At 45.9% G+C, this 215308-nt stretch overlaps 1 protein-coding gene, 2 long non-coding RNA genes and 1 pseudogene across 12 annotated transcripts; 2 read left to right on the forward strand and 2 right to left on the reverse strand.

The window, feature by feature from the left end:
- The first annotated feature begins 26537 nt into the window (after window positions 1–26537).
- LOC147999412 (uncharacterized) lies at window positions 26538–30709 on the forward strand. Its single transcript, XR_015643597.1, has 3 exons — window positions 26538–27084; window positions 27920–28129; window positions 28291–30709. It is a non-coding gene; the product is annotated as an uncharacterized LOC147999412 (long non-coding RNA).
- Window positions 30710–68272: 37563 nt separating this feature from the next.
- Window positions 68273–68749, reverse strand: Rpl35-ps11 (ribosomal protein L35, pseudogene 11; annotated as a pseudogene).
- An 8680-nt stretch (window positions 68750–77429) lies between these two features.
- On the forward strand, window positions 77430–186150 carry Gab1 (GRB2-associated binding protein 1). Of its 8 annotated transcripts, none has more exons than XM_087594822.1 (12): window positions 77430–78405; window positions 153696–153990; window positions 161509–161734; window positions 162066–162146; window positions 164140–164741; window positions 166991–167076; window positions 167244–167547; window positions 175611–175700; window positions 177013–177106; window positions 177351–177474; window positions 180654–180776; window positions 184181–186101. In XM_087594822.1, exons 1-12 carry the CDS (start codon window positions 78334–78336, stop codon window positions 184337–184339), a joined length of 2256 nt encoding a protein of 751 aa, XP_087450948.1. In that variant the 5' UTR covers window positions 77430–78333; the 3' UTR covers window positions 184340–186101.
- Window positions 120525–125664, reverse strand: LOC120098602 (uncharacterized). Of its 3 annotated transcripts, none has more exons than XR_015643598.1 (4): window positions 124926–125664; window positions 122897–123062; window positions 122284–122460; window positions 120525–120724 (listed from the first exon to the last, which is right to left on the reverse strand). It is a non-coding gene; the product is annotated as an uncharacterized LOC120098602 (long non-coding RNA). The 3 variants fall into 3 exon arrangements; XR_015643600.1 differs by lacking the exon at window positions 124926–125664 and adding an exon at window positions 123847–124118 and having other exon boundaries at window positions 122859–123062; XR_015643599.1 differs by lacking the exon at window positions 122897–123062 and having other exon boundaries at window positions 124926–125118.
- Window positions 186151–215308: the final 29158 nt, after the last annotated feature.

Below are 215308 nucleotides of genomic sequence, written 5' to 3' on the forward strand. Positions count from 1 at the left end.
ACTACACACAACGTCCTCCCACTCTTTAAATTGCCTGACCTAGCTCTTGACATCCTCCTTTTCCTGTTGCTTTAAGACAACTCATTATTGGGCTGGAGAGATGGCTCAGTGGTTAAAAGCACTAACTGCTCTTCCAGAGGTCCTGAGTTCAAATCCCAGCAACCACATGGTGGCTCACAACCATCCGTAATGGGATCTGATGCCCTCTTCTGGTGTCTGAAGACAGCTACAGTGTACTTATATATTATAAGTAAATAAATCTTTAAAAAATTGAAAAAGACAACTCATTATTTTAGTAAACTACTGGTAACTTGTTTTCTTGTATTTTTAAAAAACATGTTCTCCCTTTACGACAGAGTTTCTGGTAGCCCAGGCTGACTTCAAACTATCTATGTAGCTAAGGATGACCTTGGACTCCTGACCCTCCCAACTCTACCTCCACAGTGCCAAGACTGCAGATCTCTGCCACAACTGGCCTTTACAAACTTTATCTATCTATCTATCTATCTATCTATCTATCTATCTATCTATCTATCATCTATCTATCTATCATCTATCTATCATCTATCTATCTATCATCTATCATCTATCTATAATCTATCTATCATCTATCATCTATGTATCTATCTATCTATCATCTATCTATCTTCTATCATCTATGTATCTATTACTATTACCTGTGTGTGATATGCATAGTGTGCACATGCCATGATACCTGTATAGGATTCGAAGAACAATGTCCTGCAGTTTCTCCTTCTACCTTCATGGGATCTGGGGATCAAAGTCAGATCATGAGGCTTTCGCAGCAAGCTCCCTTACTACTGAGCCATCTTACCAGTTCTGCATCCGGGTTCTTTTATAACTAATTTAGAAGTTTTTCCCATGACAGTATGGTGATCCCTTAAGAAACTAGAAACAGCCGTAACTATATGCTTCCTCTGACTGAGTTTGTGGGAGTCTAGCCAAAGGGAGTAAATCATCTTATCACAGAGATGCTTAGTGTCCAGGTCCAGCGTCCTCCTACTCATAACGAAAGCATGCAGTCAGTCTAGGCATCCTCAGGTGCATGCAGAAAACGTGCCTCACACACAATGGGATGTCGTTCCGCAACACAAAGTGTCCCACATGTTGACAGAGCACACTATACTCCAGAAAATGCACAACTATTACACGCTACATTTTTGAACTATAAGTATCCAGGAGTAGCAGCACGAGCTTTTAATCCTAGCACTTAGGAGGGGAAGGCAAGACCTTGGGAGGAGGAGTTCAAGGCCAACCTTGGCTATATAGCTAGTCTGAGGCCATCTTGGGCTATGTGAGACTTCACCTCAAAAAAAAAGTTTAAGGTAATAATAATGTTAGCCAACCTGACTGACTAGGTCTTCAGACATATGCATGGAGTTATCAGACAGTGCTCTATAAAGTTAGATGCTTTAAATACTGGAAAGGCAGAAAGATAGATCTTTGGGCAAAAGCACTGGCCACCAAGTCTGATGAAATGACTTTGATCCCCAGAGCCCACATGACGGAGAGACCCAACTCCCACAAATTGTTCTCTGATCTCCATAATGGGTATTCCCTCTCTCCTTCTTCTCTCTCTCTCTCCCCCCCCCCCTCTCTCTCTCTCTCTCTCTCACACATGTAAAAGAAAGACCTAAAATTTTTTTTAAAAAATATATATTTTATGAGCTAGAGAGTTCCAAGGATACTCCCTGTATAAGCAGGAAGTTATGAGTTCAAATCCCCAGCATCAAAGTAAGACGCCTATTACTACCTCACACATGCCTATACCTACCACACTTAAAAGAATGACTCTTTTGTCCTATGAGCATCTATGGATGCATGCATCCAAACATGCATGTGCACATACATCATATGTTATATATAAGTCTCGGCCTGCGCCTGGATAGAACACACCAAGCCTACATGATTCCACGTGAAGAGGTTTAATGAGAGAAGAAGAGGAGAGGAGAGGAAAGGAGGCCGGCCATGGGCATGTGGAGGGAAGGGGGTCGGGGGATGGAGAGAGAAGGGACAGGGACAGAGGGAAAGAGAGCAGGGAAGAAGAACAAAGAGAACAAGAGGGAGAGGATGGGTTCCACAATATATATATTATAGGTAGAGAATAAGATTAAGCATGTTTGGGAGAAAAGAAAACTTTTTTTTTTCTTAGATGTACATTTGGAAAGGAACTTTAGGCAGATGTACTTATCTAGGTGGAGTCTATTTAATCCATGAGAGGTAGATCTGAGTGGGTTTCCTGTAGCTTATAAGTGAACATCCTTTAAGATCTGCAGAGAGCAAGAGGCATGAGCGCTTGCGCACGCAGCTGGGACACTGGTGAGCACAGCTGAGGCACTATGCGTGGGTGGTGGTTCGAGCACACAGGAGCAAAGTCCCGAAGAAAAAGAGAGAACTCACTTGTACTAGAGTCTTAGGGGCCACATGCGTGTGAAAGCAGGCCTCACAGGCCGGGTTCCTGAGGCCATACCTGCTTTTCATAGGCACGAACCAGGAGCTACAGCAATGAGGAAGGGAGGAGGGGGAGGCCTGGGGATGGGGCCAGACAGAGATATCGTTTTCTGGTTAGTGTAAATTAGACCAAAACATCCCAGGAAATGGGGACAGGCGGCGAAGACAGATAGACCTGTGGGTGAGAATAGGGGTTAATTGCCCCGACCAGTACTGGGGCTAGATTTAGAGCGGGTGCTCCTGAGCCAGTGAGCAGTTTAATCCAGGCCTAGCCTGGCATTTTAAACTGTCTCAAAAAGAGAGGGAGGAAAAGTCTCACCCAAGGGAAAAGGTCCTAGAATGAGGGTCAGTGAAAGGATCCATCCCCGGGGGCAGAACAAGCAGCTCCAAGTTCAAGAACGCTCCTGAGACCATAGTACATCATGGGAAGTCAAGCTCTGAGGTAAAGAAAGCGCACAGAGGTTGAGTAGGTACCGCTCACCAGCATGTGCTTGAAGAGGGTGCTCTCCTTGGTGGGCAGCTGTAAGCAGGGCATCATGGCGATGGGAGGCCTGCTGGAGCAGTGGAAGTCCTGAGTCCCACAGCAGCCAGCAGGTGGTGATGGTGGTGGGCCAATGGCGCAGATGGTGTGGAGGAGGCAGCAGCTGCGAATTCGTGTGATGCTCGCAGAAGCGCTGGCGGCGGGTATGACGGCAGGGCCCAACAGCCGGACGCACAGCAGAGCTCTTGGATCGTGTGTGCAGAAGCAGCGTGCATCTCCAGTCCTCCTTGCCACAGTCAATGCGAGCGCGCAGCCCATGGCGAGCGACCGCGACTGTGCCCCGGGCCCAGGGTGGGCTGGGGGCCCGCAGCGAGTGGCAGAGGCACACTGTGGGAAGGGCCTATACTCCACCCCACAGGCACCAGGCCATGTGGGTACAGGGACATCAAAATCCTCACAGGGGGCGCCAATGTAAGGGTATAAGTCTCGGCCTGCGCCTGGATCGAACACACCAAGCCAACATGATTCCACGTGGAGAGGTTTAATCAGAGAAGAAGAGGAGAGGAGAGGAAAGGAGGCCGGCCATGGGCACGTGGAGGGAAGGGGGTCTGGGGATGGAGAGAGAAGGGACAGGGACAGAGGGAAAGAGAGCAGGGAAGAAGAACAAAGAGAACAAGAGGGAGAGGATGGGGCAAGCAGCCTCCTTTATAGACAGGCACAGCTGGCTGTTGCCAGGCAACTGTAGGGGGTGGGACTTAGAATACTAGCACCATGCACATAAAAGTATTCTTAAAGAAATGTTTCTAATGGTGAATCAGGAATATAGATGTATATCTTTTATGTTAAAACTAAGAGGCTGGAGAGAGAGCTCAACAGTTAAGAAATACTAACTGCTTTTCTAGAGGCCCAGTGTTCAGTTCCCAGCACTCATGTGGGGTGGCTCACTCTCCCATAATTCTAGTTCAACGGATCCACTATCTCCTTCTGGATTCCACAAGCACCTGCAGACACACACACACACACACACACACACACACACACACACACACACACACCCCAAAAACTAAAATAGACCTTGTTTTTAAAACAATTTAACTTAAAACAAAAATGTAATAAGTTCTTCACTTTAACTGATAAAAATTATTTCAAAAGCCTCCCACAACTGCTTACTGTGTGTCTCTATGTTCACACAGAATGAGACTCCAAGGCATACATTTCCCATCTTTGCAGGGAAGAGTTCTGCTGTGTTAATAAAGCCAGGTACCCTTTGATACTTTTTAACAGTAGCTTCTTTTGAATAGAGCCAAAAGCCAGCTGTCTCCATGTCCCTCGTGTTGGGCCTGTCCAGTTCTGTCCCTGACATTCTTGTTCCCCTTCTCACTGGATCAGCAGCTGTCCCCACCATGACCCCTGCTCCCAGCCCTGCCAAGCTCAGCACTGCTCAACCAGGAAATAGAGACCAAGGGGCTATCTCAGGAGCCTCAGACCCTCCTCAGCCAGAGCCAGCCATGGTTCCTGGTTTTTTTTCTGGTCATTCTTGGGGCCAGGTAGGTATACAGTGACTGGTTCAACCTCCTTCATTCATGACTAAAGAGAGATGTTGCTATGCAGCTTCTAAGTGAACATTTCCCCCTGTCAATTACAAAGACATTCAAAAGGCATACTTGGCACGAAGTTTCTGTCAGTTACTCATAACTCTGTTGCTCATTATTGTGGAATATTTGTCTTTGTTTCGAGTAACTATAACATTACTCCTTGGGAAGGAAACGTACCAAAATTAGTCACAAGCGATGAGTCAGCCGAGTCCAGAAATCACCCGGAGGTGCCGCACAGGCAAAGACAAGGAGGAATGCACCTGAGTGATGTAGGGTAAGAAGCCACATCACTCCTTTATGTCCAAAGGCATAAGGGCAGTAGTATAAACAACAGGCAAGAAGGAACTTGACAAATGCCCTTAGAGGCAGCCCTGCAGAGCCTAGGAGAGAGGCTGTGCTAAACTGTCACTAACAGAAAGAAAGTTGGGCTTTCCAGACAGGAAGAAGCTGTCCACATCCTTCTGTGACATCCGATAGTGAGGAAAACAAAGAGGTCAACACTATATTAACCATCCCAGGAAGGTAAGGTTCAAAGACCTGGCTTTGAGCTCTCTGCTTCTTCCTGATGTGGAAAAACAACTTCCTTTTTCCACTTCCCGTTCCATTCTCTCTCCCTTTCCTTCCCTCCCACCCCCTATCTTCATTTCTTTCTCTCTCCCCCTCTCCATGCCTCTGACACCTCTTTAATCTCTAATTTCATCCTAAACACGGTCTATATAGCGCCCAGGCTGGCCTCAAACTTGAGACCTGGGATTCTCACTCTGCACCACCACACTCAGTTTAGAAAGTCAGCGCCATTTCTTCTGGAAGTGAAATCAAACCCTTACTTTAAGAGTAATGGCCTTCGGGTTAGTTGACTCTGTTGTTCTTCCTGTGCAGTTCCTATCCCCTCAGGGGCCTGCAATCCTTCCTCCTATTCTTCCATAAGAGCCCCCAAGCTCCATCCATTGCTTGATGTGGGTGTCTGCATCTGCCTGAGTCAGTCGTGAGGGGGTGACTGGGAGGGAGGCAGTGAGGGGGATGTAAAGTGAATAAGGAAAAATAATAATAATTAAAAAAAAAGAGTAACTGCCTCGGTGTAGGAGGAACACCACGAAGCGGCGGATTATTTGATTGATGAGGTGGGGGTGACTCAGCAGAAATTCTGAGGAACCTCTCTACAGATTTCCACAGTGGCCGGAATAGCCCACGGTCCCATCAGCAGTGTATGAAGGTTTTGTTTTTCTTTTGTTTTTTTAATTCAACAAGTAAGCAGTTTAGACCTACTGTGTGCAGGCCCATGTAACAGCTAAGACTCAGAGAGCTCTGGTATGAAAAGCAAGTCATGGGTGCGAGGAAGTTTGCGGAAGGAGTCAAATAAGACGTAAATGTGAATGGCTTTTAGGCACTGAGGGGCTCAGCCACACCCCTTTTGAAGACTGTTCCTCTCTTCCTGAAATTCTGTTCGAGAGTCTCTCAGAAACACAGGCCCTGCAGGGCACTGGTCACTTGTCTCATTGCTGTGGTTAAACATCTGACAAAGCAGCAGAAGGAAGAAGGGCACTTGGGCTTACACTTAAAGATACAGACGTCTGTCTCCAAGGAGAAGGCACAGGAGTAGGTGAGGAGGCAGCTGGTCACCCTGGGTCTGCTGTCAGGGGACACTGAGAGGCCATGTTGGTGCCCAGCTTTCTCCCTCCTTTGTATTTAGACTGGGACCCCATCCCATAGGATGGTACCCACTATGCTCGTGGTGTACCTCACAATTAAGTACTTCTTGGGGGACACACCCAGAGATGTGTACCCATGGTGATTTAAGGCTTGTCAAGGTGACCATGAGTTTTAACCATGGCAAGTTGGATATACTGTCCCCATTGTCACATTGTTGCCCCAGAATGGACAGAATAGGTGAGCAGTTTGCCCATGGACTTCTTAGTTAAATAATTTTTTATACGTTTTGTCTTCGTGTGTGTATTGGGATATATGTGTTCATGTGTGTGGATGTGGGTGTGTGCATATCACAATATGCATGTTAAGGTAGCACAACCTCAGGTGTCCATCTCACCCGGCACCTTGTCTGATATAGAATCCTGTTTGCTGGCTGGCTGTGTACACTAAGCTGGCTGGCCCACCAGCTCCCACAGCTCGACCGTCTTCCCATCCATCTCACTGGAGGAGCGCTGGGATTAATCACGAGCCCTCCGTGTCCAGCTCTACATGGGCTCTGGGATCCAAACAGGACTTACACTCCTTTGTTTTACACTGAGCCATCTCCCCGGCTCACCAACCAGTTTTAATAAAGGCTCTGTTCCTCAAAGAGTGGCTTGCCTGACGAGCAGGTAAAACGTGGCAGTCTGGGTGGGATGACTGTTGTCAGGGACAGCTTTGCAGAGAAGGAATGGACATTGAATAGGTCCTAAGAGTGACAAGACAGTTGTGAGCACTGGAGTTGGAAGGAGATGTGATAAACCTTTCTTAGATTTGGCAGAACAGGACAATGTGTCACTGCCAGGACATTGCGGTGGAGTTGCCAGGGTTTCCTGGGTCCACTCCACACTTCTCAATACTGTTATCTGCTGGGAAGGACTGACGAGATCTTCCTACAGAGAACAGAACAATGTTGCGCCCACTTAAAATAACAGAAAACAAGAAAATGGCTTCCGTCAGGCCTCCCACCTTGAGGCTCCAGCTCTCTAGCTCACCTGGTCCCGACCTCACATCTTCCAGGGAGGGCGTCTCTGACCACCCAGGCTGCGAGCTCTGTTCTGCTTGGGAGGGAATGCCTCTGGGGACCAATCTGTGGCCGCCTACGTGGAAAAAAGCGCCTGCCCCCTCTCCTCTAACCAGTTGCCTTGGGTTCAGGGACTGCTAAGACACCACAGGGAGAACAGAGCTCTTGTTTTGATTTTTAATCTAAGAAAACTATTCTTTTATCTTCTTCTGCACTCTAACAGGGCTTCTGCTCGCTAAGGGTGATGGAAATCCAGGCTCCAGAAACAACCAGCCCCCCAAAGTCCACAGCCCTGTCTCTCCTGGCATAACTGTATCAAGGGACTAAGCCAAAGGCAACATGGCAAAGGCTGTCAAGAAGGAAAGTAGACTCGAGACGGTTCCTTAGCATGTGGTAGACATGAGACGGTTCCTTAGCATGTGGTAGACATGAGACGGTTCCTTAGCATGTGATAGGTAATTCCTCACTGGGTCCCCACTGCAGGCGAAAGTGGGGATCTAGAAGACAAAAATACATTGAGAACTAAACAGAGCCCAGGGTCCTTTCAAAGTGACAGGAAGGAAAGGAGGGAGATTACTGAATTATTTTAAACAAACCTAAAGTATTTGATATGAGGAAGCCTGTGTTTAGAATTGCTGACAAGTCCAAATATATTTTCAATGTAGAGACGAGATAGGAGGTAAACGGATAATATTTCTCTTCCCAACACATTCACTTTCCCTCAGTCCAAGGAATGATGTGCTTGCATTTAGGTTCCTCCTCCTTGTATAGATGACAATTAAGGATGGATGGACTCGCTCTTCTTTATTAGTCCTCTGAACTCAAGTGATAAATGACCCACAGGTGACGGAGGGTTGAAAGCAAAAGGCTGAGGCCTGCAGGCTGCACAGGGTCCTGTGACCGGAAGAACGCTTTGCACAAAACTGATGATTCCCAAGAACTAAGAATGTCTCTCTGCCCGTCCATCCATCGCTTGACGCTTTTAATTAAAAGTCTGTCACACTGTGTGTATAAACACATCAGCACAAACCAACTCTCACCAACATGTAAAGGAACGCGTACATGAGACTTGAAGATGGCCAGACTGTGTTAAAATAAGAACTGGAATAAAAACGAGCTCCCTCCTCCAGCTGAGCAAGGTGGCCCCAGCCCTGCTGTCACCAAGAAACAGGAGGCCACAAAGACGGTCAATCCTTTATTTGAGAAAAGGCCCAAGAGAGATCTCACACGCTTCGTCAAATGGCCCTGCTACATCAGGCTGCAGCAGCAAAGAGCCATCCTCTATAAGCGGCTCACAGTACCTCCTGCCATCAACCAGTTCACCCAGGCCTGGACAGGCGAACAGCAACTCAGCTGCTTAAGCTCGCCCACAAGTACAGGCCAGAGACAAAGCAGGAGAAGAAGCAGAGGCTGCTGGCCCAGCTGAGAAGAAAGCTGCGGGCAAAGGGGACGTCCCAACTGAGAGACCACTGTCCTCCGTGCAGGGGTCAATACAGTCACCACCATGGTGGAGAACAAGAAGGCTCAGCTGGTGGTGACTGCCCCTTATGTAGAGCCCATTGAGCTGGTGGTTTTCCTGCCTGCCCTGTGCAAAAAGATGGGGGTGCCCTGCTGCATCATCAAGGGAAAGGCCAGGCTGGGGCGCCTGGTCCACAGGAAGACATGCACCACTGTTGCCTTCACACAGGTGAACTCGGAAGACAAGGGTGCTCTGGCTAAGCTGGTAGAAGCTATCAGGACCAATTATAATGATGGACATGACGAGATCCGCTGCCACCGGGAAGGCAACGTCCTGGGTCCTAAGTCTGTGGCTCGCATTGCTAAGCTGGAAAAGGCAAAGGCTAAAGAACTTGCCACTAAACTGGGTTAAATGTACAGAGTTTTCTGTACATAAATATAATTACAAAAGTTTAAAAAAACGAAATATGGGAATGAAAAGTTCTCTCTCTCTCCCTCTCCCTCTCCTCTCCCTCTCTCTCTCTCTCTCTCTCTCTCTCTCTTCTCTCTCTCTCTTACACACACACACACATACACACACACACACACACACACACACACACACACACACACACACACACCATTAATAGTACATCCCAGAAACCTGGAAATTATGGCACCTAAAGAAAGTCACAAAATCCGAATTTCTGCAGAGAATATTTTTGAAACCCGATTTTTTTCTTGTTTTCTTGTTTTTTTTTTAACTCTCACTATAGCCTAGGCTGACCCTAACCTCATGACCCCCAGCCTCAAGTTCTGGGTGAAGCGTTCCAAGCATGAGCCTTCACAGCCTCAAAGTCTGGTTTTCTCACAGTGGCACCATTTTCAGACTGGGCAGCCTGCTAATCGCCCAGGTTCGCAGAACTGTAAGGGTCTCCTACAGTCTCTCCTCATACGCCAGAAGCCTTTCTGGAGCTGAAGAGACAGCCCAGAGACTAGGGCTATCGCTGCCGTTGTAGAGGACCTGAGTTCAGTTCCCAGCATCCATGTCGAGTGCTTTGCCCCCATCTGTAAATCCAGTCCAGGGATCAAATGTTCTCTTCTGGCCTCTATGAGCAATGACACAAATGTGCACATAGTCAGACACAGACACAATTTAATATAAAATAAAATAAAAATGTTTAAAAAGCTTTATTTGTTTTATGTAAGTACACTGTACACTGTCATTGTCTTAAGATAACCAGAAGAGGGCATCAGATCCCATTACAGATGGTTGTGAGCCACCATGTGGTTTCTAGGAATTGAACTCAGGACCTCTGGAAGATCAGTCAGTACTCTTAACCACTGAGCCATTTCTCCAGCCCAATAAAATAAAACTTGAAGTATTTCCGACCTGAGAACCTGAGTTGAAACTTCAGATCCCACATCAAAGGTAAGTTAGGCATAGCAGTAATTCACACAGGCTTGTAATCCCTACACCACCAGCAGCCAAACCTACTTCACCAGCTTCCGGACAGCAAGTAACCCTGGATCAACATATACTGGGAGCTGGGACAGTGGTTCTGTAGGTAAAAGGGCTTCTCTGAGCCTGAGCTCAAATTTCAAGAACCCACCTACAAAGCAGTCATGCTAGTGTGTTGTAGCCCCAGCACAAGGGGGTCACAGGGATGGGGGCAGTGCTAAAGACAGATGGATCCTGGGAACTTGAGGGCTAGCCAGCCAAACTAATGACTTTCTTGTTCAGTGAACACTCTGACTCAAGCCAATAAGACAAAAAGGGAATGGTACAGGATGACCGCTGACACCCTCTAGCATCATAGTGTGGGCATGCATATCCAGACTCAAGTGTTCATAACACACACATACACACATGTGACACACCACACCACACACACATACACACATGTCATACATACATGTCACACACATACACACATGTCATACACACATGTCACACACATACACACATGTCATACACACATGTCACACATACACACATGTTACACACATGCACATACATGTCACACACATGTCACACGCACACACATGTCACACACACAGTTCAAATAAAAAAGGAAGAAACTGCCCTCAATTCTACTTAATTGCACAAAATCTTTCTGTATTGTTTCCACAGATCTTCCAGATCTCATCTACAAATCATGACACATTGTATATATTTTTCTTTAAAAAACCTTTGATATTTCTACCTTATTTACATAACTAGATTTAATGGATGTATATTGTTAACCCTCTTGTTGATACTCTAGAATTTACTAAATTCTCTTATTTTTTTTCCTGTCTTAGCTTCCTTTAACACTATAGATAGAAAAATTTACTCTGTATTCGTCAATCTGTCATCTTTATTCACCAATCAGAATTAACTTGGAGGCAGGGTCCCAGAGGCTATGGGCGGACTCCAGATCTTGGAGGCCAGCACTAAGCATTACAATAAACAGTAAAAGGCAAAACCTCAACAGTATAATATTCCAAATGTCTAAAAGAATCAATCTTTTCAGCCTTGTGTTAAGGACCAGCCTCTGCTTGGAGAAGGGGGTTCCTGAGAGAAGGGGTGTTTGAGAACAGTGAAACAAATGACTTAAAGTCAAATCATGGGTTACAAACTGATGGCCTATGTTCTGCTCGAGATGGCTTTCCAGATTGCTCTCTGTGTTCTGCTCTCGGGGCAGCTTTCTCCTGCTATTCTCAAACTCTCTAGATAGCTCATCTCTCGCAGATCAGAAGCCCAATATTTTATCTTACATATCAATTCAGTATCCCAGGTTCCCTTTTGATTATCCCATGAATACACATCCCATGACCCTCCACCCCCTTGATTCACTGGAAAGAGACAACAAGCACAAGCACAGACACTAAGATAGCTGGGTGGGATCCCACCCTGAAATTACCATTCTGATCATGCCTAGGCTGACCTTGAACTCAGGAATCTACCTACCTTTGTGAGCATAAACAAAAAAACTTAGTTGGATAGGATCTTGCCTTATGATCGCCACTCCCAAAATCTGAGTATCGCCTTCCTTAGTCTCTGACAAGCTGGCTCATAGTGCAGCTGCCTCTGCTCCTTTAGTCTGAGAAGCTCCTTATACAATTCATGTTGCATCCTTATATCTTGCATAGTTGAGAAGTTAATATATTTTGAACTCACGTTTCCAGCGTTCTTTCCCAAGACCTTAAGGGCTGTCCTGAAGGTCATAGCATTCTACCATTTTTGTTGAGACATAAACATGCCATTACCTCCCAGACTCATGCTGTCTCCGATCATCATGGAGTCACTAACCTTGGCAGAGAGGATGTTCCTCGAAGGGGGAATGTAAAGATATATACACTGTTACACAAACAAGCCTTATACCTGTGGAGACCCAAGCTTTGCTGCCTCTGTTCCAGGGGCAGGAACCATGTCGTGCCATCCCTTACACATGGCCAAGCAGGACTTGGCAGTCTTGCTCCTGAGGGGAATTTGCAAATAAGAATCCTAGCTTCAGCGGGCTTGTAGTGATCCCCCAAAGCAGACAGGAGCTGATCCGACGCAATCGCAGTAGGGCCTTTTCTATTGAGCTAGCTCGGGCCCCCTCAGTGCATCGCCTTCACACAGGACAGTTCTGGTGATGAGGAGCACCAAACACCTATGAGCAAGGCTTTATCTTAAGTGGTAAGTGGGGGAGGGGGTGCTGAGTGTGCGAGCATCTCATTGGGAAGTTATTACGGCCTTTAACATGATTGGTTAGTGCTGGGAGTCATATCATAAACTTAATTCGTGCTTGCTTCTGCACTAGGGTGTGCGGAACTGTTGGGGTAATAAACTGGAGATGCAGGTCTTGCTGGGGTTGAGCCTAGACACTGGAGATGGGTTCAGGTTTTGTTGGGGGGTAACCTGGAAGCTAATGTTAGATACCGGCCTGTTAGTTGACCTGAGTTCTAACTTAGATCAGGTTCTCTAAAGTGGAGTCGGAACTTAATAAATATGGTCTCTTGGGCCGTCTCTGCTTATCCATAGGTCATCCCAGCTGGGAAAAGGGATGTTGAAGTAAAAAATAAAAAAGGTCAGAACAGTTCCTGTGCACACCGTGGCGGTCGCTCTCAGTGGCTCCAAGCTGCCCCCAAGTATTCTCTGACTCAGGCGGTCTGCAAGCTATTCCATCACCATACCCTGCCAAGCCTCCCCGTCCTCACTCGTAGCTCTCTTGGCGGGTCGTTGCCTCTCCAGTTTCATACAGAGACCACCTATCTTGCCGCTCTCTTATTGTGGACTCAGTTAAGTCGCCCAATGAAAGAACGCATCACACAATAACCTCTGATCCAATTGATAAGATATAATTTGCCCTAGACAGCACAAAATCCTGTACACACCCATCCCTTAAAAATACTCAGAACAAACTGTAACTACGCGCAGAGAAGAACATCTGCCGCCATGTTCTCCCAGCTCCTTCCTCTCCCTCCCGCCCCTTCTCTCCTTTCTAAAACTTTAATCCCGCCCATCCTTCCTTCTCATCCAATGTCAGGCCTCGTTCTATCCTGTACCTGCCTTCCTGCAAAATGACATCAACCTGCAAAGGGACTATCGATTCTCAGTGGGGACTGAAGGAGTGAGAGCACAGCAGCTAAAGACAGACCCTTGTCACAGAAACTTGGTGACCAGAATTTTACAGAATCCATGTAAAGGTGAATGGAAAGACTTGAATGCACAAAGTCTTCCTCTGATCTCCACAGGTACACCCTGACATGTAAGTTCCAACCCTCGTGAATATGTACATGCACACATCCATGTAATCACACCCCGATAATAATAAATAAAGCTTTGAAAACATTATTGGGGTTGTCCTGAGGCAGAGGTTAGCTATCGCATGTGTAAGCTAACGGGGCACAGGGAAGGAAGGATCGGCAAGTGCTGTCCACCCATCTCATAAACTCATGGGCTCTACCCTTCTCATAAACAGACACGGAGTTAGGGGCGCTGAGGTACAAGCAGTAAGTGACTGGCCTCTAACAAGCTTTGAGATGGTATTTCGGATGGAACAAAGGGTCTGGAAAAGGTCAATTCACTCAGCCAACAGCCATCTAGTCAGCTCCCAGGTACTCAGTTACACCAGATCTCTCCCTTGCACCCCAAATGCCAGGGCCACAGCCTCTTCTGACACAGGACAACTTGGTGGTGTGGACCACGGCATCAGCCAAGAGGCTGCCTGGAAAAAGCCTGCTTCTGTCCCCCCCTCCTCTTGGTTTCCTTTGTCTCTTTCTTTCTGCCTCCTTCCCTTCTTTTTTCTTTTTTCTTTCTCTTTCTTTCTGAAAACAAATGTGTTTTCCTTACTTTTAACCTTAGCGTTTTTAGTTTTACTATTGTAGTTTGCTGTCCATTCGTTTGAGATAGGGTCTACTACCTTGCTCTGGCTATTCCAGAATCCATTCTGTAGACCAGGCTAGTCTCGAACTCACATAGATCCATCTGCCTTGGCCTCCCAAGGACTGGAACTGAAATGTATGCCACCACCACACCCTGCTATAATTTTACATTTTAGATTGTGTGTGTGTGTGTGTGTGTGTGTAGGTCAGAGGACAAGATGTAAGGGTTATTCTCTCCTTCACTTCAAGTACAAAGGGAAGCTCAAACACAGGCTGACAGGGTTGGTAGCAAATACCTTTACTCACCCAACCATCCTGTCTCCGCTGCCTTTTTTGTGGGATTTAATTTTACTTCATTGCTTTCACCAAGGTGCCCTTATTTTCAGTGGTTAGTGAAAATTCCATTTTTCAATTCTGTTTGTGTACACGTGTTCACATGTAGCCACAAATGTGTGTCTGTGTGTGCATGTGTGTGCATGCATGCATGCCTGTGTGTGTGTATGTGTGTGTTTATGTCTGTGTGCATGTGTGCGTGCCTGTGTGTGTGTCTGTGTGTGTGTCTGTGTGCATGCATGAGCACCTGTGTGTGTGTGTGTGTGTGTGTGTGTGTGTGTGTGTGTGTGTGTGTAAGTCACAGTAGACATCAGGTATCTTCACCCATCATTTTCCACCTTCTATTTTGAGACAGGGTCTCTCACTGAACCCGGAGCTCATGAATTCAGCTAGAGTGGCTGGTTAGTGAGTACCAGGAATGTCCTGTCTCTGCCTTCTCACTCCTGGGATTACAAACACACATATCTACATCTGGCTTTTTACACTGACGCTGGGGATTCAAACATTTTACTAAACAAACCACATCCTCACCACCCTCCTTCACTGCCCCTCAACAAGCAGACCATACACAACACTAATGAGACGACCACTGGTCTGCTATTGGCAAATAGCAAATGACATAAACGTTTGTGTGGAAGAAATTACCTGAAGAAAAAAGTAACAAAGCTAATGTTTCTATGTTCTGCAGTCAGGTTTACATTGAAAATTAGTGAGAAATTCCCCAGAAGGACCTTGTTGGATTTTGATGAAATATTTTATAGAAACATGATAAGACAGTAACAGAGTCCGAACGGATTCGTTGTGAATTCTCTGTCCTCAAGAGTTAATAGCTCCCTTGGTGGAAAATGCAATCACTGTAGTCTGCATCATTTTTCTTGGTCCTCAGAGAATTCAGTAACAGCAAATATCATTAAGGGAGGGGGTGTTCACACCCTTAAATGAATTACAGTGGCTGTGCTCTCTGATCCAATTAGCAAAGCCGTTACCCTCTGAGGTTGCTCAGAAGCCAAAACAAATTGCTAAAACCAAAAACAGGGATTCCCAAAGGCCCCCGGACGGTCTCTGAGTTGAAAATGCAGTTTTTTGTTTTGTTTTGTTTTGTTTTTTCCTTCCTGACAAGCACCAGGATCCTAACCCCTGATTATTACTTTTTTGTTATATGGCTTTTTTGTTTTCCAATCACCAAACGCTATTCAGGATTTTCCGCAGGAAGCAGCCCCTTAGTAACAGGAAGATTTTGTTAAATAAATAAATAAATAAATAAATAAATAAATAAATAAATACTAAAAAGAAGAAGAGCCTCTCCTTTCAGGAAAAAGGAGGATGGGCTGTAGAACAGGAAGCTCTCTCACACTGCACTGCCTGTCTGCAGGCCACGAAAGCAATTTCCCCTAAATCAGCTCCCTTGTTCCCATAAATTAGCAATTAACCCCTTTGGGTGACCACTAGCCCGGCCATTTTCATCTCTTCCTAGTCTTTATCTTCATGACCTATACTGCTGTTAGTTATTTGGTCGTTAATCTTTCACACCACAGCACTGCATGTTCTTGTGGGAATCAGCAGCTCTTCCAGGGCTCACCGGCAGCCCCTGCCACAGCTGGGGTACATCCGAGTCTTGCTTTGTGTTTGGGTTGGTACTGAGGATCTGACCCGGGCTTTGATTCTGCTAGGCAAGCTCTCCTTGGCTGAGCTACCTCCCCAGCGCTAGAATTCATCGTTGAATAGTATCTTCTCTAGCCTGTCAGGTTTTGTGTTAGGGGCAGGGGAGACTGGGATGGGGGAGGGGCGGTGTTCTTCTCCTGTCCTAGAGTTGCCTAGGCTGAGTAGGCAGTGTCACTGCATAAGCACCACTCCTGGGGCCTCTGCTCCCCTGCTGTGAGGGTGTCAGATGTACTATTGCTAAGTGAACATGTGATGTCTTTGTTAGGGGCATCGTGTCCGAGGTTGAACCTGAGTAGTGTCCATTAACCTGTCTTCACAAGACAAGCACTCTACATACGTACCGAACTAAAAGGGACCTCCCTGAAGGTCTCCATGATGTGCAGCCTGAACCGGAGGGACCTCCTTCCTCCGACTTCCAAAGTCAATGACCTGGACTTAGGAACCTGTGTTTCTGGCATGTTCCTAGGGCTAAATGTTTGTTTATTCTAACATCTTCGACATCCAGGACAGGTTCAGTGTACTGGACCAGAAAATTAAAATACACAGCCAGTGCATGGGGGGGGGCCTTGTTCTAGCACGCACGCCACTGAGTAGCAAATTTAAAGATCACCTAAATGTGGAGAGGAAATGGGGTTTAGGTATGCTACCAAAGTAAAACCCCAAATATCAGCGGATGACCCACAAGCCAGTGACAGCCGTGAACTTAGTGTTGCTTCCAAGAGGCTCGGCCTACAGTCCAGGTAACTTAGAGGCGATGACAGTCAGACAAGGGGGGAAAGATCAGGCTGACTTTTCTTTGTGGTTGTTTTGGGACTACTGTTAAGCCAAAGAACACTGTTCCAGTTGTGCAAAGCTGTTCAAAGGCTAAAAGACTTGGTGGAAGTGCTTGGAACACTCCTCGGGCAGGAGGTCGGACTTAGTTGGTAGAGAGTCTGGCTGTCTGGCCGTCTGAATGAAGCAGTCAGCATGGACAAAGCCCTAGGTTCAGTTCCCCACATCACATCTACCCGGCCTCAGTACACACACAGCAAGCTCCACAAGGCATGCTGAGGCAGGAGGATTGTGCACCCAAGGCCAGGTACTAACCATGGTTCTCTGGAGAAAGAGAACCCATAGGGTGAAAATATGCTAAATCAGCATATATTATGAGAGTAACAACAGGTGTCTCACCTAAGAGGCTAAGTGCCCCATAGTTGTTTTGTCCCTAGCCGCTAGAAGTAGTCCCACAGTGGCTTCCTCGTCCTGGAGAGGCCAGTGACCCAGTAGCCTCTCAGTTTACAAGGCCGGAGCCTTGACAGTTCCAATCTGATGCCCTCTGATGCCAAAACTCTGGAAGTTTCCGAGAGCTGTTGGTCTTAGTTCACAGTGGAAGCCTGGACGTGCTGGTGCTGATTACCAGGAAGAACCAGGAAGGAATCAGCCAAAGAAACAACAGGGTAAATTAACTCACTGGAAAGAGGGACACCCAAGCAAACAAAAGGTAATTAATTTTCCTTCTGCCGAGCCTTCCTTTAATCTGCTACACACAGGCTTGGAGTGAGTCTTCCACATCAGTGAAGGCGATCAGGGCAACTCCTCAGGTAATGCTCCCTTCTTGATGATTGTAATGTGTGGCCAAGTTAGTATTAAAACCAACCATCACACTGGACTACATCAAAAAAGAAAGAGGGAGGGGAAGGGAGGGAGGGAGGGAGGGAGGGAAGGAGGGAGGGAGGGAGGGAGACCCTGACTTTATTGGGCATGGTGCCTTCTTGGGATCCTAGAATTTGGAAGGACAAGACAGAAGGATACACACTGAAACTATGTCTTAAAAAAAGAGAAGAGAGGGAAGAAGGCAGTTAATTGGCTAAAGCCAAGAAAAATCAGAGGTGGAGAATGAATAATTGTTTGAGAAGGATTTTAATGCAGGTATCATAAGAATATCTCCACTATCAAGAATAAATTATCCTGAAACAAAAAGTTGAAAATCTTAGTCAAGAAACAGAAGACATTAGGAAACGGAAAATACTGTGACAGAAAGGGGGTCAAAAGTGAAACTCAACAGGGTTGGCGTGGACAGAGAAAGCATAGAAGCTTGAGCCTCTGGCCTTCCTTAGCACTCAGTTCGTGTCACTGAACTGGAAGGGTTCACTGCAGAAGTATTTGAAGAGATAATATTTGAAAATCCTCTAAGCTAGGTAAATGACTTGAAGGTACAAGAGGAGGAGACAAACTCAGGATGCAGTTAGCCCTAAAAGTCCTGACAAACAACACCAACAGCATCATCCATCGAAAGCTGGCAAAGGGGGTTGGGGATTTAGCTCAGTGGTAGAGCGCTTGCCTAGCAAGTGCAAGGCCCTGGGTTTGGACCCCAGCTCCGAAAAAAAGAAAAAAAAGAAAAAAAAGAAAAAAAAAGAAAGCTGGCAAAGGGAGATGCAGGTGATACAAAAAATAAAATAACGCCATCACTAAAAGACACCTGAGGAGTGTAAAAGGCAGGCAGGGAGCTGCCGAGATGGCTGGGCCTGGGGCGTAAGAGAACTTGTTCTTATAGAGAGAAGTCTTGGATAAGAGTGGCCCCCGTAGGCTCATTTGTTTGAATGCTTGATTCCCAGTTCGTAGGACTGTTTAGGCCCTAGCTTTACTCGTTAGTATAACCCCAGCCCCAAAATAAAAATTAAAAATAAAAAGCGTCAACACCAAATTCTAGCAAGAACGAAGAGAAACTAGATCATTTACATATTTTGTAAACTTCGAAAAGACCATCAACTGCTGTCTTGATTAAAAACTCCAGTTAGCTGCAACAGGAAACCACAATTAGTTTTCTGCTGATCCTGTCAGCCAGACCAGGAGAAATTAAAGTGAAGGCACCCACCCCCACCCCTTTCCTCAGCCAAGCTGCCGGCAAGTAGACAAGGCTGCTGAAGTATCCAGGAAATACCTCAAAAGAGGAAGACACCAGCTTTTAAAATGTGCAGAGTTCATCTAGGTCATAGGTCATGGGGGAGTGGCCAGCAAAAAAATGGTCACTTCTCCAATTTGATTTGGACAAGACTCTGGGAGTGGGGTTGAGGGTCGGTGAGGACAGCCTTGGGGAACTGCAGCAAATCATACAAAGGCAGATCCAAGGGAGGATGACCTAAAAGTCCAGCAGGTAGAAGATGCACTGAAAATCAGTCTCCATCAGTCAATTTCCATGAACCAACTGCTACTCTGTAATTTCCCAGGTCTTACAGTAAAAATGTGTGCACACTCTTTGACTCACGACTGTCCTGTATACGTCAGCTCGGCACGTGCATTCCTTCCTGTTTGCAGCAAGCAAAAAAAATTAACTGTGATCCTCAACCTTTTTACCAGTGGCAGCCAGAACGTGCTGGGCATTGCCTCAGAACACCCCCGTCCCTGCCCCCATAGGTCCATCTTCTGCTCCTTCCTTGCCCTGATGACGTCTATGACCCACAGGATCCCAGCAGAACTGGAAGAAACAGAAAGGCAGGGGGGAGGGCTAGGGGTGTAGGTCAGTGAAAGAATTGCTTGCCTAGCATCCAAGAAGCTGTGTGCTGTGGGTTCCACCCCCAGCACCATACTTCAGGCATGATGGCTCAGAGCCTCAAAATCAGTCAGGAGTTAGATATAGGAGGACCCTGAGCTACACAGTAAGTTAGAGACCAGACTGGGAAAGATCTATGAGATCTTGACAAAAAAAAAAATGAATGAAAGAAAGAGAGGGAGAGAGGGAGAGAGGGAGAGAGGGAGAGAGAGAGAGAGAGAGAGAGAGAGAGAGAGAGAGAGAGAGAGAGAGAGAGAGAGAGAGAGAGAGAGAGAGAGAGAGAACGAGCCCAGGGCAGTGCTGGCACATGCCTTTAATCCCAGCACTCTGGAGGCAGAGCCAGGTGGATCTCTGGATCTGAGACAAGCCTGGTCTACAGAGAGAGTTCCGGGATAGCCAGGGCTACACAGAGAAACAAAGTCTCAAGAAACCAAAACAATATAACAAAAAGAAGAAGAAAGGAAAAGTGGGGGGTGGGGAAGAAGCAAGAAAGCTGTGCTTCTTTTTACTGCTGTGCTCAGTACAGAAGTAGGGTGTGGATATGGTTTGGTCAAATTCATCCTGAACTGTGATTATATATAGTGACTTCTCGGTGCCATCTTCCTAAGGCAGAGCCCTGAGATTCATCACTCCATCCACTGATGCTTCTGACACCATCCCACCACAAAAGAGAGCTTTTTGTTTATAAAGAAGAAACTCACCCCATGCGATGATTAGCCAGGGCATGTGCAAGTAAAGTGTCAGGACCAGACGCAGCTGAGCTCTTGCCTCGGTTTCTCTGCCCTACCAATAATACCTGCAGGTTGGCCATCTTGTAAGCTTATCAGGTTCACTTTCTTCTCCCAAACTCACCTGAGTCCATGATGTCAAGCCCTGCTGGGCTTTTCCCTCCAGGTTGTGCTTTGCTCCCTTCACACCTCCTTCCCGTGACCCTCCAAGCTGAGATGTCTTTCCAGATATCCCCTTTCAAGTAACTTCTCTGTCCCTGTCTCTGGGGGCCTGGGGCTAGACAGACAGAGAAGGAGCCTCTTGGTCCACAGTAATAAACGTTCCAGGCATTTTCTCCTGCTTTTGCCTGCTGGCCCTATCCTGTGCCAGCGCCTACCTCCCCAAGCTTTCCTGTTTTGCTCTTTTCTGGTTGAGGGATGACCCTCTGGGGTCCCTTCCCTGATTATTGACTTTTGAAAACCGAAGCAAAGACGTTCTTACCGTACAGTGGGTAAGAAGCACGCTCCACCTTCTTTTATTTTTCAAAAACTAACTATTGACTTAATTTACTTTTGGGAAAATTCCTAGGCTGGGGACAGAACCGAGTCCATACAGTGTCTGCCTCATATGTGAGAAACAGTGTGTCATCCTCAGCACTGCCCAAAAGCAGGAGAGGCGACATGTCTATAATCCCAGCCCAGATGCAGGAGGGGAAGCAGGAAGATCAGGAGTTCAAGACCAGCCTCACCTACCTATCACCTCACCTAGTATCAAGGCCAGCCTGATTGAACTACAGGGATGAATTTTTAGATACATTTGACTTACCAAAATTAAACGAAGATGCATAATTTAAATATTTAGGTAGATCTTTAGCAATCAATGAGATTGAAATAGTAGTAGTTATAGTAGTAGTAGTAATAAAAATATAATAATAGTAATAATAATAATAATAATAATAATAATAATAATAATAAAAAATAAATCCTCCCAACTAAAACCAGTCCTGGCCCAGAGAGCGTCACAGGAATCACTCCTGAATTCCACCAGACTGTAAAAGAGAACTAATATTATTCCTTTTCAAACCATTCCAAAAAATGGAGTAGAAAGGCAAGGTGTTAGGCACTACTGAATATTACCAAACTATTAAACACAATGCAAAAATTCTCCGTGAGAGGCTGGAGGTGATTCAGCCACTAAGAGCACTGGCTGCTCTTCTAGAGGACCAGGGTTGCATTCTCAGCACCCAGATGGCCGCGGTCCATAACCACCGTAACTCCAATTCCCAAGGGCATCTGCGACTGCAGGCATTGCAAAGACGTGTGTGCAGCCACAACACCCACATACGAGAAATAAAACATGATTTTTTTAAATCCTCAAAATATACTTGCAAACAGGATTCAAGAAAACGGCATAAAGATCACCACCATCAAGCTGTCTTTTTACCAGAGATGCAGGCATGGTTCAACATACATAAGTCAATAAATGCATTTTATCACATAGATGGGTTAAAGAACAGAAATCACATGGTCGTCTCAATAGATGAAGGAAGGCTTTGGACAAAAATCTTCTCCATGAGAAAATACCTGAAGAGATTCGGGATAAGGAACCCATATCCACATAATGAAGGTTATGCAGAAACCCACAGGCAACATCGTATTAAATGTGGAAAAACTCAAACCATTTTGGCTAAAATTGGGAATAAAAGAAGGGAGTCTACTCTCATCCCTTGCGTTCAACAAAATGCTTGAAATCTTAGCAAGATCAGTAAGTCCAGAGAAGGAAATAAAAATTATACAAACAGAAAGAAATATGCTATTTGTACATGCTATGCTTTTGTTCATTAAAGACTCCCAGAACCCTGTCTGGAGCATGAAAAGGTACAAAGGAACCAACAGGAGAGGAGAGAAAGGGGGGAGCTGAGGAGTAAGAGGTTATACTCCACATTTAGTAAGTAGTTGTATAAAAATGTTTTTAGGTAACTCAAAATCGTGCACAATAAATACACAAAATCAAATCATTTAAAATTCAAAGAAGAATTAACAATTACACTTTCAAACAAGCCAAGTGTCATGGCACACACCTTTAGCCCCAGCACTTGGCAGGCAGCGGCAGACAGATGTCTGCTAGTTTAAGGCAAACCCTATCTATTACTTAGGCCAGCAGGGAAACATAATGAGACTTCGTTTCAAAGTAAGAGAAACAAAAACAAAATCTGATTTTTACTTCTAGACATCTTGTAGTAACAGAGCAACAGAGATAAAATTTATTCAAGTAACTGTGGGAATGAAGTTGCCCGATCCCAAGGGTCAGTCAGTCAAGGTGAATGATTCCCAAGAAGAATAAATCAACAGAAGTTCTAGGGGCTTGTGGGTGGAGAGACTGTTGATCCAACATGCACGGGGCCCTGGGTCGGATCCCTAATGTTATCAGAAAGAAAAACAGAAACTATCAGGTCCAGGTTATCAAGGTAACCTGAGTTCATAGGTCAGAGTGTGTGTGTGTGTGTGTGTGTGTGTGTGTGTGTGTGTGTGTGTGAGAGAGAGAGAGAGAGAGAGAGAGAGAGAGAGAGAGAGAGAGAACGCTAGCACTGCACAGCTTTCTCCAACGTCTTCAGAGTTCTGGTGAGCTGATGTAAGTGGAAACCAGTCACATCCACAGAAGGACCCCTACAGAGATCTTACGTACTGAGTCACAAGATGGAATTCACTGAGTGGCTCCTTCACCAGGCAAGTCAGAGCATACATGGCGTCTCCATAGTTACCTGTGACAAAGATAATATCTTCACCTTTCAGAGAAGAAACTGGGGCTCTCAATGGGAGCATGTTTTTCTGTAGACATCAGTGTCAGGATTGAAGATTCACTCTCCGACCCAGAAAACACATGTCTTTTGCACTGTTCTGTGTCCTTATAATTGGCAAATTAAAGACCAAAAGAAATAAAATAAATAAATAAATGAATAAGAAAAACAGCCATAGACACGAGTTGGAAGATTTAGTGTGCAGATATCTATGTTGGAGTTGGTCCGGTGCTGCTAGGTATTCAAATGCTAAGTTCTGTACTCCAAGATCTGGTTGCCCAAGACGAGCAAATTCTCATGTATACCAGCTTTTGTTGGACAAACCTTACTCCCCATGCTAATTGGTCAATAAAAGTTTAAAGCCTGTGACTGGGCAGTAGAGAGAAGAAGGCAAGACTTCCTGGAAGGGAGAAAGGAACTCTGGGAAGAAGAAAGAGAAAGGCCCTTTCGCCACATGTGGCTGGATGGGACTAGGTGGTCGAGTTAACTTACATGAGTCTGCCCAGATAACAACTAAGATTTGAAATATTAAAAGGTCTCTGTGTGATTATCTGGGGGAACTAACTGGTCAAGGAACAACTGTTGTAGTATTAATTCCCAGCATTAGTTAATATTTACAGAATAACGATATTAGTCATTTTTTTACATATCTATATGACTCAAAGCAATACACACAGTCAGTGGAGCCCCTATGAAACTCTATGGGCATACAGTACCATACTCAAGGTATTAGATACCTTTCTGCTGCTATGATAAAACATGGCGACCAAGACAACTTTAAAAAGAAAGGGTTGATTTGGCAGATGATTTCTGTGCTAGTTGAATATGCTTGGCCCAGGGAATGGCACTATTAGGAGGTGTGGCCTTGTTGGAGGAAGTGTGTCACTGTGAGGGTGGGCTTTGAGAGTTTCCTCCTAGCTGCCTGAGAATGCCAGTCTTTTCCTGTCTTCGGAATAAGATGGAGAACTCTCGACTTCCTCCTGCACCATGCCTGCCTGGATGTCACCAGGCTCCAGTCTTGATGATAGTGAACTGAACCTCTGAACCTATAAGCCAGCCCTAATGAACTATTATCCCTTGTAAGAGCTGCCCTGGTCATGGTGTCTGTTCACAGCAGTAAAACCCTAAGACAGTTCCAGAGGGATAAGAGTCCACCTCAGCAGGAAAGCAAGCAACGGGCATGGTGACTAGAGCAGAAGCTGTAGGCTCACATCTTGACCTGCAAACAGAAAGGAGAGAGAGCATGCTGGAAATAGCATGTGGCTTTGAAATCTCAAAGCCAGTTTCCAGTGGCATCTTCCTCCAGCCAGGCCACACTTCCTAAACCTGCCCAGACACTGCCACCAGCTGGGGCCCAAGCACTCAAACTTCTGAACCTCTGGAGGACATTCCCATCCAACTGCCACACCCAACAATACCTGGTTCATGATTCTGTTTTTCCTGGGACATTAGGGATGGAACCCACAGCCTTCTATCAAGGAGCTGCAGCTTAGCCCATCTCAAAACCATCCTGACAGAGAAGAATGAACCTGGAGACCTGATGTTCTCTGCTTTTAAAAGCCATTACATACAAAGCTACAGTAATTAAAACAGTGTGGAATGGACATGGAGACAGGCACACTGAGCAGCGCATTGGAACACAGAAGTCACACATATGTAACAACTGATCTTTGTCCAACAGCACTAAGTGAAGAAAAAGATAGTTTCTAACAAATGGTGTTAGAAATGTTGAATAACCACATACAAAGGAATAAAACTGGACCTTCTTCTCATACAATATTGAAAAACTGCTTCAAAATGGGTAAAACCCTCAGAAGAAAACAGGGAGAAATTTGACGCCCCAGGCTTGGGCAATGATCTCTTGGATGTTCCCCCCAAAATACCAGAAACAAAAGCAAAACAAAACAAAAAGCCAAACAAATTTACATTGTGTTAAAATTTTTCTGTAGGAGGAACAATATGTGGAGATGTTTCAAATTATACTTCTGATAGGAACTTAATATGCAGAATAAATACATATGGAAATCCTACAACTCCATGGCAAGTTTTTTAATTACCTTATTTTACATGGGCAAGGACTAGGATAAGTGTTTGTTTAACGCAGACGTATCAATAGTAGCAGGCATGTGAAAAGACAGCGCTTCACCAGGAAAGTGCGTTTTAAAGCCATCAGGAAATATTACCTCAACCTCATACACTGGCAACTAACAAAGCCAAGAGAAAAGAGTTGGGGAGAAGATGGGAGATCTGAAACCCCTGGGCACTGTTAGTGGAAGTTGCTCCCTTGTCAAGGTGCCTGGGTTGGGGATACAGCCTAGCATCTGAAGCATTTTCAAGGTTCTGTGTTCAGTGCACGAGGCTGTGGGGAAGGAAACTACGTAAGCCTCACTTTGACTAAGGAGTAGGGACAGATCTGTTTTTTGTTGCTGGAGGTAGTAGTTTGGTTTCGTTTGCATGCATGTGTGCAGGTGTGTGTGTGTGTGTGTGTGTGTGTGTGTGTGTGTGTGTGTGTGTGCATGCTTGTGAGTTTGCCACAGTGCTCCCATAGAGCTCTGAGGACAACCTGCAGGAGGCAGTTCTCTTCTTCCGCCATGAGAATCCTGAAGATGAAACTCAGGTTATCAGGACTGGCAGTGCCTTTATCCTCTGTGTCACGGCATTGTCCCTCTTGCGTTCTGAGATAGGGTCTCGTAAGCCCCAGTCTGGTCTTGGACTTCTGATTCTTCTGCTTCTAGCTCCCATGTGCTGTCATGGCAAATGAAAACAACCATTTTGAATTTATACAGCACTGGGTCTCAGGCTCAGGGCTCGATGCGTGCCAAGCATACATTCTACCAGCTGAGCCACTTCTCAGCTTGCTGTGTGTTTCACTGAGCCCTAGAGATGATTCCAACAGCCCCTCTATCCTGTCTTTAACTGTGGTTTGTCCCAGAACATGAGCAGTCTTTATCTGTCTGAAAGGGAAAGCAAAAAGCCTTCCTGTATTTCCTTAGAGAAACGTCTTTTTGTGCCTTGTTGAAATTCATCTCTACTCCCTGCAGGAAGTTTTCCAAGCCTGGGAGAACTGGCCTTGGTCTCTCCCATCATCTGAAAAGATCCACATCTCCCAACTCTCACCCTATTATCTCAGTCCAGGATATTCACATTGTTAAAGGAAAAATAAACAAGCCCAGAAAACCCCCAAACTTCAAACCAACCACAGAAACACTTGGTGTGTGTTTGGACAGCATGAGGGTAAACATCTGACATGTTTGCTTTACTGTTGCAGAGCTCAGATTCTGCGCTCGAGGAGCTGGATCATATGCAGTTTGCCAACAAATCCGTGAAATGTAGCTTTAAGCACTGGGAAACAGTAGAAATTCTCATCCGCTGTAGAATTACAGGGTTGGGTTTAATCACGGTGAGTGTCACTGCTTTTTAAAAGTTGACATTAGACTTCATGTCCCCAGTGGTTCTTTAGACTCGGAATGGAATGGTTGAAAGCTGTGACCCACATTCCCATGGCCACTTCCCAGTGGTGTTCTACGCTTCTGGGTTAGCTTTTTCTGGGAAGAAAACGGCAAACTTTCTTGGTCCTGAGCCATGCTAGCATCTGGGATAAAGATTAAGAAAGAGGAAGGGAGCTTTTGTTCTGATTATAAATGCCAGATGCCGCCACAGGCACAACAACCCTCTGGAAGCCCGGTGCTTACTTCAAACGTCTGCTTTTAAAACATCCTCTGTGAAGAATGCTCTGGCATCCATCAGGAGTCCAAGGAGTGGCCCACTGCACTTGCCAGCACTTACTAAAAGATTGCCACCGATAGATTAGAGGGAATCCCTTGGCCTTGGGGTGCTCTATCAACTTTCACAGACAGCAGTTTCCCACATTGAAGACTTCCACTGACAAGATAGCCATGGGAATTACGAAAGGTCATCGTGTGGTCTTCAGGCCAGCAGAGGATAAACCACCACCAACAGAAGACATTTCAGAGTTGGTATTGATTTCCAGAAAGCCACTATGCTGTAAGGCAAATAACTCTTTGATCATTTTTATTACAGGTCTAAAATAGAGTGAGCAGCTCAAAGCTAGAAAAATGAGAGAGAGGCAAGGGATGTGGTGCAGCTGGTGAGATACCCGAAGTCCTGGGTTTAATCCTTGGCGCCTCACATTGGGTGTGCTGGTACATGCCTATAATCCTAACCCTGGCGCTGTAGAGGTAGGAGAAGCATAAGCTACACAGTAAGTCTGAAGTCAGCCTGGGCTATGTGAGATCCTATCTCAGGTCAGGCATGGAGGTGAATACCAACAGAGGAAAGGGGAGAACAGAGAAGCAGGGGTGAAGAGGGAGGGAGATGAGGAGGAGGAGGAAGGGGGTGGGAGGAGGAGGAGGGGAGGAAGAAGAGGGGAGGAAGAAGAGGGGAGGAGGGAAGGAGGAAGAAGGAGAAGACCAGAGGAAGAGGAGAAGAGAGGAGGGGAGGGGAGGAAGAAGAAGAGAGGAAGGTGAGGAGGGGAGGAGGAGGAGGGGAGGAGGAAAGAAGGGTAAGGAAGAACATGGCCAGGGGCCAGCTCAGCTCCCCAGCCTCACTCTAATTGCTCTGGTAATGACTGGCAAGCCCCCGAGGGAGAAATACCAAGGAAGAGTCTGAGTCTGCTTAGGATCCACTAGGTCAGCACTGCTGATTCTTTCTCTGACCTTAGGATGATGTAGAGTGAACCAGCCCTGATCCTGCGTCCTTAGGATGATGCACAGCGGACCAGCCCTGATCCTGTGTCCTTAGGATGATGCACAGTGGACCAGCCCTGATCCTGCATCTTAGGATGATGTAGAGCGGACCAGCCCTGATCCTGTGTCCTTAGGATGATGTAGAGTGAACCAGTCCTGATCCTGCGTCCTTAGGATGATGCACAGTGAACCAGCCCTGATCCTGCGTCCTTAGGATGATGCACAGCGGACCAGCCCTGATCCTGTATCCTTAGGATGATATAGAGAGAACCAGCCCTGATCCTGCATCTTAGGATGATGTAGAGCGGACCAGCCCTGATCCTGTGTCCTTAGGATGATGTAGAGTGAACCAGTCCTGATCCTGCGTCCTTAGGATGATGCACAGTGAACCAGCCCTGATCCTGCGTCCTTAGGATGATGCACAGCGGACCAGCCCTGATCCTGTGTCCTTAGGATGATGTAGAGTGAACCAGTCCTGATCCTGCGTCCTTAGGATGATGCACAGTGAACCAGCCCTGATCCTGCGTCCTTAGGATGATGCACAGCGGACCAGCCCTGATCCTGTATCCTTAGGATGATATAGAGAGAACCAGCCCTGATCCTGCATCTTAGGATGATGTAGAGTGGACCAGCCCTGATCCTGTGTCCTTAGGATGATGTAGAGAGAACCAGCCCTGATCCTGCGTCCTTAGGATAACGCACAGTGGACCAGCCCTGATCCTGTATCTACTACAACTTTGACAGTTTGTTCTTTTAAAATATTTTTTTAGAATATATTTTATCCATTCTTTGACAATTTAACACTCGTGTATAATGTGTATTCACAGCCTCTCATACTCCGCTCCACCTTTTCACGTCTTATAGTGTTACAGCATGATTATATTCTCTAGCAGCCAAACCTCTAATAATGTAAGCAGCATCCTAAGGTAAAAGAAAAACAACAAACAAACAAAACCCTCAAGTGATTAAAGAGGAAAAAACATAAGCAATAAGTTGTGTGACTTAAAAAATTACAAAAAAAATTAATAAAGTCCAGGTTAACTGGGCCAAACACCCCCTCCTTCTAAACCTCTTAGTTGCTTAAGTTTGGCCAAATGGGCATTGGCTCTCTGCATGACTCTCGCTCCCCTACGTCTAAGATGTGATCAGGCCAAGAGTGGCCACCGACACTTGTAGCTAGACTCTGTCAGGCTGTTGTAGGTTTAAGGGACCCGGCAGCTCAATGCTCTAGGGAACATGTCAGTTCTCCCTCAGGTTCCTTTGTGGAGCCCCTGAGATCAAAGCCAAAAGTCCTGATTATAAAGTCACCTGGGCTGGTGCTGGCGCTGGCACTGGCCACCGAGGCCCTGGCACTCTGGCTGGGTTTGACAAGATGGCCTGTGCTTTCTTTTTTCTACCTCGAGCAGCAGCATGCCTCCTGCCAGGGGTCCTAGAAGACTGACCAGTCTGGTTCACAGAAGGTAGAAGCACTGAGATGCCTGCCAGATTTGGGGGAGAGAAAAAAGGCTTACAGCTAGGTCAGGGTCACAGCTCACCCTTTAAAACCTTCCTCCACTGGAACGGTTCATGGGACACCTGCACCTTTGCTTTTCAGGAGCTTTTAAACGTCACACTCCTGGACTCCACCTTAGCCCCTGTGCTGCTTTCTAAATTCCTCCAGCTTGTGAGCTGTAGGCTGGTCCCAGCACACTGGGTGTGTTCTGACAGGACTGCTCTCCTGAACAGTACCGCCGTCGGCAGTCCCTTGCTGCCCACGTAGCCGAAGCGGCACTCAGTGGAATGCTAACTGCCGCTTGCAGAAGAGCATCTGAGCGCCTGCTGCAGCTCCACCACTCGGTTACACCCGATCCTGATGCTTTGAGAGGAAGGAAGACGCCTGCTGCCCTGAGTCTCTATGACTGGTGCACAACGAGCCAGTCTGCCAAGGAGACGCTCTCTTGGTAGCTCCGAGGATACTGCAGTTGTTACTGATATTCCCCGGTTATTCTGCTGCTGTCCTGGGAACACTGGGGAACAGTTACCTTTGCCCCTGCATACAAGGAACATAGCCAGTCGGCAGGAGAAAATGTGGAATATTGGCTCTCCCGTGTCTCAGGTTGGTCACCCGTATAATACTGCTCAGATACAGGGGGAAGAATAAAGACCTTGGTCTGAAGTTCAAAGAAGATCCACTTCCAGTGGCCCCTGGATACTCCACAGTGCCACTGGGTCTTCTTCCAATGCTTTGGACCAGAGTCACGTGAGCTATCCTGTTCATGGTCTCCTAGGCCTCCACAAAATAGAGAGCAAGGCCACCTGGTACCACTTGGGTGTAAGAGAGTTGCCCAGGGTTGTCGCAATTGGAAACTTGTACCGGGGTATCCTGGTGACCTGCAAACATGTAGTCTTGGCACCTGTGCGTTCTTCTGATGGCAGAAGACTTTGTCTTTCAATTCTGGCGGTGGTCTAGCTCTTTTATTCTGAAACCAGCTATGCAGTCACAGACATTTGGCATCAAAAGTGTTGTACCAGTTCATCCCTCCTGGTCATGAAATCTGGATGAGGAGTTCGTTCAAACACTCGTTTAAGTCTCTTCAGTTCATCTTCAGTAAATTTATGTCTCGGTTTTGATTTTTCTTCTTCTATATCCCATTCTTGCTTTGCTGCAGTTGTCTTCTTCTCCTTTCTTTTTGAAGACATGTCGGAATCTTCCAGTCTCAGACCTTGCTCACTGCAGATGAGAGAAATGATGTTTTGTTCCTTATGGATTTCCCAGCATTGCTTTGGGGGTTTTGTAATATGTAATACTACCTTATTAGATATACCTGTCTCAAAATTCATTCCTTCACAATTTCATACATATAGTTGTCATGAGCATGTGATGCCAGAAACAGAGAAGAATACAAAATTGTCAAAATGTATTGAATAAACATAAATTTACAATTTACCAGTTTCAATGGCAGCATGTGTCATACAATCTGCATATGGTGGTGGTCTAGCTGAGGTAAATGCTGAATCTGTTATGCCAATCTTAATTGCTAACATTCGTTTTGTCTTGTATGTAAGACAGGGTCTGTCCATATGGCCCTTGGTGTTCTGGAACTTACTATGTAGACCAGTCTGGCCTCCCCTGATTACTAATCTTAACCTTCACATCCCATCGCACACAGAAAATCTATTTATCTGGGTGCATATATGTGAATTACTGAATGAATGTAAGTTTAAAAGGCTACATAGAGTTCAAAAGGTTCCAGAGGTGGGCAGAAAGTCTAAATTGATAAGATAATAGAGCAGGCCAACCCCAGGAGGGAAGTGCTTTGAAAGCTGCTAGAGTCAGGGTTAGCAAGCGAAGCTGTGAGGCAAAAGGCCTAACCAAGACTGGAGAGCAGGAAATGGGCCCAGGGCAGGAAACAGTAGGTCAAGTCCAGACTGGCAAACAAGTGGATGGACAAGCGGTCAAGTAGGCCACATCAACAGCAGAGGACCAAACTAATCCAAGGACAGTCAGGGAGTCCATGCTTGTCAGCCAAGTGAAGAGAGGTTGTGCAATGCTATACCATCCTGGTGTCAAGTGTCTGTCACCTGCGGGGATCCAGGGGAGGACGTTACGAGCTTTGCTTAGCCTGGCATGTCTAATAAGTTCTTGGGCCTGCTTGATTGAATGAGTTCCAACTACCAATGGCTCCCTTTCTGTTCCCAGGATTAATCCATTTATCAGTCTATAGTGGGAAGGTTTGGGCGGTGCCATTTCTGGGGTCCCCAGGGGCTGATGTCATTTTTCTCCCTCAAAATAAAGTCAAAGTCTGACTGTAAAACAGTCTTCTGTGCTAAGGCTCAGCCTGGAAAACCACTTAGCGTGGGGCCTAGCCTCATCACATGTAATGTACTGATGATGGCGTTCTCCCTCGTTTTCCTCCCTCGTGCCTGGTGTTACTTTGGGTTTCCTAAAAAGCATTCCACTCTAACGGTATTTACCTTCAGTGTAAGGATTTATGGACATGTGTGCCTGAGTGTAGAGGTCAGATGTCAAACCTTGAGTACTTTTCCTCCGGTGATGGCAGGGTTTTTACTGAGATCTGGGGTTCCAGACCAAGTGGTGTTGAAACGGGGCTACTTCGTAAAACAATGGGTCTCGCTTTCAACACTTCCTGTGGACTTTCCCACATTCTTCTTGCTGTTATCCCCACAGCTCCAAGTGTCCCCGGATTTCTTTTTTTCTCTAATACTCCCCCTTCTGTTTTTATGCATCTCCTCCTACCACAGCCCATCTATGAGAGAAAACATGTCCTCTTTATCATTTTGGACCAAGCTTAGTTTACTTGAGGAGAAGATCCCTGGCCCCATCCATTTTCCTGTGAAAACATGATTTTGTTCTTCGTAAGACTGGATGATACATCATCACATTTAGACATCATGCTTCCTTCCTCTCCAGACTGTTGATGGGCACATAAGCTGAGACCTTTCTGTGGCTACCGTGATCTCTACCTCGGTGAGCACGCGTGTGCGAGCATCTCGATTGCATGCTGACCTGGGTTCCTCTGGGCACGTTGTCCCACGGGAAGTCCGAGATCTGGATGAACATAGGTTTTGAGGCTGAATCTCTCTACAGAAGCCATTGTCATCTTCAGAAATTTAAGGGCTGGAGAAAAGTTTGTGCCTAGAGGCTCTGAGGTGGGGGCTTACTCTGGAGTGTTCTCTGAGTGTTCACGTACACGATCTGATCAAAACCACTCGGTAACACACACCTTGCTCTGCCCCAGAACAAAACTAAAGAATCTTCCCTGTCCTATCAGCTCCAACCAGGAGGGCCACACAACACTCGGGTGTAAACTGCAACTTGAACCTGACATGCTTCTCCCTGGAGCAATGTAAGGGGGTTCGGGAAATACACGTTGAGTGTTAACTGATCTGTCCATGTGGGAAGGGGACGGAGACCTGAGCCCTGTAGGCAATTACAAAGACAGGGTCAGATGAAAATGTTCAGGTAGAAAAACAGCTAGTGACCGAGCTGAAGAAAACCTGGCCTATGTCACCTTCAAAGTATCGGACAAAAGTGTGTCACCACTGCAAACGTGAGTGACACTGAAACAGGTCACAGACATAGTAATTTTGTGTTTGTGTGTGTATGCATAGAGGTATGCATACATGTGTGTGCATATGTGTGTATATATGTATATATATACACATACCTATGCACATACACCTTGCCATCACTTGTTAAAGGAGAGCAGAGTGCAGCATTCACTCATGCTCTCCTCTCTGTGTGTGTGAGGAGAACAACTGTGCATGTGGAGGCCAGAGGCTGACTCCTTTACAGCTCTCCACCTCATCTTCTGAGACCATGTCTCTACCTGAATCCAGAGACCACCCACTGGCTAGACTGCCTGGCCAGAGCTTTCTCTGATTCCGTGTGTCTGGACGTACAGTTACAGACAGATGCCCCTGTGAATGACCGGGATCTGAACTCAGGCCCTTAGGCTTGTGCTGCTGAACCGTCTTCCGGGTCCCATGTCATCTTTCTAAACTCCGTAAGAACCCGTCAGGGTTATACAGTGCCATCCTCTGTTTCCATGTGAGGGACCCGAAGCTTCACGAAGAAATCCGCTTCCACTTGAATAGAGCCACCTTCGGAGAGTAAATAAGACCAGATTTCTAGCCCTGGTTTGTCTGATTCGGTAGTCACTGTAGTTTTCTTGGTACCAGAGTCAGCAACCAACAGCCCATGGACAAACCTACTGTGCCACTTCACGGGAGTGGCTTTTGCAGTTTTAAGTTGTTGAAAAGTAAAAAAAAAAAAAAAAAAAAGAAGAAGAAGAATGCCATTTTGTGCCTTGTGGAAATCACATGAAATCCAAATTTCAGTGACCATCATTGTGAGGTTTTTTAATTTGTTTTTGTTTTGTGTGAGTCAGGGTCCGTGTAGTCTTAAACTCACTATACAGATAAGGATGACTCTGAAGTCCTGATTTACCTGCACCCCTCACCCTAAATGCTGGAATTAAAGGCATGTACCACCACACCTAGCTCCTGTCGTACTGGGATTGAATCCAGGACATCAGGCTGCTAGGCAAGCACCATACCAGCTGAGCTACATCCCTAGCCCCACAAATAAGGTTTGATTGGCACACGGCCCATTTGTACCGTCTACAGCTGCTTTCCCAATATGTGAGAGTTTAGCAGTTGCTATAGAGACCAAGTGGCCAGTAAGCCTAATGTATTTTCTACTTTGCCTTTTAGAACAAAGTCTGTCAAGCTCTGTCACACACTATTTGGCCTTGTAACCAGTTGGTGGCAATTTTTTTTAAAAAAATTAACAGACATTTACCCCTCCTGACTGCGGCTCTGAGCAGCGCTCTTGAGCATCTCTTTAGTCTTCCCCGTAGAGGTTCGACTTGGAGATGACTCAGTGGGTAAAGGGTCTGCCCAGCAAGGTTCAGATGCCAAGCACCCACAGTACAAGATGTGGTGGTACCCTGGCATGGCGGAGACTGTCAGATCACTGAAGCTCACTGGGCAGACAGCCTAGACAAATCAACGAGCTGCAGGTTCAGCAAGAGATTATGTCTCCAGAATAAAGACGGTGCTCCACTGAGAAAAGACACCCAGCCAGACGTGGTGGTACACACCTTTGATCCCAGCACTCGGAAGGCAGAGGCCAGCAGATCTCTGTGAGTTTGAGGCCAGCCTGGTCTACAGAGCTCCAGGACAGCCAGAGCTACACAGAGAGAAACTCTATCTCAAAAAATAAAATAAAAAAATAACATTGACCTCTGACCTCCACGTGCACACACGCATGTGTGCACATATAGACACTAGCAAGTATACTCACAACATATAACATGAATTCCCAAGTTTGTACCTCAAGAGCTCATTCATATGTTATCATGTTAGCAACTAAGTCTATGTATTTGGTTTTTTTTTACTTCTGTCCTTTTTTTATTATTATTAATTCTGTTTGAATAGCTCATTTCTGGTGTCTCCTTCCAGTGCTTTCTGCTGCCTGCTTTTGCTTGACAGTCACTCTGCTGACCTGGCAACCCAACATCATTATGTAAAGCGTTCTGGGAATCTAACAGCCAGTTCCCAGCATCCCGAGTCTAGCCCCCAAGCACTATTCATAATGTCAATGTCATCACTCTGAGCCAATTGCGTTCCCACAATGCCCTTCAAGCAGTGAAGGAAAAAAAGCCTAGAGGAACAGCTACCCCACAGAACTCAAAGCTACAGTGGCCAGGTGCTTCTTGACTCCCAGAGTGACCTCCTGGTTGGCCCCCTTTGAGGTTTCCAGTGGTGCCCTCCAGCTCGTGATGCTGTTAGGACACTACAGAGATTCATTAAACTAACGTAGCATAAGCTAGCACGCAGGCAGCCCTGGATTCAATCCCAGCATGGTATGAGCTGGGTGTGGCAGCGCACACCTATAATTCCAGCACACAGGGGTGGATGCAGGTGAATCAGGAATTCAGAGTCATCCTAGGTTATGATCACAGTATGTATGCTGGCCTTGTTCACAGAGCCCTGGGTTCAATCCCCAGCATCAAAATCCAGGTATGGTGGCACACACCTGTAATCCCAGAACTCAAGAGAGAAAGGGAGGGAGGAGGATTGAGAATGCACAGGGTCATCTTAGACTACATAGCACCTATAAGGCCAGCCTGGAAAAGGAAGAAGGAAGAAAGGAAAAGAGGAATGGGGGAGAGGGAGGGAGGGAGGGGGAGGTAGGAGAGGGAGGGAGGGGGACAGAGGGGAGGACGGATACTATTAACACTGCTGCAGAATGTTCTTCTATGGATGATGAAGGAGAGTTTTCTTAGCCTGAGTCAGCTTTTGTAGTTCGAAATTCTGTCTTCATCTGGTCTTCAATGGTTGGTTTTCTTTTCCAATCACCAGCCTTAATCAAATCACCTTTCCATCAGGAAACTATTCCCTACCCTAAATACATGACCCACCCCTGGAAATGAATTATATTTCCCCATTGTCCCAGTCTCCCGGGTTCCCAGCCCACGGAGTGTTTTCTAGTATCTGTCAAAGTCAAAGGAACTGCTCAAGTGCGCCATGAGTGGACCTGCTTTTCGGGCCGGAGGGGGTGGGGGGCTGTGCTTACGTTTTGACAAGCTTAGCTGGAAGGAAATGAGTTAGATCAGAAGCGGGCTTGGATTGAAACCATCTTGTCTGTGCGGCTGGGAATTTTAGTTTTTAGATGCTTCCAGAAACAATACATAGGATCCTTGAGAGTGCCTTCTGTGGACGTAGTTTTTCAGCTTTCTCTGTGTGATCCCAAAATGAGAACACTGACGGCTCAGGTATATTGTTCTAACCTCACATCTAGCTGAGCTGTCAGAGCAGCTGGTCCTGGGGTCGCAGGATCAGTCTGGAACATTCTCTATGAGACGCTTTTTGTTTTGTTTTGCTGTTTGGTGTTTGGTGGGTTGGTTTTGTTTTTATTTTTCAGACAGGGTTTCTCTGTGTATCCCTGGATGGAACTGGCTTTTTAGAGCAGGCTGGCCTTGAACTCATAGAGATCTCCCTGCCTCTGCCTCCTGAGTGCTGGGATTAAAGGTGTGTGACACCACCACCAGGGGAGACTCTTAATAACATGATATAGATGATCTGTAATGAGACGGGGCAGCTTCAAAGTTCAAAATTCAAACAACTTGGACTTGTATTGTTCTAACTTCCCATCTGGGCTTCATGAGACAAACACACAAACAAACAAGCAAAACAACAACAACAACAAGCATGAAGTCTTGAGCTCAGAGCCTCAGGATGCACATAGAGGCCGACGTGGTGGTGACTACACAGACAGTCGGTTCGGCTGGCCAGCCAGTCTTGCTAATCATGATGTTCCAAATTCAGTGGAGAGACCCTGTGTCAAAAAAATAAGTGGAGAGCAATCGAGGAAGACGCCTGAACTTGACCTGTTGCCTTCACAAGCAGCCACGAGTGTCTGTACTCACACGCGTGTTAACATATATGTGGGGGGCAGGGCATCCCCAAGGAAAAGAAAGGGAAAACATCTGTCAAGTTCGGGAAGGACCTGAGTCAGTGCTTGCCAAGCTTCACTGAAGCCTGAGAGCGTGTAGCAACCTGACTTTTTTCTTTTAAAAACGCACACAGCAAGTTTTATCCAAAGATCTCAAAGTATTCTGCAAAAGAAAAATTGCCTAACATTCCCTTGGGCGGGGGGAGGGGGTGTCAAGCATCTGGATATTGCCGGTGCCTTCAAGCCAGGGCTCTAAGCTCTGTACTACTGACACCAGGCTCTGGGGAATTATTTCGTCATGCCGGTCATGGGGACTGTCCTGTACCATGAGGGCTGTCTGGTAGCATTCCAGATGTCTCTCCACTAACTGCACATTTTGGTTTGTGATAAACAAAAGTGTCTCCAAACATGGCCAAAGATCCTCAGAGATCTGGCAGGGATAAAAGGAGCCCCGTTTGAGAGTTGGTGTTCTCTGTGAACACCAGGACATGCAAAGCCATTAATAATTCTATTTCACAGGCCCAGTTAAATATCAGTCTCGAGACTGCAAAAAGAAAATTATGGCTCCCATGTCTGTGTATAACCACTGCTCCTCCCTGCCGCAGTGGGAGCTCCTCTCTGTGACCATGCCTAAGCCCTCATTCACTCCTGAGGCTGGGTGATTCTGAGAAGACAGCCAGAAGTACTTGCCAGTCTGAATTCACCCTCGTGCTGCTGGGGACTCAGGTGATATGTATTTGTCTGATCATCCCTAGTCCCTCAGGAATGACTATATGGACTCTGAGCCTCCATTCTCTCTGACACATGAGGTGAATAAAGAGTCACACTGTCTGATTCATGGTCCACCCTCTTCAGCTCAGAGCTTCTTCTTAAGTTGTACATTAGATTTGCAGGACAGGATGCCGCAGGATGAGAGAACCAGGGGTGGGGGAGACTTCACAGAACCGAGAGATGCTTTTCGATTCTTCAGTCTGTCAACCATTATATTTGCTTGTCTGTCTATTTGCGGAACATTTTTGAAAATGCTTGCAGCATGCTTGCGTGCTAACTGATTAACCTAAAGATGAACTGATTAACAGAAGATTCCATTTGCAAAGGGTTCTTTTCTATTGGAAATGTCCATGCTTGTCTCTCGATGGCTGTCAGGCGCCTGTCCCTCCCTCTCCGTGATTCTCATCAGCTTGTGAACCTGATGAACCCTCCATGAGTCACTGAAAGCCGGCAGAGATTAGCTTGAGCAATAAACCACCTCTAGCATTTTGGGAATAGAGACAGGTGCAGACACACTCTCTCTGTCTCTCTGTCTCTCCCTCTCTGTCTCCCGCTTCCTCTCCCCCTTCCCCTCCCCCTCCCCCTCTCTCCCGCTATCCCTCTGTCCCTCCCCGCTGGCAGAAAAACTAATGTATATGCATTCTGAGGCACAAGTCAATCAGGGATTTAAAGGGAAGCAGGTGGTTTTGACATTCACATTTTTTGGTCCCATGATATTTCAAAGAATTAGGTTTTCATCTATACTGTCCCCAAGGTGTGTACGCCTGGATTGGGGAAATGATATGTAGCAGAAGGTACTCTAAATTTAGGACCAAAACATATGGCTGAAGGGTCTGGGAGATGGCTCCATACTGACTAAGCATGAGGACCCCTGAGCTGGGGTCCCCTAGTGAAACAAAAAGCCTATCACGTGTCTGCTATCCCAGCACTAAGCAGATGGTGACAGGAGCATCTCTGGCACACACAAGCCAGCTAGGCTTACCAGATGAGTTCCAAATTCAACAAAACGATGTCTCAAAAACGAATGATGGACAAAGACTTACGATCTCAACCTCTAGCCTTCAACATCCATGTGCATACACATGCACACACAGGCACACATACACTCATGCACACACATACACACATGCACACAAACATATTCTTATGCACATATATAGCACACACATAAACACTTACATGTGCATATACATACATACAAACGCACACATGCACACACATGCATACTCACAAGCACATCCACATGCATTTCTCTCTTTCACACACACACACACACACACACACACACACTGGGGTTAAAACCTGGTTATTTCATTTTCTAGCCTTCTATCTTTGAGTGTGAAACAGAAAGGGTAGCAAAGGTGGTATGGTTGACCTGGAGCTGCACGTCCAACATCTGGCAGATTATTCACCTTGATTTGAGCTACTGAACTCAAAACCACAAACAATTTGCATATGACTGTACTATCATTGCACCAGGACAGCCTCTGTTTTACGCAAAAGCAGAAGGGTAGGCATGAGTAAACAAGTAACACAGTTCCTTCTGAAATACAGCAGTAAGTAAGAATAGCCAAAGAAAATGCTGTCAACTTGCCTTTTTGTTTTAAAAAAGAGCACACACCTCATATTAACAACAGGATTCTTAACAAAGTTAGAGTTGATTTGGAATTTGAGACAAGGAGTAGGTGTTTGTGAGACCCTATTCTTTCTTTTTGACTGGTTAAGTTCCCACAGTCAAAGAGAATGAGGACTGGGCAATCCTCTGGTGGAAGCTCATGGTATGATAAAAGGAAAAGAAAAAGACCAGATGATGGTAGTGCATGTAATCAACTCAGCATGTGTATAGCAGAGGCAGGCAGGTGTCTGTGAGTTCGAAGCCAGTCTGGTTTCCACAAAGAGACCCTGTCTCAAAGAAATAAAAGAAATGGAGGTGTATTCTTTTGTGCAAGCAATAGCCCGGTGTATCAGGTGAAAATAATCCACTTTTCTATCTTATGGATTGAAAATGTTACTTTCCAAAAGAGAGCATTGGCTACTCAGAGAGAAGTAGCTGAGGTCAGCTAAGACTTGCTTGACTGCATGTAAACCCCTTATAAAGCCCTGAGCTGGTCTGCCAGCACAGAACTGCTCTCTGATTGGTGGGATGATGACAGTCTAAGATGCCACCCAGCTACTTTTAAGATAAGAACACTAAAGTACAATGTTTAAAAAGGTTAAAGCCGGGGTTGGGGATTTAGCTCAGTGGTAGAGCGCTTGCTAGGCAAGCTTACAAGGCCTAGGTTCGGTCCCCAGCTCTGAAAAAAAGAAAAAAAAAGGTTAAAGCCTCTGCTGTTCCCAAGGACTGGGCATCTCTAGATGGGGAGGTTCCCTTCGGGTCCTCTGCAGGTCATCCCACTAAGCATGTTCTACGTTTCTTTGCATGTGTGCCTCTTGTTGCCAGCTGCTCCCTAAACTAGCACTGATGTTTGAAATGACCTCTGTGTCACCATTTCTCAATGACCTGAAAGGCTTACACTCTCTCTGACAAAATGATGCCACCTACCAGTGTTCCCCCAACACATAGGCACCCTCCCAGGACATAAGGGACTTTCAGTCCCAGCCTAAGAAATAGAATCAAGAAGAAAAGTTGGTAAGGCAAAAAGGAATCATTATGGACTCCACACTGAAGAGAAGGTGCGTTGTGTTTTTTCTTTCCTTCTGGATTATCTCTTGCTCGCTTCCATGAAGCCAGATAATTGAGGTTAACCTGGATCTGCCAGCCTCACGGCATCTCTGAGAGCTAGGGATTAGTGTATTTTCATAGATGATGAAGATTTTAAGTCTCAGAGGTTAAGCAACGTGCCTCAGGACATACAGGTAGCTGCTGCCAGGGCTTGGCTCCTCGACCTCATTTACCCTGAGTAAGACACTCCCCTCCCAGGAAAGCAAACAGCAGCTGGAGGTGACGGGAAACCCTTCCTTTTCAAAGCACTAAGTAACCAGTGAGGTGTTTGGGCTCAGCTCTGCGGCCTGTGCTTGACCAGCTACCTTATAAAGACTGTACTTTATTCTTACCCTATGTCTAGCAGCTTCCGGGTCCCTGTAGATGTAAGGGTTCATTGCCCAAAGAATAATATTGACATCTGTTCCAACCTCTTGGCATTGCAAAAGCAGAATTAAAACAAGAAAACAAGATATGAGATGCATTCCACAGCCAACACAAAAGGTTTGCCATTTAAGATCCACGTTTTAACCTTATCCATTACCAATACTAAAAGTTCCAGGGCTAGGTAGAGAGCTCAGTCTGTTTAAAGCATTTTCCTTGTAAGCACAGGGACCTGAGTCCCATCTGTAGAAACTATGTGCAATAAAATGGAGGGCAGTTGGTGAGAGAGGAGCCAGTAAGGGCTCTGCCTCAAAGCCTGATGACCCAAGTTCAACCTCTAGGATCCACACAGTGGAAGGAGAGACCTAACTCCCACAAAGAGTCTTCTCACCTTTGCAGGAGTGCCACTGTGTGCACACTTGTGTGCATGTATTGTGTCCACTTGAAACACGCACGTGCACGCGCGCACACACACAAACACACAAACACACACACACACACATACACACCAATGACAACAACAACTACTACTACTAAGCCCTGATTTCATTACTTTTGATTCAGAAAATAGAAACTTTTATTTCTATTCGTCCCCCATCATGTTGAGAGCTCCATGTAAGCAGATTGTTCAAGGTTACTGACCCGGGAAACTATAGCACCTGGATTCCACCCACAGGCGTTCTCTCTAGCCTGCAGTCCTCCTTGTGTGTGAATATCGATAGTGGTTGTCATACATATGTTTCTTTACAAGTATTAGATGTTGGTTGGAAAGACATAGCTGGAGAAAGTTGCATGGATGTGATGATAGAAACTTTACCGCTATACCTTGTGCTCAAACTGTCCCACTTCATGCATTAGTCGACCACATGTGTTAGTCCCACCACTGGGACACAATACTTTAGGTAAGCACCTTAAGGGAGGAGAGGTTCACTTGTCTCACAGTTTCCGAGGGTTCCATTCATGCTCAGCTCCATCTACTGCCTCAGAAGAGAAAGGGAACAAGTTCCCAGACAGGACACACTTCTACCCAAGGCAAGAACAGCTGACAGAGCCCCTTTCCCAGAGCCCTGGTTGCATCCTCCTGTGGATTCTAAAACTCCAGGGACTCTTTCAGTAGACAGACAACTTCAGGCTCTTCTCTCAGTCACACAGAAACAAAAACAAGTTTCATTTCTTTCCTGCAGATGTTCCAAGAAAAAGGGGGAAATATCGTCCAGAACCACCCCCCCACACACAAACACACACTAGTTTCTTTACTGGCAATATTTATTTTGTCTGTTTGTTTTGAAATAGGGCTTTATGTATCCCAGGCTGACTTTGAACTTAACCTTATGACTAGGGATGACCTTGAACTTCTGACCCTCCCTTCTCCACTTCCTAAGGCTTGGGTGCCAGGTATATACCATCCCATGCAGCGGATGTCATTCAGGGCATCAAAATCAGAGCTTTGTGCAAGCTTGGCCCATGCTCTACCGAAGCGACATCTCACCCTGTGCTCTCCGTTTCTATGACCTAATAACTGGTCTTCAGTGGTGAAGTTCGGACAGTCCCACTGAGATGTGCCCCTCACAAAGTTTGCTATCTACATGGCAAAACTGTTTAGCAGAAAAATAAAAGAATTCACCCTAAAACAGTGTGGAGACTCTTCACCTCCCCAGAGATCCATGCACAGAAGTGATCAACACATGGACAAGAGCCATTCTCATTCATTTTTTCTCGGAGACTCACGGGTTTTGAAAGGGCTTTCAGCCATGCAAGTAAAAGTTAATTCTATAGTATGTTTGGTGTTTGAACTTTTTTTCTCTTTAGTGACGTCTAACTAAGGAATATACACATGGCTGCTGCATGGCAAATACATAAAGTTTTGGAGGTTGGAACACAGAACATTTTCAGCTTGGAACCTTTGGGGGAAATATTGCCAGTGTGATGAATTCTTGCTGCAAGAGGTCCTGATTGATGAACAGAAACTGCCTGAGGAAAACGGGAGCCACATCACGTCTGGCAGGACCCGGGCAGGGTTCTTTGGAAAGACCAAAGAAATTTGCCAAGACTGAAGAAGCCAGACCTCATCCACTGATAGCTGGTCCAGTTCCCGGGAAATGCCTTGGGCTTGGGACAGCTCTGGAAAGGCTGTGCTCTAGTTGGCAGCAGACCAAAGACTATTTCTTCTCATGCAGCTCTAAGGTCCCCTGAGAGATGCAGTCAGCTCCAGAGCTGAGGGGTGGGGGAAGGTACGGGGTGGAGAGGTTGGGGGAGGGGCTGAGGCTCAGTAGAGGATCCTATCATGAACGCCCCTCCCCCATTCTCCCCCTTCAATGTGAGTCTGTTATTCCAGAATTCAAAGATGGGGCCAAGAATTATATGAAAGAAGTAGAACGTTTGGTGAAAGTATTCTCAGCTTGTTGAAACAACAGTATAGCAAACACCAGGACAACAGTGGCTTGATATTGTCATCTGGGCAGGACAAGACTGTCACACCCATGAACTCTAAACAATATGGCTGCCTTCACAAGACCACTCTCGTCAAATGGATGAGGAGAAAGTTCACAAGGCCCCTCACCTAGATGAATAGCTACAGATAGTTATTGACTGTTAAAGGAGAGGGGATCTGTTTTCCCAGGGGCCCTTCCTTAGTGATCACCCCGAAACACTAGCACATAAGGTAACACTAACTGGACTCAATTAGTTGGAAGGGGAAGGGGAGGATGGAAAGCAAATACAGTATACTCCTGTATAAAATTCTTAAATAAATTTCAAAACAAAGCACAGAAACTACATTATTGGGTATATTGGGTGGGGCTGGTTTTGGGAACCGGATCTTATGTAGCCCAGTGTTCAGAGGGCAACCCTGAACGTCTGATCCTCTGCAATCACTGGTTTTAGTGTTCCCATCGAGATCAGTCTCTGCAGTGCTGTGAGATCAGACCCCAGGCTGTAGTGCCTGTCAGCAAGCGCTCTACCTACCAACTGTGACACATCCCTGGTCCCCTACTGATGTATTTTGTTCTCACATTCTTCCTCTATAATTGGGGGGGGGGTTGCCTTAGGGAAGCTAAGCCATTTATCCAGCATCACAGAACACCAGCACTGGGCCAGAGTCTGTCCCAAATAAGCAACCTCTCCAGATACACCACGTACAGAAAGGCAGGAAATTCAAATCAGCTCTGCCCTCTCCAGCTTATGGAAGCCCTCCAGATTCGGAGCAAGCAAGAAGCAGTCACGGGGTTTCTGTAAGACCAAAGAGACGCCCAGCATCAGGTGAGCAGCTTTGAAGAGCCAATGGTATTGGCTTTGCAACCTCTCCCCTCCCAACCTCATCTTCCAGCCAAGGTCTACACTTCTGTTAGAGCAGTTTGCCTGCACTTGAGTTTGCAAGGATGCTGGTGTTCCTTCCAACCAGTATGGTAAAGACCACATGGTCATAGCAATATCTTCTTTTCTGTACAAAAAGGAAGCAAAGCCAGGTGTGGTAGCGCATACTTATAAATTCCAGCACTTAGGAGGCAGAGGCAGGAGAATCACTATGTTCAAGGGCAGCCAAATCGACATAATAAGTTCAGGGATGGCAGGTGCTGTCTCAAAGGACAACAAAACAAACAAAAAAAGCCAGAGGGGGGAAAACTCACGACTTTCAAAGACCCTTCCCCCTGGGCTCAACGTGTTGTGTGAGCAAATTTACCCTTACTTCTTAAGTGAAGGGGTCAGCCTGGTGTGGTGGCCGTAACCCCAGCCCTTGGGAGGCAGAAGCAGGAGAAGAGAGAATTCAGTACCAACCTCAACTCCATTGTGAGTTTAAGAGCATCTTGAAATACATGAGAATCCATCTCTCAGAAAGACAGGCAGACAGGTAGCCAGACAGAAAGGGAGAGAGGGATAGAAGGAGGGAGAGAAGAATAAGGGAAAGAGAAAAAGAAAGGGGAAGCAAAAGAGAGAGAACTGGAAAGAGAGAGAATGAAGGAAAACCCCTTCAATGACATTCGCTGTTTTCGAAGAGATTATCTCTATTTTAAAGCATGAGTCTATAATGAATTCTGAGTCAGGGAGACTCTTCTAGATTTATTCCTCCAACTCTATCAATTTTTACTCTCATTTCCCAACCAGGCAAGGGGGAGCTGGTTAACACGAATAGGTCAAATGGAAATAATTTAATCTTTCCATTAGCAACCTTCCACATTGGAATGAAGACTGTGAAGAAAACCAGGAGAGTCAAAGGCTTGCATGGCTCGCCCAAATTCTATGTCTAAGGTATTTTTCTTATAAAAAATTTATTTAATAAGCTGGATACTAAGCACACATCTATGATTCCCAGGGATTAGCTATAGGAGGACTGTGAGATTGAAGCTAGCTATAAGTATGAATTGTTATATCTATATATATGTAAATATATATTACATATAATATATGTATATGTGTATATAATGTATATATAATATGTATGTCTAGTATATATTATATACATATAATATTACATTTTTATATATATTAGGAGGAAGAGAACAATTTTGTATAATTATACATGATGCATTATATATAACATGTTGACCATATATATGGATATATCTGTGTATATTATATATTCATATATAATACATATATGAAAGAAGATAACAATTATATATAATTGTACAGGATGCATTGTATACATATATTATTAATATACATTATATATAATGCATATGTGCATGTACATATATCATTAAATAGTATGCGTCAGAAATCCATTTTAACTTTTTAAAATAGTCAGTTGTGTACTTTGTCCAAACATAGTACTTACAGAGGACTGTTAAATAGTTTTTCAATTCTGTGGGGGGTTTTTTAAGCACTGAAATATACTGAGTTATTTTAGCTATGCTAATGAGAAACTGACAGAAAAGTGTTAGGTGCTTTTCTGAATCTGGAAGGCTTTTAAGACAGGGCTTTACCCTATGGTACAGGCTGGAGCTTCCTATGTGCCCCAGGCTGGCCTCAGACTCCCAAGTCTGATCTAGGATCACAGGCACGAGCCCTCCTGCTCACCTTCAGACACTTCGAAGCAGATGTCACATAAAGTACTCAGTACTTAGTACTAAGGGGAAATTGTTGGTCTGTGTTTAAAATTACTTTGCTTTTCAAAGCAGAACAGCCAGACTCCCTTACCAGTAGAGAAAGCCAAGCTTGCTTCCCACAGCAATTGGAAGTAGAAGGAGGCAGAAATCCAAATAATGGGAGAAGGGAAATGGTCCGTGAGGACATAGAGAACTCTGCTGGTCTGCCTCACCTATATTCTTCCCAATTACTGTAGCAAAGGGCACCTGCCACAGGAGACAGGCTATGTCAGCAGTGGCAGAAGAGATGATTGTTACAGATTGTTGCTCAAGCTGTTTCTCAGGCATGGCCCTGGACCTTCTGTCGCTGGGCCTCCGAGCTGTTCGGTCTTCCAGGCGTGGCATACCCACCCCTCAGTCTTCTCCTACTAATTGGGTGCCATTTGTTTCCCAATGCAAATTCCAAGTATGACTTTCTTCAGGCGTCCTTCTGGTCCTGTTGGACAAGTCACATTCTCTTCCCCTGAAGCACCACCTTCTTCCTGACTCAGTGGGCTATGGGTTACAGAACACATGCTCTGCGCCTTCCTTCCTCTCCCCGTTAGAACCCCCATCCCAAGGGAACCCCTGCCTTTCTGCATTCGTACTTTTCACAGTGTTGGGGCGTAGATGTTCAATAAGCATGCCTCCCAAAGGAAGGGTGAAGAAAACTGCAGGCTAGAGGAGAGAAACGATCTCACTGTAAGAGTTCTAGTCTCCTCTCTCCCTGCTGGGAAATGAAGAAAGGGTAGTTTTTAAGCTTTCACCAGTTCTAAGAATCATCCCTACCTTGCTTGGAATATGCAATTAAGTGTCTTGTTCTCAAGATTTCCCTTCCACATACCATGGTCCTAGTCTGATACGACAGTACACATCCAGGGATCTCAGAGTGTGGAGCCTTGAATGCAGCCCAGCAGTATTAGTATCTGGTTGTGAAGAGAAACCATGACCAAGGCAACTCTTATAGAGGACATTTAGTTGGGACTGGCTTACAGATTCAGAGGTTCAGTCCATTATCATCATAGCAGGAAGCATGGCAGCCTCCAGGCAGACTTGGTTCTGGAGAAGAAGCTGAGAGCTCTACATCTGGATCTGCAGGTGGCAGCAAGGTAAGAGTGAACCACGGGGCCTAGGTTGAACTTCTGAAACTTCAAAGCCCACGCCTGGTGACACACTTCCTCCAACAAGGTCACACATCCCAGTGGTGCCACTCCCCGAGAGCTCATGGGGGCCACCACAACTGTAAACGTACTTAAAAACGTTGTAAGGGGTTTTGGTGGGAGTTGCTGGTCTGTAACTGAGTTGTACAGTAAAGTTTTGAGAGTGGACTTTGCAGATGGCAGCGTTGTCTCGCAATGTTAGACTGCTGCTCTCTGTGCAGAGAGCAGAGGCAGCAGGACACCCCAACTGGTGTTCAACAGAAACACAGACTGTGTCCTTATGCTTGGTGGACTTGAAGGATTAACCTCTGCATTAAAGCCTCTGTCTAATATTAGCTTTTTTTTTTAATCTCTTACCAAATACCTGATATGGAGGAGATTCAATCCATCATGGTGGGCAAGGCATGGGAGCAGGAGACCCCATCCACAGCCAGGAAGCAGGGAGGGAGGGGGAAAAGAGGGAGGGAGGGAGAAGGTATGGGGAAGGAGGAGGAGGGAGGGAGGGAGGGAGGGAGGGAGAGAGAGAGAGAGAGAGAGAGAGAGAGAGAGAGAGAGAGAGAGAGAGACTTTTAGCCACAGTGTGGTTGCTTGGGGACTTCATAGTCCCTTCTGGGAAATAATGCACAATAACCTGTAACCTATGTTTTTAATCTTGCCCAAAATGTGTGTTTAAGTAGTAATCAGGAAAGATTCTTCATGCTGTTTTAAATGTTACCCAATCAGCCTTGGGGCATTTTAATGTTATGAAGTGATTTAATGGTTTGCACAATAGTTGTCCAATCCCTGTCCAGCCTCATCCAAGTACAGCAGCTGAGGGTCAGTGTCCATCAGAGCTCGGAGCCCAGTTTCCTGTGCTTTCAAATAGTGGGAGCTGTTGAGAAGTCTGTCTGGGCAGAGGCAGTGCAGTTTCCAGGAGATGCTGGCTCCTTCCAGGGGTGATGTGAGGTTGAGGAAAGCCTTTGCCCTTGGCTCCATGATTCTGTCTTGAGCATTCCCAGACACTGTGTTCCAAGGCCACTGGCTCCTTCTTTTCCCCAGTATCCTGTGTACCCAGCACACCAAGGCTCAGCCAGGTACCTACCTCTCTTTGTCAGGGCATAAAGTCCAGGGTCACACAGCGATCCTACAGTTCGTTTAGGTGCTGTGGTTTGAATGTAAATTGTCCTCCATCAGCTCGTTTGTTTATCACTCTCCCCAGCTGGTGACACTGCTTTGAAAGGTTGTGGAAACTTTAGAAGGTGTGGTCTCTCTAGCGGAAGTGGATCACAGAGAGTGGGCTCACTTCCTGTCTGCTCTCTGCTTCCTGTCTACAGATTCACTGTGACCAAACAGGTCCTAGACCAGCTGATACAGTTTGTCTGCCATGTTGGACATATTCCCTCAAAGTGAAAGCCAAAGTGGTTTTTGTTTTGTTTGTTTTGTTTTGTTTTGTTTTGTTTTGTTTTTCTATACCGTTGTTTCTTGTCAGGTATCTGGTCACATCAACAAGAAAATCAACCAGACACACTAAGAATAAAGTTCGCGCTATAATGTATTTCTTCCTCAGCTTCTTTGCTGAACAGTCTGGGTTTTCGTTTTCCACAACTTCTTGATCTGTCCGGGAACAAAGTGTGGGCAGCTCAAGGAGGGGGTAGGGTTTGAACTGTGGCAGAGCACGCGCCTTACATGTGTGAGGTCCTGGGTTCAACCTCTAGTACTGAAAAGAACCAAATAAGGGTGATAGTTGGAGGACCTTGCTGACATGCTTACTGCTTCCAGCCTAAGAGAGCTGACATTTCTCAACCAGGAGGTTCCAGTCTGAGAAAACAGAAAGGAGGTTCCTGTATCTCACTGTGTAGCCCCGGTTGACCTCAAACTTGTAATCCTCCTGCCTCAGTCTTCTTTCTGAATGTCGAGATTACAGGCTTGAACCACCATACCATCTTGGAACCTGCTTCCTAGCTGTCACTCCCCAGTGCACACAGACTCCACCCGGAGTCCAATGTCCATACACGCATGCGCCTGCAGCACGTCCCACACTTCCCAGCCTCCGTGCCTTCCCTTGGGTTTACCGCCTTAGTAACTTGGCACTGAAAGCCAGTACAGCAGGGGCTGCCGCTTTCTTACCGAAGAGTGAGAAAATGTCCAAAGTCCCCACCTCCGTGTTCTGTCACCATCGACAGAGTACTCATTGAGAAAGATGGAGACTCTGGGAGGTGGACGTGGGAGCGGGTAGACATCCGTCTCCGATTCCCTTCCGCAGTACAAGCTGTGCCAGGAGGGAGGTGCTGTGCAGTTAATATTTGTGACGGTGTCAATTCCCAGAAGCCTTTCACTCAGGCTTCCCGATAGAGGAAAAAATAATTGACAAATGGATCTCTCTCCTGTTCTCCCCTCCTCCTCCTCCTCCCCTTTTCCCCCCTCCTCCTCCTCCCCCTTCCCCCCCCCCACCCCCGACCCCGCTTCTTTTTCTGGTTTTTCTACACAGCTTTCTCTGTGCAGCTCTGGTTGCCCTGGAACTAGCGGTGTAGGCCAAGCTGGCCTTGAACTCAGAACCCTCTGCCCCCACCTCCTGAGTGCTGGGATTAAAGTGCATACTACTAAACCCAGTGCCCCAACCTCACTTTATTGTTGTTGTTGTTGCTGCTGCTTTGTTTTGTTTTTTGTTGTTGTTGGTTTTGGTTTAGTTTAGTTTGGTTGTTTGGTTGGTTTTTTTGGGTTTTTTTTTTAAACATAGGTTTACCCTGCCCACCTTTCCTGTTTAATTCTCCAATGTTATTTTATTTGATGAATAATCAATTCATCAAATTATAATCCATATTTAAAATGGTAAATGTTACAGCTAAATGCAGGATTAAACCTGAAGAAAAGTCTTGGTCTCCGGGCGTAATTCAGTTGGTAGAGTGTCTACCTACTATGCACAGCCCTGGGTTTAATCCCCAGAGTCGCGTACATTGGATGTACAGGTGTACAATGGTCATCCCAGCACTGAAAGTCAGAGTCATCCTCTGCTTCATGGCAAGTTCAAGGACAGCTAGGTACATGACTGTGGCTAAGAAAAGTTGTAATATGATAATACAATATTGTATTGGAGAAGTTCGGGTTCACACGATGAGCCCACCGCTTACTGAGTATATGGCTATGCCCATTCTGCTTTCTTGGCCTCCATGTCATCAAGTAACTAATATAGACAGCATGTGGGTGAGGACTCAGACTGCATGCATCTGTGTGTGATTGGTGCTCCCTGGAACTATTAAGTGCAACGTCTGAGTGGACCTTTGGTTCTACAGCACTGGCTAGCCTTAAGTAAACATCCGTGGAAGAAGAAATTATCTGGTGTACGGTGTTGTGGTTTGCCCTGGAGTTATCTGTATTTTGATGCTAATTCCACTGCCCCAAGGACAGCTGCCTAGTCATGTACTCAGGACTCAGGTGACTTCACTGAATTTGTAAAGTACAGGTGAGGGGCAGGTACAGGATAGAAGAAGGCCTGTCATTGGAGGAGAAGGAAGGATGGGCGGGAGAGAAGTTTGAAGGAAGAGGAGGAGACTGGAACAGAGAGGAGGAGAGACAGGAGGGAAAAGGGAGAGAAGCCATGGCAGGTGACGTATTTACAGGTTGTTATTAATGTTCTTAAGGGATGGATGGTACTGGGCTTTGTATGTTTAGGTGGGCAATTATATCTTATCAATTGGGCCAAAGGTTATTGTGTTGTGTGTTCTTTTATGTGACAATTTGAGTGTAGGAAAATGTGTGGCGGCAGGAGACACTGGGCCACCGAGGAGTTGGGATGTGTTTTCGCCAAGATATCCAGCAGATATCTTGGGGCACTGCGGTGCCGGACCTAGCGAGGTAAAAGACAACCATACATTTTTTATTTTTTACATTTTTACAACAACAGTTCGGTGCTCCCCAACTGGACATTCGGTGTGGGATGATTCTGAGCTACAGGGGAACAACTTACTTTTCTTCCATCAAGGATGTATAAAGGCACGTGGCAGAGCCTACCTAAAACAAACACTGGCATTTGTGATCTTGGACTTTTAAAAGGAACTCGATGACGTAGTAAAGTGCTTCACACTGTATGTTCATGTCATCAACTAAAATGTCTGTGTGTGTGCATGCGTGCATGTGTGTGTCTGTCTGTCTTTATGAGAAAGGAGTGAGTGAAAAAACGTGTCTGTCTGTCTGGAAAAGGGGTGAGTGGGAAAGTATTGTGGGGTGTGTGTGTTTAGAGAGAGAGAGAGAGAGAGACAGACAGACAGACAGACAGAGGAAGAGAGAGGAGAGAGAGAAGAGAGTCTCTGAGCTCTAGGTTTAGTGACAGACCACCACCATGTCTCAAAAAACAAAGTGGAGAACAATTAAAAAAGATGCCTGAGGTTCTCTCCTCTCTCTCTCTCTCTCTCTCTCTCTCTCTCTCTCTCTCTCTCTCTCTCTCTCTCTCGGCCTCCATGTCAGCACTGGGGCCACAGGAGCACATTCCCAGCACTTAGGAGTTATAGGCAGAAGCACCAGGACTCAAGAATTTGAGACCAGCCCCAGCTTTAAGAATTAAGGCCAGCCTGAGCTACATGGGACCATGTTTGCAACAATTCTCTACAAAAGTAGATTATTTACAGCCAGCAAATTCTGGCTTCCTCACACTGGTTTGATAAAGGAGAAGCTCACCTCGCCGAGTTTAAAGATAGGCTCTGTCGTTCATTCCTCAGTAAACATTTGAGTTTCTCACAAATTATTCACAAGACTCAAGCCAAGATTTGTGTTTCCCTGGGTATTATCCTTTGGCTGCTGAGCTGTAATTTACAACCATGGACTGCAGTGACCCCTCCTCCCTGTGTGACTAACAGGAAGGGAAGCTTGGCAGCAACTCTGCTCTAATGAATGAAAAATGCAAACCTTGCAAATCCCTCTGCATCTCAATCCCGAGAGACCTGATGTAGACACATTTCCAAAAAGCCACATTTCCAAGATGCAGTTTCTGCCTTTAGGAGTTCCTTGTAGACCACCCAAAATATATGGGCCTCATGGAAACCAGTTCTATCAACCAAGCCAACATACTGATTTTTTTTTTGTTTTGTTTTTAATTACTGAATGGAAGCGAGGAGATGCTGTAAGAAGCTTTGATGGGAAATGGCTGGTGCTATGTTGTCAGTCCACAGGGCAGCCGTAGAGAAGGTCAGAGAACTGACCCTTCTGCCCCGACATTGCTCCTCCACAGGCACTGCAAGCTCTTGAGGAACTGAGACTTCATCCTTGCTACTCCCTGACATAGTGAATTCCTGAGGAGAAAACTCAGATATTCCCCTAGGAAACACTACCTGTGAATTCTCTTCCGTGGTAACTGGCTGTGTGGTTTTTGTTATTGTGTTTCTGGTACGCATAAATTCAATAAAGCAGAGGGTGTGGGAAAGTGCTGGATAGAGAAGGCGCGCGCTCTCTCTCTCTCTCTCTCTCTCTCTCTCTCTCTCTCTCTCTCTCTCTCTCTCTCATGACAAATCTCCTTTCCTCGAGCCTGGGGGAACTATTTACCCAGGAATTGGTGTTATAAAATGGAACCGTATTATCCAATGCAGGACACAAATTACACAAATTACAGCACAAGTCCAGCGTCCATAATTCAAAACCCTGTGAGCGTATGTGCTTCAGAACGTGCCGTCTTTCATGGTTTTTTTGATGAGATTTGGTTCAGGTTTCTAGTTTGTGTGCATGAGTGTGTGGGCTTTGGTTTTTGTAGTTGTTGTGGGGGTTTTGTTCTTTTGTTGTTGTTGTTGTTATCTTGTTTTGTTTGTTTTCGTCTGCTTTGCCCCTTTCACAATGTAGCCCTGGCTGGCCTAGAACTCACTACACAGGCATGCTGGTCTTAAACTTGAAGGAATCCTCCTGCCTTTGTCCTTTAAATGCTAAAATGACAGGTGTGCATTACCATGTTGAGCTTCATTCATATTTTTATTTATTTATTTATTTATTTATTTATTTATTTGGTTCTTTTTTTCGGAGCTGGGGACCGAACCCAGGGCCTTGCGCTTCCTAGGCAAGCGCTCTACCACTGAGCTAAATCCCCAACCCCTCATATTTTTATTTTTTGAGATAGGTTCTTGGTAAGTAGCCCAGGCTGGCCCTGAAACATTGCATGTAGCCTCAGCTGTCCTTGGACTCACTGTCCTTAGGACATCCTTCTGCGGTCTGGGACTGGCGTGCAGCATGACCTATGGCTTCTTTCGGGTTTTTAGACAGTTCCTATGGAGCGTCTGTCCTTCATAACTAAGGGGACGCGGGTCAGAACCCTGAAATCAAATAGACTTCTGTTAACTATCTCTCTGCTACGATGAGCAAATACCCAAGAAAATCAACCTAAGAGAGGAAAGATTTATTTAGGTTCTGAGTTTTGGAGGTTTTAGTGCCCAAATTCTGCTGCTCTCCTACCTGCGGAGGGACAAAACATCACGGCGGGTTCATCTTGTGACATCTGGAATAAACAAAGAAGAGAAAGATGAAGAAGCCAGGCTTGAGAAGACCCACCCTCCTCCACTAAGCTTTACAGCCCTAATATTCCCAAACCTCCCAACAATGCCACAGGCTGAGGACCAAGCCTCGGACACCTAGAACATTAGAATACAGCGGAAGTCCAGTCGCCTTCACAGTCTCGAGGTGGGTGAGGCAGCGAACCCAAGAGCATTACCCTCCTACAGTGATAGTCAGGTGCTGGCATTGCTCCTCACTGTGCTCTTTCTTGGCACACGTTATGATTCTTTTCTAGTAGCTCTAGGGAGGTTTCTTCCAGATTACATTGTCCAGAACCAGATGCCACATGTAGTCCAGTCTGAGTCAAGATTAATTTCCCTCCTTTCACCAGGGAGTGGGATCATACATCTCTGTGTCTTACAGCCAGGACTAACCAAAGACAGAGTTCTGCAGCCAGAACCGAGGTAGACGTTACACTGGATACAACAAGTGATTTTGAGAAACACACAGACTACATCAGAGAGCCATAGCGGGTCTCATACCTAGAAAAGAAATGGTGGACGCTACCTCAGAGGCCTGTGAGGAAGTAGTAACTCTCTAGGATTTTATCTGTCTAATCATCTAAGAAGCTCTCGTGAACACTTCAGCTCGGCCTCATTACTCAGCACACAGATTGATTTTTATTACTTCATCCAGCACTTATCAGAACCCTTGGGAAATGAAGAGATGGCTTAGTGGGAAAGAGAACTTGTTCTGCAAGCACGAGGACCCTGAGTTCAAAACCCATGCGAAAAGCTAAGCCTGCTCTTGAGCCTGGAGCCCTAGAGCTATGGAAGGTCAAGGTAGGAAGATTCCTGGAGCTTGCTGGCCCCCAGCCTAGCTCCAGGTTCAATAAGAGGTCCTAGCTCAGGGAAATGAGATGAACACACACACACACACACACACACACACACACACATATGCACACACACATGCATGTGCACACACATGCACACACACATGCACACACACATACACACACGCACACATGCACACACACATACACACACGCACACATGCACACACACAATAAACACATGCACACACATATACATGTGCACATGCACACACGCACACACACGCACAGACACACACATGCACGCACACATACATACACACACGCACACACATGCACATTCACATGCACACACGCACATGCACATACATGAGCATTTAAAGTCCTGTCTTGGGGGCTTATATTAAGGCGTGGTGATTTAGCCTCGGCCATGCACAGGAAGTGGATGAACTGGAGGAAGTATAAGTCAGAAGTTCGCAAAGGAGGGCAGTGCAGGAGCTGGTTCCAGATTAGACCAGTGGGCACAGCAAATTATAGCCCTGGAGCCAAGCCTAGCCTGCTGCCTATTTCCACAAGTGGATGTGTATTCATCTCCAATGACACCCATTATTTTGCACCCTGCCTGTGGTTGCTTAGGCTACTGCGTTGAGCTGAGTAACTGCAATAGCACCTCAGGGCTGCAAAGCCTAAGTGCTTGCGCTGCAACTCTCGGAACAAAACTCAGATACAAAGGTGACCCACACAACCAAGCTGATATCCAAATGGGCTGTAAGGCAGCAGTCGCCATCCCCAGATCTCAGTTGTTTGGGTGCCATGACGAGTAAAGACTAGAGCAATTTCAGGCAGGAAGGACTCAAAATTTGAAGGTCCATCCCAGCACTCCGAGGTGATGGTAGGTCTTGTCAAGTTGGTAGGATTAGCCATCATACAGGTTAAAGAAAGGCCCTAGAGGGATCAACACTGTATGTGTAAATGTGTGTATGGCATATGTATGTGTATGCACGTGTGTATACACATGTGTTTGTATATGTATTTGTGCATATATGGTGTATGTGTGTGCAGTATTTTTGGATATGTATGTACATGACTGTGTATGTATATGTATTTATTTGTGTATACATGTATATATGTGTGTAGGTAGGCATTTATGTGTATGTGTGTATGCATAAATGTGTAGGCATCATCTGAAGAGAGTAAAGGATCATAGATGAGCAAACCACACACCAGGAAATGTGTTCCTCACAGATCTGCAGCACAAAGACAGAGCTTGGAGGTTATATCTGGAATACACCTGTAAGGGTAACACCTTGCCGGTTTGCAGGGATCCCAGAGCAATTGAAGTGACTTCTTCCTCCAGTCAGAACTGTGTTAGCAAGTAGCCAAAACGAAGTCATATCGGGGGAGGTCAGCACCTCACCCGCGGTCCTCAGTAGAAACAGTGGTGTGCCCCTACCTAGACAAGGCTGGACTGCTTCATCTGAGATTAGCACCCAGTGTCACCGCCCCCACCGAGGAAAGCTGGCGATGTTCCAGCCGTCTTGTCCAGATTCTCTTCCATTTGTGTGAGGACGATCAACTACCCGCTCCTTTTCCACCCCATACTTTAATGATGCTGCAGCATGAAGTAAGGTTATATTTTAGGTTTATGTTTCCTGGTTCTGGCTGGAAGACCTCTTAATATCCATCTTTAAAGGACTTGGAAATAGCTTTGTGAGACAGGCTTCCTGTGGACCCAAATCCACCCCGCTGGGGTAGGATCCTTCCGGTTCCATCAAAGAGGGTGTTCCCTTCCTGGAGGCAGTGTCCTTGCCTTTTCCTGAGCTTCTGCATCCCAGACCTCACAGATATGTTGGCTTCTCCGTCCCTTGGACATTTAGGTAAACTTGGTTTGAACTCTCAGAGAGTGTGTGTAACAAGGCTCCTTCACATGCTTCCAAGCATTCCTGGTCTTTTAACTCTGTGAGTCTTTCTAACTATTCTCTTGCATCTGTTTCTGCAATCTGATTTGTGTCCCATCAAGGGTTGAATTGTGTCCCCTCAAGGATATGTTGGCGTTCTAGTCCCCTGTGCCTCCAAACATGACCTTATTTGGAGGTAAAATGATAACGTGGTTAAATTAAGATGATGTCATTAAGATGAGCCTTAATCTAACTTGACGGAGGTCCTCATAAAAAGGGAAATTTGGGCACAGAGACAGACACACAGCGAGGAGATAAGCTGAAGAGGCACAGGGTTGAAGATGACCATGTATGAAGACAGAATGCCCGAGGCTGCCGAGGAGAAATTCTTCCCTAGAGTCTTCACTCAGAGAACGACCCCACTGCTACCTGGACACCTCAGACTTCTATCCTCCAGACAGTCCATTTCCATTGTTCTAAGCCATCTAAGTGCTGACAATTTGTGCCGGCCTGGGCTTAAAGCTATGCTCTTTCCTATGCACAATCATCAAATCTGTGCTTGCTGGGTCTCTTATCTTTCTATTACTGGTATAAAACCCCAGAGATCATTAACCTGAAAGAAGAAAGTTTTATGGGCCCATGGTTTCAGGTCTTTCATGGTGGCCTGGTCTTGTGAGTTTGGCCCTGTGTTGATGAGAAACATAAGGGCAGGGAGGACACAGTAAAACAAAGCTGCTCACCTCATGGCAGACAGGAGGCAAATAGGGAGACAGGCGGAGACTAGGGTCCCAGCATTCCTTTTAGGGGTCTATCTCCAATGGCCTGACTTCTTTCTCAGCCTACGATGGCTAATGTGAAGTGCTAACTTGACAGAGTCTAGAATCACCTGTGAGATAGACCTCTAGACATACCAGGGTGGGCTAAGAGACCCAGCAAGAAGAGAATGTCTTGATAGGTTCTTAGACAGGAGACGATCCAATATGACTGTGGGTGGAGTCACTCCCTAGGCAGACAGTTCGGGACTGCACAGAGGAAGAAAGCGAGCTGAACACTAGCCCACATGCATCGCACTCTTCTGACTGCTGACACAATGTGACCAGATCTTTCAGGCTGTGATCTACATGTGTGATGACCCACGAGAGACAGTTATTGACAACCCTGCTGATAAAGCCACTTAAAAGTTTTAAGACCTAGTGATTGATGGCCAGACCCAAAGCAGGCCTGTGCCTCTAAAATGTTTCTTGGTGCCACAGTTCAGGGAGACGGAGTTTCTAAAGACAAAAACCACAGGATACATCAAAGTTAGATGAGGGTTGGAGTAGCCTTGAAACTGTTCACTCCTGGCAGAGCAAAGTGGTTATTTTAGACAAAGCATGCCAATTGTTTTGGTTAATATATCTGGGTCATGGTCAAGGCTGTCAAAATCTCAAATGTCTTGCTAAGTCAGATATGACCATGTGTGGAAGAGGTGGAGGGCAGAGAACTGTCTAAGCAAAAACAAAATGGAGTCAGAATACGATAGCATTACCTAGTCATTTCCCTTGCTTTCCTCCCCATGACAGAACTGGGAAATAAAATAGACCTTTTCTCCCTTAAGTTGCCTTTGCCAGAGCATTTTATCACAGCCACAGGGAAAGAAATTAAGACAAAGCTCCACCCGCTAAAAATTCTACCACAGCCCCAAAGTGCCACAGGCTTGGGGGCTGGAGTCAGTTCCTAGCACCCACATCAGGCAGCATGCAACCAGCTGTGGGGGAGCACACCACACGCACACACACACACACACACACACACACACACACACACACACCACGCAACACGCATGCGCACTGAATCAATCAATTAATATGATAATATTTTAAAATTCTATTGTCTCTGAAGCTGCTCATGAGACAGACAGACACATAAGTGACACAACTAAAATAAATTTGTAAGTGGTACAGGCTTGTGCCCAAATCTTTAGCACCAGCATCTTTGGGGGGACATTTTAGATCTGAACCAAGTACTATCTCCATGTTTACTACTTAGGGCCACCAGGAATAACAAGTGCACAGGCCCCGTGGTGCAGCTCTGCCCTCTCCACCATCGGGTTTGAGTTGCTGCTTATATTCGTGCAGACTGAAAGCACAGAGGTGCAGCATGAGGACTTAAGGATTCCGGTAGAAATGGGGAGAAGAGGACAGCAGGGTTTTCTGTATTCTAGGCTGGCTTCAGAGGCCCTGTGCAGCCGAGGATAATTTTGAATTCCTTATCCTCCTGCCTCCTTCTTTGGATGAAGGATGATGTTGGGATTACAGACATAGACCTGATGATCAATTCGATGGAGTGCTTGGAACTGAACCCAGAGTCAAGCACGCTACAAACTCCATCCAGGAAAGCGGGTTTGGAGAAGCTGCTCTAAATCCTGGAATAAACCTCTGTCCTTCCCCCAACACACCCCTGCAGCTATAAAGGATCTGGGGTCTCCCAGACCCAGGGAAAACAAGGGTCACTGAAAAAAGACCAAGACAACGGATCCTGGAAAGCAAGCTGAGTTCAGGGAACCCTGGGAAGGTGGACGGAGAGAACTGAGTCCACCCTCCATTGTATGCCTTGGTTCTCATACATCACATACACACAGAGACAGTAAATAAAATGAAATGGATTTCTGGAGCCATTACTATGATTTACAGGGCCCGTTGTCTACTGAAGTGAGAGAGAACGACAGAGGTACAGCAGATAAAAGATCTAATCTTTTATATCTAATGTCATGCAATCTTTGCCCCACTGTGTTAACCAATAGCTGGGCTTCTGATGGGATGTGGTTGTGGTGTTTCCTGGTGAAGCCATAGGCACTGTTGACAATAGGTCAGAGGTCCTAGGGCACATCTCCCCAGCTCCTCTCACACTTTTGGGGTGACGTGTTGTGATGACAGCTCCTCATTTTCACACCTATAAGGACTGCAGTCCTGGGGGCTTTAGCTTAACTGGTGGAGCACCTGCCAGGCTGGCATGGCCGTCTCTATCACCCCATAAACGGAGCATGGGACTCACACTTGTAATCTCAGGATTAGGGAGGTAGGGGCAGGAGCACTGAAGGTTCGAGGTCATTCTTGGTTACTTAGTGAGTTTGAGGCCATCCTGGGCTACTGGGAATCCTGTCTGAATACAAATAATTACTGCTCCTGCTGCTGCTGCCGCCGCCGCTCTTTCTGCTGCTAATAATAAGGCCCAGAATTGGCGTCCCTTCCTTTTTTCTTTCTTAGAAAAATAGCACATTTATTTAGTATGTGTATGTGTACTTACAGGAGCTGGTCTGCCTATTGTGTGACTTCTAAGGTTCAAACTTAGGTCGTCAATCATGATGGGAAATATTTTTCTCATGAAGTCACCACTGACCCTCTAAGACTTTTCTTTCTTGGATGCATTTGTGTATTTATTTATTTATTTATTTTATTTCATATGTGTGAGGGCGTGCACATTTTAGCGCATTTGTGTGGCAGTCAGAAGACGAGTCTTCTCCCACTGTTTTGGTTCTGGAGATGGAGTTCAGGTTGTCAGGAGCAGCACAAAGTCCCTACCCACTGAACCATCCAGCCAGGCCGTACAAGTGATTACTTTATTTTAAAATTTGAGGTTTTTGAGAAAGGTTTTCTCTGTAAATCTGAGAAATTGGCTGTTCTGGAACTCTCTCTCTGTAGACTAGACTGACTTCAAACTCATAGAGATCCACGTGCCTCTGCCTCCTGAGTGCCAAGATTACCGTTACTGTGTGTATGTGTGATGTATGGGCTTAGGGCATGGGGAGGCACACACATGGAGGGCAGAGGACAAAGCGGTGGACTTGGTTCTCTCTGTCCACCTTCCCGTGGTCCCCTGAACTCAGGTTGCCAGGGTTTCACAAATACCTTCACCTCCTGAGCTGTCTCAGTGACAATAGAATTAAAAAACATATTTTCACATTAATTGATTAATTTACTCAGTATGTGTGTGTGTGTGTGTATGTGTGCACGTGTGCTCATGTGTGTGCCCCGACTTATGAGAGTCAGGTCTCTCCTTCCGCCATGTGGCCCCAGGCATAGAACTCAGGGGACAAACACTTTCACACACTGAGCTATATCATCAGCTTGAAATTTTATAAACTATTCTTTAATGGAGGGGGACATTCTCCTAACCTGGGTGGAGGGAACAGGAAGAAAGGTGAGGTGCTGAGAGAGCTCACTGCCTCCTCTAAGGCTCTGTCCGCCATTTCCAGGAAAGAGCCGTCGAGAAGGCCCAACCTTCTGAGACGAGGAGACGGAAGGCAATGGTGTCTGCTCACTTGACAGATCTCCACGGAGACACTCAGATCCAAGAGAAACGAGAAGATGTGTCTGAGCGGGTAGGGACATGAATAACACTAACATTCTCCATCTCAGTAAGAAGCTGAGAGGCCCACGTAGTGGCTCAAAGCTGTAATCCAGACCTGAGCTCCAGGCCAGCCTAGACTATAGAGTAAGACCCCACCCCAAAAGGAACAGACAGGGTTATGGGGGAGGGGGTGGCTCTGAGGGTAAAGGGCTTGCTGCACACTCGTGAGGAGCTGCGTTTGACTCCTCGGAATCAGTGTAAAGCCAGACATAGTAGAACAGACCTGCATAATCCCAGTGTTCCTATGACAGCAGATTTCCAGAAGCTGTGGTCCAGCAACCCTGGTTACCAATCAGAAAAACCACCAAGAGACTCAAACAAGGGAGATGGTAAGGACTCGCGATCAAGGCCTCTGACCCCCACATAATATTGTAGCATACACATGCCTACATTTACATACAAATTCACACACATACACACACACACACACACACACACACACACACACACACACACTAAAATAAAATATAAATACACGTGCCGAAAGTAGCAGTATACATCTTTAATCCCAGAACTCAGGAGGAAGACACAGGCAGATCCCCATGAGTTCAAGGCCAGCCTCAGATACACATGGTAAGATCTCGTCTGAAACAAATAAACGAATGAGTGAGTGAATGAATGAATGAGCGAGTGAGGAGTGAGTGAGCGAGTGAGTGAGTGTAAAAATAGTGGCAAGAGGGTCACTCCACAGGAAAGCGGTCCGTGAAGCCAATGGAATAGCTGAGTTCACCTCTCAAGCAGGCAAGAGCAGTTCTGGGCTGAGTCTTCTGAAACTACATTGCGGTTACTACTTCCTGGTTCCTAAACGGACCCAGAATCCCCTCACAATGGACTTTTCACTTGTCCTGCAGGCAAACCGTGCTCCTATCTTCAGGATCACTTCGCCTCCAAGACCCATCCCCAGGCCTCTCAGAAGAACACCGGCCAGCAGCTCAGCCGCCTGACTGGAATCCAGATGTTGGGCAAGATCTGATATCCACCAGGGCTCCCATTCAAAGTCATTAAGTGTGAGTCCAGATGTTCAAACAAGCCTCAGAGTGGGTGACAGAGCAAAATACCCAACTCCAGCACAACATTTTTAAAGCTCTCAAGAGCGAAAGCTAATGCCAAAAAGCAGGATGAATCCTCTCAAGTAGACGAGGAGAGTTGATTTGGACTCCATTCTGCTAATTGAGGCATACCATAAAAGAATCACTCTTAAAGTAAGGAAGTCACATTACTCTGAGCTGTGTGTGTGTGTGTCTCTCTCTGTGTGTGTGTCTCTGTGTGTGTGTGTGTGTGTGTGTGTGTGTGTGTGTGTTCTGTGCTTGTCTTTTTATATAAAACAGCTAAGCCATTCTAAGGCACTCACCTTCATCCGGAAGAGCAACAGCCAACCAGTCAGAGGTTGCCTACCCCTGTCACCCACTTCTTCCAGTGAGGCCCAATTCCTGAACATTCCACAGCTTCCAAAACAGTGCCACTGGCCAGGAAGCAAGTGTCCAACACACGAGGATGAGGGGGATACTTGAGATTCAAACCGTAACATTCGTGTCCTGGTTACGTTTCAGTTGCTCTGACACAATCCTGACAGAAGCAAACACAGGTTTATCCTGACTCCCGATTCAAGGGTAAGCACAGCCCATTCTGGTGGGGAAGTCAAGGCAGCAGGCACCTGAGGCAGCCAAACGCATCACATCTCTAACCAGGAGGCAAAGGGCAGCAGATGCCGCGCGGCACCTCAGCTCCTTTCCTCACAGAGTCCACCAGGGAAGGCCACCACCTACAGTGGGCAGGTCTTGTCACTTGAATTAACACACCATAAGCTTCTCACAGGCATTCGCAGAGGTCCAGCTTCCAGAAGATTCGAGATTCTGTGAACTTGATCGTTAATGGTAACCATCACAACGAATAATGCAATCATTGACAGTCACAGGAACCACGTGAACAACTGCTCAGTCAGAGCAGTGACTGCCAATTAACCCTCTCCTGTCTGTAAAGATAGTATGGGTGGCTTAGGCAAGGGTGGGCGAGCGGCACTTCAGTGAGGTGAGAGGCACAGTAAGTGAGCTGTCGATTTTTGGCATCTACTTTGACCCTTTGGTCCCCACAGAGCACTGACTTTAATATTCTGACTATCAGCCCTGGAAACAGGATCCAAGTTAGAAATTCCACGGAGTGAGCTTCGTCAGGGCTAGAGTCGGGAGTTTGGACCAGCAGCAGGAAAACCAGCAGTGATGTCCCTTCATCTGTGTGACACTGCTTCCTCCAGACCGTAGTCTGCTTTTCAGAAGTGGGCGGTCCTTCAGTTCCGGCTTTATATGCCAACAAACTGGATTCTGCCTCATGTAGGTGGGAGCCAAGTACCCGGAGTATCCCAGAGGAACGGCTGCGTGAAATCTTCCTCTGAAGTTGAGCGAGGAGGTCAATGAGACCACACCACGGCAAGTACAGTCCCCAGACCTCAACCGTTTGGCCATCAAGGCCCTTTTGAAAAGTTAGAGAAACACACACACACTAATGATAATAATAACAACAATAATAAATCCTCTGCTTTGATGGAGGAATTTTTATTTACATTTCAAATGTTATTCCCTTTCCCGGTTTCCCATCCACAACCCCCCCCCATCCCATCCTCCTTCCCCCTTCTTCTATGAGGGTGCTCCCCCTCCCCAACCACTCACCCCTTCCTGTCTCCCTGCCCAGACATTCCCTTACACTGCTGGGGGGTGGGTCTAGCCTTGGCAGGACCAAGGGCTTCTCCGATGGAGGAATTTTTATTTCCCAATAAGAGGACTCATAATAAGCAAGGATATTAGAGAATGGCTTACACCTCTACGTTTCTAGGGGAAAGCTCCCCTGGTGGAGCTGGCTCTCACCTTCCACATTTACCTGTGTTCCAGGAAGCAGGTCCCCTGGCTTGTGCTGTTGAGTCGCAAGCCCCTTTATCCGAGGAGTCACCTCACTGGTCCAATTTGTGTTTCATTCTTAGGAACTGAAAAGTGAGCCCAGTTAATAAAATGTTTGCCTAGCATGCATTAAGTCCCGGGTTCAATCCCCGGCACTGCAGAAACTGGGCAAGATGTGATGCCGTCACTTGGCGCAACACCGGTCCTTATAGAGTAAGGACTCAGAGGCAGGAGTATCAGAAGTTTGACGTCATCCTCAGGTAAGAATGAGTTCAAGGACAGCATGGGCTACATGAGGCCCTGTGTCAAAAAATAATTCACAAATAAATATATATTTTTCTCTGATTTGCTTAATGCCAAACCCTGAGAATAATGCCTGGCTCATAGAAAACACTCAATGGGTGTTTATTGGAGGACAGATGGGAGGAAGAGTAAGAATGCGAAGCTGAAGAAAGGAAAGGGGTGGAGAAGGGGGGGAAAACAATAACAAAGGAATTCCTAAAATGAAGGCGGAGCTCGGTTTTGAAAGCCTGACGTTTTACAGCAAATCTCAGATCGATACCTTTTACCTTTTGCCTTTTACCAAAAGCCAGATTTTGGCTTATTTTGAACTATTTTATTCATTTATCATTTCTGAGGCAGGGCCTAACTATATTGCCCAAACTGACCTTGAACCCCTGAGCTAAGGCTCTTCTGCCTCATCCTGCTGGGTAGCTGGGGCTGGACGTGTGTACCACTGTGGGCTTCACGTCGCTCGCACCCACCAAGGATCTTAGGAAGCTTCTGGCACATGGAAGAAAGACCACCCCGTATTCATTACCCCAAAAAGTGCGGTGCAGCATGTGCCCTCTCAGGGACTACAAAGCCTCTATTGGGGTCCCTGAAGGGTGAAAGCACGTGGTTCAGTCTTCATGACACCTTAGTCCCTCACCAAACACCTCATTGCTCCTTTCTGGAGAGCTACAAGATCTTCCAGCTCTGAGGCCATCAGCATCTAACTGGGGCCTAAGATTTCCCAGCTCCGAGACCCATCGGGACCTAATTAAAACCTCTGCTCCAATTCCAAACTCTTCCAGAACAAATCTGATTTTCCCAGCCCAGATTATCAATTGTCCCCCGCAGCGCACAGCAGCGTGAGGGAGAAAAATCATGACCAAAGAGTCCACCCCGTGGGCTTGGGAAGGGAGACAGTTCCCAGGGAAAGAGGACCGAGGAGGTCTGAGCTGGCGAGCGCCAAAGCACCGCCCACTGGAATCTAACTGCATTAGCGTTCTGAACAATCTAATTGCATCTCCCGAGCAATTTCCTGTCTGGAAGAGGTTGCTGATTTCTTTGAAGCTAAAATAGGCACAGCCCTCACTTATAAAAAATAATAAACAGCTTTCTGAGAAACTTCTGAGGAAAAGATTTCTACCACCTGGAAAAGCATGGGGAGAGGCTTCATCTCCCAGAACAGGCGAGACCTACCCTGAAACCGAGCTAAGGCCACCCTTGCAAAATTCCACACCAGGAGGGCAGATCCAAGAGCGTTGTTATCTGTTGAAATAAGCTTTTCGGTAGAAAACGCAGCACAAAACCAGAGAGGCGCACAAATAAGAAGCTGCCTGTGTTTCCCAAAGGAAACAAACCTCAGAATCAGCCTTGAGCTTCAGACTCCTGCTCCCTCCCTCCCTCCCCGGGCTCAGAGCTTTGGGGGTCTTTTGTTTTGTTTTTATATTTGTTTGTTTAAAGAATTTTGTTGAGGTGCACTTGATGTGGAAAGAGATACATAATTTGACATATTTTGGCACATGTATGCACAACATGAAACCATTACTACAGTCAAGATAGGGAACATAGCAGGTGTGATAACACATGAGTAACCCCAGCAACGGAAACATGGAGACAGGAGGACGGAGTGTTCAAGGCTACCCTGGCTCACGTTGTGAGCCCCTGTCTCAGACAAAGGTAGATACGTATCTGTCACCCCCAACCCAAGCAGCCACTGATGTCCCTCCAGCAGAAGTGAGTTACGATTTTTTAGAATCACGTAATGGGACTGTGTGGCCTTTATTTGTCTGGCTTCTTCGTTAAGTGTAAAGGATGGCAGAGTCGCTGATGCCATTCTGTATATCAACTGCTTATTCTGTTCCATTATTGAGCAGGGCCTGTTCTGTAAATGCACTAAAGAAACAACGTACCTACCCTCTCTCTTTCCTCTTACTTTCCATCCTCCTCGTTCTTCCTGAGACAGGGTCTTGTGCAGCCCAGTCTGGCTTCATGCTTTATACCTGAGGAGGATCTTGAACTTTGGCTTTTCCTTTCTGAGTGGGTTCCTACCACATGCCCACTTCTGTGTGTATTGTGTATGTATGTAAGCTAGGACTTAATATGTGCGAGACAAACACTCTATTAATTGAGATAACTCCCCGAAACCCTCAAACCTTACTTCTTAACCTGTTGGCAGATAGATGCTTTCTTCTTGAAGCTTCTTAGGGTCAAAGCCACAAGGCTGGTAAGATTTCTCAGCACTTGCCACCAAGCCTGATGACTTGAGTTTGATTCCTGTGACCCACAAGAAGACAGAGATAATCAACACCTGCAAGTTATCCTTCAACCTGTACATGACACAGCACGTGTGCACACGCTCACACACACACACACATTCATGGCATAGCACGTGTGTACATGCTTGTGTACATACACTAAATGAATTAACACATATATGTAATATATTACATATATAAACATTATGTTACATTTTTATATAGCAGTATATATTATACATGCAATATATTTTAGATTTTAAAAAACTTTTAAAGATTTTTAAAGATGAAGACAACAGAGTTCTATGCATAAGTCTTTTTGTAAGCTTAGTTTGGGTAGATAGTTGGGAGTGGAAAGACCAGGGCATATGTTTGTAACTTTACAGGACACTGACAAAGCACCTCCCGCTTCACATTTCCACAAGTAGTGCACAAAAGTTTTCATCCTTCAGCTTCTCATGAACACTTACCGTGGTCGGTCTTTCCAGACATTCTAATATGTGCACAACAGTGTCTCATTATGACTTTAGTTCGAATCTCCCTGGTGACTAGAGGTTTTGGTTATATCTTTTAATGCGCTTGTAGTCTAGTTTTGGTAGTCTATACAAATCTTACCCATTTGAGATTGGTTTGTGTTTCTGTTATTGAGTTCTTATAGATCTTTATATATTCTGGGCATTATCTTTTTATTAGAGAATTTGTAGATTTAATTTTAGCTGTGGTCTAAGTTTTCCATTCTCTCAACAGTTTGATGAAAGACAAAGATTCTTAATCTCTCTCTCTCTCTCTCTCTCTCTCTCTCTCTCTCTCTCTCTCTCTCTCGTGTGTGTGTGTGTGTGTGTGTGTGTGTGTGTGTGTGTAACTTATTATCCCTCTAATATGGGATATCTTTGCCTCATTCCACATGGGAGAGATTTAAATTTGCATCTTCCTCTCAAAGGTTGGTTTCTGAGCTGAGTTTCATACTTAGATCTGTGATTGAGAGCACACTCGTTCATGTGCTTCGAGGCATGGAGCGAAGTTTGCACTTTATGGCTAATTGTGTCAGGATCAATCCATGAACAGATCCTTCATTCTTCCCATCCAATTGACTATACACTTTTGCCAAAATCAATGGATCCTATTTGTGTGCTTCTATCCCTTAGCTCTATTCTATTTCAGCAGTCTGTCTGTCTGTCCTCGTGTCAGCAGGGCATGCCCTCAGTGCTATGGCATTCTACTCATCAATGTCAGGGGAGGCATGGCACACACAGTTTCCTGCAACAGCCTTGAGAGTTCTTTCTAGAGACTCAAGTAAAGCTGAACTAGACAGGAGGTGAGAAATGAGCCAGTCGAAACAGGACTGTGCTCTCATCAAAGGGGATTTTGAACAGAGGAGATGAAAGGAAGGGAGGCCTTCAGGGAGGGAATAAGATACTTAACAGAGTGAGTGTGGACTGCGCATGGAGAGTCATACACACTTTGTCTTTTCATTATCATGGATAGGATTTTAAAGTTATTAGCTAGTTTTTAAATGTGTTATTTAGTTAGTTCTGTGTATGTGTGTATGATGTGTGTATCTTGTGTGTGTGTGTGTGTGTGTGTGTGTGTGTGTACCACAATGGTTAAAGAACAACCTCAGGCATCAGTTCTTGCCTTCCACATAATTTGAGGCAAGCTCTTTCCTTGTCTGTTACAGGTACTACAGGTTAGGTAGTATGCAGGCTTCAAACTTCCAGAGCGTTCCCTTGCCAGTACCTGCCACCTTGTAGAAATTTCTAACACATGCCAGCTAATTTTTTCCTCTTCTGGCTTTTACGAGAGTTCTAGGGTTCTGAATTCAAGGCATTAGGCTTGAGTAGTGAGCCCCTTCACCCACTTAGCCCTTTGCCAACCCTGAAATTATTATCTTAACAGATTGTTAAGAAATTTAAATAAGACCACCCCGTGGCTCCTGAGGAGCACCAGACAGGATTGCAAACTTGGTTCCTGGGATGCACCAGATAGAATTACAGCTGATAAGGTCACACCCCAGATCCTAGGAGTTCTAGGGAAGAGATATTTTTACTGTAAACAAAACCTGATAGTCTTGTTCTTGAGGTTTCAGAAAGTATCTGGGAAGGAGTAAGGCCACACTCAGGGTTATCTGGACTCCAGTCTCCAGAACTGTTTTTGTTCATTGCTGTTGTAACGTTCTTATTTGAAAATACCTCTGCTAAAAGGCATACTATTTGCGTATAGGCAATTTCATGGTAAACAATGTTAACTGTGCTGGTGAATTCTTGATTGATTGCATGCTGGAAGCTTCCTTTGGACTCTGAGGTAAGTGTCTCCTTTTCTTTTTCACACCACAATTTTCCTGTATTCTCCCTCTTGCCTCAGTTAGGATGGCTGGCATAAAGAGTGGGGATGTCTTAAACTTATGGATTGATCTGGCAAGAAATTAGTAATTTGGAATGCATCTTTTTTTTTTTCTAGTTTTGGACTTTATTGTCATTGTCGTCGTCTCAGGCCTTGACTGCGCACTTGCGCAGTGGGTACAGCCGCTCCTTCCGCTGCTGTTTCTTGGTCTTCAGCTTCTCTTCATGCTTGGTGAGCCGGCGGCGCATGGCTCTGGTCTTCTTGGTTGCAGGTCCAGTGGCTCGTACTTCTCTCCCTTGTAGAACTTCCTGAGGTTTTCCTTTTGAGTCTGATTAATGACAGTGAGGACATGGGCGATGGATTTGCGTCTGACTCGTATCTTGGAGAGCTTGGACGCGGCGCCGCCTGTCACAAGACGCTAGGACAGTTCCGCCTTCAGATCATCCAGTTGCTTCAACAGCTCCTCCTTCTTCTTGCCGCGCAGGCCCTGAGCCTTAATCTTGGCCATTGCTGTGTTGTTCACGGATGAGGCGGCCCGGTTCGAGAGCGGGAATGAATTTTGATTCACAAACTCTATATTCTTACTAGATTCTTCTTTAAATGTCTCTAAGCAATGCCTCTCTTGAATATGTGAATTTATAGCTGTGTACTGGCTATTTGTGTGTGTGTGTGTGTGTGTGTGTGTGTGTGTGTGTGTGTGTGTGTGTGTATCAACTTGGCACAAGCTAGAGTCATCAGAGAGGAAAGGGCCTCAGTTGAGGAAATGCTTCCATGAGATCCAGACATAGGGCATTTTCTCAGTTTGCGATCAATGAGGGAGGGCCCAGCCCATGATGGTGGTGCCATCCCTGGGCTGGTCATTCTGCGTCCTATAAGGAAGCAGACTGAGCAAGCCACAGAGAGCAAGTCAGTAAGCAGCATACCTCCATGACCTCTTTATCAGCTCCTGCCTCCAGGTGGCAGGCCTGCTTGAGTTCCTGTCCTGACTTCCTCCAGTGATGGACTGTGATCTGGAAGTGTAAGCTGAATAAACCTTTTCCTTGCCTTTTTGCCATGGTGTTCCTTTACAGTAATGGAAACCCTAACTCAGACAGCCTGTCAGTGAATTGGGAGAGATCTTGCGCATTATCTTCTCAAATATATATTTGATGTATACCTCCCTTGCCTTAGGAGCCCCCAGTTACACATGTACTAGCTGCTGGGGTGGTCTCGTTTCCGTTAACACAGTCCATGGCGTCAGGCAAGGCACTTCAGCAGGAGCAGACAACAGCTGGCCACACTGTGTGCAGTCAGGAAGGGGAGAGACACTCGCTCAGGCGGTGTTCCCTTCAGGCTCTCCAGGACCTCAGTACAATGACATGCTTCCACCTACATTTGGGGGGTCCTTTCCACCTCAATAATTGGCCTATTTTAGATAATCTCTCACAGCAATATAAGAGATCTGTCTTTTCCATGACTCTGTATTCAGTCAACGCGACATTATCAAGCTTCACCGTATCAGACACTATCCATTTTATATTGTCAGATGTTTCAGGGTTGTCTCCTGTAAACGTGTAGACTTTTGCATTCACACATCTCCACTTAGAAATAAGTTAAACCCTTGGGCTGCCATCACTAAATCCTCTCAGCTAAGACCCCAGCTTACAGACCTCGCTTCAGAGAACCTAGAATGCCCTGTAAATTCTGAAGAACTAGTCACATTTGCAACATGCACGGTCTCTTGTAATCTCGAGCCCTCTCTTCTTGTCTGGTGTTCTGTTCCTAGCACAGTGAGTCCCTCTCAGCCCCCTACAGCCCATGTCTTCTGCTGACCACTATTCAGTTGACAAAGAGAGAGGCCACTGAAGAGGAGCTCTCCAGAGCCCCCTCTCTGGCTATTTTCTGTCAGGCAATCTATCCTGCAGCCTCGAAGGGCATTAACCTCCCTGTCCATTTCCTCAGTCCTCTAAGCTTCTTGTGTTGTGGCCTAGAATGTCACCGGAAGCAGGAAGCTGAGGTCTTCACTGGGTTATCCCTGGTTAATGGGACTGACCTTGGTGGCCTCATATCCACTGACATCAAAAGTATTTGTTCATGTATGTGGTCCTTCAAAAGCTGTTTCAGTCAGGCATTTAGTTCTTTTTTCCTCCATCTTTGTTGGAACCAGAAGTTTTGGGTGGTCTACGTTTCTTTATTTATTCCAGAAGAACTTTGCATAATCCAGATGCAGTGGGCCAAGTGTGGTGGCACACACCTGTGACCTCACCACTTGGGAAGCGGGGACAGAAGGATCATGAGTTCAAGGTCATTTTGATTGAGTTTAAGTCTACATAAGACCTGCACCACATAAGACCCAGTCTTCAAAGAAAGAAGAGGGAGAGGGGGTGGGGGAGAGAGAAAGAAGAAAAAGAAAAACAAACAAATAAACAAATAGGTCTGAAGATGTAGTTCGGTGGTTGGAAGCACACATTGATCTTCCTGAGAAGCTGGACTCAGTTCCAGAACCTGCATCCAGAGATTCACAGCTGACTCTACATCCATGGGAGCTGATGTCCTCTTCTGGCCTCCTCCAGCACCTGTGTATGAGCATGTGTGCACACTCATGTACCCACACACATACATATGATTAAAAATAAAATAAATCTTTAAAAAATTGCAAGCTCTTTGACAAATACATTTATTAAAATATCTAATATTCTGTGATGTTTGCACTGTCTCTTAAAAAATTGGTGTGTATGTGTGTGTGTATATGGGTATGTGAATATGTGTGTGCATGTGTGTATGTATATATATGTGTATGCGTATATGTTTGTGTATGTATTTTGGTGTGTATGTATGTATACATGTGGTGCGTGTATGTGTGTTATATGTATGTACGTGTGCATGTGTCTGTGTGTGTCTGTGTGTGCATGTGTATGTGAGTATGTCCATTTGTATGTGTATATGTGAATGTAAGTGTATATGTGTGTATGTGGATATGTGTGTATGTATGAATATGCATGTGTTGTTTGTGTGTGGGTGTGTGTGTATGTGCATGCAAGCACATGTGCACATCACAGTGTGCTTGTATATGTACCATGGTAGGAGTGCCGGGAGCACAGATCTGCCCAGGGTCTGGCTTTTCACTTCAGTTCAGGGGGATGAGCTCCAGTTGTCAGGCTTACACACCAATTGCTTTCACACGCATCTACCTTTCCAGCCTAGTTTTTCACTCTCCTGTTTTCTTCTCTCTCTTTAAATTACATTATTATCTGTGTTTATAGTGTGTATAGTGTGTAGTGTGTAGAGTGTGTATAGTGTGTAGTGTGTAGAGTATGTATAGTGTGTACAGAATGTATATCAAGTATAGTGTGTATACTGTATATAGTGTGTACAGCATGTATAGCATGTATAGTGTATATAGTGTGTATAGTGTGTACAGCATGTACAGTGTGTAGAGTGTGTACAGCATGTATAGCATGTATAGTTTGTATAGTTTGTATAGTATGTATAGTGTGTACAGCATGGACAGTGTATAGAGTGTGTAGAATGTGTATAGTGTGTACAGCATGTACAATTTGTGTAGTATGTATAATGTGTACAGCATGGACAGTGTATAGAGTGTGTAGAATGTGTATAGTGTGTACAGCATGTACAGTATGTATAGTGTATAGTGCGTTTATAGTATGCAGAGTGTGTATAGTGTATGCATGCTCATGGCAGCATCCTTAACCCCTGAGCCCTCTCTCCAGCCCTGATTCTGCACCCTCTTAAGGATGGATGAACACTATCATTGAGCTCCACGGCCCTGAACTCAATGTTAGTTCTCAAACCTACAATCTACCGTTGTGGTTTTGTATTTCGGCACTGATGTTTGTCTGTTTCATAAGGTGAGGTCATGAACCGCGTCTTTCCCGTATGAGTGTTCCGTTGGTCCAACTTCATTTGCTGGAAAGCTATTGCCTGGCGCCCCACCTCACTGTCCCCGGTGATGTGCTTTGTTACAGTGTTTACTGTGTTGACGAATAACACTGATCTGAAAAGGTCATTTCATAACACTGAGGTGAAATAAAATTAGGGCCCAACAAACATTTTTGGCTGTATAGAGTACTGTTGCCTATCTAAAACGGGGAAAGGCAGTGTGGCTCAATGTGCAGTTATCATCATGGTGAGTGGCTATAGTCACATCTGATTTCCTTCACGTCACAACCACAAAAAGTTTTATTTATGTTTCCAAAGAAGACCCCATTTGTCCCAGTGAGGGACCTAAAGTTTGAAGTATTCGGTTAGAAATTAAAGTAGACAAGTAGGTAATGGTGCAGCATATGTCTATCATACTTCATAATGCTTGCACTTGAAATATTCCAAGAGTAAGTAATGTTTTATTTCCTTCTTCAAAAGATCACCTTCTTACCAGGTATAAACTTTATTTCAAGAATGCGGTTTTTTTTTTTTTTTTTTTTTGGGCTGGGTATAGTGGTATACTTTAGCTCCAGCATTAAGGAGGCAGAGGCAGGCAGATCTCTGAGAGTCTGTGGCTAGCCTGGTCTACATAATGTTTCCTGTTGCCCTGACCAAGACAACTTATAGAAGGAAGGGTTTGTTCTGATTTATGATTTCTGAGAGATTACATTCATGATAGTAGAGCAGAGAGACAGGCAAGAGGCAAGCAAGACAGCAGGAACCAGAGCTGAGAGAGCAGACCGGAGATGGCCAGAGGAGTTCATCTCCAAGTCTGCCTCCAGTGACCGACTTCCTGAAGCAAGGCCGTAACTCCTAACTCCTCAAACACTGACACTGACTGCAGACCAAGCCATCAACATAGTCTCCAAGACTATGGGGACATTTCTCATTCAAACCAACACACACACACACACACACACACACACACACACACACACACACACTTTTATATAAAGAAACAAAAGAGAAAATTTGGAACCTGGAATTAGCTCAGTGATCACTTGCCTACCCTGCACTAAACTCTGGAGTCAACTTTAGCAGTGCAGAGAGGGGACAATGGCAGAGAACAGGTGACATGGAGCAAGAGGAAGGGGCTTTCAGGGAGCTGAGGTTTACCTGTGTCTCCTTAAAATCCGCAAGCTGAATGCACGGTCCCTCGGGATAATGGGCTCAGATGTCTGGAGGCCACCAATTAATGCTTTACAAAAGGGACCTAAGGAGCTTAGCCACCTTTGGTGCCTCATGAAGTCACTGAACGCACGTTCTGTGAAGAATTGACCCTCGCTAGGACCCAAACCTGCTGGATCCATGGTTTTGCTGGATCCATGGTTTTGGATTTCCTGGTGTCTGAAGTGTGAAGTTCTAGGGCTTGTCCGGTTTGATGTGCTTCTTTCTGGCAGCCTCAGTGGACTGGAACGCAAGGAGACAGCTACAAAACTGACAAGGGTTTTGCACAAGGCCTGTCCAGTACAGGCCGCTGGAGGGAAGGGTAGAGTGCACTGGTGGAGAGGGGATGCCAAGGGGTGAGCGGGAAGTTTATGCATAAAAAAGAGTCTAAGTATCATCCTGAAATCTTAGAAAGAAGGCTGCAGCGATTTCTTGATGGCCTCTTTCCTCCTTGTAAATACATATCCATATACTAATTCATATTCATATTCATATACTAATTATATTCGGATACCTTTCTTCCTTTCTTTTTGGGCAGGTTTCAAGTATTCCAAGCCGGCATTGAATCCCCCATATCATGACCTTGAACTTCTGATCTTTCTGCGTCTGCTTCGCAAAGTCAGATATCGGGTGTGTACTATTATTATGCCTAGTTTTATGCGATGCTGGGAACCACATCCGAAGTCTCACGCACGCCAGCCAGTCTGCCAACCGAGCTGCGTCCCTAGCTACACCTTTTCTTTCAAAGGATGCTCTGTGCTGTCTAAACTTTAGATCCCATCATAGAAAGATCTAAGAGCTAGGGGAGGATTTAAAATCACTCACAGAACATTCTAGAGTGCTGTCTGTCACTCATCTGGCTAGGACCTGCTTGCTTGGGTGCAGAAAACAGCACCGCGAGGTTCTGCTAGAATTGGATTCTTGTGAGGCATGAGCATGCTATCAAAGCCATGGACCACAGCTTAGAGAAGTGAGTATAATGAATAAAGAGGGTGTCTGATGTTTTATAAAAAACGTCAGACATATCCACTGACCAGAGAAAACATCTAGAAACAAAAATGGGGGTCATAGGGTGAAGGAGAAAGTCGGGTTGGGGGCTGGAGTTAACACTACCTCCACAGAGTTCATTGAGGTGGGGCGAGGGTCATATGCTTTAACGTGCAAGGGCCGTGTGCTTTAAGGAAGAGGTATAAACTCAGAAAGACTCTCAAATTGGGCTTGGTGGTGCTAGTAATCCCAGCTGGGATGAGGTGGAAGCAGGGTGACCAAGAGTGCAAGGCCATCCATCCATGATGAGGCTAGCAGAGGATTCAAGAGAACACGGCTCAAGACAAGACAAGACAAAACACCCTCCAAGCAAGCACCTTGCTGTCTCGCTGGCAGCCTCTGTAAGCTCAGCGTTAAGGCTGCACTCCCTCACTCTGCTGTTGAATGTATCCACTTCTTTCAAAGCTCCCGGCAGCCCCAGCTCCTGAGGATCTACAGTGTCTGTGTCTCCTCCAGGCTGCAGGCTGCTCCTGCAGGTCCTGAGAGTTCTGGGTTAGCTCAAAGGAGTCATTCTCAGCCTACCTCCCCTCCCCTCTTGAAGAATGAATTCTCCAGTATATGCCCAAATATTTATATATTTTTCTTCTATAACATTTATCAACTAAATTATAGGCATTTGGAGGTTAACTACCTGTAATTTTTTTCTTTGCAAAGTAGACAAGAGAGACCATGTCGGCCCTTCTGCTCTGTGGTGTGCCAGTGTCACACAGTGTGTAGACATTTGCTATGTGAATAAAACCCGGCCTATTCATATGTAATACCATTGCCAATTGTTTACTTATTTATTCATTCATTTTTTTGAGACAGATTCTCACACAACCTCAGCCTCCTCAATGCTGATTAGAAGCATGAGCTTCTAATTACACTACATTATATTATACTAGTGGATTTTATAATGCACATACACAAAATATGATTCAATGATGTGAAAGTAGGATATAGGTAAGAATATAGGTTTTTTCCTACAACAATGTGTGGTAGTTTGAATATGCACGGCCCCCATAGACTCATGTGTTTGAATGCTTAGCGCACAGGGAGTGGCACTATTAGGAGGTGTGGCCTTGTTGGAGGAGGTGTGGCCTTGTTGGAGGAGGTGTGGCCTTGTTGGAGGAGGTGTGGCCTTGTTGGAGGAGGTGTGGCCTTGTTGGAGGAGGTGTGGCCTTGTTGGAGGAAGTATTCGTGTGTTTGGAGGCGGAGCTTTGAGGTTTCTTGTGTTCAAGCTATGCCTTATGATCTCTCTCTGCCTGTGTACTATGTGGAGGCGTATCTCATGGGCTCAAACATAAATCTAAGGCAATACTTTTAAAAATATTTATTTTATGTGTGTACATGTTTTGCTTACATGTATGTCTGTGAACCATGTGCATCTTGGTAACTATGGTGGCTGGAAAAGGATGTCTGATCCTCTGGGACCATATAGGTATTAAGAGTCAAATCCAGAACTTCTGGAAGAGCAGCCAGTGTTTTTAATCCCAGAGCCATTTTCCAGGGCTCAGTGTCACATTTTAAATTCATCTTCTTTTTTCGAGATTAGTTTTTATACTCTATCTAGCCTAGGCTGACCTAGAACTCACAGTAATCCTCCTGTCTCAGTTTCCCAAGTACTGGGACTACCGGAGTAAGCTGCCAAACGCACGTATAGATTTCTGTGTATAAAAATGGAAGATCTGAAACCCATTTGGATTAAAGCTCTATTTGAAATTCCAAACGCTGAGTAAGACCAGATAGATTATACCTTTCCATTTGACAAGCACCTGTGGCAAAGATAAAGGGCATTGTCTCTTCTCATATGCCAAGGCTTTTGTCTTATTACCTAATTCTCTTTTCTTTCTTTCATTTCTTCACTCCGGTCTCCATTTCTCCCTCTGTTCGTTCGCTCTTTCTCTCTCTCTCTCTCTCTCTCTCTCTCTCTCTCTTTCTTTCTTTCTTTCTTTCTCTTTCGCCCTGCTCTGTCTCCTCAGGTCTGGGATTGCAGGGGCTCCACCAGGCCAGGCTTCCAGCACTTTCCCCTCTCTACAACCTACAATGTTTCCGATTCAGAACACGCATTTATTTTTTTTTTTTTTGGTTCTTTTTTTTTTTTTTTCGGAGCTGGGGACCGAACCCAGGGCCTTGCGCTTCTTAGGTAAGCGCTCTACCACTGAGCTAAATCCCCAGCCCAGAACACGCATTTAATAGGAAAGCCCCAAACTCTTACTTCTCAGAAATGCATGTTTATCTATTTGTATGTTCACACAAGCCCTCCTTTTGAGACAGGGTCTCTCTACATAGTCATGGCCGTCCTAAAACTCACTTTGTAGACAAAACTGGCCTTAAACTCAGAAATCTGCCTGCCTCTGCCTCCCAACGCTAGAATTAAAGGCACACATCACCACGCCCAACTCTTCAGAGTATTTATCTGATTATGTCGCCTCCTAAAGTTTGTTCCAAAGCTTTGTTTCAAGCACACCAGGAGGAAGAGCTCGATTACAAGACTTTCTTAAACTCGGCCCAGGTGTAATAACTGTAAACCACACACGAAGGCAAATAGAATTAGGTATCCAGTACGATTTTGTTTCCTGTCCAACATCCCAGGGCAGGTTTTAAGCAAACACAAAGCCTACTGGAAGAAACAGCCCATGAATGGAGGTAGTGTGAGACTTTTTCCTGCCTCAGAGATACATGCAACTGATTGCTTTGAGGAGGCTAAGAGGCCACACCACTCCTGGGTCAGGCCCTAGTCACCCAGGAGGTCCCCCTTGATCTCTGGGTGCACAGTGAGGGTTCTGGCGCGTTCCTGGTCCGGGGGTCGCAGGCCTTCAGTCTTGAGCAACTAGGACCCGCTCAAGTGGGTTCTTCTTCCTGACTGGGCTCTCTTTTCAGGCTGTCTAGTAAGGAAAACCCTCCGAAACTCTAGATCACTAGGGAACAGCCGAGTACAAACTTCTGACACCGGGGGTTGTCAAGATGGCAAACTCAGACAGAGCTGGCGAGTGTGCCCGGCACTCCCGCGCTCACACTGGGGTGGCGCTGCGTTCCCGGAGACCGCCGTCTTCCCCAGCGCTCGGGCCCGGGGCGGCAGGGACCCCAGCGCGCCGGCTGACTACAGATCCCAGGGTGCCTCTGCCATCTCGCTCCCTCCCAGCGCCGGCCCCGCCTCCCCAGCCCTTGTTGTTTTGGCTGGAAGCGCTCCGGAGGAGTTTCAGAGAAAGTCTGGGCAGAAGCTAGAGGCGACCGATCGTGGGAAGGGGAGGCAGAAAGGCCAGAAGGAGGAGGGCTGGAGCCCGGGCCGCGCCTCCCCGAACCCGCCGCGCGCCCCCGGGGTGGGGGAGGAGCGCAGGGGACGGGACAGAGGGGTCCCTCCCCAGAGCAGAGCCGCCCTGAGCTTCGTCCCTGCGCTGATCCCCGCCCTCATCCGAGGCTGGTGCGCAGACCCACCCTCCCGCCGCGGACCCGCGACCTCCCCGACGCCCGGCGACGCCCCGGTCCTCGCCGCTGGTCCCCGAACTCTGTAGGCGGCTCGGGACCTGCCCCTGAGCCGGCTGCCACCCGGACGCCGCACGCCTTTCCAGGCGCCCTTTTCCGAGCAGAGGGAAGAAGATCGAGCCCCTCTCAGTGTGAAAGCGCCAGCGGGCGGAGCGGAGCGGACACCGCGCACGGGCATTGTGTGTGCGCGTGCAGCGTGGGGTCCGCAGCGGGGAGAGACCGCGGGAGGTCCCGTCCTCAAGGGGCGGAGCGCAGGGCTTCCAGCTCCCGGCTCCCTGTTCGGGCAGAGTCCCAGCCGAGCCCGACCGCTGCCTAGGCGGCGGGACGGTGCGCCTGGCGGCCAGGAGGGTGCACTGAAAGAAGGCCGGAGAGACCTGGTCCCCGCGGTTCCCGATCGGGTTCCTCTTCGGTCCGCGGATCTGCGGGAGAGAGGTTCGATCGCCAGCACAGGGCGCGGGGAGCCGGGCCGCCCCGTCGGGGGAATCTGCGACGTCCTCTGGGCTGCGTGTGCTCGCTGTGCCCGGAGCGCGTCCGCTGTGTCCACCAACCCCTCCGGTGCCTGGTCCTCCAGCCCTCACGGCGTGCACCATGAGCGGCGGCGAAGTGGTTTGCTCGGGATGGCTCCGCAAGTCCCCCCCGGAGAAGAAGTTGAAGCGTTATGTAAGTACAGGTCAGGGCACCGTCGGCCGCGGTGCAGCAGCCTGCGCGCCGGGCAGGCTCTTCCAGGAATCCCGTCCTCCTCTTCCTCGATCCCTCTCTCGGCCGGCGGGCTCCGGACCCGGTGCAGTTCAGTCCCACCCTGACGTCCACTCGGCGGCCAAACTTTCTCTCTCCGTATTGCAGACCGCCTTCCTTGCAGGCCTTGTCTGTTAGAGGAGCCCAGTTTTCCAGCTCAAAGCTGGCTGCATAGTTTAGTTGTTGATTCCATTTAGCAAGGGCGGGGTGAAACGGGGAGACAGAACCTTCTTTTATTATGTATATTAGATTCTCACGATGCTGTTAAATCTCCCTTCACCCGGCTCTCCGTGAGTAGTAGTACTCACAGGTTCTCGATTGGGTCCGCGTCCGCTCTCCTTTGCGTCTCCAGGAGGTGGAGGGAAGTGAACCGTGGACACAAGAAGTGGATAATAAAGGCAAACTTCTCAAAATATTCGCTCAAGGGAAAGGAAAAAAAAAAGTTCTTACGAGCCCTACCGTCTGCTTAGCAGGGTTCACATTTTCGTGGTTTTGCTTTGAGGGACACTGGATTTTGGCCTGAGAACCCTGGCGGTTTGATGCGACAGGAGGGCGCTGGGGGGAGCCTGGTGGCTGGTGTTTGGGCTTCTTAGACGCACTGTCAAGCCCCGCAGGAGGGGACAGCTGAAGCCAACAGGGATTTCTTGGTGTTGGGGATTCTTTTCCCGGGCTCCAGAACGGCTTAACTGGTATTTGCGTAATTGATTCAAGATGCTGATTGTGAGTTGACTGTGTTCACTGGTAGGAAAACTGTATCTTGAAGGAACCTATAATAGTTGAGTGAAAATCTGTATCCTCATCAGGAGTCTGGGATCTTAAGCCCTGCTTCAGATCAGCTAATTTTACCATGTCCCCTGCCAGGAAAGAAATGACACTTTGTCCTGGTATTTGAAGCAAATATTTTTAGGGTAAAAATGTGTTTTTCAAAAGCAAACCGTGTACCCACTTAGGTAGAGCTTACTACCTGTTTTGATGAAACCTGTTTCTGGTGGGAGGGGAGCCTACACCGAGTACCATCTGATTACTCGCTTGCATGAGACAGGACAATATTTATTTTCACGAAGCTCACCAGCGAGTTTCTGGCTTACCTTCTGGTAGAATTTATTACAGTCAAGTAATTTCATTGAAAGATGTGATTTGACAAATTGTCAGAGGTTCCCCAAAGATGTCTCTCCATCTGTCACGCTTTGCCTGGATTTCTCGGTAAAGATGGCCACTTGATTCCAAAAATTCGAGAGTGGCAGTGGTGTCTTCGGGATTAGCTCTGAAGAGACGATTGTGTGTGAAGAGATGAGGGGTGAGGAAATAAAGATACGGCACTATTTAGGAAAGACGTTTTTAGGAATCTTGAGGAAACTAAAGTACAGTATATTTGCTGGAGTGCAGTTCAGGGCACTCGTTCACCTTACTTTATGGCACAGCAGACGTGCTGAGTTCTGTACGAGTCACCAGCCACGAGGTAAGGAGAAAAGCCTTGCAGGAAGAAAAATCGACAGCTAATAAAGGACAAACAAAATAAAAACTGGGCAGGCGGTATATGCCTCCAGCACTCCAGAGACAGAAATGGGAGGCTCCGTGGCCAGACTCGTCTCTGTAGCAAATTCCAGGCTACCTAGGAACATGTCTCAAAAACAAAACACACAAACACAAAAACAAAGTACAGTTGATTATAAAAATATTAATAATAAATACACATGAAGAAATCAACTGTGTGGGAATATATGATTCTATATATTTACATGTCTCATTGTATGACCACAGCAATTTTCTCCCATTCAAGTCCCAATCATTCCAAACCCTGGTAGCTTCTGAATCAGGGAAGAGTGGGTGAATTCAGGGGTTGGGGGTCTGCGAAATGTGAAGCTCAGATTGAGTCATCAAGTCTTTCCAGTATATACTTTCTCTGAATTAGGCGAGAACTCAAGGAAGAAGAACCAATCAGATACACAGTGCCCCAGCCTTTGCTCCTAAGTAGCTTTTAAAGTTTTGGGGAACAAGAGAGTCTTAAAGCAAGTGCAGAGAAAGTCAGCCAGAATGCAAAGTGGTTTCTATCTGTGTGTCTGAGTTGAGTGGTGTTGATTTTTATAGATGCCTTCAGGAGAAAACTCAGTCCCTAAATTGTGTTTCAGTAAGCAGGGTGTGGGGGGAAGCCAAGGAATTTCTTGCTTGGTGGAGAACTAGTGGTTTCTTTGCGCGCGCGCGTATGCGTGTAGGCATACATGCACATGTGCATTTGTGTTGGCCAGAGGTCAACCTCAGGTATGCCATTCCAGTGAAGCTCGCTGTTCCACCTCGCTCTTCTCAAAGGGTCTCACTGGGATCTGAGGCTTACGGATTAGGGTCAGGGGGCTCGTTAGTGAGATCAGGCATCCTCCTGTCTCCACCTCACCAGTGTTGGGATTATAAAGTGCAGCAGCTTGGTTTGTTTCATGGAGCTGGGGTTGGGCTGAGTTTCTTGTGCTTCTGTGGGAAGCATTTTCTCATGTGAGCCGTGTCTCCAGCTGACTAGTGCTTCTTCACACCTTAGTGGAGTAGGTGAGGATGGCCTGGATGGTAGTAGACAGGCAACTGCCAAGAAGATGACGGCGGCCTGCAACTGATGTTTATCTGTCAGGTTTAGTCCCTAGATTTGACATCCTCAGAGTATTGAATCTTTGACCTGGGTATCCATCTGGTTTTGTTTTTTTAAAGGCATGAATACATGCATTTTTTTCTATTCTATTTTTCCTTTTTGGTGAAAATCCTGCAAAGTAGGCCAAAGAATGATTGATAATGGTTTTTATTTTTCAAATTTTTATATTTTTATCTATGAGGGTAGAGCCCAAGGCCTTGAGCCCAAGGCCTCAAACATAGTTCCCAATGTTCTACAACTGAGCTCTTTCTTTCCCACTTTTGACAGCTTTCCCCCCTGATAGGATCTCACTGTGTAGTCATGGCTGGCCTGGAACTCAGAGATCTGTCTGTTTCTGCCTGCCAAGTGCTGGGATAAAAGACATGTGCCACCATGCCTGGCAATATTTTTCAATCTGTTTTCCCTTCCTTCCTTCCTTCCTTCCGTCTGTGTGTGTGTGTGTTTTATGCATGTGCACACGAGAGAGAGAGAGAGAGAGAGAGAGAGAGAGAGAGAGAGAGAGAGAGGGAGAGAGAGAGGGAGAGAGGGAGAGAGAGAGAGAGGGAGAGAGAGGGAGAGAGGGGAGAGAGGGGAGGGAGGGCGAGCTCTCGTGGGGCACACGCTCACTTCCATGGCTTGGAGGTCAGTGGACAACTTGTACTCTGCAGTGTGCTCTTCCCTTCCCCCATGTGGGTCCTGAGTGAGTATCAGACTGTGGTTGCCAGGCATAGGGGCAAGAGCCTTAACCCTCTGGGCCATCTTTCTGGCCTGATAATGGTTTTTAATGAGCATATTCAGCGTGAAAAGCTTATCTTGGATGCTTGCACTGTAATTATTAAATGAGACCTAAGGGAGTTTGAGTGTCATGGTTCTGCTGGGAAATGTTGCCCGTGGGACTCTGACTTTTGTCTCGCTAATTGCTTGGAGTATTTATAGAGGGATCCAAATGATTGTTAAGGCTTGTAAGTGACAAAAACAAACAAACAAACAAACAACAAAACAAAACCAAGTTTTCGGGTCAGAGAGATGGCTTAATGGATAAACCATTTTGGCTTATGTATGAGAATGTGAGAACTGGAGATCTGACCCCCAGAACTCGTGTGAAAACCAGGGCAGGTGTGGTGGCAGCCTGTAATGCCAGCTATAGGGAGCTATGCATACTTGGGGCCAGCTGGACAGTGGGGTTAGCTGGGATTAGCAAACTCCTACATTGAAGAGTTCCTCTAATACAAGAAATAGCCATTGAGAAACACACCTGATGTCATCAGTGTGCCTGTGCACATAATGCACATATGTGCTCCTGCACATATATGTGTCCAAGCACACACAAACATGCACAACACATGCACGTGCAAAAAAAGGATCGATTTCATCTTTAAAACCATCTCAAATTGTGGCCCCCGATGAGTTCTGTACAGCTCCAACTTCGTGTCCACAATGTCGCTCTGTCCCGTCACTGTCACAGCGTTGGTTTCTTGTCCTCGTGAAGAACTTTCTTGCAGAGAGGCGACAGGAGGAGACTCCCAAGTCTTGAGTCTTTCCCATGCTGAAGGGTAAGAAGTTTGTTCCATGCACCCTGCTCTGGCAGCTTGCTGAGGTTTCTCCACAGCGGGGATGAACATCTCCATGTTTTCTTTCAGTTTTGCTGAGTGACCTCCCCAGCTTAGTCACCGTGGTTTCAGTCGAGGGAACTCCTGCTATTCTGGGCTCAGCTCAGTTCTGATTTCTTATTAAAATTAAAATTTGCAGGGCTGGGGATGTAGCTCAGCCTTGCCCAGTGTACAGGAAGTCCCGTGTTTGCGATCCAGCACTTCTGAACCAATCACACTGTCTCACCGAGCCTGTCATCCCAGCACTTGGGAGGTGGAGGGGGGAAGATCCAAAGTTCAGGCTTAGTCCTGGCTGAGGGAGATGGGCGCCGATGGGCGCCGCAGTAAGGGCACACCTGATGGCCTCAGTTGACCCCTTCGAGGAGAGGACTGCCTCTTGAAAGGTGTCCTCTGACCTTAGCCCAAGATCCATAGCACACGTACAAACACACACACACACACACACACACACACACGAGAGAGAGAGAGAGAGAGAGAGAGAGAGAGAGAGAGAGAGAGAGAGAGAGAGAGAAACAAGATCATTCTTACTAGTAGACTTGAGGCTTGCCAAGGCAACACCCAAAAGAATGTCTTCATTGCTGTCTAAGCATTTGGGGCTACAGTGGTGATTCGGTATGTGTGTGCGAAGTGTAATGGTCAGGTTAGGGTAGTTAGACTTCTCATCTCCTTAAATAGCTTATCTTTGGGTTGGCAGCCATTGAACAGCTCTCCTGATAATTTATAAAATACACATTTTGGCATATTTTCCTAAGGTCTTGTTTTAAAAAGTAACGGTGGGGGTTATAATATCCAGAATGCACACGGCACATACATGCAAACAGCAAAGAACAAATCCAATGAAAAGGTTGTTTGGTTTGTTTTTTTAAAGCAATGGTGCACTTTCCCATCAGGACTTGAAATTTTCACAGAAGTAGATGTAAGTGGATTAATAAAGGCTTGCTTCAATCCAGCTGCCCTCGCTATTGCTCTGCCTGGGGAGCGTCCCTGTGGCTTGCCTATAGCCTGACAGGCTATGAGGCTCACAGCACGCAGGCTGTCAGCTCTGGGCAGGTGTCAGTGAGCAGGTGTTCCATCTCAGTAGGAGAACCTGCCTGGGAAGCCAGAGCAAGGTGGCCTGATAGCAGACAGCCCTGGAGCAAGGCCTCCCTCAGCCAGTTCCTCGCCTGATAATCTGTCACCCAGCTTGAGCTCTGTCTGCTGCAGCTGTCAATTACAGGGCAGTTTTCGCCTGGACTTTGGGAGCAGGCCTCTAGTTCAGGAGAGGAGTCTTTCTCACTGGGTGGGCACTGACATCTGACATGGTAGAGGGAGCCTGGGCGGCATCCCTTTGGCTCAAGGATAACTGAGGGTGTGTGCTAATCCTGAAGCCTATGATCTAGCTCTCCTGGCCTTTCTCACATTGAAATCCTCCAGCTGTCCCGTTGAAGAACATTTTCCCTTGTCCCTGTGGAAGGACATTTTCCCTTGTGGTCTTCACATTAGTGAACATTCACTTCCGGTTCCTGCCAACTCCATTCCACCTTTTGAAGTGCGGCAGGACCATTGTCTGTTGACACAGGTCTTTAACTAGCAATTACATTAAGCCTTCCTACTTAGTTAATGAGAGTTAATTCTTCTGTTGTGCCTGGGCGAATGGTAAGTTGTATAATGCTCTCCCGTTAAGCTTGCTGAATCCCTAAATACAATCGTTACCTTTCAGGGATTTGGAAGTCCTATTTGGGAGTTATTTCATTTTGGATGGTACTTTTGTTATCACGTTTTTAAGCCCCCAAACTTCATCCTCCTTTTCTTTCTAAACTTGTAAACTTGTAAAACCCAAAACAGGTACTTACTCAGCTTTGCCAAAGAAGGAAGTGGAGATATATATGTGTATATATATATATATATATATATATATATATATATATATATATTTCTTTTTTTTGGTTCTTTTTTTCGGAGCTGGGGACCGAACCCAGGGCCTTGCGCTTCCTAGGTAAGCGCTCTACCACTGAGCTAAATCCCCAGCCCCCCCCCCTTTTTTTTTAATGAGAGGAGGGATTGGCCAGTGAAGAGAAGGGACGTTCATGCTTGGAGAATTCAGGTGCTGCTTTTCTTTGTTCGTTTTATGAGTCTTTCCAGTGTCAACGTGGCAACTATAAATGGTACTGACATTGGGAGCCTGTGTCATTTGTGCATAGGTGGCATCATAGGAAATAAAGCTGGAGGCCATCTGGTGGTCTCTCTCAGCCAACTTTCATCCAACCAGTTTCCAGCTTGGCCAGCCCACCTGGAGAGGAGCTGCTGGCAGTTAGATGCCCTGCTCTTGAGGGTGAACAACGTTAGAGAAGTTCTGTTCGCCCGCCTCAGCCTCTGTCAGGACTGCGGGGTAGAGTGCTGCTGGGTTTAAAGCAATGACCACTGGGGATGAGGGTTAGCTGAGTGAGTGCCTGCCGTGACAGATGAAGTTCAAGGGTCAGTCCTTAGCACTGTGTACAGCTGGGCATGGTGGAGTACACCATAACCCCTGCCTTTGGGAGGTAGAGGCAGGGGATCAGAAGTTCAAGGTCACCATGACTACATACTTTGAGGCTAGCATCTTAAGAAATACTACATAGCAAGCAAGACCCTGTCTCAGACTACTGAAGGGTTTCAGAGTGCATTTTGCCAGCTGTGGGAGGAAACGTGGAGTTGGGCTGTGCCTCTGGCCATGCCCCTGGCCTCCCACCTGATCCTTGACCAGTCTGATCCTGTTTCTTTATCTGGAGGGGTGGGAACGGGAGGGCTGTAGAGCTGTCAGGGGCAGGGGGTGGTGTTGGTGGTGGGGTGGAGGTGAGAGGTGGAGGTTGGAGGGGAGCATGGGAGGGCAGATGGAGAGCTACTTACTTGCTAGGCCTTCCTGCTCATCTCTGGTAGTCGAGGGAACGTGGCAGGAATTCTGTGGGCTCCCCAGTATTTCTCTCAGTGCAGGCGAGCAGAGTTGGTGCCGGGTGTACCCACAAGCAGTACCTGGCTCAGGATGGCAGTTCTACAGCTTATCTGCTGGCTGAGTAAATAAACAGGTATTTCGGGAGCTTTGGTTCCCGGCCTGTGTGGAATGCAGTGGAGGCACCTGTCCACTCCCTGCCTGTGAGGAGTTTCTGCTCTGTGAAAACCAGCTATAGCTGCACGAACATTTCCATAGTTCTACTAAGAGATCAGCTGGGTAGCTCTCTGGGATTAGTTGCCAAATGAGGGCTACGGGCTGTAGTTGCCTAAGAGTTCAGACTGAGAGCAGAGAGGGAAGAGGATGATCCCAGAAAACTTCCCACCGGAATCTCAAGCTGTTCCAGGAAGAACTGAGGTGCAGCCCTCAGCAGTAGCAAAATCCTAAGGGAAGGAAGGCTTCAGAAGATCGAAGGGGACGAAGAAGCGACAAGAAGTGCCTCGGAAGGCTGGGGCTTCATGCCTGGAGTTTGGATGTCAGCTGTAACTTTTCACTGGAGAAGTTTTTGTTTCTGCTATGACTTAATAAGATTCTTTCTCATGGGCACCTAGCCACGGCGTGTTTTCTGCAACCAAGAAGACAGAAACACAGCAACCTGTGCGGTCACCTGAGCTTATTAAAATTCCGAGGAACCTGCATTAGTTAAGATTTCTTTATGTCTCCTTTGAGCGAAGTAATTCATTCTGGCAAGCCTTCCGTTTACAACAGAGAAGGAGCATGTTCGTGTGGGAAGGAGAATAAAGGAGCCTTTGATTCATTTGCTTCTGAGCTGCTAGCGCCTGAACTTGGACTTTGGAGGCCATCTTAGCCCAGCTGTGTGAGGGCCAGCCAGTGTTGGAGGGCGAGAATCACGCCATTGGCTCGCTTGAAAGCTCTTCTGACTGACGACAGGGTGTTGGGGGGTCCTCTCATTCACATTCCTGGCATTAACTTGGTGGCCTGTTTCCATCCATCCTGAGCTCCCTCTGAATCTGCCATTTGAACTTGAAGTCACATTTCTGTGACTCTCTTTATCTCGGCCCGTGTGTCCACTAGGTACAGAAAGCTTAGACTATCAAGGCTCTTTCTCCTCTCCCCTGGGATTAGAGCTCAGATAAAATTAGTATTCTTCAGATTACTGAGCGGAAAGCGGCCCATCGTGATGTGGATTTCCACGTTTGTTCGTTTGTTACACTGGTAGACTCTTCCCCTCTAACCCGGGGTGGGGATGGTTTAGGAACTTTCAGGGATTGTAGGCAATGATTAAGCCTATAGGATTGCTGGGAAAAGTCACTTCAGGAGCTAAGGTTTTAGATAGATCATTGCAGACTCGTTCACATGGCACTGTAATTAATACAAAGGTACATGAACTGGAAGAATCTTTATATTTAGACAATTCTTTTATCCATCTAGAGAGGGGTAAAAAAAAAAAAAACAACTCCCTATTTGAAAAGTTCTTTCCAAAATCATAGCAACATGGTAACCTTGGCTTTGGCTGTCCTACCTCCCGAGAGGCAGGGCCTTGTAATGCATATTTGGGCCTTATCTCTGTTACTATAGCTCTTGAGGCTTGCTGATTACAACTTGTAGCCGCCAAGTCCCGTCCTGCACCATTATCTGGAACAAAAACTTTCCATGTGGTTCGCCTCGGCTCTGCCACCGTAGGGCCAGCACACGGTGGTGGAGGTGGAGTAGGTAAAGGAGAGAGCTGCTGGAAGGGCTCATGTGAGTAATTTAATGTTCTCCTACTGCTGTCCTTTCCTTGCCTTGGCATGCTTTCCAGAAATGTTTGTCATTCTTCTAAACCGAGTTATCGTTCATTCTTCTGCTCTGGAAAGAATGTCGCATTTACTAACGGTTCTTTTTCTCACGTTCTCTCCCTCTTTTCTCTCACTCTATCTAGGCTTCTTGCTTTGAATTCCTCCTTGTCTATTCTTAAAACAAAAACCCCCCAACATCCTAAAATGGAGGTGAGGACCAAACTGCCACATTGTTTTTAGAATTTTAAACAATCTACTAAAGTCTAAGCATTTCTTTTCAATTTAAAAATCCTCCATTTTTTTAAAGGAAGAAAAATACTAAACTTTGCTTTAACTATACTATTAAGTGGGTTTCCTTCCTCCCTTTTTATTTATTTTCTTTTGCTTTGACTCAAATAGCTTAAGTCCAGTGCGATGCGGTCTTCTGGTCTCAAGAGTAGAGAGCACATGGGAACTAACAGGGGCAGCTCCATTGTCTGTTAGGGGAGAGGCCTGACCTCTGAAGGGAGACAGTGCCAAAAAAGCAAATAAGGCTCTAATTACTCTCATGACACAAGATTAAATTGAATTTATCTTAGCTTTCGGTCACTACATGAAATAGGCAGATAAATGGAATTTTATTTCCTTACAAATTCTTTAGATTTAGTTTTACATGGATGGGTGTTTGCTAGAACCGCTTACCTGTGCCACCAGTGCATGTGTGCCTCGGGCACAGTGGTGGAGTTGGCCAGCAGCAGCAGTCACATCCCCTGGTGTCCTGGAGAGCTGTGACTCACCTGCCATGTAGGTGCTGGGAACGGAACCGGGGGCCCCCCGAAGAGCAGCGAGTGGTCTTAGTGTTGAGTCGCCTCTCCAGGTAACTGTGATTTTAGTTAGGAGGCCGTTTTCTCTGATGTACAATGTGGCACTGGGCAGTTTTGTTTGGCTTATTTTTGTTGTGGTTCCTGCTGTATTTAATGCTTTGGCTTGCCTGTTGCTGTAAAATTGTTTTTTATCAGAGAAAACAGTAAGTGCATCCCTGTTCCTGGAGTCCTCAGCGCTCTGCCCTTGTGTTACGGCTGTAGGGTAGCCAAGACTGCAGTCGTGATGGTGATTTTACTCAATAGGCAGCTTGCTCCATCCCTCCTGTTCCACAGCATTTAGTTACTAGTGCACTAGGAAATGTGGCTGCCCTACTTCTGACTAGCAGGACTCCGCCCAGAGGTGACTACCAGAGTAAAGTATTAGCAACTCTAGTCCACAGCTCAGCCTTCCCATTGGTGCTCTAGCAAGAGTCTAGTAGCCACGATTTAACTTCTGCTGGTCGGCAAAATGCCACTTGATTCACAGTGGACAAGCACCGTGGCATTTCAGTTTGGGATGAGAAATAGTTGGGAAGACACCACCTTCCATAATCTGAGCTCTGATGGTGATGTAGGGTTTAATGAGGAATGATGTCTGTGTTCTGTTAGGGAGGTATTATTTGAACCTCCCTGCTCTGTAAGTTATAATGGGCCTGACAAGTTTTCCCTGAGAATTTCCGGTTTAAATGGTTTGACGCATCGAGAGAAAGTGACAGGAATATTGGGTATTGGTGAATGCCGTTATCTACCGCTGCTGTTACCTAAAAGCCTCCTCATGGAGTATGTAGGCCATTTACCCCCAGAAAAGGGCCTGAATCAAACAGATTTTAGGGGTAGTGTCCTTGTTTCTTCTTGTGTAAGCCATCAGCTTGTCAAGGGTCAAACTTACCAGCATACAGTGCTCCAAACGAGCAGGGGGCTGCCCAGTGTAGCTTTCCAGATGATTCTCAATGACCCACAGAACTCCCAGTAAAGAGATCGTTTTATTTTACTCACTGCTTCATTTATTCTTTTGTGTTTGTGGCAGGATATGACATCCCAGAAGGTGTTTAAACCATATTGTGGAACCTTGTGCGGTCTCTCACGCAGTATATCCAATAGCTGTAGACTTCTGAGCCCAGAATTCTAAACCACCTTGGCCAGTTCCTCCTTAGCTCTCAGATTCCTGACTCTGGTTGTTCAGTGCCCTCTGGCTTTTCATCTACTCTGCCTTTGATTTGCACAGCAACATTTACGATTGAATATTCGTTTTTTCAGTTGTCACATCTCCTTCCCCACTGGTGGAGAAAAGTCCAACCCCCCTCATTTACAGGGGATGAAAATGAGCCTCAGGGAGACTAATCGATTTGTCCAAGGTCATACAACATAACCAGCTGTCCCACTAGGGTCAGATGTGTCATGGCTCAGGGCAGGTCCTTTACTCACCCAGCGAGAGCTGAATGTAAGCAAGGCACAGTGGAAAATGCAAAAGAAGAGGCCGAGGGGACACTGCCGTCACCTTCTGGAGGCTGTATGTTAGTAGAGGACATGGGGTGTACTCGCACTCACAATCCCATGGTGACTCATCCTGAGATGAGTATGAGAAACACTCTTACAGAACTCAGCCAAAAGGCAGTGATTCAGGAATTCAGGAAGGCTTCGTAAGGGGAACAAAGTTTTTAGAGCTTAATTAGGGACACTTTCAGAAGTGGGGGCAGGACTCCAGTACTTGGTTATATCTCTCCCTTTCCCAGCTACCCTTGAGTTGGTTATGTGGACGTAGCTGCTGGCTCACCAGTCAGAACCGTTTCCAGCAACCTCTACCATGGAGCCCCTTGTTATGACATTTGAGGATGACTGTAGTTCTTTCTTGGGTATACTGGGCACAGGTTGTAGTCTTCTTAAGTCCCGGAATCCCTAAGTGCTCCAGTCTGGCTTTTCATCCATTGTGAGACTGTATACTCCTAAACGTCCTGTGCTTATTGGGGGGAGGGGATTCTGCCGGATCAGCTTTAAAGAAAGACTTGTACCACCAAGCGCTATGATCCACGTTTGATCCCCAGAACCCACAGAGCTGAAGAAGAGAACAGACTCTGGCCTTACTCTCACAGTGTGGCATGAGACGTAATGTTAAAACAAAAAGCCCTGGGGTTGGGGATTTAGCTCAGTGGTAGAGCGCTTGCCTAGGAAGCACAAGGCCCTGGGTTCGGTCCCCAGCTCCGAAAAAAAGAACCAAAAAAAAAAAAAAAAAAAAAAAGGCCCTGAGCTCTCAGTTTCATAAGAACGTTTAGACACTTACAAGTGGTCTAACTTGCATTTCTGACCTGTAAAACCTGTCTGTAAGACTCGAGGCATAGTCAAATGCCTTCCAGTTTTATGCAGATAATCTGAGGCTTCTCTCCACCCCGTCTTATGGGTCTAGCTGCTTAAATGCTCTACACAAGTGCCAAGGGCCTGTGCCAGCAGTTCACCTTTCAGACTTGGTCTCCCTGTTGCGCCCTCAAGTGGACAGCACTGAACTTCCCACCTCCAGTGGCTTGAGAATACAGGCTTCCTTATTGTACACATGCAGTAACCAAAATAAACCCTGTCAGCTTACCACCTCAGTAGCTCTCTACCCTTGGCCCTCTGCTGCCCTTGTCTGGAATGCTGTAGTTAACTGGTCTCTCAATCTTTTTGTGAAGGGAGTCAGGCAACTTTTCTGAACCAGAAATCTAATGGCACCACCCCCCATCCCCCCCCACCCCATTGGTTCTGCTGTGTCCCTTTGCTCTTGGCAATGCTTAGGCCTCTCCCTTGGCTCCGCAGGCCTAGTTGTCATGGTCATGTGGCATTAGCATATATGTTCAGGGGTCCTGTTGTGTTACCCCATTCTTCAGTCAGCCTTGCAGAACTTTCCCGTTCCCAGTTGTCCCCAAGACCTGTCATTCTGGGTTAGTCCCCTCCAGGAATTTCTGGCCTTCATTTTCTGTCTCTGCAGGGAGACGACTCCTGCTTAGTCTCCTCTCTGCCATCCTTCCCCGGTCTCTCCCCATCACCAGCACAGACACTGCTGTATAACTGTAAAACTGGATGCTCATGGTTGTACTTACTTATATAGAGCTGTTCACAGGATATGAGTGGGTAGCATGCATTGTGACTTCTGTGAGCTCCAGCCACTCTTCTTCCCATGGGATTCCCTTGTAATAAAAATGTAAGAACAACTATGGTAGAACATGTCCCTAATCTCAACACTTGGGAAGCTGAGGCGGGATGAGTTCACGTTTGAGAGCAGTGGGGGACTACAGAACAATTTCAAGACTGGCCAGGGATGCATAGAGAAAGCCTTTGCCAAGAAACCCAAAACTAACAAACAGAACATGAAAATTAGGTGAAGGTACTTGCCTAAAGCCTGAAGACTTCAGTGTGACAGGTAGGGAGAAGATTGTATGAGTGTATACATTTACAGATGTATGGGGGAAGCAAAAATCATATTTTGCATATAAGTGTAATCTGAGCTCAGTTTGTTAAGAGTATCATGGCCACCAAGCACTGTTTGCTTTGTGTGGTGGGGACCTTGACGTTGAATGAACAGAGTACTTTGCAGACAAAGTGACAGCTTACGCCAGCCAGCTCTCCAGTTGCTGACACTTTTGTAATCACCCAGGTGGCTCACAGAATAATCCTAAAATGTCATTGTGTAGACCCTGGGAATAGAACAAGTCTCAGAAAATTAGACGGATATGCTTAAAACACATATATTCACTACCTTACATATGTTTAAGAGCAAGAATCATGGAGAGAAGTTTATGGTTTCAGAATGACTCCCTGAGCTGCCTTACTAACAGGCACATTTCTTCGACATAGGTTCCCATGGGGTTGGGATGCCTGTTTTGCCCACTGCAGGGGACGTTTGGCTGTGTTTGAAGACAGATTTCTCTTGCAGTATTTAGAATCAGGACCAAAGTTCCTGGGTAAACCATTGCTTACCTCCTCCCCCCATCCCTCCCTTCCCACCCCCCTTCCTGCCGGGTGAGCTGTCCTCTGTAGAGAAGCCCTAATTAGGCCTTGTTCTTTCACTCTCACTCTCTGTGCTTCAATTGGAGGCTACAGTTCAGATGCAGAGTCCTGCTGTAAGCCTGGAGTCAAAGCATTTCTTTACTCTGGCCAAGTTTAGAGAACAGTCCCTTAAGAGGCTGCTTTGAACACTACAGGCTGTGAAAGGTTTCATTTGGTGGGCAGAACCTCTCCCCAAAGCTGTTGTCCTTTAAATCACAACCCGAATACTTGTTTTTGCCTCACTCTCCCAGCTAGAGCACAGCCCATTGTTTGGGGGATGGGGGTGCTGAGTCATGCTTTGGGGAATGGGGGCGGGGGTGTTGAGTCATGCTTTTATTCATGAGTTTATCCATGGTTTTTATTACCTCTTGGCTGGCAGATCACCATTCATTGTTCGTAAGCCGCCCAGCCTGTTTACTTTTTATAAATTACACGTAATCAGGCTCTCTTGCAGGTCTGCTACTGTAATTGGCGGTCCCCACCGAGCTGGGCTGACCAGTCTGTATTTGTGCTGACTCCCATGTTGGGTGCAGGCTCTGCTCGCCAAGCTCACTTGTTTCCTCCTCCTGTATTGCAAGTGGAAGGAGAAGAGACCTGCTCCAGGTGTTCTCAGATGTAATGGCCACCTCGATAGAACTTGGTAGAGAGCTGTTGTCCTTTAGTTTAGGATAAATGGAGGGTTTGAGGGAGTGGTCCCAGGCATCTGTGTTTATGACGTCACTTGGGTCACTTCTAAAGCAAAGGCTTGCTATTTTCATCCCTGTTCCTATTTGATGGCCTTAGCAAGTATAGGTAAAAGTCCAGAAACTTTTAAAAACAAAAGGCAAGCACTATGCTAGCAAGATGGCTGGGCAGGAAGGAGTACGCACTGCTCTTCCAGAAGACAGATGAGTTTTGTTCCCAGCATCCACAACTGTGGTTCATGGCCACCTGTGGCTCAGCTCCAGGGGATCTGCTCTTCACTCACGTGGCATATATATACACAGAAGAGCAACACATGCACATAGATAGAAAAATAATTTTTAAAAAGCAATTATTTATATATTTTGTGAATGTCTGAGGGGTTTGTGGATATTCATATTTATGTATCTGCATATGTGTGCACCACGGAGGAAAGTGGTCTATGCCTTCAGAGGCTCTCCACCTTATTCATTCATTCATTCATTCATTCATTCATTCATTCATTCGAGGCAGGAGCTTTCACTAACCTGGAACACGATGACTGTCTAGACTGGCTGGTCTGTAGGTCCCAGGAGTCCCCCTGCCTCTGATTGACTTGCATTGAAGTTACTGATGGACACCACCATATCTGGCTTTTTTTTAATGTGGCTACTGGGGGTCTGGACTCAGGCACCCCATAGCAAGCATCTTACAACTGAGTCCCCTCCCCAGCCCTAGAATACCACATTAAAAACCCGGACAACCCTGATGGTTTGATGTAGGTGAGCCTCAAATAATAGTTGGAGAAATACCGATCCTGGTGCAAAGGGAAAATGGAGAAAGAAAAACCTAGTAAAAGCAAATATTAGGGATGGGAAGGCTGAATCAATGCCCAGAATGATCTATCCTCTTTGTTTTCTTTTCTTTTTTTCTTCGTTTGAGATGAGGGGGGATAGAGGACCCTTGGCAATACAGGTGTTTAGTTTTTCCTCTTTCATTTCATTTTGTTTTGCTGTTTTCTCATTGTGATTGACATCAGCTTACCCCTCCAAAAGGATGTGCTTAGGTGACAAAACTAAGAGAGAATATTCAGAATGGTTAGAATTAAAAAGTACCTGAGCACTGCTAAGACCTCAAAAGATGTGAGTCAAAGAAGGAATTAAGTTGACACCCATTAGACAAGAATGTGAATCCGTTCCAAAGAGCATCCAGATGGCTTAGAGACGAAGAGGAGAGGTGAAGGAGGATTAGTTCTTCTTCATGAGTTCTGGTTTTTCTGGTTATAGGATCTGAATGCATATTATTAAAGTCAGATTTCCTGGAATAGTTAAAAATTCAAATACCTTTCCCCCTGCCTGTTGAAGATAGGCCAACTGGCTTGTACTGCTTCTTCGTTTTCAGATTGGTTCAGTTAGGAGCACCAAACTGGTTGTACCTAACAATAGAAGTCAAACCTCCAATTTTTCAACATATCTCCCCAAGTCCACACTCAGGAGTGAGAGCAGAGAGACCCGGTCTATTATGAGAAATCATTCAAGAAGTGGACCAGGCAGGAATGGCTGCTAACCCTAGCAGAGGAATGAAGGCTGTGTCCTAACGAACTCCCTCTTCATGTGGAAAGCTGGCTTTTGTTGTTGCTGATATAGGATTTCCTTCAGAGAGTTCTAATGTTCTGTTCAGATACCTCACAGAGAGACACTGATCACAAATATTAATACTGGTTGGGAGATATGTATAATGTGATGTGTTGTTACCCACTTTTATTAAACTGTCCATCCTAATAACTCTGTCCATCTTGGCACCGACATCTTTGCTTTTCTACTTACAATGTTCCTTAGAACTCTTAAGTCTTAAGAGTTGTGCTGACTACAATACCCATCTGTCTCCCTTCTCTTTTCTACCTTCCCAGCACCCCCACCCGCTCCCCTTTCTCCATGGCTTATTTACTCAGGAGCACTCCATCCTCTAAGGACCCTGCCCATCTGCCCACAAGATCTCTGAGCATCTTCACACCTGCTTTGTAAGTGTTGAGGGTCATTATTGTCATTATGGGAAGTGGAGGCCACACCCGTGTACTGCTCAGAGCCTAAGTGAGTTGGGTCAGTAGATTCTTAGCTGCTGAAGCAAGCAGGAGGGTTATCGCTGCGTGCTGGTGGTGACATCGAGCCAGCTTCTCCCACTGATGCTGGCAACCCAGGAAGGCGCTCTTCATGGCTGCCACTCTGCTCTAGGCCCTGAAGACCAAGCACGGGAGTGTCTCTTTTTCCAGGTGACTTCATACCCTTGCTCTTTGTTGCTGCTGTACTCATACGCTTGTTAGATGCGTCTTACTGGCCTTAATATTCCGAGTTTAATTTTTGGGAGCCTACTCTATTCCATATATATTTAACCAAGAGCTGGCGGTTCCCAGCCATCTCCCTGTGTTTACAGGAAACGAGTCTTAGTATTTCTGTTTGGGGGGAGGGGTTGGGGAGTGCTAATCAGGAAGTCATCCAAGTGCAACTTAAAAAATGCCATAAACTGTCAATGAAAGCGCTGCCTCTCACAGTATTCTCTTGGGGGTATAGCGCATTTTAAAAAAAGGTTATAAGGCAATAAGTTAGTGGACTTATTGACAATGACATTATAAGCTACTAAAGAGAAAAACCTCCAACCCCCAGGCCTACCCTATTCCTCAAAGCCCCCTCCCCCCCCCAATCCCCTCCCTTCCTCCCTTCAGAGAGGGTCTTATGTAGCCCATGGGGAAATGTTTTTTAGACTCATTGTTTATTCTGTGATTATTATGTTTTTATAACTACCTATTTAAATAGACTATATACATAGACTGATATACTATGTTGGTACTTGATTTTAGGTAATACTGTTAGTAATTTTGAGACAGAGCCATGCTCTCACTCTGCAGCCTTGGCTGGTCTAGGACTCTGTATAGACCAGGTTGCCCTTCAATTCAACAAAGATCTGTTTCTGTCTCTCTAGTTCTGGGATTAAAGGTGTGTTCCACTGTGCCTGGTTTAGGTCATAAATCTTAATATCCCCAGTATATTTAAACCTTTAAAAATCTATAACTGGGGACCTTTTTATTTCGCTTCAAGATTACGCTATTTGGTTGTTTATACGCCTGCCCGTTTGCCTCAGAGTTTAGCTGAAAATCAGAGTATGTCTTGTTGCTGGTCCATTCATGAAGCCTGAATTCAGTTTATGCGAACTGAGTGAAACAGGCCAACAGCAGGGATATCAAAGAAACTGTTAAGCAACTTGAAGATACTCTGAATCCTTTTTTTAAAGCAACTGTGTTTCGTTCCAATTTGGAAAGTTGTTCCGTGAGAGGCCTGAGCTAGTATCAAAGGCAGCGGGAGCTGGCTCTTGAAAGACATCGCATCTTTGAAGTAAGTTCTTGCCTTGAACACAGTCCCGTTTTTACACACGAGTTCTTGTTTTTTTTTTTAAACCACGTCTAATAACTCTGAGGGGTTTATTGAAGCACTTAAGTAAAGAAAGAGATAGGAGCTCTTGCTCTTTCTTACTCTAGCTCTCTTGCCCTTCCTTTTTTCCTCCTTTCTCCGTCTCTCCATTCCCCTCCCCCTTCCCTCCATGTGCTCATGGCCGCCCTTACTCTCCTCTTCTCTCTCTCGTCCCTCTCCCTTGTCTTGTCCTTACATTAAACCTTTCCACGTGGACAAAAACGAAAAGAAAGAAAGAGATCTGAGAAAGATAAAGAAGTGCACGGACCGGGTGAACATGCAGTCGGCAAAAGACCTTACTTACAAGATGACCTCTTCAGGATCCGCGTATCTTCCGCCCGCCATCTATGGTGGGGCATCTTGTAATCCCAACATGGAGGCAGCACAGACTGATGGCTCCCCAGGGCTTGCAGGCCATAGAGAACCGCTGTTTGGAAAACAAAATGGAGGATGACCGCGAAATGCCGCCTGTGCGCATGCGCGCGCACGCACTTAAAAAAGGCCGTTTTTCTTATTTTAATGAATAGAGGGAAAAAATTATATTGTTCTTACTTTTCCTTTTTTAGTTTTCTTTGAGACAGGGTCTTATCAAGTAGCCCTGGCTGTAATTCTCTATGTAGATCAAGTAGACCTAGGGTGTCGAGAGAATGTCTTGTGTCTGTATGGTTGTGACAGCTGTCAGTAATACGTCTGATGGCCTATAGCTTAGGCAGGAAATAGGAGGTGGGACATCTGGCAGGCAGAAAGGATTCTGGGATAAGGACACGCGAGGGAGTGTCGCCAAGAAGATACGAGGAGGCAGACGCGTGATACCTGGGCTCAGGTAATCAGACACTTGGCATGATATAGGTTAGAATAAATGGGTTATGGGTTAGTTAGAGAAGAGCCTAGCTATATGTCCAAGGTATTTGCAATTTGTAATATTGTAAATATATTTTGAGTCTGAGTCTTATTCCTGGGAATATGGCGCTGGGAGGAAGAACCACCAAACAAATAGACTCAAAGTCGTGGGCGTCCTTCTATAGATGCTTCTTGGCATATTGATAGGCATGTATCACTATGTCCGGCAACCTTCTTCTGAGACAAACATTTAAAGTTGTGAGATTGGCCTCCAGTTCCCTTCGGAGTCTCATTGACTCCAGGTAGACCCTCCAAAATACTGGGACTGTAATTGTAGACCAGCATGGCCCGCCCTTCCTCCCCACACTTTTCCCTTGGGCCTTGCATTTCAGGGTAAGTATCTTCTCACTGAGCTGAGCCCTCTCCCTAACCCCCAACCCCCTCCCTATTCTTAACGAGAAAAATGAGGCTTAGCGCAAACGGAAGCCTAAGAAATACTCTGAAGACAAGACCACTTGTTCAAGCAGTCAGAGTTAGTCTAGAATTCGAACTCGGCTTTCAGACAGACTGCTTCTTAGACACCCTGAGAGGCTCCTCCCAGTCTGCAAATTCTTTTATCCTAAGAAACTGGTCACACCAAAAGAGCCAGCCTTTTAGGCGTCCCCAAAGCAGCGGCAATGTCATACATTCATCCAGGTTGCCTCTTTAATTTGGTTAAGAACCATTTTATGTTTTATTTTGGTACAGGGCCTTCTGTAGCTCAGGCCTAGAGTCTCAGCACTTGAGAACCTTGGTCTACTGCTCTTGTACTTTCCCCCCACCCCCCAGCCCCCACCCCAGGCTAGGCTTGCAGACATGAGTCATCATTGCTCTCTGGCGGCCATTAGGTAGTGTCCCGAGGTTCATCCCTGGCCTCTCCAGCCAGCCCCCGGAGGCAGTGCAAATCTGAGGGGCTCGGTACCGACACTTCTCACGAAGGCGGGTACCTCTATGGTACACCTCTATGGTATTCTCACAGCTGGGGGAAGGTAATTCTATGTGTGATTTGCACAGCTGACCTACGCAGATGATCTTACTGCAGTACACTTCTGGGAATCCCACACACCTTTCCTGCCCCTGAGGAAAAATGTCTTCCCAATGCTGGATTCAAAGCTGTGTTTAATCCTGAGCATATGAGAATGAGTCACCTTGGAGTGATGAGCATTCCTGCTTGTAGCTTTCTTCTTCACGTCAGCTTCTGAAACCGAAGACCTCGGCGCATGAATAAAGTCTGACACGAAGACTGCTTTTAAACCTGAGACAGTAGTGAAACTTCCTTTTTTCCCTCTCCCTCCTTTCTCTTTTCTTTTCTTTCTCTCTCTCTTCTTTTTTTCTTTCTTTCTCTTTCTTTCTTTCTTTCTTTCTTTCTTTCTTTCTTTCTTTCTTTCTTTCTTTCTTTCTTTCCTCTTTCTCAGTGTTTTTTAGTTCAGCAGCACACGAAACTGCCTAACTTCAGCTCTGAAATGTGGGCTATGACTGGAATGTCTGTTCAGACAAGAAAGCAAATGTTTTTCTGAGGAGGCAGGGAAAGGGAGGATTGACAATTTTAGGGCAGTCTGAGTTTTCGAATTCAGACTAGTTGAGCTGAGTGACTAGTTGTTTTGCCATGTCACTGTGTCCCCAGAAGACAGACTTGTGGAGTTCAGGAGATGGTGTTGGATGTGCGTATCACTGTTAAGAGTGAAATTACCTGCACAATGGCTAACCTCTGCTTCTACGTCTTTATTTGTACAATGCAACCCACATCAGTGGAAGTCCTTTTAAAAGCTAACAGTCCTTGTCAGGGGCCTTGAAATCTCTAGGATAATTTCAAAGAGTGTAAACCATTAATGATCCCTTTTATACCAATAGAGCAAAGTAAGAAGGCCAATGACTGATTCCCAAAACCCCTGTGCTATCCCCTCCTCAGAGGGCATAAACTGGCAATTCTCCAGTCAGCCTTAAGCCTTCTCACTTAGTGCTGGGTGCGCCTGTTTGAACCTGCACAGGTTCACTTCCCACAGAGCAAAGGAGGGGCCGTGTGTGATGCGGGACCTGGGCTAGCCTTATTAACATATTTTGAATAACTGTACTGGAATGTGTGCCAGCTTTGCCGGGCATTTGGAACCCTGCCAGGCAGCAGTGGGAATTTCTGAGAGGAGTGTAGAGATGTGAGTCTTTTGCTTTTTGTTCTTGGAAGAGAAAGATTTTAGAACAGGCCATCAGGCTGTTGTCCTCACTTTCCCAACAACCTCTTTCTGGTTTGGTTTTGTTTCAATTTTGTGTAAATTTGGATCTTCAATTTCTATCCCCCCCCCTTTTTTTTAAAAGATGGGGTGTCGCTCTGTAGCTGGGGTGGCTTAGAATTCATTATGTAGACCAGGCTAGACTTGAACTTTTGAGTGACCCACCTGCTCTGCCTCTCCCAAGTGTTGGATGACAGGTGTGAACTGCTTACTGCACTCGGATTTTTTTATTAATTTAGTTTTAAAAATATCATAGAAGATATTTGGTAAGCTGACCCTTTGTCTAGTGGGTGTGAAGCTTTTTCTGGGAGAAAAACCTCCTGGGAGTCTCAGTGTCTCTCCCCTCCCTTCCCCTCCCTCCCTTCCTCTCCTCCCCTCCTCTCCTCCCCTCCTCTCCTCCCCTCCTCTCCTCTCCTCTCCCCTTCCCCCTCCCCTCTCCCCTCTGCCCCCGTGTGTGTGTGTGTGTGTGTGTGTGTGTGGGTGTGGGTGTGGGTGTGGGTGTGGGTGTGTGTGGGTGTATGTGAGATTGTGTGCATGTGAACCCATAAATGCTTGTACCAGGACAGTATAAACTGCGGTCCCTGTAGAGTGATGCTCACACTATGCAGATGCCGTATAGTGCCCTGGGCTCTGTCTGTCCAGATACTTGATGCTTCCTTGACACAAGATCAAGACCAAAATTTTGGGTTCTAATAGAATTGGAAGATGTTTTCCTTTACACTTTTTTTGGTTGGATTTTGTGTGTGTGTGTGTGTGTGTGTGTGTGTGTGTGTGTGTGTGTGTGTGGAGAGCGATGAGGTCTAGGTGATGAGTTCTCGTTTTGGGAGGCAGGTCTGAGCTCCTCAGAGAGCCTCTCTGAGAGAAGGGTGTGTGGTGGGGATGACTCTGAGGAACCTATAGTCTGTACCCAGCGTGGTGCTTTCTTATTACTAACCACTCCTACTCCGTTCTTGTCTTTTTTCTGTCCGGTGCTAGGGATTGAACCCAGGCTTTCACACATGTGAGACACACATTGTGACTGCATTCCTAGCTCATGCCTGCTCTTCGGGATGGAGTATTCCTGATCTATCAAAGACTGTGAAATAAAGCTGGGTGCCTGGAAACCTAGCCCATAGGCAGGCGAAGCAGGAGGAGTGGCTGGGAGCTTAGGATAGCCTAGACTATCGAGACAGATCTCGTCAAAAAAAATAATAACTTCGCAGTGAAGGTAATTTACTAGGCTCTCCAACGGGCTATAGAGGTGGCCCAGCAGTCAAGAGCACTTGTTGTTCTTGCAGAGGACCTGGTTTCAATTCTTAGCACCCACATGGCGGTTCAGAACCATATGATCAAGGAGATCCAATGCCCTTTTCTAAGCTCTGTAACACTATGTATTCCACATACATGCAGGTAGAAACATTCATATAAAATAAAACAAATCTAAAACATAATTTAAAAAATAGACTCATTGGAAATGGGGTTCTCCTACCCACTTGGGGGCTATACTTTTTCTTTTATCTCTTCAAAACCTGTTTTTAACACTTGTTTTTCAGTATAGGTCTCATGGTGCCCAGGACGGCCTTGAACTCCTGATTCTCCCGCTTTAGCCTTCTGATTTACCTTGGGTATTACTAACCCAAGACTTAAGTTTTTAAAAACCATGTAATTTGGGGTATCGGAAATAGGAAAGAACACATTTGATTATTGTTATTTAAAAAGACTTTAGAAGTTGGACTTTAGTTCATTCGACTATCCCACAGAAGACCCTGAGTTTAAACCCTAACCGGCCCTTTGGATTGAACATGCTGGTACATACATGTAATCCTAGCACTCAGGATGTTCAGGTGCAAAGACCTGAAATGTTGGGATTATCCTCAGCTATATATGGAGTTTAAGGTTAGCCTTGGCTACATGAAACACCATCACCTGCTCCCCCAGAAATTGTTTTTAGAATTGATTATCTAGAGAAGAATCCTGGCCCTGTAAACGAAACTGTTTATTTACTTAACTTTGAAACAGGGAATTTGAAGTTGGAAAACCATGTGTCCAAGGCTGACATAGCACACCTTGTAGCCCAGGCTATCCTCAAACTCTGGCAGTCCTACTCCCACTTCACTTCCCCAAATGCTGGGGTTACAGGTATGAGCCCCTGTGTCTGTCTGGAAGCTCGGCCCTTTTAATAGATGTTTTAACGAGCCCCATGTACTCACATCGCAATCCTCTTTCTATCCAGTATGCTTTCAAGTTTCTAGATGGCAGTTACTGTATGTCTGCCTCTTGAGTTGAAGCTCAGCGCCTGACCTGTAGTTTTGCTAACACTGCCTGTGATGCCAATGTTTATATGGTCACCGTTTACAACCGAGAAGGGAAACAGAACTTTGGTTTTTCCTTTTCCCCAGTTGAGATATAACAGACTATTAAAAAAAAAAAAACAAACAACAAAAACCACTGAGAGTCTCCTGAAGCAGTGTGCGTTGCTGGTGAGCACTTCGGAATATCCCTTCAGAAAGTCTCCTCTCGGTGTAGAATGCCGCTTTACCTCGTGCAGGAATATTTATGAAGCGTTATGAGTCTCGCTGCTTCGCCGTTCTCTCCGACACCACTAAAGGAGGTGGATGTGGAATCTCCTCCTCTACAAGTACATGCACGAAACTGAAACAGTTTATTCAGGTCATAAAACAGCACTGGCTCCCTGCCCGAGTTCAAGCTGATAGCCTGCTCTGGGGGGCGGGGAGGGGCGGGAAGACGGGCGATGACTAATTACTGAAAATCTCTTCAGAATGCGCTACCTTTATCAGACCCAGTAAGACTGATTTAGGGGTACATCAGATCACAGGCAAAGCTTAAGGGCTTTTTGTCGTTGTCCCTTTCTTAGGCGGGTGTTGTGGACTCGACTCGCAGCGGCTTGGTTGATATTGGTAGGGATATGTATGGCTTTTTTTTGCTGGTGTTTGTGTCTCCCTGTTTGGGGGTAAAAGCACTTCCATGAGAAGAGTGAGCCACAGAGGCTGCCTTCGGGTGTGCTGAGCTTTAATTCTTCCAGCCCTGTTCGGACTTGCCGTCCTACATGCAGCTGGCTCCCTGGTATATTGTAATTCCGACTAGCTCGTCCTGTTCGGTGGGTTTGTTATAAACTGCAGAGCTAAGTAAATATGCGATAACATTTTGAATGGTATTAGAAGTTAAGCAGTGTTTGAAGATTGACATACTCACTGAAGGGCACTGTGGCCAAGCACCCAGGGCCTGCCTCCTCTGGGTCAGTTTCCGTTTCTATCTCAGTTATGGGAACAAACTGTAGTAAGGAAGGCCTGGTTGGATGACAGCTCCTTCCACATGTGTCAGGTCTGATACTGCAAATGCCAGGGGCTGGCAGCAGGGAACTAACTGCCACCTCATGAGCCGCAGCCAGTGCCCGCTGAGAAAACCGGGAAGGCTGGATGGGACCTGCGCGGTGGGTGTGGCACTGTGTTCCCTCAGTTGTAAGGTTACTTCCGGGTTTCTCAGAACCACACTGTCTCCCTGTTAACTCCACAGAGGACGTGTCTTGAGTGACAGTTGAGCCTCTTAGCTCCCTGAAGGGCTTTGTGCCTTGCCAGTGTTTTCCTTGTCTCCTCCATAGGATTACCTCCGTAGGATGCTGAGTACAAGTTGGGCGCTGACCCCCCCTCTATCCCCGCTGGTTCACTTCCCCATCAGAGACAAGGGAACTCTTAGAAGATCTCAATTTAGCAACAACCTGTGTGTGTCCCCACCCCCGCCCCCAATGAGTCACTCTTGGTTTGAAATACCCTAAAAGAGTCTCTCATTTCTGCAGGTCAGACAGGTTGTAACCTGCCTGACTGCTTAGCGCATTGGTGTTGGACAATTGGAGACAAGAGGAAGAGGCCAAAACTGTGTGGCCTGTACTGATGAGCTAACTGTGGGTCTGGCTTGCAGACAGAACAGTTCTTTGTGCAAAGGTTTCCCCACTACGTCCTACTCTTAGTGCTGAGGACACGATAACCCTATGTGTGCTGTGTCTTTTTTAACAATTAGTTCTGCAATCGGGATGTTTTCAAACCATTTGTTTTTCTTTTTTTTTTCTTTTTTCTTTTTTTACTGCTCCAGTCGATGGAAGGGACTTTATTTGGTCCCGGGGTCACAGGCCAGGTATGGCCCAGCTCTATTTGACCTTCTTCGGGAGGCGCAGGTTGTTGGTGTGGCCGCCCTTCTTGCGGCAGCTGACTGCACGGGGTGCAGGTGTGCGTAGCACGTGCGGCAGATCATCTTGTCACAGTTGTACTTCTGGGCAAGCTGACGGACGAAGGGATGGCTCGATGATGTCACCGCAAAGACGCAGCACCAGGTGCAAGGGTGGACTCTCTCTGGGTGTTGTAGTCGGACAGGGTGCGGCCATCCTCCAGCTGTTTGCCGGCAAAGATCAGTCTCTGCTGGTCAGGGGGACGACTTCCATGTCCTGGATCTTGGCCTTGACATTCTCGATGGTCACTGGACTCGACCTCAAGAGTGATGGTCTTGCCCATCAGGGTCTTCATGAAGATCTGCATGTTGAAGAGAAAGACCCATTTGTCTTTCTGATTCTGTTTTTTAAATTTTATCTTTTCTTTTTCCTTCTTGAAAAAAAAAAAGGTTGCTCTGTGTAGTCCTGGCTGTCCTAGAACTCTCTCTATAGACCAGGCTGGCCTCAACTCCCAGAGATCTGCCTGGGAGTAAGGCATGAACCACCATGTGGCTACTTTATATTACTCTTTCAAAATTTCCTATGTGTGTAATTTTACACCTGTGTGTGTGTGTGTGTGTCTGTGTGTGTCTGTGTCTGTGCCTGTGTGTGTGTGTGTGTCTGTGCGTGTGTGTGTGTGTGTCTGTGCGTGTGTGTGTGTCTGTGTGTGTGTGTGTCTGTGTCTGTGTCTGTGCCTGTGTGTGTGTGTGTGTCTGTGCGTGTGTGTGTGTCTGTGTGTGTGTGTGTCTGTGTCTGTGTGTGTCTGTGTCTGTGTCTGTGTCTGTGCCTGTGTGTCAGCGGTACGCTTGTAGAGGTCAAGAGAATTTGTGGGAGTCAGTCTTTTCCTTCCACCATGTGGGTTCCAAAGATTGAACTCAGGTGTTCAGGCCTTGTGGCAAACGCCTTTACCCACTGAGGCATCTTCCTGGCCCCACTATGGTCTTTTTGTGTTCATGAACTGAGGATTGGAGAACCTCCGTTCATACAGTGGCCGATTGTTGGTGGGTACCCATCAAAGGACAAAGTGGAAGATAAGGGGAGGGTCAGTGGAAGGCGTTCTCCTTGGACATTTATAAAGTAGCTTCAGCATCAGAAGCATGGGGGATAGCTTGCAATTCAAACTCCTTTTCCTGTAAGTCCCTTCCCCAAACCCTCTCCCTCCCTTGTGATAAAAAAAGTTTGCTCACAAGTTGCTGCTTCTCAGAATCCTGGTATGCTTGCTTTCAGAGGAATTTTTTTCATGTGCCAAAGTGTTGTTTTTCGTTTGTTTTCATGGGTCTTCCTGAAAAGGCTTTTAAAAGTGCATTGGTAAATATATTGGTAAGAAACCCAAAGGGGAATTTACTGTAACTTTTATACAGTTTAGTTGGTGTTACTCGGGAGACAAACGCTACCCACAGTAAAGAGAGCCTGTCAGCTGTACTAAGGCAAAGCACACTTTCCAAGCCGAGGAGTCTGAGCCCCAGGAAGCTTCTGGCTGTTCTCCCCATTTTCTTCCAGGTCTCTGGAGCTTCTGCTCCTCGCCGACCCACTTCAGTGCAGTAGCGTCATGGTGTTAACCAGGAAAGAAGCTTCAGCCTTGGGGCTGGGCATGTAGCTCTGTGGTAGGCTGACATGTGTAAACCCCTGGATTAAGTTTTTTTTTGAGGTGTGTGTGTGTGTGTGTGTGTGTGTGTGTGTCATCCATGTGACTATATGCCACATGAGTGCTAAGGTCAGGAGAGGACATGGGTCTTCCCGGAACTCAGGTTGCAGGTAGATGTGGGTGCTGGGAATTGAACTCTGTAAGAATAGCATGCTCTCAGCTCCTACTGAGCCACCTCTCAGGAGAAGGATTTCTGAGGAAAGAGTGGTATTACATCTCTCTACCTGATTGGTTAAAAACAAACTTTTCTTTCTTAGTTTTTGGTTCTTTTGCTGCAGGATCTTGTCTTTGTAGCCTGGGCTAGCTATGAATTTGCAGTTTAGTCCAGTCTCTGCAGGCATCCTCCTGTCTCAGCCTGAGCCATACCATGGATTGTCACCATTAAGACAATGTGGTAAGGCTGGGCAGTGGTGGCACGCGCCTTTAATCCCAGTACTCGGGAGGCAGAGGCAGGTGAATCTCTGAGTTAAGGCTAGCCTGGTCTACAGAGCTGAGCTCCAGGACAGCCAGGGCTACATGGAGAAACACTGTCTCCAAAACCAAAGACCTACCCAAGATGACAGCAACAGAGCGCCATGGTAATATATTCATCCTTTCATTAATTTGAAGAAATGATCCAGGAATGCCAATAAGTGCTTGCTCAGCAACTTACAGGCTCTGAGATGATTCATTGCATGTGTTTGCTCTGAAAGCTTAACAGCGGCTCTGACCAAAACAGTAAGCTGTCACCGGATGCGCCCGCGATGCACCCACGATGCACCCGCGCCTTGTCGGCCAAGAGTTGCAGTTGTAAGCAACAGAAATCTCTACTTTAACCAGAAGGGGAGTGCGCTCGCTCTCTCTCTCTCTCTCTCTCTCTCTCTCTCTCTCTCTCTCTCTCCCTCCCTCCCTCCCTCCCTCCCTCCCTCCCCCTCAAGTCCTTCCTTTCTTTGGGACTGCCATAGGTAGCTCATAGGCTTTCTGGGACTCAGCAACCCATGTCTGGGGCCTCACTCTTGCTCCTTGAGATGATTCAAAAGCTGGGGTGGATTTGCCGAGTGAAGCCAGTGTAGGGGATCTTGTGCCTATATTTTAGGTTAGAGCCGCGGTTCACAGCCTGTGGGGTGTGACCCCTTTGGCAAACCTCGTGGTTCACAGCCTGTGGGGTGTGACCCCTTTGGCAAACCTCTATCTCCAAAAATATTTACCTTATGATTCATAACAGTAGCAAAATTACAGTTATGAAGTAGCAGTGAAAAGAATTTTCTGCGTGTGTGTGTGTGTGTGTGTGTGTGTGTGTGTGTGTGTGTGTGTGTGGAAGGGAGGCCGCCACAGCATGAGGACCTGTATTAAAGAGTCGCAGCGCTGGGAAGGGTGAGAGCCACTGGGTTAGAGGGTGCACAAGAAAACGATTGTCTGAGATTTTCAGTTTTGTGGGGTTAAGGATTTTCTGACACAGGAAGGGGCGTCCAGACATTGGGTAACACAAAAGAATCAGTTATCCCATGTGCCATGTTGGCGGCTCGTGTTGGAAAACACAAATAGTCATGTCTCCCTCACATGTGACAAGTGGAAAAAATAAAGATGACCTCCATTCTCACACGTCCCTTTACCACACAGTAATCTGCGGCAGGGGATTGTCCAGGAAGAAAGAGGAACTTGTGACGCCAAGGATCTGAATCCGGTCCCTTGAATTCACACGGAAACGGGGAGAACTACTTCCTGCAAGCTGCCCTCTGACCTTTACTTACCCCATACATAATCCCAACAGAGAGTTAATGGGAAAATAGACAAAGTCTGTTAACAGTAATGAGAAAATGCAGTGAAACCAATAGCTAATAGTCTCTCAAAAGCATCCACAAACACAAAAGTAGATACTCGATTTAGGGAAACTATTATGTGGCCGACAGCTGCAGGACTTGGGGATGGTGGAGTCTCAGACAAAGGTTTATTTCAAACCGGGGTGGAACACAGTGGGCCTAGTGGTCTTCTGTGGCAGCTCCCTGTGCTTCTCAGCCGCTCCCACTTTCTCTTGGTGGAATGTTTGCCCTCACATTAGTGCAACCCTTGAGCTCCAGTGGGCCCCTCTTTTAGGGTACCAAACCATATGGCTCCCAGACTGTACCTGTCAGAGCTCGGAAGGTTCAGTGATGCGCCTGACCATAAACGTTCAGCACCTGCTGCACCTCCGCCTTTCCCAGTCACTGTGCATGTGGCCCTTCTGGAGACCTGTAGCTGTAGGGTGGGGCAGAGCCATAGTGGCCCAGTGACTCCTCACTGGTCAGCCTCCAGAGAGGCCAGGCTGTTTCGTCGTTGTTGTCTTCTTTGTTGTTGTTTGGCCCCATTGCTTCCTTTTTACACAGAAGGATTCTTAGAATGGCTCCCCAGCCTATGGCACTGGAATGTGGTGACACATTCAGAGACACGTGACTGCTCAAAGCCCTTACCCTGGCCTTTGAGCCAGTTTTCTCCTCACAGAACTCTTTTAGAAGAGAACAGAGAACCTCGCTGACTTAGAGATCGTTTCCAGGGTGCTTTGCATGACGCCCCTTAATCCATGATTCCATGATTCATCTTTTTTCCTGAGTTGAACGATGTCCCCAGAAAGTGACAGGGGCCAGCACCATAGGCTCTAGAGTCACAGGGTGAAAGAGTCCCTGTGCTTTGGGTCTAGCAGAGATTCCCCAGGAGGAACCCATGCATCCCAGGAGAGGGGAGGACCCAGCAGGCTCAGGGGCACCTTAGAGAAGGCGGGACTATGAAAAGACTGTTCCTAGCTTGGCAGGAGACAAGAAAGGGAGCCTCTGCCCCAGCCAGAACGCACTTTTAAAAGGAAGATGGATCCTTGCCAGATGCTCGGGAGCAGGTGGGGTGAACTGGCCAAGCAGGAAGTTAGCTGATGCTGTGTAATTTGTAGTTGTATTCTCTGCCTACCTTCCCTGGCTAAGTCAGCCTAGAGGTGCAGTGATCTTAGAGAGAGAAAGAAAGAAGAAAAGCCTGCCCTGTTTGGGGACAGGTGCGACTTTGTGCTTGTTTTTTAGTTGTTTTCAGTGTGGCCACTCTCCATCCCCTTTAGCCTTGGGACCGAGTCTCTTGAACACTCTTGGTCATTTCCCGTGCTGCATCTGCGTCTGTTGCCTTGGGCAGTCCTCCTGGAAGAGTAGCTAACTGGTCTACACTCCGAGGCTCTGTGCCACCTCCCTCGTGATTGACTGGGCCCCGAGATACCTTCCATCCAGTGAACTCTGCTTTGCCTCCTGATGTTACCTTTCAGCATCATTGCAGTTCACTTCCCAAAGGGTGAGACTTAAATGTGGCCTCCGGGCTGGAGCCATGATGGCACTTCCAGAGGACCAGGTTTGGTTCCCAGCAGCTCACAGCCATCTGTAATTGCAGCCCTCTGCAGGCTTCCAGGGCCCCAGCATGTGGATGCTATACATAGACTTGAAGGTGGAATACCCATGAATAGAAAACTAAAAAACAAACAAAATACAAATGTGGCTAACAAGACTATTCTGATGATCCTTCCGGAGAGAACTATACAGTACACAGGCCTGGGATAAAGTATGTGTGCCCGTGGCTTCTGTAGTTCCCGGATTCGAATAATCATAGGTAAAAAAAAAAAAAACTTGGAAAACATTTTGTGTGTGCTACCTGTGCACAGGCTGTAGAACTTTATAGAGTGTTTACACGTATTAGTTACTAGGATGAACATGAAGGTGCTTTAGGCAGTCCAATAGAATGTGGGTAGGTTTTATGCAAATACTCTGGCATTTGTAGAAGGGACTTGAACCTGGAACCAGCTCCCCAACCCCCGCCCCCACATTCACACCCAGGAAAATACCAAGGTACGGTCCTAGTGCGGGATGAATGGCATATTCTCAACCACGGGTGCAGTCGGGTCCATGACGGAGCGCCCTTGGCAACCACCAGGTTAGTTGTCTGGCGTGGCGTCTTCCCCTGCTGGGCTGAGTAGGTGGGCTATGCTACTTTCTTCTTGCTTTTGGGTACAGTCTCAACCTGTGGACGGTGATTTCAGCTCCTGTCATGTTCTAGGGTCACGAGGAGCCCTTCCTCAAATCCAGCAAGCAGCTTCAGTGTTTGCCTGCCCTCCACCCCGCCCCACCCCACATCTGTGCAGATGAGTATTTCCCCATGCTCCGTGTCCCGAAGATCTGTTCAGAGGTGGAAGAGGGACGTCTGAAGTAAAACCCGGTCTTCTGGTAATTTGTTTCTGTTCTTCATCTCCATCCCAGTGGAGGGACAGACTCAGATGGAGACTGGATTTCCTGATTGCCTTTTTCCTTCTGCTCCTCATACCCTTCTGGCCTCACCCCTCTTGTTTCTAACCTCTCAGGATTTGTTTGGTTTTTGTTTTTATTTTGTTTTGTTTTTTGTGTCCCCACCCCACCCCCCGCCATGTTAGAACCATGTCTAGGGCTGGAGAGATGGCTCAGTGGTTAAGAGCACAGATGCTCTTCTAGAGGTCCTGAGTTCGATTCCCAGCAGCCACATGGTAGCTTACAACCGTCTGTAATGTGTTCTGATGCCCTCTTCTGGCCTGCAGGTGTACATGCAGATAGTACACTCACATTAAATAAATAAAGAAATCTTAAAAAGAGGAAAAAAGAAAAGAAACCATGTCTAGCACGGGGTGTGTGACATGTGGGGGGCACTCAAAATGTGGGGTTAAGGAGCTAGCAATGTGATAGACCTGTGTAGACCATGAGAGTCCCTGGGCGCCTTCCCCAGCACCACCATTAACAAACAAGAAAACAAGTAAAGCTGCTTATCTATCTATCTATCTATCCACCCACCCATCTATATCAATCTGTCTGTCTACCTATCATCTACCTATCATCTATCATCCATCATCTATCATCTATGTATCTATCATCTGTCCATCATCTATCATCCATCATCTATCATCTATCCACCATCTATCATCTATGTATCTATCATCTATTCATCATCTATCATCTATGTATCTATCTTGAGTGAGCAAGGATCAAAAGGAGAGACGGAGCCAGCTCTTTCTCTCTGTCCTTGCCTATGCATTCCCTAGACTCTGACTTGAATTCTTCTTCTGGAGAGCATTGAAGGTGGTTCCCACTCCGGGGCTTTGAGTAGTTTCTGCATGGGGCATTTTTGTGTGCGTGGTGTTTAGTGTCTCTTAGCCGCTGGTCGAAGCAGTAAACCATAGTGGACATTGTTCCTATGGGAACATGCCTTCCGAGTTCTGATGAAGCCATTGCATCCAAGCCCTGTGTGAGATCGTCTCAGTCCGTGGGGGCCTCTGTCACGTCTCCTGCTCAGCTTTTTAACCACTTTTCATATAAACGAACAATGGACCCTTTCTTTGCTGAAGGACCAGAGCGAAAGAAGTCTTGTTTCTGAGAATATAAATTATTACATTGAAATGAATCTCCTTCACATGCTGCATGATGGTGTATGAGGGGGTTCACACATGAATGAGAAAGACTGTACCCCGTAGAGGTCGGAATCAGCTTCACTTAAAGAAGATTTGAACTCAGCCTAGAAGGTCGTTTCCAGATGTGAGGCGGTGATTCTGTGGCTTTGGAGCTGCTCTATCCGTGTGTTGCCAAATTTATTTTTAGACACAGGGGACAAAAGCACAGTGACATCATCAAGTAACCAATCATAGTGTCACCCTTCCAAGATCTGAGAATGTCCCTGCTGTCATGACACAAAACCTAGAAGCAAACAGTATGATGCTGTTTTATTTTCTTTCACTGTATTTTGGGGCATAACCAATTACTAACTATAAAGTGGGTTAGCCTTCCTAATTTATTTTATTGTATTTTACTTTGTGTGTGTATATGTTGTGTGTATATGGGCATGAGTGTGTGTGTGTGTGTGTGTGTGTGTGTGTGTGTGTACATGTATGATTGCAGACACACAGGTCAGAAGTCAATTTTGAGAGTCAGCTCCGTCCGTCCATCCCATGGGTCCTGGGAGTGACACTTGGTTGTAAGGCTCGGGCTCTGTTACTCACTAAGCCATCTTGACCCACCCACACAGTGGATTTTTATCTTAGCTCTTTTTTTTAATCAGAAAAAGAATAATGACACATCAAGAAAATAACATAAAAGTAGCATGATAAAGACTTAAAAGTCCAGATAGTTTCACTTTAAAAGTCCATGTAATGCCAGGCAGTGGTGGTGCACACCTTTAATCCCAGCAAGGGGGAAGCAGAGGCAGGTGGATCTTTGAGTCAGAGGCCATTCTGGTCTACAAAGTGAGTTTCAGGATAGCCAGGGCTACACAGCGAAACTGTGTCTCAAAAAAAATAAATAAATAAAAATAAATAAATAAATAAGGAAGAAAAAGTCTACGTGATATTCTACAAGGATAATATATGCGTTTTATGAATATTTACTTTTGGCTGGTGTTTGGTTCTTTGAGACAGGGTTTCTCTGTGTAACAGCTCTAACTGTCCTGGAACTCTCTTTGTAGACCAGGCTGGCCTCTAACAAAGATTCTCCTGCTTCTGCCTCCCTAAGTGCTGGGATTGAAGGTGTCTGCCATCCCCACCACCAAATGAAAAAGACAAAAAGATATGTCTTTTTTTTTTAATGTTTCCTTTTAATTGGTGTACTTTTTGCAACAATTGTATTATTCTGTTGTGTCCACCATCACATGCATGCACTGGTGCACACAGCAGAGTATCTGTCTCTTCAGTTCCCCGTGACTCTTTCATCCCTGGGCCTCTTTGGAGCTGGGATATGGGCATTGTGTTTTCATGAGGAATGCTCTGCTGGTGTTTGCAAAATATACTTAAGATTCCCTCTAGCAAATTCACCTTTTTTATTTTATTTTATTTTATTTAGTTTATGAACTGTAACTTTATTCCTTTTCATCCCCCCAGCTCTCCCCACGGCATTCATTCTCCTCCTCCTAGTGTTCTCTGGATCACAGACCCCTTGTTGGTAGAGATCTTTAATGTCAAATAAGGCCTGTGAATGGCATGAGCGTTACGGGCAGGTAGATAAGGCCTGTGAATAGCATGATCGTTACAGGCAGGTAGACTGCCTGCTTCTCCCAGAGCCTGCAGAGAACTGTTCCAAGTTAGAAGATTTCCCTCATTAGTGGTCGGCCTCTGTGAGTGTTGGGCCTGCAGACATGTGTGCTTTCTGTGTCTTCCCATGCTTGCCTGCGTTGGCAGCAGTCGCACGTTCTTATTTGTGCTGCCGTGTTCTTATACTCACTGAGGCACGCAGCTCCGTGTTAGAGCCATCTTCCTTCTCTACGGCAGCTACTGACAAACTGTGTGTGTATTGCCGTGTGAATTTCTCATCCAGCATCAGAGCAGCTTCTTTTAATATGAAACTTGATCTTTGGACTCTGGTTCCCGTAATTATGGGAGACTGAAACCTGACTCATGAGCCATTAGTTGTGTTGGAGGGAGAGAACAGTCCGTCAGTTGTATGCAGGAAGCCTGCTTTGTTGAGGCTGAGGGTACCTGAATCACCGGGGTTGAAGGCACATACATACCACCACAGTAGGCTTGTCCTTCACACGGTGCTGGAGAGGGACTCAGAGTAATGGTTAATTGATGGGAGAGAAAATCAACAACCAGAGAGAAAACGGAGATTACTCCACAGACACCGATTACATCTCTGGTCTTCTTCCTATGGCAGCAGAGGCGTGTACAGTGCCCCCCATGCTGTTAGCCTGGGTCTGGGGAGGGTGTTAGTTTGTTGCACTGAGAACATGCATTCACATGTTAATCTTCCTGTTAACTGTTAATTTAGTGTTTATTTTTTAATATCCAATTCCAACTTGATCTAGGGACTTAAAGGACAGCAAATTCATTTTTTTCCCTGCGTGCTTTTTCTAGGGCAGTCTTTTTTTTTTTTAAATTTCTTACTGATTCTTTCTAAGTTTCTTATCATGCACCCCAGTTCCACTAATCTCCCCACACCCTTATATCTGCCCTTCACCTTTGCCACCTCTCCCCAAAACACACGCCCACGCACGTGCACCCCAAACCAAAGCATGGGAAACGTCTCATGGTGGAAGCTGTAATGTGTCACAGTGTGTCCCACAGTGTGTCCCTCTGTCCACACATCTTCACCTGCGAATGTTCCTTGCAGTAAGTCTGGTTCAAGATCCCTGGTTCTGTGACACCATCAATACTGGATCCTCCTCAGGACTCGTGCTGGTTGTCCTGTTGTTGCCCCGTGCCATGGAGATCGAGCCTGCAGCGTTGGATCAGCAGGACTGCCCTTTCATGTGTCCCAACCTTTCACAATGATAGTGATCTTAGGGTGGGCCAGTTCAGAGCCCTGGATCTGGGCCTGGGTGGTAGCCAAGCTGTGTAGCTCACCGGCTCTCCATTACCCTCACCACCAAAGCAAGCTCCTACTAGGCTACCACTGACCTGCACTCACACCCCCTGAGCCAGCTCTACTATGCTGCCCAGTCTCAAGGTTCAGGGCCCACCCTCTCAACCTTGAGGGGCTGGGCCAGCTCTCCTGATCAGGGCTGGCTCACCGGAGCTCCCTCAACCAGGTCCAACTGTGCTGCCCAGGCAAAGTGCAGGACCTGCTCTCATGGCCCTGGGCCAGCTCTCCTGATGGCCCCTCACAGGTGGTGAGGGGTAAAGTGGGGAGGGCATCACCCCTGACACCTCATGGAATAATAGTGGGGCCAACTCTTCCTTACTCTGTCCTTGAGGTTGGCTCCTCAGCCCCCACCCTGACCCCCAACCCTCACACACATAACCAGGGTCAACACTACTATGCTGCAGTCCACAATGGGCAGGGCCAGCTCTCCCTCATGACCCCAACTGCTTTGCCAACTGCTGCAGGTAGTCAGAGGCAAGGGGGGCAAGGCATCATCCCCACCATGCCACCTCGCAGCAGAGGAGAGTGGGAAGGCCAGCTCTCCCATGCTCTTGCTCCTGAGGCTGGCTTACCTGTGCCCACCACCCTCCGGGTCAGCTCCTCCATGCTGTCCGGACAATGTGCAGGGCCTACTCTTGTGAGTATCGCAGCTGGAGATGGGCGGGAACTCCTCTCCCTAGCTCATGACCCTGTGGGCAGCTTTCTTGACTGTTGGAGGTGGTGAGGAGCAGGGGCATCACCTTTGTGATCCCAAGGCAGATGATCGATAGGGTCAGCTCTCTCATACTCATGCTCTTAGGGCATACACACACACACACACACACACACACACACACACACACACACACACACACTGCCAGGGCCAGCTCTACTGGGCTGTCTAGGCGAGGCACAGGTCCGGCTCTCCAGAGTAGTGCATCCAGTGAGGCAGGGCCAGTTAGTCACATCCCCTGGATGGCCACGTGACCCCTCAACCAGGTCCAGCCCTACCGGGCTGCCCAGGCAAAGTATAGAGCCTGCTTTGCTGAGCGCAGCAACAGGCGAGGGGCAGGTACAGCGATTGCCTTGACCAGGGATATCTCCAGTGGCAGTACGAACCTTGGACATTGACACTGACTCCTGCCACTGTATAACCATGGACCCAGACATGGCAGCTCAGGCTGGGACCTTGCCATGGCCCCTGGTGGCAGAGCTGGCCGCTCACAGCAGGCTCCTCCTCTCTCACAGTGCTCAAGCTGCCCCCTTCTCTCTCCCATCCGACCACCACAGACTCACACACTGTGGTGGTTCCTGCTGCAGGCTGGCCACGTGGCTGGTGGGCCCCTGGCAAGTCCTCCATCCGGGTTGCACTGCACAGCGGCGAGCACATGTCTATGCTGCCTGTGCTATGCGCTGGAGGGCAAGTCTGTGGATGGCATGGCATTCCTCAGGTCTCAGTCTTCCTCCTCCCGAGCTGCGCTGCCTGGCTTGGATTTGACTTGGTTTTTATGAGTCCTGGGCATAAGGCAGCTTTGCTCACCAAGCCAGGCACCAAGCTAGGACTCCCAAAGGACCACATCCGCTCTGACTGAAATAAGAACAACACTAAGAAGGCGTCTCTTTGCCCCTTGGCTGGGTTGGGGTGGGCACAATCAGTGTTTAACCCTTAAAGATTTCCCGGGTTTGCCTTCCACACTCTGTGCACATTGCAATCTTCACTAGTAGTTTTTTAGTGCCAGGGGAGAGAACCTGCTTCTATGCTAGGTAGGATTTTGTAAGTCATATCCACAGGCTTTTTTTTTTTTTTTTTTAAGGAAAATAAGATGATTTGCTCTAGTTTTGAAAAAAAAACGATTTAAAATAGGGGCTCCTGTCAGCATGGCAAAGCATCTCTTGTGTTTTAGTGCTAAATTGCTTTCTGAGAAGAAAAATTGCTTCCTAGAAGAGGAACCCATGGGTGGCGCCACAGCTCATTTGGGAAGGGGGGGAGCAGGAAACTCGACTCTTGGGGTTCTCTTAGTTTTTGTTTTCCCTATAGCTGCTGTTCTTGGAGATGTTGGTCGTGATTGTTTTAAGCTTGGACATTGAGGTAGGTGGCTGTAGAAAGGGCAGCTTTGCAGGAGCTCTTGAGAGCCAAACCTTGAGACCGCACAAAGATGTCTGCCAGGAGCCAACCCCCTCACCTCAGCCTCCTTTCCTCACCTCCAGGCTCATCCCATCTAACAGGCGCCTTGAGTGTACGAAAGTGGGAAGGTGGAAACTGTCTAGCACAGATGTCTTCCATGTTGACATCACAGAACTCTGTGAGGATTCATTACCTCAAATGTGTGAGGTTACCCTGTCACGTATCCTAATATTGTAGTTACTCAGCATCCAGCTTAGAAGGGGACCAAGCTTCTGCTCCAAGGGGCACATCTACTCGCATGCTGAGTGGTCCCTATGGAAAGTTTTCTCTGCATTGACATCTGTCTCCTGTGACTTCTTGTTTTCCTAAACATGTTGTTTGTTTGCTTGTTTTTGGTGCAGGGGAGGGTGGTGCGTGCTACAGTGTGCCGTCCACAGCACTCCTGTGGAGGTGAGAAAATGTCTTGTGGGGGTCAGTTCTTTATTCCAGTTCAGGTTGTCCGCCTTGTCAGCAAGCACCTTCATCCCCAGCCATCTCACCCGGCCACCTGTTTCTCTCTCTTTTTCGGATCTCTACCAGACAAAGCTACCCTCTTGCCTTTCTCTTTTCTATCCATATAGTTTCATTGTTATTTCTTTAACATTCATTGACTCAGCTCACACTTACTGAACAGCTAGTGTGGGCATGATTTGTTCTTGGTGCCCAGTGTCAGACAGCAGCGTCTTCGAGGGTAATGACTGGCATGGAGCCAATGAATATAAAACACGCTCTCTGTCAGCGCTAACAGTGGAGACAGAGCGGTTAACCCCAGTCACGAGAAAACTGGTTTAAATCAGGTTTCAATTCCTTATGGCCCAACCAGGTGATATAGTTGCCAAGAAGGCCAGCCTGAGCTACGTCATCACCCTGCGGATGAGCGCCAAGAGGTCCCGCTTGCTTTCTTCCTGTCAAGCAAGCCTTGGAGCACTGTACGTTTGGGACAGACAGCAGCAAACTAGGATGTTTGGAAGGTCTCTCCATTGCAGCCTTTAAATGGATGAGAAAGCCACTGTGTCCCTGGCTCTGGGCTCGGCCTTCCCATCTGGATCAAGTTACTCACACAGCAGATGTCAGCCCCTTACCTGCAGGTCCGTCTGTGGATAGTTAGTACCCCCTCCTAAACTGCTGCTCCCAGAATGCACCTGGTGTCTCCAGGGGGGTTTCTTCTTGGGTAATGCCTTCTGACTCTCTTTCCTTGAGCTAGGTTTTTGTTTTTTGTTTTGTTTTGTTTAGTAAGGCAGTCGAAGATTGAATACCTATAAAAGAATAAAAGTGAAAGACTCTGTGTCGAAGTATCAAAGTATCGCTAGGCCACTTCCCTGGCATTCTCTGTCCATACAGTTTATTCGTGTGTGCAGTGTACTTACCTATATTTCTCTCTCTTACAGTGTAAGTTCATTGCTATCCACGCTTTATTTTCTGTCAGGATCCTATTTTATTTTTTAATTTGTTTATTTCCATGTGTGTATGTGTTTAGCGTTTATGCATGTATGTGCTTCTTGTGTGTGCTTGGTGCCGGTGGAGGACAGAGGTGTTGAATCTCTTGGAACTGGAGTTACATATACGGTTATGGCACTGCGAGTTGAACCAGGGTCCTTTGGAAGAGCAGTCAGTGTTCTTAACTAATGAGCCACTGTTCCAGCCTGAGAGCCTTTTGGATGTTGTCTCTTATCTAACTTTGTCATCAGCAGCTAATAAGCACATTCTCAAACTTCATTAATTCAGTTGTTTCATTGAGTGATGAAATAGTACCAAGTCGTTCCCAGTCTCTGAGTGGTTTTCTTTTAAGATGGCACTGCAGGGAGCTGGAGAGGTGGCTCTGTGGCTAACAGCATTTGCTGCCCTTGCTACATGGTGGCGCAGAGAAACAATTGTAACTCCTGCTCCAGGAGATCCAACACCCTCTTCTGGCCACTGTGGGCAGCAGGTATGCATGTGGTGCACAGATCGTATGTATGCCAGCAAACACATGCATAAAATAAAAATGAGTAAATGGGTTTTAAAAACCACAATCGACAACTGAAAACATGTATTTTTGAGATGGCATGGCAGTTAACTGTGAACACTCTTGACTCTGTCACCCACAGTCTCATTTTATCCAAGCATTGTCTGCAGTGGTACAGTGGCTTCTTGGTCCCTAGAGATGAGACATGGCCACAATTTAAAGTAGCCTCTTCTAATTCTTCTCTAACTCAAGTCCTTGCCTTGATTATTATCTAGAATAGTTAGGTAAAAATGGAAGCTAAATTGCTTGTCTCGAGACTTTGTGAAGGCTTGCCACCCTTTCTTTTGGTATTTTCCTCTTGCTTCTGGTAAACCGTAAAAGAGAGACTAGACTGCCTTGTGGGCCCTGCTGCTGCCTCGGCTGCTGTCGGGCTCTGTCCAGTTTGCCTGCTTCTGTTTGAGAGCCACATACCTTTCTGTGTTCAGTCTTAGCTGCCAGAGTACCAGGGACTGTGTTTGGTTTCTAACTTAGGAACTCTGTAGAAGGCTACATTGTTCTCAGGTCACTTCAGTCCCTGGAACCTATGTGGTGGGAGGAGATAACTGATTCCCATGAGCTGTCCTTGGACCTCTACACAAGTGCACGCGCGCGCGCGCACATACACACACACACACACACACACACACACACACACACACACACACACACAAATACATAAATGTGATTTAAATGTTTGTTTTGTTTATGTTTTTCAAGACAGTGTTTCTCTCTGTAGCCCTAGCATTCCTGGAACTCGCCCTGTAGACCAGGCTGACCTTGAACTCACAGAGATCCGCCTGCCTCTGCCTCCTGACTGCTGGGATTAAAGGCTGTGCCACCACTGCCCAGCTTATATCACATATTAACTCTGCTTAGATGCCTGTGGCTCATTGTGACTTTCTTCCATTTGTTTGAGAGGGAGGCCCATGTAGCTCAGGCTAACCTTAAGTTCACTATGTAGCTGAGGTTGGCCTTGGACTGCCTCAGTTACAGATGTGCCTCACCATTCGAGGCTGACAGTGTGACTTTCAAAGTAGAGTTATTAAAGCCATCTCTTGCCTAACACAAAAGTCCGCTGAGGGTGGTTCTTATGCTGAGCAGAGGGTTGGGGGTTTTGTTTTTTTGTTTTTTGTTTTGTTTTGTTTTGTTTAGCTACACGCAAAGAAGCTATTTAATGTTTTGGGTGTGTCCTGAGGGAAAGGCAGAGGTTCCTGACAGTGGTGAAGTCTGTGGACTTAACACCAGGTGTCCTATGTCTCTTAGTTGTAAGTGATCTTCAGCTGACAGGAAAGAAGATGGAGATCATGCTCATAGTTATTCAGCATGGCTGACACAGAGTACATGTGGGCACCATTGTCCAGGTGGGTTCATTGGAAATGCCACCATTCGTGGTGGCTTTGATGGACTCTAGTCTTGTTTCACCTGGCAGACTCATCTTCAGTAGTGTCTGATTTTGCAGGGACACGTCATACAATCCAGAATGTCCTAGGAAGGAGGCGATGTTCCTCCCTCTCCTCTCCCTTTATAGGAGACTCCTATAGGTTCAAGTGATTTCCTTGTACAGACTGAGTGGCCATTACAATACTGTTCTTGTTCTCCATGGGACCCTGGGACACCTTAGAAGGTGTCTTGGGAACAACTTGCATGGTTTTGTTAGATTGAAAACATCGGAATATGACCAAGCTTCTCAGGTGAATATCTACTAAAAATCCACTGATGAGGGCAGGAAGATGGCTTAAAGGTTAAGATCACTGGCTGCTCTTCTGAAGGACCTAGGTTCAATTCCCAGCACCTACATGGCAGTACACGATCGTCTGTGACTTCTGGCCTCTGTGGGCACCAGACACACTTGGGACCCAGACATACATGCAGACAAAACTCGTGCATATAAAAGAAATTAATTAAAAAAATAAAATTCATTGATGAAAGCACCTTAGTAATAGCTGAAGATTAAATTTCATTTTGATTCCTTTTAAAAAGCCTGTGGATTTCTGTAAGGCTCCTGCCTACTTCATACCCTTGCTGTTCTGGTGGCCCGAAGGTGGCTTTGTTTCCTTTGTTAGTTCATGGCCTTTACAAGGCAAGAATCACCACGTATTGTCTTGGCTCCCAGCACTGATCATGGGGATGCGGGGGATGCGGGGAGGTGGGTGAGAAGAGGCTCTTTCTTTCTGCTCCCCTTTGATTCTGGGAATGCCTTCCCTTGCTTACCTCTCAGAAGAGGAGGTTCGGGAGTGGCCTTGACATTTGAGTATTTAGTTTCCCCTACTTTGTGGTGGTCTTGGCCTTGGCATGGCTGTCCTTTTGGCTTGTCAGACTGCGGTGGGGTGCCTGTGCTATACAGTGTGTAGTTAATTGGCTATTTGGTCTCTAATCATTGAATGCTATACTCCCCACCCCTCAAAAAAATCAGTGACAACCAAAAAAAATGTCTCCAGCCATTGCCAAATGTCCCTTGGGGGCAAAAGAGCCATAAGCTCTCTGGTAAATGCTGAACAGGCCACCAGCAACTGATAGAAGTTCAGCTTTGGAAGCAACTGAAAACAGTACAGCCCTCTGGGGCACTCCTCCCTACCCTGCTGAATTAGTGAATATTTGAAAAAAAGTGTGTGTGTGTGTGTGTGTGTGTGTGTGTGTGTGTGTATGTGTAAGTGTGTAAAACTGGGTTGGAATTGTATGATTATTTGATTCAAGTTTATTTACAAAAGATGAACTTGTTTTAAATTTTAAACATTTTTACATTTATTTATTTATTGTGGCCTGAGTGGATGCATGAGAATCATGGCATTGCGTGTAGAAGTCAGGGGATAATTTGCAGAAGCTGGTCCTCATTTTCCACCATGTGGGTCACGAGGGTCACACTCAGGTCAGCAGGCTTGTTGGCAAAGCACCCTTACCTGCTGAGCTGTCTCACCAGCTGTAAGAAAGTACAAGCTTACATGGACTTTTAACATCCCAGGAAAACTAGTGTCTAGACCCATGATTCTTTAAATGCAAGATACTCGGAAGTGTTTCTCAAGTTCAAATGAACCTGCAAACTAATGGACTCACTAGAACCTGACTTCTGGAGTAGCCCTGCAGAACTGTCCCCAGCTTCTTGAGAGATATGTAAGTACTCATGTCAAGAAAGAGACAGTGGTTTGCCTCTCCTTCATCTCTGCCAAAACACCAGCCTGGTTTTTCTCTCTTGAGAGTTGTGATGATGCTCACTGTAGAAGCCCATGTGTGTGACTCCCACGGTGGGTTGTTACGTTTTATGAGGGGCGTCCTGTGTCTCACTAGGTTTCCTCGCACGGAGGTAAGAACACCAAATTAAATATTAGCTGCTTGTGGTTATTTTAAGACTCATCTCACTAACCTAGAGAATCTGGTTCTCACACTTTGTACTTTCTGATTGCAAACAGCTTTTAAATGGGTTTATGTTGTTTTTCTGTCAGAACTTACAGGGTGGGCAGCGGGGGACGCTTTCGGGCCGACATGAGGCAATTCGTAGTTTCTCTTGCGTGTCAGCTCTTTCTGCTTTGATCTCTATCTATTGTTCATGCTCTGCCTTTTCAAAGATTCTGTTGGAGGACCTTTCTTTAGCGAGGTCCCAAGAGAAAATGGCGGGACGCTGTGCCCCGGAGTCATCCACCTATTTCTGAGGTAGGGTAAAATCTCACTGACACGCGCTTTCAAGGCCTTTGGTGTCCTGTGCCCTATTTAGATGGTTCTTTCTTTTGTCCAGTTTCATGTAGACCCTAGACAGTCACACCTAAATGTAACAAAAATGTTTCCTCAAAGTTGTGGATACATTTTTCTCTGTAATTAAGAAGGTATCAGGAAACTTTGGTAGCTAAATTTCTCCTTGCTTCATAGGCACCATTAGACTTTGAGTTTTCCATGTTTTCTCTTTTTGTAACCTCTTTTAAATATTCAATTTGATATAATCTGTCTGAAAGACTTTGACTATGTATGTTGGTGACTTACTTGTTCAAAATTACTAACTGCAAAGCCAGCCTGCCTCTCTGCCCTTTGTATTTGAAATATCTCTTAGCAGGGAGACATTTTCTCAGAACAAATCTTTTGGCAAACATCAAGAAGTTAATTATTCCCGCAAGAAATGCTACTTGGAACTTTTTTGAAACATTACAGTATCTATGCCGATTTAACCAAAAAAAAATAGGAGTGGGGGTGTCCTGGGTTGAATAACTGCAGAATCCTGGCAGACATAACCGTGTCAGATGCCTTGGCATGGCCTCAGGGCAGAGGGGACTTTCCCACTTCTTACTGTAATCTCCCATCTTACTATGTGGGAGTTCTGTGAAGGTTCCTGTGTTACACTGAAAGGCCCAGCTCTTCACGCTATGCGCTCTGCTTTCTGAGCACAGACTCTGTGCATGTCTGCATATGTGTAAAGGAAATGCCGAGGAATGGCGGAGAAAGGTGGCAGTGTGACATCACTAGTCCCCTTCATAGAGCCAGATGATCCTTAACTGTGTAGTGGGTCGGTCAGAATGTGGGGTGGAGCACTCCGTAGAAGCAGTCCGTCATGTGTGGTGGCGAAGCAGCGGGCCTCTCAGAGTTGAGTGAAGCCATCCTCTCGTAATCTATGTTGTTGCAGGCAGGGATCTGTTCATCCAGACAGGGCTCAGTGGTGACTTGCCACCAACTCTATGTTCGGGGGCCAAATTGAAAACAGTTAAAAACAAATGAAGTGTGTTTCTCGGAAAAGGTGGCTTTTAAGGAGAAGAATCCCAGCCCTGACTGCTTCTCTCCATCTCCTCCAGTGTCAGGCTCTGACCTGGTGTCAAGGGGGTGAGAAGAGGGTTATAGACAATTGAGCCACCATGTGGGTTCTGGGAACAGAACCTGCGTTTTCTGCGAGAGCAGACCACCGAGCTACCGAGAGAGAGAAGTCATTAGAGGATTGGTGCTTAAGGCTTTGCCACTCAAGGAGCAGACAATGGCCGTGCTTCGTGACTAGAAGATGTCCCCTTTTACTATGGAGTAAAGGCTCTCCCACCTGCCAACCCTGAGTCACTTCAGAGGACATTAGGGTTTTGTCACACCTTCTAGCCACTGTCAGACTGTGGCCAACTTTACATACGTAGCTGTTGAGGTCCAAGACTAGACTGAAGCCAGAGGTGGTCTCCTCTCACCCACTCTTCTCACCAGGACAATTAATATGAAGTAAGGCGTCAAGAAGGACAGGTTCCTTTCCTTCATAGTTTACATTACTGTTGTGTTGACATTTCAGGGCTTATGTTTGGGACCTGTGTGGAAGTAGACAGCATTACGATGGCTCTAGTGTTTTGTTCACTGACTCTAATTAAGACTTAGAAAACATCATTTACTTAACTCCCGGACTTCAATTCTCAACTCCTCATCTATCTTGATCCCTATGTGTTGACATAGCATGCTCTATCATCTGCATGTGATCTGTCCATCATCTGTCTATCTGTCATGTCTGTCTGTCATCTGTCTGTCTGTCATCTACCTATCTTGAACATACTTCCCCTCTTATCCCCCTTCACCTTATTTCTCACCCCTCATTCTTGCTATTAGTCCCCGACCTTCCTCTCCACAGTAGAAGATTAAATCTCGAAGCCCTCTTACCTGTGAGTCACAGTCTGGCTATGCTTTTATAATTATGATCATCAGGCTCATGATGTGTACTCTTTTTAATTCAAGATAGTCTTAGCCAAGCTGTTAAATGCAGATTAATGCATATGCTGTCCTGATAGGCTATTTAGCCTTCCATAGAGGTGCAGACTGACACAGAGGGGACTGTAGGGTAGCCTTTTTGTTTAAGGCTAACCCACCTAGCAGGCTCACATAAAATAATGGGTGATTATATATTATACCTAAGGAGATCTGTGTAAAATAGACTATCATGCTTCTGAGAATTCAAGGAGTAAAAAAGTTAGATTACTATAAAAGAAATGTAACCTTTACAAAGGAAATTAGCCTCAGAATCCACCATAGTAGCAGGACCCATTAAACTGTAAGAATGAATCACTTCTTAGTGTTTTGCCAAAGGTCTAGAGTAAAACGCACCATGGCTGAGAGGTTTGGCTCCCGTATGGCAGAATACAGTCTCTGAATAGCACTGCTCAGCACGAAGCCCTTTGGGTGCCTGCTATCAGGCTTGAGATGTTATTCGTGTTGTAATGGAGTTTGTTGGCATACACTTCCCCTCTCCTGCCCACAACCAAAGAAGTATCCATTAAAATATGGAAGATTGACCCCAGCTGTTGACTGAGGGAGCCACCCCTTTGCAGTTAACCTTTCTGTGCAGACAGGAATACAGTTCCAGTGCCAGCTCTGCCCTCAGTGATTTCTAAACAAGCGCCCAACTCCCCGGAGTCTTACTTTTGACCCATTCTGTGACGGGCATCTTTGTCAGAGTGTTTCTGTTCTGTCACAGACATCAGCACGTATCATTTCTTCTGCTTCTACTGTGCGTGCATGCGTGTGTGTGTGTGTGTGTGTGTGTGTGTGTGTGTGTGTGTGTGCATGTGTGTGTGTGAGACGAGCGTACAAGTCCCTTAGGAAGCCGGAGGGGAGTGCTATATCCCATGAGCTGGAGTTCCCAGGTGGCAGTGCTTGGGTACCAGAGAGTGAACTTGTGTCCATTGGGAGAGCAGGAAGTACTCCTAACAGCTGAGCCATGTCTCCTCCATCCTGCCCCAGCCCTAAAGGCTGTGCTAGGGATTTTGTTTTTGTCAACTTGACACACGCTAGGTTTGTTTGGGAAGAGGGAACCTCAACTGAGAAAATGCCTCCATTGGACTCACCCATAGGCAAGTCTAGGGGGTATTTTTCTTGATTAATAATTGATGTGGAAGAGGCCAGCCCATTGTGAGTGGGTCCACCCTGGGCAGGTGGTCGTGGGTTGTATAAATATGCAAGCCGAGTAGACCAGTAAGTAGAGTTCCTCTATGAAGGAACCTTGACTCCTCCTTAGGATGGACTGCCATTAGATATATAAGCCAATCAAATGCTTTCCTTCCCAAAATTGCTTTGGGTCATGGTCCTTATGACTGCAATAGAAAGGAGAATAGGACAGGATCTGACACAAAGTGGGCACTCAGCAAAAGTCAGGTTCTTGCCTACTTTCTGTGTGGACGGCTCACCTGCCATGTCTCTAGCCCCATAAGGGCTGAGCTGCAGTCCGCAGGCACTTGCTCTGAGAGAGCCGGAGGATGGCTCTTCACTCGGCCTCTGGAGTCAGACCACCTACATTCCCATCAGCTAACTCTGCTCTTGAAGAGCGCCTTCCCCTTAGTACTTACTTCCTGACCTGCAAACAGGCTAATGACAGCTTCTCTATTAGGCCGTTGGCAGTCTAGCAGCCTCTCAGTTGTGTAGCGTACAGAGAACACGCCTACAGGGTTGGGCAGTGAAGATCTTTGTGTTGTTAGAGCTCGGTGTGGACCAGGCTTTAAAATCTCATGGGCTGACAGCAGGCTTTTTAGCAGCTAATAGCTCATTGGAGGAAACTCTTGCTTCCAAACACCGGCCTTGGCTGTCTCTTTAACAAGAGGTAGCTGTCCTCTTAGGAGTTGCCCTGGCCTTTCGTCTCTTCCCCGCTCCCTGCGTCCACTCTGGCTGGCTTTTGTTATTAATGTGGAGCAGTTGAAGTCATTGACTTGGGTGAGGGCCAGGCAGCATTACTGAATCATATATTACTTTCCTGGACTGGTCATGAGCAGGATGCTGAAAGTCAGGGGCCGGGGAGCTGCCTCTCCAGGCGCCCACATGAAAGGTGTGTTTGTTTTCTTCATCGTATTTGTGTAAGTAGATCTGAGTCCCACTCACTGTCTCACTTTCCCACACTGAGCTGCTCTTCTCTGCTTAGGCTGATGGCGGCCATGCGTGTCCTGCCTCTCTTTGTCCTTTGTGACATCACTGCACAAACTCCTGTCTGCGTAATGCAGGTAGAGGTGTTCAGTGAGACTGGCTGTTTCTGTGGGCACTTTATCATATGCTAGGTCAGCTGGGGCCTACGGGGTCGATGTTTCTGCTGTTGGCTTTTGTTTTTCCTGTGCTAACGAAATGATGCTGTGAGAGAATTCTTACAGGAGAGTCAGTGGAAGTCCTCGTCTGGGGAGTGTGGTTGAAGACACGTTTGTTTTTCTGTTCTGCTGTGGTATTTGGGGCTTGGGAAACTATGTTGGGAAAAGGCAGTGGAATCTTATTAGGCATTTTCCTGAACTCTCTACCTGCCCTTTCCTGGAATACTCCTTGTTTGGCCCTGGAAAGGCTCCATGCTCTAGAGCACAGACGCTCAGGGAGGCTGTTTGGATGATATGTTGGCATCATGAAAGGAGATGTTGTTTGCCAGGGAAGATACAGTCAGGAAAGAGTGCTCGAGGATCATGTGACCCTCGGAGTGGGACATGACAATGGTGTTTGCCTGTGCAGTTGTGCTTTTAAAAACTTATTTGTAATTATTAATGACTCAGTATAACTATGTAGCCTCCGGTTCTGCTTTGGTTTGGTGGGAATGAGAAAGATAGCATTGTCCAGACTTAAACTTTCCTTTGACTTAGTGCTCCTAAATGATTGGGGCAGCTTTCCACTGTGAAGTAAAAACTGATTTCTACGTGACCTTAGCCACTACTACATTGTAATATACATTCACTTTCATTATTATTTCAACTTTGGTGGGACTTTTTTTCTATTTTCTCAATTCAAGATCAGTAATTGTGAATCATAATTCCTAGGAAAATTCTACATCATAATGACCACAGATACATGAGAGCTACACCCACCCTCTGTCCTTACTGTCAATTTAATAAAATTTGGACATCATGCAAGTGTGTTTGGGGTTTGGACCCATTTTGACGTGTTGTGATACCTGCTGATTTATTCAGAGTCCCCCTGTCGCATCCCTGAGAGTCCTCCTGTCGCATCCCTCTGCCGTCACTTGATGTTTAATTTGTCAGCTTCCAAGATCCAGTGATTCAGAGAGATAAGCTTGTTCTATCCCTCAGACTACTTTTTTTTTAAATCCTTTTCATACAATGAAAGGAGAAATCTATTCCTTTAGTGCTGTGGTGTTTTTTATACCTAATTCTCTTAAAAAAATAAATATGGATGAATGAATAGTGGTACATCTTTAATTTCAGCAACTGGAAGGCTGAGGCAGGAGACTCTAGAGTTCAGGTAAAAATTAAATACACGGTGAGACTTTGTCTTAAACAAAAAAGATTTGTGGGGGGTGTGGGCGTAGACATAAATGTACATGGGTGTGTGTGTGTGTGTGTGTGTGTGTGTGTGTGTGTGTGTGTGTGTGTGTAGACTGGGTGTATAACTAGGTAGACACTTGCCTAGTATATGTGAGACCCTCAGTTGAACTCCAGACATACTAAATAAATAATAAACCATATTACTTACAATGTTTTATAGAAAGAAATTCAAATTCTTAAGTTATAAAGAAGAAAACAATTAACAAACCAATCATAAAGAACCTGTTAAAATGTTGAGATAGTTACTTTCATATGCAATTTTTTCCTGGCTTTTTAAGATAGGATTTCAGGCTAGTCTTGAACCCCTAATTCTCCTGTCTCTCTTTCTGTGTGCACCACCGCACCTAACAGCCCTGGCCATTTGCTTTGGAAAAATACTTTAAACTGTTTGGAAATCTAGGTTTATAAAGCGTAATATGTGAGCATAGTTGCCACATCCCAGATTATTCTTAGCAAATATTGTTTAAATGGACGAATAGTTTTGTATCTCGTATGTTCTTTCTTATAAAGAGTTGGAGGAAAGTGCGCACTAAAATTAAAACGCAGGGTTTGAAGATGTAACCTTTCTACTCTTCCTTTTTAAAGACTTTTGTTCAAACGAGTGCTCACGTGCACGTCTACATGGCAGAGGCTTGTACCTTCCCCAGCTCCCTACCTTTCTCTCTGAGAGACTCTCCCACTGAACCTGGGACTCCCAGATTTCTTAGTTAAACTGGCTGGACAAGGAGGAGCCCCAGGTCCTGTCTCTGCCTCCTCAGAGGTGCTGGGAATTAATTAATCTCAGATCCTCAAACTTGTACGGCAAACACTTTACTGACTGTACCATTTCCCAAACACCCCTGTGCCTTTTAAATAAAAATGTTAAGTGTCTCATGGGATACAGGCTGCCCCTGAACTCCTGACCTCTCTGCCTGCACCTCCCTAATGACGGCTGGGTATTCGACTGGTTTTGTCACCTTGACACAAGCTATAGTCACTGTGGGAGAGGAAACCTCCATTAGAAAATGTCCTCCCCACACTGGCCAGTGTTTTGCTTTTTTGGACTGATAATTGATGTGTAGGGTCCAGCTCACTGTGGCTGGTGCCAGTCCTGGGCTGATGGTCCTGTGTGCTGTAAAAGGCAGCAGGCTGAGCAAGCCAGCGAGCAGCCTTCTCCCATGGCCTCTGCATCCTTCCCCACCTCCAGATCCCTGCCCTGTTTGAGCTCCCATCCTGACATCCTTCAGCAATGAGCTACGGTGTGGAAGTGTTAGCACAGTAAATCCTCTCCTCCCCAGGTCGCTTTTGGTTGTGCTGTTTGTTCTGTTCTAATTTTAAAAATAATTAGTTTCAAAGTTTAATTGAGACTATGCAAACTTCATGTTTATATACGAAAGACTTATCCTTTGCAAAAGTAACAAAGTGACCATATATATTATAAACATATGTAGTATATATAGTAAAATCTTTTGCCTAGCAACAATTAATTAGAATAATTTTGATGTCTATTGTTCCTAGCTATTAAATCAGTGCGGTTTTCAAATAATCAACTCTTATCCCCACTTTGAAAAAAAAAAAGCTCTGAAAGCAGTCTTACCTTTTTATTTGAAGTGAGGTCAACTATTTTTGCAACTAACTCGAGTTATCTCCTTGTAATGTAGATTGAGGGTGTACTTGATTGTCCTTGGTCCTCCAGACTGCATAGGACAAGAAAAGCCGAGGCGCTGAAAGAAATGGAGCCAGATGGCCCCCATCAAGGGTGCCAAACCTCCAGCAGGGATGCGTGCCACACCACACAGACAGGGCAGGGAATGACATCTACCAGTGGACTCGGCCACTGCTTAGCAGGCTCCGCCCCACCTGGTGCAGCGGGCGAGCATCTTGGTTGTTAAGGTCCACTGGGCAGGCAAGGAGGTAAGGGACCAGCCAGGACTGGGGGCTGGCAGTCCTTGGGGCTCTCTGATGAAATCCACTTGGCATTCTCATAGTTTTTCAAAGGAACCTGGGTAAGGCACTTAACCTTGTGTTATTGGTCTAGTTGGCTCTTAAGGAGAGTCCTAATTAAACTACAGTCATCTGCCAGTGGGTCTTAGTGGTGCTTTTCAGTTTGGAAATTGAAACCCAGAGTCACAAAGCCATCTCTTAAGTATCGCCCTACAATTGACTAAATGTCACTGTGGTTTGTTTTTCCCCCAAGGGAGTTGATTTGGGAGAAAGAATGTGGTTAAGAACTTTATGTCCCCAAGACATCTGTGCAACTACTCCTGAACTTCTTTTCCTTCCTTCCTTCCTTCCTTCCTGCCTGCCTGCCTTCCTTCCTCCCTCCCTCCCTCCCTCCTTCCCTCCCTCCCACTCTTCCTAGATTTATTTTATGTATCTAAGTACACTGTAGCTGTCTTCAGACACACTAGAAGAGGGCATTGGATCCCATTACAGATGGTTGTGAGCCACCATGTGGTTGCTGGGAATTGAACTCAGAACCTTTAGAAGAGCAGTCAATGCTCTTAACCACTGAGCCATCTCTCCAGCCTCCCCTCCTCCCACCCGAACTTCATTTCTAAAAGTGGCAATAAAAACAGTTGTCTTAAAGGTAGGAGGGAGGTGCATATAAAAACATAGCACTGACTTTGCCTCTGCACGGTATTAGATGTGATTAGTCACAAGATCCTACGGTGTGGAAGTGTGCTTGGATCATTGGGTTTTTGTAAAATAAAGTTATTTTTCCTTTCTGAATCAGTTACAGTCTTGTGCCCAGAGCTAAGCATGGACATGCAAATCTTTATGAACGAGCTCCAAAGCCCACCGAACTAAACAACAAAACCCACTTTGGGTTGTTTTCTCTCCTACCCCCTCTCCCCTCCCTCCCTCTCTCCGTCCCTCCCCCTCCTTCCTCCAGCCCAGGTTGCTTCTCTGTCATTCTGAAAGCTGCTCCAACCTTCGCAGTCAAACCTAGCTTCTCCTAATCAGCTCAAGAAAAGAGGGATGGTCTAGATTTCTGTGGCCATCTTCATTCACATCCATTTATACAGAACATCATCTGGCCAAAGCTAGCTGCAAGGGAGGCTGTGAAATATACATTTAACATACATGTTCTGTTAACATAGAATACGGATGAGGAATCAGTGTGCAAATGGTGTTGAGACATAGCCATGCCTTGGCCTGCGGAGGGTCTGTGTCTCCTTTCACAGCACAGTGGATGAGCTGAGTTCCCTGAGATCATGTAGACTTCAAAGACAACGCATTTACTATCCTGCCCTTCTCAGAAGCTTGCTGACATCTGCTAGGGAAATGGAAAAATGAAATTACAGGAGTCACCAATAGTTAATGCCACAGTTTGCACCTTGGTAAACTGTGAGCCATTGCCTTGAACGGCATGGCTGGGATTGTGCTTCTGAAGACTGGTAGCCAACAGAAAGGACGGCTGATGTGCTAGTGATTGCTGAAGAAGCAGCGTTCAGAGATAGATTTTTGGAGCAAGGCAGGAAGTTATTTGGTGAGGGGGAAGGGAGTGTAAAAAGTTGTTTAGGGGAGCTCGAGAGATGAGCACTGCTCTTCCAGAGGTCCTGAGTTCAGTTCTCAGCACCACACCAGGCAGCTTTCAATTGATTGAACCTAATCTCCTAGGGGTCCAATGCCTTTCTCTAGCCACTGTGGGTAAACATGCCCATGCATGCACGCATGCACACTCGAGCACACGCACGCACGCACAGGATTTATTTTAAAGTTCTCATGTGAATTTCTGCTTTCAAGATGACGTGTCATATTTCAAGGCTATCCCTACCCTTTGTACCCCACAGATTGTTCTGTGTTTTTCCTTTGTTTTTTTTTTTCTTGACTGGGGCAGCAGAGGGTGCTGATGGCATGTGAGTGGACCCATAGAAGGATATAGACCCACTCTGCAGTTGGGTTCATTTCCCCAACTTCAGGGTGTGCCAAGGAGAGACTTAAGGAGGGGCACAAAGGCAGAGTTGCCTGTGAGTGACAGAATGACAGAGTGCTGCCCAGGCCATTGGGGCCTTACCATGGCTGGTGTCTTGTGTGTTCCTCCTGTTTCCACAGCCACTAGTCAAGGGTAAGGGGAGCTTTTATTTGGATGAAAATGATTGACCCTGTGGGCTGCCTCTCCTTCCCTAGTCTATCACCAAGCACACAATGAGGAGACTAACGGGTAATGAACACTTGCTCTTGCTGGCAAAGAACTCTCGTCCTTCACTCATCTCTTATTAATTAAAACCGGGTGAGCTTGGCCACAGCGTTGGAAAGGCAGGATAGCCAGGAACTTAAAAGGATCAGAGGAAAGGTAGTCCCTGGAGTGGGTGGGGGGTATTCTGCTGAGTCCAGTGTGCTGTTTGAAGCAGAAATACAACGGGACTTCCAGGCCTCTGATGACAAAGGGACACCTACCTGTCTGTTAAAGAAGGAAAGCAGAGAGGTCTTGTTCCTTATACTTCTGCGACTCAAGTTGTTGAAGAACAAAAGCAAATCAATGTAGAGTTTTTCTCCAGCTTAAGTTAGGCTAACAACCCAGATGGACAGATGAAAGTTTCCTCTGTCTTCTCAGTCTACTTGCTAGTGCCCACCCAGCGCCCAGCAGAGCACTCCTCACACAGTGCTCAGTGCATGTTTGTGGAGTGGATAAATTGGGTGGACTTTGGCACTTAATTACCAGAGCTTTCTAGAAGATGAAAGGACTCCCGAGCAGAATGATTTCTTTTAAAGAGGAAACGACAAAAAAAGGCTGTTATCCTCCAGGCAACGCTCCTTCACTCCCTCACCTTCCAGATGTTCATGTCTCTCTGGCACCTCTCCTGCTTTCAGAAGTTTGGGAGAGTAATGGCGTGCGGCCTCCTTTTCTCAGGAGAGCCCGTGTTGTGTAACCGTGCTTCACTGCTCTTCTGTAGTCCACACAGACGGCAGATGAGTTCATTTTTAATAATCTAGTGTTTTATAGGAATGAACAATGGTGCAGAACTTGGCCTTTCAGGAGACACAGTAGAGTCTTTGTCTGTCTGTCTGCCTGCCTGCCTGCCTATCTATTGGTTATTGTTTTTTTTTCAAGACAGGGTTTCTCTTTGTAGCGCTGGGTGTTCTGGAACTCACTCTGTACACCAGGCTGGCCTCGAACTCAGACCTACCTGCCTCTCTGCTCCTAAGCACTGGCCTTAAAGCCGTGCGCTACCACAGCTCAGCTACCTCCATAGAATTTATAGACAGTGAGAAAGGTTCCTCCCGAAGCTGTTTCCGGTTGGGCTGCTTCCTTCAAAGTTTTAAGTTTTACATAAATCTGGACTTTACTAGATTAGGGAACTGGTAAATGACTTAGCAGGTAAAGGTGCTTGCCACTGTGTGCAGCAAGGCAGCATCCACGCGTGCACACACATGCATTCTTATAATGTAATAAAAAGTAAACAGTACGTTAAGTGTATTTGTGAACAAATTAAATATAAATCCCTTAATTCTTTGCTAATGTTTCTGGCCCAGACACATGAGAGAGTCCACAGAGGAAATATCTCAGAGAGAAACTGTGACAAGAAGCTTCCCCTGAGGACACCATCTGTAGTCATTAGTTTGAACTCTGCACCACACAGGCCTGCAGTTGGTCATTGTACCAGCCCACACTACTTTTGAGGGGACAATAAGACATCCAGCCTGCCAGGCTTGTTTCTTTATTTCAAAGCCGAGAATAATAGCAGGGCTTGTGCCCAGAACTCATGCATGAGGAAGTCCACGGGACACACCTGGGACAGTCCGACATGGCTACCAGCCGTGATGGCCGATGCCTGTGCTGCTACACAGAGACCTCACAGCCTGACCCTAAGAAGCTAAGACTGCACTGCCCGCTGCCCCGATGGGAAGGACATTGCAGGCGTGCACTGCGGCACGCTGTGGCAGAACTGAATTCGAGGAGTCCGCTTCCCGCCACCTGTTGCTCTGTCTTCCAGCTTCTGGGCGGGCCATCCTCCTGGTAGGCAGACAGAGGCCTGGGAAGTCAGACTGCCGGGTGACAGTAGTCCTGGACCTAGAAAAGACACATTTTGCCATGCTGTGTCTGTTGAGAGAGTCTGGTTACTTGTCCACAACTGCCAGAGAGTCTGGGACGTGTCCCTTCTACCTGAGTTTCTGTATATCCAGTTACTGCTCATTCACAGTGGAGGAAATATTTTTTAAAACAGCATTTCAGATAAGGACCTAAATGTCAGGGCAAGGAATGGAAGAGCTGGCCACAGGCCCTTTGCCTCCCATGAAATAAATCCTTCAAATACTGAATTTAAACTTAGGGAAAATCTTGAATTAAAAAAAAAAATACATGCACAGAACTCGGTAGAAAGACGGTAGCGTCAGCGAGTTCACATTCCTATAACCCTGGGAGATGGAGGTGAGACCCGAAATTGAGGGCAGCCTCAACAGTGTAGGGAATACAAGGCTCGCCTGGGCTACATGAGACCCTGCTTCTGAGAGGATGAGACCCAGAAGGACTGAAGATGGCTGTGTGAGCTCACAGGCAAGCATCGGTTAGCCAGACCCCTCTTCCCTCTCTCCCAGCTACATTGACAGAAAGGCCTGCTTCTCATGTTATGCCGAGGCCAGATCATTTCTAAAGTCATTTCTAAAGTATTTCTTAGCTGTTACAGCCCATCTCTCCTCCACTGTGCTGTAGAGTTCTAGGACGTTCTGTTCTCTCTGACTGTGATTGGCTACTAGGTGTTCACCAGCACCCTTAGCCTCTTAAGATCACTGCTATACATGTCATGGACTCTTTGGCGTCCCTGTGTAAGAGAGGACATGTGACCGTCCCATGCCTACTAGCTAGACTGAACACAGTGTTTTCCAGCTCCACCAATTTCAGTGCCTATCATAGGATATCATTTTAATGACGGAATAACATTCCATTGCATACATCCATGAAATTGATATGTCATTTTTTCTTATCTGTCACAACAGTGGTCATCTAGATCATTTTACCTCTCGTGAATTGTGCTGCCACACACAAAGTAGCAACAAGGATGGAAACATGGATGGCCCTGATTATGTCATTATACATTGTATGCATATGTTGAAACGTTGAACTGTGCCCTATGAAAGCATATGGTGATTACATTAATTGGAAGAAGGTCATGCTTAAGGAGTACATACGCTTGCTACTGTGGTTTGACATCATATGCTGTCTCCAGCTGTCAAACTGTAGCTCACAAGTATGGACAATTAACGTAGTAACGAGGAGAATGAAAACACTTAGGAAGTTAGGAAGGCCTGCTCCGGAGTAAGCCCAACCCAGTATCTGACCTGGCAAGGGCAAAGTACATTGGCGTCTAAAAGAAACTTAATAGAAGTGGTGTAGTTGCTTCAAAGTACTGGAGGGAAGTTGGGGACCCAGCAAGGCACAGGGCTGCGGGCCTTGGCTTTTCTTGTTCAGATCACAGCTGTTGTATGAGAAGGAGACGTTCCACATGTATTTACTGTGATTTTTCTTTCCCACGTCGCTATCCCCAGGAGACAAGGGGTTGAAGACACAGGTTTCTGCATCTAGAAAGAAGGAATTCGGGTTAGACATTAAATAGGAAGTATACAGCTAGCCTCATCAGAGACACACAGATTCTTAAAAACAGACAGGTTGTGCCATGAGCGCTGTCAGCAGATGCTGTCACATGCCAGTAAAGCCCTCAGGTTCCTTCCTCTTCCATGCTTAGAAACTGCTGAAAACAGTCAGAAGGATCAGGAAAAAAATGATTCTTGACCTGCTGCGTGGGGGTTTTAGAACCATCTGTAATTGTGTTTGTGGCAGTAACACCCTGGGAGCTTTGTGTGAACGTGAAGCCCTGTGCTGGATAAGGGGGTGATGTTAAGGAAGAAAAGAGGTGACTGTGGTTTTTTAAGTACCCCTTTGTCTAACTGCTAAAAATAATTGTTGTTACTTTAAACAGATGGCCCCAATTTAATAGGAAAGAAAGTAAAAGTGAGACAGTTTCTTAGCGTCTAAGATCCCCGCTCCCACCGCCACTGGCTAAAATTAACCAGATTTTATATAATTACTTACGGGGAGCAACTTCTGAGGGTGGGATCTGTAAATGGAGCTGTGCGTCTTGGTAGAATGAGAACCAGTGTAAATGCCTTAATTTGAAACAGATCTTTGGGTCCTTGGGTTTAAAGCAGTTTTGTCATTTTGAGGTGGGTGCACACGTGTGGAGATCAGAGGACACTTTCACATGGGTCCCTGTGATCAAGATGAGGCAAGTGTGTGTCTTTACCCACTGAGTCCTTCCCACAGTCTAGGACTTTTGAGTTTTAAAAGACATTTAAGTTGTTGTAAAAGATATGCAACCTATGAAAATTAATGTCAGAAATCGTAATGCACTGAGAGGGTGAGATAGCATTGCCAAGGTTGTTGTTTTATGTAAGTTGGTCCCCTCTGGTGGCAAAAGGCGTTCAAATCCAGGAGCTCAGAGATACTAGTTAATGCACTCCTTTACGTCATCTCTGGCATTATAGGTAATATTTTGATAAGGAAACGATGAGCCAGTGCTTATAAGAGACTTCAACTAAAGATTAATTTTTAAATGTGCAGACATTGGACTATGTCAGCGAGTGATGCCAGCACAGTGTTAAGTCCAGCAGGGAGAGAAGCTAAGTTTCACAGGTCGTCGGTTTTTAGTTACCGCTCCTGCTGTTCACTTGTGATCATTACCCCTGGTTCTCCTGGCGGAGGGGCGCCGTCTGTCCTGTGTGCGTCCGTGGACCCTGCGTGGTGCGTGCATTTGGATGTGTGCATGTCCTCACCTGGTCTGAACCTGCGCCATTGTTTGCTGTTGGGTCCTGGGTTGTGGAGTGGAACACAGCTCAGAATCTCACTGCTGAGCCTGTTTCCGCCCAAACTTGTCTCTGTGAAAGGAGTAGACCGGTCACAGGAAATAATGGAGCTGGAGCTGGGGAGATGACTCCGTCTGTACGGTGGCAGCAGCACAAGTGTGAGGACCTCAATTTGGATCTGCAGAATGCTTGTCAAAAAAATGAGGGAGCCAGGGACCCTGGGGGAGCGGGGGGGGTGGGGGTAGAATATGGAATTAGGTTGGATCCCTGTACCTAGTTGGCCAGCTCTTACCTTTCCAAGTGCATGAGGCTCAGTTTTAGTGAGTGACTGATACACCCTGACTGGAAAATGAAGGAGGGCCCTGGAGGAAAGCCTCCAACCTCAGGTCTCTGTGCACTGGCATGTGTGTGCACACATTCACTTTAACAAGTGTTTACCCTAGAATGCACACACATACCACCATCACACATGTACATGTGTACGTACACACACACACACACACACACACACACACACACACACACACACACACACAAATTGTAGAGATCAGCAAAATGGACTTCTGGCCTGGTTTTGTCTAAGAGAGTTCTTTGTTTTGAAGGGACTGTCTAAAAAAGAACAGGAGGCAGATAGTCACAATAGTTAGCCTTTCCAAAATGTGTGCTACCCATCAAAGACAAGACTCTCATGCCGACGCTGGTTCAAATCTTGGTTTTGCCATTTCCAGTTTGACTTGGGCAAATTACTTAATCCTCCGTGCTTCATTTTCGCCTCTGTAATTGGTGGATAATGACAGCCTCCTGCCTCACCGGGCTATGGTGAGGATTAACTTAATGTATAAGGTGCTCAGAACAGTGTCTGGGATTAATGCGTGCTCGCTGAAGGTTAGTCAGTGTCCCTGGGCTGCAGAGAGCCTGAGAGAGCTTCTGAACCCGTTCTTGGTTTCAGTAATTGGGTACCCAAATTACTAACCCATTTTGTGGTTTCTGCATGGAGAAAGGAAGGCTGTTTTGTTTTTGTTTTTAAATAGTGAATGCTTTCCTGAAAAACAAAATCAAGTTGAATCTGCACTCGAATGTGAAAACTGTGCTTGAGAAAAGAGACAGCAGACAGCAGAGATGCTGTCTAAGTTAAGGTCAAAGGTTGCTTGGCTGGGCCTGCTGACACACGCATGGCTTATCATTTGGAGGTCGAGGCGGAGTGTAACGCATTCCAGCCTGCCCTGCCTGTGTAGTAAAGACCCTGCCTCAGAAAAAGCAAACACAAAAGTCCTTTGATGGACTTTGGTAAAACAAAAGAAGAACACATGTGATTGCCAGAGATGGAGAGGAGACGTGGGGGAGAGAGGGAGTACCTCAGGGGAAGCTGGAGGTGTCCAGTGTCAGCTTCCACAAGGCCCCGTGTAATCACCCTGCCTCTTTCCTATGGAAGAGACATCTTCAGCATCAAGTCAAGTAACCATGGGGTGCAGAGGTCCCCTCAAACCCCCTCTGCATACATAATCATTGTATTTTGTGTCTTTGGGTTTTAAGACACTGGCTAGTCACTCACAGTTGCTGTTATCAAGCATTTGGTAACGTCTGAATGCCTTCGTCATCTCTGACACCTGTTTTCTCATGTGGGCTTTCCAGTAGGGAAAGGACGAACAGTTATTAAGGTTTTTTAATTTAATAAAGTAATATTCTCTCCCTCCCTCCTCCTCTTCACTCCAGCTGAACACTGTTGATGGATATTGGAGTGGAGTGAGGGTGGCCAGTGATTGGCGTTTGATGTTGGGACTGACATGGCCTGTGTGAGGGCTCCACAGGGAAGCTGCACACTGATCACGCCATCTTCTTAGCTGGTGGAGGCGGTCGAGAGGACGAGGTTGCAGAGCTTTTAAGCCAATGCAGCTCTGAGGACCTGAGCCTAAGAGCGCGATAATTGTCATCTCCCACAGGGACCATGTCGAGGGTGGGGTCTGCTGAAATACAGTCAGGGGCCCTGTTAGGGCCTTTCTCCCTGTCCTTAGGATGATTTAGGGGAGGTTGGGACTTACAGACCAGCTTGAGTTTTCTTTTGTGGCAATTTACAATTTTTTTGTTAGCTTATGTCCTCCTCTGCTGGAGTTTGGGTTTGCTGATGCAGATACACACTGCTTCACTAAAGTGTCTGCCTCCCTTCCAGCCATGACAACAGTGGCACTCGTCAGTACTCAGTGCATATTTCTGGAATGAGTGAGCAGATGAATGGAGTAAATACATATAACCCATTATTCCCAATAAATACCTCCCACGTGGAAGCAAGTTGCCAGTTGGCATTATTTTAGATCCATTTTTGCTAAAAAGAATGTTGTAAATTTTGGATGACCTCCATTGAACAAATAAGCAGTTGAACAGCTAAGCCAGAGAGAAGCTCAACTCTGGCTTTCATGTTTTCCCAGGGCAAATGGTGACTTGAGGAGATGGTTAGAATTCAACAGCCTAGGCAGCGAAGATTTCAGTCAGAACTCAACCTCTAAGACCATTTGAGAGCACTTTGAAAACCGTGCTGTTCTCTTTGTTCTAAGACAATAATGCAGCAAGAGCTAAAACAACTTTTCTTTCAGACAGAGGGAATTTTAAAACACAATTAACCATTACGTCATATGTCCTTTAAGGCTTGACGTCCACACCCTTCCTAGACCTGGATAGAACAACAGGAACGTATAAGGTGGAAGGCATGCTGTAGGCATCTGCTAGCTCGTGGGTCAGGCTTGAGCTCCCCTTCCTGAGGGGAGAAGGGGACAAAGGGTAGATCCCAGCAGAGCCTGCCTGCATAGAATCACTAAGTGTGCGTGTGTATTGGAGTGGGTGCATGTTCGTTTTCTGTTGCTGTTATAAAATACCCTGACCAACGAAACAGCTTACAGGAAAAAAGTTTGTTTCGGTTTATAGTTCTAAAGGGACAGAGTCCATCGAGGTGTAGAAGAGGCGGTTCCTGGGGTCAACAACAACGGGGTAATCACACAGCATCTGCACTTAGGAAGCTCACAGAGAGAGAACAGGAAGTGAGGTCAGATTATACATTGTGAAGCTCGGCTCCTGTGACCCACTTCCTCCAGCAAGGCCTTGCCTCCTAAAGGTTCCATAACCTCACCAACCAGGGACACCAGCTGGGGACCAAGTGTTCAACCACACACGCCTGTGGGGACCCTTCATATTCAAACCCAAGCAGCCTGACTGGGAGCATCCACCCTTGATTGACATGGGGACCAGGCTAGTGAGAAGCAAATATAAGCCTAGACCTTTTCAGGACCTAGGGAACGTGCACCCTGTGACTGCACTGTTGATTTAAAACTTATGTGAACTTCAGTATTACAAGGGAAAAATGTCCAGCTGCTGGTACACCAGTTTTGATGGTTTAAAGTCTAGGCACAGCCAATGGGCGTAGGGACAGTCCAAGGGCATGAGGAACGTGTGTGTGTGTGTGTGTGTGTGTGTGTGTGTGTGTGTGTGTGTGTGTGTGTGTGTGTAGATAGGCGTTCTAAGACTGAGGACGTAAAGATTGCCTCAGTTTGTTTGCAGATTATGATCGATGAAAGAAGTTTAATTCAGAACAAATAAAAACACTTAACACTATGTAAAAATATTAATTCTTGGGGGTCAGAGAAATGATAACCTGGGTTTGATTCCTGGAACTTATATATAAAGCTAGATGTTGTTAGTGGATATTTATAATTCTAGCTCTCCTAGTGTGATATAGGAGAGACAGCCAGCCTGGAGTACAGCAGTTTGGCAGAAGCAAGAGAGACCCTGTCTCAAAACAAAGAGGAAGGTGAGAAGAGACTCCCAAAGTTGTCCTCTGACCTCCACACATGTACACAAACACATTTATGAAAGTTAATTCTTGAATAAATGATCTGCATGATTTTTACAATATAACGACCTAGGAGTAACAAGGCTTTCCTGCGTAGGCCAGTTTGCTGTTCAACTATAAATACACCACTTGCTGCAAATCAGACGTCCAAATGCAACAGCTGCCACTTCTGTGTTTTGTTCTTTGTTACTCATTTTAATGAGTGATTTGAACTGACTCCAGAACGTGAAGTTAGACATAGAAGCATGCTTTAAGACTTATCTCATGTGTTTCAAACTGTGTGGTGACATCATTCTCTAAAGATAGAGGATTTTAAGAAAGCGAATTATTTAAGCTGTTTCCCCCCACCATAAATAATTTGGCAGGAAGACAGAGAGAGACTAGGGATAAAAATCAACTAAAGGAGCTATATCTAAGTATAGAGAGCTGGGAAAATTCTCCCTCCTACCTCCTGACACATGAACCTCTTTTACTGAAACACATCTTTTTTGGGGAGGTCTCAGCTGAGATTTGCTCTTCTGATAGAGATCCCAAGTGATGACAGGGATATCTGTCTGTCTTCCATGTGTCCCGCTGCTGTAGGATTTAGGTTCAAATGGAAGAGAGGAAGATGGATTCAGAACTTCTCGACTCCCGTCTATCTCTCATGGCCTTCACAGCAGTTGGAAAGCAAGCCAGTCTGGCCTTTATCTTCCTATATCCTGGGCATTTGCCTGACATACATAAAAGCCTCGTGCAGTCCATCTGTACTAATGCCAGCTCTTCCTTCAGAGGAACTGGCAGGGGTCTTTCAAGCTAATCCTGCATCTGTGCAAGGTGTAGTCGCAGGTCAGTGAGGCTGATCAGCTTTGGAACCTGCTGGTGATGGGATTGGTCCAGCATACTTCGGTAGAAGGTGATACAATGGCTACGTAAGCAAGCACTGTTTTGTGCTTTGATTAGAATATTGTTTGCCTTTTCTCACTCGACTGCTGTACAGTTCTGAGAAGTGAATTCCCACTAATGCAGAAGGAGTTTTATGTGCTCTTAAATATGGGAAGAAATTTAGAATTGCCTCTGGAGACTGGTTGCTTAGGAACGAAGAAATTGAACCACCCATCATTTAAGACCAGAAACTATATCCTGTTCTTGTGTCTTACCTGAGGCGTCATTTTTCTGTGCTTTATTCTCTACTTGCCTCCATGTAGCTGTGCATTTTGTTCTGTGCATGCCTCTCACATAGCTGTGGCTTGCTGTCTTGGAAACCCATGTCACACGTCCCCAGGGGAGGAGCCTCCAGATGGGCTCTGTACGCCGGCCAGCAGCCCTGTCATCCTGTCTGTCAGGAACTGCGTGTGTATCAGAGAGGAGCCATAACATAAAAGAAGCTGCTGCTTTCAAAAGGCAGCTGTGGTTGAGGATGAGGTCATAGGCAAACCACGCACCCCCTTCTCCACAGAAAGATCCCCACAGAGATGAATGTGCTTCTGGAGGAGCCACCACACCTTGCCTGCTGCCATCCCCAGCTCCATTCATTTTGCCTGCACCTGTGGAAAGGAAGCCCGAGCCCTGCAGAGCCCTCCATGCAAATGATTTTATTTTAATTATTCCAAAATAGAGGGTCAGCCTCTCAGCCTAGATGCTAGCAGCTAGTGACTTGTTACCTTATCTGTGAAGAAATCCACATCGTAACCAGATACAATCTAGAGATGAGGGGTTTTCCTTACAGGAACGATCATTGTCCAAAGGTGCTCGAGGAAGTGGCTTGCCAAGGTGGAAACATGCTAAGACTCTGGGTCAAAGGTGCTTACCACAGTCGCCTACCTTTTCTCAAGTGTAGAAGATGGAAGCTCCCTCTGGCTTTATGTCTCATTTTCTGCCACTGTTCTGTTTGATTTTCAAATTCGTCCGTTTTGGTATTTTTGCAGTGCAAGCCTGTTGCAAGTGTCCCTGCCCCCTCCACCAGGGGGCAGACACATCCTCATTCGCTGTGCCCGCACACTTGGGGCAAGCCTTCCTACATAGTTATGCTTCATCTCATGGCTTTTAGTTTTCTTTTCCTGTATCTAAGGTATATTCCCAGCTATGCAAGTTCAGTGGGAATTCTTCAGATCGTTCACACACCAGTGTCTCTTGCTTTTCTGGCATATGCATCATCCTATGGTCATTTATCGATGACTATCTTGATGCTTCTGTGCATGGGGTTATTAATTCTCTCACTCACACTCCATTTTGTTGGGTTAAAAATAATCTGAGAGGAAAATAGCTGTGAGTGGGGGCAAGAGCCTAAGTCTACACACATGGTAGGTATGGTGGCCCTGGAGGCCAAATGCTGAGAGGACCAAGCTGTGAAGGGGCAAAAAGGGGAGTTCCAGTTATCTGCTATGGACAGGGCTATGAACTTGGTAGTTCTGATCATTCTTTACAAACTGCTCAGAAGAACAGGCCTTGCCAGTGACCTGCAGTCCCAGAAAGCTAGGATGGGAGAGTTGGGGGTTCAACAGCAGCCTACACTGCTTAGTGGAACCCCGTTCCCAAAGACTGAGGGCTGGGGGTGTAGTTCAGTGTAGAGTACCCACCTAGCATCAGCAAAGCTCCACCTGCTGCAGAAAACTCTAGCAGTTAGGTACTTGAAAGCATGCGTGTGTGTTTGAAAAAAGACCACATCGGAATATGGAAAATATTATTTATTGTGATAGTATTTATATTCACCCTGTAACTTGCCAGTTTTACTATTAATTTCTTCTAAGAAAACAGTACTACCTGCATAACGGTGACTCAGAATGTTTTCTCGAAACACTGGGCAACTTTCAGAAATGAAAATTCCACCACAGTCATTTAAGAGATACAGACATTTGCAGCTTATCGTTTGGAAGAATAGGGCAGAGCTATGACAAAGGATTCTCTCTCTCTCTCTCTCTCTCTCTCTCTCTCTCTCTCTCTCACACACACACACACACACACACACACACTGCTAAATTTGTAAGGTTTCTTAAAATTACAGAGGAATACAGTCTAAGTCACAGTATCTGAACCTGTATCCCCCAGTAACTCACCAATGAAAAGCCAAGTTAGGTCTGCCAGGGCCCTAGAGAGACTCCCTTGAGATCCCACTGGGAACAGTGTTAGGGCTTTTATTGGAAATACTTTTCCTGATTCAATTAAGAACTAGAAGCTTGATATGGTGGTACGCCTTTAATCCCAGCACTCGGGAGGCAGAGGCAGGCAGATCTCTGAGTTTGAGGCCTGCTTGACCTAAATATGGAATTCCAGGCCAAACAGGACTACAAAATGAGACCCTGTATAGAAAAACAAAAGCAAACAAACAAAATTACAGGATTAGAATCCAGTCGCTGTCTTTCGCATGCCTACACACACTGTGTCTATGGTGAGAGAACTTGGGTGTGTCTCTTCTCTGCTGCTTATCTGTGTCTCTCTGAATCTTCTATGTGAGGAATGAAGACAGGGAAGGAAGGGGTCAGGGAGCACTGGGATGGAGAGTGGATGTGCTGCGTGGAAAAATACAAGCAGGACACCCCACAGAGGTCAGGCTCCTCCATCAAGTACTGGGACCGAGGTTTCGTAATGCTCTAGTTAAAGGCAGACAAAGTGGCATTCTTCCTCTTTGCTGCCCCCTTCCCTTATCCCCAGCCCACTCCTCCTTCATTGTAGTTAAACATTAAATAATTGAATATTTAAAGTAAAACAACAAAGTGTGAGTATCTTGGTGTTCTGTGGGACGTCTGGGAGACATGTCCACAGGCCCAAAGCCAGCCTCTGCAGTCTGAACTCGGGGCTATATTTAGGTGACTTGTGGATCCTGTAGTTTTTAAATGCTGTAAACATGTTGATGTGGTTATTTTTAGCTTTCACAGACCTTGGTGACCTGCTAAGTTAGCTGGCCGGTAGACAGAGGCAGCTGTGGCTGTGGCCTGCACCTCAAATACTCCACTGTGTCAATGGCTCTGACTGTCTCCCAGGGCTTCCAGTGCATTCAGAGCGTGTGAGTGTGTAGGCTGTCGAGCATTACCAACCCAGTGAGGTTGCACGTCGGTGACTATACTGCTGTCTGCTGGGGTTCATTTTGTTTCTATGAACTGTGTGACTTTGGCCATAGTTTTGATTCCAGTTGAAGATATATCATATGCTGCCACTTGGCAGAGGACCCTAAACCCTGCACCCGTTTTCTCATTGCCCCGACCGTGCCCTGACCCTCCGACATTGTCGTATACACAGATCCTTGCTGCTGTTCTTACCTTCAGTCCGTTGTACTCAGTTCCTGCAGGGCAAAGGTTAGGAGGTGTCAGTGTGGTAAGGGGTGATGGGAAGCTGACAGGAAACAGGAAGGCAGGGCTCAGCTAGGGCTCACAGGATAGAATGGACCAGCTAGTGCAAAAAGAGGTAGGTAAGACGTAGTCAACAGCTTTTCTTGACCACCAGATCCATGCTGTCTCTGCTGCTTACAATGAGTGGGACATTTTCCTTGAAGAGCCATGCCTGAATCCCTGGCATTGCCTATGAGCTGGGCCTTCTATGTTTGCATTACAGAATTCACTTCCTTCTCTGTGACGGGGTTGCTGTCTTGAGCCAGGCTTTCTACCTGGTGCTTGTCCTTGGATAAGGTCAATTACTTTGTAGGTTGCAGGAAGCAGTACCTGAAGGGGTGACCCTAGAGAACGTGACTTATCGCTGGAAGTATTTTACTGAGTTGTGCGTTCAGAAGAGTGGTATTGAGCGTCGGCCAGACTCAGTTCATGTTAATACCATCATGGCGATCCATTTTGGAATTTGTCATGCTAATGCTTTCGGTGATTCGTATGAAAGTAATCTTTTTGAACTCTGTCCCAGTTTTTAAAACTACTCATTTATGTATTTACTTGTTTTTATGGGTATGTTTGTGTGCCTACTGTACACATACCCACCACATGTGCAGAACCCCTGAGAGTTTAGAAGATGACATTCCCCTGGAACTGCAGTTATGAGCTGCCGCGTAGGTCCTCTGCAGGAGCGGCATGAGCGCTGGACTGATGGCCCGCCTCACTGGCCTGGTTCTTACTGTATGCTCTGCTTTGGTGAACATTGTGAACACGCCTCAAAAGCAAAACACCTTACAGTAAGCATGCTGTTTATCTTTTGCTGAGAACTCAGAAACAAACAAACATACATTTTAACCCAGCAATAAATATTTTGGATTGGGTAGGTGAACAAAAAATAGAACTGAGAAATGAGGGTTTGAACAAAAGATAGGGTTTTTTAAAAAATATTTCTATTATGTGTAGTTACGTGTGTGTGTGTGTGTGTGTGTGTGTGTGTGTGTGTGTGTGTAAGCTGTGCACGTGGCTGTCTGACATGGGTGCTGAGAACCCCCGTCCTCTGGAAGATCTGTGCTCACTCCTGACTCCCCAGTGTCTCTCCAGCCAGAAGATGAAATGAAAACAAAGCAAAAAGAATCAAGATTGTCATTAATGTTTTGATGGACTTCGTTGTTGTTGTTGCCTTTGGTTTAGTTTTGAGACAGAGTCCTGTATAGCCCATGCTGGTCTTAGATTCACTCTGTAGCTTTGTGTGAACTTTTCTGGGGAGAAAGTCTGTTCACCCCAGAAAGATACCAGCCATGCGCCCAAGTCGAGCAGGGTGAACTTACAGGAGCACAGGCAGTTTGTGAGCAGCCAAGCCACTATACCACTGAAGAAAAACGTTTCTCTTCCTTCCAGCAGTATTAGCTGTCAGTCAGTCTTTGATGAGGGTTGGGGCCTCATGGTACCTTTCCTTTCCCTGTGGCTCCGTGTTACAGGCCCAGGCCTGTGTAGAAGTCTATAGATAATCACAGCTGCCGAGGATTATAAAGGGTAACAGCCAGGCCATGGCTAGGAGACAGCATTCTACAGCGTAGAGTTTGACCTTGACTGTGAGATGCTTCTGTTTGCATATCCCAAATGCTGAAATCACAGGCGTGAGCCAACATGCCAGGTGCTGGGTTCATGCTTTCTAGGCAACCACCGTACCAACTGAGTTATATCCCAACCCAGGACAGACACGCATTGTGATTATAGCCCTACTGGTCTGCAACTCACTATGTAGACCAGGCTGACCTTGAATGTGTGTGCCACCCCATCAGCACCATTTTCTTTTCTTTTTTTTTCTTTTTTACCATTTTCTTATATAGAGAATTTATATAAAGAAGGCCATTATTTTCCAAAGAACAATGGAAGTAACCCAGGTAGCATGCATTCGTTGTGCAGAGTAGACACCCCAGTTTACAGCAGTGCGTAGTTTAAACCGTGATCATTGTGGGTCTCATCCTTTGGAGCCGAGCTTTGTAGCAAGATGCTGTCTCACACATGAGCTATAGAATTGTCATTTCAAGCTGTAGCATCCACAAAGACAGCTGCAGGCCACAGCAGCCAGATCTAAGTGAAGAAAATCAGCTCTCTGTTTGCAGCGGCCATTCATGTTCTGCTTCTGCCACCCCCACGCCTGCTCTGGCATGTTTGGGGCTCATGACGATGTGTGTACCCTTCGGCTCTGTTCAGCTGATTGTTTGGGTCTCTACCTAGGCACTCAGCCCACCTCTACCTTCCTCAGCGCTGTTTTGACTTTGTTGTTGTAGCTGGTGGTCTTTGGTGGTCCCTGTTAGAATCCCTCACCCTCTCCATACCTGGCTAACCTGCCTCGGTCCGGGCTGAGCATGTGAACTCAGGTCTGAGAAGTTCACTGGAGCCTGAGAGCCTGGAGCCAGGCACCAGTCTGCAGCTTTCCCAGCGTAGCCTTCTGTTTATATTACCAGGCTAAAGTTAGCACAGTGGGACAAGTCGAAAAAAACGGTGACCATGGTTTGAAAACAGGAAATTTTAGGCTTCTGTGTGTGTGGAGCAGACGGCCGTAATGATAGAGCTGGCAGGGTGGAAATTCCCACGAAGCCTGCTTTTTCCTTACTTTGCTGGAGGGGAGAAGATAATGAAGCTTCCTGGAAAACAACCGAGCGTTTTCAAGCACACGGCTTGCTTTTGTCCTATGTTTTTCTCCATTTCATTTTGCACTTGGAGCGGTATTTTGGAAATTTTAGTAGTTTTAATGGAGAAAACAAATCCCGAGGCACGTACTTGATGTTTTCAGATATTTAGGCCTCTGAGTGTGTGCCCTGTCACTGGCAGGGCTTTGAGGACAGGGAGAGCATTGTGGATGTTAGCTGGGGGAGGGGAGCGGTGTGAGAGCATTGTGGATGTTAGCTGGGGGAGGGGAGTGATGGACTTGTCTATTTTAAGTGTCCCCGGCTTTGCTGGCTTGTTTGTTTTTAACCCCTGTATCCAGTCTTCAAAACCAAGTCTCTGTCTAAGCCATTTCCTGACTACACTGCTTCCAGATGTATCCTGGAATTCTATATCTGAGAGAAATGTTAAATTCATCCACTAACTGCAGAGGAACATTTCCAGGCGACACAAACTTTTCACTTTATGTACACCATGCCTAGATTTTTTTTAAAGTATATTTTCTTTTTCAAAAACCCTTTTTAGGTGTAAACTCAAAATATATAACATTTCCCATTATAGAGGCAATAAACGGAAAAGCATTGATGAAAAGGCCCATGTACTTGTCTGAAGCTCTATAGTCCCTGTGACAGACTCCTCACAGCTAGCGTTGAGTGGTACGTGCCTTCAGATCCTTTCTCTAAACTTGTTGACGTGTACGCAAACATGATTGCTTTAGACAAATGGAGCCATACCTTCCGTACAACTCTGCAACCTTGGTTTGATCGTGTTCGGTAGCTGAGACTGGGTCTCAGGATGGCCACTTGATAACAACCCAATCTGACTGAGTCTCTGCAGTCCTTCTGCCTCAGACACCTTTCTTTCTTTTTCATTTAACAGTGAGCATTTTTTCAAATGTTTTCCATATTTTTAAATGGTTTGCACAGATTTATTGGACAGGTATTGTATAATTTAACCATTTTTCTGCCCCTTAGTCATTAAAAAACCCAGTGTTCTCATGGATACACATTAATTGCAGCACTCAGAAGGCAGAGGCAGGATGACATAATGAAACAATCTTGAAAAACAAACAAACAAACAAACAAAACTAATTCAGTGTTCTCACTAGTCCTGGTAATCAATACTGCAATCCTGTCACTTGGGAGGCAGACACAGGAGCTATCCTCTACTACATAGCAAGTTAGAGGCCAGCCTGAGTTATGTGAAACTCTGCCTCAAAAGTCTAAAACCAAACAACAAAAACTCTAGCATCTTCACGACAATTTACAGATTTCTGAGGTGATATGTAAAGTCTGCATTGAGCCTGTCAGAGAACTCTCAGTCCATTGTTTTTCCCACAGAATATCAGGTGTGTGGTACCTTTCAGGAGACTTCAAAACACGCCCCACTGTACTCTGTCCCCAACACCACCTCAGGGCACAGGCTGATGAGAGATCTGAGGCCATTTGCATCCTGTCCCCAGAAGCTTAGTTAGACTTAGGCAACCACTGAGGGTTCCGGAGAATTCTCCCTAGCGTCTGTAAGCAAGTGGGGCTGTGGGTGGGTTTTGTAGATACTGTCTACCAAGAGCACAGAGGAGCAGGGAGTAGCAAGTACCTTTATGAGGAAGGGAGCTGAGGGCTTGTTTTGTTTTCAGACAGGGTTTCTCTATGTACCCTTGGCTGTCCTGGAACTTCTTCTGTAGACCAGGATAGCCTCGAATTCACAGAGCTCTACCTGTCTCTTCCCCCCATCACTACAATTAAGGGTGTGGGTGCCATCTCGGCTGAGTTGGGGGCTTAAGTGAATGTCTTGCTGTGGGATTTGAAGGAACTTGATGAGTGGGTGAGGAGTGAAGTATAAGGGTGTGAAGGGAAGAGCTCAGGAGACAGCCTGGTTTAGAAGATGCAGGCTTGTGCCCATCCTGTAACGGATGCTCAGGCTGCCCTGTCTTCCCACTTCTGGCCTCGTTCCTGGAGGTCTCTCACCAAGTTCCCTGGCTCTCTGTGGGGATTTGGTGGGCAGAAAGCACTGGATTGTTTATATCACGCTTTCAAGACCTTAACAATCTGTTACCTGTTGTTGCTGATCCGTGGTCCTGCATGGCGTTGGGGATGTGGCTCAGAGGCATTTGGACACTGTGCAGTTTGGAGGTCAGCTACTCCACGTGCACCGAGCCCAGCACATGTGCACACCGAGGTGGGGTAGCTGTCCTGAAGGCATCACCCCCCTCCTGTAAAGCAGAGTCCTCCGGTCATTTGTAACCATGGAAGGCTCCCAGAACGGCAACGCTGAACGTGAGCGTCACTTAGGCATGTTCTGGAAACTTGCTAACAGCATAGTAAGGAACGGTGAGGAGCTAGTCTGGGTGGGAATTCTAGTGACAGGACCATCTGTCCTTTGTGCCAATGTGTTCCAGACTGTTACCCAGTAGCTGAGAAGCCTCTTTTAAGATCTCGCCAAAGTATGACAGATCTGCCTTGAGCTTAGTGTAGCCTTTGTTTGTTTGTTTTTAAATTTGCTTAAGTGTAGATGTGCTTATACAGAATTCTTTTCAACTGAAGTTCGTAGACACTTCCTGTGTGCATAGTGATTGAAAGGAAATTAGTTAAACAATTTATGGACCGCCGTCCTCTCCTGACATCCAGGCAGGTCGTGCTCAGACCCTGTGATGTTCCTGTGATGTGCAGGTCATATGAGAATGTCTGTTTTTTCTAACCTCCAAGGGTTTACCTGCATCTCGAGCAGTGGCTGATACAAGCTCCCTTTGGAGCAGGGGGTGGGGAAGGAGGAAGGTACAGAAGAGACAAGGCTTCCCCAAACCCCAAGTAATTGGGACGTAAGAGTACCAAGAGTGTGTGACTGGGAAGGACTGGAGGATGGAGGGCCCCAAGCCAGCCCAGGGTGGTTCTGAGAGGAGGACTCAGCTGAGTCCAGGGTGGCTCGTGTGCTCAGAACAGCATGTGCTGTGGGGCCAGAGGCAGAAAAGACCCAAGAGGATGGCAAGCCTCTGAGGAGATACGGTTCAGGTTATTGTGCCCTCTCATAGAATTTGAGCTCTCTCCTGTGTAGAAAGCAGACAGACAACCAGTGAGCATTTGGGACCATAGTTCAGCATTTGGGACGTCCAAAGCTTCATGGATACACAGACTCACTAGACATCCTTAACTTCATGGTAACGCAGACTCACTAGACTTCCATAGCATCATGGTTACGCAGACTCACTGGACGTCCATAGCTTCATGGTTACGCAGACTCACTGGACATCCATGGCTTCAAGGACACGCAGACTCACTGGACATCCATGGCTTCATGGATGCGCAGACTCACTGGAGTTGGTCCTGCATTGATCATTCATCTTGAATAAGTGTGGAAGACCTGATGCCACACCGTAAGCTGTGTGGTTTTTCTCAACCTTATGGCCACTGTTTCACTACCGGTATATACATCATGGACGTCTAATAGAATGGTTTCTCATGAGATTTTTATTTAAAATTGATCTGAGCATTTGCTTTTGAAGGTTTCAAGAAAACTCATCTGCTTGGTCTGCTACTCAAGCGAGACTGGAAGGCAGCGTCCAGCTGTCTCTGGGGCTCCCGAGACAGCAGGGTAAAAATAGGACAAACTTTAAGAATCCCAGATATTCTCAGATAACAAAGACTGGTTTATTCGGGCCTGTTTTGTGCTCAGACAAAACAGAGAAGCCTTTGTGCTGTGATTAGCCAGGGTGCTGATGACGGATCTCCTGTCAAGCATCGGGCTTTATTCTGTGACTAAATTGTGCTTTGTCCCACCATCCAGAGAACCTTTGTATCTGCCTTGTTAAAGTGTGAGTTTATGTAATTGCTTTTGTTTTTCGCCGTTTCGTTGGTGCCAGATTCAATGAGAGTGACTCATTTTGTGACCCAGACAAACACTCACATTTGGCCCATGTTAAAAATAAATAAACAAGTGGCAGGTGTTGCCTGCCTCGCTTCTGTGTCTTGATGCTGCCGTTTCCTGTCTGAGAGTTGAGGTCTCAGGTAGTGGCTACTCAGCTCCCGTGGTCCACTGTGCCCCAGGCACTTTCTGAAGGCTTCTTGGATGTTGGCGACAGGAAGGTCCAAGTGAGGAAATCAGGTTAAGTGAGAAGTAGAAAGTGACACTTAAGGTGTCTCAAAGGCACACGGAAGAGCACAACCCCGTCTCTCCCGCTCTGTACTTCTCACCACACAGCAGTGACTTTACCCGTGTTTTTCACATGTGTGCCCCGTTCAGGGGCTCTTTTCCTCATGGAGATGTTTGGAAAGCACTGATCAAATTTTAATGAGACCGTGGTTTCATTAACTATTCCCCCATTTTATGTCCCCAAACTGTACAGCCTTATTTCCTTTGGGAAACTCAGAAAGTGGCCCAGGAAGGAAAGGCCCAGAAGGTTGGGAAAGAAAACATAATGGGTGTTTGGAAAGAGAACACAGGGAGAGTTTGGCCTCCCGAAAACAGGAGGCAGAAGTAATGGTTGGTGAAGGTATAAGGGAGGCTGGGTAGAAGGTCTTTTGAAGGATTGTGCTCAGAGTGGGGATGTTCAGTTGAGAAAGTACTGACCAGGCAAGCACTGGGACCTGCATCAGACTCCCCAGAATCCATACAAACACAAACACAAACCTGGGAATAGAGGGGGTTCGTATAGACCCAGCCCTGGAAAAGTTAGCAGAGGCAGATCAGACCAGCCAGCTACCCTCCTGAGAAAGCTCCAGACCAGTGAGAGACCAAACTAGAAACAAGATCAAGATTGAGCTCCACCCCTACATGCATGCACAGACACACATGTGCACACACACATACACCCATACCTAAAATGGTTAGGTGAACTGGGCAGACCCAGCAGTGGGTGGGTTCAGGGTGGGGCTGCTGACCCCCCACAGCCCACCAGCCTTGGAGGCCCTCACTGACGTGCAGCCTAGAAATCGGCACCTGTACCACTGAGGTGAGCCACAGGGGGATGGATGAATTATGTTCAATGAATTATGTAGTAAGGCATTTCAGAAAGATTTCCTTGCGAGCCATTAAAGTTTCAAAAGTCATTTCTGTATTTAAAGACAGAACCTCGCCAATCTTGGGGAAAAGCACTAACCAGAGAGAGGCTCCTCTAATGGCCTTGCATAAAGAATACTGTTTTCTGACTTTCTACTGCTCCATTGCTGTGTCAGCCTTAACATTTGTGGATTCCCTTAAAGGTCTGAGGACAGAGTCTGAGGTGTGCTATCACACCTTGCGAGAGGCGATCGTTTCTCTATGACGGCTGTTGGTTAATAGAATGAAATAAATGGTTTTGTAACTCAGTGCTACATTCCTGTGCATCTATAACCTGTGACTTCCTAGTCCTCGGAACGTCCACAGAACTCTATGTTACCTTCTTCTGGCCACCTTGATTCTGTCCTTGAGAAGCTAATCTAAACATTGATGTTAGTGGCAGGGACGTGAAGTTTGGTTGATAAGAGTGCTTGTTGCTTCCCCAGACCCTGTGATGCTTTCCTAGTACCTCCATCCAAATCTAAATATAAAATTTGGTTAGTGTGGAGGCTAAACCCAAAATATGTGCGAGGGAAATGGATATTGTGTTAGTGATTAAACCTTCTTTCTTGTCCTGTATTTTCTGAATAAAATGAAGCTGGTTTTGAGTTGCTACTATAATGCCTTTTAGTTTAATGTGGCACATTTTTGATACACAGAAGTTGGAGCACTTGTCATGTTGCTTCTGCTGGCTAGAACAAGTATCAGTAGATACTTTCTGATGAGCACACATCTCTAAGTGTCAATGGAGACACCGAGTTCTTGAGTTGGGGGCAGTCTTAGGTTGCAGCACAAGCATAAAGCTCACTCTTGGTCTGATGAGACCATAGAAAACCAAACCCCTGGGGCTGGAGAGATGGCTCAGTGGTTAAGAGCACTGACTACTTTTCCTGAGGTCCTGAGTTCAATTCCCAGCGACCACATGGTGGCTCACAACCATCTGTAATGAGATCTGATGCCCTCTTCTGGTGTGTCTGAAGACAGCTACAGTGTACTTATATATAATAAATAAATCTTTAAAAAAAAAAAAAAACAAACCAAACCCCTATTGGATGATGGATGGACGACTCTGAAAACACTGTGAGCCCAAGCTGACTTTATCCCTGCTTGTTACTAAAGGGACGTGCACTTCGTATAGGTACAGTTTTCTGAAACTAAAACACTGACACTGCTTTAGTGAGGTGCTGGGCAGCATAAGCAGTGGCCACATGTGATGCCCTAGAGCTGCAGAAATGTGTGAGGGTGACCTCATCTCCCAAGGGCACCTGTGTGTATCCGCAGAGCAGAGACAAGAAGGGTTGCTGGGGCCTTCTGGCCACCTGCCTGGCTCTGTGTTCAGTGAGAGACCTTGTATTAAAGGGATATGGCAGAGATAAGAGAGAACAGGTTACCTGATGTCCTCTTTGAGCCTCTATGAGACCTGCTAGATGTTTTCCTGATTGCTTCCCTGAGATGCTAGCAATGAGCTGTCATTTCGATGGCCAGTCTGTTGTTCTAAAACTACAGAGATCTGTAGTCCTGAATTGTTATGCTTCTTTTCCTAGCATGTACATAAACATGCACACGCATGTGTGCAATTTAGATCTATACTCAGTCTTTCCTTTTATCCTTACCATCCCTAAAGAAGGCCAGGAGCTGAGTTATTCTAAAGATGACGCAGTAGTTAAGGACACTGGCTGCTCCTACAGAGGACCCAGGTTCAGTTCCCAGCACCCACATGACAGCTCACAACTAGGCCGCAATCTTTCTGGATTTAACTAATGATTCCGATAACAAGATCGCAGTATCTGCCTCTCGTGAATGCTTTCCTTTGCTCAGCATGATATCTGTCCTTGTCCTTTGGCTAATGCCATTTCCCCAACATTATTCGTTGAAACGATTTTATATTTGGCTTCATTTGCTGTGTCATAGGAGAACTGAGACAAGATACAACTTTTTTCCAGACAATGCATTCATAAAATTAGCTTAATAAACGTGTTCCACCCCAAAATGTTTCGACCTGACGGCAAGCGGTGTTTTGCTTGTTTCTAGGCGTGGAAGAGAAGGTGGTTTGTGTTGCGCAGTGGCCGTTTGACCGGAGACCCCGATGTCCTGGAGTATTACAAAAACGATCATGCCAAGAAGCCTATCCGGATTATTGATTTAAATTTATGTCAGCAAGTTGATGCTGGGTTGACATTCAACAAAAAGGAGTTTGAGAACAGCTACATCTTTGATATCAACACCATCGATCGGATTTTTTACTTGGTGGCGGACAGCGAAGAAGACATGAACAAGTGGGTCCGTTGTATCTGTGACATCTGTGGGTTCAATCCCACAGAAGAAGGTGGGTCCGGGTTTCGCTTTGTTTACGTAGTTTCATTTATTATATGTGTTTGGGTATTTCGCCTGTGTGTATGTCTGTGCATCACGTGCACGCAGTGCCTGTGGGGATTAGAAGAGGGCGTGGACCCCCTGGACTGCAGTTACAGATGGTTTTGAGTGGTCCTGTGGGAGCTGGGAATTGAAGCATCGTCCTAGAAGAATCCATCTCTCCAGATCCAGAGTTTAAGGTTTTCTTTTTCAGTTATCGCAACCCCCCCTTTTTTGGGGGGGTGGTTTTGGAAATGTTACAAAATTGTTGTTTCAGTTATATGCAGGGCACTGATATTTTGTCTTTACAATAGGAATTTGACACTTAGAGCAGGCATCGAATGCTCCAGGCAGTTTAGAAGGCAGTCGTGCAGGTTTTGAGAGACTTAAGTGTTGTGGACCAATCTAAATAACTGTCTGCTTGAAGAATTTGGGGAGACGAGTGCCATGTGCATGCCACCATGTGAGTGGGGCTGGGGTGGGGTCAAAGGACAATTTATAGACGTCTGCTTTCTCCTTGCACCCTGTGGGTGAGTCCTGGAGACTGAGTTCAGGGGTGGTCAGTCTCGGTGGCAAATGCTTTAACCTGCAGAGCCACTGTATGTCATAGGTGTGACATAGGCTCCCCCACAGCCCTCCCCCCATCCCACCCCACCCCCGTTCAGCATCCCCTCCACAGCTGTCCCTTGAGCTTTCCTGTCAAGCGCCTCCAACAGTCATCTGCTCCCCTCCCTTTTGACTACTTCCCCACACCACCGCCACCATGTCCCTTCCTACTTTCACGAAAAGGTCACGTTTTAAATGGCTGCGTGGGAGATAAACGTACTGAGTGCTTTTATTTCTCTCATTTAATTAAATGTTTTCCTTGATTTTTAGGTGTCAGGACCCCTTGGTCATGGTGTCAGTTTTAGCTTAACAGGGCTAGTTTTCAAGATAAAACTCGAAGCAGCGGGAACATTTTAGTGGCAGAACTCCAGAGTCCTTAGAAATGGGTGACCAATATACCTGGGTACTTTGTGTCTTCATAATCCTGTAGGAAGAGTAGAAGATGGTAAGCTAATTCATAAATCGTTATTCAAATATGAAATTGTGGTTTGTGAGCCGGATTCCAGGACAGCTTTACTAAGCCTTCATATTTGGCCCCTAACCAACCAATCCCTCATGATTTCAATCTCCCCATACTTCCTGCAGTTTATGAACTATATCTAAAGAACTATATCTAAGTAATGGCTTTAAAATCAGCCCTTTCTCCTGCGTTTGTGGTGCCCAGCTTCACTGTAGCTCGAGGCGGATGTGGGCTCTCAGCAGTAGAGCAGAGTCTGGAGCGGTCATCCTCACGGGTTCCTGTGTTAGTGGAAAGCTCGATAATTGTGTACTGTGTGGGTGCAGTACCAGCAGAGGCCAGAAGAGGGTATCATCCCATGGAACTGGAATCCCAGACAGGATTTCTGTTGGTTTTTAATGTGTCTGGGTATTTTGTGGTAATGTGTGTCACATGCACGCCTGGTGCCAGAGGAGGTCAGAAGAAGATGCAGGGATCCCTAGGACTAGAGTTGCAGACAGTTGTGAGCTAGGGTCTCTTGACCACTGGGCCACCTCACCTCTCCAGCCCCTCTATCCCCAATTTTATATGGTCTGGTGTCCAACCATCCCTCATAGCTAATCCCTAAAGAGCAGCAGGTACTTTGGCCTTTCTTAGGTCTGTCCCTAAGGCCTGTGCTCTCCATTTCAAAGGCTGAATATGCACTGTTCTTGTCTCAAAAGTTGGCTGATACCTTGAGACGCTTTTAAACTGTTTGAGTTTCAAGCCAGATGTGGGAAGAAATCGACTATGCTTGGACAGCACTGTCTGAGGAAATAAGTCCCCTGATCCCTCTGAGAACAGCGAATTTTCCCCTCAAAACAAAAGGAAAGGGGAAAAATGTGACCTGTGTTTTGATTCCGGGAACCTCTCAAAATATCATTACCATGTTGTTTCCGCTGCCCCAGGTGACCACCGCTGTTGTTGAACACTGGGAATGCTGGCAGACGGTCCTGTTTTTACATTCTAGCTCACGGAACTCTGTGTGGCTCCCACTAAGGTTTTTCTTTAGTGGATTTGGGGATAGAAGCGGGGTTCTTTTGTTTTTCTTGGAGATGTGCAGATTGACTTCTTTTTGGTTTGGGTTCACCAAAGCGGAAGCTGTTAAATTTGCTAAACAAGCATGAGGAAGCCCAGCCAAGGCTGCAGGAAGCTCCCTGACATCTAGCAAAACCTCCGGGCTAATTTTAGGGCATGAGCTTATTAGCAAACTGCCCGAATTGCTTTTCTCAAAGTGTCTGGATCATAGTATAATTTTTAAATGCAACTTTCCATCTGATATTCTTGCCTTTAGTAAGATAGACTGATACTTAAGAAAAAACATATAGGCTGAGGACATTCCTCAGTGGTGTGTTTGCCCAGCAGATACCAAGCTCGGGGTTTGATCCTCAGAACAGCATGAACGCAACATCATGGTACATGCCTTAAATGTCAGCACTTGAGAGGTGGATGCAGGAGGATCAGGAGTTCAAGGTCATACATAGAAAACCATTGCTCAGAGGTGGATGTCATGTTTTCTACAAAGCAGTATTAACCAAGGACATCCAAATTTCCTTTTACTGGGTCTGGAGAGATGGCTCACAGGTTAAGATCACCGGCTGCTCTTCCAGAAGACTCTGGTTTCAATTCCCAGCGCACACATCGCAACTTAAAACTGTCCTTAACTCCAGCTCTGGGGACCCAATACCCCCTTCTGACTTCTGCAGGCACCAGGCAGGCCTGGTTTGTGTGTGGTGCACAGACATACAGACAAACAAGGAAAAAAAACACACCCTTCATATAAACTAGTAAGTAAAAGTTACTTTAATTTTTTTTTTACTTTTTACATTTGTTTTTTAATGAGAGGTTTCAAACAGAGATCCTCTGCCTCCTGGGTGCTGACGTTACACCGTGCATCACCAGGCCCGGCTCTTTGCACTGTTTTTATTAAATACTCGTTATTACTGCCGTGTGGGCATGGGTTGTCAGTGCAGTGCTTAGAGGCTTTCGTGTCCACGTTTGTACACGGATACACATACCTGTGCATTAAAGTACTAGCTCACATTAACATTCCAGGATCCATATCCCAGCAAAGAATCCTCTTTCCTAGAGAAATCCCACCTCAAAGTAGATTTGGGATATTTTTTTAAAGATTTATTTATTTATTATATATAAGTACACTGTCACTCTCTTCAGACACAGCAGAAGAGGGGATCAGATCCCATTATAGATGGTTGTGAGCCACCATGTGGGTGCTGCGAATTGAACTCAGGACCTCTGGAAGAGCAGTCAGGGCTCTTAACCACTGAGCCATCTCTCCAGCCCAAGATTTTTTTTGAGAGAGAGAGAGAGAGAGAGAGAGAGAGAGAGAGAGAGAGAGAGAGAGAGAGAACACACAGGTGCTAGGGAGGCCTTGGATCTAGGATTCCTGCTAGGTAGATGGGAGCTGCCTAGTGTGGATATCAGGACTCGAACTCGGCTCCTCACGAGAGCTATCTCTCCAGTCTTATGTGGTCTATGTTTCTAGATGGAATTAGCACTTAGATCTTTTGGATTTATACCTGTGATTAGAACTGCCACATCATAGGATATCTGAAGTTTAGCATTTGTAAAATGTAAATGTCTTCAAAGCCATTGTACCTGCTGGTGTCCTAACAACAGTGTGACAAATGCAGTTAGCCCATACTGTTAGTTACATTTGGTATTAGTCAGTGGTTCATCTTGGCCTTCCCAGTGGCTGTGTGGTGGCAAGTTCATGATTGATTGATTGATTGATTGATTGATTGATTTTGGTTCTTTTTTTTTTTTTTTCCGGAGCTGGGGACCGAACCCAGGGCCTTGCGCTTCCTAGGTAAGCGCTCTACCACTGAGCTAAATCCCCAGCCCCATGATTGATTTATTTTGTTCTTTTTTTTTTTTTTTTTGAAATGCAGTTCAACCAGAAAGAGTATCTCTTCTGTTTGTCTTTCTTGCAGAATTTTAGTTGTGATCCAGTGGCCCCCATGGTGGGCCCAAGCTCATAGAGTTCTAAACAACCCCGTGATTTTCATGCCAGCTGAGCCCTGCATGAGAGCAGTGAGTGGCCTTGGTCAGCATCCCCAAAGGGTTAAAGAGCTCACGAAGATTTTGTGTGAGGGTAGAAGCTTGGAAAGTTGAGATGCTTTGTTCTTGAACACAGCAAACAAGTTGGGAAGGGAGCGCAGTCAGGCCTTGCCTGGTTGATTAACCATGGAGGCAGCAGTGTGCTTCACTGGTGGTGGCTACTAGTGCAGCCTCTCTTGTATCTGTTCACTAGATTGATTGACCTTTGAAAATTTATATATATAAAGGTTTATTATCATGTTACTTACAATAGTAATGACATTTCCATTCACCTGCATACTGTATTTTGATCATATTCACAGCCACATCAGACACCTCTTTCCTCCTGCCCCCTATTCTTGGGGATCCCTTATATTTACCTTTCAATAGGAAGCATGAGATACCTAAATAGGATAAACCAATACCTAGGGCGAGGGGTCCTGTGAGCCAGTTCATTTGTGCATCTGCTCATAATCTCCGCCTGCACCGAAGGCTTGCCTGATGGAAGGCCTCGCATTAGCTTATTAGCTTCCTAAGTAAGTTTCAATTAGGAGTTTGCTCCAGTGGCTTATTAGGCCTTTAGTAAATGCCAATTATACTCTTGGTGCAGTCTGAGTTAAGAATTGGGAAATAATTTTACATGTGTAAGCAAACCTTGGACCACTGCTTGCTTCTTAGAAGATACTTAGAGCAATAAGTCAGAATTCAAAACAAGGCAGAGAACAGAATGATCTCTATACACCACTGGGCTTGTCACCCAGAGTAGGCTGCGGTCCCATGCCTGTAAGGCCAAACACAAGTCTATTTTGGACCAATGTTGACTCTCGCAGAAATCTTAAATTAGAGACTATTTAGGCATAATTCAAAAAAAATCTTTAAATTTACATTGTGCGTGCATGCGTGTTTGTTCATGTATGCCACAGTGCAGGTCAGAGAGCAGTGTGTACATCTCTCCAGAGAGTGAGCTCAGGTTGTCAGGTGCTGTGACATCACCGGTTCTGTACAATACAGTGCTTATGTCCACGTGCTCAGTACCAGGTGGACGGCTGGCCCAGTCAGGTGAAGTGTCCCAGAGGACAGAATGTTAAGACGGTACATTTTGTGGACTACCATAGAGGCGTGATCTCTACCCTTGTATGCCACTGTCTTTGGGATCTTCGGGGTACTGCTTATGTCTCCCCCTTCATGAACTTGCTTGGGGTTGTAGTGGAATTTTTTTTTTTTTTTGGTTCTTTTTTTCGGAGCTGGGGACCGAACCCAGGGCCTTGTGCTTCCTAGGCAAGCGCTCTACCACTGAGCTAAATCCCCAACCCCTGTAGTGGAATTTTTACTTCAGCTCTTGCCTCTGAAAGACACAGGTCAGTCCTGATGAGCTGTTAAGCACAGTACTTTTTTTTTTTTAGACCCTTCTGAGTCCCAGGCCTATGGAGTTTCCACTGTCTTTCTCACTCATGGGCAGGAAAAGTGAAAGCTCAGAGATGAAGCTGGTCCATCTGTGACAATAAAACAAGATCAGGGGAGTTGATTCTCTTCCAGGCTAATTTTCTTTTTTCCATGAGGGTTCCTCAATTTATTTATTTTATGGCTGTCAAATTTAACAAAATAAACAAATTTAAAAAAAAACACACAACGAAACCCAGCAGGAAAGGGCGGGCTACACTTCAGACCTTCACTGAGTGAACTGTTCGGTTACAGCATTTGGTTTTCTTTCCGTCAGAAGTGAATGCTGAGCTCCACTGTGCCATGCCTGTAGCTGGAGAGGTGGCAAGTGTCACACACTGGGTGAGAGCTTGAAGATATAACTGTCCCCGTCCCTGCTAGTGTTGGGTGCCCTTCTCTTGAGCACCTTCAAATAATAGATATTTTTTCATAGTTCTCATAAGTCCTGGAGGATGCAGTTTGAATCATTATTTAATCGGAAGCGTTTGAAATTCTCTGAGCTAAATCTCTGGATTAGCGGTTGAAGGAGAGTTGCGGGGGCAGCGTACCTCACTTTAGCTCAGCCTCTCCTAGACGAAGCGGCAAGAACTTAAGAGTAACCCCTGAAGTTTGGACAATATGTCGTAGAAATGGCCCCCAATGTATTCTCTGCTTCCATAAATAAGAATTAACTCCTGGCAAAGGGTGCTAGATGATATTAGATAAGTCAATTTTTCTTTTTTTGGTTCTTTTTTTCGGAGCTGGGGACCGAACCCAGGGCCTTGCGCTTCCTAGGCAAGCGCTCTACCACTGAGCTAAATCCCCAACCCCAGATAAATAAATTTTTAATAACCATTTCATGGAAATTCAAAAATTAAGAGTTTTAGAACTCCTATCCATTTAATCAAGCCAAATTCTCTAAATCAAAGTCATTCTCAAACCTCATTAGCAGAGAGCAGGACTCCAGGCAATCTCAAGGAACCAATCCAAGACTGTGGCCATCAAGGCTGTCAGTGTGAATGTCAGTGTCTCCTTGCCAGGTTGGCACAACCTAGGAATGGCAGAGTGGTTAAGAGTATTGGCTGTTCTTGCAGAAGACCCAGGTTCCATCCCAGCCCCTACGTAGTAGCCTGTGACCATCTGTAACTCCAGTTCCAGGAGGGTCTAATGTCCTCTTCTGGTCTCCAAGGGCACCAAGCACACATGCAGTAAACAGACTTACAGGCAGGTGAATACCTATGCACATTAAATTACACTAACATTAAAATGTTTTCATAGAACATTTTTATTTTAATTTAAGTAGTCTCAAAACTAAGTGTTTTTCAGGGTTACATTAGTGTGGCCTCACTGGGTGTTTGTGTGCACATGCATGTGAATGCATGTGGAGGCCAGGGGTTGGTATCAGGTATCTTTCTTTATCTCTGTCCATTTGAGTCAAAGTCACTCAGTGTGTCTGGAGTTTATCAAGAGGGTTAGATTAGGTGGCCAGTGAGCTTAAGGGGTCTCCCTGGCTTTTCGTGTGAGTTTGGGGAACCTCAGCTCGAGTCTTCATGCTTATATGACAGGTGCTTTACCAACCGAGTATCTCCTCAGGGCTGTCCTTCAGATGTCCCTGACAAGAGTTGATTGACAGAACTGTTGCTGCTTAGGTAGTGTTTCCTGCTTACTTCGGGGATATCACCCCGTGCTTTTGCCCAGATTGGCCTAGAACTGCTAAGGTGAGCGATTTTCCACTTCAGCCTTCAGAACAGCTGGCATAGCAGGCGTGCGTACAGCACTTCCTCCGGTTGTGTGTTTTTAACTGACATTGCCATCACTGGTTCTGGTTATGTGCATTAAAACAGTCTGTCCTCAGACTGTCAAAGTAACTCAGTCTAGGAACAACAATAGAATTTTCAGCTGTGACAGACTAAAACTTACACTTGATTACAGATCCCGTGAGGCCGCTGGCCAGCTCCTCACAAGCACCTGCTGATTCACCGTTCGCCATAAATACAGCACCAGCCTCCGCCCACATGGAACCATCTTCAGTCGCGCTACCTCCCTCTTACCAACTCATCAGCCTCCCACCACACCCAGACACTCTCGGCCTCCGGGAGGACCCGCAAGACTACCTCTTGCTGATCAACTGTCAGAGCAAGAAGCCTGAACCCACCAGGTGCGTGGTACACGGTATCGTGCGTGTGCGTGTGCGTGTGTGTGCGCGTGTGTGTCCATGTGTGGGTGCATTTTTTAAGCCTTGAAGCTTACATGGTGCGGTCTCTGTAGGCTTACACTTGAGATCTGCATGGCAGGTTTGTAATCCTTTGGTAATGATTTCTCTTATATGGGACACTTTCTCCCATCATTGCAAATCACAGTGGTGCCTACAAGGCTGACCTGAAAAGAGCCTCAGTCTTTGTTAGGGACTCACAGTGTTACTTGCTTGACAGATGTCACTGATTTGTAAATGGTGACCTTGCTCCATTTCTTGTGTGATTGTAAACCAGCCAAGGGTCATCTCTTGTTTCTGAAGAAGGAGAGGAGTACCTACTACTGGAAGATTTTGAAAGCAAAGCGATTCCACTGCAGTGAGTGTGCTGTAGTTTGGATTTGTGTGAGAAACTAATCATACAGGTAAAATCCTATTATGGCAAATCCTAGACGCTAAGCGGACCGGGAGGCAATGACATTTTATGAGATCAAATATATGGCTAAAAGCTGTGAGCCTTTCAAACCTTCCTCCCCAGCCATGGAGCAGTGCTGACTCCAGGTCATGACTTACAAGTTTTAAAATAGAGGTACCGTGGAGTATACGCCTGACCCAGAGGGTCCAAAAAACCCACCCCCGACACACACACACACACACACACGCATGCGCGCGCACACACACACACACACACACACACACACACGCACGCACACACCCCTACCTTTCCTATGCTAAGCCTGAAGATCTTTTTTTTCCTTTTCTTTTTTTCGGAGCTGGGGACCGAACCCAGGGCCTTGCGCTTGCTAGGCAAGTGCTCTACCACTGAGCTAAATCCCAAACCCTGCCTGAAGATCTTTTAACTTGACCATCTTTGGCATTTGATATTAAAAAGTTAGAAGGTATAAAGTGGCAGAGGAGATCAAAGGACATTTACTTTATTATTTGAAGAAGCAAGAAGAAAGTTAAGATCAATAAACAAGCTAGTGTCTGCTGCTTATGACCCATGACCATTGGTGACAGCGCCACCAACCTGAATATTTTTCACAGTGCAAGACATCAGTGACCTGCGTGCCACACACAAGGGAGGTTTATAAAATATGATGTTAAGAAATTAAGCTTTATTTTTTTTATAACAAGAATGTTTCTTTTCTTGGGTTAAAAATGATTATTAATAAGGTTACAGAGTAGTTGTTCAAAAAATTATGTAGAACTTAAAACTCCCAGAAATGGTTTCTGTGAAGCTTTCCAAGGGGAATGGAAGGAGCTGGGGAGGACTCCATGGACGGCCTTGTCTGTGTGTTATAATGGTATTTTACCTGTGAGAGCAGAAGGAGCTGGGGAGGACTCCATGGACGGCCTTGTCTGTGTGTTATAATGGTATTTTACCTGTGAGAGCAGAAGGAGCTGGGGAGGACTCCATGGACGGCCTTGTCTGTGTGTTATAATGGTATTTTACCTGTGAGAGCAAGAAAACTGTGTAGGTCAACACGAGGTAGTACTACAGAGTCTAACTCCACTTGCCTGTTTGCTGTGAGTGTGGAAGCATCGCACTTGTGAGCTCATGCCTGGGCAACTAACAGATGCTTTCCTTTAAAGAGACTCACTGTTACTTGCTGGAGTGGTTTGGTTTTGTTTGTTTTTTAAGAATCTAACTGATCAGTGACAGTGTTTGGTATATTTTCTTTTATGACAGTGCCTTTCGTTGATTTCACTGATTAACACTATTACTGCCACAGAAGAGATTGTTCTCCAAGTTACTGTGTAACTCGGCTGAAATGACAGTTAAATAACGAGTATTTATGAAGTCCCCACCAAATGCCCACTAGTATGCTAGGTGCTGTGAAGATACAAACAGATTACACAGGACACAGTCCCCTGAGATTCAGTCACCCTGGGAGCTCTCAAAGTAAACCTTCTCTAGAAGCCAGATCAAATAAGCATAAAATATTTATATCCACCAGGACTCAGCTCATACACATGCCCCTCCAGGGAGCCTGTTTACGGGCCTCTGGGTTGGTGAGGTTTTCTTTTTGTGTTTTAACGTGTGTGTGTGTGTGTGTGTGTGTGTGTGTGTGTGTGTGTGTGTGGTATGTGCATCTGTGTGTTTCCTTGGTGGATCTGGGGTCATGGGCAAATACAGGAGAGGAATTACTAAGGATGCTCGGCCGTTTGGCGGTGGTAGTCCTGTTGGTTTATAATTATAAACAACTAAAGAACACGTGTGCTTTTTGAATCTTATGGACCACAAAGAAAAAAAAATCTAACAAAATGTGTTTTGATTGCTAAGCTGCAGTGTGTGTGTCAAAACTATATCTGTCTGACTTGACCATGGTTTTGTTTTGTTTTGTTTTGTCATTCACAATTTTATTCAGAGCCCATTTTGACTCTGCCAAGCCCACCTCTTCTGAGACAGACTGCAATGACAACGTCCCTTCCCACAAGCCTCCTGCTTCCTCCCAGGGCAAACACGGAATGAACGGCTTTTTTCAGCAGCAAATGGTGTATGACTGCCCACCACCGCGGGTTACATCAGTCTCTGGCGAGTCCGGCCTCTATAACCTGCCCAGGAGCTACTCCCATGACGTACTACCGAAGGAGTCCCCGTCAAGTACCGAGGCAGATGGAGAGCTTTACGTTTTTAATACACCGTCTGGGACTTCAAGTGTAGAAGCTCAGATGAGACATGTGTCTATTAGTTACGACATTCCGCCAACACCTGGCAACACTTACCAGGTCCCACGGACATTTCCAGAAGGCACACTGGGACAGTCATCGAAGCTGGACACTATTCCTGACGTCCCCCCACCTCGGCCACCAAAGCCACATTCAACTCATGACCGGTCTCCTGTGGAGACGTGCGGAGTGCCACGCACGGCGTCAGACACTGACAGCAGTTACTGTATCCCTCCGGCAGGCATGCCGCCCTCCCGGAGTAACACCATTTCCACCGTGGATCTGAACAAGTTACGGAAAGGTAAAGCTCTGGCAGGTCTGCTCTGTTAGGTGACTGAGAGGAAGCTGTTTCCACACGGCCTTTGCTGCACAGGCACAGGACTACGCTGAGATCCTAGTGCCCTCTCACGTTTGTGATCCTAGTGATGTGCATAACCAGAGGCCGGAGGATTACTGGCACTTGGGGGCTGCCAGCCTACCTCCAGATTCAGAGAAAGATCCTGTCTCAGGAGCATAAGATAAAGTGTGATACAGGAGGACACCCAACATCCTCCACTGGCCTCACTCACACTGAAGGCACACAAGCAGCTGAACCCACATGCACGTGTGTGCGCATACATCACATTCATTCACACACATGCACACGAATGCAAGAAATTCCATTTTCTTAGTAATTGCTCTCTTCTGCATGGTATGGTGGTAAAGTGCATCTGTCCCTTTCTTTCTGCACCTCTGTAGCTCCCACACGTGTGGCCGTGATACCAGAGTCAATACATCCCTGTAGAGTGTGTGTGTGTTCAGGGATGTCTGTCTGTCTGCTATGTCTATGTGTCTTTGTGTGAACATCTGTCTGAGTGTTTGTGTCTGAGTCTGTGGGTGTGGGGTCTGTGTCTTTGTGTGGATGTCTGTGTGTTTGTGTCTGTCTGTGTGTGGAGGGTGTCTGTGTATCTGTGTGTTTGTGTGGGTGTCTGGGTCTGTACCTCACTTTCTTCACACAGTCTTCTGCTGTTGGACACTCCTTTGGCTGCTGTATAGCTAAGCCATTGTGAGTAGTGCTGCGGTAAAGACTGCAGCGCAAGTCTCTGATCTGTCGCTCCGACGTACTCAGGATGGCACATGGATGGGTTGTATGGTAGATGTGGTTTAATTATTTACTTTTTTAGGAAACTTCCACACCGATTTTCATGATAGTTGGTCTAGTTGGTGTTCCCACCAGCAATGTCTCAAGGTCCTCTTGTGTCCTCATCCCTGCCAGCACTCGTTAGGTGTTCATTACTGTTTGTGTGTGAGAGTGAGTGAGTGAGTGAGCGAATGAGCGAGCGAGCGAGTGTGAGTGTGTGTGTGTATGAGTGAGTTAGTATGAGTGAGAGTGAGTGTGTGTGTGTGTGTGAGTGTGTGTGTGCACGCACGTGCTTGTGCTGCTGTGTTAATGACCATTTATTTTCCATCTTTTGGGGGCTGTATGTGCCTTTAGTGAACCCATTGACTGGTTAGGCAGTTTTCTTGTTTAGTTTTTAGTTCCTTCTTGCTATCAGCGCCATGTTGGGCGTGCAGCTGGCAAAGGTTCTCTCTCCCTCTGTAGACTGTCTTTACTGGTCCCTCCTCCATCTTCAGACTTGTTTTAATTTCATGAGGTCTTGTTTGTCAGTTGTTGGTTCCACGTGCCAGGTGGCTGAAGTTCTATTTGACAGCGTCCTCTGCCTGGGTACTTACAGGACTGTTTTCCCTTCTTCTCCAGCCACTTCTAAGTTTTGTGTCAGATTCCTCCCTAAGGTCTTGGAGCCACTTGGAGTTGGTTTTTGCAGGATGAACTCCTGGGATCTGGTTTAATTGTTATGCAGATGGATATCCAGTTTCTTACTACTACCTGTTGAAGAGGCCATGTTTTCTCTACTGTGTATTTTTGGCATCTTGGTTTAAAAATAAAAAAATGAGGTGTTAAGTTCATATGCCCTAAAATCTTTGTGTTAGCGTTTTTGTGTCTTGTGGTAGAGTTTTCTAACTGTTCCAAAAAAGTCCAAGAGTTAATGTACAATAAAAATATTTTATTGATATATATTCAGCCTTCCAATATCTATTTGAAATTGTCTGCTCCTTCCTTCTTTCCTCCCTGTCTTTCACCCTCCCTCCCTGTTCTCTTCTACCTTACCCTCCCATCCGCTCCCCTCCCTCTTCCTTTCACCTGCTGCAGGATCTCACATAATCCTATCTCACTATCCACCCGAGCTTGACCTTGAACTCCCCCGCACCAGTCTCCTCCATTGCTGGGTTTTCAAAGAGGCTGAGTAACCTAGCTAGGTATTAAGTTTTGTGGCTCAGAATGGATGTCATTCCTTTTCTCCATCCTTATGCTCGTGCGTTGGACGGCTGTCACAGTCAGGTCACGACATTGTAAACATAGGTGTGTGCTTTATCTGCTGGTCAGAGATCCTGCTTGGTGGGTGTCCTTTCACGGTTGACGAAGCGTATGCTTGGGCAAGTGTGGAGAGAGAGAGCTCCTGCAAACTGGCAGCGAGGGAGCAAATGCTGACAGTTTTTTCTTAATTGCAGATGCTGGTTCTCAAGATTGCTATGATATTCCACGGACCTTCCCGAGCGATAGATCCAGTTCCTTGGAAGGCTTCCATAACCAGTTGGTAAGTAAAACTGACCTCTGGCCTTGGCGTTTTCTGACTCTAGCCTTAGAACCCCGTGCTCCAAAGGCGACCATGAAATGGAAGTAACTACAGGTCCCGTAGGAACAGGCACCATACTTGTGTGTGACAGTAGCTTTGCTTACAAGAGAAATGTATGTGTGTTTTAGAAAATCAAGAATGTGCTGGCTGCGGGCAATGTCTCGGGAGAAGAGCTGGACGAGAACTACGTTCCCATGAACCCCAACTCGCCACCGCGCCACCATCCCAGCAGCTTCGCCGAGCCGATTCAGGAACCAAACTACGTGCCAATGACCCCTGGGACCTTTGATTTTTCTGCGTTTGGGATGCAAGTCCCTCCTCCTGCTCATCTGGGCTTCAGGTCCAGCCCAAAGACCCCTCCCAGGAGGCCAGTTCCCGTTGCTGACTGTGAACCACCCCCGGTGGATAGGAACCTCAAGCCAGACAGAAAAGGTAAGGGCATGGGGCCAGTAAAGGGTAAGTGGGGGCGTGCAGTTAACTGTACCTAAACACGGAACTGGCGTGGGCCTATACTGACGCACGCCCTATAGCCTGAGTCCTTAACTTAGGCCCAGAAATCCTGCTGTGTTCGTAGTGAATGTTAGTGTCCAGGTGGGATTTCAGCTCTCCTCAGACCTGCAGTGGAGCTTACAAACTAAGAATGCCCAAAGCAATGGCGGCAGCTGGCAAGCACTAGGAGAATCCGGAATGTTCTTCCCAGAGGGTATATTGTTGGAGCTCTTGACCCCTGCCTGACTATCCCCTCTGCTAATGTATGACACTCACACATGTCAGGAGAGACCTGAAACCTCAGGTTGTATGTATGTCAGTGTCTCGATTCTTTTTTTGTTGTTAATTCCTGCCAGCTATCTTGCTTTCGGAAAGTATGGCAAGCCCAGCCTCACACTAGCTCTGACCTTGCTCTGCTAGTTTGTATCAAGTTAGGCTCCAGACCACAATGCACTTTATGGCTTATTTAAGAAGAGTGAAGATGGGGGTTGGGGATTTAGCTCAGTGGTAGAGCGCTTGCCTAGCAAGCAAAAGGCCCTGGGTTTGGTCCCCAGCTCCGAAAAAAAGAAAAAAAAAAAAAAGAAGAGTGAAGATGTCTATATAACCGTTCTCTTTCCCTGCATCATGACTTTTTTCTTTCTTTTTTTTCAGAGCTGGGGACTGAACCCAGGGCCTTCTGCTTGCTAGGCAAGCGCTCTACCACTGAGCTAAATCCCCAACCCGCATCATGACTTTTAAAAAAGTCTGCCTTGGCTCTGGGCTCAGTGGAAGTTTCTATGGCTCTTATTCTGGACGCTGTAAGGAAGGTTGGCCTCCGGAAGCAGGGGAGCTTGTGAGGTCAGGTCCTCTTTGTCAGAGGAAGCCTTCAGCCACTTTGGGTAATGTCTCCTCAAGTTTTAAAAACTTAGGTTCAAGCCAGCCCTGGTAGCCCGAGCTTTTCATTCTGGCGTATGGGATGCAGAGGCTGGTCAATTCCTGTGATGCAAAGCCAGGCTGATCTACATGGATCCCGGTCAGCTAGAGCTGCACCCGTCTCAAAAACAAAACCAAACCAAGCAAATTTGGGCTTACGTCTCTTCAACACAACCCACTGTGCTCAGCACACCATTAGTGTGTGGCTTAATCTTGATAATCAACTAAAGTTAGAGTAGTGTGATAGAGTGATAGGTGTCTGGCTTTTTGCAGAGGAATTAAGGTCATTTAAAAACCACGTGTCGTTTATAGCCTTTTCAGGACATGTAACGTTTATGCAAACTTCTTATTAACCTGGGCTTAAATCATTAACGCTAATGTTGTAGTTGTGAGAGACTCAGACTTCTTCGAACTAAAGGGTTGGTTTTATTCTTACATAAAAGGATGTATTTCTCCTGTACTCCATGGTAACCATGGTAACACGTGACCTTTGCCCTGTGCACTTGTCCTGTGGGGCATCTCTGCATCTTCTCTGTCTGCTCCCTGGCAGTTCTCCTCTCCTCCGTGTTCTCTCCCTTGACTGGGTTCTGCCTTCCGCACCCTTTGGCCTGCAGCACTTCTCTGTTGCCTCAGTTCTCCTGCCTGGATCCCCCTCAGCCCTTCCCCTGTCAACGTCTGCCTCTCACGGCTCCGTCATTTGCAGGCTTCAGAGTCTCCGAGCTCACTTGAGAGGTCCAGGTGGTCTTTTCACACAGTAGCCTGGCTGCTGCTGGGGCAGATGCCCACCTTTGGTCTCACTCATTTGAGGATGGTCCTGTGTGGTAGCATTCCAGACACCCATGCTTCATGGCCAACATCTGGAGTTGTCTTAGAAAGGGTGTGAGGGCCACAGGCCTTTTGTCCCTTTTGTTTGTCTCTGTCTCTAAGTTAATGAGAAATATCAGTAATTGTTTTCTTCTTGGCATAAGTATAAGTGAACACGAAGAGATCTGTAATTGGCCCACGGGTCCCTGACAGATCAATACACACCTTGTAGACCCAAAGTATTTACATTCTTTTCTTTTTTTAATTTTATTGGTCTCTCTGTGTAGCTCTGGCTGTTCTGGAATTTGGCTGGCAGACCAGACTGGCCTCGATCTCAGAGATCGCCTGCCTCTGCCTCCCAAGTGCTGGGACTAAAGCTGTGTGCCACCACTGCCTGGCTTTGAGAGCGCTTTCTAAAAGCTAAGTCAGCACATCATTTTCATAATCATAACAAACTAAGCCTCCATCACTTCTGGAGACAGTTACTCTTCTAAAAACAAACCAGACTTAAAGAGAGCAGGAGCCAGGTGTGCAGCTAGTGTGTGCAAGGCTCCGAGCCCCATCCCAGCACCACACGGCGACTTCCTGGGCCAGACGGTTTATTATTATTATTATTACTATTATTATTATTATTATTATTATTATTATTATTATTTGGCATGTCTGCTTAGATACATGATGAGCCGACAAGGGGACACCCAGGGGACTGCATCCAGAGAGTTTGGGCCAAAGATTAACGAGATTGAATAAAAGGGGTTTTACTTTTCTTCCATACCTTTAATTTCAACCAATAGGATGAGGGTGTTTGCTGCATCCAGAATGCTTTGCCAGGTCACCCTGAGAAAATATAACTGTTAGGAAAACACAGCTTAAAGCCCGGGTTCCAGCCGCCTGGGGCTAGCACTGCAGAGGCAGTCAGGCAGATCTCTGCGAGTTCCAAGCCAGCTAGGGCTGTGCAGTGAGACCCCATCTCAGAACATGAAAAGACAAAATAAAGACTAAAACTGTAATCTCACAGCTAAACTGGGCCTTGAATATGTGACTGGGAGTGTGTGTCCCATTTGGGTCACGAAATTCTTTTCACTCTGCATAGCAAGAGTTGAGTATCTTAGCAAATTCAGTCACTCCAGATAAATTACTTGAGCTGTCATTTCAGTGTCTTATTAACAAATTCAAAAGAAAATACAACTGTGTCAGGTGTGCCTGACACCTCTCCCTCAGAGTCTCAGCCGGCTGGGGTGTTTGTTTGCATTGCTTTGGAAGAGTCTGTGACAGACAGTGACGGCGTAGTCTTGTTTTGCCCCAGTTTTATTCACCCTGCCACAGTGCACGGCGAAGTGCTAGGCAGCTTTCCATATGCTTCCTACAGGCTGAGCTGCAGAAGTACAGGGGTGCAGACGCCTGGTGTGCGCCCCCGGCCGTCGGCTGTCACAGCCTGATTCGCTGGCTCAGAGTTCACGATTCTGTCCCTGTAGTGTTTGTTTCGAACCAGATTGTGCGTGCATTTAGTAAAGAGAGCTTTAGTTTAAGCGTATTGTAAGAGACGCCAGAAGAGTAGAGAAGTCACTTTTTAGTGACAGAGTGGAACAGTTTCAGTAGCTATGACACCTTTGTATTTCTAATGGAAAACGAATTTTGTGAAGTTTGGAGATTTTTCATAAAATATCCATTGGGTTTCAGAAAAAGTAAGCCGTGATACAGCGGGCCCTGCTTAACCACCGGGCTCATCTGGAGGCTGCTGCTTCCACCTTCCAGGTCATTCTAGAGGCAGGAGCCACTGACCATGGTGTCGTTTTGCTCTGCTGGGTCTATTTGTATAGAGATTTTACCATTCTTACCTTTTAAAAAAGCAAGTCCTTGAAGCTCTTGAATATCATTAAAAATGACCATGCTGTCTTTAAAATTATGCTCTTAGTAAATTAAAGACCAGGTGAGTGATACTAGTACCTAATTAATTCTTTTAAGTTTTTTTTAATTTTTATATTCACCAAGTGTATGCCTAGCCACCGAGGAAACCCAAAGAGGGTACCAGATCCAGTGCGACTGGAGTTACAGACAGTTGTGAGTCACCATGTCAGTGCAGGGAATGACTCCCGATCCTCCACAAAAGCAGCCCATGCACTGACCCGCTGACCCACTGACCCGCTGACCTGCTGACCTAAATCTCTACCTCCATTCACTAAGTTTTCATAAACAGGGGTTAATGTTTGATTCCTAAGCCGGACTGTGGATAACACTTGTTAGAACTTAAAGGACGACAGTATGGAACATGTTCCTACAGTATAGCCTTACCAGCCAGGAGAGTTTCCCCTGTGTAATCCTTATGCTTATTATAGTATTAGATTCCTCCTCATACAGTTAAAAAAAGTACAAATGATTTTTTTCCCACAAACCTGCCTCAAGTCACCTGCTGAAATTAGCAAGGTGGCCAGTAACCTTGTGAGTTACTTGGTTTGGGGTACCCACTGGAAATAGCCCCGTGACTTTAGAAGAGTGCGCCTGCATTATTAGAAGCCAACTCAGAAAGTCCTAGCGTAGCTTCGAGTTCATGTGGGCATTACTTATTAGGAGACCATTCGTATGCAGGGCTTTCCAAAGAGTCTTGTACCTGTGTATTTAAAATGAGACTCTTATGTGGTGACCTGGACTGGATTCAAGCTGAATGCGTCTGGAATGATTTCAGTAAGTGAGGGTTGTTTATCAGAGCGCTAAGCCCACCCTCAGTAAATCCCCTCTGCTAGACATGGAGGCTACAAACCCAAGGAAAGACGGGGTTGCTCCCCTGGGAGGTGCACCGTCTAGGTTTTGCAGAGGAGGTGGACACATGTGTGAATGCCTTGGCACTCTAAGAGCAACTCTACTAAGCAGCCTGATAAAGGGGTGGCAGTGAGGGACTGGTGCACGGGAGGTGGGCAGAGCTGGGTGCTGGAGTAAGTACAGTGAGCGGCAGGAAGAGCTTCCCCAACAGAAAGATTGCTCAGGGGCACAGCCTAGACAGTAGGAGGGCTCAGGAGAGGAAGAGAATCTCACATCCTACAGGGACACCCTGATCCAGGCTTTATTCTGAATACTCAGTTGAAGAACTTTATGCAGACATTGACAGTCAGTTGGCACTAGATGTCTCGTTCAGATTTAAAATAAAATAATTATACTTCACAGTAAGATGGTACAAAAATCACATTTGTTTACCATCTCCCCTAGTGGGACCCTTTCCCAGTTTCCCAAACCCAGGTCTTCTTCGTCCTTGGTGGGGACAGCAGAGCTGTACTGAGGTTCTTTCTGCCTGGAGATCATTGTTGAGACGGTTGTTTTCTGCAGAACACACGAGGAATTGGAATAAAACAAATAAGAATTATCCTAATTGTTTTGTGAGGGTGATATCTACTGTACACTTTACAGCACTTGGGAAGATTCTGTGTGGGTGGCATGACCTTGACAGGGGTTCCAGGCAGATAAGAAAGTGAGGCCTCCATCTGGACTCAGAGAATCCCAGTTCTCTGAGTGACTGTCCTTGGGCTCTCCACAGCTTCATGTCTCAGTGACCATTTGAATATTTGTCCTGGTCAGACTTTGATTCAAGAGCTTGGAGAGTGTTGGATGAGTTCAGGCAATGCCTGACCATCTTAAGTCTATCAAACCAATCTTACAAAATGTAACTTAGGGAGTTTTGTGTAGAGAGGATGGACATGGATTCAGGAAGCCATGGTGTTTGGATAATGCTGACAGAGTGGAGAGAAGGACTAAGGAGTTGGTGTCTGAGAAAGGGCAGGGAGCAGTCTGACCAGTGAGAGCACGTGTAGTTCCTGAGAAGATGAGGAGAAGGGGCATCTGCAGCACCTCTCATGGCACCAGCGCTCCACCAGGGTCCCCCACTAACTCCATGTCATCTGCCAAAGCCAGCTCATGTGTAATTCATTCACAGTCACTGGATGATGTGCTGTCTTACACAGCAGGGCTGTTGATGCCTTTGGGTTCTTCTGTCTTTCAGTTTGAAATGTCTTCTCCTAGTTAGAGAAGACTAAAACAAGATTGACCTTTGAGTTCCCACCAGTCCCTGCCAAGATTACTTACTCAGACAAGGACTGACAACCAAAGGTTGTCCTCTGACCTCCACATTTAAACATGCTTTCCCTTTCACACACACACACATACACACATACACACACACACACACACACACACACACATCACACACACATCATACTTACACACACTCACATATCACACACACATCACACTCACACATACACACACACCACACTCACACACACATCACACACACATCATACTAACACACATACACACATCACACACTCACATCACACTCACACACACATCACACACACATCATACTAACACACATGCACACACATCACACACTCACATATCACACACACATCACACTCACACATACACACACACTCATACACATACACACACATCACACTCACACATACACACACACTCATACACATACACACACATACACACATCACACACTCACATCACACACACATCACACTCACAGAGAGAGAGAGAGAGAGAGAGAGAGAGAGAGTGCTTCCTTCACAAATAGTAAATTTGTTCTTACTTTTCTTCCTCTAAGCATAGGTTTTATTGTTTTGTTTTTACCACAATAAGATTTTAATAGAAGAAATTTAAGGAAACATAGATAGGAACTTTCTACTTTACCGATTTGAAATTGCCCCCTCCCCCCAAAAAATACAGCAAAACAAAATCATTTCCTAGATAGTTAAGCATTTAACAAGCCCAGTACAATGAGACCCCGGTTAGGACTGTGGGTTCTATCATCAGATCCTTGATGATTCGGATTTTAAAAGAACTTACTGTTTTTAAGAACCTCCCTGTTTTTGTTTGCTTTTTGAGACAGGGTTCCTCGATGTAACCCTGACTGCCCTGGAACTCCATCTGTAGACCAGACTGACTTCAAACTCAGAGATCCACCTGCCTCTGCTTCCCAAGTGCTGGGATCATAGGCTGTGCCCGCTGCCCAGCAAGCCAAGCTGTTTTCCCTAGATGAGGTTCTGCGCAGGAGCTCCTAGACAACCTAACCTTCTGTTTCAATGCCTCTCAGTTAAAAGTTCTGTTTTCACTGACATGCTCAAGGTGCAGCCACGCTGAGGAGGAGCCAGGCTCTTCCCAAGCCACCATGAGGACTGAGCCTCAGCCTCGTGTGCTGGCCCTGCTATGCTAGTCACGCTGGTTTAGACATGAGATACAATAAGCACTGGACAGCAACTACAGGCAGTTGGAGATGAAGCTAAAGAAATGTGAGAAAGCACAGCAAGACAGAACCTAGTACTTAACCCCATACAGGGGACGACAGCCTGGCATGGGCTCATGGCTTTAACTAATCCCAGCATGGAGGAGGCAAAGGCAGGTGGATCTTTGAGTTCCGGGGCAGCCAGGCCTATGTAGGGAGACCCTGTCTCAACAAACAAAAGATTTGGAGAATACTGAGGAGGAAAAGTCAGGAGGGATGTAAAGCCATCATGGGCCCTTCTGAAAAAGTGTGTAGGACAGCCAGTCAGTAAACAACAAACTGAAGATGGTTGCATACTAGACACTCCATGTGCCGGTGGTATGTGCTACACACACACACACACACACACACACACACACACACACACACACACACACACACACGGGTCATGTCCAAGCCATACCATGTCCTCGCAGTAGCAGCTCCACATCTAAGAACAGGTGGGCTAAAAAGCATCTTTCTGTGCCACCTGAGTTGACCGACTCACTGTGTGACCACTGAGGTCGAAGGTCGAAGGCTGACCTGGAGATCTCAGAACTGAACTCCAGAGGACAAGCCACCTGGTTTCCCTGCGGAAGAATCACATAAAGGCTGCAGCCCTGCGTGAGCGGGAAGCCACAGAAAGCCTCACTTGTCCTGCCCATTCTGCCTTTTCCATGTCTCATCTAAGACATGTTAGAAGAAACGCTAACATGGCCCACGTTCTTCCTTCCTTTTCTCAAGTAAGGAAAGCCAAGCATCTGGCTGCCCCTCAGCCGACCCCCTCTCATGCCTGTGCCTGTCCCGCCATAGCATGCCACATCCTCCATTCTGTTGCACTGAGCATGAGTCGTGTCTAGTGAGACTGGATCCCCCCCCCCCCCCGCTAACAAGTTTTTGTTTATGCTTTTAATGTCACTTTTCTGCACATGGCTGTTTCTTTTATTGTTTGTTTGTGTAACCGAATCCATTTTTTAATTTAAAAAAATTACAATTTTAATAAGAGAGTCTTCTTTTTACCAATTAGGTCAAAGTCCTAAAATTTTAAGACCTAAACCCCATGGCTTAGAGCGAACTGATTCACAAACCGTAGGTGGCTTTGCTACAAGGAGAAAGGGTATGTACCTCAATGGATGTTATTTATCTTTGTAGTTTTTTTCTTCAAATGAAAAGAAAAAGAAGGAGCGCTTGAGTGGGGCTGCTATTGCGAACTGCTCCCAGTGTGAAGATAGTTCTGAGAGAATATATCTCGAGATGTGCAGGGGGCCTGTGCTCTGCAGTCAGGCTCATCTCCCTCCGAGTCTCTCCCCGGCCTTTCTAGGCAGCAGCACATGGATTTACTTCTGCTTGTGGGCTGCCGTGAGCCCAGGTTGTCTCCTGTCTTTGTATATGTATGTGGTTTCTGTTGTGAAATAGACTAAGAAGTAATTTCAATGTTTTTACTATAGCATGGCTCAGAAAATGACAGCTAAACTCCTAGTCACCTTTTTAAGTAAAAAAAAAAAGGCGGGGGGACATGTGGAAAAATCACCTTTGTTCAGTCCGGGATGCTGTCTGTGTCTGTTTTACTGAGCTCAGACTCAGTAACTCTCTTCATTGTGCTTGAGCTGTGAGCCTGTGTGGGCGGTAGCTTTGAAGCAAGTCCTTTGTGCTCTTGTGCCATCGATAAGATGGTTGATTAAGATTACATAGTTCTGAACCCAAAGTAAGAAAACCTGGGAGGCGTTTATTTATTTTGTTTATGATTCTTTTGGTTTGGGATATAGCAAAGTTTCCAGTGCTTTCTACACATCATTTTACATGTGTAAAACTTTATTGAGGCTTCAATAGTGGGGAACATGTTTTACACAGATGATTTAAATCTCCCCCGAAGATGAAATTCATAAAATTGGTCATTAATGAGAACAGTGCCTAGAGAAACTTTAAGGCAACGCACACCTTTACTTCATGTTTAATTTATATTTACAAGTAGAGGTTAGACCTTGAGCTGAGTCAGGCAGCATCACTGTGTTAAAGCTATGTCTGGTAGGAGCAGTAGTAGAGGCTAGACCTTGAGCTGAGTCAGACAGCATCACTGTGTTGAAGCTATGTCTGGTAGGAGCAGTAGTAGAGGCTAGACCTTGAGCTGAGTCAGGCAGCGTCACTGTTGAAGCCATGTCTGGTAGGAGCAGTAGTAGAGGCTAGACCTTGAGCTGAGTCAGGCAGCATCACTGTGTTGAAGCTATGTCTGGTAGGAGCAGTAGTAGAGGCTAGACCTTGAGCTGAGTCAGGCAGCACCATTATCTTACCTTTGGTCACTGAGCATTAGACTTTTGCAGTAGACCTTGTTGTCTGTGTGAGGCCTACCAATTGTGAACTGCAACATTGAGAGGGCCTTGTTTGGTTTGCGAAGACTTGTGCACTCACGCCTTCCTTCCCTTTCTTTTCAGTTAAGCCGGCACCTTTAGAAATCAAGCCTCTGTCAGAGTGGGAGGAGCTGCAGGCCCCAGTCAGATCCCCCATCACCAGGAGCTTCGCTCGGGAGTAAGTGTCTGACTGAGCACACAGCTCAGTAGCAAGACCACGGAAATTGTCCATCTCAAGGGAAATGGGTTGACAAAGAGTCCAGAGAAGCCCCAAAGCCAAGAGTATCTTCACTTGTCATAATAAAAATGTCCAATATGTTTCTGTAAACCAGTGAATGTTCCAGAAAGAGTGTGTTCTCGCTTGCTTTTATATGGGTGCTTCGGCACCTGTTCCTAGTGGTTCATGACGGTCACTTCTCTAGCTCCTCTAGGTTTCCCATGTCCCCTCGGCCTGATTCTGTGCACAGCACGACATCGAGCAGTGACTCCCATGACAGTGAAGAGAACTATGTCCCCATGAACCCAAATCTGTCCAACGAAGATCAGGTATGTGCGGGCCTCGCGGCCATTTCTCTCTCTGAGCTGCCCTTGGAAACCAGGTCAGCTTACAGTGTTCTTACTGATTGTACCTGTTTACCCTCACATCTTTCTTCCTATATTTGAAAAAACAATGAAAGACCATTTTTTAAAGTGATGCTTTAAGTACAGTCAAATATATTACCAGCCATGGTCAAATTGTTCTGTCTGTCTTTCCATAGCTGTAACAAATTCCTGAGACAGTCAACTTATAAAGAGAGTGGTTTATTTGGCTTGGAGTGTTAGGAGTGTCCGTGGTCGCCTGGTTTGGTCACTTTGGGCCTGTGATGACTATGGCACAGCAGAGCTGCTGGCCTTACGACCTGTAGGTGAGAAAAGGAGCCTAAGCCCCATGCCCTCTTCAGGACGTGACTCCAGTGACACAGATAAGACCCCACCTCGAAGAACTCACTGTGTCTCAGTAGTGCCATTGTGAACATCAAGCCCTCCAGCACAACCCTCTGAAAGGCATTTCACATCCGTACTCACGGTTTACAGTCAATTCCCAGCTATACATCATTATTGTCCCTGTGTTTTAATATTTGTCAAGAAAATCTACTGACAGTGTGTTAGAGTGCACTCCCCAGGCTCAGGTTACCACAGGCTTCTGGAGAAGTTGTCACGTGCAGGAGGACTCTGACAGCCGTCCAGTTAAACAAAAGAAAGACTAGCAAGGCATTGCATTCGGAGGCCACGCTGAGGAAATGAGATTGTTTTCCCCACCTTCTGACATTAAAGCGGGAACATACTTTGGCTTGCTTGATATGTCAAAGAAATATGAGGTGATGAATTTTCAAACTTCCAAATAAGCAAAAGTGGCCCACCCTGAGGCTGGAGAGGTGAGCAGAGCCAAGAGCACTTGCCGCTCTTACAGAGCAGTGGAGTCGGTTATCCAGCACCCACACACGTGCACATCGACATACAAACACACACATATATACTTACTTTTTTTTAATGACCCAAATGGAAATAACTGTGTTCCAGGTACAACTGAAAAGTCAACTGTCCCCTCCCCAGCTCCCATGCTGCTGGCTGCCGAGACTCTGACCCTCCCAGCCCTTCCTGAGATGAGAATGCCAAAGTTAATCAATGGTCATCAGAACTCTCTATCTTGGATGGAATGGCATGGAAATTCACAGGGCCTAACATACTCTTAGATTTATAAAATCGGTATAAACAAAATTAATAGTCTCAGAAAAGTTAGGACAGATTCATACCACGTGTGATTTCTGTATAGAGGTCAAGTCACACGTCCATCAGGTGAACTCTTACTAGGTGGCCTTGTCTTGAATCTGGTCCAACACTACAACCATAACTGTTCCTAGGCAGAAACAGAAGCATCACTCAATTTCATATATTTCTTAAGAATTTGAGAAAACCTAGCACTACTGTTTTATTTTGTTACTTGATATACAGAATATATAGACAGAGTCCCTGAATCTTAGAGCTTCTCTAGAAACTGTGTGGGGAAAGCACTGGGCGAAAGGCTACAGTAGAGACAAGCTGTTCCGCACTGGACCTGGAGCAAGAACCAGTAGACTTCCTTCTAGAGGCTGAGTTTCCCCCACTTTAACATGAAAGAAGTCCATTTCTGCTGGTCATTAGAGTTCAGTGAGAATGCTGACAAGGTCTCCCGAGGAACAGAAGCTGGAATTACCTGTGCAGGTCCTAGGGAGTTATGCCTAACTTTTATGGCTTTATAGTACTGTAAAAACCGTCCCAGCCAGGGCACGGTGGGGCGTAGGTGTGCTTGCATTGGTCACCTTTAGACAGAGTGTTACCCTCACCCCAAGCTGAGAGTGAAAGATGGTGTCCTTCAGAAGACAAGAAGAGTGTGATTGCACATCTCAGGGTTCCTTTCTTGTAACCTAGGAAGAGGGGAGCCAGCCATTTTAATTGGCATCCAGGTGTTCCTCAATTCTCATGAGCTGTGCCATTGGTCTGAAAGTTCTTGCCAGAGTCTTGTTTCTGTTTCTTCTCCACATGAAGCCTGTGTGTTCTTATGTGTTAGTGCCACTGCCCTCTATCTTCCTGGTTTTGTTGCATGATTTTAGAGAGTTTTATCATATGCTTCTTCGAGGAAAAATGGGATCAGACTAAGAGAAAGCAGAGAGAGAAAGTACTGGAAAGACCGGCGTCCTGAGCCACGCCCTTTAGTTAATGTAACTGAACTCATTCCTCTCTCCATACCTGAAAGTAGCTCTTCCTTCTTTATTACATTTTTAATGCAATATATTTTGGTCCTATTCTTTCCCTCCCCTTTCCCTTTGAAAGCAAGAAGTATGAGGACCTCTCACTATAAAGACGCACGCCACTGAGTACATACACATACGGTTTTCTTCTGTTTTGCTTTGTTTTAAGATGTTACAGTTGTAGCCCAGGATAGTCTTGAACTTGTAATTCTCTCTCATCAGCTTCAGAGTTTATAAGGGCCTTCACGCCCAGATGCGTGTGAGCCTTCACGCCCAGATGCGTGTGGGCCTTCACGCCCAGATGCGTGTGTCTTGGTTAGGGTTTCTATTGCTGGGAAGAGACCATGACCATGGCAACTCCGTAAAGAAAAACGTTCAATTGGGCTGGCTTATGTTCAGTGGTTTAGTCCATTATCATCATGGTGGGAAGCATGGCAGCGCCCAGGCAGGCCTGGTGCCTGTGGAGGAAATGATCATTGTGCTTCTGAATGGGCAGGCAGCAGAAGTGAATGTCTGAGCCAGAGGCAGACTTGAGCTTCTGAGATTTCAAAGCGACCTCAAAATGACACAACAAGGCCGCATCTCCTAACGGCGCCACTCCCTGTGGGCCAATGGGGGGACCATTTTCTTTCAGACCCTCACAGTTTGTGTTTGTGTCTGTGGAGGATTGCCTGCATGAGTAAGGGGTTGTTTACTTGAGCAAGGGGCACTTACATTGACTAGCTAGCTGCACCACTGAGAAATAGGACTGCCTCCCTCTCAGCCATGAGCTGCCAGGCTCTCCTCAGGCTGAGTGTTAGTTTAACTAAACTAACTTCAAAGCCCAGGAGTTCAAGACCATTTTTGGACAATGTAGTGACCTTCCCCATCCCCCAGGGGAAAGAAGGGGATTGGGAGAGGAGGAAGGGTGTCTCCTGAATGAATGTCTGCTCACTGTTTGCCGTTCTGTGCTTTCAGAATCTCTTTTGCAACAACAGCCTCGAGGGGGCGAGCAGCCCTATGACCAAACCCAAAGGAGATAAACAAGTCGAATACCTGGATTTAGACCTAGAATCTGGGAAGTCCACACCACCACGGAAGGTAAGTGAGCCCGTGCTCCCTAGGTGGCCCAGCACACTCTGAGGGACTGTATTCTTTGGGGAAGTTTGGGGAGGGGATGTTACTTAAATGTAATGGCTTGTTTCCTAAGTCACAAGCAACAGAATTATGAAGGCGATGGTTTTGTTTCTCTTTCCAGAGGTGGGTCAGTTGTAGAGTTTCTACTCGTTGTGGTCAGTGCTTTTGCTGTCTTTAGAATGAAGAAAATATCTCTGGCTGAGTGGGGTAGCCACACCGCTAATGCCAGCACTGGGGACGCAGACACAGGCAGATCTCTGAGGACAGCCTAGTGATTCCAGAATAGCCAGGACCACAGAGAAATTCTCTGTAAAAAGAAAGAAAAGGGAAATATGGTTCATAGCAAAAGTCATTCTCTGTTTTGTCTGAAATTTTAATTTCTATTAAACCTACCAAATACATAGTTTTAGCATAATTCTTTGTTTTTGGTGGGTTTTTTTTAATGTTTAACCTATATGTGGGTATATGCACATGAGTACAGGGTCTCTCAGAGACCGGTAGAGGGAATTAGCCCCCAGAACTGGCATGACAGGTGGTTGTGAGCCATGTGGGTGTTAGAGACCAATTCAATTCCTCTGCCAGAGCAGTGTCCAGCCTTACCCGCCTAGCCCTCCTTCCAGCCGTGCGTCACCAGACTTACTACAGTATTTAAGTCCTATTTTCTTACCTTTCCCTTTGTGTTATCCCTTCAGTTTTCACTCCCTCTTGTAGTTGAGTTTTCTGCAGCATGTCCTGTAATGGAGAGCTTTGGTAGTGAAGTCTTTTCAGGATGTGTGTAACTGAAGTCTCCTTATTTTGGAAATAGGTTTTGTTGAGATCACAGTTCATTTTTTGTTGTTGTTATTCCCTGTGACATAATTAGATAATTTTTCAATATAATTTGAATTTTGAAAATTAAGTTTTAAAAAAATAGAAAGGTTTGCTTACAGAAGAAGTCATTCCTTGTATGGAGAAAAGCTCACTGCAGTCATGGTAGTGTGAGGTGGTCTTCCAGAATAAGACAGGCTGTTTACCCTGATGGAAAAGGCCACTGGCATACTGTCATGGTAGTTGAACTACCGAGATCAGTCCTTTTTTTTTTTTTAAGATTTATTTATTTCATGTATGTGGGTGGGTACACTGTAGCTGTCTTCAGACACACCAGAAGAGGGTATCAGATCCCATTACAGATGGTTGTGAGCCACCATGTGGTTGCTGGGAATTGAACTCAGGACCTCTGGAAGAACAGTCAGTGCTCAAAACCGCTGAGCCATCTCTCCAGCCCCTGAGATCAGTTCTTGACCGAGCCTCTTTACTACGTGGGGACCGTCCGTCCCTGTCAAGTCTCCTGTTCTGTCGAATGTTCCCTTTGTACACTCTCTGTCTGTTTTCTGGCTGCTTTTCCGCTGTCTCCTGTTGAATTTAGTTTCAGGAGAGTCTGTGTAGATGTATCTGTCTCTTCACTAATCTGAATGGAAGTTGTGCTATTCACATACACACGCAAAACACGTTCACACACAGACACACACACGTGAATAAGTACATACACATACGCACAGTTCACATACCACACAGATACACACACACACACATACTTTCACACAAATACACATTTATACACACAGACACATACACACATACTTACACATACATGTGCATATATACACACCCAGGCATACACAAATGCACACATACTCAGACACACCACACAGACACATCCACACACATGCTTTCGCACACATATACACATACTTACACATACATGCACATGTGCACACACCAGCACACATGCATATTGCTTCTCTGCTTCTTTTTTTTTTTTTTTTTTTTTTTTTTCGGAGCTGGGGACCGAACCCAGGGCCTCTCGCTTCCTAGGCAAGCGCTCTACCACTGAGCTAAATCCCCAACCCCTCTCTGCTTCTTTTTATTACTGTATTTATTACCTGCCAGGTACACATACAGTACACTTTCTATTTCCACACCTTTGTATTTTTCTGTTCTGATTTCTCTGTTTAATTTTGGATAGTTTTTAGCTCTATCACCAAATTTACTAATCCTCCTCTTTTCATTGGAGATTTTTGTTATTTTTGTTGGAGTTATTTTATGATTATTTCTGGGATGAAGTGCTGTTTGATTCACTTTACCTGGCATTAACCTCTTTGCGTTGCTCACATGTTTACAGCCTTTCCTAGCTTGACACTGCTCACAAACTTCATAATGCCGATATGGTGCTTTCCGTGTTTGAAGTCCTCGGGGGCCGGAGTTCGCGTGAACTGTTTCTGTTAGCCCACACTCTGTATGGCCCGTCTCCTTGTGTGTTTATACATTTTTATTACAGATTCATGGTTGAATTGGAGGACCTGAATTTCCTCCTTTCGGAAGCAGCTCTAATTCCCTCCCGGGAGGCCCTTTGAGATTGCTACTCTAGGCTCACCTCAGCTTCCTTCAAGCTCATGGCGGGGGGGGGGGGGGGGGGGGCCTTGTTGTCAGCATTCTACATTCCCTGCCTCCTCCCCCCACCCCACTGCACTGCGTCCCTCCACATTCATGGTGACCTTTGCCATATAGAGGGTGGCCCCTCCCCACCCTTCCCTGCATGTCTTAGACACGTCCTTGCTGCTAGGAGCCATGCAAAGCACTGCCCAGCCCGCTGGTTTGGTTATGTGCATCTGTTAATGGGGGGGGGGCAGCTTTGTGGTTAGTTTTCCCACAAATGTAACTTTGCCAAAATAAGTGTTGTTTTTTTTTTAAGAATTTATGTATTTTATGTACGTGTATGCACACAAACACTGTCGCTCTCTTCAGACACACCAGAAGAGGGCATCACATCCCATTATGGTTGTGAGCCAATATGGTTGCTGGGAATTGAACTCAGGATGTCTGGAAGAGTATTGAGTGCTCTTAGCCTCTGAGCTATCTCCAGCCCCCAAAAGTATTTTTCTTGCATAAAGAGTAAAAAGCTGTTTGGTCTGGGCCTCTGTGTGTTAGATGGACTAAGATTTTCTGTGGATGTTACCTGTGATGGTTTTATTAGTTTGAATGGTTCTATTTAATTTTAAAATTAAGAGAAATCAGTGTCAAGTTAGGGAGTGGACAGACAATACCATTAATCTGAGGACATGCCATTGTGTGTGTATTCCAGGATTTTGTATGTCTATCCATCTACTGTTGTTTGTTTTTGGGGCAACCGTGGCTGGTTCAGAACTCTACATAGAGCAGCCTGGCCTTGAACTCTAATATTTATTAGAGAGATCACGTATCTGCCTCTGCCTCCAGGCACTGGCGTGAAAGATGGGCACCACCACGCCCTGCATATGTATCTCTTTCCTCAGAGTTTCGCTCAGAACCGCCCTCACGAATGGCCCCTTGGGGTACCCTTGTGCTTTCAGCAAAAGAACAGTGGTTCGGGCAGCAGCATGTCTGATGAGCGGGTGGATTACGTCGTGGTGGACCAACAGAAGACTCTGGCCCTGAAGAGTACCAGGGAAGCTTGGACGGACGGCAGGCAGTCCACGGAGTCCGAGACACCCACCAAGAATGTGAAGTGAAGCCGCACGGTCGCCGCTGCTGACAGAAGGAGCTGGGGGAGGAGAGGTGCCAGCGAAGAAGCTTCCACTCTGTAGCAGGGGCAGAGGAAAGGACCTCACACATGTTCACGTGAATTAGGTTGTGAATGGTGCTGCGTGGTATTGAGTCTGTAACCTGTAAATAACCTGGGGAAGTAGTGTTTTAGCTCACCCAGAAGCATCTGTCCCTAGTTAACCTGTAGTATAGGACACTGACGCACTTTCCATGTAAAACCTGGGTTTGGGTCTTCCCGAGGGACCTTGGAAGAATCTCCTCAGGAGGTCTCCCTCCTCACACGACTCCATGTAACAGTTCCAAGTAAACTGAGTGGCTTTAGTTCTGGAAATTCCAGTTGAAGCTACAGGGCTAACACCATTAACACAAGAAGTGGGTTCACAAATTTGCTTTTCCTTTAAAGGTGGTACCCATGAGCCTAAGCTATAGAATATAGTTGGACTTGCCCTTCATTGTTTTCAAAAATTCCGGGGATAATGTATATATTGGTGTCAAGACCTAGTTCCCTGACTCATGTACACGTAGGTTTTAATAATAGGACTTTGTTATGTTATTTTTTGTTGTTGTTGTTAATTACAGTGTCTTGGGTTCATCGTGTGAAGGTTCTGCTGGGTAGGATCTCGCACCTTTAAAAAACTGCCTCTTAGTTACTCTAGTAAGCCCACAAATGTCCACAGCATGGATCGGTGAGCTCTTCTTATTCCTGTTCACGTGCATTAAACATTGTTTGCAAAAGGCAGATTGTCTGACTGACTAATCAGGTACGTCCAGGGCGCTGATGTGCTAATAACAGTGACCAGGTTAAACCAAGCGCTTCAGTTAGGTGTTCGTTAATCCTCATCTTGGCTTAGAGTTAAGGAAACAGTTGGCACTCTCTGTCAGTTGCAGCAACATACTGTGATTTTGAATGAGTTAGACAGTAATTCAAGATTACCACTCTTAGGAATGAGACTCTCCCGACACCATAGAGCCCTTCCTATGGTTTTCTTTCTTTTACTTAATATTCTTCTTGGCCTTATATTTAAATTCCTATGCAATTAATGTTTTATATCTGCATTTTTAGAAAAAGAAATGTCATTTTAAGTGATTCTTGTATGTAGCAAACACCTATTGCCTTTGTGAGCAAATTAAGAATTTTGTACTGTGATTTGTACTCACTGCCCCAATTCTCCAACTGTTGGAGCTTTGCTGTGCTGTGAAAGGCTGTAGTTGTGACCACCACCCAGCCAGATCTCCTGAGACCACAAAGCAATGGTGCGAGTCTCTCACCTATAACGTGACATCGTCAGGTGTGGTCGTTGACTCTGAGTTAGTGTCACTGTGTTACACCTGTCTGTCTAGGTTTGTGAGAAGCAGCTAGCGTTTTCCATTTTCACCCAAGTAAGTACAATGTCTCTGCACTGATCTGAGACTCACTGGTGGCTTGGGGAGGGGACACAGAGAACAGAATGTCTATAGCAGAGGCTGGTCTCTCTCCGTTCAGACCTCTTAACTGTTGCCTGAGTACACAATGTGCCCTGCTTTCTGGCCCACTGGCCACCGTACTGTGCCTAATCTGTGTTCTCTGCTTGCTTTTCCAGTCAGTCCACAAGCTGTGTTCATAACTAGATGGAATGTAGAATAGTTAACATTAGATGCTTTTAAATGTTTGCTTCTTTTTAAACAAAAACTAAAACCCAGAACTGAATTTTGAGGTGGATTTTTAAATAATAAAAAAAGGTTGTTTGAGTTTGGTGTGTGAGCTGTTTTGCTTTTGTTTTTGTTTTTTTCCTTTTAATGTACTTTCTTTTCTGTGAACAAGGAACAAGTGTCAAGAAAATACATACTGGGGCTGGTGGTAAAGCGCTGGCTGCTCGTAACAAAGACTGGGTTTCAGTTTGAGCATCAACGTCGCAGCTCACAACTGTGCATAATTCTAGTTCCAGCAGTCCCACTCCTAGTTTCCTGGCACTGCACACACGTGCACAGGCATACATGCAGGTAAAACACCCATACACATCTTAAACAGTAAATTTTTGAAATGTCATTACGTATATATATTCCCTTTGAAATATGACAGATAGAGGGAGAGAGAGACGGCTGAGTGGTTAGAACACTTGTGCTTGCAGATGACTGGGGTTTAATACCAAGAACATGCATGGTAGATTACAGCCATCCATCTCTCCAGGTCTAGGGGACCCACATGCCCTCTTCTGACTTCCTATGGCACGAGGTATGCATGGAGATGCAAGAGGAGACACGTGGTTCATTCTATTCCTGGGTATCTGAATATAATTAATGCACATTACTGGTAGCCCAGAGAGGCTCACAACCTTGAGTGCTCTGTAACAAAACTACCAAAGAAAGCCACAATCCTTGAGATGCACCTGAACTCTCAAATCATGTGACACAGGTATAAAAGATAGGAGAAGGTATTGTGTGAAAAATGAATGCAGTTTTAGATTTCAAACACAATGGTATATGGTTAATCCAGAAGCCAAAAATATCTTTCTTTAAAGCTGCCTCTTAGGGTGCCTTTATAATTAAATTTATGAGGCAAAGTTTCATTGCTGCAAAGAAATACCATGGCCATAACAACTCTTATAAGGGGCAACATTTAATTGGGGCTGGCTTACAGTTTCAGAGGTTCAGTCCATTATCATCGTGGCAGGAAGCATGGCAGTGTCCAGGCAGGTATGGTGCTGGAGGAGCTGAGAGGTCTGCCTCTTGATCCGAAGGCAGCCAGTAGTAGACTCTTCTGCTCTAGGTAGAGAGTCCTTAAGCATAGCCAACTCTCACAGTTCCTCCAACAAGGCCACACCTCCCAATGGGGGCCACTTCCCATGGACCAAGCATACTCAAACCACCATACCTGGCAGAGTACTTGCCAAGCATGTGCAACCCTTGGGTCTGCTCACCAGCTCTGCACAAATGGGACAACCGGTCGTAGTGGCACAAATACTATTTCTGCACTTAAGAGCTGGAGGCAGACGCATCAGACATTCAGGGCCCACCCACACTACATTGAAACTCTGTATCAAGATCATTTTTCCTGGGGCTCCCTAGTTAAGAACACTGGTTCTTTTTCCAGAAGATTGGGATTCAGGTCCCACAGCCATCTGTAACTCCAGTCCTGGGGAATCCAAGAGCCTCTTCTGACGCTCTGAAGGCATTGCATGGTGGCACAGACAGACACACAAGCAAAACACCCACACATAAAAAGAGAGTTTTCAATCTTCCTCTCAGGCTTCAAAGCCATTATGAATATTGTTGTGTGCTTTTTCCATACCCTTTCACAAGTGCCTACCTACCTTTATAGAATGACGGTGCTCTAATTTGCAGGAATATTATTATGCTGGATTATCTAAGACTTGAAGGGCTGGGGTTGTAGTTTATTGGCAGACCATGATCTTAGCAAGCTGGGTCCGGTCTGCAGCTTTAAAACATGAAAAGAATCATATTAGGAAGGCCACTTGCTGTACACCGATTAGACATATTAAACATTGTATTAATAATTCAACTTATGAGACAGCTGCCTGTAGGGCAGACTTTTCCAAGCCTTTTCAGTACCAGACTCTAAAATATTTATGTTACTCAATTGCTCAGAGCCAGAAAAATTCATCCTTTTTCACTGTACTGTCATATGATTATTTCTGGAGAACAAGAATGTTTATTTAAATTGTTGATAAAAACTCAGGAACTAGTTTATTTCCAATCTTAGGGTTTTTTTAATGCCATTAAGAAAATTTTTGTAGGGGCTGGAGAGATGGCTCAGTGGTTAAGAGCACCCGACTGCTCTTCCAGAGGTCCTGAGTTCAAATCCCAGCAACCACATGGTGGCTCACAACCATCTGTAATGGGATCTGATGCCCTCTTCTGGTGTATCTGAAGACAGCTACAGTGTACTTATATATAATAAATGAATAAATAAATCTTTAAAAAAAAATTTTTTGTGGGGTTGGGGATTTAGCTCAGTGGTAGAGCGCTTGTCTAACAAGCGCAAGGCCCTGGGTTCGGTCCCCAGCTCCGAAAAAAAAGAAAAAGAAAAAGAAAATTTTTGTCTCTACAAATATAATTGCGAATATAAGTTAAGCATGAATATCTCGAAATAGACAGGGTGGCGCTCGTCAGCAGCCTCAGCACTAGAAGGTGGAAACAGGAGACTCGGTAGTTCATGGCTCTTTAAAATAAAATAACAAACCATGCTAGTGGCCCTTGCCTTTAATAGTAGCACTTGGTAGACAGAGGGAAGGAGATTTCTATAAGTTCAAGGCCAGCCTGGTCTACACAGTGAGGTCCTGTCTCAAAAACAAAACAAAATAAAGTAACAAACAAGCGTGGGCTAGAGGTCAGCTCAGTGGTTAAGCACTTGATCTTGCAGAGGCCCTGGGCTGGGATCCCAGCACCCACATGGCGTCTCACAACCATCTACCACTCTGGTTCCAGGGAACCTGAGGGCTGATCTCTTTAGACACCAAGCATACAGGTGCATGCACCCACATAGACAAAACAAATACATAAATAAATCTTTTTAAAAATATCCAACAGCAAAAAAAAAATCCTCCTAAGACTCTTTAGAGGCGGCTAAGATTGCGTAGCAAAGTCTACTCAAAGAAGAGCGAGACTGGGGTTGGGGATTTGGCTCAGTGGTAGAGCACTTACTTGCCTAGGAAGCGCAAGGCCCTGGGTTCGGTCCCCAGCTCTGAAAAAAAAAAAAAAAAAAAAGAGCGAGACTAAGAGAATTGCTTTTCTGTTATTCAATGCAGTCTTACTTTTGACCTTTATTTTACAAAGCTGTAAGGCCTTATAAAGGTTTGAATGTCAAAGTGTCATTCTGCTCTCAGAAACCGAACAAACAGAAATGAAGGCATCGTTCAGTTAGCTGCAAAAACTACTTTTCATCTGCATTCTATACATTTCTACAAGTATATGTATATACATATATACATGTCTATATTCACAAATTGTGTGTGGGTGTGGGTGTTGGGGGTGTGTGGCATTATATTCAACCACAGAGTAATTTGATACAGAAATACTGCCATAATTGTACATTGAAATCTGTTTTGTTTTGTTTTGTTTTTGAGGTAGGGTCTATGAAGCCCTGGCTGGCCTGGAACTCACTATGTAGGCCAGATTGGCCTCAGACTCACAAAGATCCCCCTGCCTCTGCCTCGCTGGTACTGGGATGAAAGGTGTGTTCCACTATGCCCAGCTCTCCATGGTGTTTAAAGCAAGCGTTTGCTTTTCTTTTTTGTTGAGGGGCTTCTTGAAGCCAGCTGCACCGTCACTCAGGCTAGCTGCTAACACATGCTCCGCTTGCTGCAGCCTCCTGAGGGCTGGAATATCTAATGGGCATCATTGTCCTCAGATTGTTGTCATTTTCTGCTAGTGGGATGTTGTCTCTTTTCCATTTTATTTAGCATTTAGTTATTTTTAGTTTTCAGTTTTTTCAGATATTTTGCAGAAATTTGCCAGATGGTGGTGGTTCACTCCTTTAATCCCAGCACTCGAGAGGCAAAGGCAGGAGGCTCTTTGAGTTTGAAGCCAGCCTGGTCTACAGAGAAAGTTATAGCCAGAAGTACACAGAGAAAACCTGTCTCAAAAAATTAAATACATCATACATGCATACATATATGAAAATATATTGATAATTTGCAGAAATACTAACTATGCATGTACACTATATTATAGGCAGTGATCATTAGTCTGTTTTTTTAATCCATTCTAATCAAACACATTAAGCTGGCTTAATGAAACATTGAGCCCATGTTAGAAGAACATTGAGCTGCTGTTCCTTTCTGTTCTCGTAGAGCCACCCTCTGGTTGGTCTTTCCTCCACTCACTAGCATGATAATCTGGTCCCTGACAGGAGCAGTACATTGGCCAAGTCAACAGGGTACACAGATCAAGAGACATATCCTAGGGTAACATCTGGTTTTTTATGTTACTTTAAAGGCTAGACATAACTCAGGGATAGAATTTGTTATCTAATGTGGTAGTTCATGTGAAAAAGGCTCCCAGAGATTCATATGTTTGATTCTTGGTTATTAGGGAGTGGAAATGTTTGGGAAGGATTAGGAGGTGTGACCTTTTTGGAGAAAGTGTATCACTCATGGTTGGGCTTTGAGGTTTCAAAAGCCCCCACCATGTCCAGTGTCTCTCCTTTCTGCCAATTCCCTATGGAATGCTCAAGATGTAAATATTCTGGGTACTGCTCCAGTGACAAGGCTGTCTTGCTTCTTGCCACGATGATGGACTAGCCCTGCGAAACTATAAGCAAGCCACTAGTTAAATGCTTTCTGTTATAAGAGTTGTCTTGGGGGTTGGGAATTTAGCTCAGTGGTAGAGCGCTTGCTTAGTAAGCGCAAGGCCCTGGGTTCGGTCCCCAGCTCCGGAAAAAAAAGAAAAAAAAAGAGTTGTCTTGGTTGTGGTGTCTCTTCAGAGCAATAGAACAGTGAGACATGTAATATGTGCATGGTCCTCAGTCCAAGCCCCACTCCTACAGCAGACACCACCTAGCCAACCAAGCTAAGTGCGAGGTGATAAACAATGTTGTAGATGGGCGTAGCGGATGCCATGACTAAACATGATGAAAACCTATCGTTAGCTGACCACCACCATTGTTTATGGTCTTCTGCACTTGCTTATGTCTTACTAAACTGCTCACTGACAGTGAACTGTGTTTCCACTTCTTCAGGCCATCAGTTCTGTCTTCCAAGAACCACTGGATTGAAGTGTCCAGTGAGCTAAAACAGTATTCCAAGAATACAGATGATTGGCTTGTTACTGAGCAGGGCACAGCTTCCTAGTAAGAAGGGAACTTCATTGTTACATTTTTAATTATGTCTATACGTACGTAGTCTATGTGTATGTGCACAGCACTCCTGAGGAGGTCAGAGGGCAACCTCAGGAGTAGTTTCTCCTACCACCTTGTAGGCTCCAGAGATTAAAGTCTGAGTCCTCAGGCCTCCCTGCCTTCTAAAGTCTCCATGAACTTTCAAAACAGCACCACAGCTGGACACCAGTACTCAAATACATAAGCCTGAGGGGACATTCCACATTTAATGCCCAACAAAACTATCCCTAAGTGCAGTCAGACCCTGAGACTCCAGCCGTTTGTACATCAATGTAAATGGAATCAGGGCTGCAGGACACAGGTGTAGTCCCTAAGGGTAGATGGCTGTCTCCACGGGAAAGGCACTTTAGAATTAGGACTGTCTCCTCTGTCAATGTGGAGGTCTCATTCCTGGAACACTTGGGTCAGTAATAAAGAGCTAAGTCACCTCCTGACTGCACAGGTAGATTAAGGGAACCAGCCTGGGCTGGTTAACAACCTTCTACAACAGTAATGGATTCACAGTGCTAAGAAATCGTTATCACGCTTTAAACTAAGGAGAAGTCAGAAGAGTTGACATTGAAACCCAGCCAGGGAAGGAGTCAGGCTACCAACAGGTCCTTTGGTCTTGGGTCAGAGAGCATAACTACGTACACTCAGACCTGAATGGGTTTCAGTTTTGAGGGTGAGTTTCCATTGACTATAATCTACCTGAGTTGGGAGTCAGAGGTCTGAGTGGATACAGTTATGCTCTCTACCTAGGACCAAAGTGCCTGTTGGTGGCCCTCCTTCCTTTGCTGGGTTTCAATGTCAGCTCTTCTGACTGGCCCCTTAGCTTAAAAAGTGATAATGGTTTCTTACCCCTTACCAAATCAGGTTTGCCGTGCTGATTTGGGGGCACCGTATTAAGCAATGTGCTGTAAAAAAATTCTCCTCGACAATCCCTGATTGGTCAATAAAAGGCTGGACCCTATGACTGGGCAGAAGATAGGAAGGAGGGACTTATGATCAAGTGAGGGGTCTCAGGTAAAGACCACAAGGAGAAGGAGAGAGGAGAGAGAAGGAGGAGGTCGCCATGAGACTGAATGAACCATGAGGATGTGGCCAAAAGAAGCCCACATTGAGGACACACAACAGAGCAAGACTCGGTTGGCAAGTCATGGGGCTTTTATCTGGTTATTAATAGCTTGGCTGGGTTATAGTAGTCTCAGAACCTGCGCGGTCTAGGTGTGTAGCTTGTTAATAAAGTCTGATGTTTCTGCGTTGTTTACTCAGGACCTAAATGGGAAAGAGTGGGGCAGAAAACCACCAATAAAAGTATTTCTATAGTCCCCTCTGGGAAATTTGAAGAGGCAGAGGAGGAGTTTAGGCCAGATGGGGAGAACAAAGGCCTCAGCCTCAACAGACAAGGTCATCACTCTGACAAACCTATAATTAACATTGTCGGCCATCATGAAGAAACTAAGGAGCCTTGGCACCTCCTTGCTTAACTGCTAATCTAGCCTCTTTCTTGACTGTTTTCTTGTAGACTTCAGAAACTGCATAGAATAAAAAACAAAAACAAGGGGGCTGGAGGGATGGCTCAGTGGTGAAGAGCGCTGACTGCTCTTCCAGAGGACCCGAGTTCAATTCCCAGCAACACGTGGTGGCTCACAACCATCTGTAATGGGATCCGATGCCCTCCTCTGGGATGTCTTAAGACAGCGACTATGAACTTACATAAAACAAATAAATCTTTAAAAAACAAAACAAAACAACAGCAACAACAACAACAAAAAAAAACAAACCAAAACTGGCCAAGTGGATAAACGCAAGCTGACTACCTGAGTTTGATCGCCAGGACCTAAACCCTCCCCTATCCCAAGTTGTCCTCTGACCACCACATGTGTACTGTGGCACTAATGCAGTAAACACACACACGCATACACATGCATGCATGCACACACACAACACACACACACACACACACACACACACACACACACACACACACACCAAACATGAATAGACAAAGCACATTTCTAGCTACCTTTATTTGCAACAATGTTGCTGTCTTTCCCCAAGTTAGATTTGTTTCCAACAGTCTATTCTGTTGACGGAAGATGGTGCACAGACAGCTTCCTGCATCTTAGTGAGAGGCCGACCAATGGTACAATTGTTCCTCAACCCAGACACCTAATTGTCCCCGTGCCTGGCATTCAGGTTATGACTGCTCTGTCAACTAAATGGCTCACAAACATGCCCTGTACTGTGTTTCCCTCAGATCCTTTTAATGGTTTGTATTGAGGATCTTAATTTTTAAGAGACTCCAGTTGATTGAGGTTTCATTTTGGGGTAGTCATTTTTGTCCTCTTATTGCAAATCCCTGAGTTATCTTATATGATCGTTGTTGCTGGGTTTTTGTTGTTGATGGTGGTGATGGTGGGTTGTGCTGTTGTAGTTTTGAAGTGTGGTTTTACTGCGTAGCCCCTATTGTCCTACAACTTATTACATAGACCAGAACTCATGGAGATCTGCTTGCCTCTGCCTCCTGAGCGCTGGGATTTAAAGTGTACCTTTCCACACCTGGTAACACATTATGGTCTCACCTTCACAAGTGCCTATGGCCTACTGAACACTGGTACATACAGCATTTATTGACAGAAGCCACACTGCCTGACTTAAGTATCCACCCAGCTGGGGTTCTGTTCTGACACTTACGGGGTGTGCTTTTCCTTGGAGTACACCTCAATATCTCTGTCACGGTGTCTCCCTACACATTAGAAATCTTGTAAAGACTTCTTCCACACTGTTTTCTTGATAATGTTTTGCCTTTGGGTGCTTATACGGATGTGCATGATCAGGAACTCAGTTGAAGCTGGTCGGGATGGTGCACAACTTTAATTTCATCACCAGGAGGCAGAGGAAGGTGGATCTCTGAGACTGAGGCCAACCTGGTCTACATAGTGAGTTCCAAGACAGTCAGGACTATGCAGAGAGCTTCTTTCTTAGAAAACAAAAACAAAAAGAGGGCAAAACAGCTGACAAGAGGAGGTGAAGGAAATCAGTTATGCAAATCAATATGAAAGTGTCTCGAAATCTAGACAACAATCTAGCTACTGTGTGACCTGCAGATACCCCAAGACTCAACCTCGACCCTCAGAGATACCCGCATATCCGTGCTTATCACTGCTCTAGTACAGTTAGCAAGGGAATGGAAGCTACTGAGGTGCCCTCAGCAGACAAATGGATAATAAAAATGTGGTCCATACACACAATGGAACTTTTATTCAGCTATAAGGAAAAATGAAATTCACAGGAAAATAGATCTGGAAAGTATTGTATAAGAGAAGGAGCTCAAACTCAGGTGTACATACATGCATATGTATGTATGTACATATTGCATATATGTGCACTTATGTGTGTGAACATATGAATACACTCATGTATATACATGTGTGCGTGAACTATGTGTGTGTGCATATGTATGCATGTACACATGTATGTACGTATGCATGTATATATGTATATATGTGGGTGTGAGCCTGGGTATAGGGTCTGAAACTATAAAGGAGATCATGAAGGGGGGACAGATATTAAGAAATGGAGGGAGGACAAAGGGACACATGCTGTGAAGGCCAAAAGGAAGCCGCTGGGCGTACAGGGACACAGAAGAGAAAGAGTTAAAACGGAGGGAGAGGGGAAAACAACGGGAATAACATTTGTTTGAAAATGTTATAATAAAACCTAACACTGCATGCAAATGATACAAAAACAAGCCAAACAAACAAACAAAACTCTGCCAATCCCAAACTCGGCCAATCCCAAAAATGTAAAAGAGAAGAACAAAAAGTTCCGATATGAAGTGACAGGCTTCCTCAGAACATTGTGAGGATTTCTTTTTTTTCTTTTTTTTTTTTTTTTTTTTTTTTTTTTTTTGGTTCCTTTTTTCGGAGCTGGGGACCGAACTCCGGGCCTTGCGCTTCCTAGGTAAGCGCTCTACCACTGAGCTAAATCCCCAGCCCCGTGAGGATTTCTTTATATTGTGTTCCTCACAGCCCTTTCTACGTAAAATTCATACGTAAAGTCTAAATTCATACGTTCACAAAATGTTCTCTATAAGAAGTTCACGAAATATGGTCCCCTCGAAGGAATTTTTTACATGTTTCGAATAAATATTACAGTCACATGTTCAAAACGTGATCACAGTTTCTTCTTCCCAATATCCAAGTTATGTAGCCTTCCGAGAGAGTCTGTGCTATCGCAGACAAATTCACATGTGCCGATGCCACTAAGGTGGACCTGAAGCAGCTCGCTCCTCTCCCATGGGATGACAGGGGAGATGCGCTGACGCTGTGATTATTATTTGGTTGACAGCGCCCTCTTGTGGATAGAACCGAATCTTCAGGACCTTCTGACAATTCATACACTCCTATTACTACGCCGTCACTGAGGCACAATTTTAAGAGGTTCTAGCTCAGCGTGTTCTTTATTAATTAAATTTTCTCTTTGACTACTTCTCTTGTGCATGTAATGCATACTGACAGTTCTCTCCTCACCCTCCCCCACTTCTCTTCTGCTCCTCTCTACCACCCCCAACCCCAGTTTCTTTAGTTTACCCTGTCCTTCCGCGGGTATGGATCTGTCCTTCCGAGGTGCGGACTGGTAGGCTTGGCAGTGGGTGTACACTGAAGACAATGACCTCGTCCTCTCCCAGAATCTTTCAGAGCCCGACAGTTCAGCACTAACGGGTGCTAATCGTCGACGGGCCCAGTCCTGTGTAATGGAAGCTGTGATTTCGTGATTGCAAAGGTTGTGTTGAGCGTGTGGATGGCACTGTAAGCCCTTCACTCACTCCATCTTCTGGCTCCTACTTCCTTCCTACTCCCTCTTCCCCAGTGCTCCGTGAGCCTTAGAGGAATTGTGTGGATGTCTTGTTTATGGCTGAGCCCTCAGTCGTTGCTTATTCTCGGCGTCTTGGGCATCAAGTCTCAGATCCAGAGCCATTCGCTGCAGAGAGGCCTATTTGAATAAAGCTAAAAGTAGCTTTCTTTATGGTATAAATGTACATCTCCCTAAAAGGCAGCTTGATGCTATGTAGATTTAAAGGACAATATTGGTCTCCATGCCCCTTCCTGGACCTCCCCCAGCATGAGCTGTTAACCAGGATTACAGGTCCCCACCTACGGAATGTGCCTCGGTCCAATCAGGAAGAGGTTGGTTAACCACTCCATCTTTCCTAAAGGGGTGCCTTTATGATTCCTGGACTCTCAGATAGCTAATCACCCTGATGCCTTCCTCCCAACCCCCAGTGTGCATCATGGTAAATTCTAGCACTTTGAAAGCTCTTTAGAAATCTTGTAAAGACTTCTTCCACACTGTTTTCTTGATAATGTTTTGCCTTTGGGTGCTTATACGGATGTGCATGATCAGGAACTCAGTTGAAGCTGGTCGGGATGGTGCACAACTTTGATTCCATCACCAGGAGGCAGAGGAAGGTGGATCTCTGAGACTGAGGCCAACCTGGTCTACATAGTGAGTTCCAAGACAGCCAGGACTATGCAGAGAGCTTCTTTCTTAGAAAACAAAAACAAAAAGAGGGGAAAACAGCTGACAGCCTAAAAGAATGGTCCAGCTCAGTTCCGGCTTGATGTCCCTATTGTTGCAACAGAAATGTGAGGCAACAGAGTCTCAGGTTATGGTCATGGTAAGCAACCAAGAGGACTGATAAAGCCTGCATTGTTTGTGAGCAAGAGTGTGCTCCAGGACCTCCCTGACCAACTCTTACAGAGCTGTTCCACACCGGGGAGTGACCCAAAGGCTGAGAGACCAGATCTTTTGGGTTCAGACTCCAGTTTCCAGGTTAGCCCCCAACAAGACTGAGTCTAACACCAGTTATTCCCCAAGGAATCTACACTTCAGGTGACAGGCCCCCCCTGACACGTCACTTCCTAGCAACCACCAATCAGGAGGAAAGCAGAAGTTAAGTTTATGGTTTGGCTCCCAGCACCAGCCAATTATGTTAAAGGCCACAATGGCTCCCCAGTCAGATGTGTGTCAGGCTAGATATCCCCTTCTTGCCTCTATAAATGTTTGCCTGAAACTGGTCTTGGGGCCCCCTCCTGTTGTGACACAAGCTTGAGCTTGAATAAAGAGACCCGAATGCGATTGCATCAGAATTGGCTCCTTGGTGGTCTTCTGGGTTTCCTGACAAGGCCTTTCGGCAACAGCATCACCTAGCTAAAAAGACAGGGCTTCAGTTACTCTCTTGTGTTTTGATTTGTTTCTACAGAGGCCTTTACACACACCCTTCATTTGGTACCCTACCCCATCTCCTTAAATCTTCCCACCCTTCTCCGTGCTCAAACCTTTCCATTCCAGTGTCACCCTCATCCCCCACTGCCAGGTGTGTTCTCACCACTTTCCTTAAAGCAACCCTGGCACCCACGGGAGATAGACAAGTCTATAGAATATGTGACCTTTGCCCTTGTTGGCCCTGGTACTTTACTCTTCTCGTTTTGTTTTGCTTGGTTTTTTTTTTTTTTTTTTGTTTCTTTGTTTTGTTTTGTTTTGTTTTTCCTTTCCTAGACACGGTCTCCCTGTGAGGACAAGATGACAATAAACTCAAAAGAGATTCACCTGCCTCTGCCTCCTGATGGCTGGGGTTCCCATAGTGAGTTGGTCAGAGGTATTTCGAGAGACTCTATCTCAAAACAGTTCCCTCCTCCTCCCACAGCCAGTATTAAGTACCATCCTTTCTGGATGGGAACTCCTCTCTGGAGGCTTCTGGCCACACCAGCATCCCCTCTCTGGCCACTCACTCACTCTCTGCCCCAGTGACAGTGACACATTCCCAGTACAGTCCTCAGGCTATGCCTGGGACTGCCAAGAACCTCCTTCCTCACCTACTGTAGGTGCCACTTAATGTATCATCTGATAGTGTCATACGTAATAAACAATCCTGATCAAATCTCCCTCAACTAGTTTCAGGACTCCCTCCAGGTTTCCACTGGAGGTGCCCGTCCCACCCTTCCTGCTGCCTAGGGTACTGGGACAGGTTAATTTTCTCTGCCAATTAAAGAAAAGGTGTGTGGGGGGAGTGGGGTGGTGGGGTGTTACTAAAAATATTGGGGAGTCCCGGGAGAGCCATCAGATGACGCCAGAGAACTCAGGCCTCCATGAAGAGTTTTCATTAAGAAAGGAATCAAGGAGGGACTGAAATGGACGGTCAAGAGCGATGCATTTGTTTTAAAATGAAAAGTAAATCCAAGGGCAAGGAAGCTGCAAAATCTTGAGGAGGACAATGGCTAAGATAAGCCCCGGAGGTCCGCCACTAACCTGTAAGCCACAGGGCAGGGACGGGGGAGCTTCTGGAAGAGCAAGGGAGTCCAGACTGTGATTCTAGCAGTTTAAAAACATAATGGAAGGGAAATCAGTTCTGCCCTTCTGAAACCTTGTGCACACAGGCCCAGGCGTATCTCAAGGAAGCTCGGCTCTTTGCGACAGTACCAGAGCACAGGAATTCTGGGAAGGAAAAACGTGTTATCTTAAGGTGAACCCTCCTGCCTAAGCGTGGCCCCTTAGCTACATCAGCAGGCTTAACCCTTGGACCCCTTTCCACCTAGAGGTAGATTCCATTTTCTCCCGCCACTGCTTAAAAACAGCCCTCTCAGAATTATTGGAGCTGCTTCCTTGAGCATGTGGCCACACCTCTGGAGAAAATTAACACTGCCTGCCCTGCTGGCCCTCCGTAACTAGGGGCGGAGCCTCAGGAGCCCTTTCCCCCATTGGATTTACTACTGACTAGTTTAAGTCTTGTGCAATGTGAGCAACGAAGTGATAAAATTGAAAAGGTCTGAATACAAAACAAACAGGTCATATTGTGCTATTTAGGAAAGGATGGCCTCATCTGAACCAAAATGCTCGGAGAACCCAGTGAGCTAGGTCCCAGGGTTATGTATGGTTACATATGGCTATGGATGGCTATGGATGACTACAAATGGTTACATATGGTCAACACATTGCTATACGAACTGGGCATTGGACAAAACTATAAAATTAAATTTAGGTTGTAATAGTTGCACCAGTATTAATTGTTTTAGTGATCTGTATTATGTTTAATTGTCTGGAAGGGGTTGGGTGGGTGTATGCTCAACAGCAGGTCCTGAGGAGGCTACAGTTTCAAGGGGTTGTTAATCCCACAGTTGAGAGGAGAAAGACCACCAACCCAAATTATGGCCAAATAAAAGCAAGCTTTATTCCTGAACATGAGAGCTGGCCAGTGGCTGTCTCCCGCTAAGGCCTTCGAAGTCCAGGAGATCAACACCAAGTCAATTTTCCATACCCTTTTTATAGGACAAAACCACGGGGTGGGGATGGAAGGTGTGGTTACAGAGAGACCAGACATTCGAAGCGGCGAAGGAAATCTCCCCTAGAACACCAGGCACAGAACAACTTGGGGTTACAGGGTGGGGTGTGGCCCAATTTAGAGAAATATCGAAGTGGTTCCTGGTCCTAAAATGGAGTGGGGCTAGTTTCCCATTTGTGAGCCTGCCTCCTATGCCTGCCACCACATGGGTACTGAGAACTGAACTCTGTGTGGTGGCTCACAACAATATACCTTCACAAGAGCAGCAAAACATGTTTTGTTTTGTTTTTTATCTCTGTGGACACCAGACATGCAGATGGTGCACAGACATATGTGAAAGCCAAATATTCATACACATAAAATAAAATAAATCTTTTAAAAGAACTGTGTGCTCTTACCTCCTGAGCCATCTCTGTAGCCATTTTTTAAAGATTTATTTTTATTTATGTGTATGTGTGTGTATATATCTGTGTGAATGTATGGCACACGTGTGCAAGTGTCTTCGGAGTCAGAAGAGAGAGTCAGATCTCTTGGAGTTGTGAGTTGGTGATGGAATATGAATGGGATGTGTAAGAAGTCTTAGTTATCCTGTTTATTCACGGTGTAATGATTCTTCCCAGGCTGTGATGGCGCACACCTTTAAGCCCGCACTTGGGAGACAGAGGCAAGTCGATCTCTGAGTCTGAGGCCAACCTGGTCTAGAGAGCAAGTTCCAGGACAGCCAGGGCTACACAGAGAAACCCTGTCTCAAACACACACACAAGAACACACACACACACACACACACACACACACACGCACGCACGCGCACACACACACATCACACAGACACAGACACACACACACAGACACACACACACGCAAGCACGCACGCACACACACACATCACACAGACACAGACACACACACACACACACACACACACGCACGCACGCACACAAGCACGCACGCACGCGCACACACACACATCACACAGACACAGACACACACACACAGACACACACACACGCAAGCACGCACGCACACACACACATCACACAGACACAGACACAGACACACACACAGACACACACACACACGCACGCACGCGCACACACACACATCACACAGACACAGACACACACACACAGACACACACACACGCAAGCACGCACGCACACACACACATCACACAGACACAGACACAGACACACACACACACACACGCACGCACGCACACAAGCACGCACGCACGCGCACACACACACATCACACAGACACAGACACACACACACAGACACACACACACGCAAGCACGCACGCACACACACACATCACACAGACACAGACACAGACACACACACACACACACACACACACACACACACACACACACGAGTGTAACGATTCTCTTTAGCTGAGCTATCCTATATTGAAAAATAAGCAACATCATGAGTTCGGAAAGGGATAAAGAAAAGGTGTGATTATTGGTATCTGGTATTGAACCCCCCATTATTTTATTTTGGGGGGGGGAGAGTTCTCCTTGTGTATGTCTGTTTGACCTCGAACCCAGAGAGACCTGCTTGCCAAGAGAGCAGGGGAGGTAAGGGGTGTACCACCCCCCCAACCCCCGCCCCATTCCCTTCCTTTTTTACTTTTTATTGATTCTCTGAATTTCACATCATGCACCCCAGTCTCACTCATCTCCCTGTCCCTTCATACCTGCCCTCTGTCCTTGCAACCTTCCCCAAGGGAAACGAAGGACAACAAATAAAACAAAACAAAGCATAGAATATGTAAATTGTATTTAAATTGATATATAATATAAATATTACATATTTTTTCAGTCACTGCTTTCTTATAGTTGTAGCTGCTTGTATTCTAATGCTAATTTGTATCCCCCAAATTAGTTTGCAGGAGAGGGTCTGCACGTTGCTTCTGAGAACCTGCCCCCACTTAATTCTGATTGGTAAATAAAGATGCCAGCAGCCAATAGCTGGGGAGGAGAGAGAGAGAGGCGGGGTCTAGGGTTCCCAGACTTTGGATATTGAGGAAGCAGAAAGGGAAGATTCACCAGGCTTTAGGAGATTGTGCACAGAGGACAGACACAGAAGCCACCACGGGGTAGAGAGGCAAGGAGAGTGCCACGGACTCTGGGCCAAGAAAGGGCGGCCCAGCAGCCAGCGCAAATAGGTCCAGAGCAGCCAAGACGAGCATAGAAATCAGTAAGTAGTAACTCAGAATTATCTGTGGGAGGTAGGTTCTAGCAACATGGAGGCTAGGCAGTCGCCCAGCTATTGTGCTGCTTAAAGCATATTAAACTATAAAGACTCTGTGTGTGTCTTTCATTCGGGAACATAAACCATTGAGGCAGGTAGCAACGCTGTGCTGAGATTTATTAATAAATAATAACTCTGCATATAGTGACAGCTCTGTTTTCTTACATTTTCACAAAATAAAATTAAGTTTGCAGGAGAGAGAGCCATGGTCCCACTTTTCTCCTTGATAAAGCTTTCTTTATCAAGTATCTCCTTTGAGTTACCATTCAAGACCACCATGCTGACGATCCTTGGTTCTTATGGGATCGTTTATGCTCTGGCAAAGCCGGTACAAAACCTCACTGCAGGTCAGGAAGCTCGCATATATTAACATGGCCCCAGGAGGCAGCCTGGAACGGGGCCTTTGGTATGTGTGGCCTTTGGGGATAGCACAGGCCAGGCAATACTCACACCAGCTGGCCTGCCTCTTCCGCTCTACCTCTCTTCGCTGTGTACACCTCCCGCTTCTCAGTCTCTCCATCTCTCCCCACTTACTTGTTCATCTAGTGCCACCTGGGCCCTGGTGTCTTCCACCCTGCCTGCGCCTCATAACCAAGAAAAAAAATTTTTTTTCTCAGATTAAAAATTTCTGCCAGGTGGTTAGTAGAACGGGACTTTAATCTCAGCACTTGGCACTGGGGAGGCAGACCTCTGACACTCTGTAGACCAGGCTGGCCTCGAACACAGAAATCCGCCTGCCCTCTGCCTCCCGCGTGCTGGGAGTAAAGGCGTGTACCACTAAGACGCCATTTAATTTTTTTTTCTTAAAACGGAGAGATGTTGGTTAAAGGGTATGCAGTGGTTTGAATAGGAATGGGCCTCATAGGCTCCTGTATTTGAATGCTTGGCTGTGAAGGAGTGGCGCTGCTGCGGGATAGGGTTTAGGACCTGTGGCGTCGCTGGAGGAGGCGTGGCCTTTTGGGAGGAAGTGTGTCACTAGGTGTGGGCCTTGTGCTTTCAAAAGCCCAAGTCAGGTCCAGTGCCCCCCCCCCACCCCCCCCCCCCCCCCCCCGGTGCCTGTGGATCTGGATGTAGAACTCTCACCATGCTCCCTGCTGAGGCAACAGTGAGCCACACTTCTGGAATTGTAAGCCAACCCCAATTGAATGTTTTCCTTTATAAAAATTTGCCATGGTCATGATGTCTCTTCACAACCATAGAACACTGACTAAGAAAGGGTCCAAAGGTTCAGTTATTTAAGAAGAATAAATTTTAGACCTCTAATGCACACCATCGTTACTGTAGTTAATAGTCCTCAGTCGCATACATGAGATTTGCTGATAATTTTATTTATTTATATTTGATTATTTAAGAAAGATCTCGGGGTTGGGGATTTAGCTCAGTGGTAGAGCGCTTGCCTAGGAAGCGCAAGGCCCTCGGTTCGGTCCCTAGCTCCGGAAAAAAAAAGAACAAAAAAAAAAAAAAAAAAAAAGAAAGAAAGATCTCTCTATTATACAGCCCTAGCTGTCCTGGAACTTACTATGTAGACCAAGCTGGCCTAGAATTCACAAAGAACCACCTATTGGTTTCCCCAAGTGTTGGGACTCAAGATGTTCCGCTCACTTTTTAACAATTAAAAATTAATTGTTTACTTTCAATGTAAACAGACTTATAATTCCTAGTGAAATAGATGCAGTATTTAAAATTCTTTGAACAACAACAAAACAACAACAACAACAAAAAAAAAAAAACCAAAAAAGCAAAAAAAACCCTCTCAGGGCTAGATTGCTTTAGTACAGAATTCTACCAGACTTTCAAAGAAGAATTAGCACCGATATCCCTCAAATTATTTCACAGAATAGAAACAGAAGGAACACTGCCCAATTCTTTTTATGAGGCTTCAGTTATTTTGACACATAAATTATATGAAGACCCAACAAAGAAAGAGTTACAGACCAATTTCCCTTACAGAACATAGATATAAACATACTTGATAAAATACATGTAAACCTAATCCAAGAACACATCGAGAAGGCCATCCACCATGATCGAATAGACTTCATCCCAGAGATATAGGGATGGTTCAGTAAACGAAAATCAATAAACGTAATCCACCATATAAACAGACTAAAAGACGGTAAAACCACATTGTGGTGCGTTTGGTTTAATGCTGCTTGGGTTATGTTACTTTGAGTCCCCCAAATTGCAGAGAACTTGCAAATCTGCACATAAGACACTGAGGGAACTCTGCCCCCAGTTGGTTTTGATTGGTAAATAAAACTGCTGGCAGCCAATAGCTGGGCAGGGAGACGGAGGCAGGACTTTTAGGATTCCCAGGCTAGGAGAAAAGAGAGGAAGGAAGAGGGAGATCTGCTCAGTGGGAGAAGGAGAACTAAGACGCTTGAGAAATGTGGAACAGAGAACATAGCCACCATGCAGGAGCCATGGGAACACAGCTCAAGAGGGCCGCATGACTGAGTCTAGGGCAGCAGAGATAGAATACAGATTTTAGTAAGTAAAAACTCATGGATGTCGGAGAGGGGTGGATTAGCCACACGGAAGTGAGGAAGTGGCCCAGCTATTGAGCTGTTTCAGGCATATCAAAATATAAAGTGTGAGTGTGTATGTGTCTCTCAGGAAGCCAGGACACCGAGGTAGGTATCGAGGAGTGCGGCCACTGCCGGGAGTAATTGAGTAGCCTCAGTTGGGTACTGCAATACCACACGATCATTTTATTAGATGCAGAAAGGGCATTGGACAAAATCCAACCTTTATGGTAAAATACTGGCGAGATTAGGGATACAAGGGGTGTACTCAACATAATAAAATTAGTTTACAGCAAGCCCATAGCCAACATCAACTTAGAGAGAAACTGAAGGGAATTCCCCTAAAATTAGCAACAATACAAGGTTGTCCACTCTCTCCATACCAATTCAATATAGTACTTGAAGTCTTAGCGAAAGTAGTAAGACAGCTGAAGGAGATCAAGGGGAAAGAAATTGTAAGGGAGGAAGTCAAAATATCTTTATTAGCAGATGATAGGATATTATATATGTGACCTAAAAACTCTACCGGGAACTCCTTCAGCTGATAAACACTTTCAGCAAAGTACCTGAATACAAAACTAACTCATGTCAGTAGCCCTCCTGCATATGACAAGTGACAAGTAGACCGAGAAAGGAATAAGGGCAACAACACCTTTCATAACAGCCTCAAGTAATGTAAAATTCCTTGGGGCCACACTATGCAAGCAGGTTAAAGGCTTCTATGATAGAAAAAAATGGAAAATTTTAAGACATTGAAGAAAGAAACTGGAGAAGCTATCAAGATAGGAAGACCTCCCATGTTCATAGATCAGTAGGATTAGTATAGAAGCCATGACCATCCTACCAAACGCGGCCTACGGAATCAATGCAATCCCCATCGAACGTTCACAACAATTCTTCACAGATCTTGAAAGGACAATTTTTAGCTTCACGCAAAAAAAAAATTCAGGATAGCTAAACAAATCTTGGACAATAAAAGAACTTTGGGAGGTGTCATTGGCCTTGTTTCTTTTTTCTTTTCTTTTTTTTTCTTTTTTTCGGAGCTGGGGACCGAACCCAGGGCCTTGCGCTTGCTAGGCAAGTGCTCTACCACTGAGCTAAATCCCCAACCCTATTGTCCCTTATTTCAAGTTGTGCTACAGAACTATTAGTGATAAAACCAGCCGGCACAGAAACAGACACATTGATCAATTGAATTAAAAGGACAGACATAAATCCACACACCTATGAACACCCAGTTTTTGATAAAGAAGCCAGAAATACACACTGGGAAAAATCCAGCGTCTTTAACAAATGGTGCTGGTCAAACTAGATGTCTGCATGAAGAAGACAAATAGAGCCATACCTCTCACCCTGCACAAAACTCAACTTCAGATGTATCAAACACCTTGACATAAGGCCAGGTACAGTGCATATGATAGAAAGAACAATGGAGAATAGTGTCCAACTGATTGGCACAGCACAGGAAGAGACTTTCTGAACAGAACACCATCCATGCAGCACTAAGGTCAAAATTAATAAATGGGAATCATGAAACTGAGCAAATTCTTCACAGCAAAGGGCACAGTCATTCAGACTCAGTGGTAGTCTATAGAATGGGGAAAGACTTTTATCACCTATACATCTGATACATGTATCCAACATATATACAGAAATCAGAAACCTGGACAGCATGAAAAAATTACCTAATTAAAAAGTGGGGAACGGATCTAAACAGAGAATTCTCAAAAGAGGAATCTCAAGTGGCTGAGAAACACGTAAAGAAATGTCCAACATCTTTAGCCATTCGTAAACCAAAACCACTTCGAGATTCTGTCTTACACCAGTCAGAGTGGCAAGGTCAATAAAACAAGACAGCTCGTGCTGGTAAGGGTGCGGGGTAAGGGCAGCACGCCTCCACTGCTGGTGGGAGTGTGAACTGCACAGCCACTGTGGAGATCGGTGTGGTGGTTCCTCAGGAAGCTGGGGGCGGATCTACCGCAAGGTCCAGTTCTACTGCTTTTCGGTCTATAACCAAAGGACACTTCGTTCTACTACAGAGGTACATCCTCAGGCATCTCCATCCATACTCCAATTATGATAACCAGCAATTGGGAACAACCTAGAGGCGAGTCAGTGGACGGGCGGACGGACAGACGGGCGGACGGACGGACGGATGGATGGATGGATGGATGGATGGACAGATGGATGGATGGATGGATGGATGGATGAATGGATGGATGGATGGATGGATGGATGAACAGAGGGATAAAGAAATATAGTATAATTACATTGTGGAATATTGCTCTACTGTTAAAAAGTGAAATAATGAAATTTGCTGGTAAATGGGTGGAACTGGGAAAAAATGAATTCCATGCACTTGTCCTTGCCCCCTCTTTCCAGCCACTCTCCACTTGATTCTCATATTCCAGTTCCTCCACACCCACCCCATCCATTCATAAATATGTATTCTAGTTTCCCTTCTGGCTTAGTTAGGGTTTCACTGCCATGAGGCAACATCATGAGCAAGCCAACTTTTTTTTTTTTAAAGATTTATGTTATTTATATAAGTACACTGTCGCTGTCTTCAGTCACGCCAGAAGAGGTCATCAGATCCCATCACAGATGGCTGTGAGCCACCATGTGGGTGCTGGGAATTGAACTCAGGACCTCTGGAAGAGCAGTCGGTGCTCTTAACTGCTGAGCCATCTCTCCAGCCCGCAAGCCAACTTTTATAAGAGAAAACATTTAGTTGGTGCTGGCTTACATTTCCTGAATGTGGGAACTCAGAACAAGAAAGATAAACATGGTTTGTCTTCACTTATATGGGAATGTTAGATGTCACCTCATTGGTAAGGAAGCTTCGATGTGTAGAACCACGGTTTTGCGTGTGTGCATGAGCGTGCATGTGCATGTGTATGTAAGTGACTGGGGAACTAGGGATGGATTTCCTTAGGGACTCATGTCTTTGAATGCTTGGCTCACAAGGAATGGCACTATTAATAGGTGTGGCCTTGTTGGAGGAAGTGTGTCATTGTGGGGTTGGGCTTGAGGTATCCCATGCCTAAGCTCCATCCAGTCTGGAATCAGACCCTCCTCCTGGCTAGCTGGCTCTGGAAGACAGTCTCCCTTTGGCTGCCTTTGGATCAAGCTCAGCTCCTTACCTCAACTCCTTCTCCAGCACTGTGTATACCAGCAGTCTGCCTTGTTTCCCATCATGATGATAATGGACTGAACCTCTGAAACTGTAAGCCAGCATCAATGAAATGTTTTCTCTTATAAGAGTTGACGTGGTCACGATGTGTCTTCACAGCAGTAAAACAGAAGGGGAAATAGACATATTATGAATGTGTGTGTGTGTGTGTGTGTGTGTGTGTGTGTGTGTGTGTAGGAACTAGAATATGAGGATCAAAAGGAAAGTGGGTGGAAAGAGTGGGGCAAGGGAGGGAATATGGGAGGGACAGATAAAACTAAGGGCCATTGGAGGGGTCGTTTGGAAATCTAATATATATATCTTATAACATATACATATATGTAGTCAATTCAAATGAAGTGGCCATGTAACAAGGGAGACAGAGCCCCAGCTGAACATCTTTCATCATCAAATAAAGTTTCCAGTACTGGGAATTGGTTACATTTAATTGAGTCATTGGCCAAAAGAGTGACATAGGAACCCCAAACAAACCAGTCTATTGCCAAGGCCATTGGCTTTCTAAACCGGTGGTCCTTAACCACTGTGTGTGTGTGTGTGTGTGTGTGTGTGTGTGTGTGTGTGTGTGTGTGTGTGTGTGTGTGTGTGTGTATGGGAGGTGTTGGATGTCTCTTTTATAGGGGTAGCCTGAACATTGGAAAACACGAATATTTACATTATGATTCATCTTCCTTACCACTGGCCCCCAAGAGCTGAGGACTAAACACTCTGGCAAGCACTCACCACTGAGCTAAATCCCCAACTCCTGCATTATCATTCATAACAGTAGTAAATTTACAGTTGTGAAGTAGCAATGAAAACAGTTTTATGGTTGAGGGTTGCCACAGCATGAGGAACTGAAGAGTCAGCATTAGTCGAGAACCTTTGTATCTCAACCTAGATGGTTGAGAACCTTTGTTATCATAGGCTGTGGCAGCATGCAGGGGGCATATACTGGTCTGCATCAGATGGGGTCTCAGAGCTGAGAGAAGCTGACAACCCCCCTTCACAGGACCAAGGGCTTTTCCTCCCATTGATGGCAGACAATGCCATTCTCTGCTACAGATGCAGCTGGAGCCATGGGTCTGTCCGTGTGTACTCATTGGTTGGTGGTTTAGTGCCTGGGAGCTCTGGTGGGGTCTGGTTGGTTGATATTGTGGTTCTTCCTATGGGGTTGCAAACCCCTTCAGCTCCTTCAGTCTTTTCTCTAACTCCTCTATTGGGGTTCACTTGTTCAGTCCAGTGGTTAGCTGCAAGCATCCTCATTTGTATGGTTAGGATTCTGGCAGAGTCTCTCAGGAGACACCCATATCTGGCTCCTGTCAGCAAGTACTTCTTGGCATCAGCAATAGTGTCTAGGTATGGTGGCTGCATATGGGATTGATCCCCAGGTGGGTCAATCTCTGGATGACCGTTCCTTCAGTCTCTGCTCCACTCTTTTGTCCCTGTATTTCCTCCCTTCTAAGAAGGGCTGAAGCATCCACATTTGGTCTTCCTTCTCCTTGAGCTTCATATGATCTGCTAATTTTTTCTTAGTTATTCCAAGCTTTTAGGCTAATATCCATTTATCAGTGAGTGCATACATGTGTCTTGGTTACCTCACTCAGGATGATATTTTCTAGTTCCATCCATTTGCCTAAGAATTTCATGTAGCCATTGTTTTTTTTTTTTTTTTTTTTTTTTTTTTTTTTTTTTTTCGGAGCTGGGGACCGAACCCAGGGCCTTGCGCTTCCTAGGCAAGCGCTCTACCACTGAGCTAAATCCCCAACCCCGTAGCCATTGTTTTTTGTTTTTGTTTTTTTCTTTTCTTTTTTTCAGAGCTGGGGACCAAACCCAGGGCCTTGCGCTTGCTAGGCAAGCGCTCTACCACTGAGCTAAATCCCCAACCCCGTAGCCATTGTTTTTAAGAGCGGAATAGTACACCATTGTATAAATGTACCACATTTTCTGTATCCATTCCTCTGTTGAACGACATCTGGGTTCTTTCTAGCTTCTTACTATTGTAAATAAGGCTGCTATGAACATAGTGGAGCATTTGTCCTTGTTATAGGTTGGAGCATCTTTTGGGTGTATGCCTAGAAGTGGTAAAGCTGGGTCCTCAGGTAGTACTATGTCCAATTTTCTGAGGAACTGCCAGACTGATTTCCAGAGTGATTGTACCAGTTTGCAGTCCCACCAACAATGGAGGAGTGTTCCTCTTTCTCCACATCCTCTCCTGCATCTGCTGTCACCCGAGTTTTTTATCTTAGCCATTTTGACTGGTGTGAGGTGGAATCTCATGGTTGTTTTGATTTGCATTTCCCTGATGACTAAGGGTGGTGAACATTTCTTTAGGTGCTTCTCAGACATTAGGTTTATCAGTTGAGAACTCTTTGTTTAGCTCTGTACCCCACTTTTAAGAGGATTATTTGATTCTCTGAAGTCTAACTTCTTGAGTTCTTTGTATATAGTAGATATTAGCCCTCCAGTTGAACCAGCACCATTTGTTGAAAATGCTGCCTTTTTTCCGTTAGATAGTTTTAGCTCCTTTGTCAAAGATCAAGTGAACAAAGGTGTATGGGTTCATTTCTGGGTCTTCAATTCTATTCCATTGATCTACCTGCCTGTCTCTGTACCAATTCCATGCAGTATTTTTAATCATAATTGCTCTGTAACACAGCTTGAGGTCAGGGATGATAATTCCCCCAGAAGTTCTTTTATTGTTGAGAATTGTTTTGGCTATCCTGTGTTTTATGTTATTTCAAATGAATTTGAAAATTGCTCTTTCTAATTCTATGAAGAATTCAGTTGGAATTTTGATGGGGATTGCATTGAATCTGTAGATTGCTTTCAGCAAGATGGCCAGTTTAGCTATATTAATCATACCAATACATGAGCATGGGAGATCTTTCCATCTTCTGAGATCATCTTCGATTTCTTTCTTCAGAGATTTGAAGTTCTTGTCATACAGATCTTTCACTTGCTTGGTTAGAGTCATACCAAGGTATTCTATATTATTTGTGGCTATTGTGAAGGGTGTCATTTCCCTAATTTCTTTCTGTCTGTTTATCCTTTGAGTAGAGGAAGGCTATTGATTTGTTTGAGTTAATTTTATATCCAGCCACTTTGCTGGAGTTTTTTTTTTTTTAATCAGCTGTAGGACTTCTCCGGTGGAATTTTTTGGGGTCACTTAAGTACACTATCATATCATCAGCAATAGTAATATTTTGACTTCTTCCTTTCCAATTTGTATCCCTTTGACATCTTTTTGTTGTGTAATTGCTCTGGCTAGGACTTTAATTACTCTATTAAATAGGTAGGGAGAGAGTGGGCAGCCTTGTCTAGTCCCTGATTTTAGTGGAATTGCTTCCAGTTTCTCTCTTTTCAGCTTGATGTTGGCTACTGGTTTGCTGTTTATTGCTTTTACTATGTTTAGGTATGGGCCTTGAATTCCTGATCTTTCCAAGACTTTTATCATGAAGGAGTGTTGAATTTTGTCAAATGCTTTCTTAGTATCTCCTGCAATGATCATGTGTTTTTTGACTTTGAGTTTGTTTATATTGTGGATTATGGTAATGGATTTCTGTATATTGAACCGTCCTTGCATCCCTGGGATGAAACCTTCTTTTTTTTTTTTTAAACAAATTTATTTTATCTATATTAGTATACTGTAGCTGTTTTCAGACACACCAGAAGAGGGCATCGGATCCCATTACAGATGGTTGTGAGCCACCATGTGGTTGCTGGGAATTGAACTCAGGACCTCTGGAAGAGCAGTCAGTGCTCTTAACCGCTGAGCCATCTCTCCAGCCCGGGATGAAACCTTCTTGATGGTGCTGAATGATCATTTTGATGTATTCTTGGATTTGGTTTTTGAGAATTTTATTGAGTATTTTAACGCTGATATTCATGAGGGACATTGATCTGAAGTTCTCTTTCTTTGTAGGGTCTTTTTGTAGTTTAGGTATAAATGTAATTGTGGCTTCAAAGAACAACTTGGATAGTGTTCCTACTGTTTCTACTTTGTGGAATAGTTTGAAGAGTATTGGCATTAGGTCTTCTTTGAAGGTCTGATAGTATTCTGCACTAAACCCATCTGGTCCTGGGCTGTTTTTGGTTCAGAGACATTTAATGACTGCTTCTATTTCTTTAGTGGTTAAGGGACTGTTTAGATGGTTTATCTGATCCTGATTTAACTTTGGTACCTGATATCTGTCTAGAAAAGTGTTCATTTCATCCAGATGTTCCAGTTTTGTTGAGTATAGGCTTTTGTAATAGGATCAGATAATTTTTTTTAGGTCCCTCAGTTTCTGTTGTTATGTCTCTCTTTTCATTTTTGATTTTGTTAATTTGGATTCTGTCTCTGTGCCCTCTGGTTAGTCTGGCTAAAGGATTATCATGTTGATTTTCTCAAAGAACCAGCTCCTGGTTTTGTTGATTCTTTGTATAGTTCTTTTTGTTTCTACTTGGTTGATTTCAGCTTGGAGTTTGATTATTTCCTGCCTTCTACTCCTCTTGGGTGTGTTTGCTTCTTTTTGTTCTAGAGCTTTCAGGTGTGCTGTCAAGCTGTTAGTGTATGCTCTCTCTAGCTTGGTTTTGGAGGCACTCAGAGCTATGAGTTTTCATCTTAGCACTGCTTTCATTGTATCCCATATGTTTGGGTATGTTGTTTGTACCTTCACTTTCATTAAATTCTAAAAAATCTTTATTTCTTTATTTCTTCCTTGGCCAAGTTATCATTGAGTAGAGCGTTGTTCAGCTTCCATGTATTTGTGGGCTTTCTGTCGCTTTTGTTGTTATTGAAGACCAGCCTTAGTCCATGGTGAGCTGATGGGATGCATGGAATTATTTCAATCTTCTTGTATCTATTGAGGCCTGTTTTGTGACCAATTATATGGTCAATTTTGGGGAAGGTACTATGAGGTGCTGAGAAGAAGGTATATTCTTTTGTTTTAGGACAAAATGTTCTATAGATATCTGTTAAATCCATTTGGTTCATAACTTCTGTTAGTTTCTCTATGTCTCTGTTTAGTGTCTCTTTCCATGATCTGCCCATTGATGAGAGTGAGGTATTGAAGTCTCCCACTATTATTGTGTGAGGCGCTATGTGTGCTTTGAGCTTAAGTAAAGTTTCTTTTATGAATGTGGGTGCCCTTGCATTTGGAGCATAGGTATTCAGAATTGAGAGTACATCTTGGTGGATTTTTCCTTTGATGAAGATCAAGCATCCTTCCTTATCTTTTTTGATAACTTTTGGTTGAAAGTTGATTTTATTCAATGTTAGAATGGACACTCTAGCTTGTTTCTTGGGACCATTTGCTTGGAAATTTTTTTCCCCAGCCTTTTACTCTTAGGTAGTGTCTGTCTTTGTCACTGAGGTGAGTTTCCTGTATGTAGTAAAATGTTGGGTTCTGTTTCTGTATCTAGTCTGTTAGTCTGTATCTAATTTGTATTGGGGAATTGAGTTCATTGATATTAAGGGATATTAAGGAATAGTGATTGTTGTATCATGTTATTTTTGTTGTTAGAGGTGGAATTATGTTTGTGTGACTATCTTCTTTTGGGTTTGTTTCAAGAAGATTACTTTCTTGCTTTTTCTACTGTATAGTTTCCCTCCTTGTGTTAGAGTTTTCTATCTATCATCATTTGTCGGGCTGGATTTGTGGAAAGATATTGTGTGAATTTGGTTTTGTCATGGAATATCTTGGTTTCTCAATCTATGGTAATTGAGAGTTTCGCTGAATATAGTAGCCTGTGCTGGCATTTGTGTTCTCTTAGTGTCTGTATGACATCTGTCCAGGATCTTCTAGCTTTCATAGTCTCTGTTGAGAAGTCTGGTGTAATTCTGCAGTCAAATGCTCTACCACTGAACTATACCCCCTCTGTCTGGTGTAATTCTGATAGGTCTGCCTTTGTATGTTACTTGACTTTTCCCCTTACTGCTTTTAATATTCTTTGGTTTTTGTATTTGGTGTTTTGACCTTATGTGATGGGAGGAATTTCTTTTCTGGTCCAATCTGTTTTGAGTTTGTATGCTTCTTGTATTTTCATGAGCATCTCTTTCTTTAGGTTAGGGAAGTTTTCTTCTATAATTTTGTTGAAGATATTTACTGGCCCTTTAAGTTGGGAATCTTCACTATCTTCTATACCTTTTATCCTTAGGTTTAGTCTTCTCATTGTGTCCTAGATTTCCTGGATGTTTTGGGTTAGGAGCTTTTTGCATTTTCTTTGGCTATTTTGTCAATGTTTTCTATGGTATCTTCTCCTCTTGAGATTCTCCTCAATCCCTTATATTCTGTTGGTGGCTTACATCTATGACTCCTGATCTCTTTCCTAGGTTTTCTCTCTCCAGAGTTGTCTTCCTTTGTGATTACTTTATTGTTTCCATTTCCATTTTTAGACACTGGATTGTTTTGTTCAATCTGTTCACCTGTTTGGTTGTATTTTCCTGTAATTCTTTAAGGGATTTTTGTGTCTCCTCTTAAAGAGCTTCTACTTATTTACCTCTGTTGTTCTGTATTTCTTTAAGGGAGTTATTTATGTCCTTCTTAAAGTCATCTATTATCATCATGAGATGTGATTTTAAATTCAAATCTTGCTTTTTTTGGTGTGTTAGGATATTTAGTATTTGCTGTGGTGGGAGAACTGGGTTCTGATGCTGTCAAGTAGTCTTGGTTTCTGTTGTTTAGGCTCTTGCGCTTGTCTCTTGCCATCTGGTTATCTCTGACATTAGTTGGTCTTCTGTCTTTGACTGGAGCTTGTCCCTCCTGTGGGCCTGTGAGCCTTTGAACTTGTGGTCTTAGGAGTGAGAGTGCTCCTGGGAGACCATATCTCTCAACCATGTTTTGGTTCTGGAGGGTTGTGAGACAGCCTTAGCTCTGGGTGCAGATGGAGACTGGAAGGGTCCTGTTTAGGTATCCCAGAGGGATCCAAGGCCTATGTGTTCCTGGTGGGTCTCTCTTTGGATTGTCAATGGAGAGAAAGTGGGGTCCCACCTGTGGGCTGTGGGCTTAGGAGGAAAAGTGCTCCTGGCAGACCAGCACTCTGAGGGCAGGTTTTGTGTTTAAGGGCTGTGAGACAGCTCCAACTCTGGGTGCGGATGGAGACTGGTTCCCAGGCCGCCCTCTACAGAAGGAACTTAATGTTACCTTTGGAGGATTTTGCCTCACAATGCTATGTTAGAGCATATTTATTTATTTATTTATTTATTTATTGTTGGTGCAGCAACCTTTATTGATGGTATTCAAGAGAGTAGGGAGGGCTCCCTAAAGCCTTCTATTATTTATTATGGGGATCTGGTTTGGAAATTGAGGGAGATGCTCAGTGTTGGGTGCTGAGTGAGACAGGGACTCCTCAGCAACCAAGGGCCTCTCTCTTGTTCCCAGTGTCCTCGTTGGGGTGAGTGGTCTAGGGTTTCGTATTCCTTGTAGGCCATGAGGTCCACTACTCTTACTGTCACTGTATTCACTGTCATATCATGAAATGAGCTTTACAAAGTTGTCATTGAGAGCATTGCCAGCCCTAGCATCAAAGGTGGAAGAGTGGGAGTTGCTGTTGAAGTGTTGAAGTCGCAGGAGACAACCTGGTCCTCAGTGTAGCCCAGGATGCCCTTTAGTGGGCCCTCAGACACCTGCTTCATGACCTTCTTGATGTCGTCATACTTGGCAAGTTTTTCAAGGCAGCATGTTGGATCCACAACAGATATATTAGGGGTAGGCCATGCCAGTGAGCTGGCCAGAGGGTCAGCTCTGGATGACCTTGCCCACAGCTTTGGCAGCACCAGTGGATGCAGGGATGTTCTGGGCAGTCCCATGGCCATCACGTCACATCTTCCAGAGAGGCC

Source organism: Rattus norvegicus, chromosome 19 (assembly GCF_021556685.1).
Source record: "Rattus norvegicus strain SHRSP/BbbUtx chromosome 19, alternate assembly SHRSP_T2T, whole genome shotgun sequence".
Lineage (NCBI taxonomy): Eukaryota > Metazoa > Chordata > Mammalia > Rodentia > Muridae > Rattus > Rattus norvegicus.

Bases quoted from the DNA above. Each gene is read 5' to 3' on its own strand.
- Gab1 (XM_087594822.1), top strand. From the start codon at position 78,334: ATGAGCGGCGGCGAAGTGGTTTGCTCGGGATGGCTCCGCAAGTCCCCC. The intron at 167,077-167,243 runs GTAAGTAAAACT...TGTGTGTTTTAG, and splicing joins AAGGCTTCCATAACCAGTTG to AAAATCAAGAATGTGCTGGC. The intron at 177,107-177,350 runs GTAAGTGTCTGA...TCACTTCTCTAG, and splicing joins ACCAGGAGCTTCGCTCGGGA to CTCCTCTAGGTTTCCCATGT.